This window comes from Ursus americanus, chromosome 17 (genome assembly GCF_024610735.1).
Source record: "Ursus americanus isolate L20-20 chromosome 17, mUrsAme1.1.p, whole genome shotgun sequence".
Taxonomy (NCBI): domain Eukaryota; kingdom Metazoa; phylum Chordata; class Mammalia; order Carnivora; family Ursidae; genus Ursus; species Ursus americanus.
This window is the reverse complement of record NC_142143.1, coordinates 26,537,107-26,825,464: the sequence shown is the minus strand read 5'-3', so window position 1 is coordinate 26,825,464 and position 288,358 is coordinate 26,537,107. Positions and strand designations below refer to the sequence as shown.

General features: G+C 40.0%; 2 protein-coding genes and 2 non-coding genes across 5 annotated transcripts; 2 read left to right on the top strand and 2 right to left on the bottom strand.

Annotated features, from left to right (window-relative positions):
• Window positions 1-68,053: 68,053 nt before the first annotated feature.
• PLEKHG7 (pleckstrin homology and RhoGEF domain containing G7) lies at window positions 68,054-118,801 on the top strand. The gene is given in 31 exon segments (XM_087868562.1): window positions 68,054-68,383; window positions 68,385-68,915; window positions 69,702-69,851; window positions 70,387-70,584; window positions 72,682-72,876; window positions 75,488-75,674; window positions 79,178-79,242; window positions 80,472-80,537; window positions 81,735-81,888; window positions 81,971-82,177; window positions 82,426-82,480; window positions 82,482-82,537; window positions 85,599-85,639; window positions 90,545-90,640; window positions 91,409-91,471; window positions 91,473-91,553; window positions 95,307-95,483; window positions 96,236-96,274; window positions 99,562-99,602; window positions 99,604-99,666; window positions 105,112-105,138; window positions 105,140-105,288; window positions 106,808-106,854; window positions 106,856-106,909; window positions 106,911-106,925; window positions 107,275-107,368; window positions 111,416-111,495; window positions 113,570-113,726; window positions 117,488-117,582; window positions 118,704-118,743; window positions 118,746-118,801. Coding segments are annotated over 31 exon segments (3,486 nt in total). The 5' UTR covers window positions 68,054-68,176.
• On the top strand, window positions 95,627-95,733 carry LOC123780962 (U6 spliceosomal RNA). The gene has a single exon (XR_006776557.2). It is a non-coding gene; the product is annotated as a U6 spliceosomal RNA (small nuclear RNA).
• A 2,910-nt stretch (window positions 118,802-121,711) lies between the features above and the next one.
• EEA1 (early endosome antigen 1) lies at window positions 121,712-234,315 on the bottom strand. 2 transcript variants are annotated; one of them, XM_045779425.2, is made up of 30 exons: window positions 234,055-234,315; window positions 211,335-211,427; window positions 204,271-204,396; window positions 199,273-199,397; window positions 198,641-198,695; window positions 198,481-198,546; window positions 195,794-195,833; window positions 194,760-194,873; window positions 193,940-194,061; window positions 192,873-193,028; window positions 185,138-185,254; window positions 178,580-178,918; window positions 171,146-171,295; window positions 169,350-169,469; window positions 162,855-163,058; window positions 160,125-160,325; window positions 158,969-159,082; window positions 156,570-156,725; window positions 154,665-154,804; window positions 146,852-147,182; window positions 145,428-145,529; window positions 143,453-143,647; window positions 137,295-137,477; window positions 131,172-131,357; window positions 129,763-129,894; window positions 128,389-128,574; window positions 127,146-127,384; window positions 126,764-126,884; window positions 126,062-126,160; window positions 121,712-125,349 (listed from the first exon to the last, which is right to left on the bottom strand). In XM_045779425.2, exons 1-30 carry the CDS (start codon window positions 234,076-234,078, stop codon window positions 125,227-125,229), a joined length of 4,359 nt encoding a protein of 1,452 aa, XP_045635381.2. In that variant the 5' UTR covers window positions 234,079-234,315; the 3' UTR covers window positions 121,712-125,226. The 2 variants fall into 2 exon arrangements, with proteins under 2 accessions (XP_045635381.2, XP_045635383.2); XM_045779427.2 differs by lacking the exon at window positions 204,271-204,396 and having other exon boundaries at window positions 234,055-234,314.
• A 28,330-nt stretch (window positions 234,316-262,645) lies between these two features.
• Window positions 262,646-262,750, bottom strand: LOC123780979 (small nucleolar RNA U13). The gene has a single exon (XR_006776570.2). It is a non-coding gene; the product is annotated as a small nucleolar RNA U13 (small nucleolar RNA).
• Between the last annotated feature and the right edge of the window lie 25,608 nt (window positions 262,751-288,358).

The following is a 288,358-nucleotide window of genomic DNA, read 5'->3' as shown; positions in this document are numbered from 1 at the left end:
CTGCATTTCTTTTCTTTCTTTCTCTCTCTCTTTTTTTTTTTTTTTTTTTTTTGGAGAGAGAGAGAGCGTGCATGCGAGCGTGAGAGGGGGAAAGGCAGAGAGAGGGGGAGAGAGAGAATCTCAAGCAGTTTCCACACCTGATGCAGAGCCGATACAGGGCTTGATCTCACAACCCTGAGATCATGACCTGAGCTGAAATCAAGAGTCGGACACTTAACTGACTGAGCCACCCAGGCCCCGGATACTGCATTTCTAATAAGCACACAGGTGATGCTGATGCTACTGGTCTGAGGTCTACCCTTTAAGCAACAACATTCTGGAATATGATGTAGGATATAAACAGGGTTTGTATTAAGCTGGTGTATATCAGCATATCTGTACTGGTCTCTTAAATGCTGGATACGCCCTGATGGCCATGATCCATGGCAAACCTATCGTTAAACCTGTTGTTGAGTATCACGCCGGCTATAAACACCACAGGACTCTGGCGGACAGCACAGGCGTCACATTCGGTTTTAAAGCATCCTGCATGGTGTTTAAGGACAGCCCTGAAAGATTAGCAAAATTTTACTCATTTCTACATGCTTGTCTAGTATCTGCACTCTACCCTTCCCAAACACCATTGTCACAGTTCATTTGGAATATAAAGTGCCTTCTTATGAGTCTTTTTAAAACACTACTCCTCTGAACCTTTAAGAATAGATGACTTCTTTAGAACAATTCTGCCCCAGTGTTCTTCCCATGTTCTTACAGCTCCATTGTTGCTGCTTCTGGCTTGGAAATGAAATTAAACAGTGAAAATGTGCAGTGGCAGTCTCTATGTTAGAGGCAAAATCGGGTCCTCTCCCACCCCTGTGTTCTGGTGGCCAGATACCCACTCTTGACTTGGATACCAATTTTTAATTGGGGGCTCTCACATAAAAATTTAGATACCCAGCTTGGAAAATTGGGAAACCCAGCTGCCCAGAGCTCACATTCACACTTGGAAGCAATCAGCTGGGTCAGCACAACAGGACTGCCTTGGGGCGGGGGGGGGAGTGGGGCGACCTGTGCCTTCAAAGTCTGCATGCTCCAGGCAAATCTCATTACCTCTCACACCAGATGCACCTCACTCTCCTACGACTCAGGTATGTAGGTATTTGAGTTTATGATTCCATCTTCCAAAAGCCCAGGAGTCATCTTGATTTAGAAAAAAATATATGGTGTGTCATTAATGATATAGAACCACTCACACGTGGTGATTTTCAGAATACGAGGACAACTAGCTTTTCTCTAGGAAAATCAATCTTCATATAATAGTCAGAGCAACTTTAAAGATTTAGCCTTATTCGTTCTCAGTCTTCTTTATCCATCATTTCAGTACTTGGTTCCAGTAGTTTGTTTCTTTCCTTCCCTTTCGTGGCCTTGAAGGGGAATCTGAGTTAGGAGAAAAAGGGTAAACCAAGGAATCAATACCCCATTTCATGAGCAAAACATTTCTAAAGGTTATGCTAGCAACTTTGTATACCACTAGAGAATTCACATAAAGTAAAGAAACCAGAAAAAAGAGTGTGTGATTTTTCCCAGCCTGGGTTCTCTACTCTTGGAATTTTATTACCAACTGGGTAAAACTTGGGTAAATCACTTTGGTTTCTTACGTCTCATTTATGCCTCATGAGAGTTCACAGAAGGGGGGGAAGACAAAAGAAAATAATTTTGAGTCATTTTTAAAGCATTTCGGATGGCTAATAATAGATATATATTTAAATTACAGCCCTCTTTACTCAAAATACTTTGAGATCTTTTCCCTTCCATATTTAAAGGTAGTCAAAACTACAACACTACATCAATACCAAAAAAAAAAGAGTTACTAATTGATTTCTTTCAGATACAAAAAATTTTCCAATGTTTTCATATTTCAAACTAGAGAACGATTTTCTAGTGTAACTGTTGCACAATTGGAAAAACAGGTTTCCAAGGAAGACAGGATCACTGCAGGCTAAAACACTTCTCCCAACACGCCTTCAAAGTGCACCATGGCCATACTATTTGACTGGATGGCTTGTTTTAAAGTTAGAAGGTAACATGATACCTGGGCCACTGTCCGGCCCCATTTAAAATCGATAGATTTGCTCTACGTGCCATGAGCACAGGCGTGTGGAGTCCACAGCCCTCTGAACGTGTGGGGCTCTGCGCAGCTCACTGGCAAGGACCGCACCCCTCGCCTTGTCTGAAGGCCAGCGGGAGTGAAGACTACCTCCCAAGGTTGCGGGGAAGATCAAGTCAAGAGATTGGAAGTACCTGTATTATCGAGACGTGCAATACGAAAGCAAGACATGATTTGATGAGTACAACGCTTAGAATACTGCCTGGTACATATAGCCTCTTAAAAAACAAAGTTCCTCAGCTCTGTGGTACTACCCAATTATGAATGACCAAGAGGGCATGAGTTACACAGAATATTTCTGTTGTTGGCCTTCTCTCCATTCATTACTTACCCCAGCTTATTACCTCTGGGAACAGCTGAAATACATAACAGGTTTGGTCTTGCTAGCACTCTTACCAAAAGGTTATCCAAAACAGTGGCTTAATTAATGGAGAATAGCAGTTAATATTAAATGGTCCGTAGGATAATTAATGCACTAAATTAAAGGGGTACCATATAGAAGCTGAAATTCGAGGTGCTATTCAAAATCCCAGCCGTTGCGGGTACTTAGGCTCACAAACCGGGGGGGGAAAGGAGGGACCCTTTCCCAGGTGAGCACCACCAACGATTACTGGTGTGGTCCTTCTGCTGCAGCGACCTGTCCCTCCCCTTCCTCCACTTCATTCTTCTCAGCATACCTGCCAGACGCCTGCCTCCTTGGCTTTCTCTGATCTCCACCATGGACAGACCTCCAGCCTTGGAAGATGGATTCCTGCCCCTTTGTCATTTGTTGCTTTCCAGTCAAATGACAAGATGCTATTTCTCCATTTCTTGACATGACTTAGATCATATGACACCCACACGGATCGGTGGTGTTATGGGTACATTGTCACTTTCCGTGCACTCCCGATGTCAGGCACACCGCGCATTGAGCAGGTGCCTGCTGTATACAAGGCACTGGTGAATACAAAGGTAAATACCTTCCTGTCTGTAAGCAGCTTACAATACCTAAGCACCTGTGTCATTTTCTCATGCATAAAAAGGCATACAATTTTTTAAAGCATAATTATATTCTGTAGGAGTGCAAAAGGAAGAGAAAATGTCTCCTTGCTGGTCTTTCCACCACTTTCTCACCCTTTCCCCTCCTTTATCTTACTTTATTACCCTACTGCCTGTATTTCCCTGCCTTGTTATGTATCTCCTTTTTTGGTTATCTATCAGTAGCTACTTCCAACTCCCAGAATGTAAATTCCATGCGAGCAGGGACTTTGTCCTTATTCACTGCTGTACCCCAGTCCTTAGAACACTACCTGGCACAGAGAAGGCCCTCAATAAATATTTGTTGAAAGCAGGTCTTCCAGAAGAAGTGGCCTTTGAGTTGGGCTTTGACCAATAAGAAGGGTCTCAATAAGTGAGAAATGGAGAAAAAGATATTCCAGAAGGAAGCTTCAGCAAGAACATGGGGGTTTCTAAGTACAATTTAAATGAGGTAATAAAGTGGTTTTCATACAGAGAAATGAAAGGCTATAGTGGATTTAACTACTTAACTAATTTTGAGAAAGAAAATAATGTTTGCAACAGTATCATATTTTAGACATTTCAATGACATTTATGGGCAATCTAAGTGGTTTTAGAGTAACCCGGGTCCCAAATGGATAAACTGCAACGTAAAGATACATTCGTTAATAATGTAGAGAACAGACTGAAGCCAGAAAGTAGGAGAGCTAGGGAGGAGAAGGAGAAAGGAAGGAATGAGAAAGGTGGGGAGAAAGAAGAAAGCCAGAGTGCTCACCACAGCTTGCAGAGTGTCCTTTTATTTTATTTCGTGAATTTATTTCTAAGAAACCCACGTTGCATTCCTGCCTGCCCTGCCTTAATGACCCCGTCTGTGGGCAGCGGCCGTCCTGGGTTTTGATTCTTGGTGATCGTACTGCATTAGAGAAAACAGATGGGAGGTGGAGGGGGGAGACGTTTTATAGTTTCTGTAGTTTCTGCTAACTTTCTTACGAAGACAGGAGGCTTTGACATGATGCAGCAAGTTGCCATCATCTATAGAATCTCTTTCAATTCAAGAAAAACCCAATACCATCGCCTACGTCAGTCATTAACGGGTACGAGGAAGCACAACACTGTATCCTGTCTCTCCGTTTCCAAAGCCCTCCTTTACCAAGTGGCCACCGATGGTGATTTTTTTAAAGAACATGGTTTATGGCTTTCCAACTAGTATGTGTTCGAAAAGTTTACACCCAAATCATTGCTCTGGAAACTCATGGGCTTGTGGGGACTGTCTGCCACGCTGTTCCTACGTGCCCTGAAAGGCTGTGCTCTCTTGCTTCAAGCCAGAGGTAGTGTCTCCTTAGCACTGCAGGTGACCAGACCAGCTCCCCGACGAACCCCAGCAACTGGGATGTAGCCCAGGTGAGGGGAGCTACACATGTAATGCTCCCTGACTTTGTTTTGGTCCAGCTTTCAGCCGTGCTGTCCCAGACTATTTTCTGGTATGAAATTTAAAACACTATGTCTCGTTTGCCTTTAAGGGGAAGCTTCCATTGTCCTCACTGCAGACGGGGAGAGGATTATGAGTTGCATCATAGCTGCCTAAAGAACAATGTTGAGGAACAATGTATCCAAACTCACCCAGGTCTGAATTATTGAGAGCATAGAGCAAAGAATGTGAAATTCAGAGCCAACTGGAAATGCCCACTTGGCCTCTAAAACTCTAAAATAATACAAGCCCTAGGGAAGACTGCGTTGCTCCTTCGTTGCCTGAGAAAACAGACTAACACGACAGTTCCAGGAATTTGGATATTGAGCTTGCCACCCCGCCACCCCTGGGGGATACCACCCCGACAGCGCCTGCAACCAATCGGGTGATGCGGGTTAGACCAGCTCTGGGAACATTTTCAATGCTTAACAAGAGCCCAAGGGGGACCAAAGAGAGAATGGGGTAAAAGGGCCTATTGACTTTTTTTTTCTGTTCTTCATCCTCTTGAAATAAAAATGGATTTTTTTTTTTTTTTTTTTTAATGCAAGCTAGAAAAGAAGCACGTCCATTCCTGCAGCGCAGCCAGGTCTGGGGTGAAAGCAACTCGTTCAGAAAAAAGGATGAGACAGCAGCACACCAACCACGGAAGGGAGAGAGGGTTGGAAGATGAAAACTCTTCCTGTCGTCAAAACAAAAACTTGATCAAAGCACACACCTCCCAGACTTGAAGCGCAGGGTGGAGAACAAAAGACTCTGGGGAGGAGGAACGAAAACAAAGGAATGGCCAAAAGAAACAGAGAAAGCACGGGTGAGACAATGATATTCTTCCAAGACCAGGAAGGAAATTCATCCCAGAAATTAAGGGCCCCAAAGAAAGACAAGTGCAGAGCAGAAATAGAAAGAGCCTGTGACACGTGGGGCCAGGAAGCCGGTATGACAATATTTTCTCATAGAACGACATTTTATTTCATCACCATATGCTCTAGGAAAACCCAATATGTTCCTGACAGACTTCTAACATTTTTTCCCAAGATGGTTAAAGCTTTAGGGAACGTGTCGAAGATACTTAGCACCCACTGCATTTTTGAATATTACACATCAGTAATTCTCCGGCTCATGAATTTTAATAATGCCATCATGATTCAGTTTGCCAATCACCGTCCCCAGCACCAGCCGATAAAAACAGGCAACGGCCGATCCTGTTTGGGTTTTGTTCTAGGACGCTGTTGAATCTGCGAATGGAAATTAGATACGTATAAAAAAAATTTTTTTCAGGGAAAGTGGATGCCAGGATGGGATGTAAACGTGATTTGAAGAATTATTTCAAAACACGGGTCAGTGTTATTTCGAAGTACAGCTCGCTACATACGGCAGCAAAGCAGTGAACGTCGGAGGTTTAATCATTCGATCACAGACAGACGACTGCAGACTAAGTAACACAAGTGAGAATTAAACAGGAGATTAAAATGAGCCACTTGGGCCGTCCGCTCTGCACGCCTCTGAGCTGTGTCTACAGCCTCCTGTCCGCATCCACCTGCATTTGCAAGTTCCTAACCACCTGCGGCTTGCTAGCGGCTGTTCTGGCTTCTTCGTCACAAGCGACATACCGTCTCTGGAAGAGTGCCCAGGAAACTATAAGGTATTACATAAATACTGAATTAGGGGCTGCAGCATTCATCAGGATATGCGAGTGTAAAATTGAAATCATCTATTTCTTCCTTTGATCTGGCTTCCTTTTCTTCTTCTATGCTCTTTCTGTCAAAGGCTCACTGGATCCTTCCAGTCCCCTGAGCTGCAAATGTAATTGTCCTTCATTCTCCTTTTCCTCGCCTCGCCCTCTCCGGTTACCAAACACCGTCAGTTCTCTGGTAGCCCACTCACTAACACAGCCTTTGAACCACTGTCCTCTTCCCATTCCCATTTCCCAAAGCCAGACCCTCATCTTCTCAGACCTACACTCTGCTAAAAATCTCTTAATAGCTTCCTGCTCCCGTTTGGGTCCTCTCTAATTCATTCTTTTTGTTCAGACCTGGTAGATCTTTCTAAAAATGCTACTTTAATCTTGTCGCTCTCCTGCTCAAAAACAAAGGCAGGCACTATTTACGGGATAAAGAACAAAGTCCCCATTTCATAGCCCAGGGCCAAGGTAGGCGCCCGGCTCTTTGAAGCTGCACCTTCCACGGCTTCTCAAAACAAGCCCTTTGAGGCAGGTGGATTGCGCCACTCCCAGAAGCTGTGTGATTGCCAGTGGCTACTTGCCCTGCCCGTGGTACCTTCCTCCCCTTTCCACCTATGAATCAGAGTTCCGGTTCGGCCGCCCGGCTCCTGAGCCACCCCTGCCCATAGGCTGGCGCTGCCTGGACCCTCCCTTGGTCCTTGTTCAAGGTCTGCAGTGTTTCACGGGCTGCAGGACTACCATACGTGAGTCTGCAGATAGTGCTTTTATTTTCCCAAATAGATGCAAGTTTTCTGAGGGCAGTGACCTTTATGTAACATTTATTAAGCACCTGCTGTGTGCAGAGTCCTTCTCGAGGTACCACAAAGACAGAGCGATGTCTTAGTTAGGGCTGCTGTAACAAACCACCACAGCCTGAGTGGCTTATAGACAACAGAGATTTCTTTCTCACAGCGCTGGAGGCCGGACACCAAGATCAGGGTGCCAACATCGCCAAGTTCTAGGGAGGATCTCTTCTGAGTTGCAGACTGCCACCGTCTCATTGTATCTTCACATGGTGGAAAGGGAAGAGAATTCTCTGGGGGGTCCCTTTGATAAGGGTGCCAATCCATCAGTGATTCTCAGGTTCTGATGAAGACCTTCTTCTGGGATGTAGAGGGCAGGCTTCTCACTGAGTCCTCAGAAGGTGGGAAGAGGCGAGGGATCTCTCGGAGCCTCTTTTATAGGGACACCAATCCCATTCATGAGGACTCTGGCCCACACGACTTCATCATCTCCCAAAGCCCCCACCTCCACATACTCTCACGTCGGGGTTAGGATTTCAGCATGTGGAATTTGAGGGACACAAACATCCAGACCACTGCAGGAGGGTTATACTTCTTTTTCATTCCACAACAATAAATAGAATACTGTGCACATCATAGCTGTCCAATGCGTATTTTGAGTGAATCGATTTCCATGATTTTTATATTATGAAATTATGATATCACAAACTGCCAAAATTAAATCCCAGAAATGCCTTCCTCATTTCATAGTAGGGAAACTATGGTAAAGATGGAATATCCTATTAACCCAATGTATTGGTAACAAAATTAATATCAAACACACATATTTGTCTCCCATTTTCATGCTCCAGCTGGTGAACCTTTCTATGTCACTTCAAGAAAGACATGTCCTAGATTCAACTTTTTCCACTGGTAATTAATGAACTGTTCTTCTGCCTGAAGTACTTTTTGGCTTCTGTCCCCTGCCCAACAAGGCACCAAGTCTTACATTCTGATCTCTTATTTTTTCCCATGCTTCTCCTTACTTAGACTCAATCACAGGAAGCTCAAATCCTATGGAACTGGAGCCGATGTCAAATAAATTCAAATAGATGTTTCTTACGCTCACATTCACATTGTCCTAATTTATAGCTACACAGACAATTCCTGAGTTTTCTTGACAATTATAGAAATTTCAAAAACTGTGTTTGGTCACATGCTTCAGCTAGTTTCCACTAGATAAAAATATATGTGCATCCAGGAGTATTTTACATTTATCATAAAGAGCCTTTGGTGCAAGAAGGATTGAGAAAGCACATGATTTGTCTTCCCATCATGTTAATTAGGAGGTTGGGAATATGCCAGATGATAAGTGTTCGCATTTGACTCAACACTGAAAAGCAAACAGTCCAAACAGAACATGACTTAAAAATATGTACAATATTATCAAAAATATATAAAACAAAGAAGATGCACAGAAAAAAAAGCCCTAACACTAAGATATTAACAAAGATTTTTTTCGCTGGGTATATTCATTCATTCACTTATCCATTCATTCACTAAGCGTACACTCTTGGAGAATTTATTAAGTGTCAGGTACCTTGTTAGGCATTGAATCATGAGGCTTTTTTCAGTTCTCCAAAATTCCGCAACAACATATATTAATTTTATGATGAAAAATAAGCTTTTTAATTATAATAAGTTGTGATGGATAATTTTATGGGTCAACTTAGCTGGGCCATAAAGTGCCCAGATATTCAGTTAAGCATTATTCTGAGTGTGTCATAAGTATATATGTACATACGTACAAAATATGTAACGGATATAACTAGGTAGATCTATCTGCTTACCTGTTTTTTCATCATTAAACATAACACTTAAAGAAAATTGATAATTAGGACTTCATTAAAATGAAGAAAATGTGTTTATTTAAAGACACTACTGGGCGCCTGGGTGGCTCAGTCGCTTAAGCGTCCATGGTTCAGGTCATGGTCTTGCAGTTGTGAGATCAAGCCCTGGTTCAGGCTCTGCACTCAGTGTGGAGTCTCCAAATTCTCTCTTCCTCTCCCTCCCTCCCTCTTTCTCCCAAATAAACAAATAAAATCTTTAGAAAGATAAAATAAATACACTACTGAGAGAATGAAATGCACTGAGCTTGGAAAAAGAACCTCGTAAGGACAAAGTACTTGTATCCAGAACATACAGAGTATGCTTAGAAATCTGTATGAAAAAGATGGACAACCCATTAAAAATGGGCAAAAAACTTGAATCAGCACTGTATAAGTGAAAGTATTCAAATATATTCATATATTCATATTAAACATATGAGAAGGTACTAAATATTATTAGTCATCAGGAAAATGCAAATTAAAATCCTAATAATTTATTACAATGCACACCAGAATGACTTAAAATTTATACCACCTAAAAAAAAATTATACAGCCTGACAACTCCAACTTACAAGTGTTGGCCAGAATGTGAAGGAAGCGGAATTCCCATGCCCCTAGAGGTAGTTCACTGATGGTTGGTAAATGGTCATTTTGGAAAACTGACAGTACCTACAAGAGCTGACCATTTCTACTACCTATGATCTAACAATTCCATTCTCAAGCAAGTGCCGGGAAGAAATGGGTGTGTTTAGCACAACACACACACAGGAATGTTTGTAGCAGCATAATTAGAATAGCCAACACTTGAAAACAACTCAAGTGCTCATCAATAGTAGATTGAAGAAATAGATTATAGTATTCACGGGAAGGAAAAGCAACAAACCACTGCTGCTAGCCACAACGCATCTGAACTTCAGAACAATGATTGAAACAAGCTAGATACAATCGAGTATGTACTGTCTGGTTCTATTTACATAAAGGTCAAATCAGGCATAGTTAATCTAGGTGCTAGAAGTCACGGTCATGGTTTCCTCTGTGTTTAGGGGATGGAGTAATGAGGTTTCTGGGGTGCTGGTGGCTTTTTGATCAAAGTGGCTGGTGACACAGGTATTTTCATGGGATAAAATGTCAATGAACTACACTTAGGATTTGTGCCTTTTTCAGTGTGTATGTTATGCAACGATTTAAGGTAAAGCTTAGTAAATGGCACCACCCAGCCTGCTACACAGTTCTCGTGAAGCATGGAAGGTCCTTTAGAGACAAGGGTCTGGTAAAAATGTCCTTACTTCTCCTTCCTCCCCCAAAATAGTCAGTGATCTCTTCCTTTTGTGTTTTCACTAAAGACAGCCTTTTGACCTGGATTACCTTCTCCATCTATTTCTTCCTTTCAAAAATTCGTTCTTCCCTTTGGAGACTGAGTAAACAATTCCCTCTTCTATATGAAGCATTCCCTAATTTCCTTCGGAAGCATTCTGATCACAGTCTCCTGCATCACGGTCCACTGGTCGCGTTCACTGCCTCTTCACCAGTGGGCACCTTTTGCTTTCCTTTAACTATTTACAGCATTCTGCCCTCTTACTCTAGTTATTTTTATTTCTGTGCTTTCACTGCTTAAAGCGAAAGATTACATCTTCATCATTTTTAAAAATATTGCCCTAGTCCACAGACAGTCCCTGAGTGTACTACTCATTCTCTCACAATTTCCAAATTTACACCTCCGGGCAGCCCTGTCCCTGGAACTCGTCCTGTGTATCCCTCTGGCAACTCCTTATCCCCACTGGAATTCTAACCCTGACTCATTCCCCTCAAACCTCATCTTCCATTCTCTGAATAAATGGTGACCACGAGTTGCTCCGGTCAAAAACCTTGGAGTCACCCTTAACTCCTCTCTTTCTCGCAATACCCTGTATGTGATGCAACAGTCAATCCTACCAGTGGCACCCTCAAAATATAACCTGAGGCTGACCCCTTCCGGACACCTTTGCCACTAGCACCTTCTTCAAGTCACCATGGCCTCTCTTGCCTGGAATATCTCAACGGCCTCCTGCGTTTGAACTTTGCTCTTCAGCCTGTTCACATACTGACTAGCATATCGTTTTAAAAATCTGGGTCCGATCACATCAGTCCTCCACCGACAACACTGACGTGGCTTCCCATTCTCACCGAGTAAAAGCCCTTCTCTACCCAATCTCTTCCTCCTCTTGCTCCTCCTCCTCCCCCACATCCCCAGGACTCCCTGCTGAAACCCTGCTGGCCTCCCTGCTGCTGCTCCACTGCCCCAGGCACTGTCCCTCCTCTGGGACTTCATACCTCCATCTCCTCCACCAGAAATGCTCTTCTTTCTAGGAGCCCAGAGGCTCACTCCCTCACCTCCTTCAAGACCTTGCTCAAACATGACCTTCACAGGCAGGGCTCCCCTGGCCAACCTACATTAAATTGCATTCCCACTCTCTCCACACTGCTGTTCCTTCATCCTTGCTTTACTTTTCCCCACCGCACTTACCACTGTCTATATGTTCTACAGACCTTCTCTGTGTCATTTAGCTTTGTATTGTCTGTTTCCTCCAACTAAAAAGTAAGCCACATGAGGACAGACGTTGGTCTCTATTGTATTCATCAGTACATCCCTAGAGTCTGTTAAGGGACTAAGCACTTAACAAACTTTTGTTGGGTTAATAAATAAACAGTAGGCACTTAACAGATCATCTAGGAATGAATGGATAAATGAACAACGAAAATAACTCCAGAGATACCATGTGACAATTTCTATCCTTCTCTCCAATCTACTCTTCCACACTGGATAGAAATTTTTCTACATTTCACATTTATCTGCCTGCTTAAACAGATGACACTGATACCCTTTAACCCCATCTTTGTGACTCTGGGACATTGATAGGAACCTACACCAATGCGTAGTGACACCCTCAAAGCTTATCGAAACCTACCACGTTGGCTTTGTCTCCAGTGAGTTCTGTACCTGCTGTTGCCATTCCTCTCTACCTTTCCACCGTGCTTTCTTTGACTCTAGTTTGGTCAAGGCTTTTTCTAATTTGCATTTTCGAAGTCAGGCTTATTGAGCTAGTTAGAACTGTGTCCGCTGACACGGAGTGACAACTAGGGGATTCTCCAAGGAGTTACTTTCTAACACGTCAGTACTCAAGGAGACCTCAACATCCCCTTTCATTCTTGAGAAGTTCGTCTGCTTCTTCCCAAGTTTCACTGCACTGGCAATTGAAATGACAAGAAAAATGACTTCTGAAATGAGCTATTGATGAAATGTGGTATAATATCTATATAGATATGAATATACGTTCCCTGGTACAAATACGTGCAAAATATGTGTCATGAGATACTTCCCGAGTCTTCAGCACTGGCCTTCTTCAACATAAAGGGGAATATAAAAAACTGGATTTTATTGTGGCTCAATTACTTTTTTAAAGAAAATTATGTACTAAAAATTCTTCAAATTTTTTTTCAGTTACAAGCTCATTCATACTTATTAAATTCACTATTTGCCTTTTCTCAGGTTCAAATTTAACATGAAAATTTCGTGATTTACTTTTCAAAGGTCAGAACTATTTTAATTGCTTTTTAGAATGTGATGATCCTAGTTCAATCACGCAGTATTAATTCCACTCGCTGTGCAACTAATTTAATAACCTTTTAGCCTATGGACGCAGAAAGTAGTTCAGAGTTTTTGAAGACTTGTAACCAGAACCGCTTTAAGTCCCAGGGTGACCTGATTAGGTTAATAAAAGCACCCTGAACACCTTAGCCATTTCACGGTGAAGCATCCATCGTACAAGGATCCGAAGCAGCAATACGTCCCTGGCCTCTTCTATCAATTTTATACCAGGTCAAGCTGCTTAAAGCCACAAGATTATTTTGTTTCGGTTAGTTTTTGGTTTGCTTTGTCTGACTCTATCAACAGTGGAAGAGCAAACCATTGCTTCAGAGAAAGACGCTTTTAACCTCCGAGGGCTGGTTTCTGTCTCCGATGCTCTGAGCCACCCCTCCCCACACCGACCTCCCAGTTATGCATGTCTTCTGTGCCATCTCTCCTCAGTCTGATTTTCTCAATAGAAGTTCTTCCCTCCCCCCCCATCCAAAAATGAGTTTAACGTCTCTAACTGGAATTTATGTCATAGTGTTGGGGGCTGAATTGTGTTCTCCCAAAATTCATACGGTGAAGTCCTAATGCCCAGGATCTCTGAATACAACTGTATGGTCCTGTGGGTGGGTCCTAATCCAATATGACGGGTGTCCTGGTAAGAAGGGGACAATGCGACTCAGATGTGTGAGTGCACACAGAAGAAAGACGATAGGATTCAGCAAGAAGGCGGCGTCTGTAAGCGAGAGAGAGAGAGAAAGAGAGAGAGTGCGCTCAGAAAAAACCAAACCTGCCAACATCTCACTCTTGAACATCCAGCCTCCACAACTCCGAGAGAGAAAAAAGAAAATCTGTTTAAGCCGCCCAGTGTGTGGGATCTTGTTATGACAGCCCTGGAAAACTAGGACATGGAGCTTTGCCGCTTGCTAACCACGTGATCTCTCTACTCCGATGAGGACTATTCCTATGTTTAAGAGTTGTTTGAAGAAGTAAGCAAAACATATGAAGTTCTTAATTTTATTATACATGACATTACTGAAATTTTTCAATTAAAAAAATTGAACAGCATTATTACATATGATATAATTGGGGCTCCATGTTCAGTGTGCTGTAAAAAATATAAAATTCTTAATTACATCCCATTTGAAACATAATCTTTGACCATGGGTTTGCACATGTCCTATAATTTTGTTCTTTCCTTTGACAACTGAACCACAGTTGACTGGCTTAAGATCAATAAATGTCTAATTAAGGATAAATTGTCTCCGTTTTTGGCATCCAGATAATTTCCATCTTCTTCTAAATTGAATTAAGTTTATGAGATCAAATTACTTATCATTAAAACCAGCACTCTTACACTTTCCTTTTTCCATTCCACGCATTTTTGTAAAATATGTGCAAAAGTGCAATAAAATTCAAATTATTGCATAAAGCACTGCTATAAAGATGAAAATGGTGGATGCCACCAGAGCTGAACTATGAGCTGAGAGGCAGCTCTCCCAGGCTAAAAACGTCAATTTGTCATCCCAGGCCTGAACGTCCAGATTTGGCCTGGAAAGAGCAATTAAAAGATCAAATGTATAATGATCCAAATGTGGTTTGTATGCAAGTAATGACCCTTGGTTGGCTGAGTGCTTTGTTCTCAATAAGCAATAGCTATTATTGTGATTGTCATTTGTATTATAATTTTTGGTGTTATTACATAAATACACTCTGTGTCATGTGCCTAAACAGATCACAGGGGCCCACAGACTTCCAGCAAAACTTGGCGGAGCCCTGACTGTGGCAGGCGCAGGACTGGGTGGTGGCGGTGCGAGGAGCAGGATTGAGTCCTTCACGCTCATGCTCTAAGAACAAGTTACACAAATGAGAAGATCAGCCCCGGGGCAGTACGGCCAATGAGGCAAGCGACGTGTGTCCGGAATGCTCGACCGTCACCCAGCTATCTCCTGTAGAGAGGGTCATAAGAGTAGAATCAGGGGAGGCCTGAGAAGGAGCTGTAAACCTGAACAGGGCAGCAGAAATTATCTAAGACTTCTCTTCCGTCACAGTGCTGGCTAAATTATACGAGATTACTTGTTCGGAGACTGGTTGGCGGGTTTGCTTTCTTCTGGGCTCTCTCTCCTTGGCTCACAGATGGCCCCCTTCTTGCTGTGACCTCACGTGGCCTTCCTCTGTGTGCTCTCACACACCCGTGGCACCGTGTCCCCTTTTTATAAGCACAACATTCATACTGGATGAGGGCAGGCTATGCAGCAACCTATTTTACCTTATTACATTGTAAAGCTCCTATCCCCGAACACAATCCTATTTTTCTGAAGCACTAAGGGTTAGGACTTCACCATATGAATTTGGGGAAGACATAATTCAGCCCATAACGCTGTGACGTGATCTGAAGTTAGTGAGTCTCTATTCATTTTTTACTCTTCTTGTGGTCATTGCTTATCAATGCTTATCAACAATTCTACGAATAAGTGTGCCCTTACATGTGCAAAGTCTTTCATATACACTTTTTTTTAATCCCAAGACATTGCATATGAGATAGTCACTGTTATTTCAGGTGAGAAAACCAAAGCTCAGAATGCAGCATTGTCTGATAAAGCTTACATAGTTAGCGAGTGGTACGACAGGTTGTCTTGGTCAGTCCAGGCCGCTATAACAAAATGCCGCAGACTGGGCGGCTTATGGACAACAGAATTTTCTTTCTTACAGCTCTGGAGCCTGGGAAGTCCAAGACCACGGTGACAGCTGATTCAGCATCTGGTGAGAGCCTGCTTCCGGATCCATAGATGGTTGTCTTTTCACTGTAACTTCACATGGCAAAAGAAAGGGAACTCTCTGGGGCCTTTTTCATAAGGGCACTAATCCCATTCATGAAGGTTCCATCCTCATGACTTAAATGCCTCCCAAAGGCCCTATCACCTAATACCATCTCTTTGAGGGTGTGGTTTCAACATATGAATTTTGGAGGATGCCAACAGAGTCTACAGCGGAAGCGACTGCTTAGATCTTCTGACCTCCTTCCAAAAGGTCATCAGATGTCTGTGTAGTCAAGGGTAATTTCTACTATACCATCATGCCCTGAGTTACTGTGAAGCAACTCTCCTTCATAAAATGTAGAGCTCTAATCCCGATCACAACAGCCACCGCTTTCTCAGATTATCCAGACGGTACAAACAAGTCACATTAATCACAGACTCATAAATAAGATGATAAGAGGACTCCTAAAAACCAACTAGTTCAACTCTCCACACTTCACTGATAAGGACACCAAAGCCAAAGAGCAAATAACAGGCCCAACGTTACACAGGCAGTGTGCTGGAGACTAGGACTAGAAACCAGCCTACGTTCTTGTGTCTGCTGATAACTCAGGAACTTATTAACCAGACGTTTGTGGAGCACTACATGTGGCAATTCAGAGGAACAAATCCACAGCCAGAGACTCCTGGATTTGCATGTGTTTTCCATGATATACACCAGCTGTCACTTAAACTTTAAGAACCTCGCCTTCTCTACTGAAATATAGGAATAATGAATACCAAGTCAGAGTTAAATGAGATAACACAGGTAAAGGACGTGGAGTTGTTCCAAATATAGTAAGAACTCAATGAGGGGAACATGACATAGTCATCTTCATACATGTTATGTAGGTACCCTGTCGCTACTATAATAAATATCATGATAATTTCTCAGGGCTGGAGAGGCTTTGCCAGTCCCCATGCGGGATTGAGTAATAGAGTTTCGCAGACCACAAAGGACAGCCTTCCGCGGTTGTGTTTGGGGTTACTACTCCAAGTTTAGAAAATTTAAAGATAGAAAACTGCTGAACCCAGTGAAATGCCAGATGTTTCAGAGGAGTCGGTCCGCCAGTCGAGTCAATAACACATCTGGACAGATACTGGTCATTAACATCTTTCTCAAAAATATCCATACACAACTACACCTAAATATTCTTAACAGACAAGCCTAGCCTAGCCTTTACCGATTATAATGCTCAGTGCTAGATACATTTCTGCTAGTAGGTTACAACCACACAATTAGTACCCTTTTCTCCTGGTCCAAGAGTCTACATTTCTGACATTGCCAGAGGAAACAACGCAACTTTATTTTTAAACTACCATTGTTTTTAGTTCCTTTGTCCACAAAACCATAATGAGACGCATACAGGGTATCCAATTTTAGATTTGGTGTGCTACCAGGATATTTTCTTTCAGGAGAAAAAAATTAGAGGAAATTACTGTACAAATAATCATGTCCCTCTGGTGACTGTGCTGGCGACCACTGGGCAAAATAGTTTGTCACTCCTGAGACTTTGTCATGGAAACCACCCTATCTGAAGTGGCTCCTAGAGAAACTACACACGCCTCATGACCTTCCCAAATGGAAAAATCTGGTTTGAATAACTTAGAAAGGCAAGAAGAATTGGCTCAGGGATCATAGACTTGATAATCTAAGTTGAGTTATTACTTTTCTTAATGCAGAAAGTTGGCAAAAGACATCCAATAAACATTCTGAGAATTTTATGGAAAGAGAAATCTCTGGCAATGATTACATTCAGCTAAGCTGGAGCCCGATCTTTCAGCTTAAAGGCTGTGAAGGTGGGGAACTCCAATTCAAGCTCAACTGTTAAGTCATTCCTGACACTTGGCTGTGAGTACAGCTGGTCCCACAACTTCCTGTTTTGTTTTGACTTGCATAGATCACTGATGCAATGTCATATTAATTTGCAGAAGTAGGGATTTTTTAAATTACATACACATATAAATTTTAAACTACATGTATATGAATTATGGCAAAAAGATTAGAGGCTATGAATCTAGTTCTTGTTCGTTTGTTTTTTGCCTGGGGTAAAAAAAATCAATTAAAATATATAAAAATATTCAGGGGAGAAGATCATTATGAAACAGAAATATATGCAGCCTTTCCCCCCCCCCTTCTGTTTGCTAAACTAGAAGAATGGGCCTCTCCTGTCCTCCCCTTGGGCCTCTAGAATATATATACATGCTCACACATATCACGAATTTTTCAAATATATGTAATATCTCCGTTGATCCTTATGCCAGTTTGGAGAGGGAGGAAGAAATGTGCAAGAGAGAAAGACGGCCCCTCCAGGCACTACTCCAGGTGTTCTCTCCTTCGTGGGTCTGCTGCCCTTGGAAGGAGACGTCAGTAGCCCCTGTAGACCGAGAACGTGAGCCTCAGGGAGATCAGGTGACTCAGTCCAGGCGAGGGGGGAGTGAGGGTTGGGGCAGCGTCTGCCTGTCCTACTGCTGCCACAGACGCCCCTGGATTAGCACCTGCCAGATGTAGACATCCCCCCTCCCCCACGCTGCCGCTGCCCCAGCTATGGGGAAGACCACGCTCTAAGTTTATTTTTTAATCGCAATGCGATAGAAATATTCAGAAGAGAAAAGGAGGGAAAATCGGGAGGAAGGGAAGGGAGGAGGAGAGGACAGTTGGAGAGAGGAGAATCTGAGAACAGAACCCTTGACCTTTGAATGCTGCAGGTTTAGAAGGCTGCCAAGCTGCTCAAGGACCCATGAAGAAAGTAAGTTCTGTGTGTCCCTCCAAAGAAATGTCTTCAGGAAAAGAAAAAATTAAAATTAAAAAAAAAAGTGCCATGAACAGCTTTCTTTTCCCAGAAACGAGAGTGTTTTTCCCTCAGGTCAATGACCATCAGATAACTGATCATATTTTCATTTTTGTTTTGGCCCCAAACAACAGAGAATGACATATACAGCTCAATTTTATTAACTCTATAGGACCCTCTAGCCTAGATATTTATTCTAGCTCTTTACCTGGCCTTGTCTTTTTATATTTATATATAAATCATTTTTCCACTTCATTCAGCCAACAAATATTTATCAAATGTTCACTATACGCCAAGCACTGAATTACGTGTTGGGTTCCCACTGGAAGCAACACACACATAGTCTCTGTTTTCAGGAAGACAATGAAACTGTCACAAGAAAAGAATAGGAAGGAGAAGTGCAGGGTGGTAGAAGCACCTAGAACAGAGAGACTTGAGCTAATCCTGAAGGTATCAGGATTGCCCCAGGCAGGTGACATTTGTACTGAGATCTATAGGGCATTAACTCAGAGAAAAAGCGGCTGGAGAAAGGTTGGAGTTGGGGAGCACTTCAAGCAGAGAACACAAACGTGCAAGGCTTTAGGGTGGAAAGAGCTTTGACAACAAGGGAAGGAAGCGGTCTTGAAGTAGAAAGACCATGTCAACATTTAGAGAGTTAACATATGGAGAGGAATATTAAAGATTTTTGTCTTTGTCCCAATTAAGGACTTGCTTGAAGTCATTCAGCCAGTGAATAAAGATGTGTGTAAGAAATATCAACATAGGGGCGCCTGGGTGGCACAGCGGTTAAGCGGCTGCCTTCGGCTCAGGGCGTTATCCCGGTGTTGTGGGATCGAGCCCCACATCAGGCTCCTCCACTATGAGCCTGCTTCTTCCTCTCCCACTCCCCCTGCTTGTGTTCCCTCTCTCTCTGGCTGTCTCTATCTCTGTCGAATAAATAAATAAAAAATATTAAAAAAAAAAAAGAAAGAAATATCAACATAGCAAAATTGAATCAGCTTGTAGCTAATAATCAATGCTAAGGAGAAATCTGAAATAATCACTAAAATCATTACATTAGTGCTGTCACATGTTAGGACATTATCAAAATTGCTGTTAAGTCAAAAATGTAACACGGATCCTGTTAAATAGGTATTATTAAATTTACTATTACATACCCCAGTCTACATATGATAAAACTGACAGCCAGAGGAGTTCAATGATTTGCTTGTGATTACTCCGCAAAGTAGCCTGCACGGGACTAGAAATCAGGACTACTGAATCCACATCTGTGTTCTCTCCATGCAGCCTGGTCCACGTGGTACTTAGCTGATCCTTTAAATTCGTGTTCAAGACTGGGTATCAGGGAGCAAATCAGAGGACGTAAACTTTTCTGTGAAACTGCCCTTGAGCTCTCTTCTTGAGGTATATAAATGACAATGAAGGAGAAAATGTGAGATAGAGTTTATAAATTATTCTAATAAATGGAAAGTCATTATCTAGATTATTCATGCAAATGCATGATCAAGCTTGAATTTTTACAAAGGAAAGAAAACAAAACACCTTTCACCACTGGAAGGTAATTTGGAATTTGTTACACTTAAGATGTTAAAAAATCTAGGCAAGACTTAGCTTTACAGGCTTTGATTTTAAAAAGCTTTCACTCTTGGGCGGAAAATGAAATGTTCTCATTCCTAACCCTAACGAGAGGAAAATAAAAATTTGAAGGAGTGTAGAGAAAACTCTTTCCCCTTTTCACATAAACAATGTTCTCTGCTGTTGAGTTGTTCTTAAAAGAAAAAAAAGTAGCTTTAAGCAACGTCAAGAAATGCAAATGAGGTTTTATAGAAATGGTAGTCTTGACAATAAAGGAGAAGGACATCTCGTGAAAAAAAGGAGCCATAGAAGAGAGAGAAGTGTCCCCTCAGAGTCATCTGGCTCCAGAGACTGAGGGATCACATGAGTTACACCACAGCAAGAGTTCTTCGATGGCCTCAGATATGCTTCATCAGAGGGACCCACCTCCCCCCCTGAGTGTCATCTTCCTTCTCTACACACCCCATTGGCACCTGTTGAGATCCCCTGGGCCTCAGGGAATGTGCATGTGACCTGGACATGGGCTCTGCCTCCCTGGCCATTGGAGTTCACTGAAGCCCTCTGCCTTATCATTATCTGTCTCTTCCCATCACTATCCATTTTGTCCCCTGCTCGGCATCTTCTCCCTACCTTATAGTTTTACTTACTAATACTTTTAAATGACCATTGCCTTGGCTCATTTATAACCCCACCAGACCTCTGTGGCCCGAAGGCCTCAGTTTACCTGCATTCCCTCCATAGGAGTGTTTGGTGTTGGTGCCTTCCTTCCATATACCCTTGTTCTATTCTTCGGTTCATACCACGGGGGGAAAGCTGACGGGCCTAGTGATTAGCCCCGTTCTGATTTTGACACAGCTCTATCTAGCAGGTCCTGTCATTGGCTGCTCGCCACTCTTAGTTCAGGTGGTCACCACTCTCCCAGCACACCCTAGCTCGGGGTAGCATCGTGAAGAGTAACAGAGCACACACGATGAGGGCAAGTTCTGATCTGATATCTGGGTTCAAATCCCAGCTATGCCCCTTCCTAGCCATGGGACTTTGAGCAAATCCTTTAATGCCTCCTCTGTAAAAGGAAGGGGATTGTAACATCTGTCTAATTGAGTTGCGGTGGGGACTAAATGAAATAACACGTGAAAAAACTTACCACTGTATTTAGTACCAGTAAAGGCTCCACTGGCTTTAGCTGCTATTACCATGCACGTCTACGGCTGATACTCAGCAGGTGGCTGTGAGCAGGCCCATGGCCCCTGATTGGGGACCACGATTCCAGAGGACCTCATCAACGACCCCGTTCAATCACGCATATACGACATCTTCAACCTCGGCTGTGCCTGTCAGAGCTCACTAACAGATCTTTTTAGATGGGAAAGATACTGAGATGATTTTAAATTTTCTTTTGATCTGCACTATTGTCGCATGACCAGTTTAAATCTGCAAAATTAGTATACACAAATGTGGGTAACTACCGGGATGGGCTGTCAGAAGTGCCCTCCTTCATTTGAGCATCTGTGAAATAGTAATGGTTGAGTTTAGACAGGCTGTTAGGGTCGTTTAGGCATTTGTGTATGTGTGTGTGTTTTTTCATAAGTACTCCCTCACTATTATGTGACCTGTTAGGATCTAGAGGAATTAGCTGGTAACCTGGGAAATTAGCTTATTTAAATCTGCTTTAATCAGGCCAGTTAAGGGGCACCTGGGTGGCTCAGTCGTTAAGCGTCTGCCTTCGGCTCAGGGCATGATCCCGGAGTTCTGGGATCGAGCCCCACATCAGGCTCCTCCACTGGGAGCCTGCTTCTTCCTCTCCCACTCCCCCTGCTTGTGTTCCCTCTCTCGCTAGCTGTCTCTATCTCTGTCAAATAAGTAAATAAATAAATCTTTAAAAAAATAATAATAATCAGGCCAGTTAAGTCACATAAGTAGAACTAACTAAATATTTGTGTTTGAATTAGCAACTGTAACTATTACAGAACAACGCAGAAATGGGTTTTGTCCAAAGGCAGGGTATCTCTGACCCATCTGAACTGGGCTAGAAATGAAATGGTGAGAGCAGCCTAATCTTGAGATGACACAAAGTCACTACATTTCCTTTTCTGACTCCAGGGAGCACCATTCATACTATGTTCTAGAATATACCATGACAAATTACCATGGCTCCTGAGGTCTAGACATTCCAGAAAATCTCACTAGGGAAGGGAAGGGGGTGGGTCTCACAGATTGATGTTTTGTCGGAGATTGAAACATAGCTCTCTGACATTGACAAAAACCTGGAAAATTATAGATTGGATTATGATAATTCCCATTTTCAATCCTTCCAATAGTACATGCATGAGCTTGTACCCATGTGCTTTTGCTGCTGCCTCCCTCTCCAGCCTGTGGTTCAATATATGTCAGCCCCTTGGCCAGCACATACCAAGGTCTTCCCCAGCTCAGAAGCCCAGTCCCATGTGAGTCCTCTCCCTCACCACCTACCTGGGATTCCTTCCGCACATCCAACATCATTTCCTATCTTCATAAGCCCTCTAATGTGTTTCCTACAAAGCACCTATTATAATTATATAATAATTATATAATAATTATAATTATTTTATTTCTAAGCTCACTTGAATTCTGAGATCTTTGTTCCTAGACTAAAGGCTTTATGAAAGCAGAGACCATCTCTATTTTATCAACTACTAGGGCTCCAACATTTAGCCCAATGCTCAGCCCACGGGAGGTACGCAATAAATATCTGTCGAATGAATTAAAGACAGGAGGGAAATCTAAGGGCAATTCACATGCTACAGGGAAATAAACAAGGGTCCTGTTCTTTAAATGGGTGAAGTGTGTGGTATGCAAATTATATGCTATGTGAATTACGTATCAAAAGAGCTGTTCTCAGAAGAACAAAAACTTAAAATTGGAATCTAAACTCAGAACTTTGAGTTTCCTTCTAGGATTATGACATATAACTCTATTTTGTGCACAAGTAAAGCCTTAGAAACAAGGGAGAATCCTGTTGATACCAAAGAAACAGTGATCTGCTGCACCATTCAGTGGTTATTAAAGCACAGACCAGCCCCTAACAAAAATAGAGATCAACAGACCCCAATTAGAGGGTGGCTGGTAATGTGCTTGCCTAGGCAGTGAGTCCCAGGGTGCCAGCTCCGTCTTTGGAAGACCAGAGACTGGACGAGGTTAATGGGAAAGCAAACTTTGTTTCTGTTGTAATAGGACCCAAGAGGTGCTTGGTTGGGGGTGGGGTGCAGGGAAGGATTATTATCTTCTTCCCATCAGCTTTGTTCAATGCTTGATCTCCTAAAGCATTCAGATGCTAAAATCTGATTACAGAAAAGCTTGGATTTCATTTTTGCTTTCTGTATTTCTGTACCATTTGAATATTGGCAAAGCAATCTGTAATTATTTTTTGCCCTTGTTCAAAGTACTTTCATGCTGAACAGGTAGGTAAGATGTCTCAAATTCGGCTGTACCTGGGCCCTTTGTGTGGTGAGAATAACAGAATGCCTCAATTAACTTCAAATAACCCACTTGGGGGCTGTCTTCTTAGGAGACGCCTGTCCTCCCTAAGGCAGATAAAGCTACTTATGGGATTTTGTGAGCTCTCTTATGGACCCTTAGAGCTTTCTAAAATCCTTTCAGGACAAAGGTGGGCATTGACAAAACAAACCAGCCATAACAATTGATATGATAAATAGGGTGTAAGGTGTTCCTTGTTCCTTCCCATAATAGCAAAGTCTCTTGGCTTAAAGGAATGGGGTATTTGGTGGAATGTCCTTGGCTCTTCCTTCGTAGAAAATATTGGGAAGTGAAATTCCCTTTATAGAATTAACCATCTCTGAAAGGTTTTATACTTCTCAGTTGAGGCACCTCCACAGATCTTGTAAATTGGCTAATGACAAGCGCTGAATTAAAACCAACCCGGATCTGAATCCTGGCTCAATCACTCCGTAAGTCTATATAGGACACAGGCAAGTTATTTAGCCTCTGGAAGACTGTCTTCCCATTTGTACAATGCAAATAGGAATAGTTACTATTAGGTGGGCTGTCTCAGGGATCAGTGCCTGACCCACAGAAAGTGCCTGATATGCTATAGTTGTTATTGTTGTCCCAAGAGAAAGTTCTGTTAAATTCATACAGTGCTCCCCACACACACCAAAAAATCATACGACGTTCAAAGCGAAACCCCTCCAAACCTCAGTTTCCCTATTTTTAAACTGAGAATAAAACATATCTAGCAAGAGTAAGAAGAAGAAAATACATACGAAGCGATCTGTAAATTATATGGCTGCATTAGCCTGATTAATGTATTAGCTTTATCATCGGTGCTATTAGTACTGTAATACTCGAAGCAATCACAACTGCTGTCACACACCACAAAATCCACAACCCGTTCTCGATTTTCAGCCTCAGGACTAAAGATGATGAAGAGACACTATTTTGTTTCCCAAAGGGAGGGAAAAAAACACAAAAGAAAAGAATCATTAGGGAATGCAAAAGCACGTGTTACTGTTAATTTTTTTGAAAGGGCACATTCAGTTAATGTTTTCGGCCTCACAGCACCAATGAGTAGGGAATTAAGTTAAATATTTTAAATACATATGTAGGTGGAGTAAGGCAGCTAGATTTGGTTGTAAGAAGGATTCCAAATCCTGTTGGTTTTCCCACGGGCAAGATACAGGGAGGATATGACAAAATAGAGATAAGACCATCAAAAACAACATCACGAATCTGAGCTCAGGAGCTGGGGCCTTGGAAACATGTACCAGAGCATCTCCCTGGCACACAGGTGACCTATTCTTGAGGCTAGAGGAAGGAATTCTCAGGCTTGCGTAAGCGGCAGAATCGCGCAGAAAGCTTGTTAAACCCCAAGTCGCTGGGTCCCATCATCTCATCTGAATTAGTGGGTTGGGGTGCAGTCCAAGAATTTGCATTTCTACCAAGCTCCCGGGGGGTGCCGATGCTGGGCTAGCGACCGTACTGTGAAGACACCTGATCTGTATAACACAGGTACTTCCGTAGTAATGCTCAGCCCCGCGAGGATGGTGGGAAGAACGTGGTAGTGTTGTGTGTTGTTTTTAACTTTATTAAGGGATAATTAACAAATATAATTGTGTGTATTTAAATTGTATGATGTGACGATTTGACATACATGTACATTGTGGAATGATTACCAGGATCAACATAATTAACACATCCATCACCTCACGTGCTTTACTTCTTTTTTCAGAGTGTGTGTGTGTGTGTGTGTGTATGTGTGTGTGTGTATGTGTGTGTGTGTGTGTGTGGTGAGAATGCTCATGATCTACTCTCAGTAACTTTCAAGTACACAATACCGTATTATTAACTACAGTCACCACGCTGTGCATCAGATCCTCAGAACTCATTCTTCTTATAACTGAAAATTTGTACCCTTTGACCTATGGCACACCATTCCCCCTCCCCCCAGCCCCTGGCAACCATCACTTTGCTGTCTGTTTCCATGAATGCTTCTTTCTTGACATTCCACATATAAGTGAGATCATACAGTATTTGTCTTTGTCTGGTTTATTCCCCTTAGCATAATGTCCTCTGGGTTCATCCATGTTGCTGCAAATGGCAGGATTTCCTGCTTTGTTATGTCTGGATCATATTCCACTGTGTGTGTGTGTGTGTGTGTGTGTGTGTGTGTGTGTCTTTGTGTGTGTGTATGTGTGTGTGTGTGTGTGTGTGTGTGTGAGTATGTGTATGTATATACCACATTGTCCTTATCCATTCATCCTTCGAGGGACGGTTAGGCTGTTTCCGTATCTTGGCTGTTGTGCTTAGAGCTGCGGTGAGCATGGGTGTGCATCTGTCTCCTTGAGATACAGATTTCAGTTCCTTCCTTCAAATATATACACCCAGGAGGGGGGTTGCCGAACCTTAAGGTATTCACTTTTAAATTTGTTGAGGGAGTACCGCACTGTTCCCCATAATGGCTGTACCAATTTACCTTCCCACTTACAGTGCATAAGGGCTCCCTTTTCTCCACATCCTTGCCAACATTTGTTATCTTTTGTCTTTTGGGTAATAGCCATCCTAACAGGTGTGAGGTGATACCTCATTGTGCTTTTGATTTGCTTAATGATCGGTGATGTTAATATCTATTGGTATGCCATTTGTATGTCTTTGGAAAAATGTCTGTTCAGGTCATTTGCCCACTTTTTATTGTAGCTTTTTGGTTATTGAATTACATGAGTTTTTTAAATATATTTTGGACATTGATCCCTTTTCAGATATATAGCTTGCCAGTATTTTCTCCTAGTCTCTACCTTGTGCTTTCAGTTAGTTGATGTTTTCTTTCCTACGCTGAAGCTCTTTAGTTTGGTGTAGTCCCACTTGTTTATTTTCATTTTTGTTGCCTGTGCTCCTGGTTTCTTATCTAAGAAATCATTGTGAAGACTAATGTCAAAGACCCTTTTACCTATGTTTTCTTCTAGGAGGCTTGTGGTTTCAGGTCTTACATTTAAGTCTCTGATCTATTTGTAAGTGGTGTAAGACAGGGGTTAGGTTTCATGCTTTTGCATGTAGGTATCCTGTTTTCCCAGCAGCATTTACTGAAGAGACTTTCCTTTCCATCCTTTCCCCATTGTGCATTCTTGGCACCACTGTCAAAAATTAGTTGAGCAGATACAGGTGAGCTTATGTCTGGGCTCTCTATTCTGTTCCAATGGTCTGTGTACCTCTTTTGTGCCCCCTACCACACTGTTTTGATTACTACAGCTTTGTAATATAGCTTGAAATCAGATGGTGTGATGTCTCCAGCTTTGTTCTTCTCTGTCGGGATTGCTTTGGCTATTCAGGGTCTTTTGTGTTCCATAAAAATGTTGGGATAGTTTTTTCCTATTTCTGTAAAAAATGCCATTGAAATTGAGAAGGATTGCATTGAATCTGTAGATCATTTTGGGTTATATGGATATTTTTATAATATTAATACTTTAAATACAAGAAACTGAGATATCTTTCTATTTATTTGTGTCTTCTTCTTCAATCTTTTTCATCAATATCTTATAGTTTTCACTGTACAGGTCTTTCACCTCCTTGGTTAAATTAAGTCCAAAGTATGTTATTGTTTTTGATGCTATTGTAAATGAAATTGCTTTCTTTCTTTTTTTTTAAAAAGATTTTCTTTATTTATGTGAGAGAGAGAGTGAGAAAGAGAGAGAGAGAGAGAGAGAGAGAGAGATCATGAGAAGGGGGTGGGATAGAGGGAGAAGCAGACTCCCACTGAGCAGGGAGCCTGATGCGGACCATGATCCCAGGACCCCAGGATCATGACCTGAACCAAAGGCAGATACTTAACTGACTGAACCACCCAGGCACACTGAAATCGCTTTCTTATATATAAAGAGAATATAGTATACTTTTAATGTATAGAAATGCAACTGATTTTTCTATGTTGATTTTGTATCTTGTAATTTACTGAATTCATTTATTAGTTCTAATAGTTTTTTTGGTGGAGTCTTTAGGATGTTCTATATATAAGATTATGTCATCTGCAGAGAAAATTTTATTTCTTCCTTTCTAATTTGGATGCCCTTTAGTTCTTTTTCTTGCCTAATTGCTATGGCTAGGACCTCTATTACTATGTTGAACAGAAATAGTGAGAGTAGGCATGTTTGTCTTTTTCCTAATTTTAAAGGAAAGATTTTTACTTTTTCACCATTATGATGTTAGCTGTGGTCTTGTCAAATATGGCCTGTCCTATGTTGAAAAGCATTCCTTCTATACCTAATCTATTAAAAGTTTTTATCATGAAAAGATGTAAAATTATGTCAAATTTTTTTTGGCACTTATTGAAATGATCATATGATTTTTATACCTCATTCTTTTAATGTAGTATGTCAGATTTGATTTGCATATGTTGAGCCACCTCTGTATCCCAAGATGAATCCCACTTGATTATAGTAAATGACCTTTTCAGTGTGTTCTCAAATTCAGTTTGCTACTATTTTGTTGAGAAGTTTTGCATTTATGTTTAGGGATATTGGCCTGTAATTTTCATATAGAGTCCTTGTCTTGGTATCAGTGTAATACTGGCCTCATAAAATGAATTTTGGAGTGTTCCTTCCTCTTCAATTTTTTTTGGAAAAGTTTGAGAAGGATTGGAATTAGTTCTTCTTTAAATGTTTGTTAGAATTCACCTGTGGGGGCGCCTGGGTGGCACAGCGGTTAAGCGTCTGCCTTCGGCTCAGGGCGTGATCCCGGCGTTATGGGATCGAGCCCCACATCAGGCTCCTCCACTAAGAGCCTGCTTCTTCCTCTCCCACTCCCCCTGCTTGTGTTCCCTCTCTCACTGGCTGTCTCTGTCGAATAAATAAAATAAAATCTAAAAAAAAAAAAAAAGAATTCACCTGTGAAGCCATATTGTCTTGGGCTTTTATTTGTTAGGAAATTTTTGATTACTGAACACAAGAGTGTTTGATTTTAAATGGAGCATCACTATAAAAGGTGAGGAATGGGAAGTAAAACAATTGAAATTATGATCAAGATGCTGTTATTTGTGGAATATCTGTTCTGTGAGTCAGTGGAAACCAGAGATTTCTCTGACCCTACTGGCTTGCTCGAGTCTCAAAGCATTGGCAGGCTCCTACAAGACCGTCCAAAACGCAATTTAAGTGCAAAGAGGAGTCAGCTTGGCCTGAGGAAGACACCACAATCCTAGGCACTGCCACAAGCACCCTGGAAGGAAGTGAAAGGATGGGAGAAAGGCATTCAGCGGAGAGTTACAAGGAGGAGCCCACCTTTTTGTTCAGTCTCTTTATTGCTCAAGTTGAGCCATTTCTGCTATTACCAGATTCCCAGCTGTGACTGAATTCTAGGCCCATGAAAAGCACTCTTGCTTTTGTAACTGGGCAGAATTATCGATAATAATGACGCAACCCTTGTCTGGGGCTTACGATGCACTCGGCACTTCTCATGCATTATCCTGTATCATCCTCATGTCAGTCTATAAAGTCGGTACTACTATACTTTCCCCCCATTTTTTAAATGAGGAAACTGAGGCTGAGCAAGTGACTCTAAATCACAAAGCCAGTAGATAACAGAGCTAGATTTGAAACCAGGGCTCACTCACTCCTGATCCTGGTCTCTGTTCAGACAACACGAGGCACATGTGAGGAATGATCTGTGAGGGACATATCTATAAGACTTCACTGGCACCTGGGACACCTGGGTGGCTCAGTCGGTTAAACGTCTGACTGTTGATTTTGGCTCAGGTCATGATCTCAGGGTCGTGAGATGGAGCCCCACGTCGGGCTCCACACCGAACATGGAGCCTTCTCCTTCTCCCCCTGCCCCTCCCTGCTCATGCTCTCTCTCTCTCTCTCTCTCTCTCAAAAAAAAGACTTTACTGGTGCCTAAGAACCTTTAGAAATCAAATATATTTCTATAAGTATATCTTCTCACTCTTCTTGAAAAACATGACTATTTCTTATTGCCATTATACAACAAACTACAAAATGATATAGAGAGAAGCGAACAGATTTCCCTTTGTTCCATCAGCCTCATAAATATTTTTTATGTTATTACATCAGCACGAATTCTCTTTGTCTGTAGACTGTACATTGATTTCCACCCAAGCTGGACTGTCCTCTTCCCTTCTTTGATATGAATCTTGGTCTTTCTCTTAGTCATCATATGTCTCTAAGCTAAGGAAACAAACATCTGAAGAACGCACATGGTTTCCATGATTCAGCACCCAAAAATACTTCATGACTTTGCCTTATTTAATATTCCCAACAATCGGCAAGGCAGACAGTGTCCTCCCATGTCATGCATGAAGAAATGAGTCCAGGAGTATCGGGTGCCATGGTTAATATCACGGAGCCAGCCTAGGGACTCTCTGAGTCCGTGTCCTTGACAACAAAGTCTGCTCTTTTTCTTTCTCCTTATTCTGCTCACTTTTTTCACTGCTTCTTTTCAAACATCAATTCCACAGAACCTAAATAAAAATAAAGCAGCTTTTCCTGGTTCTTCAAGGTCTTGGTAGAGCACTTAGCCCTGACACCCCACAGCATCGGAACTGCTATTACTCAGCTGAGGTCTCTGAGGATCTTTCCCCTTCGATTAGCTAGAGAGGGATGAATTCCATGTGTTTGCATGTACGACAGGATGAACGGCTAAGGCCAGTCTTACTGTCAATGGTTGGTCTGTCTCACATCTGCGTCTGACCTGGTGCAAAGCCATCGGGAAGGTACAGCCCTTTTTCCCCGTGTTAGAGTCTATGTAATGTTATACTGCCACCTCGTGGTTCCTTCATCGTGAGCGCACAACCAAAATTGGGGCTTGACAAAACCAGTTGCTGTGGAAATCGCAGATTTGGAGCAGGGGCTAAAGAAGTGAAGGTTTGGGAGAAAATATAGAAGAGATGTCCCAACTTGTCAGGGAAAACATTAAATCGTGTATGTCAGAAAATAATTTCCTGGTCAAGGGCACAGGACCTGCAGTCAGACCACAATTTAAACTTACCCATTAAATAACTTCTTCTTTGGGTCTTTTTCTTTCTTCTTTTTTTTTTTTTTTTTAATTACCTTATCTTTTTATTGTTGAGTTCTTTTTTTTTTTTTTTTAAGATTTTATTTATTTATTCAACAGAGATAGAGACAGCAAGCGAGAGAGGGAGGGAACACAAGCAGGGGGAGTGGGAGAGGAAGAAGCAGGCTCATAGCAGAGGAGCCTGATGTGGGGCTTGATTCCATAACGCCGGGATCACGCCCTGAGCCGAAGGCAGACGCTTAACCGCTGTACCACCCAGGCGCCCTTTGGGTCTTTTTCTTGTCTCTATAATGAGAATAGGAATAACCTCTCACGACTGCTCTAAGAATTAAATGAGTCAACGCGTGCAAAGTGCTTGGCCTTGAGCCTGACACATGAGAAGTCTTGCCGTTACTGTGGAGATGAGACAAGAACGATGCTATCCTCTCCAAAGACCCGAAAAGTCCTTCCCTTCCCTGTCGCTTCCTGGGACTCCTTCCCTTTCCAATCTTCTGTTCTTTGGTTTGAGGCTTAAACATTTCATCTTTCCCCACCCTTGATGCGTGACTTTGGGAGAGTCAAGCAGAACACATTTCAAATCTCATCTTAATCGTCTAGCAGTTTTATGACCTTTTGCCAAGTCATGTAAACTTCCTGAGCCCAAATTTCCTCCACAGTAAAATAGGGTGAATAATACCCATGTCTGCGGATTATAGAAGGAACCGGAAATAACACATACAAAGGGTCCAGCTCGGTGTCTCACGTAGTTGTTTTATTCTTAATGGTGATTATTATTATTGTCATTATTACCTTAATGCATCCCAATTCCCCCAGCCCTCCCTTGTCTTTCAAGAAGCAACGAAAGCTGTAAGCTCACCTTAACCATCAAAGGCCCACCAAGGAATTGAAAGAGAAAAGAACCTTCTAGTGTCTAATAATGCAGTTTCAATAAAACATTATTTTCCCATAATTTCATAATATATTTTTCAAGGCTAGAATTGTTCAAGGCAATTTGTTCACATATTAATGTTTCTGATATTGAAGTGTATTTTATAATCAATACATACCTGTATACTTCCGTTTCTTCTCTCCAGGCCCCAACTCCCTCCAAAAAAAAAAAAAAAAAGATGTTATTAAATCAGGGTATATCTTATACTCGATGACAATTTAGGACTCAAGAACATAAGTGGATTCTGCTTTTCCCCACCCCAATACCCAGAAGCCTAGATTTATGATGACATCTTGAATGTTCTTAGCCGTAAGAATAGGAATTCCCAAACTCACAATGTGGAGCCGTAATGCGGAGGAGACAGTGAGGGGGGCCGCCCAAGGGTCCGGGCCACCCAGCAATATGAAAATTCCCTTCCCTCGCGGCACAGAACGAGCTTGGAACTCTTGTTTCTCCCACTGCCCGAAACAAACGACGAGCCCTGAGCCCTCTCAACTCTGGTGGGAAGGCTTCGGCTCTCTGTTCTGAGTATGCCCACAGTGATTCACTCCGGGATACCTGAGCTGGTGGCTGGGACCCTCGACGGTGAAACTGCCCGACCTTTGCGCCAAGCGGGGAGCCACACGTCCAGTCCGTGCAATACAGCTGGGATCGCTGCCTCGGTTTCTAATGAATGAGGACTTGTTGCATAATTGAAAACAAGCCTAACGTGCTTCATTCATTAGTGTCAAGAAGAAAGAAAAAAAAGGGGAATACCTCCCGATGCAACTTTTAAAAAACTCCCTCTGGCCAGTTTGCCTGCATAAAAACTAGCCCATCATCTCCAGCCACCCCAAGACTTGGCAACGCCTTCTCCAGGCCACCCCGCGGCACTGAAGATAAAATGATCTTTGTAGCGGCTTCTTTGGAAAGGTAACTTTAGTGCCGTGGAATAACTAATAGGAACGAAGGAACAACTAAACGTTTCTCTCTGGCCTAAACAGGCTGTTTGAGCCACAGAGCGCGGCTGGTAGGGCAGCCAACCGGTACCTTTTGCTTACATTCTTCCAAACCCAAAACCAAAGTGAACTCGGACACCCCCGGGGCCCTGGAGAATGTGCTGGCGGCCGAGCTGAGCTACCGCCGGCAACGGTGATGTCTGAAATGCCAGTGGCTTACTCTTTCTTTTCTCTTCTTGCTGCCCCCCTCCTGAGGTTCATTCCCATTGCCAGTTGCCCAGCGCGCCCGAGAGGGAGAGACACCTAGCAAGACACAGGGAGGAGTCCTCAACTAGCTCGCCGTTAGCTGCCGTTCTTCCCTGAGCTAAATGGAAACTCTGATCCCAAAGCACTGAGTTTGTGCGCAAGCCCCTTCTCCAGACCAGCCACTACAAAGCCATTATAGTGAGTGATCGCAGCTGAGTTCCTCCGTCCGGTCGCTGGCCTGCTCTCGGCAGCAAAGCCAAAGCAGAAGAGGGCTTGGTTTCAACTGAATAAAGACCTTTCTGAGAGAAGCCACTGCTGGGTTGCCTTCAGGCCCACTGTGGGTCTGTGACAAATTTCCGACTCATGGATCTCCACAGCCAATGTCGATCCCCATAGAAATAAAGCTTATGAAAGAGCTGGTCTAGAAAATGGCCTGCATTCTGGGCTATTCAAAGATCTTAATCCCGAACAGTGGAAAACTCTCCGGCGGAGGAGTACCAACCAGACTGGAGAGGGCTAGTGGAAGGATCGTGTAAGGCTTCCGGGGATTAAAATAGTAAATCATTTATCCTCAAGGAACGAACCTCTCTTGCTGGACAGAGAATCTTACAAGATGAATTAACTCCTCACATCCTTCAACTCCATTTCACTCCCTAAAAGCATCAAGGAGTTAAGCCAACTTATGACACTGTATATTTCATTGATTCAACAAATATCACCCGAGGTCCTACTGCATGCCAGGCATTCTGCAACAAGGGAGAAGCTGAACCAACCCGGGTCCGCAGACTTTAGTCTATTGGAGCTGACGTCCCCTCGGCCAGTCATGCAGGAGTGAAGTCAATTGGAAAGAGCGCTGGCCTCAGAGTCCAGGCAAGCGAGGGCAAGATTAAGCTCTGCCATTGACCTCATATATGACCGTGAGCAAATCACATGGGTCTCCCAGCCGTTAGTAAAATGAGGGCTGTTTGTGAGCTGCCACATTTAATTTCCATTGTGTTCCCCAGAGCTCAGAGCAGCTTGAAGGCAAGATGGAGTTTTGAGGGAGCAGGCCGGCCACAGACCTTCCACCCTCACCTTTGACCTCGGCAGTTCTGTCTGCTTCTGGTTTGATGCATCAGAGTTCAGAGTATGTGAGGGGGAAGAAAATTCAACAGCTAAAATGAGGTTTGATAACTATTGCCCTAAACAATTTTATTTTATTTTATTTTTAAATATTTTTTATTTATTTAATGGAGAGAGAGACAGCCAGTGAGAGAGGGAACACAAGCAGGGGGAGTGGGAGAGGAAGAAGCAGACTCCCAGTGGAGGAGCCTGATGTGGGGCTCGATCCCATAATGCCGGGATCACGCCCTGATGCTTAGCAACTGAGCCACCCAGGCGTCCCTGCCCTAAACAATTTTAAAGTCCATTCTTATTCTGTGGTTCACCTTCCCAAATTTCATGTTTTTGCTTCTTCCAGCATAAACCAGTCTCTCATCTCTGGCAGATAAAGCACCAGGGGAAATCTCTCTGAAAAAAATTTCCTCTCCTTGGAACACAGACTTTTCCCGTGGATATGATTCTGCCACAACCTTGCATGGCTCATCCATCTCTCCTCCAATCCCCACATTTCCTCTTCTCAGCCTTCAAATAGAAGTTCACCAACAGATGGTCATCACTAGTATGATCAGCTCATTTCCTCTCCAAGTGACCATACTTGACATCTTTTTCCTTGCACAAACCACTGGGTTTCCTATTTTAGCCATCATGATAGGTGGCTTGCTCTCCCTGGGGAAGATTCTGGTTTTGTTTGTTTGCTGGCTTATATTCCATCTTTTTCTCAGAAAGGATCTGAGGCGATTTGCATAAAATGGAAATGAGTGGAATGCACAAAATACAAGATTGTATGACGTCTTTAATTGATATCAAAATAATTTATATATACACATTTTATAAAACAAATAGTCCAAACAGAATTTTAACACATTCCCAAAGCCAACTACTTTAAATCACTTTGCTATTTTCTTTAATCCTGGTCATTGCTTTCATATCTCTTAGTAATATGTCGATATTGCTATTTGTTGATTTTACATTTTTTACCTGATCCATTGATTTCTGCTATTATGAATGAGGAGTTCACACTCACCTTTCCCATTTTCCCAAGGTAAGCATGCCACTATTTTAGGTATATCAATATGCATTTTTCTTCTGTGATGATTATATATATGTTGTTTCTGGAAAGACCAAGCAATTTGGTGAGCATGAAGCTTAAATGGGAATCTAAAAGTGGAGAAACAAAGGTGGGGGTGGAGGGGAAGAGCTAGAAATAAGATTTAAATGCATACTCTAGCATATGAGTATGTCTCTGCTCCCATGAATAAACCACCACTGAGATCACTCCCAGACTTACAATGTGCAAAAAGATCACATGGGATCTTGTTAAAATGCCGATTCTGATGCAGTAGATCTGAAGGACCTGGGATTCTTGCATTTCGGACAAGTTCCAGGTCATGCCAATACTGCTGGCCCACGAACTACGCTTTCAATAACAGGATCGTCTCTGATGACTTCCACCTCTTCTCCACAGAGAGCTCTGACCCTTCTCAATAATCTCATTCTGTTCCATTTTCTATGTTACAGCGAGAGGTAACATGGCATTAACCGAAACCACTCGTACTGTGGGAGGAACAGGTGTCCCATCTCTGTCTAGCAGATGGGAAATGCTTTGGCAGGTAAGGGACTCACGTGGAGCTAAATGACAGCATTCGCTACTATAGAAAGAGTGCTAAAATTTCTGCCTTCCTTGCTAACATGCTCAGATGATATTAAACACTTTGAGTCAAGCTAAAGAGTATGTCTACCTTGAGTCTGACAAAGGTCCAAGTCACTAGGGTAGGCAAGGACCAGCCATACTTCCTGTGTCTTCTTTCTTACCCCTGCTTCTTTTCATTTCTCAAATGTGCTCCTTCTTTGCTCATATCCAACCGGGCTGCCAGCAATCTGGAGACACAGGTTGATGGAAAAGATACCGAGGGGAGCCCTCCTCACCTCTATTATGGCTGTCCTCCATCACGAAAGAAACTTTCTCTGAATATTCTTAGACAGGGGTACCTGTCATTTGTTACGTGGGTAAAGGCCAGTGATATGTTCTAAATGTTTGACCACTGTCTGTCAAAAAAGAGGCCCTGATCTGTAGCGTTTGCCAATTACCATGGTGTAAATCCTCCCACTCGGGCCAATTTCAAGCAACCAATGTGACTTTTCCGAACATGGAATTAGAAAGACATGAGCACCGTTGGCTCTCACAAGCTGGTCCAAGCTGGCTCCCAGCACATCACAAGCAAAGCCTGTAAGTTTAAAGCCAGACAATTAAAGCTATATATTCAGTAAAGATTTACTGTTGTTTTATCAACCTTCTCGTCACCTCCCTTTACCACCAAATTAAGCTGACCTGGCAAGGTCTTTAACAGGTGATCATTTTTCTTTATTACAAAGCATTTGGCAGAAATGTTCCCACCACATGAAATTATATCCTTGGCCTATATATAGCTTCAATAAATAGCTTTCTTTGTCTCTTATTGAAAATTATCGCCTTGGACCAGAGAAATAGAATTCCCTTCTTGATGGTTCTCATGCATTTGGTAACTGTCTGGAAGGAGGGAGAAAAAAATCTGCTACTCACATGCTAAAATTAAAATTCAAAACCTTCTATTATGCTCTTGTTGTATATCTACAGGAATTTATTTCAGACATTATAAAGGTGTGGTTGAAATAAACACATTCATACGTTGAATTTGCTAGCTGAAGAAACTTAAGATAAAATTTTACACAGAAACAAAAAGACATGGCTCTTGATCCACTGGATCTTAAAACTTTGTAAGTGATCCATTTCTACTAGTTTAAGAATAGTTAGTTTAAACTGAAAATATAAACGTTAGGAAATATAGATACTTTGTTTGACAGGTAATAGGGGTAATGGAAGTTCAACCATATTTGCCCTGGAATAAATGGAAGGTAACTCTAAGTAGATTGCTAACTAACCACAAAGAAGTCCCCCTCTTGGACAGCCATGTCCTTTGCAATTTGACTTCGCAACTCCTCCCATCAACAGGTGAGGTTTACTTCTAGCTCTTGAATGTGAGCTGGCCTCGTAACTTCTTTGGCCAATGAGGGCATGTGTGGTGCAAGACTAGGCTTCAAGAGGCCTTGTAGGAGTTCCCACTTAGGGAACCCGGCACCATATGAACAAACGCAGGTTAGCCTCCTGGGGGATAAGAGTCTGCATGGAGGGAAGACCAACCCAGGTGAGCCCCTCCCCTCACTCCAGCCAGACTTCTGCTGACCCAGGCCCGATCACACCTAAGCACAGCCTGAATTGCCAAACAACAAAATCTTATGCTAAATAAAAGTGTTTATTTAAGCCACTGAGTTTTGTGGTGATTTCATGGCTAAAACTGTTACAGTCCCTTCTAGATTAGAGAAATCTCAGAAGGCACACACAGCAAAATGTAAATGTGTGGAACTTTTCTCTTTCAGATGCTGATTGAAATCGACTGTAAAAGAACATTACTAAGATAAATGGGGAAAATTAAAGCGGAGTGAGTACTGAGGAGGATATAGCCAATGTTGTGAGATGCGAGAATGGCATTGCGCTCAGGTTAAAGAAAAAACGTCCTTCTCTCTTAGGGATATACATATATACATATATACACACATATACGTGTATATATAACATATAGCATATATATATATATACACACACATATATACATACATACGCATAGAAATATTTAAGGGTAAAATAGAATTATTCTTGGAATTTGCTTTAACATGTTCCAGCAGAGCAAAGATGGGGAAGGCAGGGAATAGAAGAGACAAAATGGGAAAATATTATAATAATAATGTTTGAAGGTTAATAATGACCACTTGGCAGTTTGTTATACTATCCTCTCTGCCTTTCCATATGTTTGAACATTTCCAAAATAGCTTTTAAAAATATTTCACCTGGAAAGAGTTTCTTAAGATTATTTCTGGGATTTTTCCAAGTACCTGTAAAGAAAGCAATCACTGACTGGAATAGACCATGTAATAAAACCGCTGGCCCAGGAGGGCCTGGCTGGCTCAATTCATTGGGCGTCTGCCCTTGGCACAGGTCATGATCCCAGAGTCCTGGGATCGAGCCCTGCCTTGGGCTCCCTGCTCAGTGGGCAGTCTGCTTCTCCCTCTCCCTGCATGAACTAGAGGAAGAAGAAGTGGGTTTTGGTGAACATATTGCAATTTCTGCACGGCTGGATTTTAAGCCTGGGAAGGCAGAAGGGCTACATTAGGCACAACTGGGTCCAAGTCTCCACCATGCTGAGGCGTTTCTCTCACGCTCTCTTTTCCTATCTTGTTTCTATCAGGTTCCATTCCAGCTCTGCCTTATTCTGTCTGCTGTTTTCTGTTGTTTTGTTTTGTTTTGCTTGTCTCCAGAATGCTCAGGCATCACATTGCTTACAAATGGAGCCAGCAGGCATAACATAGATACTGACTTTTCCTGCATATCACGACATTCACTTCCGGCCATTCGGCGGAACATCGTAGTTTCCAGTGGGTCCCATATGACAAAAACTGCAGCAGTGATATGCAAAACACCAACCTTTAGGAAAAGCTGAAATAACATGGTCCCTTCCTCTCCACACTCAGTTTTGTGGGTGGAAGGACATACATGTAAACATAGAGGAAACAGGACAAGGCGGAGTGGGTTGTGCTCTAAGAACCCAGAGGACAATGCATGCATGGCACAGAGCTGGAAGAACTTCTCAGAAGGGTGATTTCACTTTCCTCTGCAGAAGGACGGACATTGAGGAAGAGGAGTCAGTGCAGACAAGAGTATAGATCTGAGAGACTACGTGCATTGGAAGGAGAAAATTAATGTGTTTGGAACACAAAGGCCACCGGCTCAGTAAACAACAGCAAAGATGTAAGGACGTCTAGGTACACTGGGTCTTACCTACCAAGCTCAAGACTGTGAATTCGTTTTCACGTAGACTTCCTCCTTGACCAAACTCTATCCAGGCTCCTTGGAGGCCTCTTCCCAGCCAGGCCTCTATTGGGCCTATGAAAACTTGAAGAAACACTCACATAATCTCTTAACAGCTCAAGGCCGCACCCCTAGGATGACTCTAGCCCCTCTTAAAGTGCCCGCCTAAGGAAACTCAAGGCTGCCGAGAGAATGTTTGTTCCAGCCAACACCTGAAGGTAGAGCCCCTCCCTGTCCCTCAGCCTCCGTGGAGGGGAGGAGCCGAACTCCAATAAATGCCAATCCACAAAACCAGACGGGTTTCACACAGACCAACCCCCTTCCCCTTTTTGTAATTTTTCACATCCCTGACTCTACCGAGCCTCACCACTCCCTCCCTCTTCTTTCATTCTCCCCTTAAAACACCCAGTCACCTCTGTTCAAATCAAAATGGAGTTCAGTTCACAATGAACTCTTTTCCCTGTGGTGGTAATATAGACCGACTAAAGTCCGTCCTCACCACTTGGCCTAGCGTACAGCTTTATCTTCCACCCTTGCCCTACATAGATCATGGAGACTTTTGATTCAGAAAGTAAACGAATGTGGGGCTGTTTGTCCATTTTGGTTCTTGTGGCTGTTCTTTTTGTTTTATGTGTAAGGGTAGGCAATCTGGAGAAGTATAGCAGTGATTTGGAGGGAGATGACACCAGACACCTGAAGTCCAGAGAGGAAGGTGATAGAAATACTGCAGGCAAGGGAAGGCGACGTCCGAGCTAAGTCTTTGTCAGTCGGGAAAGAAACGAGAGCAATTTGTCAATTAGAATTTGCAAGATTTGGCTACTGACAGGATGAGGCCAATGAGACATGGAGGAGCTGGAAAAGTATCTGAAGTTTCCAGATGGAGAGGCGGATGCAGGACCCCATTGATTTGTTGCTTCAAAAAGAAGTAGAACTCGTGTGAGCCATATTTCCACATATTTAAGCTATAAGAAGAAAATTAGCAGAGAAGATTCACTGCGAAGAGATTTGTGTATCAGAGGTTTTCAAAGCGATTATAGAACCCAAGACAAATTAAAATAGCAGGAATTACATCATGTAAAGTTTGGTCGCTAAATAGTACATACGGTGTTTCCAAATGAAAACCAAGGTCAGAAATCAAAGTCAACAACTTTGATCTCGGCAAATATTCTAAGTTTAGAGAGCTGAACACAGACGTGTGCGCACGCACACACACACGCATACACAGAGAATGTTGTATTTTTTTTTTATTCATTTCCTTTTTGCATTGAAAATCCAGATTAATAATTAAGGAAATCCAGAAAATTATGCTGTCAACTACCTGCAGTAGTTTTAGGTTGTAAATGTCTAACAGGAAACAAATCACAAGACTAAATATTTCAGTGAAGAATTTCTAAATGACATTACCTAGAGTAACAAACAAGAACTGGCTAGTAAGTTTGAAGAAACTCATAACAAAGGTTTTAGGAAAAAAGAGCCATTTTTAAAAATGTTTACCACAAATATTGGGAACTAAAATTGAGAAAAGTGTCCAAAGTTACCCTAATTCCTTAGAGTCCTTTTGAAAAAGGCTATAGGGGCGCCTGGGTGGCACAGCGGTTAAGCGTCTGCCTTCACGCTCAGGGCGTGATCCCGGCGTTCTGGGATCGAGCCCCACATCATGGTCCTCCGCTGGGAGCCTGCTTCTTCCTCTCCCACTCCCTCTGCTTGTGTTCCCCCTCTCGCTGGCTGTCTCTCTCTCTGTTAAATAAATAAATAAAATCTTAAAAAAAAAAAAAGAAAGAAAAGAAAAGAAAAAGGCTATAAAATGCCTGATGTTTCCCCAGAACAAAATATATGTGTCAAAATCGAGCCCAAGGAAGAGCTGAAACTAGAACACTTCTTTAAGATTACGCAGAATGGGGCACCTGGGCAGCTCAGTGGATTGAGCATCTAACTCTTGATTTCAGCTCAGGTCATGATCGCAGGGTGGTGAGTTGGAGCCCCACGTCGGACTCCACACTCAGCGGGGGTCTGCTTGAGATTCTCTCTCTCCCTCTCTCCCTGCCCCTCCCCTCCTCTCGAGGGCAGGCTCTCTCTCTCTCTCTCAAATAAATAAATAATTTTTTTTAAAAAAGATTGTTCAGAAAAAAAGTAATTATGTCCTCATTTGTTCTGAAAATATTTTATATACTTTTAGTAAAAACAGGATACTTACACCATTAATTGATTTCACGTAATTATCAATTCCAAATGTTGGAAATGTAACAAAATCCCCATCTTGGGGCTTTGTTGTGGCTACTGCTGTGCTTCTTTCACAGAAGATGAAGGGGAGAAGCAAACACTTTTCCTGCGGGCTTTGAAAAATCATCGTACACCATGGGCACAGCCAAAGGACAGTTGCCCTGGGGAACTGCAGTGGTGGGAGGCACGGAGGTCCCAAGAAAGCATTGAATCTGCCCTTATAAAACATGGGCAGATGGCCTTGCCTCCATTGCCTACCATCTGTGGGACTCAGAGCAAGTCACTGAAACCCTCTGTACCTCTAAATGGCGAATCATTAAAGCTTGTCTTTATTAGATCTTTGCTTCTGAGTGCATATTTGAGGATGAAGTGAGCTAATTCATGGGAAAGTGTTCTATAAAATAGGAACTAGGAAAGCGGAATGGATTCTCCTGTTGATGTCGTACTATCTATAACATTATAAAGCTTGGAGAGAAGTTGAGAGTATGCTGTTGGAGCACCTTAATGTCTGCTCTCTGAATCTTTGGTGAGCCCCGGAATTCCACAGCTGTACTTCTCAGCGTGGTGTGCCTACTCTATTTACAAGACCAGTAGCACCAGAAGTCATTTTAGGATTTCGGGGTTTTTTTCCAAAAATGAGTTTCTTTTCTTGAAAGTAATACTGGTTCAAGATCTCTATCACACAAAACTCACAAGGCCTATCATATGGGCCTGTGGCTATAATCTATTGAATGAAGGGAGTTGTTAAGAGTATCTGCATTCTCAGTATCCCCTCTCCTGAGAGGCAAATGGATGGTGAAAAGAACAAGGTGTTTGGATTCAGACCTGCTATAAATTTGCATTGGCCACGTGCTGTGTGCCCTTGCAACAATGACTTCACAGTCTCTCTGGGCCTCAGTTTCCCTATCTGTAAAATGAGAAGCAGAGGGGAATAATATTTACCTTGCCAAGGTGGGAAATGTGCCCATCAGAGAGCTTGGCAAGCAGACAGTGTTCCTTAAATAGTGACCATTAACTCCTCGTGTCACATGGTAGTGGCCATATTGCTCCTGCATCCACAGAGATTGCTAGTTTGAGCCATCGTGTCATTGTTTCTTTCCAAATGTGGGAGATTCATAATGTTTGTCTTCTCATATTGACCAATGTGTATATTTTATATATAGTTTATTCACATGACCCATGAGAATGGAGTGAGAATAAATGAAACATAGCTCAGGGAGCCCTGAAAATTAGCACACTAAACTTTTAATCATCCAGCTCTGTGAGGAGGGAAAAACTAACAAAAGAACTCATGAAATTTCTCAAGAATGAGCTAGAGGGTAAATACATTTGACGACTCCCAGAACATCAGTAGTCACTATCATTTTATTAATAGGAGTGTTATCCCTACATAGCATAACATTCAATTCCCTCCCCTTCCATCTAAATTTGCATTCATTATATCCTCACATAAATTAAGGGATTTTAAGACTTTAAATAGTTGTCACCTTTATAGTTGCAAAAAAAAACCAAATCCTCATTCATTTGCTTTTCATTAAAGAACATGAACAGGGCACATGGGAAATGGAATCAACATAGACTTGTTACACCAAGCAGTAAGCTTTGTCTCAATTCTAGCTAGGAGACACCATTGTTGGGACAATATTGGCATTTGCAAAACCTCTTTAGTGTCTATAGAATCAGGCACTTGCAAATGAGCTGATGGACTGAAGCAGAACACTAGATTTGTGGGTCTCAAATAATGCTGTTTACTTGGGATTTCAATGATCAAATGTGTGATTCTGAAAACTTTAATTGCTCTACAAAACTCATCAAACATGGCCAAAATATCAATCAAAGGATAATAATAACTATAGAGGCAAAATTTTCCATCCCACCTTGTCTATGAGGCTCTCAGATCACTGGCTCCCCCTCTCCCTCCTGTCCAGTCCCCCCTCACAGAGGAGGACTTCACAGGCATGCCCAGGCTCTTGTTTTTCCTATTAAAGCCAGATGGTCAATCCTCTACCATCCCCCTTCCATCCCTAGATTTCTATTTTCTCTCCCCACAAAATAGACTTGAACCGTGAAACCATCTGCTAGCTGGAAACTCCTAGACTGGTCAATTTTGCTATCTGTGGTTACATGTCATTTTGTGTCGTGGCCTTCCTAGTTGGCTGAGGGGCACTGCCTCTTCATTGTCATCCTTTCCCAGGCTGACCCTCTGTTTACATATGACCCAGAGGCAGGGACTTGACTGTAGTGACAAGGCTGGAGGGAAAGGATGGTCTTTGAACACTTTCTCCAAATTGATACCTTTGCCAACATTTTTAAGCAAATCTGTTGACATAATGATTGTTAAGATGTACTAAATATCATCACAAAAAGGAATGTAAGGGGAGAGTCGGAGATAGATCGTAGTTAACCTTCCATCCAAAAGGGGTCCCTTTGGGTGCTGGCTTTTCTGTCAATCATCAATGACCATCAGCACCGGCCCCACCCTCAAGGCTGAGAGACCTGCATTTTTGCGTGCTTCCTCCCCTGCTGTAAGAACATGCCTCTGCTTGTGTTTGATATTGGAATGAATTTTTACATTTGAAAAACTCATCAAAATTAAACAAGAAAGGACAGCAATAATCCAATGTGTTTATATGTAATATGTTGTACTTGATGGACTCCTGTTTATCTTTAATACCTGTGTAGTGGGTATATGTCTCCTAATATTGATGAGGAAACTCAAGCACATGGTAATGAAAGGATTTACCTGAAGTCGTGCCATCATTAGAATCCCATCCCTGGACAGCAATGCCAGGTCTCTGGCAAATATAATAAGTTGGCTCCCAACTCATGTTGGATTAACATACGTTAATGGGTCTTCAATGATGAACGAGATTAAAAGAGCCTAAAAGAAACCAGACTAAAGGCAAGTGAATATTTTAGTACTATTCTATTATTATTTTCATTATTATTAATGACCCCCTGGTGGGATATTTTAGGATATTGATGAGCCTTGACCTTGGATGCCACACCATCATGCAAGTATTAAGTGTCAGAAGAATTGATAGGTTTTAGAAAGTAACAGCAAGGCTGAAATTAACTCGCAGCCAGCATGCAGTTGACAGCTGCTGATGGATGAGAGTGAGTTCAAGGAAGATGTGGCTGCAAAGGAAATCACATGTCCCTGCCCCCTGAATCTACCAAATCAACTTAACTTGACTCAGATTAGCGTCTGTATTTTCCCCACAGTCACTCGAACTGTGGTGAAAGAAGGACGTAAAGGCCCTCCCTTCTTCTTCCATTGACCGCGGAGCTAGAGGATACTGATCGGTGGATTCCCTTGGTCAATGTAAAGAATTGTTGAGCTTGGAAGAGATTTTACAGCCAGTTGGAGCTCAGAAGGCTCTGTTGTCTTCTGGTTTTGTCAACATGATCTGAGTCTAAGTCAGAAACAAGTAGTCCAAATAAAAATTTGGAAAGGGAAAATAGAGGGCAGGAAAAAGATGTCCTTTAACACATAGGGACTTTTTTTTTTTTTTAACTCCAGAAGACAAACAATTCCTGGAAGAGTGTGTTTTTTATATCAAAATTAGCTTTGACCTTTGGCTTGAATGGCATATTCCTTCTGATGGCTCTTTTAAATGGAACTCTTACCACCGTGGGGTGATTCTGAGCCCCATTCCTTGGATAGAAATCATAGACTCTAGTCTCCAGCTTTTGGTGCTTGGGCTGGCACTCCATTCCCATCCCTACTGGCAGTTCTCCACTGGATCTAACCTCTTTTGCAAAGCTGAAAACCCCAAGGAGATTTTAGGAGAACTTGCAACATTGGTCTTGCAAAGGGCACTGTGGTGCCGTAAGCCCTGGCCAGGCCACAAACAGAGCCCGAAGACATTTAGCCAGAAAACCTCAACCACATCATTATGAAGATGATTATGACCTTCTCAGTATGCCACACATTTCTCCTTCTTTGGGGAGACTCTGGAAACTGTGGAGGAGGTGAGCCGTGCAGATGTACGAGGTCTAACTCAGGACTGTAAGGAGGGAGGGTGAGACAGGGAGACGAAGAGCAGGGCAAGTTTTCGTATTGGCAACTCTGTGAGAAAACCATCTTGCTGTTTAGTGATGTGGCTTCTTGCTGAAGTATTGGATATGACTGCCAGTCATCAAAGGAGAAAGCAGTGCCCCAAGCCAGACAAAAAATAAGAAACAAAAGATGGAAAATAACAAATGTGGGTTGTCACGATTGCTTCCAGTTATGTCTTTCCAATGGATGTGCAGAGCCCTATCTTTTATATAGCTTTCATAGGACCCTCCCCACATTCTACTCTGAACTTCAGTGTTTTCCAAGAGGAAATATTGAGTCTTCATAACAATAAACAAAACAAAAACAACAGAGACGGTATTTCACTGGTCCACCCCAGCTGATATGCAGGCCCTCCAGGAAGCCCATGTGATTCCCCAAAAGGACTCGGATTTTGGAGGCATGGTTCCCTGAGGGCTCTTCCATCATTGGGAGATGGCACCATAAGCAAATAACCCAAGGGTGAGCACACTTGCCATGAGCGCTGTGCAGGACCAGCACAGTGGAGGCTGGAAACCTAAGAAAGTGACAAAAGAGCAGAAGGAAGCTGAGGAGGGGTAACAGGTGACTGGGGGGGGGGGGGGGGACAAGGGAATTCTCTACACTGAGGGAAGCTTGGCTAAAAGTCCTGTGGCAAGAAGGGCCACATCAGGTTCAGGTGGCCAGGGAGTGACAGCCCAGAGAGCAAAGAACACTGTGGAGTGAGGTGGCAGCTAGAAAACTGAGGGCCGGGCCACCAGGGCCAAGCCTCGTGCGCCATGTTGAAGAGATTTCACCTCATCCTGAGAGCAAGTGGGAGTCATTGAAGGGCTCTGAGCAGGAACCCGGTGGCATATTTGTCCTTTGAAGCAGTGTCTCTGGCAAGTGCATGGAGAATGGGGGGGGGGGGGCGGTCTGTGCTAGTCCAGAAAATGGCATTAAGCAAAGGGAATCCACTTCCCTTCTTATGAGACTTCTCAAAGGCAATAAAATCGGACATGCATGGTGAATCTCTAGCGAGAGGGAGCAGTTAAGATGCAGATTTTCACAAAGCTGACCATGGAACTCTGTTTTTTTCTTCAAGCATCTACGGTCATCTCCTCAAACACTGTTCCCTGGAACACCGCTGTAGGAAAGCCCGATTAGGCGGACGCTAGCATCCGGGCCCCCCGGGTGTGGTGCCGTTGGCGGGGCAGAGGGCTCCTTCAGGGCAGACCGACTCACCGACCGTCCCCGCGGCCCTCAGCAGCCTGCTTCCCTCGCAGCGGTTGTAAATGATGGTCCTGCCCGCAGTACGAGGATGGCCATTACCGTTACTTTTACTCTGAGTTGCTGTCTATGGAGAACTTGCTAGAGGTGCTCGACACTAAGGGCTTCGTGTACCTTATCTCGTGTTTTCCTCATAAAGTCCCTCTGGAGTTAGTGGCCCTTTCACAGGTGAAAATACTTTTCCATGTGGTTTTAACAAAGACGTAATGAAGCTACCCAACGATAATCTTAAATTCTTAGCAATTAATTTCGCTGATTTTATTTTCCTTTCCTGTTTTATTTTTTTCTTTTTGAAGGGGGCTGGCTGGGGGGGGGAGGATGTGGCATTTTTGAGCCATCAGCAAAAGCTCTCTGTAGCACCCCCTGCCCCCGTCAGGTGTGGCTTTCGGGGGATGCTGTAATTATAATTATGACAAACTTGAATGGCTAATTTTAGAAAATGTTTTTCCACAAAGCAGGAGTGAAATGACAGCTTGCTCACAGATGATGAGATGATTCAATATGCAAAGGACTTTTATTTGAGAACCGGGAGCGAGAAGATTTAATGATCAGGTACTAAAATCCCTTTGGCCACCTGCCCGGCAGAGACTCCTCCTGGAGCCCAGCTCCAAGCAGTCAGGCGCCCCCTCCCAGCTCAGCCGCTCTCCCCCGGGCCTGGGAGGAGGGGCGCTCTGCGGGGAAGTCCCCCAGGCTTGCAGTAACACCATCCGCCTTCGGGAGTCAGACCCGCTCTATGCACTCCACACAGAACCGGAGAAAAGCACCACAGATCATCTCATCCCCAAAGCTGGCCCGAATCGCCCCAGAAAGGGACAAGAGGTCTCCTGAGGAACAGAAAAAGATGGCGTTTGTTCCTAATAGATGGACGTTGTCACCTTCATGCTTACCTTCACGACTACCTGGGCTGGTTCTCCTCGCAGCTCACTGATCAAGAATAATGATACTTGTGGGGGGTGACGGGGGTTGAGAAGTGACACTACTATCTGTGTGAAATTAATTGCAAAATGCAGATAGATAAAGATCAAACTAGCAGGTTTATTGCTGGTAACAGCTGGACGGAAGAATGGGACGTTGGGCTTCCTGAAAATCCCCATCTGTGAAGAATTTACCCCCCAGACCAGTACAGCCCCCCACTAACAGGACAGAATCTGCCTAGACGAGCTTTCAGTAGAGCAACAAGCAAGTGGAAAAAATACTCTGTCTGCAGAGGGAGCTGAGCGTGCTCGGTTTCCTATCCCCCATCTCTAGTCAGACAACCCACCCTCCTCTTCTAGAAGGGAGGAAGTGTATCTTCTTCCTGGCTTGGTCTTTTTATTTCTGGGGATTGGGGTAAAAATCCAAGTCCCTCTACCAAACCATGAGGTGTAGAATATGCATTTTTCACAGACATCATCAGCATTCGAACCACAGCAAGAGGGCTAACCGGTTACATAGCTGATCACCGAGGACAGAGCTCACATCAACTCCGGGAGGGCAATGCTGATGCCAGCCCCCATTTTACAGGGGACTTTGAGAGATTAACTGACTTGAGATTTACCCAGTTAATAGGCCGGCACTCACATTCAGCTGTGACCCAGGACACCATCTTCAGCTTCTTTGCTCTGCTGCCTTATGATGGTGTTATTAAGTAAATCCAAAGGTCTGATCTCCTTAAGAATTAGTCAGTTCTAAAAGAAATACTTTCTGTCTGCAATTACCAACTGTAAGATAAAGTTATGTGCAAGTCAGTGCTTCTGACTCCCAGGGGCCAAGAAAGCCCTTCAGTGGCCCGTGTTAGGGGACTTTGCAAAGCTGCGTGGCTGGTTTCCCAGCTGCTTCCGGCGACAAAGCCTGACCACCTGCGATGTCAGCTGTCCCCCACCCCAAGGACGTGGCCTTCAGAGTTGGAACAAGAGCCAAGGGCTGGAGGCATTACTTGGGGTAGCTGGATGTAAACCCCATGTTTGCTTCATGTGCGATGTCTCAGAGGCCAATACAGTGAGGGGCCCACAAAGCAGGAGCCCATCTGGGCGCTGTTCCCTCCCTGAGCTCCCCTGCCATGTGACTGGGGGAGACCAATTCCCCACTTCATCACCTTAAGCAACAGGTGCATCCACAGACTGTCAGCCTCTGAGCTGGCCCCCACTGAACACCTGCCCTGGGATAATCCCCTCCGCTTGAGCATGCGCTGGACCTAGCAACTCACTGCTGAGAAAGAAATACAGCAGAAGCGGTGAGGTGCCACATCCAAGATTAGGTTACAAAAAGACTGACTATCACCCAGCCCCCCCTCCCCGCCCCGTCCCGGTTCACTCCAAGTGAAGCCAGCTGCGGTGTTGTGAGCTGCCCTAGGGAAAGGGCCACTTAGCAGGAACCGCTATCTCTAGCCAACAGCCAGGAAGGAGTTGAGGCCACCAGCAACCGTGCGAGGGAGAGTGGAAGCAGACCCTCTTCCACCGCGCCCCAAGGTGACCACAGCCTGGCTGACACTTCACTTGCAGCCTCTTGAGAGGCCTGAGTCAGAGATTCCCCGCTAGGCTGCCCCTGGGGCTTTGACCCACAGAAACTGCGAGAGGATAAGCATGTGCTTGTGTGCTTAAGATATATTTATTTATTTGAGAAAGAGAGAGCACACATGCAAGCGGGGTTCGGGAGGGGCAGAGGGAGAGAGAATCTCCAGCAGACTCCCCACTGAGCGCAGAGCCTAAGGCAGGCTCTCTCTCTCTAGCCCGAGATCACGACCTGAGCTGACATCAAGAGTCACTTGCTCAGCCGACTGAGCCACCCAAGTGCCCCAAGAAACATTTGTTTTAAGTCACTAAGCTGTGGGATAATTTGATCTACAACTGGGAGACAAATCCATGGTTGAGCAAGACACGCTGACCCCAAATTCTTCTAACAGATTCACTTTTTAATGCTTTTCTCCCTATAATTACCTGTGGGGAACAGTAGAACTTTTGGGACTCCCTGACATGGTGGTGAGTAAGGGGTTTGATGAGCTGAACACTTGTGATTTCAAGTATAAAAAGCTTTCATTGCCCTTAGATGCCCCCGCCTCCCCCCCTTTCCAGCCCAGCACCTGACTCTTCTAGAAGAGCAAATCATGTCTCAGGTCATCAACTTCCTATCCGAGGACCTCTCCTAAATTATTAAGTATCTTGATCATGTGTGTTTCTGTTCTTCTTTAAATCTATCTATAAGTAAGAATATACGTGGCATATTTTCCTTATATATTGACACCAACTGTCAGCTCGATTGTATGAATGGATGAACAGGATTGCATTAAGATGTACTGTACACTTAATAGAGACCTGCCTTTATCCACAAAGAAACTGCAGAGTCATTGTGCTAAATGGTAAGAGCTGTAGCAAAAAAGGAATGAAAACTCCCTTTTCTCTACTAAGTAGCAATGGAGCAGATTTGCATCATACGTAACAATTTATCTCCTAACCGAATATGAAAACAGACATCATTAAGGGGAATCTCATAGTTAGTTAGTTATTAGTTAGTTAGTTAGTTAGTTAGTCAGATAGTTAATCATTAAGACTTATTTTCAGCATCTGTTACTTTCCCATTATAACTGCCTCTCCATGAATTTTATTGTCTTCATACAAAGAAATATTTTTTGCAGATGAATAATCCTTCTCTCTCCCATTTGTTCAAACTTGACTCTCAAACTCTGAAAAGCTCATGACCACATTTGGCGCTGGACAAGAGAGAATAATGACCCTCTGCCATTAACCCTGCTCTAAATAAGGCGACGCACTGGTCTCCCACGGCGGGTCAGAGGGTGACGACCACTGTGAATAAACAATAGGATACTCCTGTTCTCATACACACGCACACACGCGTGCGCACACGCTCAATCTCTTCCCCCAAAGTAACTATATTTTTCCCAATTAATATTGAACAGCAATAAGAATTTAGGTCTCAGGGAGTAATTGATTACTATGGTGATGCTTAAGGTCTCCTGAAATTCAAACGATTTTCCAAAGCTGGACACTCTCTTATAAGAAGGGTAGCACATTAACTTCCCCAGAGGAGAAAACAGGTGTAATCCCCAGATTCATAAGGCAAAGGGGGCATTGACTTTCATGCTTTAGGGATCACATTTGCACATTCCAGAAAACAAGCACTGTGTACAAAGCTGTCGCCAGATTGACCCTTTCCTTATCATGCTTCCACCTCATGCAATTTCAGTCTCATTAGAGCCATCCTTGCAAATAAGATGGAGAAACAGGCAGCCAGGTTCCCATGCACGACGAGGCGCCGCAGTGTGGCCACATGTCCCGCTGGCTCACGCACAGCTACCGAAGCCAGGGGCCGGGACCGAGCCGGGGGCCGGGACAGAGCCGGGGGCCGGACTGGGGGCTGCACGGGTTTTGTCAGCCACCAGCTCTGCCATTCCTCTGCACATGGAAGGCACTCAATAAAAACTTGTTGAGAGAACAACTAAATTTGATTTTCACAACAAGCAAGGAATTAGAGGTAGCGTTTTTCCATTTTGCAGATGGGAAATCAGAGATTCATAGAAAAAAATGCCTCAAGTTACATAGCTAGGAAATAGAAAACTTGGAAATCAAATCGAGGTCTTTTCACTGCTGAGTTCCTGCCTCTTTCTCTCATTAAGTAAAAGGGGCACAGTAAATGGCTTCTCCTGTATTTACGGTGTCTCCAAGGACGCCATGGGATCCTTGCTCTCATTATGTTGGCATCATTGCTAATACTGCATCGTAAGTTCTTTTAGATGAACTAAAGGTATATGAGCTTTGCCTTCCAGGAGGATGTCATTTAGGAAATAAAATAAGACAAGTATATGAATCACTAGCTGCTGTGACCTAAATGGGGTTGGCTTGAGCCACTTTCCAAGGTTCAACGCCGGTCCCAAGATTTCTGCCAGTTCCAGTGGGTGTGGTCACTTGCAGGCTCTGGCTTTGCTGCCCACGCTGGCTCACTTCGGTCCCACGCGGCAATAGACAGACGGTCATGGTCACAACCACACACCAAAAAAACATCTGGTGATAGTAGAATTCACTGAAGGTTCACAAAGCTGAGGTGAGCATCTGGTGGTGCATTCCATCAACCTGCCGGTTCCAGTTGGACATTAGGTTTCTCTGTTCTTAAGATGCCTTCTAGCCAACCAAGCATCCGGAATTTGGGCCACTTCCCCCTGGGGACACCCAGCCACAGTGCTTAGCTGGCTGTCTTCTTACTACCTGCACACACATGCCCCTCTGTCTTCTCTGTCCTCTCTCTCCTTGCATTCATCTTTTCAAAAGCACGAGGCATTCATCTCATTGTCTCCTTCGTAGGAGTATAACCATCTCCTTTGTTCTCTGGGCTCCCGTAGAAGGCAACACCACCTCTTCCTGCAAGTACCCTAGCAGTACATCAGTGTTTGTCCTCCTGAAGAGTTACTCCAGGGCCAGCTGTTCAAATAATCCACTAAATACCTTGCTACAACTGTATTGTACCAAGGCTGATCTGAGAGGCTTAAGAAGATAAAACAAAATTTTTAGATAGAAAGGAAAGGATCACTTCCAGCTACAGATACTGAAATCTGAAGTGAGGAGTTTGGATTGCAAAAGGGCATCCCAGGGAGAGGCACAGCATAAGCAAAGATGAGGCATGTTATACCCGGGAAAGATGCTTGTTCCAGGACCCGGGATCAAAGGGAGACAAATGGGGAAAAAGACGGGGAAGGCCCTCAGGAGCCAGAATGGGGAAGGGTTTGAAGAGATCTCAGTTTCATTCTATAGGAAGTGGGAAGCTATTTTTGAGCAGGAAATTATTTTACAATCTCAGTATACAGAGGAGAAATAGAGAAGATCATTTGTCAGCACAGAAGTAACTTTCCACCATGGCAAAGAAACATGCATGAAGGGGGCGCCTGGGTGGCTCAGTCATTAAGCGTCTGCGTTCAGCTCAGGTCATGATCCCAGGGTCTTGGGATCGAGCCCCGAGTCGGGCTCCCTGCTCAGCGGGAAGTCTGCTTCTCCCTCTCCCTCTCCCTCTCCCACTCCCCCTGCTTGTGTTCCCTCTCTCACTGTCTCTGTGTCAAATAAATAAATAAAATCTTTTTTAAAAAATGTGCATGAAGAATGAAGGAAGACCAGAGTTCAGGTTCAAGATCTCTCCACATTCTTTAAGAAGCTCCTTACCTGTGACGACCAGACGGCAAGCGCTCTCTCATGTCTGCCACTGTTGTCCGTCAACTGTTGTGATGCTCTCCTGATTAAGATTTCCCCCAATTTGGAATAGAGCAAGAATCTCACCCCTGTGACAGGCCTAACCGTGAATGGACTTCGACCAGGAGCAGCCAGTTGTGAAGGTGTCGGAAGGCAGAATACATAGGAGGGAATGTCATCTATTTGTACGCAAACGATTTGTACATAGAGTTAGACGGATTTGAGATTAGACCTAGGTCTGCTCTTTACCAGCCATGTGACGGTGAGCAGGTCTTTTTCATGAGGACAAGACACAATTGTAGCCTCTGTCAAACAGACTCAGAGAGATAATGTATAGACAGTGTCCAGCAGGGGCGCCTGGGTGGCACAGCGGTTAAGCGTCTGCCTTCCGCTCGGGCGTGATCCCGGAGTCCTGGGATCGAGCCCCACATCAGGCTTCTCCACTGGGAGCCTGCTTCTTCCTCTCCCACTCCCCCTGCTTGTGTTCCCTCTCTCGCTGGCTGTCTCTATCTCCGTTGAATAAATAAATAAAATCTTAAAAAAAAAAAAAAAGAAAGTGTCCAGCACACATGAAATACTATCATCATCATTATCATCATCATACTCTTCTTACTCTGGGAGGCTAGGGCGTTGTGCCCTGTTGGGGTCTCTCCTACTGTCCTTTCCCGGGGAACCAGGATCCCCACATACATCCCTTTAAGGTGCAGCCTCATCCTGGCCCTGCCAATGACGAGAGATGGCTGACCCCAGCTCTGTTCAGCTTTCCTGCTCAGCAAACCCTTCTGTCCAGCCACCACGTCGTGCCCACCTCCTTCCTCCTGTCCGGCCACCACGTCATGCCCACCTCCTTCCTCCTGTCCATACTCAACCCCAGGTTGTGTCGGAAAGCCCTTCTACCTCCTCTGTGCTTGGCCAAACCGTGAGGCTGCCGCACACGGGACCTGGGCCAAGGGCAGGGAGGAACACTAAGATAAACGGGGCCAGATGGGCCCTCAAGGAGCCTGCAAATTAGCAACAACTGTGTCTTATTTATCATTCTGCCTCTGAATCCTGGCACAAAGTACCAACTCCATGACTGTTGCTGTTGCTATTGTTATTATCGCTATTGTTAATATTTAAATGCTTGCTAGACTGAAGTAGTAAATTAGTATTTACTCGACTTCCACTACAGAACTCTTTCATCACACTGGAGCATAATGAAAACGGTAAGGCAGATAGGCAAAGTATAAACTAAACATGCTTTCAAATAGGCTTTTACTGGTATATTTTAGGAGCACAATGTGATCGGGAAGTACTGTGGCTAATGAACCCAATGTAGATGCAGAACAATCAATGGTAAGCTTACTGGAACCTTGTCGCAGAGGTAATGACAAAAACGGGGGAGCACGGCCAAACTGAAAATGATCAAAGAGGGACACCTGAGTGACTCAGTCAGTTACGCGTCTGCCTCAGCTCAGGTCATGATCCCAAGGTCGTGGGATCGAGTCCCACATTGGGCTCCCTGATCAGCAGGGAGTCTGCTTCTCCCTCTCCCTCTGCTGCTCTCTCTCTCTCTCTCTCTGTCAAATAAATAAATAAAATATTAAAAAAAAAAAAGAAATGATCAAAGAAATCTATAAAATAAATGGATTTTTTAAAAGATTTTATTTATTTATTTGACAGAGAGGCAGCAAGAGAGGGAACACAAGCAGGGGGAGTGGGAGAGGGAGAAGCAGGCCACCCGTCGAGCAGGGAGCCCGATGCGGGGCTCGATCCCAGAACGCTGGGATCACGACCTGAGCTGAAGGCAGACACTTAACGACTGAGCCACCCAGGTGCCCCTAAAATAAATAGATATTAATAATAAAGATCTAATACATAAATCCCTAAAATAGAGATATTTATGACCATATATTCATTTTGCTTCTCACAAACCCAAAGTCACCGTGTCCCACTAGCTCGACAGGTGCTGTGGACTTACGCAAGACCACACACTAAGACAGTTCTTCAATTCTGATGAGGATGACCCCTCTTTTGGTGCTCAGACCTCCACAGGATAGAAAATTCTATTTTTTTTAAAGATTTTATTTATTTGAGAGAGAGAAAACACAGATGGAGAGGGAGAAGCAGACTCCCTGCTAAGCAGAGAGCCCAACATGGGGCTTGATCCCAGGACCCTGAGATCATGACCTGAGCTGAAGGCAGATGCTTAACCCATTGAGCCACCCGGGAAAGAAAACTCTTAAAAAATGGTCAAAGACAAAGCTACCAGAGTAAGTTTTGCCATTAAGTTCTTTGGTATCACGGAGAGTGGTTATAAGGTCCTTAGAGGTCTTGGTTTACCTGAAAAAGGTAGAAATGAGGATTCCAGAAATGCTACTTGATGAAGGAACAAGTCATAATACATGCATGGTGGTGTCACCCTCTTCAATGCTCTGAGGGGCTTTACAACAAGGGCTTGGCCAGTGATGGGCTTCAGTGAGACCACTGACCCAGGAGTCAGGATTCCCGGGTTTTAATGCCAGCAACATACCAGAAGCTAAATCATCTCGGGAAAATTGTTTAATCTCACTGGGCTTTCTTTCCATGACTGCAAAATGAAGGCGTTTTTGACTGGGGACTCTGTACCTTCCTCCCAGTTTTTGATTCTCTGCTATCAGTGGGGCCTCAGAAGTTAATTCCCCTGAGAAGCCTGTGCCAGAAAGAGCAGCTATTGTCACCATCCATATTTTCTGTGTCTTTCTCTTTGTTCTCAGCCAGTTGGAAATTTCTGAGACTGATTTTCTGCAGGCAGAAACCACGGGAAAGGAAGGAAGTACGCGTGGGAGTTTTGACCAAGGGCATCGAGAAGCTAAAAAATAAAATATGAGAAAAAAATAGATATAATGAGCCAGGATAGCACAGCCACAGACCTTCTAATGAGACAATTGTGTCTGAAAAACAGTGAAGCAAAACCACATTCAGAACCGAGGAAAACATGTAGGCAAAATGAGTGGAGGATGCTTCCATTTCCCTAATCTCTGGGCAATGCTAACATCAGGAGAGGATAGTTAGAGCCAAAACTTAGCCAAACTTGGCAAAGCTGGCCTTCCTCTATGGAGCTACTGAATTAAAATTACTTGTATGTCGTTCAACAAACTCAAAAATACTTAGTTCTGCTGATGAAAAAAATGGGATGAACATCATATTGATGCTTCAATATTGGGCCTTAAACACTTTGAGACCGAATCATTCGGGAGAACAGCAAGAGTTCTCTTGAAATAATCCCAGAAGTAAATAATATGAAGGATCTTTCCTGATAAATATCAAGACTTTATCATCTGGTCTTCCCAAATATAGTTTTCAATAAGCGTATACGGTAGTGAATGGTCATTATAATCATCTGCATTTCAGCGTGACTAGGTTTGTTACATAAAAAGGTGCCATCATTATGCCCCTGACTTGCAACTTCTGATGGCCTTCTTGTAACAAATGTTTATAACACAATGATGAAGAAAAACAGCAGTCAGATAGACTTATCTTTGAATCATAGCTCTGCCATTCCTTAGCTGAGAGCTGAGTGACATTTGGACAATGTCCTCCACTTCTTGGAACGTGAACTTCTACATTTATAAAACAAGGACATAATACTGCCTTCCTTGTGGAGTTTTTGAGAAAAGGTTTGGAACAATACCTAAAACATAGCACATGAACAATAAACTGGTTTTATCTTGTTATTGTTGTCGTTGTGACTGACATGTGCACGGTCCAGAGTAAAATCTGCCTCTCTCCGAGTTACACCCTAATTCTGGTACAAAGGTATTCAGAGTAAGACTCTTACCACACAACAGTTGTTTAAGTGCAGAAAGGGAGTTCTCATATACTCCCAGTTGTCTCTTACACAAGCTAAATATCTCCATTTCTATTGACTAAACCTTCCTTCTATATTACTTGGGACTCTTCTGGATATCTGTGATAGAAACCTAGCTAGCCTGGGCTTTAAAAGGGAGAATTTATGACCCAGCTGGGAAATGTAAGAGATTAGAACTGGTTTCACGTATCCGTACATTTTAGTTTTCATGAGTTGACTTCACTTTGGAGAGGGTGGTCGCAAGTGGTAGCAAATGTGGCCAAGAGGAAAACCCAGTTGATGCCACCTTCATGGCATATGACTGAAGATCAAGCAGCACCTGCTTCTTTGAACCCCAGCAAGAGTCTTGACTGACCTGGATTGTAATGCTGGTCAACTACTAACCAATCGCATGTAGCCAGAGTGATAAAGTGCTCTGACTGACCAGTCTTTGTTCTGTGTTGAGCAGAAGAAGGGAAAAAACAGCCCCCCTCCAACCAAAAGAAAAAGGATACGACCACCAGAAAAAGGGGTAGAGGAAAACCACTCTCATCCAGCAATGTCCTGCTAGCAATGTCATTAGGTGCCAGTGATACCAACAGAGTCATGATTATATTTTTTAACGTCTGCACAATGGTGTTTAAATGTGTGAAATAATAAGAATATATATACTGGTTTCTGCCCCTGGTTCCCGACACACAGCTCCTAAAACCCTTGTAATTTCCTAAGCAATAGGGGTGTTTGGAGAGTCTTTTGTTCTAACATTTGGTCTTTGACCCAGGTTCCTGACAAAGAACTCCTAAATCCCTCGGAATTTCTTCGGTAATAAGGATGTCTTTTGTTCTAATGAGGTAACTCTTGGTGGGCTCCTGAATAGCTCCCAGGTGGGGCTGGTCATCAGAAAGAGCGGCCATAATTAGCAGCCTGGAATGTTCAACTCCATTGTCTATCCTCTGAGGAGGGAAGAAGGGCCAGATCTTGAGTAATAATCTCTCATGCCTACATGGCGACGCCTCCACAGAAATCCCTAAATTAGAGGTTTGGAGAGCTTCCAGGTTGGTCAGTACACGTCTGTGCCAGGAAAGTGATGTACCCCAAATGCACGGGGACAGAAGCTCCCATGTTCAGGACCCTTCCAGACCTCACCCTTTGTATTCTTCATCTGGCCGTTCTTGTATTATCATATTCTTATTATATAATACACCGGTAAATGTAAGTTACTGTCTCCCTGGGTTCTCTGACCTGTTCTAGCAAATTACAGAACCCAAGAACCCAAGGGTTGTGGAAACCTCGATTTATAGCCAACTGACCAGAAACACAGGGAACCACCTAGGACTTGTCTTAGTGTCTGAAGTGCGGATGGTCTTGTGGGACTGAGCTCTTGACTTGTGGGATCTTCTGCTCATTTCAGGTGGGTCGTGTCAGAGCTGCACTGATGTCAGACACCTGGTCAGCACGCAGAACACTCACACATCCAGGTGCAGAGTGTTGGTATGAGTAGTGCTAGCGGTAGCAGAGGGAGAAAATGGTACTAACCCCATCCATAAGGGTCATGACCTCATCGCTTCCCTGAGTCCTCACCTCCTAATACCATCATATTTGATGGTTAGGATTCAACATATGAATGGGGGGGACACATGCAGACTATAGCAGGACTTACCTTTATCTATAATATATTTTCACGGGGCAACATGTTTCTGTATTACTTATACGCATCCAACATATATAAATATAAGTACGTGTATGAACACACACACACACACACGCTTTTCGAAAATCTATAAAACACACCGAAATGCTGCTGTTAGAAAGTGAGTACATGAGAAACTCTTATTTCCTTTTTTGTATGATTTTTAAACATTTTTAATGTCTAAAAATATAATAAAGAAAACTTAGATCTTTTCAGTGTGTATCCCAGTCATATACCATCTTCTTGGATTTCTGTCCTTATTTCGATCAGTGAGGACGGTTGTCTTGTGTCTTGTTGACCGTCATCCATTTTGTGGGCCCCGCTGCCCAGCCTGGGGCATCCGCAAACCTGACAAGCAGGACTCCTAATCCATGCTGCAAACACTTATGAGCATGTTGGTGACACAGAAACGTGCGGCCCTTCAGGAGAGGCTGCTCTCCACACTTCCCATCCTGAGTTTGTTCAGGGTACAACCGCTCCTCCTTATTCTATCTGAACTCCGGTTTTGCCCACACACGGCCCCATCTTGCCCAAAAAGAGAACAGGAAAATCTGTGTTAGGTGCCGTGTTAAAATTAAAGTATACTCCATACATATAAAAAAAATTCTCCTTATGTGTGAAGAGCAGAAAATAAGAATATAAAGCATTGTTTTTCCAGACAGTGCCACGTAGACCCCTGGAATCTTTCCTGAGTTAATTTGGCCCTGTGAGATGAGTTTTCAACGATGCACAAAGGGCAGTCCTAGGGTAAAACAAAATGGATCGCCCCCAAATACAGTGATCTCTGCTAAGAGAAATAAGAAATAAAACCAAGTAATTACAAGGGATCACTTAGCTTTCTAATGTATTATAATCAGCCTTGTGCACTGACCATTCCCCAGTAAATGCACTCACCCCACTATTCCATGCACGAATCAGTTTCTGATTATAATAATCACTTGAACAATAACCTGAGAAATATCCCTGCAGGCCAAGAAAATAAAAAATAAAATCAGGTAAAGTGCTTCCATCATAAAAGTTTAAAGATGGCTTTATTTTTACATAATGGCTGCAGGTTTTATCACAACTAGTACACACACGCTGCATTTTGAAAAATACGTCCTCCCATGTAGACCGCGACGGTGATATGACCCATCTCACAAAGCCCCTTTGCTTGAGAAAGATTCATGAGTGTCATTGGAGAAAAATGGGATCCACCGTCTTCCCATTTAGAAATGATTCTGGTTTATGTAACAAACCACGTTTTTCTCTCCACCCCCTGCTTCCTTTGCTGGCCTCAGGAACATTTGCAGAAGATCAGTAGTTTACGCCTCTCCGTTTCTAGAGCTCCCGCTGCTTCTGCTTACTCACCTCCTGAAGTCTTAATTCCCTGTTTGTACCACCACAGTTGGCTACTGCGGAGATAATTTTGACATAATCACACTAGAATTATGACTCGGGGACGGAGAACATAAAGAAGTGGATGAAATCTTAAAATGGTTCCTAAATCACCACGAAAAACCGAAAACAGGATAATTTTCAACCCAATTATCTGGTCTAGCTTTGCTGCATTTAAAAATAAAATTCACAGACTCGTTTTTCCCCCCTATTGGGCTTTTAAAACTCATTTCTAGGCTTATTACGCAGTCGTTAACTTTTTCACAGCCAGAATTCTGACGAGGGGGGCAAACTCAGTCCCTTGGAAAATGTCGTCTCTAAGCACTGGTTGAGTCGAGCTGGATGGAATGTGCCCGGTCAGGCAGCAGGAGCTCAGGACTCCAGCACCGGTCAGAAATGAATGTCACACCGAAATCTCACCTCCACTCTTTCCAACGTAGGCGATTTGCTGCTGGTTTACTCAACATCAGAAGAAATTCATTCACGTAAGTCTGTGTTACTGTAAGCCCCTGTTGAATGTCAAAGTCAGATTCAAAGCAGCCCACACTACAATTCCACGGAAGAAACAGACCCCACAGAGCCTCTGTTGGGTGCTGGCAAACACCGATGGGCTGGTACGACGCCAGGGCCAGAAGGAGTAGGGAACTGTGAAACCGTAGTTGTGCTTATTTCGTGGGTTTCTCTGATGTGTGATTGCTCGGGTTTATTTCCACTTCTCCACACCGGCTTCTATCCCTCAGAAACACTGAAATCATCCTTCAGACCAATCTGCTGTGAAAGAGTAAAAGAAAGATATGGTGCAAGAGGTTGGGGACATACCTAGGATACCTACACACCAATTCCAAAAACATGAAAGTACTATTGAAAAGTCTGTGGTAGACACAGCCCAGTGTGCCCCCCACAATCAAGTCGCACTCTTGATTATCCCGCTCCCTAAGAAAGTGGGTTGGACCCATGATTTGCTCCTGATCTCCAGCATGTGGCAAGGGTAACGGAAGGTCACCACTGTGCTTGTGTTACAACAATTCTACAAGACTCCACCTCACCTGACTTACCAGACTGGAGGGGAGGACTGTCCTGCTAGCCTTGAAGAAGGAACTGCTCCTTTCCTGCAGAAAGGAGCATGTGGCAGGGAACTGTGGGTGGCTTCTACTGTTACAAGGAACTGAATTCTTTTTTTTTTTTAAGATTTTATTTATTTATTTTAGAGAAAGAGTGAGTAGGGGGAGGGGCGGGAGGGGAGGGAGAGAATCTCAGACAGACTCCGTTCTGAGTGCAGTGCCCAACACAGGGCTCAATCTCACCACCTGGAGATCATGACCTGAGTCGAAATCAAGAGCCAGATGCTTAACCAACTGAGCCACCCAGGTGCCCCCTGATTTCTTTCAACAACCACATGAGATCAGAAGACCATGAACTCCAGAAATCACCTTGGCTGTACCTTTGTGAGACAGTGAGAAGATTCAGATAAGCTGTACTCAGACTTCCGACCCACAGTTAACTGTAAGATAATAAATATGTGTTGTTTCGAGCCACTAAATTGATGGCAATTTATTATGCAGTAACAGAAAACCAATACAAAGACCAAAAAATTATTCACGCTGGAAAACATCTGCATAACCATGGAAATCAAGGGCTGGTACCATCTACAGAGCAGAAATCTGCAGGATTTAATTCTCTAGATACAGTTTAAGAAATTCTGGATAAAAATAAAATAAATAAAATAAGAATGACGATGAAAGCAGCCCTCTTCCTGAGAACAAGTTCTGGAAATTAGGGAGAGGAATTAACAGACCCCCAGCTGATACCTCTATACCCACGAAGATCCATTTGTATCCAAACAAAGACAACATAACTCCACGTGGCTTAACTGACAATAAAGGAACTTTAACAACTTGGGAAAACATAAATATAGAGAAATGTCTGTGGAATCCAGTGAGGACAGATTCAGCTACCCAATGATGTCACTAAAGCCCAGTTTTGTTTTGTTTCTAAGAGCACCCTCTGCTTTGGTGTCTCATATACCCTAAGACGAGCTCCTGCAGCCCCAGGTCTCAAGATGGCTGGCAACAGTTCCCCGTGCTGCATGCCTCCCCTTTCACATCCATCAGAAGAGAGAGTCTCTGTCCCAGCATCTCAGCAAAACTCCTGAGAGTCCCATTGATTGGACAGGCTTAGCTCACGTGCCCATCTCCTGAACAATCCTTGAGCCGGTTGTGGGGTGAAGGGGGTTAGTACGCATATTTGGCTTAGCCGAGGTCATGTGCTCCACTTTTCAAATTGGTCATGGAATAAGCATGATAGAAACTCAGAAAACCTAAATGGAAATCACAAGTCTTTGGAAAGGGTCATAGGGCACAGATCCAGAGAGGCTTGTAAAAAAAAAAAAAAGTGTCTACTAAAACCCCAACTCAATATGGTGAGGTGGGCACTGTCCTGAGACTCACAATGGAGAAGGGCACTGGGAACTCATTGGGAAGCCCAGTGCGTAGGACCTTCTCATCTCAGCCTGTATATAGCACTAGGGCTGCAAGTGGGAAGGCCTCTGTCTTTGTTCCTGGTGAGAAGTCTCAGCAACCAGAGGACTGAGCACGTGGGGAGCTATTCTGCCCCGTATTTCTGCAAAGGCACAAAGCCTGAGGGTTGGCTCCGAGTGCAGCTGTGGCTCTAAATCCTTCTCCGTGCCTTAGTCTTCAAAACCAGCGAGCAAGCAATCTGATGATTTAACTGTACGTCCTTTCTTCCTTCAAAACAAATTCTATTTGAGATATTGTGGCATAAACCCACGCGTTATCAGAACCTAGTTCAACTCTTCCATGGCCATAAATCCATGGCCAGCAAGTAGATATTTCCCTCAAAGGAGGAGCAAATCGAGTAACTACAGAGCCCAGTAAAATAGCCTACAGATTGTAAGAATGAAGGAAGCATGCCGAAAGATGCCCCCTGGAATTGGACAGAATCTTCCTGTGCCGTAGGGAGACAGAAAGGGCCCCGTTCGTTTTCAAGGCAATCGCCCCGGGGGGTCTTGAAGGAGAACCCCACCTAGGCATTGCCTGTCCTGCAGGATGTCCGCTCCCCATCCCAAATTCCTCCCTGTTGCCCTTCTCCTGAGAGGTTGCGCTACTTTGTATTTATTTATTTATTTATTTATTTATTTATTTATTTATTTTTTGCCTGGTAATAACTTTGTGGCCTTTCTGTAGACTCTTAATTTACTTATTTAAGTTACAGCCAGAGGTTGGAAATTTGGGAATGGGGATCAAATATTTCATTATCATATCTCCCGGGAGAGACAGTTTTTCAGTCACGCACACATGAGGAGACTAGTAGAGAAAGTACGACCTTCGTGCCATGAACCAAAAGCTAAGATACTCTATTCATTTTTCTTTCTTGCTAAAATGAAACAGTTCGTTTCAGACCATTTTATACTGGCTCTTGATACCGCAGTTTTGGTTTGGGGGGGGCGGTGGTAACGGTTATAAAGGAAGGAGGTCAAGTCATTTTCCAAAGTTCTAAGTAAATGATGTTCCAATCAGGCCAAAGTGAGAAGATTCGAGACTAATAGTAAGGTTATAATAAGAGCAAGACGTATACATAAGACCCGTTTTCCCCTAAGGCAACAGTTCTCAAATTTCTAACAAACGTAAGAATCTCCCAGGAGGGCATGTTAAAACCCAGACTTCCAGCCCCACCCCAGCGTTCCCAGTTCAGGAGGTGGGGGAAGGGTAAGAATTTACCTTTCAAACAAGTTCCTAAGTGATGCTGACGCTGCTGATCCAGGGAACCCACTCTGAGAACCACTCACCTACAGAAACCGCCCCTGTAAGCACATGTATATTTGGTATCCCAAAGAGAAATAGAAAGACTCTGAAAGCCAGCTTCTCCAGAAACACTAGTGTCCCTGGGTGGCTAAAATTAACAAGGCAGGAAATGACGAATGTTGGTGAGGATGCAGAGAAAGGGGAACCCTCTTACACTGCTGGTGGGAATGCAAACCGGTATAGCCACTCTGGAAAACAGTACGGAGGTTCCTCAAGAAGTTAAAAATAGAGCTACCCTACGACCCAGTAGTATCTACCCCAAAGATACAGATGTAGTGAAAAGAAGGGGCAGCTGCACCCCAATGTTCATAGCAGCAATATCCCCAATAGCCAAACTGTGGAAGGAGCCGAGATGTCCACTGACAGATGACTGGATAAAGAAGATGTGGTCCATACATACAATGGGATATTACTCAGCCATCAGAAAGGATGAATACTTATCATTTACATCGACACGCATGGAACTGGAGGAGATTATGCTAAGTGAAATAAGTCAATCAGAGAAAGACAATTGCCATATGGTTTCGCTCATATGTGGAATATAAGGAATAGTGCAGAGGATAATAAGAAAAGGGAGGGAAAACTGAAGGGGAAGAAATCAGAGAGGGAGACAAACCATGAGAAACTCTGGACTCCTGGAAAAAACTGAGGGTTACAGAAGGGAGGTGGGTGGGGGGATGGGGTAACAGGGTGATGGGTATTAAGAAGGGCACATGATGTGATGAGCACTGGTTATGCCCAAGTAAAGAATCATTGAACATTACATCAAAACTAATGATGTACTATATGTTGGCTAATTGAATTTAAACTAAAAAATAATAATAATAAGTACCTGTAAAGATTCTAAGCAATGAAAACTTCAGTAAACTGGACTTAGAGTTTGCCTGAATTTGTTTTTATAGAGATTCTGCAGAAATATTTCTTAGTCTGGCCTACATTCTTGGGGACTGCTCAAATGAGAATGCTGGTAGATACAAATGTTTTTCCAATCCCATTTTAATTATCTGAAAATTAACGCTCACAAATTTGTTCCCAAGTGTAATGATCATTTCCTCTATTATAATGATTATTCCTCCTTATCGAAACAGCCCGTTGATTAAAGAGATCCACACAAAATGTTTTAAGACATGAGCAAAGTCAGGTTGAAAGGTATGATTCTCACAACTTTATAGAGAAAACCAACGGACTAGAACCGCCTGGCAGAACTGGCAGTGATTGCTCTTGATCACCTGAAGGTAAGTAAGAAGCCACATCTGCATCATTTCTGAATTGGATCATCCATTGTTCAACAAAAACAAATCGTTTTTCTTAGGCAGTCTTAGATTCTGAACTTTGTTCCCTTTAGGCTTTTTCATAAACAAATACCTAGAAAAGTCTCTAAGGAGGGGAGAGGTCAGTTCCCTCAAGTTCGCCTGCCCTTGGCCGGGACAGTCCACTGTCACAGGTTGGAACCTGTCCTTCCAAACCTTCGCCCGGCAGCTCCCCCCGGATCTGCTGACTCCCTTGTCAGGACCCCCTGGATGATGCAGACCATCCCACGGGTGTTAAAGGTAACTTCGGGGCCGCTGGGTTTCCCTCTCACACTTTCTGTTTGTCTAGATCCTGTTGCTACCAGCTGCTCTCGGGTCTGTCTTGCCGGTCTCTCCAGGTCTGAGAAGAATGGGTGAAACATTAATCTATGTGGTTTTAATCTCAAGGACACGGAGATAGCTTCCCCAGCCATGTGGGTGGCGTTTGCTTGGGAGGTCAAAGGCTGATAAATCATCGAATGATCACTTACTGAGTTTGTCTTTTAGAGAACATACAGGAGATGAGTTTGCCTTACCTTTTCGGTGAACTTTTGACTCCTTATGAGATCCGTGGGGGTAATCATTTAGGGAGGGCCCCCCCGGAACCTGGGTGTTATCGTTTAATGCCCCCCACTACCCCCAGGGGGAGGGAGGTACTCCAATGTCCTTCCATAAACGCAGCCTAGAGACTTCCAGAGAGCACAGGCTTGTCCTAGGTCACAGGCTAGCTGGTGGTGAGATGGAGACAGCCAGCAAGTGGCTGACTCCAGAGGCTGGGCTCTCCCTTCTCTGCAAACTGCCTCCCAGAGACCCGCTGTACGTAAAATTTCTCTAGTTCTGCAGAGTCAGGCCAGCAGTTACTGCTACTTCAGTTCCAGTATTCGAGACATTGGCCAATCAATAATATTTAGTGACCCTTAAGTCCTATTGGACATAATGACTTCCTACTGGCCACTACGACTGGAAAGGAAATCCAAAGCAGTGTCCTAACACCTCAAAGGAAAAAGAAGTCACAAGAACCCCGGGGAAACCCAAGTACTAAGCATTCTGATAGAACTCTCCTTGAAAGTACCTATGCATTCATACTCAATTCCTTTAATGGTGTTGCTGCCTAGAACTTGGACGTGGCTGTCAAGGAGAAAATAACTCCATTTCCTGGGCATGTATGTGTGAAAGCACATGTAACTCCAGTCTTCAACTCGGCCCTTTTTCTCTTGGGAGAGTGAGGACCTGGCCCCTCCAGTCCCGGCCCTGAAAAGAGACCTGGTATCTCTGTTTTCATCAAAGGTCAGAATGCGCCTCTTCGTTGTCTCCAGCAAAGCTGGTCTCAGCCTTTAAAGCAGCAGCCAGAAAGTATCGATCTAGAAGCAAAATCAGTTCAGCCCCACCTTAACGAGAATGTGAGTTTCTTAGCTCTTCCCTCACCCCCAAAATAAGGGCATAGCATGCATTTTTATTCTACAAATGAAGTTTCGTAACACTTGAGACCGCAGCTCAAAATATTAAAGCAACCCAGTATTAAGAATTGTAGATTTCTTTTGTAAGTAAGAGTTGAATTGACTTTAATTCATATCTAAGAAGCTCCTTGAACAACTCTCTAGTTTAAATTCTGGTATTTATTCGTTTCATTTGGCCTTAAGCCAGATGAGAACCAGGGAGTACATACAAGAGAACACAGAGTCCCCCAAAATCAATGTCACAGTATTGTCATGACAAATGTCATAACATTGCACTCCTACCCTTTATCGATGAGAGTAAACCTAAGAGTCTATGAATCCTCTCTCCGTAGGGTTGTTGGACTTCTTTGCCTAAAACAGACTGGAAGAAACAAAGAGCAGAGTGGCCGCCATAGGCAAGCACCCAAACAGCCATGAGAAATAATGAATAAAAATTCGGGACTACGGGGCGCGTGGGTAGCGCAGTCGTTAAAGCGTCTGCCTTCAACTCAGGGCGTGATCCCGGCATTCCGGGATCGAGTCCCACATCAGGCTCCTCCGCTGGGAGCCTGCTTCTTCCTCTCCCACTCCCCTGCTGTGTTCCCTCTCTCGCTGGCTGTCTCTCTGTCACATAAATAAATAATAAAAAAAAAAAAATTCGGGACTACATCAGTGGGAGGCCATTTAGTGTGGGGTGAATTCTCATATGCTATAAAAATCTGAAACAATTATTGTATTCTCCATAAAACTGGAGTAAACACACAGTAACGATCACTGCATATCAACTATTCCTCTGAGTGATAATCAACGTAAGGAGGCCAGGTCATCAAGAAAAGATTTACTGCTGTGCAGTATTCTCTGTTACCAAGTTGAGGGAGTAGATAGCGCACTGTAGAAATAGGTCTAGTGAGTGTTATCAGCTATGAAAATCATATAGCCCTAAAAGAGAAATTATTAGCTCTCCTTAAAATGTGGCTCTCCGAATGCATTCATTCCCAAAGCATTTCAGATCGCTGAGTTTTGCTTTAGAGTTACAGACTTGCTGAAGTTATTACCCGAGATCTCAGCATATACGGTCAACTACTGCTGTTTCATCTGTAAACCAGCCACAGTCTGAAAGCGCTTTCCACGGTGCCCGTGGCGAGGGAGGACGGTTATGCTCTGTGATCCACAGCCGCACACCGGGTCCATAAATAATTAAGAGTTAACACCGATGCAAGAGCTGGCAGGACGGGTAAGGGTCAATGCTTTTCTACACAAGACTACTTTCTTCACAGGGGAAACTACAAAACAACGGAGTTGTAATAAGTCATGTCCGTGTTGCCACGGATCAAGTTCTCAAATGGTAGAATCGGCTGACCTCGAGCATGAGAAGGGCTTAACTGAGATGCAGTCCTGCATGAGTGAATCCTAGAAAACACTTCTAATCACGAGAAGTAGGGCATTTGGATGACATCTGGGTTTTTCTTTTTCAATTTGCAAGTTATTTTTTCCAAAGCACGAGGATGGGTAAAATCTAGAATGTCTTTTGCAAAATACTTTACAGCAATATCTTTGAAACAATCTCATTCTGTAATTGAAACCTTGAGGGAAGGGGCTTTGTTCTTCTTCTCCTTATATCCTTATTTCCCTGGAATACACCAAAGCACCATAACAAATACATACATACATACATACATACATACATACATACATAATGTAAGAAAACGTTAATGTATATTTCAGTCTTCAGGAACAATCAGGGCACCCAGGTGGCTCAGGTTGTGATCCCGGGGTCCTGAGATGAAATCCTACATAGGGCTCCCTGCTCTGCGGGGAGACTGCTTCTCCTTCTGTCTCTGTCCCCCCTCTCTTTGAGTAAGTAAATAAAATCTTTAAAAAAAAAAAATGGAATAATCAAAAGGCAATAAGCTTTGTGGCTTCCAAAAATTCTTGTTATGTCACTAAGGGTTTTTTGTTTTTTTTTGGCTTTTTTGGGTTTTTTTTTAGTAAAGATTTATTTATTTGAGAGAGAGAGAGAAGAGCGAGCAAGTGGCCACACATGAGAGGGGGGAGGGGCAGAAGGAGAGAGAGAATCCCAAGCAGACTCACCGATAAGCAATGAGCGCAGAGCCCAACTTCGGGCTCAGTCCCAAGACCCCATGATCATGACCTGAGCTGAAACCCAACAGTTGGACACCTAACTGCCTGGCTGCCCAAGTGCCCCATCACTAACGTTTTTAAAACATTGTTTGTTATACACAAACAATGAACCATGAAACACTACATCAAAAACTAAGGACGTACAGTATGGTGACTAACATAACATAATAAAAATTTTTTTATAAATAAATAAACAAATAAATAAATAAATAAATAAATAAATAAATAAAACATTGTTTGTTTCAACCTGGAAGGCATAATAAGTAAACAGTAAACAAATTTCAACATAACAGCTATTCAGATGGGAAGGCTGAAATCACTTATGTTAATTGTCTGCAAAACATAAAGGACGCTAATGATAAGTGGTCTCTACCTATTTCCCTCGACGGATTAGAGGTTTTCATGTGAAATTTTATATGCCTTTTTTCTCAGGTCAGTCTCCCTCATTTGCAACAGAATGCACACTCCACTCTCTGTCCTTAAAGATGCAGCAACCCGCAGGGAACTGTCCTCTGGGAAAGGACAAAGGCAGACCAGAGGGAAAGCAGCCCTGGAGTTCAGAAACTGAACAATCCCAGTATGGTTCAGAGAACAGCCAAGTCCGACAATGTCCCCTGGAAGATTCCAGCAATGGGGCCTCTTAACTGCAGAGGGAAGATGGAGCCATCCTGCCCGGAGGCGCAGACCCAAGATTACGGGGCCGCTCCTTAGCTCCCCCTGAGGAGTCTGTCAAAGAAGCCCCGTGAGAACCAGGGAAGCCTTCTCCACTTTGACCAGCAAGTCCCTGGGACGCGTCTCTGCCTCTCACACGTTGAGGAGATTAAGGGGCAATGGCTGTGGGACTTCACACTCGCTGTCTCAGCAAGAGACCTTGGAAATGCCCACCGGGAAGGAGCCTGGAAGCTGGAAAGAGCCTGCAGGCTCTCCATGTTACTTTTCCAAGAGTCTACCTGGAAGCCGTAAGAATTCTTCACGCTCTCTATTGCCCTGGAGACTCCACTCAAGTTTGCCTCCAGACCCCGAAAGGGCCCTCCACACAGCTGACTCATTTGAACCCCATCCTGTGCCTCAGCCCATCAGTGAGGGGTCGCTTCCTCAGGCCTCTCTTCCACTGCCCAGCCCTGCCACATGGCCCCCTGGTCCTCAGGTGACACAGCTCCAAGCCTCCTGTGCTCACTCATGGGCTGCAAAGCAAAACAGGTCTCTGGGTTGCCGTATTACCCCAAAGGCCAGGGCGTCCTATGATGGGAGACAGCACAGGAAGTCGCTACTGAGGGGACACATACTTTTCAGGACATGTCGGCTCCCAAGTAAAAGGGTACAATAGTTTGGGAAGTCTACCTCACTTCTTCTAGAGAAGGTCAGCTTGGGGACGGTCTGTCAGGCTGCTAGCCTGGTAGCAAAGGTGGCCTCTTGCAAATCCATGCCGTTTGAAGACAACCTGGCACGGCTATTCTAAAAGCAGAGAAGGGACAGAGTGTTCAAATTTCTAATCTTCTCTCCCCTCCCCCACGCCACCAAAAAGGAAATATCCAAAACATCTCAGCTAAGAAACGTAACTGCCTCTCCTTTCCAGATGTCTGCTTGGGAATTTGGGGTAGATTTGAGCAAAACTAAAACATCTATTTTTAGAATTGATTTCCGAGAGAAGCATTGCGTCTGTCCAGGTGTGTTTGTCTTTATTTGCTCTCATGCCACGAAAACCGTTCATTACTCACTTTCCCAGCCCTGTGTCTGTTCTGACACAGCAAGCCTGACGGCATGCTCATCGGGGCGCCTTGGTGTGTAGCCCCCGAGTCACGTAACATTTATGGGGGAGAGTCTTCATTTCAAGAGTCTCCTTGAAGAGCACAGCATTTCGCTGCAGACTTTGGGGGACGAAGTACGACAGCCACACAGGGTCACGGTTTCCGTTCTGAATTACCAGTGACTTGGCCCCATGGCTTCATTACCATCCACTTGGGAATTGGTTTTGTCGGGTCGAGAAAATATAAAGGCCAGAAACATTCAACAGATTTGCAAAGAGAACTTCAGAGGACAAGGATAAAAAAGAGCAAGACGCTGCTTTAAATCTAGGACGACCTTTAACAGCCGCTTCTGCCAGACGGTGCCTTTACTGGGGAAGCGGGTAGAGGGCGTCACTCCTGAAACCAGCCCTGAGTGTTCAGCTCGGTCCGCAGGTTATGGTAGCGGATCTGCCATCCTTCCCAGGGATGAAGAGACTCTGAGGCAGCAAGGGGAAGGTCCAAGCTCGGTTTCATCCACCCCATTTGCAGGATCAGCAGGAAGGCCCTAGGTTCATTTGGAAAGTCACAGAGAAATTCTCAGGAATCCTCAAGCACAAGTTTGCGGTTCAGAGGAGGAAGAATGAGACTGGTGGAAGACGCAGTCTTTGTTGATTTTAACCCCAGCCCACCTAAAGGCGTAAACAAAGGCTGGGGATATTAACAAAGCCACAGGAAAAGGCAAATTACTGTGTTAGCCTATCAATGAGCTATTGCTACAGGACAAACCGCCCCACACCTCAGTGGCTTAAAGCAACAACCAGCTATTGTTTCGTAAATGTCCGTGTGTCTGCTGGGCGTGAGTTGATGGAGGGTGGTCTCAGCTGGGTAGTTCCACTCCCAGGGTTCTTCATCCTTTTCATGGAGACAAAGGGCTGCCCTGGGCGTGCTCTTGCTGTGGTGAAGAGAGGGGTTCAAGAGGACGAGGAAGCATGCAAGGCTGGGGTCAGTATCTCGCCTGGTTCTTTTGGCCAGAGCAGGTCGCATGACTGAACCCTGGGGCAGGAAATTCTGCGCCACCAACAGTGGGAGAGCACGGAGGTGTTACCGGCAAAGGGTGTGGATGCAAAAGTTGATGGAGAATGGAATCATGAATGCAAATCTACACGTGCAGACCAGAATGAAGCTCCAAAAAGATACCTAATTCAGCTGTGTCAGAAAAAGGGAAAAAGAGAGTGGTCTCGGAGAAAGATGGCGTGGATGGTTGGAGCAGATCTCTAGAAGGGTGCTCAGGGATTTTGCTCCTTATCCTGAAAGCAGTTTGAAACCACTGAATGGACGGATATGGTCAGATGGAGACAGGGTGGACATGACCATTAGGTGAGAGCGGACTCCGGCAGAACAATTAGTGTCCCGATATGAGATGTTACTAGTTAGGCTCTGATGAACGCACTGGTGGTAGAAAAAGTATCTCAGTTGCAGAGGTATTTAGGAGATAGAATCACCTAAACTTTGTGCATAGACAGCGGTGAGGGGAAGGAAGGTGTCAAATATGACCTCCAAGCTTTGGGCCGGCCTCACTGGGTGGCAAATAGTTCCGTTCACTGATCTAGGTAGCCTTGTGCAGGAGGGCGAGGGAGGGGAAGGAGGGTAGGCGGGGGATAAGTCTTGACTTGAAGTTTGGGCATATTAAATTTGAGGACCTATGGATCATTGGAGTGGAGATTCTGAGCACGTAGTTGATTAGAGAAGCCATCAGGGATGGAGATAGGTATCTGAGAGTTTCTAATAAAGCAATGCTTCCTAGAACAGGTGAGGTCTGTGTCCAGCTCTGATTTTAAGATGGAGTTAGCAGACATACGGTGTAAGTGATGGGATGCCTCAAGCCATTTGCACAAGATGGCATGTGGGTAATCGTAACTGACAGGCAGGATCTTTGTAAGACTATAACAGAACTAGTCTTGGTAAATTCAAAGGAACAACTTGGTCCAAGGGCTTGAGGGTTTAAAAAATTCTGCGGAGTTCAATATATCATAATCACATATTATCAAATAGTGGAAGGTTACCCAAAATCACAACAGGGAATTAGACTGGAGGTAATTTGGACATCTTGGTGTCTGGCGATGACCCTGATTTATTCAATATTGTTTCTCCAGGACTCAGTGCAAGACTTGGCATGAAATAAGCAATGTTTGTGAATGAATAAATGAAGGCCTAAGTAACTATAATCTATGAATTAATATGCTAAATAAACATTTATATATTACCACTAAAAAGAAGCAGTTTTTCACCAATCACAGACCACTCATTCTATACTTCTTTAAGCATGAATCTTTGGTAACCAGCTAAGCTTCTGCAGCGCAAAGATCCTGTCTGCCTGCCTTTTTTTCCCCCTGCAGAGGTAGTGATTCATCAGTTGCAATTTAGAGCCAGTGCTCACTATATCAAGGGCCCTCCTTAATGCCCATCACCCAATCATCCCTTCCCCCCTCCCTCCAGCAACCCTCAGTTTGTTTCCTAGAGTTCAGCGCCTCCTATGGTTTGCCTCCCTCTCTGTTTTCATCTTATTTTTCCTTCCCTTCCACTATGTTCATCTGTTTTGTTTCTTAAATTCCACATGTGAGGAATACCATAAATCATATGGTATTTGTCTTTCTCTGACTGACTTATTTTGCTCAGCATAATACCCTCTAGTTCCATCCATGTCGCTGCAAATGGCAAGATTTTATCCTTTCTGATGGCTGAGTAATATTCCGTGGGATATATGGACCACATCTTCTTTATCCATTCTTCTGTTGATGGACATCTGGGCTCTTTCCACAATTTGGCTATTGTTGATAAGCTCCTATAGATATCGGGGTGCGTGTGTCCCTTCGAATCAGTATTTTGTATCCTTTGGGTAAATACCTAGTAGTGCAATTGCTGGGTCGTAGGGTAGCTCTATTTTTAACTTTTTGGGGACCCTCCATACTGTTTTCCAGAGTGGCTGCACCAGCTTGCATTCCCACCAGCAGTGCAAGAGGCTTCCCCTTTCTCCATGTCCTCGCCCACATCTGTCATTTCCTGACTTGTTAATTCTAGCCATTCTGACTGGTGTAAGGTGGTATCATTGTGGTTTTTATTTGTATTTCCCTGGTTCCGAGTGATGTGGAGCATTTTTTCATGTGTCTGTTGGCCATCTGTGTGTCTTCTTGGGAGAAATGTCTGTTCATGTCTTCTGCCCATTTCTTGACTGGATTTTTTGTGCTTTGAGTGTTGATTATGGTAAGTTCTTCATAGATTTTGGATACTAGCCCTTTATCTGATAAGACATTTGCAAATATCTTCTCCCATTCTGTCGGTTGCTTTTTCGTTTTGCAGACTGTCTGCCAGCCTTCTGCGCCCTCCCTCCTCCTTCTTCACGCGCCACAGATTTTCCGCCGCTGTTTGCTGGAAGGGCTGCTTCCTTCCGGTGGCTCGTACCAGGCCAGGCCGTGCAGTCATCTAACATTGGGAATGGGCGCTGCAGGAGACCCTGCTGTCCAACCAGGCGATGGGGGCCGCCCCTCAAAAAATGTATTGAAGCTTTATTTAAATCTTACACTTCCTTAATGGAGGCTTTTAATCTGTCTATTAAAGGGTAGAAACCAGGAGCTAGCAAACTCCGTGCTATGGACTTCAGCCCGCTGTCTGTTTTTGTGAATAGTTTCATTGGAATGCAGCCACACCCATTCACTCACATCCCGGCCTTGGGGGCTTTTACTCGCCTGTGGCTGAGCCACACCACAGTCCTTACAAGACCGTGGGGCCCACAAAGCCTCAAATATTAACTGTCCTGCAGGTGATAGAAGAAGTTTGCTGACCCCTAGTATGCCCAGTGGAGAAGTGCTTGCCTCTGTGCCTACCAGCCACTCACAACAACGCAACAACTTTTTCACCTTATAGAGTAGACATGAACCCATTGGCAAAAATACCGATTCTTTTATTAGGGTGTTTTAACACGTGGCCTGACAATGGGGCAGGTGCCTGTAAGCGAGGAGGGCCCAATCTACTCTCAGTTCTGAAATCAGCTTAGTGTTATGACCTGGATTCCAGGGTTTTCATGGTGAACTGTTTTTCTTGCTGTCATTCCCTCTCTTCCTCTATAATATTCTAAATATCCTCTATAATACTCTAAAATATGCCTTCTGGAAAAAGATCTTTATAGTTCATTCTTACTAAAGTGTGAAGGGCTTTAGGCTCAAGGAATGTCTGTGCTCATCTTTCCAATTAGAGCAATGTATTCCTCCGTTTTAGCTATCCCTGAGCTTTATATCTGAAACACTACTGCATTTCTTTTACATTCTTCTGCTTCCGGGGTCAAGACCTTCCTGAAGGCAGAGACCACTTATATATCTTTAAACTTCTAGAACCCATTACACAGCTAGAGTCTATCTCTAAAAATATTTATTAAAGGAAAAGATGGGTGGAAGAAGGAAGATGGGCAGGCTGGCAGGCTGCATGGCTTACAATCCCTGGTTTATTTGCATTTTTTAATATAATAATTTTTTATTATGTTATGTTAGTCACCATCATTTTGACAGAGGACATGACTTGAAAACCAAACAATGAAGCTGCGTTGGTGGGATTTTAAACATCAGGAAGCAAGCGGGGGAGATTTTGCGGGTAGGGAGACCTTACCTGCACTCCCTTAAAATCTACAACAGAAAGCTGTCCGTCTCCCTTCATTGTTCAGTCTCCCCTGAAGCTGAAAAGGGAAATGTACATCCCACATCTAGGAGAACAAGGACTAGCCTCCTCTGAAATATAGGAAAAAAGCGAAATAGATTCAAATTAGCAAATGGGGTAACATTAGCATGAAAACCAAACGAAAAGTATTTGCAAGTCTCTTTAGAAGAAGGAATGAGACAAAAACGTTGAATGCTAGTAAGACATCCCCCGAGCGGTACCTGAAGTAGCCGAGCATGTGTTAGGAGCTCCTGGAATCCAGCTCCCTGGGCTTGAGCCCTCTCTCTCCTTCTCTCTGGCAACGTGGTCTCAGGCGTAGTTCTTAACAGCTCGAAACCTCCAAGTCTTCCTCTGTGAAATGGGGATGCAAATAGTACCCATCTAATAGGCTTCTGATGTGGTAAATAGAACAACTCAATACTAGCTTGTTTTTTTTGAAGAAAGCCAGGTACTCATTCATTCATTACGCACTTCCTGTACGCGAGTCACCGACTTCTTCTTTCTACGATATTCTGATCCAGAGTGAAAAGATCCATGCATGCAGCTCATCTGAGGTGTCTGAACATTAGAGTCAATACAATATTATATCCTCCACAGACTTTGATTTATTTAAAACCTGTGGCACACCTAGCACTATCTCTAAATGCTGGGTGACGTCAGAGAGGGAGCACACACTGTCCCCGCTCCTGCAGCGCCTAAAAGCTTGTTAGGCAGGTATTAACTAGAGACTAATAGATGGCATATTGGTTGTTGGGTTGTTTTGTTTTGTTTTGTTTTGTTTTTAGCTTTTTCGAAACGTTTCACGCTCCATAGCACCATATTTTACTGTATTGCTTACTTTCTTTCTCCCAATGTTATTGAGATATAATTGACACAGAACGTGGTGTAAATTTAAGGTGTATAATACAATGATTTGATATATGTATGTATATATTGCAAAAAGATCACTGCAATAAGTTTAATATCTATCACCTCACATAGTTACAACTTTTTTGCCTTGAAATAGGACAGACAGCGTGCTGTTAATTAGTAGAAGAGGAGGCTGTGGTCTCAGGGAGACCGAGCCAGGCATGGCTGGAAGGCGGAGGTGGCCTGGCAGCTACCTTTCACGGCGGGAACCGTGTGTGACTCTTCCCCCCGGGCATCAGCTCCCCTAGAACAGACGCTCCGCGGAAGCAGGGCTCCTGTCTGTTCCGTTCATCCCTCTATCCTTAGTGCCTGGAACACAGCCTGGCACATGGTAGGCGTTCAATACAAGTTGAAGAAAGGAAAAAAAAAGTGAAGTCAATTGGTCCGTTTGTGAGGTTAGGACCAGCCTGGTAGGGGAAAGTGTTTGATCCCCTTTTCGTTTTATATATTTTCTCCTCCAACTATGTATGTGTCTCCCTTCAGCTCCTTTCAACCTTCCCCATCTTCCCAATCTGATTTGTGTTCATCTCTTCAATGCACCTTGGGTTAGTGGGGATTTGCACCAATGTTGCTTCATCCCCTGGGCAGCATTGTGTCTCTCGTCCAGCAAAGACAGTCGTCTAAGAAGATGGTGAGAGTAGGCAGTGACAGGTACCAGCAGCTGCCCTGGGGCCCAAAGCACATGACTGAGCTCTGGGCGTCACAGCATCTGGTGTCCCCCATGAGGACGAGACTCCGTAAGCTGTCTCTGTTCTGTGCTGACACTGACTCGTCAGGGATGAGCCTGCTGTTCGTTGCCTTGCTTTCACGAAGGGGCCCTTGTGTAGCAGACCCTGGGCGGTGAGCGACAGGCTCCCCTTGCTTTCTGCCTTCTCAGTTGGATTCTAGAAAATGTGACATTTGGCAGAAAGTTGAACTGGAAATTACAGTCACACATGCAAAAGAAAGTTCCCAATAATCTTCTGAGACTCATAATGGAAAAATATATCCCAGATTTCACCAAGAGAGCTACAGTTCCGTAATTGGCACGGTTGCCATTTCTCTGTTGGTTATTTTAGAAGGGGATTTTTTTTTAAGACTGTTGCTGATTCTGAGTTTGCTCTTCTTGTATAATCATCCCAGAGTTACAAGCAAGCATTCCAAACCACACTGTATCTCTCACAGAGAATAAAACACCGTGGTTCTTAAAATAGAATACCTACCTTTTCTAATCACGCAATTGCTGGAAAGCTACCAGCTGGAAAAGGTATATTTGCCATGAATTTTACGATCAGACAAGGACTACCCTGTCTGAGGAATGAGGCCTCATGAGCTTGCCTGATAAGAAACCAGTGGGCAACGTTCATAGCAGGAAGAAGAATTAGATTACGCCTTACCCAAATTATAGTACCTTCAGTAAGACTTTTACTCCATTAAGACACACATATCGCTATAGGACAGGTGCTAACCCCCATAATCTTTAGCATTTTTCATTATTTTCCTTTAAAATTTGCACCCGGGAATTGAAAGCCAACAGTCCTTGCTCTAAGCCCACTGCACAAAATGCAAATGATGCCTTAGTCATATTTCTAAAGGAGGAGCTTTAATTATTCATCTTCAAACAGTTCTGCCAAGATAAAGGTCACCGTATAATTACTGTCCCCACCCACTGGCCACTGGCAGGGAAATTGAGAGCAGTGCTCCTAAATCCTTGATCCATAGACCACCAGAGACAGAAGGGGTCTCGCCACAGTTTGTTTTCCATATAAGGAAATTGAGGACCAGGGAAGGGAAGTGTGAAGGTCAAACGTCATGAAGGTCAGAGTTGGGAATCGGGGTTGTAAGTGAAGTGCCCCTGCCACTCACTTGTACTGGCCCTTCATTAGTTTCCGATGGCCGCTATAACAAACCACCAGCAACCAGGGGCTCAAAACAGCAGAGATGTACGCTCTCACAGTCCTGGAAGGGCCGGAATCCAGAATCAAGGAACTGGCAGAGCTGCGCTCCTTCCAAGGTTCTAGGGGAGGACCTTCCCTTGCTTCCTCAAGGTCTTCCTTCACTGTGGCTGCATTCCATCTCTGCTTCTATCCTCGGGCAACCTTCTTTCCTCTCTGTCTCTTTTCTACCCGTCTCTTAATAGTCCACGTGTCAATGGATGTAGGGTGTACCCAGATAATCCAGAATAAACTCATCTCGAGCTCTTCCATTTAATGATATCTGCAAAGACTTTATCCAGATAAGATCCCATGCACAGTTTCTAGGGTTTAGGACATGAACCTATCTTTCCAGAAACTTCCATTCAACCCACTCCACTTCCTCTTCTACCCAAAGTAGTAACCATCATGATATCAATTTAAAAAAACAAACTTAGTGCTCTTACATGGTTTGTAGCATCTTTTCTCCCTATTTACAAGTCTTATTAGAGTCAGACTTGCGTACTCAAACTTGGAATTCTGGCTCCATCGTTCACTAGCAAAGTAACCTTGAACAAGTTGCTTATCTATCCCTCTAAGCTGCAGTTTTCTTGGCTCTACTATGAGAACAGTGATCTCCACTTTGTAAGGTGCTTGTAAAATCTATATGATAATGATGTGAAAGTACTTAGGTGCTCAGTAAGTGCCAGCTGATTGTAAATTAGAATGAACGATTTACCAACACCAATCTATTCCTTACCACGTGTATGCATTTGAGGTCCATGTGGGGGACACATGTCCACCAGCCAAAAACCCTTCTGGCACCAACATGGAAGAGCAAGCTCATTGTTGTATGTTGACAACGGGTGTGTGGCCCGCTCAGCAGTGAGGGGAGAATTCTCCGGATTCTCTAAATTGTTGCTGTCCCAGCCCACACCATGGACCTTTGGATCTTCAGCAGAGGACAAAAATAAGGAGACATTCTGATACCAGAAAGGAGACAAGATTATTCTAGCAACTATGGGGCTAGTCCCTTTGGATATGACTAACCTGAGGTAACACAACTCAGGGTTAGTGTGTTTGGGTTTGGGTTTCTGAATGGGGGGGAGGGTAGAGAGGGAGGAGGGGAGAGGGGAGGCCAGCAAGCCCAAGAGGGCTACAAAGTCTGGGTCAGGTATCCAGTTATACAACCTCCTGGGCCCAGAATATTGTCCTGAAGCAAATAACTAGAACAGCCAAGCATCGAACAAACAAGCAAGGGAGGAAAAATGCATTTCCCACGGATGGTTCTTTAGTTGTGCTTTTCCAAGCAGATAAAGGCAGCATAAACTTATACTGTATTTACACAGAGACAGTGAGTTGCCAGCCACACCCCAAACATTTTTGCATTTATAGTTAGTCCATCTCCTAGCTGAAACTCCCTCTGAGGAAGTGAGGTATCAAAAACTTCTCTCCCCACCTGCCGCACAAGATTCCGCTACCCCCCGCACACACCATCTTGTTTAGGGGAGGGAAATAAAAAATTCTGAATTTACCACAGTAATTGCTGCCAGCAAGTGATCAGACCAGAACTAGACACAATGAGCCTGCATGCAGGCCACGGTTTCATAAGAAGCAATTCTATTTGGAATAGCAAAAATAAGACACCAGTCTGGAACCACCAACTCCCCCTCCCACCACGAGACCTAAATTCAAAGTCTTTCGGAACTCAGTGCAACCATTTGCATCAATGTCATTAGTCCAATGCTCTGAACGAGCCTGGCTGACATAGACATGGGGTCCTTTACCGAGTGCCCAGAAATCTAGGCCACCGCCAGGCACGGGGGATGCAGGGACAGGTCATCTCTACCAATTCAGGTCTCTTCGTGTTACTCTATGCAGATGTTCTGTCTTATTGTTTTCCTAGGTCTTCATGTCATTACAACTGTGATTCTGGATATTTTTATTAATCCATATCTTCTTCTTATGAACATAAAAATGTCATGTCCACAGAGAATCTGTTACGCCCTTCCAGGGGCATGCCCACCTTTCCAGAATGAGCATCACTGGGTTTTGAACACTAAGGCAACAAATCCAAGGTCAAGGCTCAAACCCTGTGCCAGCCAGTTGTCTTCCCTCTACTCCATACACGCAAATTGAACCAAAACCTGGCCTACGTGCTCCCAAATGGATGCCTTATGTCAGAAGGTGTCCTGGAAAAGGGGAAATGGATAGAGTAATTTAACCACCTCTAATGAGGGGGAGGGACTGATACTGCACTTTGCTATTGTAAATGCTTATGAGTATTTATTTATGACGTGAATGGAAAAGCACATTTGTTTGAGGACTGTTTGTGTATCATTCTGTAGGTCAACTTGCCTACTCCTTTAAGAAGCTTATTCGAATACCTGCTCTGTGTCAAGAGCTAGGCGAGGTGCTTTGGTTCTATAATATATAAGACACAGTATGAGTCTTCAACAAAATCATTATAGAGTAGAAAGACAAGGTGGGGGTGGAAGACGGATGGAGAGAGAGAGATGGAGCTTCCCGAATGGATCAGAGCCGACTTCTGGAGGAAGAGGGTCCAAGCTGGAATTTAGAGATGAATGTGTGTTTGCCAGGCAAAGTGGAGACAGGCAGGCAGATGGGAACTACCCGAGCCAACATGTGGAGACGTGAAGTCCAGGGCACATTTAAAGAGCAGAGAGCAGCTTGCTGTCACTGGGGTACACGTTCCGCAGGAGTTCGTGGCAGGAATTGGCAATGATGACTCTGGGTGTGCGAGGGTTTGGTTATGGTTTCATCTACTCAACAAATGTTTATTGAGTTATGTTATTACTAAACAGAGGGATTTAGAACAGGAGCTAGGAGCTGAGGGTAAGGGGGGAGATAAGACATAAATCTGCAAAGTAAGATACCTTGTGAAGGAAGATACTGCCCGTAAGGGAGGACAATAGCAGAGCAACCTGTCATTCATTCGTGTGCATCAAGAACAGCGGACTAAATACTAAGTGAGCACCCACCACACCAAGAGATAAGACACGTTCCTTGCGCTGAAGGAGCTGGGCAATCTCGTGGAATAAACAGACACATAAATAGAACATTATATCATAGCAAATTCAATAATCAACATAATAGCATTTATTGACAGCTTACTAAGTTCCAGATACAGATCTCAGTGCTTTATATTGACTAACTTCAATTGTTCTCACACAATAGGTAAATATCATTATTGTCTACATTTCACAAATGGCAACATCAGCCCCAGAGAGGTTATTCACTTGCTCAATCACAGCTGAGATCAAAATCCAGACAATTTGACGCCACATTCTTCACCATCACAGAAAACTACAGAAGCACGGAGATAAGCCAGCCTAGACGTGGCCAGGGAAGACCAGTCCTTCTATTCCGCCAATAGTTGTACCCTCTCTGAGGTCTCCAGGGAATATGAAGATAGCTTATAGGATCTCAGGAAACTACCAAATGCCTAATACTTACCAGATTGTGAAACATCTAGAGTTCAAGCTCAAGGGTAAACCTTTTCCCCAAAGTCCAATTAGGTTACATTTCATTTCACTCATATTGTTGTAATTTTTCCAATCCCCATCCAATTCAGGCTCATCTATCCCCTTAAATACTAACCCTCTCACTATATGCTTGTAGGGTCGCTACCGAGAGAAGGATACATTTGATAGGGAAGCTGCTAATATTTCTTTTCAGGGTCCCCTTGTACGGCTCCCAGTATTCTATGTTACCTAATGGTTTTTGAATAGCACTTTGAAAATTCCTGGCTGGATTTGCAGACTGTTCATTTATTATGTATCAGTTTCATTATTCTATACCCAAAGAAATTAGAATATATTTCTCATTCAAATTACTGTAACTTTACCAGTTCCTACCTAATTCAGCCCTCCTCTATCCTCATATCCACCACAAGCATTGGGTTGGCAAATAGCAAGAAGGGGAGAATTATAGGAATTTGTAACTCCGGTGATCTTATTATGAAACTTTATCATAAATAGGTGGTAAAAAAAAAAGTCACAGGATGTCAGAATGCCAAAAAATGACCTTGTTCTTGGAGAAGAAAGTGCAGGATTGGGAGATCTGTGTCAGTGAGGATAGCATTTGCCTGCAGGTAACAGAATTCAACTAGAATGACCTAAATGAGTAAAGGTTTTTTATTTTTTTTGAGAGAGAGAGGCAGAGAGAGAACAAGGGAGGCTGGCAGGGAGGGGCAGAGGGAGAGAAAGACTATTAAGCAGGCTCTATGCTCAGCGCAGAGCCCAATGCGGGGCTCGATCTCATGACCCTGAGATCATGACCTAAGCCAAAATCAGGAGTAGGTCGCTTAACCAACAGAACCATGCAGGCGTCCGATAGAGGGTATTTCTCTTATAATGTAACCAGAGCCCAGGCCAGAAGAGATGTCGGCAACCTGCCAGGCTCCTTCTGTTTTCCTGTTCCGCTGTTATCTTTGCAAGACCACTGGTAGACTTTCGGATATCAAGCCACATTCCAGATAACAGGAAGGGCAAAGATCAAAAAGGAAGAAGCTAGCCAACTCTGTCCCCTTCGAAAAAGTGTTTCCAGAAGCCACATCCTGCAAGTCCAGTTTCAATCTCATCGCCATACTTGAGTCACATGGCCTCTGCCAGCTGCAGGCAGAGCACGTCAGCACGGTCATTCCGCACGTGCCGCCCCAGCAAAGCAGGGTCTTCACAGCGACAAAGATGGGGAGCGCTCACGTGGGGTCAGCAGCTAGCAGTGTCTGCAGCATCACACGCAAGCTTTCCGGGGACAATCACAGAGAGAGAAGAGCAGAGAAAGGGCAAATCAAAACAGGTTTTAAAATTCAAGGGAAGACATAATTAAATAAATATCAGCCAAACTTTATCTAAGAATTTTCCCTTTTAAATTACTTAACAGATCGTCCATGGCCCTAAATCTCCCAAGATGAGGCGTGAGACAGGCTTAGGGAGCACAGGAAGAGGGCGCAGCATGCCAGCTCGGCCACCCAAGTGCGTGCCGTTTTGTGCCCAAATGATGATCCATTCCCTGTTCCCAGAAAAGAAATTGCAAAGTAAGGAATATCAGGCAGATAAACGGGTCGGATCACAAGAGGCGTTTGTGTATACTTTAAAACCATGTTTGTGTGGTGGGAGATGGAGAGCCACTGAACAGTCTGAAGCCGGAGGGACTGGCTCACGCATCCGTGGTGGACAGCTCGGAGGGCGAGGGCTGCCGGCGGCCGAGGAGCCCCTCACCCCTGCGGCAGTGCGCCTCCCTGCGCGTAGCTTGCCCTCGAAGGCCTTCTCCTCGCATCCTCCTGAGTCAGAACACTTTGGGTATGTCTGTGTTGGCATTTCCAGGTGAGCCCCCTGTTTGTGGGTTAGTCAAAATCATGAGGGGTCAGTAAAGTTCCAAAGGTGTTGAGTGCCTGTTGGGGGCGGGGGGTGTCATCACAGCCCTCCTGGGCCTGGCGCCTGGAGTGGCCTGCAAGTCCTTTTAAGAAAGCAGGCATAATCAGGCTGCTGGCGGATGCTTCCAGATGCCCACAGGCGGTCTAGGTGATGACCTTCTCCGCGTGTGGGCTCTCAGCCTGCTCCTTCGAGCTGAGGGCACGGGAGCTCTGCAGTGCTCACCTTCCCTGGGCTTGAGCTGTTCCCGGGGTCCCCTGGTGTCCGATGGAGCGGCCCATTCCGGGCACCACCCACTTCTCCTGAATTCAGGTCCCGTTTGCCCAGCCTCGTGTCATCGTGTGCCTGCTACGGGATAGCCACTGCAATGAGTAGGGGAGGAGGTTTCCAAAATATTTCATAACTAGTAAAACACGTGCCCTAACCCCTTGAACCGATGCCTCACCCATCCGGACAGGCACCCGCCGTGAATTACAGGGGCCAGCTGGATGCCAGTCTTGGAATTGGGCACTAACTTACAGAGACGTTCTCTCAAATCTCCTCTTGTCAAATAATTTACTGGGGGTCTAGGGCCTAGAGCAGGCCCACCAGTGACAGGCACCGTCATCGGGCAGAATGTTCTGTCTGAGGGCGAAATCTTCCGCACCTTCACCTCGGTTGTGAAAGAAAAGACTGTTCTTCTGGATACATCCTCCATGATCTGAGGGAGGACTTTGAAAGCTAAAGATTATCCTTCTGGTAGATTTTTTTTAAGACTTTTTTTTTTTTTAAGATTTATTTATTTGAGAGAGAGAGCAGAGGGAGGGGCAGAGGGAGAGGGAGAAGGAGAGAAGCAGAATCCCTGCTGCGCGGGACTCAGACTCGGCTGGATCCCACCCCAAGGTCATGACCTGAGCCAAAATCAAGAGTCAGATGCTCAACCCACTGAGCCACCCAGGCGCCCCCTTCTTGACAGTTTTTAAACTGGTTTTGTTTTTAGCGGAGTCGTTTTTACAAAAGCATCCCAGTTTGGAAATCCAGTCCAGGTGGACTGCATTGCTGGAAAGCGGGGCGAGGGGCCCACAGGTTCACCTTCAAGGTGTTCCTGGAAGCCCAGGACCCCAGGCATCCCCGCTGGAAAACCACCAAGTTCATTCCTCATCTGCAAGAGGGAGAAAGTGAGGCTCAGAAAGACATGACCTAGCCGTGGTTTCAACTGGTTCAAATCAGACAAACGGAGTCCAGGCTTTTGACCGCTAGCCCCCCCACCCCCCACCCCGGCTTGCATCAGCCCCCCACTGCAAGTGCAACCCCAGCTTCTGGGTATGGAGCCCGGAAGCCACGAGTGAATAAATCACAACTAACATTTGTTTGCTCCTCACTCTCAGGGGATCCGTTTCACCTCTACCGCCTTACATGATACAATAGCCCAAACCAACACCTACTGTCTCATAGGACGGAATAACCCGAACGAACCAACCAAGAGGGGTTACATGATCTACTCAAGGACAGGCCCCTAGAAATGAGAGCTAGTTCTGAACACAGCATCCCCTTAATGGAAGTTAGTTAGCATGTGTTTAGAGCAAAGGCTCTAAATAGGTTAACACCTGGAGTCGTGTTTCCCAAAGGCTGGTGGTCCCAGCGCAGGAGCTCCCGTACTAACCGGGGAAATTGTCAGAAATGCAGATTCTAGGGCCCAGCCCAGACCTTTTAAATTAGAAACTTTAGGGGCGGAACCCTTAGAACAGCAATCTGGTTTTTTAACAAGCCCTCCAAGTGATTCTGGTGACAGCTCAAGTTCGTGAAGCCCCGTGCTAAGGAACGAAATCCTAGTTCTATCTCCCACCCAGCCCTTACGGCGGCCCTGCTCTGGAGGAGCCCGCAGGAGAGCAGGTGCGAGATCCCCTTCCCCTGGGACGTCAGCCCTGAGCAGGACCTGGCTCTGCCTGCATCTCTGTCGGGAAGGCGCCCAGGCAAGTCTGCACCATGCACGGTGCTTCGAAATCATACTCGTTGTTCTTTGCTGTGTGCCTAGCATCATAGTAAATCCCACATAGTAAAAGACACACAGCGTCCTCCACCATACCTCCCTCTACCGCCTTCTCGAGGGGTTTGGAACAGAGCCCCTAAATCCCAACATCACGGTGCTCGCAGCGCTTCTCAGGCTATGATGTGCGAATGTGTCACCTAAAGATGTTGAAATAGAGATTCCAGTCCTGCAAAACTTAATATTTAATACAGATAATAAGATTGTGGACTCAAGAAAGACTTGAAATCTCCTTCTGAATACTTGTGAATCTTTCCCAAGGCCCTAAAATTATCCCCGAAGTTAGAAAAGCGAAGAGAAATTGCTAAGACCAGAGACCCCAATGATTGCCGTTCAGATTGGACATAAACATTTACCATCAGGCGTTTGAGGGCTAAGAGTTTTGAAGCTGATTTGTCCCTCAGGGAGATTCCACCTACTCTCCCCTTTAAAAAGATCAGTAAAGTGGTCAGAACGAGCGAGATAATCAGCTCGACAGTTGCCTCTCAGGGTTCCAGGAGGAAAAGTCCCTCAAGCGCATCCTTTGTAGTAAATGCTGCTTGGGTAATTGCTTTCATCTGATGCAAGCATTATGCAGAGGCGCCTGACGAACTTCACAGAAAGGAGACAGACCCAGAAGACGTCCATTTTGTATCTTGAGCCATGAGACCGTTTCATCGAAACCTCAGAGACAATTCCCAGGTTTTTCTGAGTAACTTTACAAGCTGATGCAGATGACATGAAAACTCCAGAGAACAGCATTTAATCTCTACTTCCCGATAATCACAAAAACGTGTTACTGGATCATGACTTTCTTTGCAACTTCAAGAAACTCCTAAGCACTATTTTGATTGATGGCCAATAAGGACAAAAAGCCCCCAAATAAAGATGGGTAACATGTATGGGTGGTCCCCCATTTCGGGGGTCTTCCTAGCACACCTGGGGATTATCGGGTCAATGCAGTCTCCACGTATCTGGTCAGGCCACTGAAGTCCGTGGGCTGCCGTGGCTTGCGGTAACACTCCGCACACGTGACACTCTGTCTTAAAGGAATTACTGGACGTTTTTATTACATTTTATAAATCTCTCTTTAATTGATAGGGGAAAGGAAGCTAAACAATGCTCTAGTTAAAAAGCAGGACAACATCACCTCAAGGTAGCAACAGGATGCCAACTTTTAGGTTGCGACGTTGCTTCATTTGTTCATCTGCATAAATATAGATATTCATCCTGTGACTCTCAAAAGGAGAATTAAAGCAGGATAAATTCTGCTGGGCTCATTTGAGAAGCAGGCTTTGTAAAGTACTGTAATGATCTGTCACCAGTTCCCTGAAGTACTAATATATTTTCTTTAATTTCACTCCGCAGAAACCCAAAAGCCAAGATGGCCTTTCTCCAAGAGCGGAGTGGTGAGTGTTGCGCACTGTCATTTTTGTTTTAATTAAGCCTCTCGTAGCTAAGAAACTAAGAGATGGCTGAAGCGCCCCTTCATCCGACTTTATCTTTGCGTGATAGCAGATGGCACGTGGCGTTTAAATGATAGCCGCCCATCCATGCTAGCGGCTCCAGAACATGCCAAATGATGCCATTTTGTGCAGCGAAATGTGCTAATTGCCAGTGGCTAACGAGATCTGCCAAAAAACAAGCAATCCTAATATTGCAATGCTTTACAACCCGAATTTATAACCTGACGCAGCTCAGGAAACGGCTCACTCGTTGAAGCAGGCTTGCACAAGAGTATGCCCCGGTTTGCGATCAGCACCGTGCACGTGGTGAACACTGAAAAATTAATGAGATATTATAGAAGCAAATTCCACAAATACACATCTATTTCTGGGAAAGCCAGCTGGATGAGTCCCAGTAGGTTTTTAAAATTCATTCTTGGTTCCATCAATTATTGAAGAGTTATAAATCGAAATCAATGATCCCTGATTCTTTACTACAGAGGACAAGGGTTGGCCGCCATCCAGCCTTTCCTTCAGGCACATTTCATCATATCTTTACACCTGCAGCCAGCAGAGCAGTAGGGCCTTATGGGTCGTGGCTATGCCTCATTCTATTAAAAAAAATCTGGGAGGGGCGCCTGGGTGGCACAGCGGTTAAGCGTCTGCCTTCAGCTCAGGGCGTGATCCCGGCGTTATGGGATCGAGCCCCACATCAGGCTCCTCCGCTATGAGCCTGCTTCTTCTTCTCCCACTCCCCCTGCTTGTGTTCCCTCTCTCACTGGCTGTCTCTATCTCTGTCAAATAAATAAATAAAATCTTTAAAAAATAAATAAATAAATAAAAATTTAAAAAAATCTGGGGACACCTGGGTGGCTCAGTCGGTTAAGTGGTTGCCCTCAGCTCAGTTCATGATCTCGGGGTCCTGGGATCAAGCCCCGTGTCGGGCTCTCCACTCAGCCGGGAGCCTGCTTCTCCCTCTGCCTCCGCCCCTCCCCTTGCTTGTGCTCTCTCCCCACCCCCCCAAAATAAATAAATAAATAAAATATTTTTTTTAAAAAATCTGCCCACATGGCCTCCAATCACTTTGTCATCTGTGGACACACACACACTGATATTTTTTTTAAGTCCTGTGGCTAAATCCAAAGCCCTCTGAGGTTCCAGGCTATGTAGTTCCAATTAGTGCTCTGTGACCTTGGCTAAATGAATTATCCTCCCTCAGCGTCAGGTCCTTCCCTGTAAAGAGGGGATGGCAATAGTGGTAGCCTCAGAAGGTGTTCATGATGAGTAAATCAAATAATGTTTGTGGAGCTTACCTCAGAGCTGGGCGTGTGACAGACACTCAGTCGGTGACTGGCCATATGATTGGCAGTATGATTGTAGTTAGGATTTGGAAAACTACCTGTTCTCATAACTCAATGTATGAGTGACTTTCACATAATTCTCTCAATCATAAAAAATTTGTCGGGGTGTCTTCGTCAGCTTGGACTGCTATAACAAGCTACCACAGACTGGGTGGCCCGAACAACAAATACTCACCTCTCACCGTTCTGGGGGCTGGCAAGTCCAAGAGCAGGGTGCCAGCATCGTCGGGTTATGATGAGGGCTCTCTTCCTGGCTTGTAGGTGGCCACCTTCTCGCTGCATCCTCACATGGCTGAGAGAGAGCACACTGCTGTGTCTTCCTCTTCTTATAAGGGCCCAGAGCCCATCGTGGGGGCCCTACCGCCATGACCTCATCTAAACCTAATTACTTCCCAGAGGCCCCCTCTCCAAATACCATCACCTTTGGGGGTTAGGGCTTTAATAGATGAATTTTGAGAGGACACAAACATTCAGTTCGTAGGAACACAGCCTAAACATTACAAGGTTCAAATCAGAAACTACTGGTAAAAATCTGTCACCAGGGCTGTTGCTCTTCAGTCACTTTCATGTTGTCCCTCTTCAGGGACACGATTTGACTGTTTTCCTGGCAGATCTGAGACTGCCTTTCCTGGGCTCCTTCCTCATACAAATGGAGGCAGGGCCAGTTACCAGTCAGGTCCGAGGTCCCAGGAGAGGGGGTATCTCCCACCAGCTCTCCTCCAGAGCAGGGAAGCTCTAAGAGCTGCCGGGGAGATAGAACGTGCTGTCAGAAGGGAGAAACCTACATAAGGAAGGGGTCCTCCCACAAGGGCACTCCTCTAAGAGGACCAATCTATTTTTAGATTTAATAGATCTATTTTCCCCCTAAAGAAACAACACGCCCCACGTGTGCTGGGTGACTGTACGTGCCAAGCACTGGGCTGGAGAGCTAACACACCAAGATGCCCATCACCAACTCACAACTGAGAAGGTTGGACTGACATGTAAATTAGGAAAAAAATGTGCGAAATGGCTTGCACAGGGTTGGACGTGGGTAGGCAGCGGTGGAGAGCCACAAAGAGAATAATTAGTGAAATGACAAAACGTTTCAGCAAATGTTCTCCGAAATGAAGGGAGATTTGTTTCTTCCCAAGCCTCGTTTTCAGAAGGATATAGTATTTCCTCCCTTGAAAATCAACCAGTCTACTTTCTCGTTCATCTCTTGAGCCTAATTGATCAAGGAACTCATATCTCTAGAAATGATAATCCACAGGAATCGAATAAGCACACTGCTACGTCGTAACGTATTTCCCCATCTGTTACAGATTTGTTCTTTCTTCCCATCCTTTCTTCTCTCCATTTCTTCCCAACCAGTCAGTAACAACATTAGCAATAAAAGCAAACCCCTTTGTAGAGTTTCCAGCCACCAGGTATGGATTCTGCTACACGCGTTCCCGGGTCTGTCCGTCCCAGTTTACACATGTGAATCCGTTAATGATCACAACAGCCGACACGGTAACATTACCATCCCCCTTTTGCAAATGGGTCAGCCGAGGTTCAGAGAGCTTGAACACCTTGCTTGAGGTCACATCGCTCTTAAATGGCAAGGTGGGGACTGGCCACCAGCAGTCCCAGAGAGTCTGGCTCTGAGTCTGTTTCCATCCTGACATTGCCCTGCTCCTGCAAGGTCGTGGGGCTCCACGACCAGACCCGGACACGCTTCTTTCCTTTCTCCCATCAAGCTCTCAAAAATCTTGCTTGTTCTCACCAATTCAATGCCATCTTTACCCACTTCTCCAAAATGTATACGTTCACCTATGTCATTGTGCTCCAGTTCCACGGCCCCAAATGCCATCCCATCTACCTCTTAGTTATTAAGTTTGAGACCCCAGAACTAACCTTGGCTTATTCCTTTTCTTTGTCCTCTCTCTCCTTTCAAATACACTTCAAATGCTTCTCATGGCCTCTCCTAGCCAATGCCACCATAGCAGAAGCAACAAGACCCCCAACAATAGGTCTCTTACTCTAAAGAGTTAATGTGACCTCTGGAAGGACTGTCCCCTCCCTCATCACTGGTATGTCCACCTGGCGCTTTGGTCAGGAGGTTGGTCAAACCCATGGAAAGTAACAGTGAGTGCCCCTCAAGATAGAGGGCTGGCGCCCACTTTCCCACAGCCCCAACACTGCTTCTATTGTCTCGGTTTCTTTATTTTCCAACTGACTGCTGATTTTTTTAATTTCCACAACATGCAGTCGCTATGGTTTCAGACATCAACAAAAGGCATATGTCCCAATTGCTGTAGGAGTTCTCCAGCTGGCTGTAAGATTCCTTTGCTACTGTGGAAGCTAATGAGCTTCTAACAGATTTCTTTCTCAGTGTCATAACCCTACCAGAAAAACCAGCCACTGCCCTTGAGCACATCCTAGAACTATTACAGGTCTCCTTCCAGATACATGGGGAGCCGTGTAACCACAGGAGCAGATAACCCGTGCCTTCTCTTGCTCACAACCCATCGAGTTGAGTAACTTCCACCAAATTGCTTAGATCCACCATCAAGCACCATGCCTCATGCCTGAGGCTATAGAACAAGTTGAAAAATTATCTGTGATAAACACTTATTTGAAACACAGCCAAGTTGACTTTAGAAAGCCTTCCACATTGTTATGAGAGTTTCTTCCCGGTTTCATTGGTAAAATGAACTCTTTAAGTGGGCAATTCATGATTTTGCAACAGAATACTGAATGAGTCAAAAAAAAAAGTAAAAAGGTCAAACATATGAAGTTTAAAAACCAAGTTACAAAAGGATATATTAATATGACACCATTAAAATTACTTGTAAATACGATCAGAAAAAGGTTTTCAGCAGTTATCGGGGCATAGAGATTACAGATAACTTTGATTTTGCGTGGTTTTTTTTGTTGTTGCTCAAATTTTCTGCAACGACCCTTGTAATCAGATTTTTAAAGCTAGTATTATTGAAAATAAAAACTATAACAAAGATAAGTGGACGGTTCCATTCTAAGGAAACTAGAGTCTCTAGAATATTCTGGTATTCTGTAGCAGAGAATTATCATGTTGGGCAGTGCCTTTAACAGTCTGGGCTTTATTTGGTCATCTGCTAAATGGAGTTGAGCTAACACATCTGAGGCACCTTGATGCTAAGGGACTGTGATCCAGTATTTGGAGAAGTTAGGACTGAGAAGGAGGTTCCATCACCCACAGGGCAGGTGCTAGACTGAAGTTTATGTTTGCTCTATGACTGTCCTGAGCCTTGGATTTTAGTCTTCTCACAAGTAAAACAAGACATTTGGACTAGACATCCTCACTGGCTTCTGTCCTCCGGGTCTGACATTCTGTGGTTCTGTGGGTCAGACCCTGGCTCAGAAATGCCTTTTCAACTGTTAGTGGCTCATAGACAAGACGTGCAGTCTGTTCCCATGCATATTAGGGAATGAATGGAAGATTCTGAGGCTACTAAAGTTGTGTCTTTAAAGGATTCATGCTTGAAAGTCCTTTTTCTTTAAGCAGGGCAAAGACAAACCCAAGTGCCTATCCTGTCTGGAAAGCTGCCTGTCCCCCGTGAAGATGACAGACTTCAGAGCCCGCGAGCTCCACGGCCTTCAGGTAGCTCAGAACTCGTTGCTGCCATGTCAGGGCTTCCTCTGATTGTCGTGGCCGTCATTATTTGAAGTCATCAGGTGATTGCCTTGTTCCTAATACCAGCAGAGGGCAGGAGACAGCCCCGAGGCTGGGCAGAACACGGGCCGCTCTCTCGCAGGCACACCGAAGCCCAGGGAAGCGATTTTATCTCAACAAAGCTGATGGCTAGAAGAGCACTCTAGACCAGAAAGCCCAGTACAAATGTCGAAAGCTGTTACCGTTAGTCACCTGTCTGGGTCTATTTCCATAAGACATCTTCTAAAGGTCTCTTTAAACGTTAAAACTCTTCTTTCATGGTTCTTCAATAGTTCATTTCAACAGGCATCACCAGGGGAACCTGGATCAGACTGCCCAGTTCTGGGTTTGGGCTTCTTTGAGGTTTTGTGGGTTGTTGGTTTTTTTTTTTTTGTTTTTTTCAATAAACGGAAAAGGGCTCATGAACTTCTGAAGCATAATTCAAAACAACACCGATTTGGATTTTTTCTCATTTGAAACAAGAAGCCCTGTCGGTGTGCTGTGCAGCCCAGGCCTTGCGTCGGGAGGAACTAGCGTCCCTCACGTCTAACCTGGATGTGAGTTCTATGCTTTCAGCAGCTGCAGCGGCCACTACCAAGAGCGATGCCAAGGGCCTGCACTGGGAAACATGGTTCTGGAAATCGCCCGTTCCTGCAATACTGCAGGTCAGCTCACCGAGGTGGAAAAGTTTTGTTCTCTCTTTTCTCCCATGTCCAGGATAAAACCTGGAAGGCAGTCATGGAAACACATCAAAAACTTTCCACCGACCAATTAGACTTAACGAAAGCAGCAAGAGGCCCTGTGGGAACTCTTTGCAAGTGAATGCACTGATTTCTTGGACTATTTATTAGTTCTTGAGATGGTAATGCTGGCTTTCAGTTTTGCAGCAGATGGAAAATATTAATTTGGTTCTCTGGGGACTCATTTCCCCCACCATGCTAAAAAAAAAAAGGGTTGAGAGGAGGGTCCCTTCTTTCAGGGGGTCTTAAGAAAATTGTATTTATTGTTTATTTTTGTTTGTTACTTTGTTGTCTCTTCTTTCTTTTTTAAAAACATGGCCTCTCAGGTTTGGTGAGATCTTTTAAGTCAACTAGTCCGGCTCCCCAGCTGATGTCTGAAATCTCTTCTGCCTTATTCTCCTCCCGTGCTTGCATACCACAAGGGCCAGGGAGCTCACGACCACCCTCAAAGCACCCGTCCCACCTTTGATCACCTCCTTCTTTCGGAACTCCCGTTCCCTCATGGACAATGCCAAGCAAATGCTTCTTCTTTTCTTTCTTTTCTCTCTCTCTCTCTTTTTTTTTTTTTAGTTTTTATTTATTTGACAAAGAGAGAGAGTATGAGCAGGGAGAGGGGCAGGCAGAGGGAGGGGGAGAAGCAGGTTCCCTGCTGCGGGGCTTGATCCCGGGACCCTGGGATCATGACCTGAGCTGAAGGCAGACGCTTCACCGACTGAGCCCCCCAGGCGCCCCGCAAATGCTTCTTATCACCGTCGGGCGGCAGTCACCGATGTCGGAGGCAACCACTCACACATCCTGCAGTGGGGTTGGATTACAGTGTGTTCGTGCTGCCCTCCGGGAGATGGTGCCCTGAGGCGGCGCGGCTGCAGCCCTAATGGAGGGCAGCTCCGAGCAGAGGATTCCTTACAGAAGAACCATAGGGCGAAGATGGGAAGGGAGCAGCTGCCTTCCAAGACTGCAGAGGGGAGGACCCACATCCCACAGGGCTGCTTCTGCCCATAAGGCTTTTGTCCTCTGGCTACTCCCTTCACAGGAAATACACTGTGTTGGGACACTTGGGTTCAAGCTCTGGATCTGTCTCTGACTTTGACCTTGAGAGAGTCTAGTTCTCCATTTCCTTTTTTTTTTTTTTTTTAAGATTTTATTTATCCATTTGACAGAGAGAGAGACAGCCAGCGAGAGAGGGAACACAAGCAGGGGGAGTGGGAGAGGAAGAAGCAGGCTCCCAGTGGAGAAGCCTGATGTGGGGCTCGATCCCAGGACTCCGGGATCACGCCCTGAGCTGAAGGCAGACGGTTAACGACTGAGCCACCCAGGCGCCCCTCTAGTCCTCCATTTCCTAAACCAGAGGTTGGCAGACATTTCCGGAGGGGTCCAGACAGTAAATATTTTAGGATTAGCAGGCTATGTGGTCTGCATTGCAACTACACAGCTCTTTTGCTGCAGTGCCAAAAAAGCTATAGGTAATTTGTAGGAAAGAAAGAGAGAGAGAGAGAGAAATAATATGCATTGCTGTATTACAATAAAACATTATTTGGGTAGCAGGCTTGGCTGATCCCACAGGCTGGCATTTAACAATCCCTGTGCTGAGCCATAAAAGAGGGATGGCAACACCCTCTCTGGCTCTCTTGTAACATCTCTTCGCTGTGCTGATCAGATCCGTTTCTCTTTGAAATCTACGCACGCGTCAGTATCTTCTGTAAGTAATATTGATTGTGTCAGTCACAACGTTACGTACTTTACCAGCAAAATTTAAACCACGAAGACACTCAGGAAATTGAGAATTAGAGATGATATGTATTAGGATACAGAAAATGAGTTTAAGTGACACAGGATTTTAGTGGCCCATGTGGCTGTAAAGTCCACAGGTGGGAGAGTTCAAGTTTGGTTGGATCAAAGGACTCAAAACCAAGACAAGAATAGTTTTCCATCTCTTATCCCTGCCTTAATGGCATCAGCCTGATCCTGTGGTGGGCTTCCGTTGTAGTCAGGATGGCTGCTGTCCTTGAGGCCAGGGAGAGCGAGAGCGAGAGAGAGAGAGGGAGGATCTCTTCTCAGCATTCATAGCCAACGTCATGCTGTTCCTGCTGATTGCGCCGGCTTCAGTCACAAGCCCTCTCCTGAGCCGACTACTCCGATAAGGAAGGAAAGTGCTCGTCGGTTTGGGGCCCTCAAGGCCCACGCCCAGGAGTGAGGACACCTCGGTACACGGCGCATGGAAGGCATGGGGAAGAGTAGATACTGAGGTGAAAAGCAGAAGATGTCAGGGAAGGGGAGGACTGGAGCTGGGTGGTAGCCAATAGACATTCACCATGGAGCACTGACCCCCGACCTATACTACCTCCCTTGCCCAGATAAACAGAAGCAGAATTTTTTTAAATTTTTTTATAATAATTTTTTATTATGTTATGTTAGTCACCATACAGTATATCCTTAGTTTTTGATGTAATGTTCAATGATTCATTAGTTGTGTATAACACCCAGTGCACCATGCAATCCGTGCCCTCCTTACTACCCATCACTGGCCTATCGCAATCCCCCACCCCCCTCCCCTCTGAAGCCCTCAGTTTGTTTCCCAGACCATGAGAGACTACGGACTCTGGGAAACAGCAACATCTGAAATATGAGAACTGTGAAAATGTGGCACAGAGACGTGAAGTGAGTCAACGCCACTGGAAAATGGTACCAATAGGCTTGCTCGACACAGCGTTGCCACAAACCTTCCATTTGTAAACACTGGTATATCTGTGAAGTGCAAGAAAATGAGGGACGCCTGTACATGGGATTTGGGGAAGCTCTAAGTCAGTGGTTCTCACAGTGGGGTTCGTAGACCAGTGGCATCAGAATCACTTGGGAACTTATGAGAAATGCATGTTCACAGGGCATCTCAGCGGTTCAGCCAGTTAGGCGTTCAACTCTTGCTTTCAGCTCAGGTCTTTATCTTGGGTCATGAGTGCAAGCCCTGCATTGGGCTCCACGCTGGGCATGGAGCCTTCTCGAAAAAGAAAAAAAATCTCAGACCCCATCAGAAACTTACGAGTGAGAAATTTGGAGGGTTGGCACTAATCTCTGATTTAACAAGGTCTCCAGGTGCTTCCGATGCAAGTTCAAGAAACATTCACTGCATTAACACATGGAATGGAAACTGGAGAAGATGGTGGTCTACAGTCCAGCTTTTTCATACCTAAACTCCTTGAAATAATTGGTCCCTTTGAATGCTTCAGCATATTTCTACAAAGTAGGCCTGTTTCAATAAATTGATCTCTAGTTTATAGAATGCGGGCAGGTTATGTGTGAGAATTATATTCCTTCTTGACTTGCTGCAGTTTTCCTGTTGTATAAAAGCATCAGATCAAGGAAGAAACACAAAAAGATTCCCTTAATGTTTCGTCAATATTTAATGTCTTTACCCAAATCTAAACATCTTCCCAGGTATCAGATATTAACTCATTAGTTCTTTATTTTTAATTTCCTGAATGTACAAGATATTTGGGTCTTTGGCAGAGGAAGGAGTACATGAGAACTCATTATGAATGTTGTTTTGGTCTCAAGTTAGTGCCATTGGCAGGAAGAGAACCTTTGAGATTTCTTTGGCCCCGGGAAGCCGAGAAGGCCCATTTGAACAGCTTACGTTCAACAGGAATGTTGTGAGGGCTCACGCAAGCAACAGCAACTTCGTACAGAACGGCTCATTTCCCATAGGTCTTATGGGGCTTAAATGTCATCATTTGTATTTAGTAAAATTCTTAAACCTTGAAAACACTGATTTCTACATTGTCTTGTAAAGTTATACTCAGGAGGTTTATGTTTAATGTTCTTGCAAAGGGCAAGTTTCAAAATTGGAAAATAGAAAGTAATGTGCATTTTTTGGAAAGATCTTCATGAATACATTAAAATACCTACAAACTCCTGAGTATCTCCTGCATGTGGGTGTATGGAAACTTTTTGCAAACCTAGAGGAGTTAAGTCAGGTGAGTTATACTGGGAAGATTCCAATAGCTGGGTTTTCAAATTCACCAGAATTCATAAAAATCTACGCTTATTCTAGTCCTGTGGCTTGTATTCTATATTCTATCCCCATATAATCTCTTGATCAGGAGTTCGGGTTAATGAGCCGGAAATCTAAGTGTCCACTGACATCTTTCTGAGAGATTGCATTTTCCATCTTCCGAGGCCTTTTAAGAAACTAAACATAGCGTTTGCTTCCGTAACACACGTACTAAAACTAGAACCATACAGAGGAGATTAGCCTGGCCCCTGCACAAAGATGACGCACAAACTTGTGAAGCATTCTATATTTTTTTTCTAGAATACGAGCCCTGAAACAACTTCTAGAATCTACTCAGGAACCCATCTGGTTCACTGCTGTATCCTGAGGACCTAAAACTGTGCCTAGTGCCTGGGAGGACTCAGGAAGTAATGTGGAATACATGAATTTCCTCAATCAATAATGCTGAATATTAAAAAAAAAAAAGTTAAACACATTTTTAAGATCTCCATCATCATCATAAATATTTATTTTCAAGTAAATGTCCCTTTCTCGCATATTTTATAAATTAATATCTTTCTTCTAAAAAGGAAGAGAGATGCCAATAAGAATTTATCTGTAAGAAACACTTATAAGAACATATATATTGGAGAGTGGAGAAAAAGAGGTCTTTGAATTTTGCCAGGAGATAAGTTCGAAGTGGAAAACCTCTCTAAGAATAGTTTTTGATTCCTCACCCTCGGAAGGGTGCCTGCCCTTGCTTTCTTTCTCCCTGGACCTTCGACAAGCTTTGGGTTTGTAAACGGTTCTTCGGAGACCTCCCTCCTGATGGATTTCATTTCCATGCTCACAACGGTAAAATCCTGGGATGTCCCAGCTCCGTGCCACAGAATCACCCTCCTCCCCGGGGGAGTTGTTGACGGCTGTCTGATTTGTGTGCGTGGGCTCTTGTGCCTGAGAAAGTTCCGCGAGCACCCTCCCACGAAGGAGACATCCTTTCCTCTGCCAGTCAACATTTTCCAAAATAACTTGCAGCTTCTGTTTGCCACTGTCCCCTCTCCTGTGTGGGTTTTATGAACACAAAATTCTGCACGCATGGAAACACCCTTTCCAAGTCTGTTTTTTAAAATTACTTCAACTGAAAGCAATATTCATGGCAACAGTTTGTGTAGGTTAATTACATGGTTCAGTTATTCTTCTAACAAAGTGCCAGGCTCTCAGAAAGGAACAAAATAAAGCTTTACATCTATCAACGCCGTTAATAGGACTTCTGTATGGAAGGAGAAGCAGCGAGGAAAACCTACACCTCTGCTGAGATAAATACTATTTATTTCGTGAGTAAATATTTAGACCTCCTCCCCCATTTTTTTACTTTGACCTCTTACACCCAGTCCCTATCCTCATGGAGCAAGATTTTAATTTTTACAAGCCATTCAAAAAAACCACAAAAACCATAGATGGAGATTTATTGAACACTTACTAAGTGCTTAGGTGTGGGGCTGAGACCCTGTATGGGCTAATTTGCAAAATTAGACACAGCCCCTAGTTTGGGGGAGTTTTCAGTCCAGTGGGGGAGAAATTGATTCGATCGTGGTGCTGCTGATGTTATCAAATTGAGATAAATGCAGGGGAGAAAGGAGCAGAGATATTATGAAAGAAAGCTTCTAGGTTAGGGCAGATGGCGAGGTAATTACAGACAGGAAATTCTTTGGGAGGCAACGGCGCGCAAGGAGAGAGACGAAGGAGTATTTAACAAGGTGAAACAAGCATGAAATTAGGTGAAAGTAAGGAGACCTTTGGTAAACTTTGAAAACAGACTTGAATAAGAAATGCTTTGAAAAACAAGGGAAAGAATGTAGTGTTGGGAATTAGATAAAATCTCAGGAGCTCTCAATCCTTCAGAATATATTTAAATTCAGTTTTTAGTAAATAGTCTGGAGAAACGTCAACTTCTCATCAAAACACGTACGTTGCATTCATCTCAGGCTGCTCTAACATCACCGAGTGGGCAGCTTTTACACAACAGAAATGTATTCCTCATCGTTCCAGAAGGTGGAAGTCAGATTAGGGTGCCAGCACGGTCAGGTGAAGGTCCTCTTCTGGTCCCCTTAACATTGTATCCTCACATGGCAGCAGGAGCCAGACATCTCTCTGGGGCATCTTTTATAAAGGCACTGACCCCATTCACAAGGCCTCCATCCTCATGACCTAGTCTCCCAAGGGCCCACCTCTGAATACTGTCACACTAGGGGTTAGTGTTTAACATATGAATTTGAGGGGACACAAATATTCAGACCATAGCATAAGAACACACGCTTGCAGCCTGCTAAAGCACGGGGCGTTAATAGACTCTTTCCTCAAAGTCTATACTATAACCCACATGGGAATGCTTCATATTATGTTACAAATGGGCAAAGATGAGTTATAAAAGCTTTTCCTAAATTTAAGTGGTCCTATATCAATCAGGTTAAATTCGTTTTTGTACCACAATAACAACCCCCAAATCTCCGTGGCTTGGTGTCCTCGCTGGGACCCATGCTGAGGGGGCAGCCACCACCTGGAACGTTACGGGTCTTCATGGCAAAGACAGAAGAGATCAGGGCAGAGCGCAGGTCTCTCTGACTCTTCAAGCTTCTGCCTGAGGCAACCCCTGGCATGGCTGTTCACACTTCAAAGGTCTAAGAAAGTCCCATGGCCAAGCTCACCCTCAGTGGAGTGGGGACCCGTAATCCTCCCCAGGAAGGGGAGCTGGATGAACAGGAACACCAAGGCGCCTCCGAAGAAGCTCCCCGGGGGAAGCCTGGGGCACGTGTTACTCACACGTGAGCCATCTGTGACAGTCACTGAGGAGAAGGAGGCTCGGAGAGGTCAGGTCATCGGCCAAGGTCACAGAGCTAGTGGGTCGTGGAACTGGATTTCCAAGCCTGACTCTTCATGGTCTTAACAGATGCCTCTTGGACACGGCATTTGTGAGGCAGCTCAGTGCCCTCTGAGAAGGCCTGCTCGCTATCTCCAAGTCCCTCCTGCCCAGAGATCAAAGCCCGCTGCTTGACAAGAAACTCGCATCATCGTCTTTCAAATTACTTCTTGCTGAAGCTGAAACGTGACCTTTCTCCCCATGGCGTCTTGTCCTCTGAGGTCTTACCACAAAATCATTTTCTGGGCTTTTGTTATCTCTGTCCTCACTGCTGTCCCTTCCTTTAGCGGCCTTTTAGCCTGGATCTGCTTTCTCTGCGCACCGTAGTGGTCATGCTAGCAGGAAGCACGTGGGCCTGCCTTCTCTCGTTCCCTAACCCTTGATGGGACCCATTACTCGTTATTTTAATCAATAACTCTATCAAGGAGCACGTAGGTTCAGCAGCCTGGTCGGTGCTATGGAATCCTGAAGAGTGTCTGTCAGTAAGGAGGAAGAAGCATTGGCGACAAGAGAAGAGTAACTGTCCCTCCCAGAACCGCTTGCCTGAGCCGATGGCCCGTTGTGTGCGTACGCGAGCGTGTGCGCGTGGACTGGCCATCTGCCTTCTTCTAAAATAAACTCGAGATGCCTTATACATGTGAAGTCATTGTAGCAGGTTTAAGACCAGATTAAAGTTTGGCAAGGTTAAAATTACAACATGGAGCTCTCCGTCAGATTTTCTACAGGTGCAATGAGGCGCCCCAAATTTAAGGCTGTATTTTTAGAAGCCAGCAGGAGAATTAAGTTTATGGATAATTTGGGGGGCTATCTGATGAGGAGTTCCATGTTGCTACTTTAATCACGGACTGCCATCCCCGGCTTAACACCAACCAGCACGAGCCCTGAAATCAAAGGCAATGTTTGTGGTCAGGACCCATGCAGGGGCGTAGGACTCAACAAAGCATAAACAGAAGTAAAGGGTGAATTAAACTAAGATGTCCCAAGTAGAACTTTCTTTAAGTGTGAGGGATGGGGGGGAGGTTGGTTTTTTGAGGAGTTACCTGTTTATGATGGAAATACCGTTTTTGTTTTACAAATGTTTATCGTGAGGACCTGCTTCCATCCACACCGTCACAGCTCCTGCTGACAATGGGCACTTTCCCTTTTCCGCTGTCCGGGCTAATGGTAAAGGTGATGAGAAAGAGAATGTCTGTGCCATGAGTGTCCTTCTCTGCTCCTCCTGCAGGCCTTCCGAGGGGGAGTCTGTGAGAGCCCCAGACCTGTTGCCCGAATTCCTCGCTGCTGTCTTTCATCTTGAGAGCCTGAGGCAAAGAGATGACTCAGGAATTCATTTCTAAGGAAAGCACCATTTTGTTTTATATTTTTTCCCTAAGACTCTTTGGACATAACAGGTACTAGGAATTATGAAACCCCAAATAAACGGGCAAGAAGAAAAATAAATGATCAACAATACATTTTAACTACAAAGCTGCTTTCCCCATAAATACATGGTCCACTGCACACTTAGGAATTTTAAATGGTGCACATCTGGAAACATTAGATCATCTTTCCTGAAATTTGGGTAGGGCTTAAAAATGCTTGATTTGTTCACTGGTTTGTTTGTGGACAAAATTGGCACGTTGTAAGGAGAAAATAGAACAAGAACCGAGGTTTTGTTTGTGACCAGAAGTTTGGCTTTTGTAGGATTTGGTCCCAGGAAAATCCTATTGCACACAAGCCTGGAGCCCCATTTACACTGTAGTCCATGGGAATGGGGGCCCAAAGTAAATGCTGCCCCTGGAGTTGGACAACATGGCGACTATGGGTCCCAAAGCCTCAGAACCACTAGGAATTTCTGCTGGGGGCACTTCAGCATTTGCTAATAAGAAAAACTGGAAAGAACTTTCCCTGACTTCCCTAGTTCCTTCGACCCCCACCGCCAACTTTTGGTGTTTCTTTAGTCTGAACTGTGCCTTTTCAGCGTCACACCAGAGCCCTTCTGTAGGATCCAGAGGAAATGGTCCCAGCCGTTCCAGAAAACCAGCTCTTCCCTGCAGCGGCAAGAAGGCCCTGCCAGAGCATCACCTCAGAGGCATGGAGGGAAGGCTGCCATGGTTCCCAAACACTTCGCCGTGAATCCCTGCGCCTTTGCCCGGGGTGCCGGGAAGCCTGGGTGTGGCGGGCCGAGAAAAGAGGAATGATCTATGGGAAGAGACTTGGCTCCATTTTTGTAGCTTTGGCCTTTCAGCCGGTTTAGTTTGCTACTCAAACTGAAAGCTCATTAGATTCCCAAATGAATGAATAATGCTGTTGCAAAAGTTTTCCCTGGAAGCTGGACTGGACTCCTGGCCAGGCCCCCAAACTGGAGAGGATCTAGGTCCACTGCTCTCCCTTCCAAGCTAAGGCAGAGGTGAATTCAACCAAGCTCAGCCACTGCTTTCAAATAACTGTGGAAACCCCCATATCAACTGGTTTATAGTTGTGAAATATGTACAGCACCGGGGCTACTTAGGGAAAAGAACCAGGGGGTGCGAGGTTGTAATATCATATACAATACTTTTACGATGCATCGCGCTTTACCAGGCACTGGCTCAAACATCTCTTTTAATCCTTAGCACACACTATGAAGGTGATTATGTTGTCCCCATATGTCCCTGAGGCTCAGAAAGATTCTGTGACTTTACAAGGTCATATGGCCAGTAGGTGGCCAAAAAGAACCTGGATAAAGGTCTTCAGGGGGAAAAAAAAAATCCAATGCTCTTCATACCAGAACTATTTCTAAGTCTTCGGGTCAATTTCCCTTTGTTGGGGAGCTGTTAGCATCATGAGACAAAGCTGAGGAATCAGGGGGCGGCTCTGGAGGAAGGGAGGTGCGCCTGCCCTCCACAGGCCCATCGTGCAGAACAAAAGCATCATCACCGATAGTTAATAATATTATGAAAATATACAATAAATATGATTATGCACATAATGCGTATAACATGGAATAATTATAATGCATAATAATACATAATGTAATTATAAATAATAATTATTATACATAATAATGACATACAAAATATAATTCTAATACATAATAACAATAAAAATATAATACATAATAATAATACATAATGGTAATAATAAAGGTGAAAAGATGACTCCTTCTCGAGCCCTGGCGATGGCCCGGCACTGCCTGCTGGTGTCTTTGTCTCTACAAGCCCCCTGTGGATCTGACACGAGCCCCTCAGTTTCCAGGAGCTTAGACAAATTAGGCAACTTGCTGGAAGGTACGGTCGTTCAGGGCGGAGGCAGGAGGGGTTCGAACCCAGCCCTGTCTGAGCACGTTCTCCTTCTCCTGTCTGCACAGCGTGGCTGCAGAGGGGAGTCTGGGTCGTGCTGCGGCGGCCGGAGCTGCGCGGTGACGTCACCGGGATGAACGTGGCCGCGTAGCTGGGGGCTGGGCCTGCGGGAGCGTGTCTGTGTTGCGCGGGCGAACACGGGTGGGAGTCGACTTCTCTCTGCTCTTTCGTAGGCAGCTCGGGCGAGGCAGGGAAAGAGACGGGGCGCTGACTGCGAGGTCTGCTCGCGGGCTTCAGCTCAACAAGGGCTGAGCGCTCTTCCTACCAGACTGTGTTCGAGAAACGCCAGACACTGTTCTGGGCACTTCGTGTAGACGAGCTCATCCAAACCCTTCAGCAACCTGACAGGGTAGACGCTCTTGTTCTCCGCGAGGCGCAGGGAGCGGACGGTTTCCCCAGATCCCACAGATGCCGGCTGCCCAGCCCAGTGCTGTGTCCCCCCAAGACGGATTTACAACAAGCATGTTTTTGTCTGGGGCCCTGAATTCCTTTCACTGTTCCCCTAAACACATTGGATACTTATTATAAAACAAAAGCAGGCCCCATCGATCTAGACTCAGCCCTGAAAAGGCCTTTTATGCCCATCTTTCTTGACAGAGATGGCCCATCTTTCTTTCCTTCCCTAATGCACCTAAAAAAATAAAGCCAATAGGGGGATGAAAGAAAAACTTACAGCTGCTTTCAGAATCGTCAAATATCTTCCTTCTCTTTTTTGAGGTCTTTCAAAACTTTAAAAGCTTCCAATTATCCCTACCTGAATCTTTGACTGAATTGTTTACCACTGATGCTTCTTGCCTGATTGTTATCTGGGCGGGTATCGGATGTTTTTTTACTCATCCTGAATACCAGTGGGTGCTGGCAGCCCGAGCTGTGCCCCGAAGCGTGGGAATCTGGGGCAATGGCCCAGGGCTGTGCTTTGAGGAAATCCGTGACTGGAGCTCCCAGGCACCCCTGGTGGAAAGCAGCTGCCAGTGAGTCAGCATGGGAATCGGCCATGAAGGCCACAGACGAAAGCCCCCCCACCTCGCTGCATGCCTCTTCTTTCCACTGGTTCCACCCCTAGCCTTTCTGCACCTGCAGTTCCTGCTTCCTTCTCCACCCTTTCCAGCCTTGATGAGAACCACAGCCGTTTTGAGCTGGATGAGAACTTGGAAGTGACCTAGTACATTCCACCATTTTCCAAAAGAGGAATCTGGGATACAGAGAAGGGTAGGTGGTCCCTCAGCAGGCCTTGAAGCCTGGCTCCTAGAGCTCCAGCCAGCCCACACCCATGTGCTCACTTTCAAGACCTGCCATCTATCTTTGGGGAAGCGGAAATGGTTGTGTCTGGCAGAATCCTGTGAGGAATGAGCCCTGAATGTTTTCAGAAGAAATAACTTTGATAAAACTGCTAGTGTGGGCGGACGAGAACCCCACAGACATGGTCAAACTCTGAAAGACGAGCGCAAATTGCTAAGCATGAGGCTGGGAGAGAAAGGGGGGAAAGTTCAGGGGTAAGAGAAAGAGCTCTCTGTTCAGAGAAGAGAATGGAACCAGAAAAATGGTCAGGGGCTGTGGGCTGTGTATTTAACCCCCTCTCCACGATCCAAAATCTTCAGTAAAATAAATGTTAAATAATAATTCATAATTCCAAAAATGTTTGGCATGAGTGGGTTTACAGTGGAAACCAACATAGGAAACCAACCAAGGAACTTAACTTGGCATTTGGCCCATGCTGTTCAAGAAAGAAGCAGTATGGATACCAACAGGAGTCCAGGGGCCAGAGAAAGCCGTTGGTATCTCAGTGTCCCTCCGCAAGTGTGTAGATATCTACAGAAGGGCTTTGGACTTCCCTGGGCCAATGAGCCCATTGTATCCAGATCTCCAAAATGCAAGGGCTGACATCTGGGCATGAAGATGGACGCAGCTACGTTTGGGGAAGCAGGGCAGCCCCTACCGCATGCCTTGGTCCACTCGGTCCTCACTTCAGGGCCATGAGACAAAGGATTTAACCTAGACCTAGACTGAGCATGAGAGTGGAAAAGAGGTGATAGCCTACAGCAGGAAAAATATTTAGTTAAGGGTAGGACTCTTTTACACCTCAACTCAGGTATGAGGAAGTGGGAGAAGGGAAGAGGAAGAGAACACACCCCCTTCTTGATGGCACCTGTCTGCATTGTAGCCAGAGACTTGGTTCCATGCGTCCTGTGTCACCAAAGGCCAGGGCCCCTCCCTTCAAGACAGTGTCACATTCAAAGAAACAATCCAGCTGATGAAACAAATGGAAGAGCTATTCTCATGTTTTCTTGTGTTTCTCAAATACCTTTTATGGAAATCCAGTGTATAACCCATAGCAGTACTTACTAAGATTCCTTTCCTGTCTCCCCAGGGCCCACACCCCCTGCAATGCCTCTTGATCCAATCTCTCTCTATTGAAAATTGTCTTTATCTCTTTTTTTTAAGATTTTATTTATTTATTTTACAGAGAGAGAGGCAGCGAGAGAGGGAACACAAGCTGGGGGGGTGGGGGAGGGAGAAGCAGCCTTCCCGCTGAGCAGGGAGCCTGATGTGGGGCTCAATCCCGAATGCAGGGATCACGACCTGAGCTGAAGGCAGACGCTTAACAACTGAGCCATCCAGGTGCCCCGAAAATTGTCTTTGTCTTTATCCCTCCCCTCCCCACTCTCCGCTCTGTATCATGGAGATCAATTTAGCCTCTTTGACTTGTGTTTTCATTTTCTCTTCTTTTCCCTGATTCTCGGCAACAAAAGAGACTCCAGGAGCTGCCCCAAGGAGCAAAAGTCCTTCCTTTCCCTTCCACTCTTCAGTGTGCATTCTCAGTTCTCCTAACTGTAAATCACAATAAGGATGGGAGCTGAGCTGGTGAAACCAGAAATCTCCCCCAAGGGCCAGGGAGAAGGAAGAAGCGAATGGGCAAATCTAAACTCAAGTGGGAAGAGTGAACAAAGCTGGAGTGTTTCTATTCATACATCTCATCACTGCCGCTGATGGACGTGCATTCTCCAGGAGACTTCACAGATTTCAAACCTTTCCTATGCCTCAAAATCTTGGTACATTTTCCTGTTTAGGAGGATTGGGTGGTGGTGTCACATGGAGGCTGATGACCTCTGCCTTTGTCACCATTACTAGGAAGGCAAGACAGCCCAACGAGGATTCTTTCATTTCTTTAATTGGAAAGTGACAATGTCAGTCTGTAATATTCAATGATACTTCTTAACCATGTTTAAGGACCCCATTTCCAACCCTGAATTTGACACTGGTAGATAGATGCTTGCTAAAGACGGTTTACTATGGAATTTTCAAAACCAAAGTGTAGGCCATGGCTTATAACCCATCCCAGCAAGCTCACAGGTATGTCATGTAATTACTGAACAAAATCTCTAAGAGTTTCTTGTGTCCAGGCTTCTCAATGCCTTGGGAGGAGAAGCGATATTCTGATAACGTCTGCGCTGTCTTCTGCAGTGGTGTGAGCAAACGAACAGGGCGACGGCTGCACCTGCCTGAGCTGGGAGTGGCTCCACTGCCCGAGCTGACTTGGTAGCCCTTGTTACTAAAGAATATCTGGAAACGGAGTAGAGACTCTGCACAGAAAATCATGATCTGTGCCATCAAGGAAAAGGTGAAGTCACTCAGTGAGTCCCTCAGATAGGTGGCCCAGAGCTCCAGTGTAAGCTTACTCAAAGAGATGGAGGGCCCTGTGGCTGCTGGGAACCCCTGGGGTTTCCATTCTAGAAGGTAATTCCATTAACTTGAGGTCATGGCTCTCAGAAACATGGATTCGAGTTTGAGTGCATTGTAAATCAAGCACACAAAACAGTGGGCTCCAGTCACATCCTGGCCGACCCTGTGAGAACCCTAACACCAAGGGTGTGCGGGACGTGGCTCTGTCTCCAAGGCGTTCAGAAGTGAGTTCAGGCAGGAAAAGACCTACTTCCCAGATGATCGAAGGCACTTTGTTTAACGTCCATACTGAACCCACACACAAAGCAAATGGGGGCAAACACCACGGGGAGCCTTTCCGGAGGATAAATCACCATTCATCTTTTTTTTTTTTTTAGGTCACTGAAATCCAGGGCCAATCTAAAATGATGCCAATTGCAATCTTGAGAACCGAAATTTGGGAATAGGAACTAAGCAAGCCCTATGATGACTTAAGTTAATTTGTGGAGCTTTGTATAATTAAATTCAAAGAAAGAAAGCCATGACATATGCCCATAAACCAAGATTTCCTGGGAAGCATCCAAAGGGAACAACTCAAATTGATTATCAGCTGTACAGAAATAATTTTGGGTTTTTTTGCAAGTTCAGAAGCAAATGACCATTCAGTTGGGAGTTACTTTCCTCTTTTTAAATTTTTTGTTCAAAATCTAAAATGATCCAAGGAACTAGAATTGAGTTTATTAATGGACGAGACAAAAACAATTAGAGAGAGAGTTTTTAAAAGTCACTTTGGAGATTATGACTCATTTTGATAGGTCTGTGAGGAAGACAACAGCATCTCTTCTGAAGGTTTCTCAATAAAATATGGATCCTCATCATTGAGGGAAAAGATTCCTGTGGGCTTCCTGTAAGTCTGTGAGCTTAGCGATGACGAATTCTCAAGAATCCCATGCACCATGTGATTCTATGGGTCTATGACTTGCCCTCATATTTCCAAAAATTATTTCAAAACCTCGGTAGTAATATGTTATTTTAGAATGTTGGAAAATTAATACAAATCTTCAGAAGAGAAAATGAATTCTTCTCAAAAAGCAATAATCATTCTTATCATGAAGGGGATGAAGGTTTTATGACTAGTACAAAAAAGATATGTTTATCCTTGTTCATCTGATTTGTTTCCCCTCTAATTAAAGACTGTACAGTTTAGGGAATAAGATAAAGCTACCAAAGGCTTTATTAGTATTATTGAAATAAAAATGCACGATACATTTGCATTATATCAGTTAAGCTTCATTTTTCTCTGCAAGAGGCTGATTTCAAATGAGTTTTTCTAGGACATTTAAACAGCAAGCAATATGTTAAATGGACCTGAGATATGGTTTGGCTCCAAGGGCAGTCAGTGTCTCTAAATGATTACTGTGGATCTTGGTTAAATTTTATGCTGTAATGTCACATGCATTTAAGACATATTGATTGTGTCTTGTTTTTCAGGGGATCTTGAAAGGAAAGGGAAGTGGCTTGACAATCTCCAAAAAATGTAGACATCTATAGGAGATTAGAGGGTGGCCTCCACTATGGGATAGGGATAAAAGAGTTTTTCATTCCAGAGGTAAACAAAGGATCAATTAGGACTCACGTCCTTTTCCGGAAGTTTGGCATTTAGGTGGAAATTAATACACTAATCTTAGGAAATCCCCAGCTGTACACTTGAATAAGAAATCTGGTTTTATGAGCAAGAAGCGAAGCCTTCATCCACGTGGCATTGTATGTGGGAGGCTGACCTACTCGGCCATTCTCGGGGATGGCCCTTCTGAGCGGTTTTCCATTCTGTCCCATTCCCATGTCCATCTTCCAAATGTCACAAACCTTCTAGACAGAATGCATTGCCCCAGCTCCTGGAATATGTCCTCTTTCCATCACTAACAATATCTCTGTGACTTTCTCCCTTGCTTTGCAAGTGCCTGAAACATATTTTTAAAGAACACACGGCAGAAAACATCTTGTCACCAACCAACAGACACCTTCTCTATGAAGAAAAATTAACACTTGCAGGTAAATTACCGCTTCCTTTAAAAACTCAACATCTTTGCTACCTTGTAACTTGTCCAGTCATTGGGAAGGGAAGTGTGGGAGGAATTGTATTTGCCTCTCTATGGTCAAGGCCATGCGGGCTGTGAATCAGAGCCTCCGAGGGACTCACACAGACTACGTAACAAGCCACAGACCCTCCATTTCCTCTCTGTGAAATGAGATAACCATGTCTACTTCAGAAGGCTGTTGATCAAATGAAATAATGGACACAAAGAGCTTAGCACATGGTCTGGAATAGAGTAGACACTCGAAGTCCCCTGTTGTCATCATGGCTTTACTCCTCCAGCGGGCAGGGCGACCATCCTGCCAGTGTGCACTGGGACCCCGTTACATAACACACCTGGTCTAGGTAGGGCCCGTCAGAGGATAAAAGGACTTGTTCTGCGTAGTCCTTTCCCTCTAGCCAGGAAGCCCTGCCAGAGTGAGCAGACCTTCAGTGTAAGCTCAGAAAAGCAGACAGTCTGTGAAGCTGGAGGACCTGAGTAGGGCTTTGTGTGGTCTATGGGGCTACAGGTGAGCTTGGGGGCGTGGAAAGGATGGAAGTCCCCGGAAGGACGGGAGGGACGGCATCCCAGATGAAGAGGAGAGCAGGAGGAAAGGCTTGGAGGCAGAAGCCACCCAAGAATGTAAGTTCTAGCAGCATGGTGGTTCGGGGGGTGAGGCTTCCCCCACCGCGAGTGCCAGGCTCACTTCCTGGCCCAGCCTGCTCTGCCCGTGTGACCGTAGGCCCCTCACAGCCGTCCGGCCACACTGCAGTTTCCTCCCTTTGTCGTGCGGATTCAACAAGCTGATGGATGGATAGGCACTGGGAAGAATGGCCGGCACTGAGTCAGTGCTCAGTAAATACCATCATGATCAGAAAGGGCTGCCAGGCCGGAATACGATTTGCAGTCATTCACTTACTCATTTCTGCACAGACTCTTGATCGGTCACCCGCTATGCGTGAAGCCTCGTGGGACATGGGGTTGCCTGTTCACGGTAGTGTGATCAGCGGGGCAGGGGGGCGGTGCTGGGCGATAATGCCTTATGGAATACACACTGCTGAGACCCGCTGGCTTTTAGGTATAGCACAAGATGTCGGGTTGGGACACCATACCCACCTGGCAGCCGCCGACTAGGAACGATTGACCTGCCCAGCATTTACATCGAGGGGCTGCTTCATGCGTTTTCTCCTTCCAGTAAATTATGCAGAGAAGTTACGTTTAATCCCATGGTATAGATGAGGACTCTGAGGCTCAAGGAGGTTCTGTCATGGTGCTCAAGTTCACCTGGCATGTTAAACGGCAGAGACCGGACCCACGCCAGGCCACCTCAGCTGAGAGGCTTCCAGAATCACAGCCACTGCTTTGGAAGCCAAGCTGAGGGACCCAGCCAGGAAACTGCTGGCAACGAGAAGTCATTGAGCTCTTGGACAGGAATGTGATAGGTTTCAAATGCTGTTGAAGAAAGAGTTATCAGAAGCAAAGCACAAAATGGCGCAGAGGAGGGGACCAAGATCAAGAGACCAGCCGGAAGCGCTTCAGTGAAGCAGGGTGAGGTGAGAAGAGCCTGGGCCTGGGCTTCTCAACTGTTCTGAACCTGGGGGCCACGTCCTGCCCACTTCCATTTGAAAAGATGACAATTTTAATTCTCTTTGATGTTAGTTACCACTTCAAAAATAATCATACGTTGTGACAAAACCAAATCAAAGTAATGAAGTGAAACAAACTGTGCATTCAAACTGCCTTTCCCTCCAAAATTGATTGGCCTCCACCTGGAATGATCAGAAATTTTGATTTGCCCCTTCCCCCTATCTACCAACTTCCCAACACCGTGAGGCGCCCTGGCCTGTCCTAAAATGTTCGACATGTGCATAAATAGAAAAAAATAAATGTGAGAGACATTTCAAAGGCAAAGGCAGGAGGACTTGAGGACTGATAAAATGGCTAAAGAGGAAATGCGTCGAAGACGCCCTCAGGTGTTCTAATCTATGTGCCTGAAAGGTTGGTTGAGCAACACTGAGGGTGAGGGAGAGAGTGGGATCAGGGAGTCAATTTTAGGTTCGGGTGTGAGCATGTTAAGTCATGTGGAAGCTGGGTAAACATGCCCATGACCATCTCTTGGTGAAAAGCCACGTCAGATGTGCATTCACACGTCATGTGGGATCGGGGTGCTTGTCATGGATGCATGGGCGGGAGACTGGCTCCGCTGTCCCTGGGAAATTGCTTTCTCCGCGTAGTCCAAGGTGAGTCACAGGGTGTCTACATGCTAGCGGGTGGGAAAGGGAAGAGGGGACAGATCAGAGCTCTGCTGTTCAAGGATATGGCCCAGAAGTTGCCCACTTCCATTCATATTCATCGGTCAGATTTAGTCGCTTGGTCATATTTAGCTACAAGGGAAGCTGCGAGACGGAGGACTTGTTGGAAGGTGGACATGTAGCCACTAAAACTCAGAAATTCCATTACTACAAAGGAGGGGTGAATGGTTTTTAAGGGCAACCAGCAAGTAGTCTTTGCCGCACCAGATTTGCAAACGGGAAAGTTTCTAGCAGTGATGGAATACAATGAAAAAAAAATATTCAAGGACAATTTAAGATTGAATAAAATATGTGATCCTTCTGCCATGCAAATATGGACTCTTTCCTCTAAACTTAAAAGAGGGGAGGAAATAGAAATGAATCTTTATGATTTTATCTATTGACTTAACCTTAGCCACACAGTTTCCTGGGGTTATGGTATATGAGAAGGAACTTCTAGAAAAATATTAATTTACTGATTTTTCTTATATTTACTTTAAATTTCTGTCACATCCACCTCAGAATGGACTGCCTATTCTTCTGAAATCATTTCCATTTAACCACTTCTTCTAATTTCTAAGGGATAGAGTAGAATAGGGAGGGGATTCCTCATTATTTTTTTTATTATGATGTTCAGTTAGCCAACATACAATACATCATTACTTTCTGATGTAGTGTTCAATGATTCATTAGTTGTATATAACACCCAGGGCTCATCACCACACGTGCCCTCCTTAGGACCCATCACCCAGTTACCCCATCCCTCTGCCCCCTCCCTCTGTAACCCTCGGTTTGTTTCCCGGGGTTCCTCATTCTACTACTATTTCTCTTCTACTACTACCCGCTTCTTAGGGAGAAGTATAAAAGCCCATTTGCCTTAAGTAACTATGAAAAGTAATATCAGAAAAGTTTGTAAATATAAAGCTACATGACGAATATTTAAACATGTACAGACACACTGCAAAACTCGGGAAAGAAATCACTTTACTGACCGTCTTAATCAGCGCGAGCTGTCAGAATAACATACCACAGATGGGGCCACTTAAAGAACAGACTTTTATTTCTCATAGTTCCGGACACTGCAAGTCCATGACCGAGCTGCCAGCTGATGAGGTTTCTGGTGAGGGCTCTCTTCCCAGCTTGCCGATGGCCTCCTTCTCAGTGTCCCCCCGTGTGTATCCTCTTACGGCGGCACCAGTCTTACTGGATCAGGGTTCCACTCTCACGCCTTCATTTAATCTTACTTACCTCCTGCTAAGACAGCCCCCCTGGAGGTTAGGGCTTCGACATAGGAGTTCAGGGGGCAGGAGACACAATTCAGTTCACTGCAATAACAAAATGCCCTTTTCTCTAGTCACGTGTATCTTTACCAGTGACCGCCCAGATGAGTCAAAAGGCAAAACCACCGCAAGTTCCATTAGTCGATAGATGTGTCCTAGGCTTAGCTGAAACCATTGCAAATACCACCCGAGTTATCTTAGATCCACATGAAATGCATCACAAATACAATGTCTTTAGAGCCAGAAGCGTGGGCTCACATCAAATCTCTGCTTTAGGGAGAAATCAATTCAACAGTAATGCAGTTTTCTGATCCACGTGATCGGAGCGTCCTGAGGTGTAAGCCTGGTGTGCCCCGACACCCACCCTGTCTTGTTTTCTAAGGGATTCTTTCATTTAAAAAACACCTTCTGCTTACTATTTCCAACCCCAATTTCACTTTCTTTTTTCTTCAGAAAGCACAAGATTCCTACATGTTTACCTGTTTCTCTTTGATGATTTCCTCTTAGATATGAAAACTAAGCACAACAAAAAGGTAAAATGATATTATTTCTAAATAAGTCTGCTAAATAAGGTTAAAAATATTTTTAAATAAGTTGTGTTAAACATATAAAAGATTGTTATACATCAGTTTGGATTTCACCCTCTAAAAAATGGAGGCATTATGAAACAGTGGCTTTTTTTTATAGTCCTATAGCTCTGAACTGAAAAACAATGCCAAAAGCAAGTTACATTGCTTAAGGATGTCAAAGAATGTATATGTTCTTAGAATGACTCAGTCTGGGGGTGCCTGGGTGGCTCAGGTGATTAAGCATCTGCCTTTGGCTCACGTCATGATCCCAGGGTTCTGGGATCAAGTCCTTCTCCCTCTGCCCCTCCCCCTTGCTCGTGCTCTCTCTCTGTCTCTCTCTGACAAATAAATAAACAAATAAATAAATAAAATCTTAAAAAAAAAAATGACTTAGTTTGTATACTTGTAAGTCCCAAAAGCCTGGACTTTTCACCTGGCCTGCCTAAGCAAATGAAACCAGATTACTGTTGTCCATGTTGGCCTTTGTCCGCCATCCATGGAAGTGTTGCTGGTATCGTGGTGAGCATTGCTGGCTTCCAGATTGCCCAGCATAGCCAAAGCAGCCAGTGAGCAGGGGGGTGGGGGGGGTGGGGGGGGGTTGGGGGGCGGGGACTCTCTAGACTGTCTGCTGTCATGTGCTGAGGTGGTCTCCACACCTCATTCTGATTCGAAAGCTCCCATCCTTCCCGTGAAATGATGACTTGGGACCCCTGAGCTCTCAGTGTCCAACTAGTATAGAGCTGGCATTACACACAAAAGGAGTTGACTGGGGGCTAAAGCCACAAAATCTCTTCTGAGAACAAGGATTTTCCCCACTACTTTGTATTAATGGTTACCGTCATGGTTGTCACCACACATCAAGTCATGGGGTCTCGTGGTCCAGTCAAGGCTTTCTGGCTGATCTCCCCCTTCACGGTGTGCTCGCTGAACATGTGCGAGTGGTAGCAGGAGGGGGGACTCCCCCAAGGCTCTCGGGCACCTGCCCTCAGAACGGGGAGGAGGAGCTGCCATGGGTCTTAGGTCCTCAGAGATAGCTAATGTTTTTCACTCCACTTCTTTACCGAATGACTAGATAGATAGACTAGAATGATAGATCATGAACTAGATATTTCACATCTTTTAATAACTGAAGCTTCTAGATGATATGTTGGTTAGTTGAGCTAAATAATTTAAGGATCTTTAAGCAATAAAATAGATACCCATTAATCCATCCGTGAAGAGTTGACCGGTGGTTGGGAAGGGAACGGGTGCCATAGAATATTACGAGTCACAGTTCTGAAAGTTGGATGGCCTCCTATTTTAAGCTACCCAGACAAGCATGTCGAAACGAGTCAAGCTCTGAAAAATCATCATCCCCTTCAAAAACCGTGATGCCAACACATTTCACCTTCAAATGGTGGCACAAATCAGAGCACGAGAATTAATGGCAGCCCATAGTAACCATATTATAAGGTAATATGCTGGTTTCATGTTTCACAAGTTGATTCCCAAATAAGGAACGTTGCCTTAAATTCCTCTTGCTATTTTGTATCCTCTTTGCTATTTGATGCATATTATATGTCATGCGAATCATAATCTTTGACACTTTTTTAAAAAATTGAGCATCTTATATTCAGCATCTTAAATGATTCAATTATTTGCAAATTATAGGCAGGGAATCTATTTAGATTTGTGTTAGATTCCATGGACAGCGCTGGCCCAAATGAGGCTCCCCTTTCTGATCCACCCAATAGTACTAGAGAGAGATACTGGAAATAAACACCTTCCCACTGACGTGATGGAGACTTCAATATCTCCCCGTTGTGGACATCACCCATTATTTATTCAGGCAATTCAACTTGGGAATCAGGAACACTATGTACTTTAAAACTTTAAATCACTATTTATTGGAGGGAAATGCTTTTTAAGATCCAGAAAGAATAGTTTGCTGGAATTCAAGCAACTGTTTCTAAAAATCAGTTTGGTTAAGGATGCACTTTAGGTACATACACTAGTATTTACTTCCTATTTACTGCATTATTTTCTTCTTTCCTTTCAGAAACTTGGAGGCTCGGACACTGGTTCACTGTGTCCTTCACTCACTTCCGAGCTGCAAACAGTAATAAAAGAGGGTGGTTCCTGTACAGCAGCTGATCCGCCCATTCCGCTGGACAGATTGGTGGTCAGAAGTATTGAACCACTCACGTGTCAGGTATGTGTCTATTTTCATCATTCAGCTCATCTATTTGCCATCACAGAGTTTTATATTGGCCTTTTTTGGGTAATAAGACACGAATCCAATTCAAAACTTCATAAAATACAATGCTGAGTTCCTACGTGGCTATCACTCACTCTACAAATTAGTTCTGGAAAAAGTGTTGGGCCAGCTCTGCCACTCGCTAGCTGTGGGACCACAGCAAGGCATGTGAATTTCCTCAGCGGCAGGTTCCTCCTGGTAAGACAGAAAATATCTACCTCAGCGGGTGGTCAGGAGAATGAAATGAAATAATGCCTATAAAGCACTCAATAAACTATTATCAGTTTTCTGGTATCATTACTAGTACTATTGCTTTTGGTAAAGCACGGGTAAACTATGACATGCTTTGCAAGCCTAAGAGATTATAATAGCTCTATGGGAAGAAATGTGCCAGAAATGAATATATAAATATATATACATAATATACGCATCATGTCTACGTGTCTATGTGTATGTCAGAAATACATTATCATCTTCTTCATTTCCTCAAGCATTCCCTGAGTGTCTCCTGAGAACCAGGCACTCCGTGGACACCCTGGAGTTACAAAGACAAATAAGAAACAGCCCTCATTTGGGGGAACCCTCAGAACAATCAAAGATCGATAGTAAATCCTCTTGTGAAAGCCCTGGGACTCTGGGGACTTCAAGGACATTTCCATTTTCTCAGTGCTGGGTGGATGGCCTTGGTGTGCAGAAGGAGGCAACAGTCTTTCTGCCCTGGGTATAGACTCTGAGGAGACCTGTTGAAGAGTGGGGGGTTGGGAGGGAGGGGGGGTGGGCAGGAGACCACCTTCCTGCCCTGAGGGAGAAGCAGGAAAAAAGGGAGCACTGCCTCTGCCCCTCAATTCCCAACCCAGCCTCAGTGAGGAGCGCAGGACGGCCCTAAGCATGGTGGTGCAGTATTACACGGGAGTGAACGAACACACACATGAATGATAAGAGCAAACACTGACGTAGTTATTACATAACCAAGTTATATATTTAAATGCTTTACATGTTAACTCATGAATGGGAGCAAACTCTCCCCAAGATCAGAAGCGCTCCACTAGGGGGAAACCTGCACCCAGAACTCGAGCCTTCTGCCCTCTGTCCTTTCCTTCCACTGCCGCTAAGATGTGCTGAAATGTCACATGGTCAGGCTGAAAGACCTCATGTCTGAATTGGTTGGAACCGCTTGCGGTCTATATAGATCAAAGTGTGCCTGAGCCAGAGGACGTTTCTAGAGAAAGCCTAAGAAAGGGCATCTCAGAGGAGCAAAGCCTTTGCTTCGGAGAGCACCCGCAGCCTTGTCCCTGCCCTCGTCCCCGCGGGAGCCTCCTCCCTGCTCAGTGGATGGCAGAGCAGTGTAGACAGGCGGAGACTCCGCGTGAGGCCCAGACATGGTTCTGTTCGTTTGCTTAGTTTACTTTTTCGTGGGGAGAAATGTCATTAGCAGAGGCTATCCTCGGGCAGGAATTTTTTCTCTCACTACAGTGGCCATAGTCAGAAGATGATGAACGGACTTGAGGGGAGGAAGCCGTCAGAACCGCAGGGGAAGAGCAGACGCAGCTCGGGCTGAGGGCTCCGGTGAGAACCCCGCTTTGAGAACCGGACTTCCTGGCAGCTCTCGCGTCACTGGATTACCGGGAGAGATGCATGCTTTTTCTCCTCTAGTCTTTTTTTTTTTTTTTTTTGATAAAAACGGTATCTTTTTTTTAAAGCTATATGTCCACCATTTTTTATTTTCTGATTTGCTATCACCATCTCCTTTTATATACATATTTTTTTTTCCCTCATTCCCTTCATCTATTATTTTGACCGTTGAAATAACAGTTCAGGAACCAAAATAGCTGTACAGTGGGAAAGAATAAAGGGCGAAAAAAGACGAGATGGTGCTCTGGAGTGATTGACAACCTAGTTTCAAATCCTAGCTATATTATTTACAAGCTGGGTGACCTTGGAAAAACTACATCTGTTTCCTCTTTCGTAAGGAGGAACTAGAGGACTTAGTCGGTAGCTGTGCGGTTTAAATGATACCCAAAGGAGGAAAAAATAGCACAGTGCCCAGTACCTAGTAAGGGCTTAATAAATGGTGTCAGTTACTATAATTATTATATTAGAATGTCAGGCAAGAAAAAGGGTAGTTCTTAACAATATATTTTCTCCCATTTTATTTTACATGCCTACCTGGCCCAGTTCCCTTTGCTTATAAAGTCCCCTTGTACCCATATCACAAATCAAACGGATGAGGGATGCTTTGAATAATTGAGAACTACAGTTACAATTTTTGAGGAAAATGGATTCCAAAATCCAGCCAAGAACAACAACCTGATCTGTAAAGCCTCACTTGGTATGGGAAATTTATAAGGAGAAAAATCGGGGGGTAAAACAAACCAAGTCAGATCTTTTTTCCAGAAAGTCATTTTAATAGTCCTCTCATCTCAGAGAAGCTGGATGGAATTTTATGACCTTAACAGACTTTGTTGTGGTAGAATTTAGGAATTAGGAGGTTTAGACTGCTGGGAGTATTACCTGTGATACTAGAATCGCTCTTGCAGTTAAGAAAATAAAAGTCTTGTATTCGCTTTGATTCTGAAATGAGGCCCAACCTGCCGCGATGAGTCTGCCTTAAACCCACCCATTTCATCAAATACAAATCATGACAGTGGACAAGCATCAGCTTGAGGCTCAGCCAGGAATAAAAGTCAGTGCCTCTCCTCCACTTTACGAACTACTTGATATGACCAGAAGATGAACCTGCTTTGGTTTTCTGTTTGTTCCTAGACATAATTAACGGTATAGGCTGCAGAATTTTACTCCCTGTGTGGTATTAATAATTCAAAGAAGCTTTCCTTTTAAAATCTCCAGCTACATTTAAAAAGGGGGGGGGAGGTGCCTGGGTGGTTCAGTCGGTTAAGCCTCTGCCTTCAGCTTGGGTCATGATCCCAGGGTCCTGAGATTGAGCCCTGCATCAGGCTCCCTGCTCGGCAGAAGTCTGCTTCTCCCTCTGCCTGCGGCTCCCCCTGCTTGTGTGCTCGCGCTCTCTCTCTGTCAAATAAATACATAAAACCTTAAAAAAAAAAAAAAAAAAAAGGATTTGCTCTCTCAGTATATCCTGTTGTTTCTTTAAGAGACCAGCTAGGAAATGACAGAACAGACTGCTTCTTTTTCAAGTGCAGAAACCACACCAACTCTTCGTTTTGTTTCACATTTCACATAGTTTGGTAGAGGCTGAATTTTGAGTCAAATTTTTTGGCCTGTTGTGAAGCACTCTGATTTGGTATTTTTGCTACATCTTAATTTGCTTATAACCCTTGTTTTGCTGTGATTTCACTTTAAATACAAAAGTAACATTTTAAAAAGGAGTGGTGGAAAGCAAAGAAAACAATAGTTACATTCTTTTCCGTATTTTTGTTTATATTTTACATACACACTATCTACCTAACATGGCTAAATTTCTTCTTAGAAGGTGTCCATTTTCCATCAGGTAAGCCATAATTGCATCTCATCAAGCCCCACTAGTCGTTAGGTAAGGAAGAAGGGTTTTCATATTTAAGTGGGCTCTATTTGGACATGGTAGGGAAGTCTTGGTCTTGGAATCAGACTTTTTTTTTTTTTTTTTTTGGTAATCTACATAAACCTCCCACATTCATTAAAAACAAAGAAATACTCTAGGTTTTTGTACTGAGAAACTGTTTGGACTTCATAGTGATTTCTTTTGTCTTTGTGATCCTTTTCTAGCGTTTGGGCTGAGAAATGCTTTTCTTGTACATGAAAACAGATACCGACAGTGTATAGCAGCATTCCTATGACAAGCCCAAACAGAAAACATCAAAGTACCTATTTCGGTTTTATAGGGTTTGATTCTTCAGACTTGACATAAGGAAAATTTTCACTTCATCCCTCTAAAGTAATGGGAAATGGAAAATTTTGTATATTTTCTTCATCGGCTCTGGGAAGGGTAGGAGTTAAGAGGGGAAGGACATGGACATTTAGTCCATATCATGCTGAGAAATCTCAGGAGTTGACCATTCCCTTACACTCTCACAGTTGACAGTCACCTTCATTTTCTCCTCGACCAGAAGCTCAAGTGCTGCAGCTTATATAAAACAATGGGGGAAAGAACTACTTTGGGATTGCATGATTGACTTTTAAGGTGTTTCAATCGTCAAAGTCCCGGGAAGCAAATAATGTGATGTCAGCTTAAATGAGGGGCTGCTGCAAAACCCCCTTTGAAAACATCCCAGTGTTTAAAAAAAGAAAGGAAAATACGCCAGTGTTGATACAGCTAAGGAGGGGAAAAGCAGTTGCCGGACTCTGGTTTCTCTATCTTAGAAGTTTCCATTTTTGTCTTTCCCCAGGAAGGTTTTCATCATAGCAGCAACATGGCCCGACAATTAATGCAGTATTGCATTACTCTTAATAACTCAATCTCCTGGGTCACCTCCTCAGTCTGTTTTTCAAATTATGCCACTATTTCCATACAAAATGAAAATTCAAGAAATTGAACTTTCAAACTATTTATATTCTGTTTTTCAAATTATGCCACTTGTTAAGAACTATTTCCATACAAAATGGAAATTGAAGAAATTAAACTTTCCAACTATTTATATTCTCGGTGCTCATTCTTCTAATTAGTCATCATTGACTATTATGGTTCCTTGATTACTCATAACTGTTTTCCCAACTTCCATACCATACTCATTTAATCCATTTGCACCTTCATAGATGATTAGAGATCTTTTATGATATATTAGATTTAAGAAAGAAATGGAAAATATGCAAATGTTTCATTAGTCTTCAGTTTTAAAGAGCAAGTCAATAAATAAAAGGAAAATATTAGTCTAAATATGTGAAAAATTGTCAACCTCTCTATATATATAGAGATTTTATACACACACACACACACACACACACACACACACACATATATATATATATATATATTTTTAAACAGGAAACATGGATGGCACAAATAACAGCAGCAGTCTCTTGCTTCAGGAGACCAAGAATATATCTTTACTTACACTGCCTGCAGAATCCTCTGACATTTAGGAACCTAAAACAAGTGGTGCATCTTTTTAGACATTAGGGATTAAAATAATCTTTCATTCAAACTTTTGTAACACTTATTTAGTGATGAGCTAGAAGAAAATGCGTACTTTAAAAATGAGAATTTGAGCCACGAAAATCCTCACTATAGAAGAATAATGACTGCAACAAATCTGAACTCTCAGGAATTTTTTGGCAGGTATATACTGTTATCTAGACTATCGTATACTATTTTGGTAGGACTTGCATGAGGTGTGAGTGAAGTATGGTGCTATTATAACTTGTAAAGGGTGAAAGGTCAGATGAATGGAGTGTCAGGAGGAAAGCAGTGTCCACTGCTTGTGCTCAGTATGAATTCTAGCATCACACTTTGTGTATGCCAATAATGAAAATAAATTTCCTACATGGTTTGTAAATCAGTCTTACTGCTTTAGAGTCCTACCTCACTTGCAATGATAATTCTGATACACACTTTGCTCTTCTAACATTTAAGCATGAATAAAGTCTATATTTAACAGTTTTTAAACTCCTATTTGCCAAGAGTTTCCTTATCTCAGGTAAATTTTATAATACCCTAACTTAGAAGCAGAAAATCCCAGAGACTAAATTCCCTTATTTTAAGGAAAAAAAAAAACAAAAAACCCAAGTATCTGTTCCAGTTTCACCAGTTAACAATTTTACATGGGAGATTTTCATAGAAATAGTTAATAGTCTCTCTGAACCTCATTTTTTGAAGAATGTGTTGTTTGTCATAAAACCACTTTCTGGTTTTGAGTGGTGTGTGCATATATGTGTGTGTGTTAGCACAGCACAGTCAAGTTTATTTGGCAGGAAGGACTTGAAATGTCATTGGCATTTTTATGAAGAAAGGCAGTTTGAATTATATTGCCTTGGTAGAATATAATATTAACTGCATTTAAAAAACTAGTTCTTATAGTCAGATTATATGAAAAGGAAATCCACAAATTTCAATTTCGGGATTGGTAACTTTTGCAATTTCCAAAATGGAAGTATTAAATTTATCAATTTGGGCTTTAAGGTAAGTGAGACATTAACTGATCTCTATTAGCTGGAGGATGGGATAGAGAGGATAATGCTTGAGGGTCATGTGCACAGTTAATTCTTTGAGGAAAACACACACTTCACCATGTAAACCAGGCAGTACAGACAAGTGCAGCATAAGGGCTCTGTACAAGGGCCAAGCACTATCAGAATGCAGAGTCACATTCTCTGCATAATAATCTCAGATATTTATCAAGAACAAGTGGATGGGGCGCCTGGGTGGCACAGCGGTTAAGCGTCTGCCTTCGGCTCAGGGCGTGATCCCGGTGTTATGGGATCGAGCCCCACATCAGGCTCCTCCGCTATGAGCCTGCTTCTTCCTCTCCCACTCCCCCTGCTTGTGTTCCCTCTCTCGCTGACTGTCTCTATCTCTGTCGAATAAATAAATAAAATCTTAAAAAAAAAAAAACAAGTGGAAATAAGAGGAAAATCTGGAAAACGATAACTACTGTTAATGTCTAAGAATAAATGAGGAAAAAAAAAATGGGTGAAGAACAGGGACTAGACTTCCAGTGAGTTCCTAGAAATGGAACCGAGACGGGATTGAAAGCAATTATGTCCAGGAGAAGGCGATACAGATTTATGCAAGAGAAGATTTAGGAAGAAATTTCTGGCCAAAAAAAAATATACATATATTTTAGAAAAAAATCAACAATCCTCTTGCAGGAATTTTTAGATATAAGCCACGCCAAGAGAAGGGCAATGGACTGGGACCAGGCAATCTCTCAGGATTCCTTTTTAAAGTCCTGTGAGTCCAGTAGTATTTATATGTATAAAGAACTAATTTCACCTTTAACCTCATTCGAGGGAGAGAAAGACTGAGTAAATTAGCATCAAGATGTGAAACAGCTTAAGAATACACTATATACAAAGAAATATTAGTACTCCTGTGTCCGTCACAGCACTAGTCACAATAACCAAGAAGTGAAAGAAACCTTAATGTCTATCAAAGGATGAACAGATAAAGAAAATGTGGTACATACATACCATGGAATACTGTTTGAACCTTTAAAAAGAAGGAAATTCTGCCATTTGCAACAATATAGATGAACCTTGGACATTATACTAAGGGAAATAAGCCAGTTACAGAACAAATACTGTGTGATTCCACTGACATGAGGTATCAAAAGTATAAAATTCATAGAATCAGAGTAGAACAGTGGCTTCCGAGACAGGGAGAAATGGGGAGTTACCAATCAATGGCATAAAATTTTAGTTAAGTGAGATGAGGAAGCTTTAGAGGTCTGCTGTACTATACACTTAAAAAACTGTCAAAAGAGGGTAGATCTCATGTTAAGCGTTCTTATCACAATAAAATTTAAAAAATACACTATATATTTAAACTGAAATTCTATAAAGCTCACAGAAGAACATATCTAATATATATATATATCTAGTAAGTTCTTAAGGATATTCACATTAAACTCTTCAGAGGCAAGCAAACATTAGAGTAAAATGAAAAACCACTTCGGAAACTTTGGTTTCCAGGAAAAACACAGTAAAAAATGGCTTACTGAGCCCTCAGAAAAGCATCTTTAAATGGCCACCTGGGTACTAAGCTTAGATAAACAATGAAAGAAGGAATTACTTCAATATTGTTTAATATTTCTTTGTAGTTGTTAATTTTCCACAATAATGAATGGAATGAAAAGGGAATGTCTTAAGCAAAATGGCGTTAGTAATTTTTCTTGAAATTATGAACTTACTTACTATTCTAAGTTGAACATCAAAGCTTACCCCCTGTCTACATCTAAGTAGAAAGTTCTAACATTCTGTAAATATATACAAAATGGTTACTATTTTGTACTCTCTTTTAAATAGGCAAAATAATTTACAGTCACAGAATACATCTACTAGAAAGAAATGGGTTTTTAATATCATCTTTAACAAATTAAAAAAAAAACAAAAGCAACAATTCAATAAGGATCCTTCCATTGTTCTTTATACAGATTTAAACGCTGTTGTGTAATTTATCAGTTACATTTATAATCAATAACCTTCCACTCACTGAGTTTAGAAATTACAGTATGTATGAGCTAAACTCTCTCACAAAATAAGGCACAACTACATGATCACAAGTAGTAAACACAATACAAATAATGAATCCAAAACCTAAATGAGAAAATACTCATGCAAAAGTTTCTATAGAAACTATGAATATATGATCCAGTTCAAGGAAGTACAGAATGTCATATACATAACTGCATCATGTTACAAGAAATTCATTACTTCTACACAGAAAGAACTTAGCTATTTCCAATTCTACTTTATACAATTTTACATAAATTTAGTAAGTTTATGCACAATATTCACATCTGCAACAATAACAAATTGATCATTAAAATTCAGGCAAAGGGCAATTAAGACACAATAATGTGTGGCACATTATAATTACAGAATACCATTCATCAAGCTCATGTCTAGGAATACTAAATTGATGGCACATTTAAATCTTATGGATCAAATCATCCATGGTTTTATAGCCAAAGTGCATTAAAAAAAATTGCTATAGTCAAATAGGTCATGAATATCAAAATATATGATCATAATTTGCTCTCCACTTAAAAGCTAAACATTTTTATGCAAATGCAAAGTTAAAAAAAAAGTGGCTTCAAAGTTCTCAAAACTGTGAAATAATCTTAAAGCCTTTCTAAGAGAGATGGGAAACTAACAAATTTGGCAGTTACTATTTAACATTACTGTGAGGAAACTATTAAACTAGCTAATTCCACATTAAGAGGTAGTTGAACAAAATGTCATTTGTACACTGCATTGAGGTCTTTGTGTTTGTTTCCCTCTTTTTTCTTCAAAATGAACTAATCCTATACCAGCAGCTTTGTCTTCTTCCTATTAAAGAAAATCTGTAGGTATAGTTCATTGTACACTAACCCAGCAAAACTTGATTTTAGTTCACATTTCTGTGCTGGGGTTTGGAATTTACTAACATGTGATGCCAATAGACTTTGCATTAGAGCCAAGAGCTCAGACATGCCAGTTCTAACTCACTGACAAATAGTACCAGAAAACATCTAAAACGTAGAGCCAATAAGAACTCAGAAGATGACTTTTAATTAAAAGAAAAAATCCTTTCTGTTTCCAAAACACCTTAATTTAGTGAGAGTTAATAAGCAAAAAAAAAAAAAAAAAAAAAAAAAGCTTCATTTCTAACATTATTAGAATAGTAGCCTGTGGTAAATTATTCAGGATCTATGAAATGAGATTAGCTAGCTAGATGAAAACTAGAAAATCACTCAAACACATATGATTTTATTTGTTGTCCTCCCCACAATTTTGGGGGAATATGCGGGTGGGGAGACAAAAAAAGGGAAAAGGCCTTCAGTGCACCCAATTAGGAGATGAAGTGAACAAATATTCAAATCTAGAATCCTCATAAAGTTTTATGATCTTAAAAAAACAAAAAAAAAAATGGTGCTATATCTATTTTTCCAATGCAGAAAGTTTCTGAGTTTCATACAAAGTTTCTTATGTGTTAAAGTATAGAATTAAGACTATTTGAAAGGATTTGTAAGTATATGAAAATGCTTAAATAATTTTAGCTCAATTTATATTATCCAACTATTAATTTTATTAAAGAGTCACTGTATTTCTTCTCTATATAAGCTCAAGGATATATGTTTATCCAATTCGAGGGACTCAATCAGAGTCCTTAATAGCTACCGACAGCAGGATTTACTTAAATGGGTTTTTAAAAATAATTAAGTGAATATATGACAATCTCTTTTAGTTCACAGATGTTACAGGTAAAGCATAAACATAACTTTATTTCAGCATGATATTTGAAAGCAAGTGTATATGATAAACCATTGCAAATGAAATATTAACTCCCATCCCTCCCCGCTATTATTACCAAATGATTGCACTGCACAAATGGATAACTTTATATTTTTTTCTCTAGAAAGAATAAACCAATATTAATGACCACTCTACAGATGTTTTCCAATTTGCTAAATTAATAAGACCATGATAAATTAAAGTTCAATTCCATTGTTCAGGATACAAATAAGCTAACTTTTAATTATCCTTAATTAGCCATTCTGTTTCAGTTCTGATTATAACTTCAGGATTCCCAATTTGTTTTTGGTGCTATTCTCCTCTCCAGATGTTACTTTGAAGTAATTTCATAGCAATATTTTTGTGAAGTAAAAAGATTTACCAGCTGATGTGGAACCCCAAATTCAGAACCATTTTAAATTTAAGTCAAGTTCACAACTTTCAAAAATGTTTCCCTATTAGGTAAGAAGACAATATAAAGTAGAATATTTAATGTCTCCTTACCATTTGTATTTGTTTTCACAGATAAGACTACAGCGGTATCAGTTACTGGCTTTAAGATGCAAAATTTATTATAAAACAATAGTGAAGCTGAGCTATGCTTGGAAAGGTTAAACCAAATAAAGGGGGAAAAAAAACCAGATCCATTAAGAAAGCAAACTCAGATTCCCAAAGATGCAGGAGAGACAATATGAAGGTATAATATAAAGGCTAATCTCAGAAAACTTCCCACTTACAAGAAAATGACAGTAGAACCATTATACAATTTCTATTATTCATCCTCCAACTGGGGGTGAGGGTGAGAAGTTTTATAGAATTCTTAATTGAGAATATATGAGAGTTTAAAAATGAAATAGAAAAAGACAAAGAAAAATTAACCCTAATCTTTAAAATACAACCCCCAGGATAACCATAAAGTAAAGCAAACTGATTTTACAGAGGTTTTCATAAAATCTACCCCAAGAGAATTTAATCAATATTGTTAAAACAAAAACCATGTTCAAATTCATGGTTAATACATATTTCAACATAAACTGTATTTAGAACACTTGAGTAGTAAATTTATAACATAACAATGCAATTGATATGGACCTATATATAAGAAAAAAAGTTTTATAGTTCTGTGCATGACTTCACGAAAAGTATTTAATATAATTAATGTGCTACTGTGCAACATGTATCACCCATGTACATTTCTGTACACTAAATGAGGGAGAAAGGCGTAATAAGCTATGGAGGTGTATTCATGTCATTTGTGAACAATGAAATTATATTTAAAAAAATACATTGCTATTTTCTGTCCAAAGTTTATTTACATTTCATTGGCTAATTCTAAACTTGGCATGAAAGCTGTTCCAGGGATTAAATGGAAAAAGTAACGAAAGATGAACCCAAGTCTCACAAAAATAGAAGACTTTTACTTGATATTGGTAACATTCCAAAATATATGAATTCTAATTTGGTCTAATATTGCAACCACTGTCCAAATCAAATAGTCATCCAAGACCTCTATTAAGTGCATTTATTAAAAATCTAATGTTAGTGTAATACTACTCTGACGTTGTGATAACCCATTATCCTTGCAAGTCATTGAAACATGCATCACAGACACGAACAGGCTTCTTGGAAGAAGGAGTTAAGGCATTTTTGGCTGAACATTCAGCACAGAAGATATTTCCACATTGTCTGCAGTGATGCTGTAAATGACAAAAATTAAACAATTTCAAGCATAAAAACTATACCAAAAGCATTATGAGACTACAAGAATACTGCAGACTGCGCTATGAAGGTATATTAACTTTCAAGTGATTAGTATATTATTTAATCATATAATATTTCAATATGTCAATTTAATCCCTTAGTTAATCTGAATGTTTCCTATTTATCAGATACTATGCTAAACATTTTATATGGAGTTTATCATGGAATTCTCAAAAGAACCTTAAGAGGCATCTAAAAAGTGATAATAAAGTGCCTCATTCTACCAGGTGAAAACCATTCCTATTTGCCAGGTGTTTCAGGCATAATTTCATCAATAGGAATATAAACCTGAAATATCACATGGTATTATTTAGAATAATTTTTTTTAACTCTGCTTTCTCTTTAAAAGAACCCAATGATGACTAAAACATATGCGTTTAATACTGGCCCACTGGTTCAGAAAGTGATTATTCCAGAAAGTAACTCAATAGGAAGGCAATGACTAAAGTTAAAACTAAAATTGAAATACATACGCTGACCAGAAACTAGACTGCATAAAATTTAATGATTCCATATAGCTGTAAAGTTAATCAATAAATAGAAAATGTTTTTAATCTGTCAAATGCAAGATTATGTTCATGGTTAAAACATTAACTGATACTGAGAAATAAAATCCAGAACCATAGCAATATGAACAAAATCATTTACCCGTCTCACTGTTACTGAAAAGCCTTTCCCACAGGCCATACAGTTTTGTACTTCGTTGTCCTCAGCCCATTTCCTATTTAACGCTTGTGTGTGTTTGATCTGTTAAAAAAAAAAAAAAAAAGTGCCCATACATTATAATATTCAACATTTTGAAAAATGATGTGTAATTTCTAATTTGGTGCCCAAGTTTTATAAAATTTTGACTTACAGGCACCATGGGATAAAATTTTAAAAATCAGAAATACTTTGGTAATTTTCCATTGTCAAAAGTTGCTACATTCTTAAGTCTGAATGACAAAAATAAATAAAGTAAATCAAATTTTAGTAATCAAAGGCACTGGTCATTTCTAATCTTTAGTGATTTCCCATCCATTCTAACCTTAATGATCAATCCTTTCTGGGCACCAAGCCTATCACTTCTTTAACAAATAGTGACTCAGCTATTCCTTGGTGTTTCTGAATTTTCCCAGTACTGACAATTCATGAATGACAAGGCTTTCTAACTAATCTCAGGGGTCTCTCAGGCAAATTCTTTATGCTTTTACTTAACTATCCGTAACACGTACAATACCACTACACAGAAAGTAACCATTCAAGAGTATTTATTAAATAGAGGAGATGTTTTTTAAAGATTGAAAAAACGCTTTTCACTAAGAGTTAATTCTAGGCTGAAAAACAGCCTCACGTTACCAGCTGACTTACTTGAAGGGACTGATTTTCTCTGCCCAGCTCCTGCACTGCTGCAGTGGTATTATCCAGCTTTCTTTGCAATTCTAGGACTTTGGTTTGAAGCTTTTCTATTTCACCTTCTCCTTTAAGACATCTAGAATAGAAGAGATCATAAATTTTTTTTAATGATAAAGATCCTTCTAGAACACAGGTAATAAACTACTTCAGCAACTTCAAATATAATACATTAATTTCAACCATCTGATTGTTTTAAGGGTTAGTTTTTAAATGGCTACACAAATACCTATAGGACCCACGCATTTTTCTCAAGCCTACTACTTAAAAATTTGTGGGAAAAGACCACCTTTTTGTCACTTGGAATGGAAATAAACTAATTTTGCTAGACATCAATCACCTTTCTAGCAGTGCTCTCCTTTCATCCTGATTATTCTGAACTGTGGCTTCTAATACTGCAATTTCACCCCGTAAGTCGTCCGTCTGTTTCTCGAGCTCACTGACTCTCCGTTGACTGGACTGCCACTCCTTCTTTACAGTGCCTAAGTTTTCATTTAATGCTGTAATCTGCATGGTAAGTTTAGCTTCATTTTCTTCATGCTTCTTCATTCCTATTTCTTTTTCTTTTATTTCAGATTGCTGAGAAAAGGAAGAACAGTGAGGAAAAAACCTATTACAAAAGTAATACAAAATATATTTAATTAGCTGTTGAATTTAAAATATTGGCAACATAAGTAATATTACTTCTTTGGGAAAGAAGGCAGAAGAATGTATTTCATTTCACACTAATAAAATTGATTACAAAAACATCTGTGTAATCTGAACTGGCTCAAAGACCATTATGCTAAAATGATGGTCAGCAAGCTTCTTATAACACCAATTAACATAAAGCAATTTGAGATTTTCCTTTTCTCACTAGAGCAGGGGAAGAACACATAGTTAGGGATAGCAAGGTGCCCTGGACGCAAAGCTGGCATTTTCTGTCTCAAAATCCACACGCATCTTTTTCTCTATCAACCTGCCAAAAACCAAACCAAACAAAACAAAAAAAACACAAACAAACAAACAAAATACAAACCCTTCAAATCACTGTGTGAACTTGAAATTGCAAATCTTCAACTAAAACAATCAGCACTCAAGTTATGTGGGGATATTTGGACTTAATTCAACAGAGGAAAGCCAGATGCTTCCCATTTTGGCATGCACAATTTAGGGAAGGAAAAGTAGACTTTGGTCATCAAAATTCCAAACTGAAGTTTCCGTCCTCCCTTATCAGCATTCACTTTGACTAAACAAATGAGTTTAACATCATTAGCATTCACACCATTTACCTCAACCTACATAGTTGTGGATTTTTTTTTTTTCTGGCACTAAGTGTGTTGTTGTTGTTGTTGTTGTTGTTGTTGTTGTTTGAATTATGTGTTATTGAATTTTCACTTATATAAACCAAAATATAATTACAGACTAAAATATTTCCAATTACATTATCAGCTATTTAAACAAATCAGATCTCTTTTCTCAATCAAAAATTAAAATGCTAGGTAAGAGCATTTAAATCCTAACTTCTAAGTAGAAAAATCCTCTTATTGGATTGACCTACAAATTCAATCATGAAACACACTCCCCACCATTAACTTACTGACCAGTTTTGCTTCCTTCTCGGTAAATTCTTTCTTCAGCTCATCTTCTTCCTTTTTCACCTGCTCTTTTAGCATTTGCTGGTTTCTCTTCTCCTGTTCAAGGGTTGCCTTCAAGGTATCTACTTTCCCTTGAAGCTCTAATTTCTGCTGAATCAAAAGCTGTTTGGCATCCTTGAGATTTGTTACCTCCTATTGAAAAAGGCCAAATATCAAATGTAGCTGATATTTAGACAAGTTATCATAACAGCATATACAATATGAGTTTTAACTTCTTCTCTTAGGAGGTTCTTAAAGTTCACTATTTTAAAACAACTGGTTAAAAGGATGCAACATTATCTACTTCCTGCTCAACAACCATTTAAATTCAAGTAATAACTTTACATGCATGTTTTGATTCAAGTATGTGAAAAACTTCTACCCCCCCTATTTTCCCTTTCTTCACTTAGCAAGCATTCATTGGTCACCGCTTACGCATCACACACTGTGTTAGGTTTTAAGAATATATATAAAGATGAATTACATACATTACCTGCTTTAAGAAAGTCACAGTGTATAAGAATATAATGATATAAAGAGATAATTAATTATAAAGCAAAATGGTAAGTATATTGGTAGATACAAAAGGTCGTGAGAGCACTCGAGAGAATTTAACCTTTCTCTAAGAAAATTAATAACTTTTTACAAAGCAAATTATAGGCAATTAGTTTTTTCAACTGTGCCCTACTCATCCTTACGACAGGAAAAATGTTCAAAGCAGATTATTAAAGATTTTAGAGAAGAAAAACAATTGAAAAAAACAGAATCCCCTAAAAACCTTAAATTTAAACTCTTATATATTTTTAATCTATAATATAATTTTCTAAATCAATAACTCTGTCTTTTTAATTTTTTTAAGTAGGCTCCATGCCCAGCACAGAACCCAGTGTGGGGCCCGAACCCATGACCTTGAGACCAAGATCTAAGCTGAGCCACCCAGCACCCCCACCCCCACTTTTTAAAAAAATTTACAAATTAAAAAAAAACGCAGTGCTTGAACTCACAACCCTGAGATCAAGGCCAGAGCTGAAATCAAGAGTAGGACACTTAACCAACTAAGCTACCTAGGCACCCCTAAATCAACAGCTCTCTTGATTATCATCTCAACAAATCTAAACTTTTAGAGTTACTTTGCTTTATTCAGTAATCTGAAAATATAAGCAATACAGTTTCAATATATGTATACAGACACTACGCAACACAAGGGTGAGAGCAAGAGTATTTGTCAAAATGATGAAACAATGTGTCTGGCCCATAGTAGGTTTTCGATAATATATGTATTTTTAAATTTAAATGACAAAGTACAGTACAGAGGGAAGAACAATGATTATCTTAACATACCTTTATGCTTTCTTGCTTGTGGGACTTGAGTTCTTCACTCAATTTAGCAATTTCTTTTTCCTGTCTACACTTAATTTCCTCTATCTCTGCCAATTTAGATTTTTCATTTACTAGTTCTTTCTCTTTCAGTGACTGTAGAAAAATAATTTATTAAAAAGTAATTTTAAAACAACTACTTAACTGAAAATCAATGTAATAAAATAACAACTACTATTTATGACACTGTCTCTGCTGCTTTCTACCTAAGTTAACTTGAGCAAACTACTTACCTTCACTTGCCTCTGTGTCCTTATTTATACAATGTGAACAACAGTAAAATCCTTGTAAGCATTAAATAGTTACTGTTAATACCATAAAATGAATAGTGTCTGGCCAAAGTAAGAGCACTATAAAATTTAGCCAAAACTACCATTCTTCTTCTCATTAATGCTGTTATTATTATTACTATTATTACCAGCAATATTTTTATTTAAGGCACCTAGCTAATAGTATTACATATTATCTAATTTAATATTTATACTAAATAGCTCTTTAATCCTCATTTGTAAGTAAAGGAACAAAGGTTTAGGAAGTTAAATAATCTATTAGAGGTACAGACAAAACTATAACAAGGTCTGACTGATCCCAAGCCCTTGCAATTAAAGGCCTATATGCTATAGTTGTCTCAGAATTTTCTAAACTTGAGGCACAAATCATGAATATCATGTTAGCTTCAAACCCCTACCCCAACAAAAACATCACCCAATTTTTTTAAAGTAAAGAGACTTTCCGGAATTGCACAATTAAGATATACCAATGAAATTCTGGAGTTACGTACTTGAGGATAATATCCTATCAGCTGATGGAAATATGTGATTTCAACTATGAAACCAAAAATAAAATGCTTCCTAGAATCTGAATTTCTCTTTCACATAGCATTTTAACTGACTTTTACATGTACTGGTCATATAATAGAAGGCTTTCAACTTTATAATTTAGCATCATTTATGTAAAATATACTCCCACTTCCCTTAGAAAAAGCTGGCTCTAAATTTTAAGAATTATAAGCATAAGAATTATCCTAGACCTTTTTATCTCATTCACACATCTAGAAAATGTTATATGAGATAGCTGTGGAGCTGTAATACCTGTTTTTAAATAACCAGGGGTCTATGGTGTGAGAAAGATTTGTTTGTAAAGCTAAAAAAAGCAGTAAGAAAAATGAGTACAAATGACAAGGGAACTAGTAAGAAGTACTTCATAGCATCAAAATTCCAATTACCACAAGTATTGTATCAGAAACTAGAAGTCCATCTAAGGAGAGGTGTTGAAGATAAAGGTGATGCCTCTATCGGGTAAGAGGTTTGACTAGATGATTTCTAAAGCCATTGTAACTCTCAGATTCTAGATTTAGTCAAAAAATGAAATACCTTTTCTTTTTGAATATCCTGTAGTGTTTTACACTGCTCCTTCAACTGCTGTTCTTTCTTTGCTGACTCCTGCTCCAACGCAGCCTTGGCAGTTTTCAGTTCTTGAATCAATTTATTTTGGTTTCCGATTTGATTTCTGTTTGAAATCAAGTCCTCCTGTGCTAGAGAAAGCTTCTCTTCTACAGACTTATAAAAACAATTTCCCCAAATTATTATATGTCTTTTTTTTTTTTTTTAGCAAATTTCAACAGAAACAACAGTTAGCATAAGCACAGTAGAAAGCAATATGCTATGAAAAGATAGCTTGTTATGCTCTTCAGTAAGATCAGGTAAAGGGAAAGAACACCAGACAACTCTCTTAACTCTCCTACCTATGGAAAACATTTTAGTATAAAATATTTAATAAAACTAAAGCAATTCCAAAACCTTTAGAAATAATCTGTAAGTATTACTGGCTAAGTGGTATTAAGGAATATCAAATAAGAAGGGATCGTATCAAACACACTCAGAATATATAGATATAGATATAGATATAGATATAGATATAGATATAGATATAGATATAGATATATACATATATATATATGTATATCTATGTGTGTATATATATGTGTCTAAACTACATTTAGAGAGAAAATATGGGGAGACATAAAAAATTTAAAAAGAGATGTAGTTACATGCTACATTACGTATACATTTATGTCTTATAGGACCTATGATGTCCCTTGACATGCTGAAATCTTTAATAAACAGAAAGGGTTGCTGTCTTGAGGGGGAGGAGACTGTATTTCACGTCTGCTAACCTGATCAAGTGAACCAAAAGAAGAAAGTGTACCAGACATCTGGGGCTCTATTTCTGACAAGGCCATTAGCCCAGGCTCTTAACTTCCCATCTGTGTGGTAGAAGTAGTGTTGTTAGTTACCACTGCCCATAGTTAGTGATTCTCCTAAAGCCCAAATATTTTGTGAAGCCAAAGCTGGTGAAAAGAGCAAACTTTCTGACCTATTAGGTTTCATTTTGGGGCAGATATGGCAACAGACAGGTAACAGAAAATGGCAGGAGCCTTGCTACTCTCAGCTGCAACTACAGAGAATCAGCAGGGAAGGAAAGGAACTCTAAGATGCTTTCCCACCATCTGGAAGAAGTTCATCTTTCTTATTCTGGAGATACAGTTCCTCTGAAAAGGAGGCAGAAGATACAATCTAGGAAAGATCCCTGCTTGGCTATAGTAAGCATTCAATGGAAAAAAAAAAAATAGATGAAAATTTTTTAAATGAAGACCTTATTTAAGGAGTTTCTCAAGCTTCCTGAAAGAGAAGTTTATTCCTTACAAATAAACACAGTTCAGAAGTCTTTCTGGCAGGGGCGCCTGGGTGGCTCAGTCGTTAACCATCTGCCTTCAGCTTAGGGCCTGATCCCAGCGTTCTGGGATCGAGCCCCACATCAGGCTCCTCCACTGGGAGCCTGCTTCTTCCTCTCCCACTCCCCCTGCTTGTGTTCCCTCTCTCGCTGGCTGTCTCTCTGTCAAATAAATAAATACAATCTTAAAAAAAAAAAAAAAGAAAGAAAAGAAAAGGCAGTATTAAAAAAAAAAAAGAAGTCTTTCTGGTATAAATGAAATTTTGATTTCCAATGGCTTCCAGTGAACACTAAAAACTCTACGACTTCTTTTTCAAAAATCCTAAAGTCACTAATCCTTCACTAATCAAGCAGCTAACCATTAATTGAGTGTACTCCTAAGGTAGACAGGGAGGTAAAAAATAGTCCTTGACTTAAAGAAGCTGACTCTGTAGCCTGAAAAACAGAACCAGCATGTAAAACGGAAGAGGTACATGCTAGGAGAGCATTCGCTATGCGTCAAATGAACAGAAAAACAATGAGTGAGAACTCCACCTGTACAGGAGGCTCCATGGTACATGTGGGAACTGGCATACAGACCACAAAAGGATTTCAAGTAAAAATAATAAATCTGACAAAGCGTAGCCCATACAGTTTATAGCAATTATCAGCTAATAGAGGTTCCAATCTACCGCTAAAGAATACCAAGGCTTGCTAGAGTCTGAAGATAACAGGACCCCCAATCTCTGCCCATGAGAATTCCAAACTGCCCGTGGTATAAGTAACATCCAATAAAATTTTAAACTCCCAAAAACTCAGTGACTAAATGTTTAAAATCAAGCTCAAAATCTGCACTATTCTTTTCAGAAGATGCCGAGACGTGCTGCTCTACCTTGTCTCTGAATATTCATCTCTGTCAACAGTCAGTGATATACTGCCATGCACTTAAATATTTCTTTTATCTTTCTTGTTGCAGACCATGTTCTTTTCATCTGCTCAGCATCTCTTCCCTTAGGGAACTCCCCTCTCCCACTCAATGGCTTTGTGGGCCTATCTTTAAGCCACTTACTCCCACTGGAACAGGCAAATCCCTGAGTAGATCAACTACCAACCTTAACCCTGAATAACACAATCACATTACAGTAGTGTAACTAAAACGGAACTTCTGCCTGCAGTGTTCTGTGGTAGCTACTGTTCTTGTCTGCCCAACAATTTTTCCCTTTCTTCTTTCAGAATAAAACTTAAAATTTTAGTTACTTTTTCTTGATGTCTGATTAAATGACATAAGGAATAGTATAGGCTAAAGGTTTATATTTAATTCTAAACTTCTTATTATCCTAGAATGTTTGCTTCACTCGAGGTACAAAATTTAAGTTCAATTCCACTTCTACCTTTCTTCAACAGTAAAGAATAGCACACAGCATAACCAATTTGAAATATCCAGTCAACAAACAAGTATTTCATAAATAATCCAGCAGATGGGGCTAAAGGCATAGACAGGCCAGCCTGTCTTCCATTCTACTGGTGTCTTGAAGTACACTGTCAGCCCACAGATGGCAGCCTTGACTTAGGTAGGTGTCATGTTGCAAAGTTCAACTTCTCCCTTCTCACTGCTATGCAACAAGATCATGTAACATCCCTGAAGCAAAAGAAAAATAATGGCTGGTAACCATCTCTTATTCTGGTCCATAAATATCATCTAAAGTTCTCTAGGAATTTTTTTTTTGAACTTCTCAAGCAGTTCAGATACTTTTGGAAGCATAAATAATAGAATTCAGCAATATTCTACTTAATATTTAAAAATCCTAGTGAAATGATGATAAAAGAGTAAAGGGCTATGAATCAGAAGAACTGAGATCTAATCATGGGTCTGTTATTGTACAACTCTGGGCCTGTCACAAACCACATCAGGCCTCAGTCTCATCTGCAAAAGGAGGTTTTGGAATAGAAATCTATCCATGCCTCTTACCAGTTGAAAAACTCCTCAGAAGCCTTATTCCTCTGCCTTTCTCTTTTTGTCCAAACATTTGAATTTTTCGTCCATGTATAAAATTATTAGTATCCAGTAGTTTTCAAGCATAATAAAAACAGCTGTTAGCTTAGTGAAAGAATATTGATCTAAGAGATATAAGTCCTGCCACCATGTTATGCTCTTGGGTAAATAATACATCTGTATGGGGGGGAGTGTGATTTCTATAAGACTTATAGAATCAATCATTAAGCTTCATCTCCTTGATCAGCTAAACATCCTTCTAATTCTTCCACATTCTCCATCCTTACTGTTACTCCCCACGCCACCATCATGCATACCTGGACTCTGCCAAGTGTCCTCTCTAATCACACTCAGCCCTGTTGCTCCACAATTCATTCCTTATCCTCAGCCAGTCACCGGCCTAAACTACAGATCTGAGCGTATCTTCCCTGTGGTCCTTACTGCCTTTAAGCTAAAGTCCAAGCTCTTCCACAGACCTTCTTTGACTTTCAAAAACGTTACAAAGAAAAAAAATACCAATAATTCAAAGCTGCTTAGAGAGTACAGCAAATAAGACACTTTCTAAACATCAGGTGGTATTTTTTTCTTATAACAACTCAGCACTAGGAAAATTCTTTGACCCAAGTTTCCTATTTCTTTGTCAAATCATTAATCACCACTGGTTCCTTCAGTTCCCTTGTGGCCTATCTGTATTCAGCCCTCCTGTTTCACCTAGTCTCTCTCATTCATCTCTTCTCCTCCATCCTCTTGAATTTTAAGCCCAGTCTAATCAATTCACACCTTGATTAACGGAATTTATGGAGAAAGGGAGATAGCCTCTTAACTAATCTCCCTACCTCTAGTTTCCCCAGAACCAATCCAAACTGTCTATAAACCTCTTTCAGGTAAAGCTGCCCAAAGTACTATTTTCTTCGTTTTATTCCTCTGCTTAGAATCTTCATTACCCCCCCAATTATAAAGTCCAATCATCCTCACTAGGCATCTAAGATACTTCACGATTTGAACCCAATCTTTTTTAACTTAAACCAAACACAAAACAGCATGCTAGCCAACTGGTAACTGCCTCCTGGCTCTGCTCATTCCCCTGAAGCACCTTTTCTCAAATGTGCCCGAGTTAAATGACCTTCCTCAGGACTCTATAAATTCAAATTCTATATACCCTTGAGAACCTGTTCAAGTCCTACCTTCTTCATAAAGCCTTCCATATAATAGCCTATGATAAAACATAGACATACTATATTTATACACATTATATATAAATATCCTGCAATTTTCAACAAAATTTTTCAAAAATGTACTTTATATTAAGCAAAAAAACAGGAAAGAAAGAAACAAAAAGCACAATATTTCACCATGACAAAAATAGAGAAAGAGAGATAGAACTAGCTGAATCTTCTGGGAGAGAACACAAATGTTCCATTTACCTTAGAGAACTCATACCTTAATGCTACATAAAAATTATCCTTTTTCTATATCCTTCATTTTAATAAACATGATACTTTAACCAAATAGTACTGTCAAGAACAAGGTTTCCATATATGTTTAGATAATTAAGGTTAAGTTTACTTTGAGCTATAACCTCCTAATTTTAATCATTAGACATTCTGGTAGGCTTGGGAAGCTGACCAATATATAAAACTAAAGTCAGTATTGCCTGACAAGCTACAGTAAAATTGCTTGTATTTTCACAAGTTGTTTACATTTAAAAATCCTTAGATTTTTCTAACAGCAGTCCTTTTTAATTTTTTATATTTTTTAATTAAAATTCAATTAATTAACATATAATATAGTATTGGTTTCAGAGGTACAGGTCTGTGATTCATCAGTCTTATATAACACCCAGTGCTCATTACATCACATGCCCTCCTTAATGTCCATCATCCAGTTACCCCATACCTCCCTCCACTCCCCTCCAGCAACCCTCAGTTTGTTTCCTATGATTAAGAGTCTTTTATGGTTTGTCTCCCTCTCTGGTTTTGTCTTGTTTTATTTTTTCTTCTTTTCCCCTATGATCCTCTGTTTTGTTTCTTAAATTCCACATATCAGTGAGATCATCTGATAACTGTCTTTCTCTGATTGACTTATTTCGCTTAATACCCTCTAGTTCCATCCACGTCGTTGCAAATGGCAAGATTTCATTTTTTTGATGGCTGAATAGCATTCCATTGTATATATATACCACATCTTTATCCATTCATCTGTCGATGGACATCTGGGCTCTTTCCACAGTTTGGCTATTGTGCACATTGCTGCTATAAACATTGGAGTGCAGGTGCCCCTTCGGATCACTACATTTGTATCTTTGGGGTAAATACCCAATAGTGCAATTGCTGGGTCATGGGGTAGCACTATTTTCAACTTTTTGAGGAACCTCCATACTGCTTTCCAGAGTGGCTGCACCAGCTTGCATTCCCACCAACAGTGTAAGAAGGTTCCCCTTTCTCCGCATCCTCACCAACGATCAAACAGCAGTTCTTTTTAAAAATTACTTTTTTACATAAAGACAGCAAAGTCTTTAGATAAGCTTATAATATAGTAGTTAACATATTTCCAAATTATTTTACTGTTACAGATGTTATTTTTAAATGCCTATATTTACATATATATTTTGTAATAATATAAAACAATTTAATTTTTAAGAAGCATGTTACTCCAAAAATAATAATTTAATAGTAAACAAGCATGGTATTCCACAAATACTAACATTCCCTTGCCCATCTGGACTCAAATCAGTCATTTAATGAATGTCTATAAACAACTTACTGAGTTTTTGTGATATGTTTTACTATACCTTAAGATCTTGCCTTGTGGCAAGAAGCTCAGATTCCTTTCCATAGAAATCAGACTGAAGCTGTTTTAGATTTTCCTGACTTTTTTCATAGGTGTTTTGTAACAGTGACATTTTCTCTTTCTCTGCTGCAAGTTCCTGGGCTGCTTGTGTCGACTGCTGCTGTAGTTTACTCTCAAGCTCTGTCTGGAACACACAATAGTCATTTAAAACAGTCTGCATATAGAAAACCAGTTGCAAATATTAAAATGAAATCCACACAACTAAGAAGATTCCTGAGAACAAATTAAATAGCATTTATGCCCAAAATTCTTCTTTAATAAAGAATAACTTACTTACCTTATAGTTACAAACTTAAAGATTTACAAAATACAAAATCCAGCAAGTCCCAATTTAAAAACCAAAAAATAAAAAAGCATTAAATAAAATAAAAAAAAGCATTTCACTGGGAAGTATCAATGTCTCAGGAGACGGAGAGTAACAACCACATTCTGATGGAAGATGCAGTGCTTAATGCTTTAGATCATTAAGGTTGAACTAAGGGAAATTTCTACATGAAAGAAATAAAAAAGTCATTATTGTGTTGAAGTATATCATTTCTACTCCTTGAAATTCCAGCAAAACTTGGGAAATTTCTACAGGTCATCTCTATTAGCAACAAAGCAGAAAAAGGAAATCTTGAAAGGTCTGACTCCTCTAAACTCTAAACTTGTGTCTAGTCTTTAAGAAGACTCAGGAGATATGTACAAATTATGACACAATTAAAATATATGTGTGCACGGTATGAAAATAAGCACTTGCCTTTTAAAATAAATACACAACTTCAACGCAACTTCTGTTGAAATGACCAACGACCCCTTGCTCCAAAATCCAATATTCATGTCCTTGTCCACATCCTACTTAACCTCCCAACAGTACTTGAAATAGCTGATGATGTTCCCTTCTAGAAACATTTTTTAACCTGGTTTCCAGGGCACCTTGTATCTTAGGTTCTCCACCTATCTCATTGGTCATTCCTTCTTAAAATCTTTTCCTAGTTCTCCTTCTTCTGTTTGATCTCTCAATATTGTAGGACCCCAGGGTCCTGTCCTTCTTGTATTCTATACACAGTCTCTTTCTAGAAGATCTCAACTACACTCATGGCTTTAAATATCATTTATTCACAATTGACTCCTGAATTATGTCTCTAGCCCCAACCTCTCTGCTCAAACTCTCGGCTCATTATGATCAAGTATTTCCCTGACATCTCCACTTCAATGACTGAGAGATATCTATCTCAAGCAGAACTCTTGATTCCTGACACTGCTCATCAAAAAGCTGCTACTTTCCCTCAATAAATATGATCATCTATCCACTTGCACAAGCCACAAACGTAGAGCTATTCTTAATTCCTCTTTCCATCACCTCTCATCATCTAATCTATCAGCAAGTCCCGATGACTCAACTTCCAAAATATATTCCCAAATCATCCATTCCTAACACTTTAGTTCATGCTATCATCATGTACTGCCTGGACTACTGCCAAAAGCTTTTCAGTGCCTTCTCTGCTTGCTCCTTTCTCCCTGTAGTCAGACTCACCATTCTCTGCTCAAAATTCCTCAACTGATTTCAATTATCCTTAGAACAAAGTATATCATTCTCTATTGTCTTATCTATAAATTTACATGTATATGCTTTGGCCCCTGTCAACTTCATATTCTTTTCCTTCTCTCCCACTATACTTAATCTATATTGGTCTTCTGTTTTTAGAAAATACCAAGCTTGCTCTAGTTTAAGATCTTTGTACTAGTTGTCTCCCTGGACCTTTGTACGGATAGCTCTTATCTTTCATGTATCAGCTCAAATCTCTTCAGAGAGGCTTCTCTAATCACCCATCCTTTAGGAGGACTCTGTCCCATCACTGTCTTTCACATCACCCTGTTTAGTTTCTTCCCCAAGAAAGTATAAAGTTCATGAGAACAGGTTCCCTGTCGGATCATGGCTGTTATCTCCAACACCCAGAATTGTGCCATGGCATAAAATAGGTGTCTAGTAATATTTCTTAAATGAATGAATGAATGACAAATAGACTGGAGGTGGAAAAGCCTGGGACGACTATTAATAACTTATTATAATAGCCTGGATAGGAGAACAAAATAGCCTGGACTAAGATTATGGCCGTGAGAAATGAGAAAAGGGGATGGATTCAAGAGAGCTAGCAGGCAGACTGACAGGAGATGGTGCTAATGCCTATGGAGGAAAGGGGGTTTGACCTCCCTATATGTTATCTCATAACAGCCCATGTCACGTCCTTTCCATTTCCTCCAATTTAGATACTTCATGATGAAGAATTCCTGGACATCTTTTCTCATCTTGAAGACTATACTGCTCTTACACATTTTCTTTTATAGAATACTACTTCTCTACTTTAACATTTTTTTCCCCCACAAATCTAGTTTTCTTTTTCTTTAATCACCTTCATGGCTCTCAACTAAGCCCTCTGCAAAGTCTCAGTAATAACCATAAAGGCCCTTTGGGCTCGTATTTGGGCCTTCATTATCTTTACTCTGACAGACTGATTGATTCATTCATTTAAAAAAATTATTGATGGCTTATTTGTCAAAAGACACAGTTCTCTAACCTTGATGAATTCAAATATATTAGTGGGGAATTAAAAAAAAAACACAGATCAATGCAACACTTTGATAATTGCTTTAATAGAAGTAAACCCAAATTTCCAAAGGAGAATACAGGAGGGTCAGTCATTTACAATTCACCCTTCACAAACTGACCAGTTTTTGCTCTAAAATGGGTCTGATCACATTCCTCCCTTCTTAAGAATCTTTAATACTCCAATGTTAAAATTTTAAAGTAGAAACAACTATATAATATCTACTGTGATCTGACTTCATCCAATTCTACTGCTTTATCCCTCACCTCACTTCTCCATTTACCATGCACTCCAACAGCTAATCTATAACAACATTTTCTAAGTCTTGCAAACATTGCTAGTATTGTTTTAGCTCCCTGAAATGTCTAATTTACTTTTTTAACCTTTCAAAATTATAATCATCTCCAAAAGCCCAATTAAAATGCTAGTTCCCTAGAAAGCCCGTCAAAATTTCCCTTAAGTTCTAATTTTTCTCATATTTCTGTTTAAGTTCTTGTTTCATTCTTTATACATCAGTTTCTTCTTTACATACCTACTGCCTCATTAAATTATAAGCTCCTTGAGATTTGGGGGACCTATCCTATTCATTCTGTATTCCCACAATAGATTTCAAATAAAGTTGGTACAGGGGCCATTGACTTACTTGCAGGATCCTACTGGCAGGATCCTTGATCAGTGGCTCCCAAACAATCATATACATCCAAAATGTGTGTGTGTGTGTGTGTGTGTGTGTGTGTGTGTGTGCATGTGTTGTATAAGCTGCATACACATACGTATCTATACCCCATTTAAACATTATATTTGTTTTTCCTCTTTCACTGTCGGCCAGTGACAACCATCACACACCATCACTGCAGAGTCGACCATGCACACCGACACACTTAGATCATAGTTTGCTATACTTCCATATAAAAGCCAACAACTATTTTGCTTCTATATTGCACTGGGCACAGTCCTGCGTATTTTAAATACATTTTCTCAATCTTTGCAACAACTCTACAACTCCATTTTATTTAGCTCAGAAAGATGACTCACTTCCCTGTGACCATAAACCTAATATATGTCATGAAATTTAAATTCAGATCTGCCTGGCTCCAAAATTTATCCTGCTTTCCGTGCTACACTGCTCCTCAACAAAACCGTGCTACACTGCTCCTCAACAAAACCAAACAACAAAACCAAACTGCTCCTCAACAAAACCAAACTTGCCTTTCAATGAGTCTCTACTCACTCTAAAGTCAAAATCTAATTTATGGGCACCTGGGTGGCTCAGTCGGTTAAATGTCTGCCTTTGGCTCAGGTCGTTATCCCAGGGTCTTGGAATCAAGCCCTGCATCAGGCTCCCTATTTAGTGGGGAGTCTGCTTCTGCCTTTGCCCCCTCCTCCACTCGTTTTCTCTCTCTGGCTGTCTTTCTCTCTCAAATAAACAAATAAAATCTTTTTTAAAAAATCTAATTTATAGCAACTGGCTATCCACCCAACACTCCCCAAAATGCCATCCTTCCCAAGGTTAAAAAGTGTGCTTCTTATTTTAGCATCCATACACTAACATAAATTAAGTACAGCCACAGCTGAATGTTTGTGTCCCCCCAAAAGTTCATGTTGAAGCCTAGATCCACAATGTGAAGGTATTTGGAGGTGGGACCATGAGGGGTACAGCCCTCATGAATTAGTAATTAAGGATTAGTGTCCTTACAAGAAGAAACATAAGAGAGATAATCTCTCCCTCAGCCATATGAGGATACAGCAAGAAAGCATCTGTCTGCAAGCGAGGAAATGGGTCCTTACCAGACACCGGATATGCCAGTGTCTTTATATTGGACTTCCCACCCTACAGAACTGTGAGAAATAAACATGTATTGTTTAAGCCATCAAGTCTATGGTATTTTTGTTATAGCAATCCAAATTAAGACAACTATCAATAAAAACATTTCCTTTAAATCTCATAATTCTTAAGGTGTCATCTAGTAAAGCCATACAAAGTATGATCAATATACATTAATCATAGGGGCGCCTGGGTGGCACAGCGGTTAAGCGCCTGCCTTCGGCTCAGGGCATGATCCCGCGTTGTGGGATCGAGCCCCACATCAGGCTCCTCTGCTGGGAGCCTGCTCTTCCTCTCCCACTCCCCCTGCTTGTGTTCCCTCTCTCGCTGGCTGTCTCTATCTCTGTCAAATAAAAAAAAAAATTAAAAAAAAAAATATATATACATTAATCATAAATCTAAAAGAAATCATATTATAACTAACAGTTTTTTTAAAATGTGCTAAAATAGTTGAGCTTTATTTTTTTAATTCATGAAGTTATGATGTTATAAAAATGAAGATCTGGGGAATACTTGGATATGAGGATAACAGATTTGGGGGAAAAGAATTACCTCAAGATATCAAAGCATACAACAAAATATGTACTGTGATAATTACATCCTGACTTATGATTATATATAACACCAAAAATACACAGGCAAATTTGTCTACTCTTGTTCGTGTTATTGGAAAATTACTCTTTTGTAAAGTGACACAGTAATAGTTATATAGTGGTCAACACAAAATACCTATTTGCAAGGTTAATTTTTTTCTTCTCTAGTAACATGATAACCAACTCTTAATGACATGACATATTTTGTTTGTTCTACGTCAGAGAGATTTCGCTTCTCAGAACAGCTGGGTGGCTCAGTCAGTTAAGCACCTGACTCGATTTTGGCTCAGGTCATGAGATAGAGCCACATCAGGCTCCACGCTCAGTGGGGAGTCAGCTTGAGATTCTTTCCCTCTGCCCCTCCCCCCACCACCCCCACATCACGTACACTTGCACGTACACTCTTTAGTAAATAAATAAATCTTAAAGAAAAAAAGACAGATTTCACTTCTCTCTTCTCTGTTGACCAACTGACATGCACATACCAACAGTAGTAAAAAGCTCTTTTTGTTCAAATATTAAGTACAATCCATTTGTCAACTCCTTGTACAGACAAGTATTAAAACATATTTAAGAATAAAAAACAGATGCTCAATAATAAATTAGAACAGTTTAGAAATAAAAACCATTAAGATGTAACTTAAAATATCAAACAATTATAAATATATGAAACCTATACTCCTGAGTTTTCTCAATACATACCATTTTGTGGTTTTTGTTCTTATATTCCCTTAATAAGGATAATTTCTTTTTAACTCCTTTAAAATTTTCTAATGCCCTAGAAATGCATAAATTATTCCAATAATATTAAATGTTAATTATATTATTGTATAAAAAGGTAACTTTATCTCTATCAGATGATTAATTTTAAATAAAGATTATCTAAAAACATGGTTAGTGAATGGAAATCCAGACATATTTTTAATTACATAATTAAGTGCTTTTATACATTAAAAAATACTTAGAAAAATTACTTAGAAAAATTTTGAGTATATATAAATTTTTTTGTTGCAACTCATCTGTGTTATCATATTATTACCTTAACTGCAAAGATTTTCTTCCCATAAAAAGTAAACAAATATCATATTACTACCTTCTGTGAAATAGCTATTTTAACTTCTCCTTGGAGTGCTTCAATTTGCTTTTTCTTCTGTTCAGTCAATTGCTTTAGCTCATTTATGTTCCCCTGAAGTTGCTGTTCTTCTTTTTCCTTTTGTTTTAAAGTATTCTGAGCCTGTACAACTTGTCCCTGCACTGAATTGAGTTCCACCTTTAACTGATGAGAAGTCTAAAGGAAAATAAAATCTGTTTAGCATTCATCATTCAATCAAGACACATTTACTGGGTACCTTCTACATGCCAGGCACTACTCTAGGTTGAAACTACTAAGCCTGGTTGCCACAGGTGATCAGTAGTAAACCAAAAACCAAAAACAAAAAAATCCCTGCCCTCGTGGAGCGTTCATAAGTGATGCTATTCACTATTAGATAACATGCTGGATTAATCTTCAATATTTGTTTAATCCTACCTTCCCAACTGATAAGTATATATTTGGATAGAGTTTGTAAATGAGCTAGACTAGTATTACCTTGTATCATAGAAAATAGGAATATTAACATCAGTCTTTAGACTGCTGGAATGTCTACTGTCTTTCAAGAATATTCTCAAAATGCTATCTTAGCCTATTGGCCACAGTTAATCAGAAAGAACAGCTCCATATTAACTATAATAAAACTAAAATCATTTTTGGCAATATGTTTAGGATCTTTCTGATGACACCAAACTATACCACGCAATAGTTTCCTCTTTAGAGATCTGGGGGGCATATTGTGCTACTACCTTGTTTTTACAATCTACTAGGATATATTTCTGTTCAAAATATAGAAGTCACACTGAGGTTCTTCAGTGGCCAAGGTGAACTACAATGATCTCCTGCCCTTCCAATCAAAGTCATGTTTTCATGTTTTATGCATATGTCATTACGAACCTATCTTGAGCGCTTGATCATATTCAAAGTTACTTTTGAAAAGTTTCACTGCTACATATGGTTGCTTCAGCTTATCTCCAACACAAAGGGAAATATTTTTGTGCAAAACAGGAGTCAGTGTAACAATGATGATGATTACAATATGATAACTAATGATAAAGTGATAGCTAACATTTGAGCATTTATTTTGCTATTTTGTTATAAGGGTTCCAAGCACTCTGAAATATATTAACCCATTTATCTCCTATAATAATCCAATGGCATAGATTCTATTATTAGCCCCATTTTACCGCTGAGGAAACAGGAGCACAGAGAGATTAAGTAATCTGCCTAAAACAAGGCAAGACAACAAACCTAGCAAATGGCACAGTCAGGATATAAATCTGGACAATCCAGATTCAGAGCTTGAGCACTAAGCCACCATAATTTTGCCACTTAAAGACTGGCATCTAAAACACAGGTGGTCTCCTTTCAAGCAACAACTAGACTACAATCACATTGAGGACCTCTCAGGATTAGATTTTCCTGCTTTATCAAATCAGATCTCTAGAAAAACTGCATGCCTGGACTCTAAGCGCTAGAGGCAGGTCTTCAGAGAATAACAACTATATATTATACCCATTTATTTACTCATTTGCTTGCTTATTTTGGATGGAGAGCAATAAAAGCATTAATCACAGAAAAATCTGTTGTTATAGAACTATTAACATACCATTAAATATAAATGTCCATGAAATAAAGAGCTGTTAAAATATTATTTCTACGGAAAGCCTATCAAGATATTTTTCTCAATCATAACAACGTTCCTTCATCTAAATTATATAGTTATAACTCTATAGTAAGCTGACTCAATTAACTTTATTAATTATAATTCTTTATTTTGGGTCTTTTATTATAAACTAGTTTAAATCTTTTTAGTAGTAGGTAGAATACAAATGACAATTTTAAACTATTTTGTGATCCACTACATTTCAGAGAAATAAGCCTCCTCTGACTTAAGTATCACCGTGAAATTATTTTGAAAATACAGACTTTATTATTCTTCACATATTATACATTACAGAAAAAAAAAATATCTTACCTGCTTCTCTTTTTCAAGTGACTTTTTCAGTTCACCCTGTTCCTTAAGTGTGTTCTCCATCTGTACTTGAAGCTGATGCTTCAATTCTTTGCAAGTTTTTTCCTAAAAAATATCAAAACTACATTATACAGAAGATATTTGTAGTAAGCTTAAAAAGTTTGATTTATATGCTTAGTAAGATCCACACATGGAAATACACTAGAATCGTTGATGGTTTAGCGTGGGATAGAATCGTCCACCATTTGAGTTCTAAAACAGCCAAGTATTATAGCAGTAAAGGTAGACAGACGGAAAAAGGTTAAGAGCTTCTATCATCAACCAGCAGTAGAACACTTTGGAAACCACATTTTTATGTCATACAATTAATTATAATTAACTTATCATGATATTTTAAAAGCAGCCTAACAAAAGGGGGACCTGGATGGCTCAGTTGGTATAGCATGCGACTCTTGATCTCAGGGTCCTGAGTTTGGGCCCCACTTTGGGTGTGGAGCTACTTAAAAAAAAAAAGCTCATAAGAGCAGAATAACAATCTTTAAGAAAATGGAAGAAAGGAAATTTTTGTGAAAGAAAGTATTAATAAAGAAAGAATAATCACATATTATTAAATACGTGATTTATATTACATATAAATATATGTATGTTTATTTATATGCTGTATATATATATAAATTCATATAAATAAAGAATAATCACAACTTAAAAGGGAAGATGTACAGACAGGAGATGTTTTCTCCAAACAGAAAGGAACATAAAAGTAACATATTAATATCATATATTTTTTTGTGCTACTAAACACTTTCACTGACCTTCATAGTGAAAACAAAAGAATTTTACTTTTACTGTTACTCTTATTCTGGGTTAAAATATTTTTTTTTAAGATTTATTTATTTATATGAGAGAGAAAAAGAGTAAGCATGAGCAGGGGGAGGGGCAGAGGGAGAGAAACTCAAGCAGACTCCAAGCCAAGCCAGACACAGGGCTTGATCCCACAGCCCTAAGATTGTGACCTGAGCCAAAATCAAGAGTCAGATGCTTAACCAACTGAGCCACCCAGGCGTCCCATGTGTTAAAATATTTCTGAGAATATATTCCCCATTAGCATTTCCTGAAACTATGTGACTTTTGTTTCATAGAGTTTAAATGTTTTATGGTATCTCTAAGACATGGCATTATCTAGAGTTTTAAAACATTCAGAACATTTAGAACATTCATAGAGAATTAGAAGTTTCCTGGGCTTCTGGAAATTTTACACACAAACACCAGTATCTTTTTCTCAGGTTAAGCAATCGCAATTCCTTTCCTCATAAGAATTATTTAAAATCATTTAAATGTAGGATAAAAAGGCAACAGTGGGTTCAGCAGAAAAACCAGTACATTTTAAATAAAAATCACTTCTACCTAAGTAAACATAAACAACTGACCAAATCTAATATAGCAGCTTTTCCTTTCTGATTTTCCTTTTCAAATTCGCTTTTGGAGTTCTTCAAAGAATCAGAAACTTTTGATAAATTCTCTTTGGTTGCAGAAAGCTCTGTCATTAGGGTTTCTTTCTCCATCTTCACTTTTTGCAGTTCTGTTGCGGCTGTTTGAATTTTGTTATTCAATTCCTTGTGCTGCATCTTTGCATCTTGACTTAAATTTTCAATTTCTTGTTTAAGGATTTTTTTTTCTTCCTCTTGCTTGGTAAGTGTTTGCTTAATATTTTCAAGAGCTTCAGATTTTTTCTGTAGATCCAACTTCGTACTGGATACTCTAAATATTTCAGAAACAATTTTTTTAAATACTGCATAATTTACCATTCCTAATTTAGCATTAAAAACTAGTAATTATTATTTCTTTAAATTAATAATTGAGTTTTAAAACTTTCTTGTGTAGTTCAGAAGTAAAAATAATAATTTAATGTCATAAAACAACACAAATGAAAACACATGAAATCTGATCTGATCATTTAACAGATAAAGATGATTTTCTTTAAATTAAATAAGTTAAGGGTAACTTAAGACTTAATCCAGCTTGTCTATTGCAATGGATGCCCCCCCAAAACTGTACATATAGCAGACCCTCTAGGCTACAACAGCCAGAAAAGGTTTTCCATGTGCCTTAAAGAACCTAGTCATTGTGTTAGCCCCCATGCATATAGAGAACTTTGCCTCTTTTCTTGAAAACGTAAAACACATTATGTATTTTTTTAGATATTAAACTTCAAAACACGATTAACCCAGAAAAAAATGAAGTGAAAAAAGAAATATTTCATTTCAGAGAAAAGACAAAAGATTTATTTTAACTCTAGAGCTTAGCAGATTATATAAGAGATTTGTTATCATTTGTCCCTTGATATAAGTTTTCTACACCTAAATGAATAAACTACAAGAATAAGGAAATGAAGATACAGCTTTAAGAAAGTTAAAAGCTTCGATTGTTTCGATGAAATGAAATTATGCACCAAAAGAAAAAACACATATTAAAGATCAACCATTTTTGAAGTGAAAATAAAACCAGATTCAAAGTAACATTTCTTGAATGCATTCTATTTCTGATGTACTTTATAATCAGTATAAATTTAATAATATGTTAAAGAGAGGTTGTTAAAAGATGTACTAGCCACATATATGAAGCTGGGTATTCATACAATATCAAAATTACATTTATACTTGGAAATTTTTCAACTTTTAGTTTCGGAAACTTACTTTTCTTTCTAAAAGTGGCTAGGAAAGATGAAGTTAAGTGCATTCATGGGATACTATACTGCACTGATTTTCAAAGGTCTAAACAGAAAGGTCATTATCTTTTTAATATAGTTATAATTCCTATCAAGCAACCCTAAAATTAGGACTTGATATATATTACTATGCTACTTAACTTTCCCATAAATAATTATTATAAAATCATAAGATTATGTGAATCAAGAAAGGAAAAACAGAAATAAAGTCTTCCATTGTCACTGTAAAACTTTAATTTTAAGAAGGGTACTGAAGGAAGTAATAAATCTGCAATCAAAGTCGGAAACTTAACACCCCTTTCTCAGAAATTGACAGAACTGCAGTGGGGGGCGAGGGGAGGCAAGGATATAGAAGGTTAAACATTATCTGGAATGAATAAATCAAGGAAACAAAAAGTACAGAATATGGAACCTACTCAATGGTATTGTAATAGTGCTATCTGGTAACAGATGGTAGCTACCATTGTGGTGAGCATAGCGGAACATAAGAGATTTTTTTTTTAAAGATTTTTATTTATTTATTTGACAGAGAGAGAGACAGCCAGCAAGAGAGGGACCACAAGCAGGGGGAGTGGGAGAGGAAGAAGCAGGCTCCCAGCGGAGGAGCCTGATGTGGGGCTTGATCCCAGAACACCGGGATCACGCCCTAAGCCAAAGGCAGACGCTTAACGACTGAGCCACCCAGGTGCCCCGTACAGAGATCTTGAATCACTATGTTGTATACCTGAAACTAATGTAACATTGTGTGTCAACTATATTCAAACAAACAAACAAAAAAACCACCTTTTTTAAAAACACTATCAATCACCTTGACTACTTGATATTTATAGAACACTTCACCAACAGAGAATATACATATGTGCACAGGGAAAATCAACCAAGATAAACCATACACTGGGCAATAAATAAGACAGTTTGAAAAATCTAAATTTTACAGAGTATGCTCTCTGTTCACAATGGAATTAAACTGGAAGTCAGTAACAGCTATCTAGAAAATCTCCAAATATTTGGAAAGTAAACAATATATTTCTAAATACTCCATGTATCAAAGAAAAAAATCACAAAGGATATTAGAAAGTACATTAAACTGTACAGTAATGAAAGTACATTGTAAGATGAGAGTTGGAGGGAGAGTTGGATGCACAGATGTAGGTGCACCTTGAGAAGGGGGTAACCTTGCCCTGTTTTTTGGGCTGAGCCCTGGGATAAGGTTTAGTCAAACTCTAGATGTGTCTACCCAGCCCTTTTTTCCTAGGTGGTACAACAGAAATGTAAGACTTCACATTAAAAGAGTTTCCATAAAGTATATAGGCAAAAAAAGACTTTAGTATTAAAAGGTTGCCCTACCTCAGTATGATATAGAAGCCTCTTCATGAGTTCTGAACCATGAGATTAGAACATAGAATAGAAATGGGCCCATTTACATTGAGCCGATTAGAAATGGAAAGAATCTTTGGGCCCACAGGGGCCTTGGGAAGAAGAAGAAGAACCAACTTGGAGGTGACCTTCATGGACTGATGACTGGGTTCCAGAAGTGACAAATTACTCAGTGGGTGATATAAGGGATCATATGTGTTCCCCAAATCCCTATGCACTGGAAACTATGGTGCTAACAGTGGGAAGGAATGCCATTTAAGGTATACAATGCACCTCTATATCCTCAAATTCAAAGTATCAGTCAGGACTTACTTCACTAGATGTGAAAACAAGAAATTTTTCATCATCACTCCCAAACAAGGCCAAAACCATGAAGGTGTCAAACAACTTAATTATCATCAATCCGATAGGTTTTATTTCATTTCCCTGAAGGGTACCTTTCCCAGCTTCCATCTTTACTACTGAGAGTCAAAAACCTTCATACCCTTGACACAGATCAAGTCTGTCAACTCAATCAGAGAGGTCTATTGGGCATTTAAAGGCAAAGTCTACTGAAATGTGACTGGTCACAAGCCCTCCTTTGAAAAAATCCAGATAAATGGAGTAGAACTGATTTTTACCCATCAAAATTCTGGTGAGTTATGTGTCTGCTGTAGATTTTATGGCAAGACCCAATGCAAGCATCAACTTTAAGAACAAGATGAGCAAGAGACTAATTCTATCTTAGGAGTGAAGGAAAGATGCCCCATCTCAGTAGTTTTATGAATATATGGGATATGTCTGGAGGCACATACGCTCTCTGTCACCAAGGACATTTGAAATTTCATATATCAATTCATTTTTTAGATCCTCATCTTCTAAACTCATCCGCCCTTATATTCAGAGATGTCATAAATAAGTCCATTAAGCACTTAGTACAAATGGGAAAAGACAATCTTCCTCAAGATAATTTATTCCATCTGTTGAAAAACTGTCATACTAAACTGATTTTACTAGACTACGACATGTAACTTCCATCTGCAGAAACCTGACAAAATACAAAGAGGGTGAGTAACTATGAAAATGAAACAGATACTACAAAAGGTGGACAGCACAGGGAAGCTTCCATATTAAAAAGCTATAAAAAGAAAAGCAAACTAAACCCAAAGTCTAAGGAAGAAAATGCTAAAGAGAAGATGAGAAATAAATGAAATAGAAAATTGACAAAATCAAGAACACCTGGCTGGGTCAGTCGGGAGAGCATGTGACTCTTGATCTTGGGATTTTGAGTTTGAGCCCCACATTGGGCATAGAGCCTACTTAAAATAAAATAAAGTTACAAAAAATAAATAAAGTTTTAATCCTAGAAAAAGGAAAAGAAAATTGACAAAATCAAAAGTTTTTTATAAAATTGATAAACCCCAAATTAGATTGATCAAGGAAAAGATAGAAAACATAAATTAGCACTATTAAGAATAAGAAGAAGAGGGGCGCCTGGGTGGCACAGCTGTTAAGCGTCTGCCTTTGGCTCAGGGCGTGATCCCGGCGTATAGGGATCGAGTCCCACATCGGGCTCTTCCGCTATGAGCCTGCTTCTTCCTCTCCCACTCCTCCTGCTTGTGTTCCCTCTCTTGCTGGCTGTCTCTATCTCTGTCAAATAAATAAATAAAATCTTTAAAAAAAAAAAAAAAAAGAATAAGAAGAAGACATCACTTACAGACCTTAAAAGTATGATGATCTTGTGAACATTATACCAATAAATTTGAAGTTTATATTAAATGGACAAATTCCTTCAAAGACACAAATTACCAAAACTGACTCAAGTAAAATATTAGAAAACAATAATAGCCCTGTATCTATTAAATAAACTGAACTCTAAATTAAGAAGCAACCCAGAGAGAACTTGGTCAGCTGGATCATTGGTGAATTCAATAAAACATTTAAGAAATAAATAATACCCATCACAAACTCTTTCAGAAAGGAGAGGAAGAAAGAAAACTGTCAATTTATTTTTAAGACCAACATAACCATGATTCTGAAACCATGACAATGATATTAAAGAACACCACAGACCAACAGTCCCCATGAACGGACAGAAAATTCTAAACAAAGTATTAAATACAGCAATATATCAAAAGAATAATACAGGATAATCAAGTGGGATTTATCCAAGGAAAGCAAGGTTGGTTTACTAGTTTAAAAAGCAATCAATGTAATTCACCATATTAACAGAATAAAGGAGAAAAACCGTATGATCATATGAATAGATGCAGAAAAAGAAGTTGATAAAAAAATTTTTAAGAAAACTAGTATAGATAGGAATGCCCTCAATCTGATAAAGGAAACTAGGAAAAAAAACAAAACAAAACAAAACAGCTAACCTCAAAATTAATGATGAAACATTTCATGTCTCCAACCTAAGGCTGGGAACATTCAGGGATATCCACTATCTTTTTATTCGAAAGTTCACTGGAGGTGTCAGCTAACAGTAAATCAAGAAAAGAACATAAAAGGCCTACAGACTGAAGAAAAAAAGAAGTAAAACTGTTGGTAATTCACAAATACCAAGATTGTCCACTTAGAAAATTCTAAAAACTACGAAACAAAAATGTGAATTTAACAAGGCTAGAGGGTAGTAAGTCAATATATAGGACTCAATTGTATTTTTATGTATTTTACACAATCAGAAAATATAAAAAACAATTCCAATTACAATAAAATTGAAAAACATAAAATATTTAGGATTAAATTTAGCAAAAGATATTTAAGATTCCTATTTTAAAAACAACAAAATGTTAATCAGAGAGACTAAAGAAGACATAAATATCAGAGATATACTACATTCATGGATTAGAAGACTCAGTATTCTTTTTTTTAGTAACTTTTTATTGTTATGTTAGTCACTATACAATACATGCTTAGTTTTTGATGTAGTGTTCCATGATTCATTATTTGCATATAACACCCAGTGCTCCATGCAATATGTGCCCTCCTTAATACCCATCACCTGCCTATCTCAATCCCCCACTCTCCTCCCCTCTGAAGCCCTCAGTTTGTTTCCCAGAATCCATAGTCTTTCATGGTTCATTCCCCCTTCTATTTACCCCCGCTTCATTCTTCCCTTCCTTCTCCTACCAATCTTCCTATTCCTTACGGTTTCACTCATTTATAGAACATAAGAAATAGAAGACTCAGTATTCTTAAAACATTCTCCCCAAATTGAACTACAGATTCATTGCAATTCTAATCAAAATCCAATAATTTGATTTATAGAAATGGATAAGTTAATATTAAAATTTATACAGAAAAGCATTAAACTTAAAAGAGTTACGACAATCTTGAAAAAGAATTAAATTGGAGGGCTGATATAACCTGATAACAAGACCTATACCACAAAGCTACAAAAATCAACATAAGGTGGTACTGGTGTCAGAATACCATATAGACACAAAGACCAAAGGAACAGAATAGAGCCCACAAGTAAACCCACATATATTAGGTATATGCCACTTCGACAACTGCACCAAAGGCCACTCATTGGGAGAAAAAAGTTTTAACAAAAAGCAGTACTAGAATAACTTAATGATGCATGGGAAAAAAGATGATCCTGGACCCCTATCTCATACCTCTCACAAAAATAAGTTTAAAGTAGATCCTAGACTTAAATGTAAAAACTAAAACTATAAAACTTTCAGAAGAAAACATAAGAGAATTCTTCATAAACCCTGGGGATAGGTAGAGGTTTCTTAGAAAAGACACAAAACATTAAACATAAAATAAAAACAAATGACAAATTGAATTCAACCAAAATTTGAAACTTCTTTTCACTGAAAGATACCACCAAAAAAATGTTAAGCAAAGCTGCTAGGAAAAGTCTTGATAATCTATTTGTCTGTCTGCTTAGTTAGCTGGCTATCTGGCAAAGGATTAGTACTTTGAATATATAAAGAACTCCTACAAATCAATAATAAAAAAATCCAATGGGGAAAAAAATTTTAACAGGCAAAATAATTTGACACTTCACAAGTGAAGAAATGCAAATTAAGCACAATAAGATACTGTTTCACATTCAATAAATAGCTAAAATTAAAGGACCAACAACACCAAATACTGGCGAGGATATGAAGCAACTGAAACATTCCTGTAGGAGTATAAAATGGTACAGCCATTTTGGGAAAAGGTTTGGCAGTTTTTCATACAGTTAAACATACATCTACTCAGCACGACCCTGAACTTTCACAAAAATGCTTACTTAAGAATACTGATAGCATCTTTATTCATAACAGGTAAAAACCGCAAACGATCCAAAAAATACCCACTAAAAAAAGACTAGATAAACAAATTGTAGTATATTTCATTCAGTGGAACAATATTCATTCAACTATATGGATGAATTTCAAAAATAGTACATTAAGTGAAAAAAAGCCAGTCATAAAAAAGAACATACGATATGATTTCATTTAAAAAACACACAACATCAACCTATGGGGACTGAAGGTGGAACTGTGGTGTCTACAAGGGACTGACTAGAAGGACACCCGAGAAAACTCCATGGGTAATAAAAATGTTGTGGGGAAGGGGGTGCATGTTATTACACAGAGTATATACTTACTAAAACTCAAACTGTATATGTAAGACCTGTGCATTTAATGGTATATAAATTTTACTTCAATAATTTTTAAAAAGGTACACTGATTCTGTTTCCCTTGTGCTTATAAATACAATCTGTCAAGATGCATCACAAAACTAAAATAGATCATTTCTCAGAAGAAAGTATACATTCCTTACTTGGTATAGTCCCTCAAAGCAGAAGCCTGATTGCTCTTGGGTGATAGGTAGAAATACTCCTTTATTTGTTACTTTTACATTAATTTATTCAAACTAGTGAACAACTCAAAACAATTGCTTTAACCCAGAGAAATGAGTACCATATTACTGTTGAAAAGAGACCAGATGACCCAAATTTTCAGTCCTTTCTAGTGAAGGTAAATTTAACCATATTATTTACGATGGCTTTATTTTTCATTCATTCATATTAACATCAGAGTTTATACAATCAACATAAACACTTAATAAATCTTTAAGCCCTGCAATAGCATAACTGAAACCATAAGACTTTAATAGTTTATAATCCTCTCCCTTAATGTAGTTTAGCTTACATTTCTTTCTCCATTTCAAGTTGTTTACTCAATTCTGTGGCTCTAAGCTCTAAATCTGTATTCAGCTGTCTTTGCAGTTGTAGATCCTGCAAAGCTTGTTCCTTGCTTCCTTTAACTTCAAGAGTATCGGCTTCTAGTTTCTATGAAGAAATATAATACAGTAACCATTTTAATGTCTGTAATTATCCATCTAATATCAAATATAATGTTTTTGTTTATACTCAAATTGGTGTTGACATAACACACAATAATAACCATAAAATATTTATGTTATAATAAAAAACACATTTTCCATTCTGAAGCCATTACTGAGTAAAGGAACTATTTATTTTGGAATCTTTCAGAGGACCCACCAGCAGGCTTTATACATGACAGGCAGTCACTAAGTTTCTACTTTCAAAAATGAACTCTAAAAAAGAGGAAAAAAACTTAAAATAATTGTATCTATTACTTGAATAGAGTTTTAACTCAAGTATGAAAAAAAGAGGTAACAGGTTCACATGTGGGCCCACTTAAAATGATCCTTTATATTCAGTGAACAACACTGTTGTAATTATAAATATTCAAAACTAAAATGGAGCTGTCATGTCATCCTTCTCGTTAACATTTATTGACCCTAAATATAAAGTCAGTTAAATTCCTGGTTTTGCATCTTTAAATTCTTGGTTTAAAGATTGCTGCTCTTCATAGTACAGTTTCTGTCTCATACACATACATATCATACATATAGCTGTGTGCACTTTTACAAATTTACAAAATCAAGCTGTTAAGTATAAAGTTTAAATATCAACGAGCAGCACATTTTCTTATATAGTTGCAATAATTTTGTACCCTAAATATTTTATAAATCAATCTAGGTACTGTGGCTCTTATTCAACACTTATACTGGATATTTGATATAACTGTAAAATTTTGTAACAAATAACTATCTAAAACACATATTCCTAAAAAAATTACCAAATGTTAAAGACCTGATCATCATAAGAGACACTACTAGTTCTAAATAACTATTTGTAAAAGATACCCAAAGAGAATTCTCATTAGACATTTTTCAGTAAAATGGCCTCTCTGTTCTTTTCAAACATTACAAAAACTAATTTGTCACTATTATTATCACCAGCCATAATGAAAAGAAAAAGAAACCCATAAACAGAACTGTAAACATACAACATTCTTCCATGTTGTATCAGTGTTGATCTACACATATACACATACACATAACACATCCAATAGTTCTACAGAAGTGTTTCATCTGATTGTGAAGGTATAGCTTACATATAAATAGTAATTTGAGAAGTATCTGTTTAATTGATAGTAGATTCCATTTAAAGGCCAAAGGACTCAGGTCAAATCCTCTTCTGATAGGTCTAGTCATTTGATCTCTTTAGTAAATCAACACTTTCACTTGCAATTGTGTTAAAGTAAAAAGCAATTTACCACAGTATAAACTTATTATTAAACTAAACACAAAATCCAAAGGGTATAAACGTAAAGTTTAAAAAAGGAAGAAGTCTGTCATATGTGAAATATATATTGGAAAAAGGAAGTAAGGAGAAGGGAATGATGGAACAAAAGAGGCTTCATAACAACAACGACAAAATGGTAAGTTCCTTATAATTACAGAGTAGATCCCTGGTTGGTTGTTTCTTTGAAATAGTTACACATTACAAAGGAACCAGTATGCACGTTAAAACTGCTATTTGTAAAAGCCATCCATTAATGAAGAAATTAAAATTAAAGATGGAATTCAAAATTAAGGCCTAAAAAATTACATGTAATTTAAAGTTTTATCTGACAACTTCACCCTTGTTTGCAAATTTAAAATCTTCAGTTCCTTCTACGTTATCAGTTTCCATTACTACAGCAGCAGAAAATTTAGGTAAATTCAGTATCTTTCATACAAACCTTGATTTGACCTTCTAATTCTTCGGTTTTTTGTTCTAAAGAGAGGTGCTTCTCTTTATATTCTTTAAGATGACTTTCCAGCTGACTGCAATGTTCTTGCTTATCCTGCAACTTTGTAGTAACCTGATCCAACTGAGTAGTGATCTTATTTAACTCCTATAGAAAAGTACAATTGAAGAAAACTTTGGTAAGGTTTACTTTATTGTATGCCCAGATGTTTCATCAGAGTAAAATTGAAAGTTCTAATTTTATTTAATAAACTATTGGAATAAGACTAGAAAGAAGTCTAATGAGGAATCAGACATTATATTTACCAGTATAAAGGACCTGAACTAAAACCGTACACAGCATGAGATACTAAGTTTATATGCATACCCACTCAATAACTTTTTCTAGGAAGAGTTATTTTAGGAGCCAAAACAATACAACAGAATATTAAATAGGCTAATAATAAAAGAACACTTTTATATTATAATTGTTTTCAATGTTCAAGATGCCATTTCAAAAAATAACATTTAAAAATGGTGACTGCATCTATGAAACTTGTTCATTTATAGTATCTGGAGGCACTGAAAGAACAAAATACAAATTACTAGTAAATCCACCACCCACAAATAATCACTACTAATGTTTTGATAACTTTTCTTTTAGTCTTTTCTGTATGTATCTATCTTTTGATTTATACTTTTAAAACAGGGAGAGAATCTCACTTTACATACTGTTTCATTATAACCTTTATTTTAACATAACAATGCATCATGAAATTGTGACATTATTTTCTAAAATATCATTATAATTGCATAAATTTCCATTTTATTTGATCCAGACCATTTTTTAGCCAAATGTCCTATTTTAGTCTTAGACTGCTACTAAACTTTTTGCATTTTATTAACAGAAATGTAAACAGCATCCTAAAAGCTATGATTATTCCCTTAGGATAAAGAACTAAAAATGAGCTAAAGAATGAAAACTCCTAAAGTTCTTGAAATATATTATCAAACAGCTTTCCCTACCACCATTAAAAGGTTGAACTAACATACATAACCACCAGCAATGTATGAAGGTGGCTTATTCTTCTACACCATCTCCAAACCTTCCAGTGTTCAACACACACATCTGACCTCAATAAGGGCATATTCTGTTACTGTCTTAATTTACAATTGATTCTTAATGAACCTGAATATCTGTTAACATATTTTGACCATTTCCTTTTTTTTGTAGGTTCTTTTAATTCCTAAGTGTTTTAAATACCGAGGATTTATTAACCCTTCATCAGACACATTTCAGAAAATGTTTTATTCTTTTACCATGTGCTTTCAAATTTTGTTAGTGATATTTTTGGCTGAAAAATTTTAAACTTTTAAGTGATTATTCTTATAAATACTCTTTCCATTACAGTTTCTAGCACTGATCTCGTGCTCAGAAAGTACTTTACAGATGTATTTATTAGCAAAAATGCGAGTAAAAAGTTGCAGAACACACATACACAGTGATTCTGTGGACACAAAAGAAAAATATCAGTATGTGTGTGTGCTGTGTGTCTATTTATATATAAATGCATACACATATATCTGTTCAGTGCTTACACAACTCTAGAAGGATGCATACCAAATTTAAGAGCAAACATTCCATCGAAGGAAGAAAATGCGATTAAGGTTTAGGGTAAATATAGAAAACAAAGTTTTTATTTTGTTAACTTGATATATTACTATATTGCTAAAAAAAAATTAGGCCAACAACCAGTGTTACCTCTCAAATAAAAAGTAAATTTTAAAAATTTCTGTCTGGTAAAAGGTAGAAAATCTATCAGCATTTTTACCTTGGCCCTAAAGTAGTAAGCTTTTATTCAATCAGAAGTATTGAAAAAAGTACTTCTGCATTCCCTACAACCCTACTTATTCTCACCCCCAAAATAAAAGAGTAACTCTTACTGCGGTTTGTGCTCTTTTCCTGCTTCCAAGTGGTAAGTATATCCAGGTCATGGCCCACAATACCTACTAAAAACTGACTGCAACCTACTAAAACAGGTGTGAAAGTCTGTCTCTCGTTCCCAATCACTGGCACTTGATGGAATGAAGCAACAACTCAACAATTAGGAGTAGATACTTCAGCTCCACACCATGGTCTACACTAAGGAGTAATAAAATATTAAGAAGCCCAACCACAGCTGCACACCAGTTGGGCTTTATCAAAAACAAAAATGACATTTTTATCTTTATCAGTCCGACTCCTTCCTGCATCTACCACTCAACTGGTTCTGAACTCAGGGAGAAATCAAAGGGAATAAGCAAGTTGACCATGACATTAATAAAATTGAGTATCATTTTTATACATGTTTGCAATTAATTCATCTAACAAAACATTAGGTTATTGGATGAAATTGCATCAGGTTCACCTACCTGCTGTTTATCTTGTAATGCATTTTGGGCTGTGTCCAAATGATTCTGAAGATCTGCTCTCTGAGCAGTTTTTGCTGCTTCTGCCGATAGCAGTAATTCAGTTTTGGCTTTAATCTGTAACAAAATTGACCAGTCATTTCATTTGTATTTAGTTCTTGATTTTCTCTTGCTTGAATATACACTCACTGCTTTTGTCTCTAAATTATTTTAAAAATTAAGTCCTTCGGCAAAAAACATAAGGATTTAGACACTGAAAAATAAGTATGCAATTATCCCCCAAACAGGAATGTGTAAAAGAAAAGACTCCTAATAATGTTTGGATAAATGATGAAATTTATCATGATATATATGATGATATATATGCCCCTGCATGACACCAAAACACTTCTCCCTCTCTCAAACTGGACATCCAAATATTGGGTTATCATATAACTCATCTAACAAATAATTGTATTTTAAATAGGAAGAAATGTGTATCCTCTTCCTCCAAGTTAAAAAGTATCCCTGTTATATTATTCTATATTTCTTATTTTCAATAGAATTATTTTCCTAAAATAAAGAAAATCAAGGCTTAGAAATGTTTCTATAACTTTCTCTACTATAGCATAGGATAAGAAACCAACAATGAAAATGGAAAAAACAATCTGTTTTAATTCCCATCCCATCACTGATTCATTGAACAAGGCTTCTATATTGGCCTCTGAAAGAATGTACATTAAAAATATGCAATGCTACATACGTAAAGGTATTTTGTTAAATCAAACCTTTGAAGCAAAATCTAAAAATCAAAGTCAAAAAGTAACAGAGAAATCTAATGGTATAGTATCAAATGACTTTGAACTTCAAAAACAACAACAAGGATTTCCGGAAAAAAAAGAAAAGCAAAAAAATCTGGTGGTACGGTCTGCCAGAAGAGACAAAGAAAAAAAAAAGGCAAACATGAAACCTCAACAAACTGTCTAGATACAACCTTTATTTAATTCCTATTCCCAATGTTTTTCCACTAATAAATAAGGCAGAGAGAGGGAGAGGGAAGTGGGGGTAGGCAGAGACAGAAAGAGAGACACAAGGAGAGAGAAACAGAATTTACAACATTTAATGGCCCAAAATAGGTGTTTTATTCAAACTCACATTAAATTGCATAATTCAATATTACCTGTATGTCAAGCTGGGAGACCTTCTCCTTGCTCTCATTTAATTGACCAGTCAATTCACTGACATTGGTTTCTAAGGAAAGAACACGGTCTTGTGCAGCTCTAAGATGTGCCTTCTGCTCTTGCACTTGGTCATGCAAATTCTCCTGGGCTTGTTTATGGCTTTCTGACTGATTCTTCAGCTTCTCTGTTAGTTGAGTTACCTATCATACAAGCAAGACTCTAATTATGAAGATCACATATGATATAATAAGAACTAAAAAAACAAATTAAAGGTCCATAAGAATATTAAAGTGCTCTATGATAGATTATCTCATATTTTTTAAGAAAATTTATTCACATCTTTCCAAAAATAAGCAATCTCTCAAAACTACAAGAAAACAATAAATTCAGATTCCATTATTTTTAAAACCATCTTGACTGAGCTATAATTTACATGAAATAAAATTCACCCAATTTAATTGCATAGTTTGAGATTTGATAAATATATACACTCATTTAACCACTGCCATAATCAGATGGAGAACAATTAAATTACCCCAAAAGGCTTACTCATGCCCCTTCACAGTCAGCACCCTCTACTCATCTCTAGTCCCAGACAACACTGATCTAACTAATAAGAGTTCCTTATATATTCTGAGTATTTAAATCCGAATTGTCAGATAAATGTATTGCAAATATTTTCTCCCAGTCTGTGCCTTGGCTTTTATTTTTGTAACGGCATCTTTTGAAAAGCAAACATTTTTAATTTAGATGAAATCCAATTCATCTGATGTTTCTTCGGTGTACCTTGCTTAAAGTTCATTGAGTTTCTAAAATCTATGGGTTCATATTTTTAATCAAATTGAATTTTTTTTCAGCCATTGTTTCAATAAATATTTTTCTCCCACCCTCTGTCACATCAATTACATGTATGCTAGATTACATGATACTGTCCCACAGGTCACTAAAGCAGAGTTCTTTGGGTTTTTGAGGGGTTTTTTTAGCCCAGCCTTTTTTTCTCTCTGTGGTTCATTTTGGACAGTTTCAATTGTCTTGTCTTAATGTTCACTACTGCTTTCTACTTGGCTAATCTATTAAGCCCATCCAATGAAATTTTAATTATATCCATATCTCTCTTTATATATATAGATATATATGGATATATATAAGTATATATATGAAGTTCTATTTAATTCTTTTTTTATCATTTCCTCTTCTATTTCCATTATTAGAGTTTTTCCTTTATAGTAAAAAGCATATTTTAAGAGCCATACATGTTTTCTTCTTTGAATGTCTAGTAATTTTTTTATATTTATGGTAACAAGTCTTGATTTTGTTGTCTTCTTTCAAAAATGTTTAATTTTGTTCCAGCAGGCAGTTAATATACATGTGGTTCAGCTGGATCTCATTGAAGCTTGTTCTTATGCTTTGTTAGGTCAGGTGTACACTAGCTTTTACCCTAGGGCTAGTTTAGCTTTATCCTAAGGTGTGACATTCCTGGGGTTTCTACTAAATGTCCCCAAAGTGTTCAACCACATCTTTATTCTCTTCCTGGATTTGAACATCTCCCAGCCCTGATCATTTTTCAGTTTGCAGCTTCCTAATGATTGTTCATTGCTTGGCCTCACGAAATCCCGCTGCATGAATGCAAAGTTTAGCAGTCAGCTAAAGGCTCAAGTGCATCCCTTATGCAGATTTCTGGGGCTGCTTCTCTCCATTGTTCCCTCCTCTTTGACATTCTGCCCTACAAAGTACAGGTGCCTCAACCTTTTTGAACTTCGATATCTCACTCCTTAGTTCAGTGAGACCACTGTGCTTTCCTTGGATTCCCCCAACCTGCACCTCAGTCTGGGAAATGTCTCCGGGTCAAAAGCTGGAATGGTCAATAGGTTTACTCCCTTGCTTCTCTTCTCTCAGGAATCAAAGTACTGCATTGCTTGTTGTACAGTATCTGAAAACAGTGGTTTTACACATTTTTTTCCCTACTGTTACAGTCATTTATGGTGAAAGGACTAAATAAGTATCAGTTACTCCAACATGGCAGGAAGCACAAGTACATAATTTATTTTTATTTATTCTTTTAAAAAGAATTAGAAAAGTGGCATTGCCTATTGATATTTTGTTTTACTATTTTCTCATTTAGATAATTATAACTCTCTTATTGGACAATTCTTACAAAAAAGTAACTATAAATTCTTTCAGTTTGAAAATGTATTAAGCTACATTTTGTAAGTTTCTCTTAAACTACATATAAGCAACTTATCAAAATTATTATTAACTACGTATTCCAAAAACATATCATGACCAAAATATAAGTAACTAGTAAGCCCACATATTAGGTAATACATAGTAACAACTAACACTTGATTAGTACTTTCAGTTTACAAATATATGTTGTTATTCATTCTTTTTTCAAAACATCACAAAATGCCATGAAGTAAGAATGCATTACTAATAATATCCCTATGTTTCTAATGAGCTGACAGGGTGAAATGATTTGCTTGTGGTCACACAGGTAATAAGTTATGTCCTGGGACATGAACTGAGATTTTCTTTGTCAAATTACACTAACTTACTTTTACTACAATAGCAACCCATCTCTAAGGTAAATGAGATGGTATTTGTCAAAAATATAATATTTAAAAAGTACTAAAAAAAAACAGAATGAAGAGTCATTTAAATAAAGCACTTAGTAAGATTTAGAAAGATAAAAGTCAGTTTTAGAAATAGAATACATTTGACACGCTTACTTGCTCCTGTAAGGTATGGTTTTTTTCTTGTAACTGATTAAGAACAGCAGTCTCTCCTTCACCAGCCTGAATTTTTGCATAAAGATCTTCTCTTTCTTTTTCTAGTAAGGAAATATTCTCTTTACTCTTCTGTAACAAGGCTTCAAGGTTCTGGATCTTTTGGTCCTTATCACCAATTTGACGTAGTACTTGCTCTAAATCATTCTGTAAAGAGGTGAAAACTACTACCTTAAGAATAGAGAACTTAAAAAGTTATTCCTCAAACATAAAATTATTGATAATACATTTTGCAACTCAAACTCTTAGTCTTAATTTTTTAACTACTCTTTACATTTTAACATGGTAAACTTAAATAATTAGAACTATATTATTATTATTGATAATAAACTAGAATTTACTTTCTTAAAAAAACCTTCAATTAACCATATTCTTATTCTAACACTCGACCTCACTGCCCACCACTCTTCTTCTCCTTTAATCCATTGCAGACTCATGGGACTCTCCTTATTCCTTATCACACCAGGCACACTCCCACCTCAGGGCCTTTGCCCTGTTTCTTCTGTCTAGAATACCTTTCCCACAAAGTCACATGGCTCATTACCTCTCCTTCAAATGTTTGCTCAAATGTCACCTACTCAATCAGGCCTACCCTGACCATTACATTTAAAGTTGCAGCCTTTCGGGGCACCTGGGTGGCTCAGTCAGTTGTTCATCGACTCTCGATTTTGGCTCAGGCCATGATCTGTGGGTCATGAGAATGACCCTGCATTGGGAATCTGTGCTCAGAAGGGAGTCTGCTTCTCTCCCTCACCCTTTGCCCCTCCCCGTACTCATAGGCACATGCCTGTTTTCTCTCTTTCTAAAATAAACAAATCTTTTAAAAAATTAAAAAATAGAATAAAATAAAATTGCAGCCTCTCCTAATACTCCTTCTCCTGAATGTTTTTTTTCCCTTTCCATAGCACTTATCTTTTAACACACTAAATAAGTTACTTATTTTTCATATTTATCTGTTTCCCTTTGCCCCCTCACTAGAATGTATGCTCCACAAAGGTGAGGACTTTCATCTGTTTTACTCATTGATGTATACAAGATAAATATGCTCTAAGATATTTGTTGAATGAACAGAAAAATAAAGGACTGCACTCTAACACAGGCACACTCATGAAGGCTCACTTCAATACTCCAATAGGACTCTTCTACTGATACATCAAGGGATCCCTCTTCTTTTACTTTACCAGGGGCCTAGTGTTACACAGAGCAGGGTGCATTAGCCCACATCCAGAACAATGCCCATTAATATTCTGGAGCTATCTAACCCAGAGACTTTGGCTCTGCCTCAATCTTTCTAACACAGCCAGAGAGAATCTCTCCCTAAAATCAGGCCCTAACAAGCCCCTATGCAAACCTTACAGTACCCCACGCTATCTTGCTCACATTGAGTGAGCAACCGCCTGGGACTCTCAACAATTTGCACCCATATTGCACTATTCGAGATCACTTTTAAACATGTTTCTCATCTAAGTTTCAATCACAATATGATGAAAGGCAACCTAATCTATCTGCTCTCATTCTCTGCTCCTGCCACTAATGACCCCTCTCTCCACATCCCACTCATCTTCTGGAACTATAGCTCTAGGCCTAAGCTTTTTTCCAGAACAGTCACTCTATTTCCAAGTCAGAAGTGAAATTTGGTTCACCCTTTACAGATGCTGATTCCCCCTCAACACTCTCGGATACGTAAGGACCATTCTGCTGGGCAAGCAAGGGAGGTTGACTCCTTCCTGGTTTTTAACCTCATAACTCTCCCCATCATGTAAAAACTTCATGCTGCTTTGGGGAGTATGTTATTCATTTACTCTACTTTCTATTCTGTGTTGCTATCATCTATAAATCCCTACCTCATTCACTGAAGACTTGAGACCTGATTTAGTTTTTCTCTCAATCCCAATTTCTGCCAATTTCCTGGGAAATACAAAATACACAAAGAATTAAGAGCACAGCCTCAACATTCATATCATCTTAATTCCTGGATCCTTACTCATTCTATTCAACTACTCACATGCAGGATCTTGTAATCACTTGAAATTGTCCCAGATGAAAAATTTCAACTGTCCTACTCTGTGACCACAACTTCCTGACCATCTTCCAATTTCATGATCTCATTTCTGTTCTTCAATGCCAAACAAACACTGACCTCAATGTTCTTCTAGCATATGCCTCATTTCTCTTGTGAACCTAATATATGGATATGAACTAATCTTAACTATTGTCTCAACTATTCAACATTCTCCAATTCCTTCCACCTTCAAATTCCCAATAGAGCCACCCAAAAAAAAAGTCCACTCCTAGATCAATGTTGCTATCCACTAACTCCAGACCTACATTTCTAAGCACTGTGAGAGCAAAATCATAAGCCTTCAGAGATTGCTGCCACTACAGAGTTCTAGAGTCCAACCTCCATCATATACTCAGAAGCATCTTGTCAATCCCTTCACTTGACTAAGGTTCTTACCCTCAAATATTCGCCTCAACAACTACTTAAAAGCTTCAGTATTCTCTCCAGATTCTTAATATCTGCCCGCCTTTCATTCAACTATTACCATCTCCAACTTTACCCAAAAAAAGGGAGGAGGGGGGAATCTTCTGTGATGATACACCTTGATTTTTCATCCCCTTATCTATAAATATAGATAGATAGATAGATAGATAGATAGATAGATAGATAGATAGATTCATATTTACTCCTTTTCCTCAAGCTTCAAAGAATATTCTTCCAGAGAGGGTAAGTTCAAATTTACCACCACCCATTATATCTGTTACCTCATAGCTTTTCAATAATTTATTACTTCAGTAACCTCTCCCTCAATATCCTCAATTATTCCCTCTCTACCAGTCCCTTTGTCCTAGACTATAAACATGTTCAGGTATCTTTTGTTTTCAAAAACACTTCCCAGACCAAGCCCCATTCATCTCTACCCAGTTTTTAAACAATTCGTATTTAAATTTCAAAAGTAATTCAAACTTACTTTTCCAACTCCCTCATCTCTCATTTACTCATTAAAACATCTCTATCACTTTACTGAAATTATGTTTAACAAGGTCACTAACTTATTCTCAATATGTAAGAATATATACTTATATAATTGTAGTTTAATATAATGGACATTTTTCACTTACCATATTCGGCATCCCCACTACACATCCACATTTGAAGTTGCTGATTACTCCCAACTTTTGACTCTCCCCAATCTTTTGGCTTCCACTCTGCAGGTTCTCCTTAATTACTTTAATCTCTTTCTTTGGGCTGCTCTTCCTCATTCATCTATGCCATTAAGTGCTAGTGTTTCTCAGAAGTCCTATGTTACCAGTTATCTGTTCTCCTCACTACACTCCCCCCCCCCCCGCCCCGGCTGATCACATCTATTCTAATAATTCCATTTACCCCATATATAGTGATGTTTCTCACAGCTAATATATATAGCATGGTCCCCTCTTCTAAGATTTAAATAAATATATACTATAGGTGCCTCAACAATGTCCAAAACTGAACTCTTCACACTGCCCAATGAAATGGCCGTTTGTCTCATGTTCACTCACACAGTTGATGACACCTCCATTTACCATGTACCCAGTGTTATTAATCTGGAAGTCATTCTCTTTCTCTCTCATTCCCTAGAACTATTAAGTCCTACTTATTTTACTGCCCAAGTATTACTCATGTTGCCCTATGACATCTTTTAACAATTGCTTGAACTAAGGCATTATTATCTTTCATCTAAACTACTGCATATATTAGTCTTTTAACTGAACTCCTGCTTCAGAATATTCCCTCTGAAATCTATCTTTCACAAAACCACAGCAATGACCTATTTAAAAACCAAATCTGGCCACAAGAGTTCTGTCTCAAGACCTCCAATACCTTTTATCTTCAAAGATAAATGTCACACAAGACCTTCTATAAACTTACTCATGTCTAATGCTTTGGCCTCTTCTCTAACTAATCTCTAAATTACACTTTAAGCTCCAGCAAAACCTAACAGTTTCATTCATATCAGCTTCAGTATCCTTGTCCTTTTAATTTCTACTTGGAGTATACTTCTTACTATAATCATCTTCATGAACCCAGAAACATCTACATATCCTTTGCAACTCAAACGGTCACTTTTAAGAAGTTTCCAATGACTGCTCTTTTCCAGACTCTGTCTGAGTTAGGTAACTGCCCTCTGTGGTACCATAATAATTGTATCTACATATATACACCTAGAATGACACTGATTACACCTCTTTAATTAGTTTTTAGGACTTTTCATGTTTCCATAAGGAGAGACTGCCTGGCCTCTTTGACATCCTTTTCTTATTCTTCCCCAGCGAATGAGAATTTAACTAACTGAAAGTTTAGAATAAGGAACTAAATAAAGCATGTTTAACTCAGCCCCTTGTTCTCCCCTCAGTCTAAGAGACAACCTGCCTATAAGAAGTTGAAAGCCTCATTTCCGGCTTTGTCTGTGACTGGATGAATAAATTTAAATCTGGGGTACACTATAAAAAAGTACATTTGGCTGCAGACCTATGCCAAATTCTTTACCTCAGTCTTACTATTCTATTTCTTTGCTACTCTTTACAGTAAAACTCCTAGAGTTATCTATATTCATTGCATCAAACTCTCTCTTCCCATCTTCTCTTGAACCCCTTCCATCATACCTCCTTCTCTATCCAAGTTGCTCTTATCAATGTCATCAATGACCTCCATGTTGCCAAGTCCAATAGGATTCTCAGTCTTCATCTTGTTTGACCTCCGTCTTTCTAACTACCCAGGCCAAACTTCTTGGAATCATCCTTGACTTCTTTCTCTATATCCCACATCAATATATCAGTTAAATGTGTCAGCTTTACTTATATACATAGAATCTAACCATTTCTCACTACATTCACTGTTTCCACTCTGATCTAAGCCTTATCATTTCTTATCTGGATCGCTGTAGTAGTATCTTAGCTAATTTCTTTGCTTACACTCATGTGTCCCTATAGTGTACTCTCAATACAACAGCCAGAGTAATCCTGTGAAATAATAAGTCAGATCATATTACTCCTTTGCTCAGAACCCTTCAATGATTTCTCACATCACTCACAGTAAAATCCTTAAAATGATCTATGAGGCCTGACATGTTCTCATTCTCTGTGATCTCTACGACCCTGTGCCCCTCTTAGCCTTCTCATCATTCATACCACTCCAGTCACTGGCTTCCTGATATTTCGTAGACATGCTCCTGCTTCAGGCCTTTTAATGCACTGATGCTCTTCTTTCCTTTGGGTCTTTCATCTTCTCAGAGAGGTCTTCCCTGCCAATCTTATGTAACACTGCAATCCCACCTCCAGTCCCCCAGATCCTTCCTACTCCCTGTTCTTTTTTCATCTCCATAGCACTTGAAACCATCTAACACACTACATATTCTGCCTATTTACCTTGGCTTTTGTCTCCCTCACTAAACTTCATGAGGGCAGACAGCTTTGTCTACTTCATTTGCTGCCACATCCACAAAATCACTTCCTTGGCTAAAAGTAGACATTAATACACATTTGTTGACTGGATAAATGAAAAAACAAGTAAATGAGTACAGTATTTTTATCTCTATCAATCTGACTCCCATCCCACTCTCCAAACTCAGAAGGGTAAGAGAGACATATTACTTACAGCCTCCTTTAAATTCCAACATTGTTTCTGTGTGCACATCATTAAACTGCCATTTTCTAGAAGGCAGGCACTGTGTCTTACTCATCTCTTTATTTTCAGTGCTTACCACAGTGCCTGACATATAGTGCTCAATAATATTCAATGAATTAATGAAAGATTGAAGGAATAAATGAATGTCAAAGTCAAATTCACTTCAAACACTTGGGCACCCGCTTCCCCTTGCTGTAACAGAACAAAAATTTTACTTCTTTCAATCTTGTAAGCTATGCTATAGAATCTGTATAAATTTAGCCCAATCACTTATATTTTCTATACCTACAATTCCAATATTCATATGATAGTTCTGAAGCAGGGAAAGACATGACCAAAATTACTAAGTTCTACTGTAGAAAATACAAAATGTTCTTTTTTACTGGGTTAACTAAATCCAGAAATTTTATTTGCATTTTTTAAGTTTTTCAAATAAGGTACTAATAAAAATAATAAGCAATAAATAATTCATTTTGTATACATAATTTAATAAATATGTTTTATTTAAATAGGTAATTTAGTAAAGAAATTTAATAACATTTAAATATTTTATATAAGTCTACTTATAATAAATCTAGTTATGATAATTTTAAAATGAAAATTTCAACATAGCAATTAAAAGAAAAAGATTTTCTGATCATCCAGATACTGAAAATTATCAAAGACCTCCATAATCAGGTTTTTTGCATTATCTAGTTTTACCACATAAAAGAATAATGATTTGGTTAATTTCTGTTTAAAAGGTTAATAATTCAAATACTAATATTTACCTGAGCTTCTCGAAGTTTTGCTGTAGTGCTTTGTTGAAGAGCTTGTTGTTCTTGATGCTGTTGCTTCGTTTTATCTAATTGATGCTGCAATTCTGTAGAATTTGTTACTTTTTCCTTCAACTTTAAAAAAAATGTAGATTGTCAGCTCACAATTTAAAGGCATAATGCTATCATTCATAAATATCTGGCATTACATTCTGGAAAACAGTATGGAGATTCCTCAAAAAGTTAAAAATAGAGCTACCCTACAACTCAACAATTGCACTACTGGGTATTTACCCCAAAGATACAAACGTAGTGATCCAAAGGGGCACCTGCACCCCAATGTTTATAGCAGCAATGTTCACAATAGCCAAACTATGGAAAGAGCCCAGGTGTCCATCAACAGATGAATAAAGAAAATGTGGCATATATATATATATATATATATATATATAATGGAATATTACTCAGCCATCAAAAAAATGAAATCTTGCCATTTGCAATGACATGGATGGAACTAGAGGGTATTATGCTAAGTGAAATTAGTCAATCAGGGAAAAACAGTTATCATTTGATCTCACTGATATGTATAATTTAAGAAACAAAACAGAGGATCACAGGGGAAGAGAGGAAAAAATAAAACAAGATGAAACCAGAGAGGGAGACAAACCACGAGACTCTTAATCATAGGAAACAAACTGAGGGTTGCTAGAGGGGGGAGGGGTAGAAGGATGGGGTAACTGGGTGATGGACATAAAGGAGGGCATGTGATGTAATGAGCACTGGGTATTATATAAGACTAATGAATCACAGACACGTATGTCTGAAACCAATAATACATTAAATGTTAATAAAAAAATCTGGCATCACTTCAATTCTCAAAATTCTCAAGTCTGAAGAAAAAACCTAAATTCAGACAGTATGTAAAATCAACTTTAAAAGCAATATCTCATTACTTATAGAATCTTAAACTCATGATTATGAAATTATTCCCTAGGAACAGACTCTAATCCTAAGAACACAATTCTTTCCCTAGGTTGGCATTTAGTTCATTAATGCTTTTTTGTATACTTATACGATCAAGGAATTGATTACATACAGATTTTTTGTAACAATAACCTAAACTACAGTATCAATATTTGTTTTATTTTTTTTTCTACAACATAATTATGCTTACTGGAAAAGAATGGGTTATCTATCACGTCTAAGACTCTGGATCTAGAAGAAAATCTGTTGATGAAGCTACAGATTTTAACACTCAGTGTTTGTTCAATTCTAGTAAAAGACATAATTTAATGATAACTTTTACTTTAACCAAAAATAGTTACCATTTTTGGCAACCACACCTTTAATTACGATAGCATTCAATCTTACACTTAAATTGCAAAAGTGAAAATCCTTAAATGCAGACTAAAAGTTTATATGCACCAAATATGTGTCATTAAAGATCCTCACCAACTGTGTTCATGTTTCACTGTTTTATTGGGAAGTTGTCCTTCCTGGGCAGGAAGACTCCTCCCCTTCAGCAGCCTAATAAAGGTCCACCCCTAGAACCTTTCTTGTCTTAAGCTAAAAGAGTAGTCTTAACACATTTTAATTGAGAACTTTAGAGAGTACAGTCACAACAAAATAACCTAATATAGTTAATAATGAGTAGGATTTTTTAGTGGGGAGAAATAAATGTCACAATTTGAAGTAAAAATGTCTAATTAAAGCTCTTAACAATGAAAAAAACTGAACCATAATACTATTTAAGATGCCTCATATCTATCAATAAACTTGCTATTATAAACTCACTTGAAATGTTAGCTTACCTGTTCTTCTAAACGAGAAAGTTTGAGCTGTAGATCAGCCACTTGTTGTTCTTTATCCATCAACTTTTCACTTGAAAGTTGTCTCTGCTCCTTTAGCCTACCATGAGCTTCACCGAGTTGGCGCTCTGTCTCCAGAAGTTTGCTATGTAACTTTAAAAAAGAAAAAGAAAAGTTTGTATAGTACATATGTAAAAACACACACACACTCATTACATCACTACCACCACCTACCTACTTTCTAAACAATGTTTTCTTTTTCACCAGTATAAGTATAAACCTTAATTTTCATATACTTTGGGGGAACCTAAGACTCAGCTGAATTTTAATCACATAAATTATTATGGATCACATAAAACTATGATTAAACATCACAGTTTTAGGGCTTTTTGTTCTCTTAAACAAACAAACAAACAAACAAACACACACAAACAAACAAAAATACAGTGAACCAAAGGCTCCTGTTTGGAATTGAATGTTAGAATCACTTGAGGAGCTTAAAATAATAAAATAAAATTTAAAAATCAGGATGCTCAGGGCACCTGGGTGGCTCAGTCAGTTAAGCTTCCAACTCTGGATCTCAGCGCAGGTCTTGATCTCAGGGTTGTGAGTCCAATAAAAAAAAAAAAATGAAGACACTCAGGCACACACTCAGACCTATTCCATAGTGTTTTTTTTTTTTTTTTTATTTCATAGTGATTCTTGTTTCTTCATAGTTACGAACCACCACAATTAACTCCTTACATTTGGGTACTGAATAGAGCACAAAGCATTCCCAAATGCTCGAACTGGCACATAATTTCTAAGTAAAAGAGAAGAAAGAATACTTTTTAAAAAATATTAGGTGGCCCTCATTCATTAACTTTAAAAAATTGCTACCCAATTAAAACTAAAGGAGAGACTTGCCCTGGAACTAAGAACCATCGCTTTCTCAAATTCTTTATTTTCTCTAACACTACCAGAAACAGTAGTCAGTTTCTCTTGGGGGAAGGGGAAGTTCCATTAAAAAAAGAAAAAAGTTTGTATTAATTTCAGAAGAATAACTGCATGAGTGCTGGGAATATAGAACAAAAATGAGCTGTATGATATTTTAAAAAGTTGCAAGACATTTGGCAAGGCACACACTAAGAGTGTTCCTACACACCAGTCTCATAACACATGCACATGCATATGCCTCAGCAAAATTAAAAATTAATAACCAACATTCTGTACAACTGCTTTCAATCAAAACTATTCAGGTTAAATGTGAAAATATTAAGAATCTATAGCCTCTGTGTCATATTGATACTTACATGCGCTACACTTGCATTTTTCTTCATAAAAATTCATAGTTCATCAGGATAAAGCAAAGTTCTTTTTTATTTTTTTTAAAGATTTCATTTATTTATTTGTTAGAAAGAGAGACAGAACACAAGCAGGAGGAGCAGCAGGCAGGAGGAGAAGCAGGATCCCCATTGAGCAGGGAGCCCAACATGGGCCTCTGTCCCAGGACTCTGGGATCATGACCTGAGCCAAAGGCAGACACTTAACTGACTGAGCCACCCAGACATCCCAGGATAAAACAAAGTTCTATCAGAAAGGTGGACACCCACTATTTTCTTATGCTGTGAAACAATCTGTGGCTATTAGAATATACTCTATCCTTAATAAAGAAAACCACAGTTAATTTTTAAAGTAAAACATGTTTCCATCTAACTAAAATAAGAATCAGTACCGGTTAAAGAGAATGCATTTATTTTATCCTTGTCCTTAGCCAGCACTCTGACATCTTTCTTTTTATTCCTCTTCTTAATATACAGTGGATTAGCTCTATAAAGTAAGTCCCAAACCTTCTCCTTCTCACTACAATAATTAGGCACAATCCTGATAGGTAAAAGCAAAGAAGGCCTTCAAGGTAAACTCATATTTCAAGCACCCAAAGTGCGTGATCTCTTACAAACAGCCATCATCCACGTCTAGTTCTTAAACTTGCTGGATAAGAATCTCCTGCTGATGAAGAGGTACAAACTTCAGTTATAAAATAAGTCACAGAGATGAAAAGTACAGCACAGCAAACGCAGTCCATAACACTGTAATAACATGGTAGAGTGACAGATGGTGACTACATTCACCATGAAAAGCATTCAGTAATGTACAGAAATGTAAATCACTATGCTGTACACACACCAAAAAATAATATAAAAGAATCTCCTAATATCATTGTTAATGCACAGATAATCAGACTCCTCCCATGCAAGTTTAAATTTAATACATTTGAGCTAAAGCCCCGAAATTCATGTTTTCATAACAAGAATCAGATGATGTTCAACTTCAGGAAACCTCAGAAATCACTTGCCAAAAAGTAACACTTTAAAAAGCAGCAGTTTTCAAGCTCAACTGCATATACAATTACAGGGAAAACATTTGAATATGCCAGTGCCCAGGACTATGCCAGAGATTATGATTTAATTGGACCAAGGGTGAAGCCTTGATACTATTAATATTTTAAATCTCCCCAGGTGAATCTGATGTGCAGACAGAACTGAGAACCAACCGAACTAAAGAGAATTATTACTCTGAAGTGTAGATTTAATAAAGGGGTAAGAAAAAGGGATGCGTACTATAAATAACTTGGTCATTCACTACTGTACAATTCCTGGTAAATCCCTAATCTTTAATTTAAAAAAAGAATCCCAAAAAAGGCTGTCCAAGAGTGGGAGCAGGCCAAAATTACTTAAACAATGATGTCCATACCATTTGAGAGTAAACATGTTAAAGAAAGATGTTAAATCAAGCATAAAAATAGTAAACACTGGAATTATTAATAGAATGGTCTACCCTAAAATCACAATCATTTTGGGATATACATATATATGTATATACTCTATAATAAATTCAGTTTGTACACCTATATACATAATTCTTTACTCATTTATACTCCTAACAATATTTACTAAGTGCCAGGCCTTATCCTAAATGCAAATATTAACTAATTTAATCCTCATATATATAGCCCTATGAAGAAGATTCCATTATTATCCATATTAGCGATGAGCAAACAGGCCCAAGTTAAATACTGTGCCTGAGATCACACGGCTTGTAAGCCACAGAACCGGAACTCAGGCAGCTGGTTTCTAAATCCACTATGCTGGGGTGCCTACGTGGCTCAATCAGTTAAATGTCTGCCTTGGGCTCAGGTCATGATCCAGGGGTCCTGGGGTTGAGGCCTGGGATCCAGTCCTAAGTCTCCTTGCTCAACGGGGAGTCTGCTTCTCCCTCTCCCTTTGCCCCTCCCCCCACTCGTATTCTCTCTCTCTCTCACACAAATAAAATCTTTAAAATAAATAAATAAATCCACTGTGCTATTCAAATGCATGTTAGATAATTTTTAAAAATTAGGGGCGCCTGGGTGGCACAGCGGTTAAGCGTCTGCCTTTGGCTCAGGGCGTGATCCTGGCGTTACGGGATCGAGCCCCACATCAGGCTCCTCTGCTATGAGCCTGTTTCTTCCTCTCCCACTCCCCCTGCTTGTGTTCCCCCTCTCGCTGGCTGTCTCTATCTCTGTCAGATAAATAAATAAAATCTTTAAAAAAAAAAAAAAGATAATTTTTAAAAATTAAAATGCTAACATCTAATCTTTTAATTATGTAACATCAGTATCTGCACATCTGTGGCTATTTTAGAACTGCTCATAAACACAATTACGAAGAATATATACTGCTTTGTCTTCAAGTCCTTTGCTGACAGTTGCCACTATCTACTTTTGTCACTACCAAAATGGATGCTAAGGATACAATGGAGAGAAAAACGAAACCAGTTCATGCCTACACTCTTTAAGGATATAAAAAAAGGTTTAAGGTGAGATTCACTTCCATCCTTCCAATAAGTATTTGCTGAAAGGGACGCCTGGGTGGCTCAGTTGATTAAGCTTCTGCCTTTGGCTCAGGTCATGATCCCAGAGTCCTGGAATCGAGTCCCACATCAGGTTCCTTGCTCAGTGGGGAGCCTGCTTCTCCCTCTGCCTGCTGTTTCCCCTGTTTGTGCACTCACTCTCTCTGACAAATAAATAAATAAAATCTTCTAAAAAAAAAATATTTGCTGAAAGCCCTAAGTATAGAGGCTGACAGAGTATAAAATAAAACAAATTCCGCACATTAAGGAGTTCACAGTCGAATGAGAATGGCAGGCAATATGCAAGTAAACAAAAAACTAATTATACACTATAAAGTGTTATAAAGAAGAATAAAAAAGCCTGCTGAAATAAAGAAGGGGTCCAGAATATATGGAAAACAAGCTATTTAAATAGAGCAGTCCTGGAAGTCCTTACTGACAATATGACACCTGAGCCAGCCTTTTGAAGAACTAAAGTCAGGGCACACTAAGAAAAAAAAATGGGCAAAGGACCTAAGGCAGGAAAGCATTTGAAGTGTTGGTGTGTTTGAGGAACTAAAAGGAGATCAACATAACTTAACAGTGGTAGGAGATGAATTCGAAGACATAGTATGGGTTATGCTACATGCGGAAACTCACATGCCAAAGTAAGACATCTGGATTCAATTCAAAGTGTAATGCAAAGCCACTGTAAACAGACAAATAAAGGGATATCCTTCATGTTTTAAAAAGATGTCTCTGGCTTCTGCATGGAAAACAGATTAAGGAGGTCACTAGAAGGAAAACTTTAAGAAGGTCAATACAGTGGCTTAAATTAAATGCAGGAGCAGTGTAGATGAAGAGAAGTGGACAGATTTGAGACATACTTTGAAGGTAGAATGCAAACAGCATGCTAAAGAAAGAAGATAAATGGTATCACTTTAAGGTCTTCAGTATGATCTCTTTATTTATTATAGAATTGTGACTAAACCAACTAATCACATGTTCAAGTCTTTGTATAAAAATATGTTTGGGGGCGCCTGGGTGGCACAGCGGTTGAGCGTCTGCCTTCGGCTCAGGGCGTGATCCCGGCGTTATGGGATCGAGCCCCACATCAGGCTCCTCCGCTATGAGCCTGCTTCTTCCTCTCCCACTCCCCCTGCTTGTGTTCCCTCTCTCGCTGGCTGTCTCTATCTCTGTCAAATAAATAAATAAAATCTTTAAAAAAAAAATGTTTGAAAAAAAAATATGTTTGAGTAGGTTCTCAAAATTCCTCATGCCCTTCCTCCCACTGAAAACCAAATAAAGCCCAAATTCCTGGCCTGCTATTCAAGACCCGACATGATAAGGTTCCAAACGCTCTTTTCAATCACAATAGTCCACTACTATTACACACACCCTATTTAAGAGACGTCCCTTGCTGGTTCTTACAGTACTTTCTTGGCACTAGTTTACTTTCACTAATCACTTCTGCCTGGAAGATTCTCCTACCTCCACACTGTCATTTGTCAATATCTATTCAATATTCATAATTTTATGCACCGTGTCTGTCTCACACAAAGCTTTTCCTGATCACATAACTGGATAAAGTAATTACACAAATGAAGTACTGCAGGGTAAGAAAACAGAAGAGGAACTCTTCTAAATTCCCATCATATATAGGATCATTTTATTATAATCTTCACATTCTTTGATATAGGACAGTACTTGCCTTATCCTCAATGAGATTTACATAATTATTTAAGGTAAGTATGGTTTCCTTTTTCCGTTCTGTATCCCCCAACAAAACATGTTGTCTCTTAGAAACCATAAGTGCCAAATTTTATCTGAAATGAACATCAGATATCTAAATTATCCACTAAAACATTTGCTGAATAACAACCCATGCGTGTGGGGCGCCTGGGTGGCTCAATCAGTTAAGCGTCCTCCTCTTGATTTCAGCTCAGGTCATGATCTGAGGGTCATGAGATCAAGCTCTGTGTCAGGTTCTGCACTCAGTGCAGAATCTGCTTGAGCTTCTCTCTCTTCCTCTCCCTTTGCCTCCCCAGCTCTCTCTCTCTTTCTAATAAATAAATCTTTAAAAAACAAAAACAAAACAAAACAAAAAAACAAGCAATGTGTCAGATAGAGAAAATAAAAAATGAGTAAGACATGGTCTTTGTACCCAAAGAGTTCAGAATCTAGTAAAGAAAGACACATAAGTTATGATAATATACTATACTGCGGTAAGTAAAGCAATCAAAATATATACGTGCTTAAGCCACCTTTGGGCAGTCAGGGAGGGAAAAATGGCAATGTTCAGAAAGGGATTACTAGAAAAGTGACAAGTGAGGTAAGCAGTGTGTTCATTAAGGAGAAGACAAATAGGAAGAATATATCAGGCCAAGAAGACAGAAGGACTGATGCCATAAAAGCAAGTATCATAGCAGCAATGTCCACAATAGCCAAACTGTGGAAGGAGCTGAGATGCCCTTCAACAGATGAATGGATAAAGAAGATGTGGTCCCTACATACGATGGAATATTACTCAGCCATCAGAAAGGATGAATACCCACCATTTGCATCAACATGGATGGAACTGGAGGGGATTATGCTAGGTGAAATAAGTCAAGCAGCGAAAGATAATTATCATATCGTTTCACACATATGTGGAACATAAGGACATGGAACATAAGGAATAGAGCAGAGGACCACAGAGGAAGGGAGGGGGAAACTGAATGGGAAGAAATCACAGAGGGAGACAAACCATGAGCGACTCTGGACTCCAGGAAACAAACTGAGGGTTACAGAAGGGCGGGGGGGGGGGGGGCCGGAATGGGGTAACCAGGTGATGGTATTAAGGAGGGCACGTGTTGTGATGAGCACTGGGTGTTAAACGCAACTAATGAATTGCTGACCGCTGTATCAAAAACTTATGATGTACTATATGCTGGCTAACTGAGCATTAAAAAAAAAAAAAAGCAAGTATCACTACCATTTAAGTGAAAATAGTTGAATATTATCAAAAAAGTGGCTGAGGACTTTAATGTCCCCCAAATTTCCATTTTTCAACCAATTTTTAATGTTATCTATAAGAAATAATAAGAATATAGAACTTAAATTTAAGTTAGATATTACTATAAAAATAGTCGTTAGGACTAATTTATTTTTTTTCTTTTAAAATATAGATATTTTTATATTATTGGTTTAACCATAATTATATTTTGAAAATTTAGTAACAAAAAAGAAAAAAGATAAGAATTTCTAAATTAAAGAATGATCAACAATTTGAATTAATTACAATTAACTAACATGTGATGAGTACCTACGGTGCTGAGTACCTACCATATGCCAGGTACCATCCTAAGCAATTTATAGGTATTCATTCATAAACACTTCACAACAATATTATATGATGGATGCTAACATTTCTTTCTCATTAAGGAAAATTGAAATGAAATTAAAGGAAATGAAATCCGACTCAAACCTGCCGGTTGTGAAAATTAAGAGTTAATTTTTTTAAATGACAATATTTTTTTAATGAACTATATTATGATCAAATAAGAAACCACAGGAGGAATTACAACAAATAAAAGTAACATCTCTTACTTGATTAACTTCACTTTGGAGTTGTAACCCGTGCTGGTCTTTTTCTTCTCTCTGCTGTTGCAGCTGTTTAAACTCAGCCTTAAGATGCTGGTACTTGGTCTCCACTTCTGATAATTCTTCTTTGAGCTTTTGTGTAGCTTCTCCCTTTTCACCTAGTTCTGCCTGTATTCTTTGCAGGGAGGTTTCAGATGCAGATAATCTTGACTGAAGCTGTTGACAATCTAAGTCTTTTTGATGAAGGCTTGCTTGTATATTCTTTTTACTCACACATTCTTCATTATGTTTCTCCTCTAACTGAGTAAACTCCAGTTCTTTCTTCAGCAACTTTTCAGACAAGTTCTGAAATATCAATGTAAAAATTTCCTTTGTGAATATTTATAATTATTCCAATTTTTTAATCTTTAGAGAACCATCAAAATTAGTCAAATTGCAATATAAAAACAGTGAACATATTCTAGCCAAAAAGTATTAAATTATTACATCCTAACTTATTTTATCATTGGCCCATTTGACTAAGCTCGAGTAATATAATTTAAGAATTAAAAACAAAATTTTGACATAAAATGAAACATTAAATCTAGTAGATTCTTCAGGGTATGCAACATATTTATATTCTCTCATTTGAGTTAAATACTAAAACTATCTTCTATCATCAAAAATTATTTTGAATAACAAAATACAACGGCAATTCTGATTTGGGGTGTTGTAATTTTATAGCTGATAAGAGCTTTAGCATAACAATACTATTCACTGCTCTAGTATGCACATGCTATGATTCTTTATTTTTGCTCTTCTTGATAAAGACCATTTTTAAGGGTCACAAGTTTAAGATTAACTCAAATTTCTTTCTAGCTGTGTAAAAACAGTAATCTAAAAATAATTTACCTGCCTTATATTTTGTTATTTTACTCAATATTATCAAGTACAAAATATAAAAACAACACCCCAATCAAAGATCTGGATCAGCTAGCCTAATCAAAGGTCAACATCTGGTTTCAGTGGAATTGTTACAATTAATACAGAGTATTTTAAGTCAACATACTTAAACCTAACACATGGATCAGAACTTTGACTCAATTCTATAAGAAAGATAGCTAGGATAGGAAGCCACTTTAAACATCTGACAAGTCAATCTGTGGATATTTACTATACTCATTTTTTTATATGCAGAGTGCTAGAAGGGAATAATACAAGACAATCAAAGCCTTCTGCCATGTGAAATGTTCCTTAGCAAACCTGAAGACTAAGCTAAAAAGTTATATGTTCTACAAAAGCCTTTCCTGATTTACTAGGCAGTAAGTTAGGAAAACTTCCACCCTGGTCTTGACCCAACCCTGTATCACACTTACCAAATAAAAACAAAAACAACAAACGTTGACCGAGGTGCTTACAGAAAAGGCAGACACTGGTCTAAGCACTTAAATATCTATTAATTTATTTAAGACACATATCACTCCTAGAGGCAAATGGGTAAAATAGTATCTCTTTGCAGAAGAGGAAACAAACTTGGGAGAGGCTGTCACAGTCAGACAGCGGCAAAGCTGGGACTTAAACATGACTTTGACCACTGTACTACACTGTTCTTCAATACGCCACTTTGCAATATAGTGGTAATACACAGCAACAGAACTGCTAGCCATATCTGGCTCTTGCTTTGGACTGTGAACACCTTAACATTAGGACTGTTGGAAAGGGAAAAGTAATAAAGGATGGAAAAGGAGTGAGAGGTGAAACTCAAAGAATAACTCAGTCTCTTACAATGACCTATACTAGTAGCTTTAAATAAACATATGATTTGCTCAGAATTTATATAAAAATAATTAAACTGAGTTGCAGAATCGTGTTTAAATGTCAGAGTATGATTCTTATTAGAAACTAAGAAGGAAGTTTCTTCAATATTTCCCTTTTGTTTTTAAGTTTTCCAAAAACATTTCCAAAAGATCTAATGCTGAAGATCTTGACATTAACACAATACCAATTTTTTTGCCATTTGTTTTGTATTAAAATATTATCTATCCACCTTGATGCTATGACCCACAAAAATTGTCCAAGGCATTTTATGTAATGGACTTCATAAGGCCATTTGCAAAGATTTCCAAATTCAAAACACATGGGTATCACTACTGTCAACAATTATGGTTTGCCAAGGACATGGGGTGAGGAGGGGTGGGAGAGGCAGATAGCCAGGATAATAAGAAAAGGATGCATGTCTGTGCTACTTTAACTGGTGAGCAAATCCTAAACAAGAAAACATTTTGGAAAAAAATTGTTAAGCCTTCACTATGTAAGGATTATTAAGATTAGTAGAAGATTCTATTATTCTCCAATCAATAATATTCCAGTTTAACCACACTAAATCATCTTGATTCTATATATTATTCACCAAATAGCCATAATACTTACTTTAATAGTGTGTGTGTGTGTGTGTGTGTGTGTGTGTGTGTACATATATACAATTTGTGCTTCATTATCTGATTACACATTTCAGGCTATCCATGTCAAATCATGCCCTTTATTAATAGTTTAATGTTTTAAAATTACATAATAAATGACACTGATCATAAACATCCACATCATGTACATATCCTGGTCAGTCTCCAGAAAGTGGAATGTCAACCCTGATCTCAAAGGAATTAAAAATCATACTGAGGGACAAAGATAAAACTAAATTGTATATAAATGTTTTCTACGTATTAACTTGACAGGAGAAAAAAGGTGGAGGGAGGGTAGACAGGTTTTCATAAGCCAGAGAAAAAGATCAAATCAGCATCAAGAATTGACAGAGAGGGGTGCCTGGGTAGCTCAGTTGGTTAAACGTAAAGATTCTAGGGTCCTGCGGCGCCTGGGTGGCTCAGTCATTAAGTGTCTGCCTTCGGCTCAGGTCATGATCCCAGGGTCCTGGGATCGAGCCCGTATCGGGCTCCCTGCTCAGCGGGAAGACGGCTTCTCCCTCTCCCACTCCCCTTGCTTGTGTTCCCTCTATAGCTGTGTCTCTCTGTCAAATAAATAAAATCTTAAAAAACAAACAAACAAACAAACAAAAGATTCCAGGGTCCTGGGATACAGCCCTCCATTGGGCTCCCTGCTCCAGTGGGAGCCTGCTTCTCCCTCCTCCCTGCTATTGCTCTCTCTCTCTCTCTCACTATCTCTGTCTCTCTCTCTCAAACAAATAAAATCTTTAAAGAAGAAGAAGGAGGAGGGGGGGGAAGATGAGGAGGAGAAGAATTGACAGAGAAATGGACAACGGTAAACAGGTATAAATACTTTGGAAAATTATTTGAGGTCACCTACTAAATTTGAACACATGTGTAGCCTACAACCCAGCAATTTCACTTGGAAGTATATAACAGAGAAATTCTTGCACAAATGCATGAGATTTGTATGTGAATGTTCACAGCCGAAATATCTGTAATAGCAAGGAATAATAGAATCTATGTGAAAGAGTAGGAAGTATGCATAGATCACTGCTGCTGGATACCAAAGAATAATATAACTGTCACACAGAAGAGCATTAATGGTATTGAATTACAAGCTGAGCTAGTTGCTTTTTTTCATGAAACACCATTTTTATTGGAAAGATTAACAGACAAACCATGATTACTCAAACTCGGGTAAGAAAAGAACCTATCACTTAAAAGAACAGAACTGATACTATTTGTTTCCAATAATAAAATTCGAGCTTTCAAATGAAGCTTAGACTTTTGGAAAACTTGTATCCATCACCATGAGCTTGACACTTTCTCATACTTAAGGTCTATTCTGAGATAGATGGTGATATTGACAAATGATACCGTTTTTATATTGTACAATGAAATCTGTCAATATCTGGAAGATCGGCACAACCAACATTTTCCACATGACTAATGTATGATGCTATAAAATCATGCACAGGAAAGATCCACTCAAAAGGCAAGAAAAACTAATAAATTTAATGTTACAAGTATAAAAACAGCATTGATATGGTTTCAGATTCTCTGTTGTAACTAACTTTTGAGAAACTATGCTTTATCTAGTTTTGATATAGTATCAAATAAAAATAGCTATAATTACCTGAAAAGGTTAAGATATTCCTCCCCTTTCCAACTACATTATCTTTATGAGATTGAATTTTCTTCATACCCTTCAACCATATCACAACAGATGAAATGTAGAAGCAGATATAAGAATCCATCTGTCATAATATTAAGCTAGACATTAAAGAGGTTTACAAAATATAAAACATCACCCCTATTTTTTGTTTTGGAAAAATAGTCATTTTTCATCCAAAATGGTATTTATGTTAATATTTAATAATGTTTTTAAAACAAATGCATACATATTTTTTAAATTTATGTTTTAATCTCTAATACACTAAGTACCTATAGATATAATCCAAGAAAATAAAACCTCTTTGGGGGTCCATAACAATTTTGAGAATATATAGCATTCCTGAGATGAAGAGGTTTGAGAACTGTTGGCCAATGTCACAAGCAACAAATTACTCTAAAACTTTGCAGGTTAAAATTATATGTATCATCTCACACAACTTCTGAGGGTCAGGAATCCAGAAACAGCTTAGCTGGTGGTTCTACCTCAGTTTCTCATGACGTTGGAATAAGCTATGAGCCAGAGCTATAGTCTCTGACGACTTGACGAGATTTGGAGGATCTGCTCCAAGTTCATTCACCTGGCTATTGGCAGGAGGCTTGATATTTACAGCCAATTATACTTAATCTCTTTTTCCCCCTCTACTACGTTCTTTTCTTTGGTTTTTCCCTTGTTATATTTCACCAAAATATTAGGTTCGACTTATTAAAAAGCAAAGCCAACAAATTCACCACACTGTTCAATAAAAAGGTTTAATGACTTCCTACTCCCCCGCCACCAAAAGAGTAAAGACATGAAAAGAAAGTACTAACCAATACCTACCCTGTTCCCAAACTAAATATTATCTGTTGCTCATCTATAAAGAAACAAGGTGGGAAATATTAACATTACAAAATACAAAATAAAGGACAAAGTTGAAGGTCTCATACTCTTCTGATTTCAAAACTTATTAAAAGCTACAGTAGTCCAAACTGTGTGGTACTGGCATAAAGAAAGAATATAGACCAATGATATAGGCATAAAGAGCCCATAAATAAACACTCACATACATTGTCAAATGATTTTTAACAAGGGTGCCAAGAGCACGGTAAAGGAAAGTCTTTTCAACAAATGCTGCAGGAGAAACTACCCATATGTGAAAGAATGAAACTAAATCCTTACCTGGGACTATAAAAAAAAAAAAAATTAGGTCAAAATGAATCAAAGACCAAAACATAAGACCTAAAACTATAAATCTATTAGAAGAAAACACAGGGGAAAAGCTTCATGGGTTTGGATTTGGCAATGATTTCTTAAATATGACACCAAAAGCAAAAACAGATAAACTGGATTATATCAAATCAAAAACTTGTTATATCCAAAGTGTGATTGTGATTTACAATAAAAAAATATACTTTGGGTTATCATCCCCATTTCTGGAAGAGCTCCAAAAACCCTTGGAATTTCCTAAGTGATAAGAGCAATGAAAATGTCTTCTGTTATTCATAACAAGTCCCTTTCAAACACCAATGAGTTTATGTTAATAAGGTGATTTTTTAGAAAGACCCTAAGGATGTGGGCCGGTTGCCATGGCAATCAACCAGGATTAAAGGGTTAGAACTTTCAACCCAACCCCTCATCAACCCCGCCAACAACACCACCCACCTCAGGGAGGGGAGAGGAGCTAGAGGTTGAGTTAATCACTAATGGCCAATAATTTATCAATCATGTCTATGTAAGGAGGCCTCCTTAAAATCCCAAAGGGACAGGGTTGAGAGATTCTAGGTTGGTGAACACATAGAAAGCACCTAGAGAGAGTATAGAAGCTCCATGCCCTTTCCCACACATCTGACCCTATGGATCTCTTTCATCTGGCTGCTCTTGAATTATATCTTTTAAAATAAACCAGTAATCTGGTAAGTAAAATGTTTTCCTGTGTTTTGTGAGTCACTCTGGCAAATTAATCCATTCTAAGGCCAGGGTTGTGGGAGCTTCCTACTTACAGCCATTTGGTACAAAGTACAGGTAACAAGCTGGACTTTCAATTGGTGTTGGCAGGAGGGGTGCGGGAACAGTCTTGTGGGACTCATCCCTTAAACTGTGGGATCTGACACTGTCTCCAAGTAAATGGTGTCAGAACTGTGTTACACTGTATGACACCAGCTGGTGTCACAGAACTGTTGAAGTGAGGAACATACTTCTGGTGTGAGAAGTAAAGGTGTAGTAGGATACTGAGAGTAGAGACACACAGGAGTGCTTTTCCTTTACAGAAGGTGGCGGTGACTGGTGAGTTGTTCAAAGAGTGTAGAGTTTTAGTTCTGCAGGATGAAGAGTTCTGGAGATTGGTTTCATAACAATGTGAATGTCCTTAACATTTAAAAACCAGAATTAAGTCATGCTGTACTCATGCCAATATATATATAACATACACAAGATTAAAATTTAAGATATATAAAATCAATTCACCACTATATGCAGTTTTTAAACTCTCACCTGATTTTTTTGTGTTAATTCATTAACTGAACTTTTAAGTTTTTGTAGTTCCTGCACATATACAGCAACTTCCTGGGGGCCTTTGGCAAGCTCACTCCTTAGCTGGCTTATTGTGGCCTTAAAAAAAGAAAGAAAAAAAAATTAGAGAAAACTAAAATGGAATAGGAAATGGGAGCACCCAAAGGTTTTTAAGTTACATAGATTTTTGTCAATTGTTGTTAAATTAAAATAATACTTATAAGTTTCAACTTAGTTCTTTTTCCTACAACCCTACTGCCACCCCACATCATGTTCGAAAATTAATTTTTAAAATTTACCCAAAATGCACAACTTCATTTATTTAATAATGCATGAAATGAAGAGTTGGCATCCTACTTTATGTGTCTGAGTCAGCATCAAAATATACTGTCTTTGAAACTCTGTACTTTAATCCTTTTGAATTTTGAAGATTTAAAGAAAATGCCCACATTTTCTCCCAATTTCTATAGGATAGCCTTTCCTTTTAAAAACATGTTAAATAAATGCAAACATACAATACAGAATCACCTTGGAAAGGTGGTAAATCATCTTTTTACTATGATGTTAAGTCTTTGTCCAAAGAGGTTTATATATAAACTTTTATTAGATATAGTTTCATTAAGCTGGGCCACTCCGTGATCAGGTATAATAGCTGGACTTAAATTTGCTCTGATGCATTTTAACACTTTTTAATGAAATTAAGACAATGGTTTGATCATTTAAAAAATAACAGAAAAGAAAGCAAAGATCTTAGAAACAGAAACTTCCTACACACGAGAGCTTCAACAACTAGGGAAAGAGAGACTAAGTACTGCTTTTTAAGAATGGTTTCCTGCAACTGATAATAACAAAATAACTCTGTATTTCTAATATTGCTTATTGGCTTCAGTTTTTACATTCCCGAAGTTACAATCATTTTCATTGTCTACATTCTTTATTAGTAAATAACTTCATATGAAAAAGAGATAAATTTAAAAAATTTTTTTCCTAATAAACACGTCAGTAGTTGTCTATATCCAATATTACAAATAAGTACTTTCATTTTCAAGGGAGAAACCTTAGAAGGCTATCGATTTATTTTGACAATAATGCCAAGAGATCTTCTTTTGGAAACCCTTCTAGTATGTGTGGCACTTTTGGTTTTTTAAAAAGGATTCTCATTGGTGGTATATATATCTTCATCCATTACAGTGCTTTGGTTTAAAGTTTTGGAAACTATCTTGTAAAGGAGGTTAAGTAATTAAACTGAATGATCAAACACTTGGGCTTATACTATTTTATTTTAATAATCATAAGTTAATGAAACATTTTTTGACTGTTTTCCGAACTGGCTTAAAGTCAGTTAAAAGAGGTTTCAAGAATGTTTTTATGAAGGGCAGCATGTCTGAGATATCTTCCTGGCTAGAACTTTTAAGGAAAACATTCACGTAAATAAACCAATTCTAATACAATGAAAGGCAATTGGTCATATTGCTTTACAATTATAGCTTATAAAGCATGTTTCAATAACTGATATTGTATCCTTAAGAGAAAGAAATGTTGGGGGTCTTTTTGTTTTTAAGTAGGCTCTACACCCAGCATGGAACCCAATGTGGGGCTTGAACTCATGACCTTGAGATTAAGACCTGAGCCAAGATCAAGAGTTAGACACTTAACTGAGCCACCCAGGTGCCCCAAAGAAGGAAATCTTTAAATATTTGTTATTTTTAACTATATTCAAGTTAAAGGTATATCCTAATAACTTCTTCCTTAAAATGATCATGTAACCTTTTCATTGATATTGGGAGTTTATTTCAAACTGCTATTTCTAACAACTCTGAATCTCAGATAATTTTCTGTTAGTAATATTATGGATGTTAATAGAAATATTAGGAACAGTTTGGCTATTTTAAAGTACTGTGTATCAAAGGATTTAGCAGAGTAACACATAATAAACAGAAATAACAGTATATATTAAGATGCAAATTATGAGTATATTTCATTAAAATACTATGATTCTGCATTTAAGATTATAAAATATAGTAAGCCAAGAGTAACATCTATCTAGTATCTATCTTGCTGATTAACTCCAAAATGTAGAAAAAACAAGTAAAATGTAAAGCAAATATATCCAAAAATATCCTGTTAAAATTTTATAGTTTTTAGATACATTCATATAAATGATTTTATAATTTTAATACCTAAAGAACTAGACATTAGGTATCATTTATCCATTGTACACTAAGTATGTACTTTTTTTAACTAGAATTTTTTTAAAAGCTAGCATTTGAAATATTTTTACTCAAGGGTGGAAAAAGGAAAGATGTGGGAAGAATTTATACCAAAGGGTATATTTTAGTCATGGAGAAGGGGAGGAGGGGAGTGAATTTCAGAAAACATTCACTTTCTCTGTTGTACTTTATAAATCATCTTAATCTTTTACAATGATCATGTATTATGTTTGTATGAGGGAAAAATAAAAATTTTAAAAAGTCAAAATTTGCAAGGAAATAAAAACATTCCCTGTTCAAATATGACTATGGGTGAAATTCAAACAAAGATGGCTCTTCACATTGACTTTCCTCACTGTTTAACAGGCCAGACTCATCTGTGCCTTGAGGCTTTAATAGCTGCACTCCCTCTTCCTGGGAATGATTGGTCCCAATTCTTCACCCTGATTCTTGCTTACTTCTCACATATACCCTCCTTGAGAAGACCTTCCCTGATCATCTATCTAAAATTGTCCTACATTATTATCAGCTCCACTACACTACTGCCCATACATATGCCCTTTTTCTTTTTTTTTTCCCATCCAGTTGCCCCATCTCCCACCCCTCTCCCCTCCAGAAAACCTCAGTTTGTTTGTTTCTTATGATTGAAAGTCTCATGGTTTGTCTCTCTCTCTGATTTCATCTTGTTTTATTTTTCCCTCCCTTCCCCCATGATCCTATTTTGCTTCTTAAATTCCACATATGAGTGAAATCATATGGTAATTGTCTTTCTCTGATCATTTTGCTTAGCATAATACCCTCTAGGTCCATCCACATTGTTGCAAATGTCAAGATTTCATTCTTTTTGATGGCTGAGTAGTATTCCATACACCACATCTTCTTTACCCATTCATCTGTTGATGGACATATAGGCTCTTTCCATAGTCTGGCTATTGTGGACACTGCTGCTATAAACATTGGGGTGCAGGTGCCTCTTCGGATCACTACATTTGTATCTTTGGGGTAAATACCCAGTAGTGCAATTGCTGGGTTGTAGGGTAGCTCTATTTTCAACTTTTTGAGAAACCTTCATACTGTTTTCCAAGGTGGCTGCACCAGCTTGCATTCCCACCAACAGTGTAAGAGGGTTCCCCTTTCTTTGCATCTTAGACAACATCTGTCATTTCCTGACTTGTTAATTTTCCTGCTTTATTTTTCTTTATAGCACTTAGCATTAACTGACTTTCTATCATGATTTGGTTTACTTACATCTTGTCTGGCTTCCACAAAGAAATATAAGCTTTATCAGAGCAGGCACTCTGTCTTACTCACTGTTGTATTCCCTACACCTAAAATAGTTGCTGATCCTAGACATTAAAAAATATGCACTAAAGAAATGAGTGATTCGTCTCCAGGGAGTTAATAGATTTTTGTACCCAATATCAAACCCAATAAAATAGTCTGCATTTCCTTGAAGCCATGTTATTGAATTTAACATTGGATTTTTACTAAAAATCTTAAATTAAAAAATAATTAAGGAAAGATATTTTGGGCAAACATCCTGCTAGTGCTTTAGAATTATAATTATTGTTCTAATACTATATTACTATTAGTAAATACTCATTTAAAGATGGTTGAAAATTTGCTTAATTAAAAAAATGAGAGTATCTTTGAAGTTCTGAGATTGCCTTAAAATACAAAATTGCCATACAACAATAGAAGGTGCTATGTATTACTAACATTAAAAGCCTTCCAAAAAACACATTACCTCAAGTTTAAGCATCTCCATTAGAAAGCAGAAAAAAAATAATAATAAAATGATGGATGAAAGGTGAAAGACAAGACTGACAAAAGTACACAATGAACGTACAATACAAATGCCCAGACATACTAAATCTGATCTCTGATATTTGCGTACTTTTAAAAGATATTTAAGTACTCTTTTTAATAACTATGCGTGAGTATAATCATTTTTATTCCATCTTTATAAATATTTTGGCTTTTAAAATGAGTTTATTTGGAATACAAATAAGAACCTTAAAAGATCATTTCCATTAAAGACTACACCAAATATAAGTTGATTATAGCTTTAATATTTTCAATAATGTAAATTTTTTAAATAATACTTTAATCCTTAAATCCTCAATTTCTGATCTATGACATAACTATAAAGTATTTTCAAATGCTTTAGAATGAGTTATTTTTCTAAAATATCTAGACTAAAAAAATGCCAATGAATTCATAAGGTATATATAAATGAAAGTAATGGAACACAAGAACATACTTAATAATATACATTATATTATGTCCTCAGCCTCAATTAGAAATACCAAATAAATCATTACATTTTTAGCTCCTTTAATTCCTTTTAATGTATTGTGTTTCAGACAACAATATTTAGTTTCAGTAAAGTAGTAATATATAAAATAAATTTTTTCATTAAGTGTTACAATCCACTAACAAATTTGAGAATAAATAGGATTGAATTCTAATAAATTAGTAAAATACATGTCATATATTTAAAAAGTAAGCAGAAGCTAAAAACAAATGGAGTTATAAACATTAAATGAAATGAAATATCTACACATTAATTTTTTAATATGAAAATGGTATGAAACAATTCAAAAGTATTTTAAGTTGTATTCAATATAAATATTACAACATACAATATGGCAAAATATAAAAAGTAATAACAGTAAGTATTAGGTCAAGATTAATAGCACAGATTCACTTATAAGGCAATCACCAGACCACTCAAAATGAGATAGGGAAAGACTGCAGGCTTTGGAGAAGACCTGAGTTCTAGTCCTAGCTTCCTTACATCAGGTGCATGAACTTAAACAAGTTATTTACCTTCACCAAGCTTCAGATTACTTCCATATAAACAAACATAATACTTCACTTACAGGTTAAAAGAAACAAATGAGACCATACATTTAAAGTACCTGGCACGGTATCCAAAACCTAGTGGTGCTCAAAAAGTTAAGAGTTTGTTTCCAATAATAATATTACTCTGACTCTTATGCTACCATTTCCTAAAGTTGTTCAAAATACTTCAGTATAATGCGAGGTCTCGATCATTACAAACCTATTAACTAAGTAGAAAGTAAATATTATCCTTGTTTTCCTAAAAATATGATGAAATATTAAGTCACTATTCAGCAAGAACAAATCTATTTTAAAATTTATTTCAGGGGTGCCTGGATGGCTCAGTCGTTAAGTGTCTGCCTTTGGCTCAGGGAATGATCTCAGGGTCCTGGGATCGAGCCCCACATCGGGCTCCTCCGCTGGGAGCCAGCTTCTTCCTCTCCCACTCCCTCTGCCTGTGTTCCCTCTCTCGCTGGCTCTCTCTCTCTCTGTCAAATAAATAATAAAAGTCTTTAAAATAAATAAATAAATAAATAAATAAATAAATAAATAAATAAAATTTATTTCAAAACCCTTAAAAAGAAAAATATTATGAAAATGTGAAAGAAGATGTGAAGAATGGATTTCTACGTCATCTTTCTTTTCCAGAAACATCTTTCTGAGAGGGGGAAAAAAAATCGTTTCCCACCATCACCTTTGTTCACAGAGGACAGTATAGGAAGACACTAAATCCTTTTCTCCCAAATCTTATATAACTCTAGTTAAACTTTTTCATCTTAAATGACCTCCTCGTAACATATAAAGATAATTTAATCTATGTGAAAATGCAAATTTACAAAAATCCTCCATATTAAACAAAGTAATTATTAAATATTACTCAGAAATATTTCCCCACGTATATTTTTCCCCAAACGCAAGTAAATATATAAATTTCTTCTCCCTGTTCAAATTCTACTTGTTTAACAAGTAAACATACAATAACTCCATAATTCTCAGCTGGAAAAGGTCAGAGAGGATTGCACTTTAAAATAGCTATATCATAAAAATGCCATTATTATGATTCAATTTTAGTCATCCTATGACATTTGTTTGGAAATTTCAAATAACATTAAAGAAATTTTTTTAATCAAAAGAGAATATAATTTTTTTAAAATTTGAGAAATACTAGTGGGCAGGCAGATTTAATCAAAAGTAATTCTTACTGAAGCACAGAAATATATGACTCAATTCACCCAAATTCAAGTATTTCTGCTTTCACATTATCTGAATGGGCTTTTTTCCTCATGAGACTTCTTTTATTCAGCATCTCCTTGATTACATATTAGAACCTTTTAACTGGCTTCAGTAAGTTCATGAACTCCCTAAAATTGTTTTAAAAACTGTGGGGTTATATGTCATTGGGCTACAAAGATCACTTTTGGGAAATTCATAAACTTTAAAGCCTGAAGTACTAAGCATCATAAAGCTTCACATGCTTATGCATGTTATACCCATAAACTTTCACCATTCCCCCACTGATAAGATTCAGGAGGAAGAAAGAGAAAGGATGACACGGTTATTTATAATATTTATACTCCATAGCTCATTATGTTACTACTTATGAATAGAGGGGCTTTTAGATCATTAGCTTAAAAACTCCAAGAAAGAAATGCAAACTGAAATGTCACTATAACTCAACTTTTTAAACTGAAAATATGAAAAACAGCGGTCCACATCACATAACGGAGCTTAAGAACTACAAATAATAGTTAACAGAATATTAATAGATAACAAAATATCCTCTAAAATACAGTAAAAGGGGAAAAGGCTAGCATTTTTAAGCAAATGTATTTATTACATATCCTAGAGTTTGTCATAAACTGACACAATTATGTATCTCAAGGATTTACAGGCCAAAGTCAAGTCATGTGATAAACGGTAGAAGGAACTGAAAATGTTTATCCTAGAAGAGAAAGAACTCAATAAATATGAACAGTCTTCAAATATCTCATGTGGAAAAAAGGAACAATTTATTCTGCGTAATTCCTAAGGAGAACTGGAACCAGTGCATGTAAATTACAGGAAAACAAATATCAACTCAACAGAATGGCTGACTTATGAAGAAATACGCACCCCCTACACCACCTAGCAAGAGTTGGGGATCACTTTTCAGATGCTATAAAGGGGAGTTCTGGGTGAAGTGTTAAACTAGTTGATTTTTAAGATTTCTTTTAACAACATAATTCAATAATTGATAAGTGAGGAACAAGCCTACTAGAAAATAAGTTTTTCCTAAATATTTTTTTCTGAACAACACTGGTAATACATTGTAAAAAATGAAATCTTACTTTCTTTACCCCTACCAAACTGAGATAAACTCAATTACCACTTATTGACTAGCTTGGATCAAATTTAACTTTAAATATCATCTCCCCACAATATATATCATTTATTAAATAAAACAGTACTCTTATACAAACATTCTTCTCTAAATGTCTAGCTTCGTAAAGCAAAGTTAAATATTGTCTCTCAGATTGGACTGACTATATACAATTATCATTTAGAGCAAATGAGAGTCAAATCCTGTTTTGATAGATCACTCAGAAAAGTCTCAAATGTTGGCTTTACTCAATAGTATAAAGTTAACAACAATCACATTTAGGCATACTGAACTTATTTACCTCTGAGTTAGCATGTTCTGCCTGTAACTTTTTGCACTCATCTTTGAGTTTTTCAGATTCTTTCTCCCGTTCCAAGGTCATGTTGTCCATTAGCGTTTGAACTTGCACCAGTTCTTTCTTCAGCACAGCAACATCTTCTATACCAGGTCTCTGAAGCTGTAGAGCACATTTTCACATTAGTGAAAAACTAAAAGAACACACATTTTTATATGGTTTTACTACAAAGAAATCAAAATGAAAATAATCTTTGATACCAATTATTGGACTCAAACATTGACCACTGATATCTTTCCCCCAACAAGCCTCTCCTCTTCCCCATATGTATGTCCTATTTAATAGTATTACCACTCAAGGCGCAAAATAGCAAATTCACAATTATCCTTAGTGCTTTATTTGCTTTCCTTTTCTTCACAAACTACACTCAATGGTCATAACAATCACTTGATAAATGTCACATTTTGAAGCATAAATGCCTCATTTTCTATCCTAGGAAACTGATGATAAAAATAAAGGAGCAGATGTAAGCATAATTAGGCTTTGTTGCAGGTTGGATATGGTTGATTTTATTGATATATTTGAGTGCTAAATAAAGGACAGAAAGCAGTCAAGGACAGATTCAAGGTTGTTACACCTTGGGAGACTGCTGAAGATGTTTAATACCAATGACAGAAACATAGTTGAGGAGGAAATATGATGACCTGATGTTACACTTGTTGAATCTGAAATGAAAGCTAGAAATGCAATCAGAAGTATCCTAAAGGTAGGTGGACTTATAAAACCAAAGTGCGGGGAAAGGTCAGGATCAGAGATACAGATATGGAAAAGAAAAAAGGCAGATAATATTAAGATAGAAACAAAAATGGTAAGGTAATAAGTTTTTCATCCTAGATTCCATTTCTATGTAAAAAATCCTATTAGTGTATGTGCAGAGGACAGAACTATGGGGAATTTTTATTTCCTCCATTTTAGGGAAGCTATACTTTTAAAATTTTTTCATCAGAGTACGTATTTCATTTTTAATGTAGAAAATTATAAAAGTACATTCCAATAAATGGTTTCTAAATTACCAGTTCGGTCTTCAGATCTTGAATTATAGTTGTTTCTGTGTTTAATTCTTCTGTCAGATGTGTCACTTTCTGTTCAGCAGCTTCTCGAAGACTTCTTTCTTCATCATATTTTGACTTTATATCTAATTAAAAAGTTATATAAATATTAGTTTTATGACATTAACTCTAGAAAAGGACAGTTTTATAAATTTCTGTATATTATACAGTTTCTTAAATACCCACGTATTGTAATTATTATATCTATTCCTATATATGCATATCTACATATCATTAATTCAAATTCATATTCCTTAGATAACCATAAATACATACAATAAACTTCAACTTATGATTACATGAAATGACGAACTTAAAATAATCAAATGTTTTTGTCTACATAAATTCCATACAGCACAGCATTGTTACTAATTAGCATTTTAATGTATACTTAATCACATATTTTACCTAAAAGCATGTAATTTTTAAAAAAGTAATTGATAGCATAACCAAATGTTAAATCTATACTATATTTTTTAACTTCTCCAAAATGTTACTTGCTAAATCTTCAGGCATACCCCAAAAGAAAATTCATCTTCTCTAAATTTCAAGAATTCTACAGAGAAAATCAGCCCTTTGAAAGGAGGTGAGAGGACAAACAAAATAATTTATATAGCAACTCTATTATTAAACTCCAGTAATCACCACCAGAGTCTTTAACAAATGCCTTATCATACTAAAATACAATACACTAAAATACAATCAATGCATTATTTCTAGGATATATAATGGCAAAAAGGTAACAACACTGATTTACTAGCTAAAAAACTCTGATTCAATTCACCTGCAATTTCAGTGGCAAGTTGGGCTGCTTTCTGTTCAAATAAGTCTTTCATTTGCTTAATATTAAAATTTTCTGTTTGGGCTTCTTCTAATTGTTGTTCCAAAGACTGTAATTCTACAAAAAAGTATCACAGTTATTCAAACACATAATTAATGCTAATTACATTTCCTAAATTGTTATTACTTATATCCTAATTATAGTAAAGACAATCAACATGAAAAAAAAAGATGATCAAGGTGAGTCTATCATCCAGTTACGAAGAGAGTATGTCAACATTTCAAGAATTAAGCATATCTAATTATTTAAGCCACAAGTCATAATTTATAAACATAAAGAACAAATGAAAGGAATATTTAGCATCATGCCCAAATAATCCATAAATATTTGTTTCAAGATTATTTTGATTTCACATTTCTGTTATTTTCCTATGACTATCAACGAACCAAAAAAAGGAATATATTCTGTATCTCTAAATAAAATTTATAATAATGAGAAATGAAGTTAGACATGGTTTAATATCAAGGTCTTATATAAAACAAAAGAATTAATTAAAATACGCAGTCAACTCCTAATACTTCACTCCCATAAAAAGACTTCAGAGGGAAAGTAAATAGAACACCTAACCTCAAAATATAATTTTGATTATTCATTGAGCATTCCTCCAGTTAAAGTCAGTTACAAAGATGCTGGTTTCATCATTTTATCCCAAGAGAAAAAGAGTACATCACTCTTTAAAATAGGTTTAACTTTTCATTAATCTGTATTCATGTAATATTCCAGATGTTTATTTATAACTACAGAACAAAATGAACTAAAAAAACACTAAGATTTTTGTTGACTGACTAAATTATGAAGTTCACAGGTAATACTCTAAACCTAAAATATGACTATTATCTTCACTGTTTTAGAGCCAGAAAGTATAACCACAATACAAATTTATGTAGCAGACATCAGAGACAAGATAAAAAGTAAAAAAGAAGAATGAGCAAGGAGAAAAAGAAAAATGAAAAAATATCTGCTTTAGGTAAAGTTACCTGCTGATGAGTCAGCCACCAATCCATCAGGTTTAGACTCCTCAATGAAAACAAGACATAAAAAAACACATTAAAAGGAAAAGACAGTACTATTACCATTGCCGATGTGAAAAAAATCTCTAAAAGCCACATTCTATGAGGTAAGTAGCAAAATTTTGATAAAATTCTGGCCTGTTCACAATCTTCTAGGTCTCTAGAGTACCACTAGGCAGACTGGCATAACAATCTAACGGCAGTCACTGGTTCTAAGAATTTTTTTATGTTAATATAAAGTTATTATGGGTCTTACAATAGATAGCATCTTGAATTCCATAAATTCTGTAAAGATTTTTTTTTAATGTGGGTTCCACGCTGGGCTTGAACTTACGACCATGAGATCAAGACCTGAGCTGAGATCAAGAGTTGGATGCTTAACCAACTGAGCCACCCAGACGTACCAGTAGATTTAAAAATAACATAAATTATTATAATTATAAACACGGATTCTAAAGCCAATACTTAATTCAGTAGATAAGATTCATAATCTCCTAGGGGTGCCTGGGTGGCTCAATGAGTTAGTGTCAGACTCTTGGTTTTGGCTCAGCTCACGATCTCAGGGTCATGGGTGGGGCTCCTTGCTCAGCTGGGAGTCTGCTTGAGATTTTTCTCTCTGCCCCTCCTCCCCAACCCTTCCCCAACTCTCTCTCTCTCTCTCTCAAATAAATAAATAAATCTTTAAAAAAATAGAAAAGATTCAATTTTATAACATATAAAAATTTGCATAAGCTAAAATATGCCACGGAGCTATCATTACTAAGAAGTTTCACATTAAAAGCACAAATTTTTAATTCAGGATTATAAATCATTGTTTTAAAGGCAGAAATAAAAAGTACATTCCATAATGTTTAATTTAGTATGTGCATTAGGAATAAAACACTATACTGCCTATTCATTATTTTCACATTCTAAAAAATTATACATATCTGAAAGAGTTTAATAAGGCATCTCATAGTATATCTGACTTTTTATTTTCCTGTACATTAGATTTAGACATACCGGTTGCTAAGAATCATCAATATTTTAAATACATTTTCCCCAAAGTAAATTTCCTACACCAAGGCAATTTCACCTTGCACTGTGGAGAATTTATTTAATTTATTAAATGTGAAACAGTTATCTCAAATGTAGTAAACAGTTTCCTCTGTTTTCAGGTACAAAAAATAATACTGCACATGTTTCAGGAATCATTAACGGCATTTATGTAAAACACGAGTGAATGAACTCTAAGTATTGTAGATTACTTAAAACTTCTTTCCCACCTCAAATACAGAAGCTGACTAGTAATAAGACTGATGATATATTGCTACCCATTTATTTGGGTTTTTTTTCTAGTACAAATGACAATTTTTGGTGAAAAAATAAAAAGGCGAAAAGAGGGGCGCCTGGGTGGCTGAGTCAGTTAAGTGTCTGCCTTCAGCTCAGGTCATGATCTCAGAGTCCTGAGATCGAGTTCCGCATCGGGTTCCCTGCCCAGTGAGAAGTCTGCTTCTCCCTCTCCCTTCGCTGCTCCCCCTGCTTGTGCTCTCTTGCTCGCACACACGCTCCTTCTCTCAAATAAATAAATAAAATTAAAAAAAAAAAAAAAAAAAAGCAGAAAGACTGAGAGCCACAATGTACTAATATGCAAAGGGATCCCTAATTACTTTATAAAAATATTAGAACTATTGTTGAAGGGTATCCACTTTATTCTTACAAATGAAAACTATAGAAAAATTCATTATTCTATGATTCTTTATGTAATTGTAATTCAAAAGCCAATATAATATTTTTAAAGATTTTATTTATTTATTTGAGAGAGAGAGATCACAAGTAGGGGAAAGGCTTAGAGAGAGAAGCAGACTCCCTGCCGAGTAGGGAGCCTGATGCGGAACTTGATCCCAGAACCCTGGAATCATGACCCAAGCCCAAAGCAGACACTTAACCGACTGAGCCACCCAGGTGCCCCAAAAGGCAATATAATTTTAATATAAAAATTATAATTGGTTAAGACATTTATTTAGAAAATACACTAAACTATATATCAACAGAATCTCACTCCAAAGTAACCACTTTTGATACCAATGATTTTGGGTTTTTTCTATGTATTATTTTTATATAAAGCTGTGTGTGTGTGTGTGTGTGTGTGTGTAAACACACATATTAATAAATATTTTTATTTTGTTTTTTGAAACTTAACATTGGTTTAAGAAAAAAAACCCTAAAATTGTTAACAACCATTCCCCCACATTTTCAAACAATCTGCATCAATGTAAACAAAAAAGTTAACAGTTCTTTCCCTACTAGCAGACAATTTAGTGATTTCCAATTTGTCACAACACAAATGCTCTGAAGAGTTTCACTACTGTCTGAACCTATATTTTTTAACAATTTAGGTATTTTGTCAGAAAATTAGAATAACGCAGCCTCCTATAAAAAAACAATCCACAGGTAACTGATTCTTAATGGAGCATCTTTAAGAAATCACATCTTAGCTTTCCAATTATATGTTTGCATTCATTAGAATTACAAAAGATATACACTGTAGGCTATTAAACACAGATAAACAAATTAGAGGAAGTTATTTCAGGCCACCTACTTACAAAAAGCTTATTTTCAACAATGAAAATAAACAACTAATAAACAGACTTCAAGTATTTAAAAGCATTTACTTGCTGCTGCAGCCCTTGAAATTTTTCTAATTCTTTCTTTAATTCTTCTGAGTACCATTTTTCTTCCTAAGGGGAAAAAAATTTTTTTATTTAGTAAATTTCAAAAGATTTATTATCTGAAACACTGAAAATAAACAAACTTAATCATTTTTATTGTTACCTTAAGTGAAGCCTGAAGGTCTTGGACCTCTTGTCTAAGTAGTGTTATATCATCTCTAAACATAAATTGGGAAAAAAGGAATTAATAGTCCTCTAACAACCTGGTCTCTTAGTAAATCATGGCTAGTGGCTGTAGATTAATATTCTAGTTTCCTCAATTTAAAAAAAAACTGCTTTAGAATTTTATGTATAGAATTTTATGTATAACCCTTAGAAAAATAATTTTATTCCAAAAGCTCATTGTTTATAAATGGAAAAACACCTTATCATAGAAATGATATAATCATCAAGTGCCTGAGCCAGAAACAAAATATCTCCCATTAATTTACCAATAATAAGGATCAATAGCTTCCTACTGTAGTTAGCATAAAATCTAAACCCATTAACAAGGTCTATACCATCTGTACAGTATAGTCCCTGCCTTAACATTCTCCTCCTCATTCACTCAGCTCAGGCAACGCCAGCTTCTCTCTGTTCCTTGAGTCCTGTCAAACCTTCTCACATTTTATTCTCCTTACCTAAGAGTCAGCCTGACAAAGAACAGTGAGCACACTACTTGAGGCCCTAACACAGCAAAGAAATAATATCACGTGCGTTCATAACAGCATATACTTCAAAGCGATTATACTGTACCGCTTCAGAGCAAGAGCCTCTCCTCCATGACTTGAGTCATTACCAGCATCATGAACTACCTCATAGTGTTTGAAAAGTTCGTCAGCAGATCCAAGGGATTTCATACACTGGGGACATATGAAACCCTACAGAAAGAGGCAGAAAAAGGTTACAAAACTGTGTTTAATACTGTAAGACAGCAATGTGTATAGTATGAAATACAGTCAAATGTTACACCAATGACGCCATTAGTAGACTGTAATTTATGACGTTAAGCCCAAATTCTGCTATTGTGTAAAGGTACATCACTGTCTATTCTGGTTGAAGTTTACAAAATATAAAGAAAGCCCTTACAACCATCTTTTAGGTTGAATAAACTGATGGCTAGAGCACAGAATTCTTTTTTTTTTTTTAATAATAATTATTTTGTTATGTTAGTCACCATACAGTATATCCTTAGTTTTTGGTGTAATGTTCCACGATTCATTATTTGCATATAACACCCAGTGCACCATGCAATATGTACCCTCCTTAATACCCATCACTGGCCTATCCCAATCCCCCACCCCCCTCCCCTCTGAAGCCCTCAGGTTGTTTCCCAGAGTAGGAAATTATGCTAAGTGAAATAAATAGAGCACAGAATTCTAATTTGAGAAGTTAGTTCTGATCTAGAAGGCTAGTTGGGAAGATCTACCAACATATCCTCTCTCTCTCTTTCTAGACACCCCCCTTAGTAAAACAGTATCTGCTCCAATGTACTTCATAGGAGTAATAACAAAAAAAATTAAAAACATAAAGTATTATGATCACTGAGGAAAAAAGGTAATATGATAAATAACTTGTAATTAATTACCACAAAATATCTACAATGATTGAGAATATTGAAGTCAGTAAATTCCTTGCTAACCTAAGATTAACACGGTAAAAGCCTAAAGTTAATAGTCCCATAAGATATTAAACACTTATAAATAATCTCAGAATTATATGGCTATGGCATTTAAGGTCCTGCATGAATAATCCCTCAATGACCTAATCATTCTGATGCCTGGCCACCTCTTACTTTGTACAACTCTACTGACATTTTCAACTACTCTGACTTAACTATGTTCCCTGAACACACCATGGTATCCCACATTTCTGGGCCTTTGCCAGGACTATCCTTAGTAGCTTGTCAAGTTTCTACATTCACTATAATACACAACACACTGAAGCTTTTCACCCATGTTTCCCTAATGGCTACTTTAGTATTTTAGAACATACTCTATATTTTCTACATTGATTATTTATTTAATAAAATATGAATAAAATAAAATAAAATAACAACCAGCCGACTCAGTCATTAGAGCATGTGACTCTTGACCTCAGGGTCATGAGTTCAAGCCCCACATTGGGTATGGAGCCTACTTTAAAAATAAATAAATAAATAAATAAATAAATAAATAAATAAATAAATAAATAAATAATAAAAACATGAATGAACCTGACAGGGCAGAAGCTAAAAACAACAACAACAACAACAACAAAAAAAAACCAGAAACAGAAGAGGGGTGCCTGGGTGGCTCAGACGGTTAAGCATCTACCTTCAGCTGAGGTCAAGATCCCAGAATCCTGGGATTAAGTCCCATGTCAGGCTCCCTGTTCAGAGAGGAGTCTGCTTCTCCCTCTCCCTCTGACCCTGCACCCTGCTCGTTCTCTCTCCCTCTCTCTCTAATAAATAAAAACACTGAAAAAAAAAAACCAAAAGCCAAAAACCAAAAAACAGAAGAGCTTTAACAGCTTGCAGATTATAAAACTTCCCAAGGGATAGCCTGAGCAAAGTAATAAATACTCTGAACAAGTAAAAACTAAAAAATAAATTAAAATCTCTCCTTCACTGGGTGCTACACAAACAGCGTATCATCACTTCTCATTTATGTACACTGTGTGGCAGAATTAAGGCTCGTTGAGTACTGAGGATACTGATATGTAGACAAACAGTACCAGACAATGGTACAATACAAGTAGATACAAAGAACTATAGGAACACAGGAAAAGAGGAATCCAACAGCCTGTGGCAGGAGTTAATGCTTTACAAAAAATACAGAGATACTCATATATATTATGTATATGTGTATATACACTAGACATTGGACACTGGAATTATGTACTAAAGAATGAGTAGGAATTACTTGTCAGAAATAAAAGAAAGGCATCCTAACAAAGGTGTAGAAAGAGGTCTGAAACCCAGTCATGCTGCATTTGGGAAAGAGAGGTGTGTCCTGATCACAGAGCCAGAATGAAGGGCAGGGGCACAACAGGTAAACGAATGTAATGATCTCCTATGACACTCCTGAAATGAGCAAAGACAGTAGTACTAGCAATGTACCTTTGGACATCTGAATGATGCCATTAGGCTGCAGAGATATTTGATGCTCAGCACTGTCTTTTAAATGAATGAATGTTCCCAGCCTATGTGCTAATCTAGCTGATGTTATCCTCTTTCTTCAAAGCCATCTATTATCTACCATCATGTTTCATAATGGCTCCACATTCTGCCTAATTTGGCATTCTTGTAACTTCTACCCAGTAACTGTTGTAATTAACATGCCTTTAGTGCAACAGTACATCAGCCCCTATACTATTTAGCCTGTCATTTCTCTTTTTCATCTCAGCTTCTACTAGTAACTAGAAGGCAAATTGTAGAATGTTCCTCAGACAATCCACATACCAATTACACTATTTAATCTTTACAGCTTTGGCTTTTTGACTACTGTCTCTACTTCTAGATTTTGGCTCTAGATACCTAAGGATTCAAAAAAGCTAATGATCACATTAAGGTATGCCATACCTTCTTAAAGCTTCTAAATATTACCAGGTTAATACTCCAGAAAGAACTGATTCATCCCTAAAGAGAAATTTTAGAAATTCAGTAATTCACATTTAATTATAGAAATACTCCACCTAAGTGAATTCTCCATATGATTCACCTAAGTAAATTTCCCATGCTTATATAACACTTTAATTTTGGGAGATTTTTGATAAAAATAAATCTTTCTACAATACATATAATTTCTCATCTTAAATAGATGATATTAAACTATTGTTTGATGTCTCAGAGGCATAAGTATTCATCACTGAATGGGTGACTTCTACTCTATTAATTCTAGCTTCTTTAATTTCTGTACCCACATTTTATAGTTTTTTCCTACACCCTGTTTTGACTTTCCACAATCATTTCTTAAAATTATTCACATGCTATATCTAATAATGCTAGCCTGATATAGATGGGAAGGATAAAGAAAGAAGTTTATTAAAACCACATCACTCATTTAAAATGACAGTAACATAAGCTCAGAGTGAATATCTGAGGGATGTCTCATGAATAGAGTATATTATCTTTAGTTCATAGACCTTGTAATACTAATCCTGAATATTAGGAGATTGCTTCTCTATTTTTTCTCAACCACCTTCAAGGGAACTGAAGTTAACTAGATCAATAACTTCCATAAAAATGCTGTTAGTAAACAAAAAAAAAAAACCCACTAAAAACAGCCAGCTACACTTATTTCCCTTAATCATTCCAAATTTCTCACCAACTTACAAACACAAACACACACACATAAACACAGACACACACAGTGTACTTGAGATTAAAAACAGTAAGTCCCTTTCTCTTAGATTTCAGTTATCTCTAATCCTTTCTCAGATACACTGCAGCTAAGAATTTACCTTAACTTGATACTTATGGTATCCCTGTTATACCAAGTGTTCTTTCAATTAAAAAGAAAGTTCTTATTTAAGTGACAAGTAGGTGATATTGGGACTTTTCATTCTGGTTAACCCATAAAGAAGAAAAGTTGACACAGATGTTCTGAAAGGAAGACAACTGGTAAAATGCTAAGGAGAGCTCTAGTAATCTTTTATGCCTCTGTCTTCGCTCACACCAGTTAGTTTAACTGGTGTCCTCCTACAATACACCCATTTTCCCCATCACCCTAGAAAATGTCTGGTTTAACTGTTTCCCAGTGAGGTTTTTCTGGGGTTCCCCTCAACTTGAATCACCACTGCACTCTTTTTGCAAATAATATTTATCACAGAAATTTCCTGGGATAAAGACCATATCTTATTTACCCTTTTATCTTCTTTACTTACCAAAATACATGGTGCATAAGAAGTACTCATTAATATGCTAAATAAGTGAATGTTTGATGAAATACTTTTCTTATATATAGAATTGCCAGACCGAAAAACAAACTTTTTTTTTTTCCTTTCTGGGTACAAAAAGTTTCCTTCTTTTGTAAGATTTGCAAAAGAATGAGGGGAAGCCATGTTTCTTTTTGTTTTTAGAACATTGCAGTTTTCAAAGGAAACATATATTGAGATCATCTAAGAAACTTTTTCCAGCCCGCAAATGAGCAATAGTTCCCCACACTGGCTTCCACCCTCAGCCTGAGATACACACCAGTCCAACACACTACAGAGAAACATTTGGGTGATCCACTATTAATGATGAGTATGTGCCATTCTGTCACCTTCCTCAAGTCCAGGGTGTCAAAACAAAGACTGAAACAATGGTACATCCAGGTTCTAATGCCCTATATATTCTCAAATAAAGACAGTAACAATTAATATGCAAAGTCCTCTTTCCATATAAGAGTAAGGCATTTTAACCTAAAGCATTTTAAAACATTCATTAGCATTAATTAAATAATAAAGATATAACTTACAGATGTTGAAATCAAATATCATTCACTTTGTATTTCAAATTTTATGGCAAACTTTATACAAAAACATTAACTTAAACTTTTATATTTGTTTACAGATTCATAAAAAGACAGCTGCAGAAAGTAAGAGCAACCAACCCAACTTCCCAAGAGCCTGTTTTCCTTATTGAACCTTCTTTTAAGCATGCATACATAATTAAAGCAACCCATATTCCCTTTGTAGCATAAAAAGGTAAGCAACACCAAGGCAAGGAAAAACAAAGCTATTTTGAGCAACCCATAACCAAGCTGCTAAAGCAAAATATACAGGACCCACAGTAACACTGGAGTCATTAAGAAGTTCCTGTCCTCTTGTTTCATTTTCAGCGTGCACTTGCTGGTAATGCTCCGACAAATCAATAGCAGTTATACATCTTTTCATACATAATGGACAGATGAAACCCTGTGAAATAACGACTTTTAGTTGTTTAAATAAAAAGTTATTTATAAATCAAAATACAGACAACACAACAGAAAAATAATTAATATAACTCTTTTCAGTATGTGTAAGGGAAATTTTCACGGAGTAACTACATACAAAAAGTAGGATGACTAGAAGTTGCTTTCATCCTTATGCTGGAAATTCCCATTGGTTCAATTTTATTATAGATATCAGTTGCTTTAGTTGGAATATTAATTACTCTTTTCATTCAGGACACTTTGTCCTTATTTATCTGAGAGCCATTATTGGCAAATTAGCTTTTATTTTAGATCAAGAAATGACTGACAGTTACAACTACGTGAGATAATATTCTAAACAAAAAAAGTTCTTATAATGAAAGGAATTTTTAATCTTCACCATATTCCACTAGCCTAAGTTCCCATTTTTGCCCACACCCATAATTCCCAATAGGGGACCCTTCCTTCTAAATTCATGAACAAAATAAAATCATTTTAAATCAATTTCCCTAATTCCCTATACCTAACAATACTGATATTTTAAAATGTGGGCTGCCACACTGATCTATGGTTTAAAGTAAATAAAATGAAGATTATAGTGAAGGACAACAGGTTATAAACACTGTGAGTTTCTGTGTCAAAAACAGATGTGGATTTGAGATTCAACCAATGCTGACTATATGACCTTAAGGAAATCACTTTACTTTGCGAAATGTTGATTTCCTCATCTATAAAATGGGGCTAATGTTAGCACCTGTTCCTCTAGAGTTACTGTGCAGTACATAAGAGGCTTGGTGTAGTGCCTGTAAGTGTTCAACAAATATTCCGTCATTAGATGTATGGTTAGACAGGAAAGAAAATGAAGCCAGGAAAGGCTGAAAGACTAGAAGAAAAGATAGGAATTAAAAACCTGAAATATTCAGCAAGGCCAAAGAAGCAGAAAGAATATGAGAAAGTTTTTGAGAGGATAGAGAGTTATGGTAAGGAATGGGAACATTTTGTTGTAACATCTCAAGTCAAACTATTCTTCCCGATAATAAGGGGAAGGTAATGCCATGAACTTGAGTAGCTAGAAAAGAATAAAGATCACTGGCATTGCAAATATTAAGAACTGGGAGACTAGGATGTTCCTTGAGTCACTAATGTCACTTAGGATAATAGCAAAGGAGACAATGACTATAAACAAAGTTCCGAAGTGGGAGGCAAGGCAGGGTAGCAGTTAAGAGCTAGGCTTGGGCTTGAATCCTAGATTCACACCACTCTTAGCAGCTTATAGGGCCTTTAATTTCCTCATCTGTGAAATGGGATAATAGTAACACCTTCTTCATATGGGAGTGGGGCATCCCCTGAGAATTAAATGAGATAATAGATACAAAGTGTTTATCATAGCATCTGATAAAAATAAAACATTCAATAAATGTTAGTTATCATTAATACCATTATTCCTTTTTTTAACAACTCTTAAAGGAGATTAGCCAGGGAATGAAAGTGAGGAACATGAATTCCTTTTGTTTTTTCTTTTTACTGATGAAAGTTATGTTCAGGCAGCCACAGTCCAAAGTGTTGGAACTACAGAATAATAATTACTTAATAGAATGCATCATGGCATTTTTTTTTGCCATGTTAGCTTTATGCCGCCTCTCACTTTACTGGTTTCTTCACTGTAAGCTTCCACATACAATCATTTAATCATTCATTCAAAAAGTATGTACTGAGTGTGATTACTATGTTCCACCTATTATGCTATGGTGCTGAGAACACAATGGTAAAATAAGGCAAAATCCCATCTTCAGGAAGCTTACAGGCTTCTTGAAAAAGTTGGGAAAGAAAACTATTACCACTCTTATCCACGCCACTCCCACACTGCACATGGATCACTGCAAGAACCTTCCAACAGTCTCTCTGCTTCTATCCTTACCCCACTAACACTTTACTTTCCAAACAGCAGCAAACAATGTATCCTATAAAATCGTAAACAAATTTTGTCACTTCCCTAGTCAAAACTCTTCAAGGGCTTCCCATCTCACCAGGAGTAAAAAACCCAAGTCTGTACAAAGGCCTATAACGCGGGCCTATAAGGCCCTGCATGAGGTGGGCCTGATCACCTCACAGATCCAATCTCTCCTCACTCACGGCACTAGAGCCACAATAGCCTCCCTGCTGCTTTTTCTCGGAGACTTTCTCCTTGTTCCCCATGAATAGAACGTGGTTGTTCCAGAAACCCACATGACTCATTTCCTCACTTCCTTCAGTTCTTCCTGAGCTATTCCCTTCTCAGAGAAGTCTTCCCTGACAATCCTATTTGAAATTGCAACTACCCAAAACACTTTCTATCCTTCCTTCCCTACTTTATTTTTCTCAATAACACCAATTGTTTCCCTTTGTCCATTTTTAGTATGTTTTGAGTTTTTTGCCTATTTCCACCTACTAGAATATAAGCTCTACCATGACAAAAATTTTTGACTCTTTTACTCACTGCCGTATCTCCAGCATCCATAACAGTGTCTGACAACAATACATACTGGATAAATAAATGAGTCTCAGAATAATAACCATTACCTAAAGGACAGAAAATACAATTCCCCAGAAGCACATGGAAGAAGCATCACTCCACATGAGAGTCTAGTAAAGTTTACTGGAAAAGTAATTATCTGTAATGAGACCTAAAGGATAATCAGACGTTAACCAGGCAATAAAGTAAAGGAGCAGGTAAGTCATGGGGATCAGCATACAGAAGTCCAGAGATAAGAACAAACTTGGCACATCTTAAAAGGAGTTCTGTACGCCTGGATCAAAGAGCATAAAGAAATACAACCACACATATAAGGTCGATTGATTTCTCACAAAAGGGAAAATTTAATTCAATGGGGAAAGGTAACATTTTCAACAAATTGTACTGAAACAACCATATACAAAACTGGTTTCCATATCCAAATAAAAAAAAATGAACCTCAACACTATCTAATACTACAGACAATATTTTAAAATAAATCATAGACTTAAATGTACACACTAAAATGATCTTTTTTTTTTTAACTATCAGAGGTAAGCATAGCAGAAAGTCTTTGCAATCTTGGGGTAGGCAAAAAAATTGTAGAAGGACCCAAAAAGCACTAACCATAAGGGAAAAGGCTGACAAACTGGACTGTAACAAAACTAAAAACGTCTTCTCTTTGAAAGACACCATTAACAGAATGAAAAGCAAGCCACAGACTGGGAAAAAATGTATACAACACATATACCTGATTGTGGTGTAAAGTCAAAAATTAAGGCCCAATATTACACACTGCTTTGTCAGCTGGTGATGGGAGAACTTCGGATGGCCTAACTGCAAGTTCCCTTCCCACTCTGCTCCCACAGAAAGCATCCTCTATTCAAACAGCCCTCCTCTTGGAGCGCCTGACTGGCTTGGTCAGTAGAGCGCACGATTCTTGATCTAGGGGTTGTGAGTTCGAGCCCCACGTTAGAGGTAGAGATTACTTAAAAAATAAAATCTTATAAAAACAAAAACAAAAACTCTCCTCTTCAGAGTCTGCTTATCCCTAAATAGCAGGTTTCAGTTCCCTGCCAGCTGATAGAATAATTCAAACAAGCCAATCATAATCTCCTGCAGGAACCAAAGGACACCTCACCCTCTTGATACCACAAACCCTGCCTCTCACAGCCCATGGTTGTTCATTTTGTTCCCAAGTTCAATCCTCATATGGCTCTTCAAGGCATACATGTCCTTCTGGGCCATGAGTATATGTGGCTAACAAATGCTGTTGATTTCAACCAGTCCAGTGTCAGGTTAATTTTATGTTCAGCCATCCCTATAAGCCTAAGACAGGAATCCTTCCTTAACTAATAGGGCAAATAGGAGGAAATCAAAATAATGACAAAGGACTTGTACCCAGAATAGATTAAGGAAAAAAAAAAAACCCTTACAGTTCAATAATAAAAAGATAAACAATCTAACTTTTAAAATGGTCAGATTTCCAGCTGCAGACAAAATGGAATAGACAGGAAAAACTTAACATCCCAAGACATTATATATAAAACAAACATAAGAAAATTCTGAAAGGTGACAAGAAAGGAGACCAACTAAGCATTTCAAGATCCAAGGACTGATACAGTGATAAATACTCTGCGTTTTCTTTTGCCTCATATATTCCAGACTGGGTACTGGAGAAGCTGGCAACCTGGAAAGTTCAGTGGGCACTTACAAAAAAAGCCTGCCCTCTCTACTCAAAGGACCAGGGAAATTCAAGTCATCAATGAGTAGTTTCAGTGGGTACTAAGAATGGAAGGCGACTAAAAAGGAATAAAGAGTGAACAAAGATGTCTGCTTCTGGCAATACATTGCACTAAATAGTCTGAACAACCGTCCTGATGATAACAACTAAAGAATATAAAAAACTGGGGGTGCCTCAGTGGTTCAGTTGGTTGAAGAATTAGTAGACTCTTGATTTTGGTTCAGGTCATAATCTCAGAGTCCTGAGATCTAGCCTCCCACAACAGGCTAAGTGCTCAGAGGGGAGTCTGCTTGAAATTCTCTCTCTTTCCATCTCCTTCTGCCCCTCCCCCCACCATGTTCCCTCTCTCTCTCTCTAAGATAAATAAAATCTTTAAAAAAATATTTTTAAAAAGATTTATTTATCTTAGAGAGAACGAGACAGTATGAGGTGAGGGGGAGGTAGAGGAGAAGGGAGACGGATAAACGGACTCTGCACTGAGCACAGAGCCCAACATGGAGCTCAATCACAGGAACCTGAGATCACGACCTGAGAGTCAGACACTGAGCCACCCAGGTGCCCCAATAAGTAAATCTAAAAATACATATGTATATATAAAAAAATCATTATTACATTATGTATTATACATATTATATGTTTGGTATAAACTGAACATGTATCCTTAAAACTCCTATGTTGAAATCCTAACCCCCAATGTGATGGTATTAGGAGGTGGGGCTCTGGGGAGGGGATTAGGTCAAAAGGGTGGAGCCCTCATGAACGGGATTAGCGCCCTTATAAAAGAAACCTCAGATAGCTCTCTTGGCCCTTCAGCCATATGAGGATGGCCTTCTATAAGCCAGGAAGCAGGCCCTCACCAAACATAGAATCTGCCTTGATCTTGAACTTCCCAGCCTCCAGAGCTCTGAGAAATGTTTGTTGTTTAAGTCACTCAGTCTATAGTACTTTTGTTATGACAGCCCATACTAAGACAATATTATATATATTATTATATACAACAAAATATAAAATACGACATAAATATGATATAAATAAAGCAAGGTATTGCTTTACTTCTATTTCTTTAAAGTCCTAGAGACTCAGGTGCCTGGGTGGCTCAGTCAGTTAAGTGTCTAACTCTTGATCTCAGCTCAGGTCTTGATCTCAGGGTAATGAGTTCAAGCCCTAAAAAATAAATTAATTTAAAAAAATAAAGTCCTGGAAACCATATGTCAAATTCCACATAGATGGCTGTGAAGGAGACAAAGTTCAAACCTAGAATTTGTTCAAAGTGGAATGCCAACCTTAAGGTAAAGGGGAAACAAACCTGAGAGAGAGACTGATAGACAGACAGACAAGAGATATGATCTGAGACCTTGACAGGTATGTACCCTAGCAGTGGGCATATGAATGTCTAGAGCAGTATCTGTAGGCCAATGGGAATAATTCATGACATAGGTAAAAACTAAAGTGGCAGGAGGGAGAGAGAATAAGAATGTGGGAGAGAAGGGAATCCAGAGCACAACAGAGAATCCAGAGCACAACAGAAAGGATTGAAATCTAATAGGAAAAGGGAACTGTCGTCCATGTATTAAAGTAAGAGAATAAAGGTGCAAATAGCTTTGGTAACAAAACAAGGACATTCACCTAATAGCTCCTATTTTCTCAATGATATAGAAGGTGCCTGAGGGAAGGTGGGATTGGGTAAGACACATGAGAGATTTGAGGATAAAGAAGAGAGTAAAACTATATCAGAGAGTAGGGAAATGATGCTAATAAGAAAATAGAGCAGGATTACCAGACACTGTTCACTACCCACTAGAGATTTTGTTGTTGTTGTTCTGACTGAGGTCAACAATTAAACTTGCTCATAATGAAGTTCAACTGATACTTTTCTTTTTCTCCTCACTCTCATGGTCTTATTAGATCTCATCATGGTTAATATCCATATACATGAAATCAGATGGCCAGAAAGAGACAAAACAGGGGATGAATAGATAGACAAATCCAGAAATACCTAAGACAGAAGACATACTGACCAACCAAACGGTCCAGAAGAGGGGAACACTGAAAAGGGGACTGGGTAGGCAGTACAATTAGGCCCAGGAAGGGGCAACTGACAGAAACTGTCAGAGCAGAATGTAAGTACGTCGATATCTTAGGGACAATATTACTGGTGGTTTTTATGCTCTTCTCTTTCCTTCTCCCCTTTTTCTATAGTGAGCAAATATTGTTTGTTAAAAATAATAATAATAAAGCAACTACTAAGGCTGACTTCTCCAAAAATTTGAGGTCTTTCTTATATTTACTTTCCCCATTAATTTTTAATAAACTATGAAAGATAAAGGTTCTTACAAAGTTGTAAATGAAGAGAGCAAATAATGTATAAACTTCACAGATAACCTAATTTTTCAGTAGCTCAGTAGTTCATGACAGTGTAAACACTAATTAATTGGTGATATTTATAAACAGATTTTAAAATCTTCCATAAGTTGAGATGACGTTAGCATTGAAGACAAATTAACAATATTAATTTTCAGCCTTAATATACACTTTCTCAGTCTTACAATTAAACACCACGATTTTTCTACAAGTGTGATTCAAAAGTCACATTCCAGTTTGTGAGAAGAATGAGAACCTTTCCTACGAAAGTTTAAATTACTCCAAACATCTGCTCATTTTCCCTGAAATAATACCAAATTTTTTTGCCAAATTTTTATTTCCGTACCTCTGAAGAGCTTTCATTATTGACGTCCACTGTGTTTACAGGAGCTGCTGATGAATCTAAATCAGAACCTTGAGAGCCAACTCTCCCAGGAGTCTAAAAGACAAATAGAAAAAAAATCAAAATAGATATTAATAATATATTCATAAACTATTTAACAACCTAAATAGTAATCAGGGCTAGCCTTACACATAAACATAGATATCCTCTCAATAAAAATAACAAACCGTACTAGCAGCTATCCTTTATTGAAGACTGTGCCTAATACTGTATCAAGATCTCTGTGTGCATTCTCTCATTTTTAGTCTTTTTAAATTAATAAAAAGCTTAGTTTTGTATATAAAGTGCCTATAGTCTTCAACTCATTTTCACAGAACATCTTATTTAATCATAATGACATCTCTGAGAGAGGCAGGGCACATGTTACCTCTGTAGAGGAGAAAACAGATTCAAAGAGGCTAAAAGACTTCTCAAGATTGTACCGTTAACAAAAATCAGAAAGAACTAAAATGTTGACCTAATTCCTCTTGCATTGCTCTCTCTACTACACCAACTAAACTACAATAATTTGAGGGTAGCTAAAAAGATCAATACAGCCCACTCACGCCAATCATTACCAATCCGTCTCCACTACTTGATATTCCAACACCAAAAATACACACAGTTTGGAGGGTTAAACGTCTTTTTCTTTTTCTCTTGCAACACTCATCCTCTAACATCATTCATTAATACCTAGGTGTTACCTTAAAGGAACTAAAAATCTAGTAAAACACTGGGCAAGAAGAAAGATTCAGAACACAACAACTAACTTAATAATCCTTAGCAAAAAAACACTTATGGTACATACTATCATGACTCTCACCTTCACACAAAAGAGAACTGAGGTGTGGAAACTAAGTAATTTGCCCAAAATCACACGGCTAATCAATGGGAGGAAAGGTTTTTAACTTGAGTAGTCTAGCTCATAATCACTAAACCATACTGCTTCTCTGCTGGACATCCCCGCTGAGATGTACCACCTCAAGCACCCAAGACTGAGAGCAATTCACGGTACTTGTCTCAACACGCAAACATCCTATTCATCACTATTAAATATTCAACATAAATGCCAAATAAGGAGGAAATGATCCTACTTTGAAATTCATTAATTAAAATGATTATAAAAGCTGCATAGAGGGGTGCCTGGGTGGTTCAGTCAGTTAAGCATCTGCCTTCAGCTCAGGTCACGAACTCAGGGTCTGGGATCTAGCCCAGCATCAGGCTCCCGCTCAGCAGGAAGTCTGCTTCTCCCTCTCCCTCTGCCACTACCCCTACTTGTGCTCTTTCGCTCTCCCTCTATCAAATAAATAAATTCTTAAAAAAAAAAAAGCTGCAGAGAAAAATAACAAAACATAATTATGTATAAAAATTATTTATATAAGAGATTCAAAGGATATATATCCCAAAATACAAATGATTTCTGTAGCAAGACAGTTATATATATTGGTTTTTAGGTTCTGGTTTTGCTCATTTTTTTTAGAATTCTAGATCCATAGTTAAATTACTTTTACACTGAAATGTTTGTTATTAAAAATAAGAAAAAAAATAGCAGACCTCTCCAAATTGGATGATCCACATTCCTGTCATATTTTCCCAAAATGTAACCCTCTAAAACTTTGTAAACTTACCCAGAGTACGACTTTATTGTGTTCATTTAAAATCCATAAAATTTTCATGTTTTAACTCTTCTATCAGCTACCCTCCTCTAAACAACAAAGCAAGGTTCTTTCCCAAAACGGTATGCTTGGGACATGAATTCATAAATAAATAAAAGCCAGCTATCTAGATTTGATGATATTTGTGCATCTGGCAAAAAAGGTAGCTCAATGATGAAAAAGTTAAAGACCCTTTAGAGTATATACTTAATATAAAGAACTGTATAAAACTAGAAATTCATTTTTGACCCATCAACATTTCAATAGCTTCACACCACAATGGTTTTTAAAACTAGGGACCCCATCCTCAAAAGCACTGGAAACTAAAGCTGTACTACAGTACTAAAGCAGAGGGACAGGGAGAGAGAATCTCAAGCAGACTCCCTGGTGAGCAGGGAACCCACCATGGGGGCTCAATCTCACAACCCTGAGAAGATGACCTGAGATGAAATCAGGTGTCGGACGCTCAACTGACTGAGCCACCCAGGCGCCCCAGTAAGAACACTGTACTTAAAGAAAAGTAAATAAACATGTTGGATGGAAAGTTATACACTCCCCCCACCAACACACACACACACAAAACAGGTATAAAATAGGTTAAACTCATAATATAGAACAGGCAGGAGATATAAAACACTGAAATATGCCATGGTAAACAGAGAATGGCCACAACTCCAGTTCGGACATCACTTGCAGTTAACATAGACACCAAGCTGCCTCAGTTCCAAAGATCAATAACAGATAAAGAATTTTTAAATATTAAAGAGGTAGAACCATGCTCGAAAACAAGATAAGTATCTCAGTAGACAAAAAATAAAACAGAAACACACAGAGTATAGAGTACAGAGTTCTGGGACCTAAAATAGATAGAGACAACCAAATTCTTACAGGATAATAGGGACCAAAATGCCCTACATGTGTTAGGCATCAAGAAGCCTGGCCCACTATGGGAACTCAGAAAGTGGAGCAAAGCTACTGCCCTTGCATGAACAGAAAAATTTTTAAAGGTGTAAATTCCCCCACGCCCTGTATCTGGGCTTGATGTCTGATCAAAACTTTTACAGGCAGGGATGAATAGGCATTCTAAGCAAGGGATTATTTACGAAAGTGAAATATTATAAGTAATCTGTATGTTCAAAACAAAGAAATGGTTAACTAAATTATGACATACCCACTCAGCAAATTTGACAATTAAAAACCTGACAATTAAAAATATGAGGTTTATTAAAAAATGATAATGCATGTGATATAATGCTGAATTTGTAAGAGGCAAAGTACAAAGTTTGGATATATTATGATTTTGATTATATAAAAATATAAACACAAAGAAACTGAAAGGTCATATAAGACTAATGAGTTTTATGTTAGGGCTATTTTTGTTGTTGTTACCACTTTTTCCCTATGTAATTAGAAGGAGGATGGGGGCGCCTGGATGGCCCAGTTGTTTATCTGACTCTTGATCTCAGTTCAGGTCATGATCTCAGGGTCATGAAATCAAGCCCCATGATGGGCTCCCTGCTCAGCGGGGAGTCTCCTTGAGGTTCTCTCTCTCTTCCTCTCCCTCTGCCCTTCCCCTCATTCTCTTTAAAATAAATAAATCTTTTTTAAAATTAATTAATGACCTGAAAGGATGAGATTTGTATTGATGGATTTTGTTAAGCACCAAGCCACCTCCCCCAAAAAATATTTCATTAGTTTTGTCATACTATTTAATTTCTAAAATTTTTAAAAAATTAAATTTAAAAAAGTACCTGGGGTTGCAAAAAGATCCAGACAATTATAATCAAACACCTACCCATCACTAATGTTTAGTTACTTTGGCCCAAGAGATCAACATCTGAAAATATGGGGGGAAAGTTTATATACTTCAATCAAGTAAGAGTAGATCCCTGCAATATACAGGCTACCCTAGATTATTGGTAGTATAAAAACATTCTCCTACAAACAACTATAAGATCAATATAAAGCAGTATTAATCTCTGCAAAAACTGCTACAGAAGAATTAAATACAAGTTTTTGATGAAAGAACAGAACTTCATTGGAGAAAGAAAAAGTTATCATTGTTTACTGTATACAATCAATACCTTGGAAGAAAGTGTCACTTTCCTAGAAGTTTTAACAATATGAAGTTTCTTTGAAATACATATTTGATTTCAGACCAGTTGTTTATTGAATACAATTTAAATAATCTATGTGAAAATCATAATTGCATTGCTGTAATACAAAGCAACCAGCAGCTGTATCTTCCAATTGTGACTAAAATCTTTATCTAAGAGCAAAGAAAAACAGAATCAAAACCAGTATCTAGTAGCACATAAGAAACAACTATTTTTTCATTTTTTTAAAGATTTTATTTATTTATTTGACAGAGAGAGAGTGAGCACACAAGCAGGGGGAGTAGTAGAGGGAGAGAGAAAGCAGGCTTTCCGCTGAGCAGGGAGCCCAACACGGGGCTCCATCCCAGGACCCTGGGATCATGACCTGAGCTGAAGACAGATGCTTAACGACTGTGCCCCCCAGGTGCCTCCCATATTTTCCTATCCCATAAATATCTTTACCTGAATGCCCTGAAAGTACCTCAAAGCCAGTTTATCCAAAACCAAATTATGTTTTTCATAAACCTTTCACCTATCTGCATTCTCTACCTCAAATAACAGAAACATCAAACACCCATTTTGCCTAAATCCAAAGCATTATTACCCTAACTTCTCTTTTCCTTAACCTTCATATCCAATCATTTACATAAATTCTGAATCTATCCTTTCTCCATCTCCTTTGCCATTACTTTAGTTCAAGGTGCCATCATCTCTCACCTAGACTATACAAGACAGACCTAATTTAGCACTCTATACTTCTGTACCCACAGTTCCAATTGCTTTCTAATTGCTTTCCCTAAACACCTCAAATGAATCATATCCAAAATCAAACCCTTCAGTTATCTCAACCCTTTACCATCCCAGAGGAAAAGTTTTCTTTTCCTCCTATGTTCTCTAGCTTAGTTAATAATAATCCTTTTATATAAAACCTCAGTTAAAATCTAACTGAACTGGAATAGAAATTTGTACACCAATGTTCATAGCAGCATTATTCACAATAGCTAAAAGATGGAAACACCCCCATGTTCACTGATGGGTAAATGGATAAACAAAATGTGGTATACACATACAATGGAGTACTATCAACATTTAAAAGGAAGGAAATTCTAATACATGCTACATACAATATGGAAACCCTAGGAAGACAGGTTTTATGCTAAGTGAAAATAAACCAAACACAAATGGACTAGGATGTATGGCTTCATTTATCTGAGGTACCTGGAATAATCAAATTCATAGAGGCAGAACGCCGAATAGTAGTTACCAGAGGCTGGGAGGTACAGGAAATAAGAAGTTAGTGTTGAATGGACAGTTTCAGTGTTGGATGATGAAACCTAGAGACAGAAAGTTCTGATGGATGCACAAAAATATGAATGTACTTAATGCCACTGAACTGTACATTTTTATTTTTTATTTATTTATTTTTAAAGATTTTATTTATTCGACAGACATAGAGACAGCCAGCGAGAGAGGGAACACAGGCAGGGGGAGTGGGAGAGGAAGAAGCAGGCTCATAGCGGAGGAGCCTGATGTGGGGCTCGATCCCGTAACGCCGGGATCACGCCCTGAGCCGAAGGCAGACACTTAACCGCTGTGCCACCCCGGCGCCCCTTTTAAATGGCAAATTTTATACTCTGGTTTCTCTTCAGATCAGATAAATCTTTTTTTTTTTTTTGCCTTTTAAAATGGCAAATTTTATGTCAATTTTCAAAATTTAAAAACTCTTTAAAAACCCAACTGAATCTCAAGTTGGTGTTAAACCAACCACCTAGAAAATAATTATTTCAAGTGATTTAAGAACTACATAGGGGGTGCCTGGGTGGCTCGGTTGGTTAAGTGTCTGCCTTCGGCTCAGGTCATGATCTCAGGGTCCTAGGATCAAGCCCCACATTGGGCTCCCTTCTCAGTGGGGCGTCAGCTTTTCCCTCTCCCTCTGCCCCTCTCCCTGCTCCCTGCTCGTGCTCTCTCTCCCTCTCCCTCTGAAATAAATAAAATATTTTTTAAAAAAGAACTAAATAGACCTAGATATAGTATAAGGACAAAAATAACTGCTTTTAAAAAACAGTAAAATTCATTTAGTAATCTTATAAATGGTAATATCAGTACTGTTATGTTAAAGCTATTTATATATTTTTTAGGAAAAAATATCTATGTCAATGTTAGGAAACAAGATATTCAGTATAAGACAAAAAAGATATAAATACAAACTCATAGTAAAAACCATCTTATACTCTTAAATTTGAACTCATGTTTTGTTTTGCCATATATATAGATATATAAATACTTCCTAGTTCTTATCACTTAAAAGCTTAAAAGCAATGACAACCCAGAAGCAATGAGCACCCTTAGTGCCCAAGCAATTTTATCTAAATAGCATTCCCTACTGAAAGGAACCAGGGCTTTTTGGATAAACGGCTGATTTCAGCCTGGAGGAGAAATATCACAAGATGAACCTGAAACATACTGTTGTGCCAAAAGCAAAGAAGTTAGCAAACATTAATCAGGTCCTGTCAAAATGACAAGTCACTTTGAAGGCACTTCCATTAGCTAAAGCTAGGGCAATCTGCACATCAAAAAATCCCATTGACTTCAATTGATTGAAACCTACTAAATATATATATAAATCTGTGAGTTCATAAAATATATTTAAAAATCCACAAGTTCTCTTTCTTCAAGGACAGAAAAAGTCAAAAGACAAGCAAGTCTCATTCATCACTGCTAGAGTATATACCAACTCTTATTCTCATAATTAGCAATTAAAGAAAAAGAATTAAGCATTTACTCTGCCCTTTCAGTATGCACTTAAATTCATGGCAACCAAACAGCCCTCCTGATGTTGAAAGTTCTTTACAGAAAAATGTCAATTACTGTATGCAGAAGGAATGAAAGATTTAGAAACTCATCATTTTGCAACTGTTGATAAAATCAGTCTTTTCAACTTAAATGACATAAAACCTTTCTTGAATCTCCCCCTTCAAATAAGAAATCTTTCTCTCCTTTAAATTCTATCAGGTCTCTTATTTATACTCTTGTAACACTTTATCATAATATAAGGAAGAAGAAAGTGACATTTGTGTTAAATTGTTTCAGTAATGACCCTCAATGAATCACGCCTATGTTTTAATGCTCTTGTAATTCTCTTGTGTAATCCTCTCCCACATGGACTCTGGACTGGCCATGAGACTTGCCTTGGCTAATGGTAGAGTAGCAAATGAAATACAAGCAGAGACTTGAAAATTGCTTGCACAATGGGATTTGCTCTCTTATTGATGGAAACTCTTCTGCTACAATATAAGCCCAGGCTAGCCTTAGACTTATGTGGTCCAACGAATATAATCAGCAATCTGAGTAAGTACCTTAGACTATCCTTTCCAAATCAAACTGACAAATAATCCCAGCTATATAAGTAACTTCAAGAGAGTCCACCAGAAGAACCACTCAGCCAAGCCTAGCCCAAACTGCTGATCCACAAAATCTAGAGCAAACAAAATGGTGGTTGTTTTAAGTCAAAGCCAAAGTTTGGGATGGTTTATTACACAAAAGATACAATTAAATACAGTAGATGCAATGTGGTATCGTCTTCACAAAAGAGAAAAGGAACCTTTTTGAGGCTGGGAACCCTAAACAGAATAAGGTATTCACCACAATTCCTGGTAAGGACACAATAAAAGTGTTCACCTGAATTTAATGGGACACACAATAGTTTTAACACATTTAAAAAAAAGGATTAATGTAACTACTCCATTACATCATTCTGTTTTCCATCTTTTCTTTTTTAACTGTTTAAGTTAAACAAGAAACTGGAAGACTAAATGACAACTGCCAATCTAGTTTTCAGGGTATTTGAGTAAAATCAAGATATTTTTATTCTTTGACAATAGTCACTATTCCTTATAGTCCACATATGAGCGAAACCATATGGCAATTGTCTTTCTCTGCTTGACTTATTTCACTTAGCATAATCTCCTCCAGTCCCGTCCATGTTGCTGCAAATGTTGTGTAATCGTTCTTTCTGATGGCTGAGTAATATTCCATTGCATATATGGACCACATCTTCTTAACCCAGTCATCTATTGAAGGGCATCTCGGCTCCTTCCACAATTTAGCTATTGTGGACAATGCTGCTATGAACACTGGGGTGTGTATGGCCCTTCTCTTCACTACATCATTTAAAATGTTTAAACCAATGCCTAGCATTTGGTAGATATACTATAAATAATAGTCACTCATAACATTAAGACTTGAATCAAATTTTAAAAGTTGGAGAGCATCTCAGAAAGTATGTTCCAATTGTATCACTTCATAGATGATGAAACTTAAGCCCTAGAAAGTATAACTGGCTTACCTGCCGTCACTCTGCAATGGTAAAGTTGCAATTAAAACTTAAGTTTCCCAGATCCCAATTCAATATTCTTTTTACTAACCAAAATATTTCTTGGCCATCTGATACCCATCAAGACATTTAATTTCTCTAATCTCAATTTCTTCAATGATAAATTACAGGGATCCTTGCCATGATTCATCTGGGGCCTAAACTGGCTAACTTAAAAGCATGTCCATAGAAACAGTCAATTATATTTCCAACCTCTATATATACTTTGTTTCCTTATGGACATTTTCAAAACTCTAAAACTTTCACCAGTTATTAATGGTTACATGAAAGTAATTCACCTCTTAAAAGAAGTCAAGTCAAAAAAGAAAAAAAGAAAAGAAAAAGGCAGCCAAGTCAGTAAGAAATTGAGATTATTAAAACTAATTGTAGATAAGTTATTACTAACTAAATTCGGTTTGTAGACATCACACAATTAAGTCAATATTAAGTAAAAGAGTAAAAGTTCTTTTAATATTTAACATATTTTAAAAATACCTAACATAGGAAGCCTGGGTGGCTCAGTCGGTTTAAGCATCTGCCTTTGGCTCAGGTCATGATCCCAGGGTCCTGGGATCGAGTCCCACATCGGGCTCCTTGCTCATCGGGGAGCCTGCTTCTCCTTCTGCCTGCAGCTCCCCCTGCTTGTATGTTCTTGCTCTCTTGCTCTCTCTCCCCCCTTCTCTCTGACAAATAAATAAATCTTTAAAAAAGTATCTAACACAAATTAAATACCTAACATACAACTAAAATTGAGCTACATATTTGAAGCAAATTTAGAGTATTTTTTTAAGATTTTATTTATTTGAGAGCAAGAGCTAGAGAGAGAAAGCATGAGAGCAGGGGGGAGGGGTAGAGGGAGAGGGAGAAGAAGACTCCCCACTGAGCAGGGAGCCCAATGTGGGACTACGACCCAGGACCCCAGGATCATGACCTGAATAGAAGGCAGACTTTTAACCGACTGAGCCACCCAGGTGCCCCTAGTATCATGTGTTTTGATTCAACAAATATGGATAGCCAGACACAAAAATATACCAAAATAAGAGTTCATACTCTAGTTTTGAGAAGAAGCCACTTTTCATTTTTTAAGTCTTAAAATCTCTCGAGGGAACTGGGAATGGTGCTGATAATAAAACTTCCTGAACACAGCATCACTGGGCCATGCTCAAAATCCCAGCAAATGGTCTTACACAGTACTTCAGAATCTAATAGAAATTCTAATCTACTGGCTATGAACTCCTGTTACAAGAGATATGTAGAGTATCAGTTTCAAAGAAGTAGAACACAAAGTTCATAAAATTAAAATCCATCCTGAATATAATCATCTTTTACGATACAAAAATCCCTAAGAAAGACTATCCAAATAGCAAACGACTTGTAATTCGAGTTCCCAAGGAAACAAACTGTGAAATCAGCAAGCAGGTTTACTGGGGAGTGCTCTCAAGAACACCTGTGTGGGCACAGGGGAAGCATGACTGGGCAGAGGGAGAAGATAAACAGTACAGATGAGTAGCACGGCTGCAACAGCAGCCTCAGCTAATCCTACCAAGAGTCCTGAAGCCGAAGGCCCTTCACAGAAGTCCCAAATCAAGGCAAGATGATGATTCTCTGTATTCCCCCCATCAGCCAGTAATGAGGCTCCTTCCAGGAAAGGGACATAATCTTGGGTGAGGAAGCTTCTTTCTATTAGGGCAACTCCCAAAGAGGGACACAGCTATGAGCCATCAGCAGCCATGACTCTAGGCAGCTAGGGTAATCCATCTCTGTCCTGAAGGAAGATCTAAGTGCCGCATCAAAGCATCCATCCACTGTAACAAACGTACCTTACTTGCATTTGAGATACTCATAAACGGCTATACACCGGGGCGGGGAGGGGATATCTCAGTAGGGAAGAAGGAGACCTAGTATCTTCTGGAACCTACTACATGGATGGCAGGTGCTGTGATTGTCATCTTACATGAGTTATAGTATTTTATCACTGAATCCTTGCTTCCTGAAGACAGTTTTTTCTCAGCAAAGATGCTAGAAAACAGGGAAAAAGTTATTTGCACTTGTTATATAACACATTTAAAATGCTACTTTAGGGAGGCAAATGATCTGCAGACTCAAAATCTTGGTACTTTCTTGGTTTTCAAATAACAGTTTTACCCTAATAGCACTTTAGAAATCACCTAAGTGGTGCGCTCACTGGATAGAGAAGAAAAGTGAAGCCAAGAAAAACTCAATGATTTGCCTAAGAACGTGAACTCAAGTCTCTTGCTTCCAAATTCAGTGATTTTTCTACTTGCTCTGGTGACTTTATACTCAAAAACTTAATAAAATCCAAATAACCTTGAGGCATAAATCTTATTTTAAAGCTCAGTACCGACTTTTTCTGGATCATTTGCATTTTCAAAATCATGAACATAAGAAACTTGAGTTTTATACTAGTTAAAGAAATGTCAATTGGTAGTCTGGCTAAATTAAATATTCTATCTTTCTATTAACAATAATAGCTAACATATAACCTCTATGACAGGCATGAAGCCAAGCACTTTGTCTACATTATGTCATTTAATGCTTATAACAATCCTTTGAATAAAGTCAAAGGGGCTGCTCCCATGGAGCCAAGGGGGGAAAATATGGTTAAAGAACCTAAATCAGTTGTTAGCTAAGATTACAAATGTTATCACAAAGCTGGGATTGGATCTGACTTCAAAGCTTGTGCTCTTAATGTTAAAGCATCCACTATACTACAGCCCTGTGCTTCTTCTCAATTTTCCTTTTCTGATCTACTCAAATTTCTATGATATACATGGCTTATTTTTATAACCAGAAACATATTATTTAATTATTTTCAAATATTTTTATTTTTAAAGCTATATTATTGCTTAAAATATTTTAAAGTTGCAAAGAGATATGAGATTATGTCAAAAAATAAATGTCTCACAGAACAAAATAAATTCACACTTCCTTATCAGATATCTAACTCCATATGATTTACCATTTAATCCACCCCACATGACAATTATTTTGACATAGCACTGTATAAAGACAGAAATTCTTAAAACATTTTCCAAATATTACTTGAAGTCCAAATAAAGCATCACTAAGACTCTAAAAACTTTTATAATAGCATACTTATGTACAATTGAGCCATAGTCTGATATTAAAGACTGACATGAGCGGGGAAAGAGTGGTTAAATTTCAACTACTACTATAGTCTATGCAACACTTAAACAGATATCAAAGCAACTAAATTACTGACGTTCTTGTATTCAATATGCCAACCAATCATTATGCAGGCAATAGCCGTGCTTCCATCCTAAAGTAAGCTATCCTACCATAGCCCATGTTGAGAACATAGTTCAAGAAAGCCAGGTTATATAACCCTGTGTCTATTGCCAATTGACCAAAGATGTGATCACCTGGACCAAACAGCAGATATTTATAAGCTAGCTAGCAGCCAATAACATGGCCCAGGGCAAAAAAGAAAAAAGAAAAAAAAAAAGGTACCCAAAGCCAAGAACGAACTACTGCTGAATTCCCCACTCAGGCCTTTGAATTGCAAACTACAAAGAGAAATGATTAATTAGCCACACAAACTGGCACTAAACAGATAAATACTGTAGTCATGAAGTAAAGTAAGAATACATCAAAGATCTCAGCAAATCAAAGCTATAACCCAACCAAAGTTTCAAAAGACCATAGACCCTGAGCGTGCAGAAGCCATGAAGAAAAAACTTATAATAGAAGGTAAGAAAATTAGCTGAGAGCAGAAACACAAGTATATAGATACAGGGGACACAGATACATTAAGAGTCACTGAGTTCTTTAACAGCTCAACTCTACAGTGAAAATGATAAAGCCCTGTAATAAAAGTCCCTAATAGCACTACCTTGGAGCCTTCAAAGCCCTCCAGTAAAAATGTCTGAGAGGCTCAGCCCCATATTAAATGTTTGATTTTGAATTTCCATGAAATTCCATCTTTCTTACTGCTGAGTGCATCCTTATAACCACTATGCTATTTTTGAGCTAACCTGATGGATCCTTTATTCCTAAAACCAAATGAACTTAATCATAACTATTATCACTATTTCAGAGCCATAGTAAAGCTCATTTCTAGAAGAACAATGTGTAAATTGTGTTTCGTGGTACCACATCTCCTAGAAGGAGTAGTCCTAAGTATTACGTGACCACACTCCACTTCCAACCTCAGTTGACTAAACTATCAGTGAACACCTTTGGCCAGCCAGAGACCTATGCATAACCCAATAAAAAAAGATACAGAGGATATTTTAAACTCTTCTCTTGGATTTGGAGAATTGAGACATTGGGTCAGTTGACTACACAAAGCTAAGGTGAAAAGTACATAGAATCGAGTGGTCAGAAGACCATTTGGGGTTTTGAACACACTGAGTAAACAGCAACAAGGAGGATGGACACAGAGACAGAGAGACAAGATGCCAGTGGTCCATGAAAGAATAAGACAAAGAGATCCCTGACACCATTATCGTGAGGACTGACTGTATAGAAATTCTTCTTCGTGGATCACTTTGAAACTTTCCAATAAATCCCCCTTTCAACTTAAACTGATCTGAGGAAGTTTATAATCCTTGAAAATAAAAATCATTTATTAGAACTTTGTCCAAGGATGACAAATTTCATTTATGCATTTAAAATTTAATTAGTTTCTGCTTCCCCTACTCCATATTCCTCAGAAAGTAATCTGTGCTCCCTGATTCTACTCCCTTACTTGCCAATTTGTCCCTATGATTCTCCTGAAACTGAACTAGGTATGACTCAACTGTTTCATTCAGTGGACACTTTTCAGTACTTACTTGACTTCTCTTCAAGATATGTATTTGTACATATCTAATACTTGCCTCCACTTGTCTCCTGAGTGCTGGACCTATATTTTCACCTGCCTTGTGAATGGCTCCACTGGAATGGTCGCACCTCTAGTCCACATTCATCTTCCTCCCCAAATCTACTTTTCTTCCTCCTCTATTCTTTACCTTAGTCCATTCCACTATCCTCTCAGCTACCCAAACTACTCACAAGAAGCCGTATCAATTTTACACCTTAATTTTCTTGAAAACCGTTCTTTCTCTATCCCCAAAGCCATTGTCTAAATTGAAGCTTTCATCATCTCCTGAACTGAAAACTACAGATCCAGAAATTCTGATACAATGGAGGGACTTTGGAATCTTTTTTTTTTTTTAAGAATTCCAAATGATTCGAATGTGCAACAATTTTAGAACTATAAAGTTATTACTTTCTAGCCAGTCTCTCCCCTAACACAGCCATCCTCTCTACATGGCCACCAAGTAGTCAACATGGCCCAGGGCAAAAAAGAAAAACCACCAAGCATCAGACACTAAGTTAGATCCTACACACTAAAAAAGAAAACAAAATCCCTACCCTAAGGGAGCTCAAGTCTAGTAGGGAAATAGTCAAGTAAATAAATTACAAAAATTTTCTAGAGATCTAAAGTGTAATAGCTACTATATAATACATGTTTATTGAATGAAGGCAACTGTGGTGAGTGCTTCATGAACATTATTTCATTTAATCCTTCCACAACACTGTGAGGTACATAATATCCTCAATTTACAGATAAAGCAACTGGGTCTCAGAGAACTTGAAATTTTGTACAAGATCTTACCTTCATGAGTGGAGGAGCCCAGGGCTTAAATGATGGTCTAATACGAAAAGCCTGTTCTACTAATTAGTATGGGATGTTTGGGGATTAGAAGGAAGAAAAAAAAAAGTAAGCAAATAACTCCCAGTGTCACTTGAACTGAGCAATGTCTACAAGTGATGGTAGGCCAATCTGAGCAGAATAAAGCGCTTCTACAGAGGTATGAAGGGATGAGAGAACAGGGTAAGTTGTGAGAAAGACAATTAGTGAGAACGGCAAGGTCAAGGCCATGTGCAGAAGTAGGTAGAGATGAGCCTGAAATCGTATAAAAGAACCAGAGCATTATGGGCCTTGTGTGCCAAGGTAAAGAGTCTCCTACGGGCGCTGATTAGTTACCAACATATTTTAGACAGATAAGTGATTTACCCAATTTACTTTCTATAAAGATTACCTAGGAAAAATATTTTTGGAGGGTTTTCCTTATTACAAATTTGATCATTTAAAAACTTTCCATGGCTCCTTATTGTCTATAGTATAAAGTCCAAAACCCTTTCCAGTCTCATCTTTTACAACGACCCCCATCCACATACAGAAAAACTCACAACTCCCATAATGCTGTGCTAGGCTGTTTCATGCTCTTGCATTTGCTTGGTCCCTGTCTCTAAAGATGGCTTCTCTCCCTTGCTCCTCTTTGCCTATCATTTCTAGCCTCTGCAAGGCCTTCAACAATCTCCATTCCTTGCCTCCACCCAACCCTTCCCTCACAGGATTAATTACTTCTTCTTTTGTGCTCACAAACTCTTCCTCTGTGTATGTATTAACACTTATCACATTACTCTGTAATTATTTAAGTATCTGTTTCCCCCATTAAAACTCCTTAAGAGTTTTTAATCCCCAAACCCAGCAAAGTAATTAGAACAGAATAAATGCCCAAAAGTATGATGAATGTTTACACACCACAGGATTAAAAAAAGGGGGGGGGATAAGAAAAGTGTTCCTTGAAGAAATCTGGAGTGTATAATAATAATAATAACAATAACAATAACAACAAAATACCAACATTAGCATCAGCTAACATTTACAGACAGCTATGTGCCAGATACACTCAAAGACCTTTACATATATTAATTCAGTTAGTCCTTACAACAGTTCTATGAGACAGATACTATTATTATGACCATTTTAAGGAGACAAAGGGAATCTAGAAACTTGCTCAAAGCTACTCAGCTAGTAAATGGGATACAAATTATCACCCCAGGCAGTCTGGCCCCAGAGTTCAGCCTGTTAACCACAATTCACATCGTCTCTTTAGCACAAGCAAAAGACCACCAGGATAAGAAGAGAAGACTCAGGTCTAGCACTGGTTCTTTTAGATCTCAATCTCTATTCTTAACACGCTAAAAAGAAATCTACACAGAGAGAAAATAATTCCACTTTTAAAATTTTGTTTAATAAATTAGTAGTAACTGCATCAAACTTAAATGTGTAACCAATTTGGGAAGACTTCCCTAACATCTCAGTTTGGATCAGGACCCTCTTGCTGTATGCTCTTGGGGCTCCCTGTGCTTTTCCTTCCTAAGACTCATCCATGTGATGAAAAAGCTATGGGATTCTTTAAACAGTTCCTCTTTCACTAAGCTCCACAGAAGTTCATGTCTCTTTCACTCATCAGCGTGTCCACAGCACACAGTGGGCCCATACTAGACATCTGAAGAACAGATATGCTCAAAAGGTCTTCCCCGGGAGTCTGGGTAGTTCAGTCAGTTGAGCGTCCGACTCTTGATCTGGGCTCAGGTCATGATTTCAGGGTCATGAGACGGAACCCCAGGTCAGGCTCCTCACTCAGCATGGAGTCAGCTTGAGGATTTCTCTTCCTCTCCCTCAGTCCCTCCCCCTGCTCGCGTGCACACGCTCGCATGTTCTCTCTCAAATGAATCTTTTTTAAAAAAAAAAAGTCTTCTTCCCTATTCATCACCCTTTTTTCTGCTCACATTGTCATCACTCTAATGCAAATCATAATTTCTTAGTGCCGAAAATATTAAAATCTCTCCTATCTGATCTCTGCCTAGACTCCCCTATGGTTTTAACATATCACATGCAACACTGACAAATTAATCTTCCTAAAACATTCCTTTCGATACTCATTCAATAAACATTACTAACTCCTACTTTGTGCCTGAAGAAAACCAAGATGTCACCCCAAAATATGCCACTTTGGCATACTGATTACTTTTAATTAAAGCCACTAAAACAGCAGGTACACAAGAACACTCTGACCCTCTTTTCTTCCTGAAAGCAGGAGATAAAACTCTCATGTGAAAGGCACCCTCACTGTGCCAGGAGGAAAAAAGACATTCTCATCACCAGAGACAGAGAATTTGGGGCTGAGAAATCTGTATAAACAAACCTTGTTAAACTAACCCTTATCTTCTTGGCTACTTCTTCACCATTTACTACCCCTAAACCAAACCCCTCTGTCTTGTCAATTCTTCACAAATGCATTGTTTCTTTGTCTAAAAGGTATAACACCTGTTGTGGTCACTTATTTGGGTCCTCATTCTCTTGTGAAGCTGCCCATGTATATGTAAAAATTGAATAAAATTTGTATCCTTTTCTCCTGTTAATCTGCCTATGTCAGTTTAATTCTTAGGCCCAGCCAGACACCCAAAGAAGGTAGAGAAAAATTCTGCCTCTGCTACATACCAAATGTATTTCACTGCTTAATAAAATCTTATTGATTTCCTAATGCCTACAGAATAAAGTTCAAAATGTCAGATTTGTCTGCTGAAAGAAATGAGAAGGAAAGCCACCCAGAACTGGGTTTCTAATGCCATTCCCCACTAAAAGAATTAGGGCTCCTCAGACAGCCCTATTCCTATGGCCAATTTCAGGGCTGGAAAAGAGTAATGGATGAGCTTAGGATACACTGTTATGCCAGAAAGCAAGGAAGAACTTTAAAAAAAAAATTATAGAACCATGTCAAAACAACATGAAAGGGGCTCCTGCTGTTCAAATCTGACAGAGTTTGACCACCAAAATTATTAAGTACAGTGATGAGTTATAAACCATTTTTAAAAACTGAAATTATGAATCCATACCAATAGGAAAGAAAAAAAGAAGCTGAGAAGGAGGAAAGGGAAAGAAGGAAGGAAGAACAGGAAAGCCAATGGCCAACTGTAAAGGTGAAGGGAATGCTGAAGTGGGAAAAATCATCATTTTGCAGTCATTATGGTGAAGACTAGATCAGGCAAGAATGAACAATGAATGCTAAATTTAGGGGAAATTTTTGATAAGGAGCAAGATATTTGCATGGTCTTAAAAACAGATGTCTATTAACTACAAAAAGAAGAAAAAATAATATTATATAGTCAAAAAATTGGGCTACACCTTGACCTTTGACAGGATAATCAAAACTAGCAGCACCTAAGAAGGACAGAAAGACATCAAGGGCCTCCAGATGGGATAACCTGAGAAGGACACATCTTCTAGGCAACATTCTGGCCCAGAACGCATCATCTCAATCTAATCACAAGGAAATATCAGGTAAACATAACATGAAGAACAGTGTAGGGGGAAAAAAAAGGAGAGGATCTGTATTCTTCATAAACACAAAGACATGTTTGATGAAAAGAGGCTATACCAATATAATAACTAAATATAATACCTAATCTAACTAGACCCTAAACTGGTAAGGGGGCAATATTACAAAGGGCATTATCAGATCAACTGACAAAACTGGAATTATAGATCGTAACTGAACCAATATAAATTTATTAAGTTGACCACTATACTGCAGTTATGTAGATGAATATACCTATTCTTCACTGAAGTATTCAGAGGTAAAAGACCATAACTGATCTTTACATGAATCAGAAAAAAAAAAAAAAATGACACACACAGAGAGCAAGAGAAGAAAGAAGAAAGTAAGAACTGTCCCTTGTATTATTTTATTCTTGCAACTTTTTATAAGTTTGAAACTAGGTCCAAATAAAAAGTTAAAAGTTATATATGAATTCAATGAGACCTGCACCGTCCAATACAATAGCCATTAGCGACATGGGGTTGTAGAACAGCTGAAATAAAGTTAGTCCAAATTGAGACATGCTGCTCATGCAAAATGTATTTCAAAGTAAGATTTGAGTAAGATTTCAAAGATTTACTAAAAAAAAAAAAGGAATGTAAGATATCTAATTAATAATTTTATACTGGTTACATGTTAAATATTTTAAATATATTGGGCCAAAAGAAATATATTTTAAAAATTAATTTCACCTCTTTTTACTTTAAATGTGGCTACTAGAAACTTTTTTTTTTTTAAAGATTTATTTATTTGAGAGAGAGAGAGCTCGCAAGCAGGGGGAGAGGAAGAGGGAGAGAGAGAATCCCAAGTAGACTCCCCACTGAGCACAGAGCCCACCACAGGGGGACCCAGGACTCTGAGATCATGACCTGAGCAGAAACCAGAGCTGGATGCTTAACAGGCTGAGCCACTCAAGTGCCCCCTTTTTTTGTTGTTCTTAAAGATTTATTTATTTATTTGAGAGAGAGAGAGACTTTAAATTATGTATGAAAATCACATCTGCATAGAAGAGGGCTGAGCTAGACAATCAAGAATCTCCACAACAGGGTGCCACATTATCTTTGTAAATGTCTCTCAATTTCTTTCTGCTCTGAACTATCTCTTATCTCTAACAGTCACTTGGTTTAAGCTACTTGAGGGTAAGGATTGTATCTTATTCATTGCTGTATCCCCAGTTTCTAGCACATAGCAAGTGTCGTAAATAATCTGTTTATTAAAAGGCTATATGCAAAAGAAGGGCAGGAAGATTGAACTTATTCCCATCTCTGCATCTTTGCTTATACTGTTACTTCTTCCTAAAAAGAAACTTTCCTCTCCAGGACCTCTCCTAAACACACATTCTTTAAAACCCCATCTCACGTTCATTTTCTGCAAGATGTCCCCTCTCACACAGGCAGGTTCTGACCTTTCCTCCTCTGTACTACTACAGCCTTCATTGTCTGTATCATTTTCCTTGGCACTTAATCATATCCTTGAGGTAGAAGTTAGGTCTCATATTTTCTCCATATCTTCCACAGTGAATAGTACAGTGCTAACCATATCAATTCGAGTAGTGGGGGAAAGGGCAACAAGGTGCCAGAAAAAGGGAAATGGATTGTGCTGGGGAAATTTGGCTCTTGTCTCAGTTTTGACATCTACTGTGTTGCCTTCAATAAATCAGTTAATCTGTTTTTACTTCCTCATTTTTAAAATCAGACCTGCTGACCATTAAAAAAGCCTTTTATTTCTACAATTCTAGAATAATCAATTTTTTTGCAATGTTATTGATACATACCAGTGAAAGGAAATCTAACACACTAAATCACAGTAAATTTCTTAAAAAGAAATAGCAATAAAGTTTACAAACTGCCTAAAGTACTAAATACCGATCATCTATTCTGTCTGGTCATCAAGCGCTTTATTTTTTCTTCTTTTAAAGATTTTATTTTTAAGTAATCTCCACATGCAATGTGGGGCTGGAAACTAAAACCCAAGATCAAGAGTCACATGCTCCAGGATGAGCCAGCTAGGCACCCCATGGTCATCAAACACTTGAAATTCATAGTTCTCTTCAAAGGACCATTAAGAAAAATAGTCAATACATATATACTGGAGCTACCTTAAATTTTTTTTTTCTAATTCAGACCCTTTCAAGCCTCAGAGAGACACCTTTTAGTAAGCTAATGGAAAAAAAGAAGAAGGAGGAGGAGGCGAAAAACCAGAAACAAATTTTCTGTGAGGTACCCTTGGGACCTTACTGGTGATGTTCAAACACTCTGAGTTACAACTGATTATAAGCACATTGTCTGTATCTTCTTTCAAAAATGCTTTTTAAAGGACACTATTCAGAAGAAATAACAAGTTAAAAGGAAAAGGTCATCTAAAAACAGAATGTTAAAGGAAAGCAATATAATTTCAAAGCATGGAGACCATTTCAAACGAATCTCTCAATTAGCAACTTTCATCTTAATCTTGTATCTTATTACCTGTGCTGAGAAATAAGATTATCAGGGTGGGGTAAAATAAAATGGTTACCATGTTACATAATGTAAAGATTCTAGTTATACTTGTTAGTAAATACTACCTGTGGACTTAATAAAATATATATTGTAGGTTCTAAGCTAGTAATACAAATCACCAGATTTCTTTAAGGGTTTTATCAAAATGCCCCTATTAAATGCTGAGATTTAACACTGACCCATCTGCAAGACAAAAGCTGAACTCCTCTGAAGGGACTCCAGATCCTCTAGGGATCTAGTCTGTAGCAACCCCGGCAGCTTCATCTCCCACCAATCCCTGCACATCATTTCACATCCTAAACTAAATTGTTCACCTACCCCTTTCATGACTTCATGCCTTGGTATTTGCTGCTCCCTCTGCCTGACAGGCTCTTCCTTCTTTGGAGCTGCGAATATGACCTCCTACCAGAAGCTTGTCCTGATGGTCCCAACACCCTCAAACGGAGTAGCACGCAGGGCACTCTACATTCTTCTATTACAGAGCATTATAATTACTTTCATAGGTCCACTTCCCCTACCTGGCTGTGAGTTTTAAAGGGAGGACCTATACCTTGTTAGTTAACAGTTATCCCAGTCCCTTGCATACGTTTGGTGTTTACTGATACTCACTATAAATACACAGGGGAAAAAAGTTAAGTAACTGTGAGAAACAATTCAAATTTTTCTATAAAAGAGTATACACATTTAACACAGTCGTTCTCAATCGGGGGCAATTTTGTCCTTAGGAAACATATGGTAAAGTATGAATTTTTGGTTGTCACAAAAGAGGAAAGGAATGGGGGGAGGGGGTGCTACTGGCATGAAGTGAGTAGAAGCCAGTGGGATGCTGCTGAACATCTTAGAATGCAAAAGGATAGCTCCCCACAACAAAGAATTATCCAGTCACACATGTCAATAGTGCCTTGGTTAAGAAAGTCAGTTGTCAAGTGACTTATTCATATGTGACGATCCCATATCACATCTCAGCAATAATCAGAACTCCAATTTTGCAATTCCAATTGAAACTTCTGTAACAGTTGTATATGCACCAACACATGGTCTTATATAAAAATGGTCCTTATAAAATGGTAATGCTTAACAACATTAAACCTAGAGTATTGGAAAGCATCCCGTATTTCTGAAAATTAATCTAATCAGAAGCTATTCTTTTTCTCAAAGTTTTTTTGGTGTTGTTTTGTTTTGTTTTGTTTTGTTTTGAGTAATCTCTACACCCAATGTGAAGATCGAACTCATGACCCCAAGGTCAAGAGTTGCATGTTCCCCCGACCGAGCCAGCCAGGCGCCCCTACCAGAAGCTACTCCTAAGTCAGTAAACACTTTATTTTATTTATAAACTTTAAAGCAAACCATAGGCAAACTAATGTTCAGATCTGGAACTACGACAGAAACAGTCTGAGGCATGAGGTAATCAGTTCCTCCAGGTCAGATAGAAGAAAAATCTCCAAGTACAACAAGTAAATCATGCACAGATGTCTTTACTGTTGAACACAGGAACTGGCGGCAAGAGTAAAGGGCATGCCCTTGCTATTGCCAAAATCATCAGCTTATCAAGATTTTTAAAAACTCTGACAAAACCACTGCAAAAAAATCATCAGATGTCAATACAAAGTGGTAGACACAAAAGTTAACTATTTCTCCCCCTGATATATGACCAAGTTTCACATGACTTGAACATTTCACAAAGCTATGCAGGAGCCAAGAACACTCCCTTTCCATATAGTGGATGACTCAACTGTCTTTGGCACATTCCTTGGCTGAATACTACAAATTCACTAATTTCTTTTGTCCTTTGAACTAGTTATTCTACTCCCTCGGTAACCAACTGAGTTCGCCCCCAACTTTTCAATCATTTACATTTTGTTGCACCCTATCAGTTAAAAAAAAAAAAAAAAAAAAAAGAAGGAGGAGGAGGTGGAGGAGGCGAAAAACCAGAAAAAAAAAAAAAAAAAAAAAAGGCTATCCAAAACAAAAACTTGAGTACAGCAACTCTTGTAGGAAATGATACTCTATTATCGTAGGAACTGATTTCTAAACAATACACATACAGCTTTCCAATGCTCTTGTCTTTTTATCTTAAGGTTTTTCCAGCTTTCCAATAGGGATAGCACTGGCAGAAAGTGAAGGAGTAAGTGTCTATCACTGGATAAAGCTTACTGCGAATTTATTCTTGGAGAGCTCAAAAAAGGTACTGGGCTGAGAGGGCGAAACGCATTTTTAATTGGGGGAAAAAAGTTTCCAACAGTGAGTAATATCTTCCTTCTCAGCTGATTTTGCCAGTAAGCGTCGGTACCACGATTGGGCCCGAGCTAGGCCGGGTTTCACCACATTACCCTGCAAAACCGCAGCCGAATGTGGCAGGTGCGTGCAAAGTTGGGGGGCGCGGTGGGCAGGGAGGGTGGAGAGGCTGAGCAAGCCTCCCGCAATCTCCCACGGGGCGCTCTCCACCCGGCTGGACGCACTAACTCCCCATTTGCACTGCCATTCCCGGAGCTGGAAGGAACGCGCCGGCACCACACCCTCCCGCCCCGCCGCCCGTCTCACTGACAGCCCCGCGCGGGAGCGCGGCGCCGGGCCTGGGCGCGCGGGGCCGCCGGGGACTCGGCGCCCGCCCGGGCTCTGGCCTGCCTGCCCCGTCGCCGCCCCACCCGCCCTCCCTGCCCCCGCGGCCCGCCCCCGGGGCGGACGGCCGAGGCCTAACCACCTCCCGGGCTGCGGGGCCTACAGAAGGAAGGAGCCCGCGCTAAGGAGCGGCACCCGCGCCGCCGCCTCGGCTCCTCAGCGCGGCGGTGGCTGCGGCGCCCGCAGCCCCGGGCTCCGGCTCTCCCGCTCACGTGCTGCCGGAAAGACGGTTTCACTCTCTTACCCTCTGCAAAATCCTCCTAAACATGGTTTAAACACCACCCGGGCCGCCGCGGTGACTCTCCGGACCCTACGCGGGACCACTCACTACTCGGGGGTGCGCGAGCGGGAGAGACTGAGTCGGGAAGGGACGGGGGAGGAGGTCGGGGCTAGGCGGTGGCGACAGCCGCTCGGGCGGCCCGGACTTCCCACAGGCGGTGAGAGGGAGCGCGCGCCTGCGAGCGACGAGGTAGCCTGCGAGCGCCCGCCCGCCGGCCGGGCCGCCCCCGTAACTGACAGCTGGGCGGACCCGCCCGTCGCCGCCACGCCCTCCCGGCCTGTCCATCCGCGAGGGGCGGGGCGTCAAGGGGCCTGGCCCGGAACTGCGACCAATCGGAAGCGGCGGCGGCGTGGGCGGCTGCGTGACGGACAGGCGGCAGGACGCTGGCGCCGCCGCTCCTTCCGGCGGGCAAGGGGACGCCGCGGCGGCCGAGCGCACGCCCGCACTCCGTCAGAGGCCGTGCCCGCGCACCGGCCGCGAGCCCGCTGGGGAGGCGGGTGGGGAGACCTGGGCCCGGCCTAAGGGATGTCCCTGACTTCGGCGGAAGGAGGGGTTCGGGGGTGGGCACCTGCGGCAGCAGCTCAGGCTGCTTTGTAAAATTTGTCTGCATGACCCTGGTCTGGACCTAGCCCGGACTGGATGCTCATTTCTGCTGGGAGCATTTAGACCCTGGGTGAAAGCAAAGGATAGAATCGCAAACACGATTAACCTGTCTGTTGGACTTCCCTCCTCTTGTTCAACCCCTGGTTTCCTTTCTCTACTCCCTTCTTGCTTCTAATTTCAGCCAAAGAGAAAGTAAAGAATCAGAAGAATAGGAAGAAACGGGAATTTGAGTTGGCAAGAGAAGTTTAGGGTTGTCCTTTTTGGGTCATAGCATCAATATTCAATCAACTGATGTCGCTAACATGTTACACTTTCTCTTTCTAAAGCCCTTGTGTGGCCCATTCTCCTAAGGAATGTTAAGTCGTATTCTGATAATAGTCCTATAAAGTGAATCAACACTAATGCGTTTCTTTCATAAAAAAAATAAGGTCACAGATAAACAGGACGTGGACTTCAAACTGACTTCCAGGCACCACGTCATTATTTAAACTCAAATTTCACAGCTCCGGGGGAGCTGGATGGCTCTGACGGTTAAGCGTGGACTCTGGATTTCCGGCTCAGGTCTGTGATCTTGGGGTGGTGTGAACAAGCTGGCTTGGGGCTCCAAGCTCACAGAAGAGTCCGCTGGAGATTCTCCTTGTCTCTCAACCCCTCACGAGCACGTGGGCTCTCTCTCCCTCTAAAATAAATAAATCTTAAAAAAAAAAAAAAATCACAGCTCTGGAGTCCCACCATTCTGCTAGCATTCACAAGCTAAGGTTTGGTAGTTCTACCCTGGGAGGAAGAGAAAAGACTTTAATATTGTTTAAATAAGGAAAAAGAATAATAGCAACTGACCTTGCTGGGAGAGAGGTGGAAACCTGAGGTCTACCTAAGCAATGAATGGAGGGCTTTTTGGAAAGTACTTCCACATCGTTTGAAAAGATGGAGCAAATATTTTCAAATGAGTTAATGTAAAATGTTTCATAAAGTACTACATGGTGTAATATTTTTCTATTCCAGACATGTTGTTTTTTATTGTGTGTGTGTCCATATGCAGCAAAATAGTCATACCTACAACTAATACATTATTAATCACTACTGATAATAGTGCATTTAAATACTTCCAGACAAACATAGCAAAGCACACACTTACCATCTTTCCAGACACAAGGTGCTTTATTTTCAGACAACATGGGGAATACTTTGACCAACATAGGGTGATAAAACTATGTGGCATAATAAACATATAATTGGTCTCTGTACCAAGTTCCTGACCCAGAGTTCCTAAGTCCCTTCTAATTTCCTGACTGGAAGGGTGCTAGGAGCATCTTTTGTTCTAATATTTCATCTTTAACCCTGATTCCTGACACCAAAGCTTGTAAGCCCCTTGGAATAGCCACAGGGATAATAGTGTCTGTGTGCTAATGAAGTGACTGGTGGTTGGGGGTCCCTAGATAGTTTTAGAATGGGGGCTAATCTCCAGAAAGATCACGGCATGATTAGAAGGTTGCAATTTTCAGGCCCACCACCCTCCCACCTCCAGGAGGGAAGAGGGGCTGGAACAGTTAATCACTAATGGTCACTGATTTAACCAACCCTGGCTATGTAATAGAACCTCCATAAAAATCCTAAACCATGAGATTTGGAGAGCTTCGAGGTTAGTGAACACATCAAAGTGCTAGGAGGATGATGTGCCCGAAGAGAACAGTGAAGATCTGCACGCCTTCCCGCATTATCTTCCCCTACGCGTTCCTTCCATTTGGCTGCTCCTGAGTTGCATCTTTTATAACAAACCAGTAATAGTAAATAAAGTGTTTCCCTAAGTTCTGTGAGCTGTTATAGCAAATTATCGAACCTGAGAAGGGTGTTGCGGGAACCTCCAATTTATAGCCAATTGGTCCAAAGCGAAGGTGACAACCTGGAACTTGTGACTGGTGTCTGAAGTGGGGGGCAATCCTGCGGGACTGCGCGCTGAACTTGGAGAGTCTGCACGAGCTCCAGGCAGTTAGTACCAGAATTGAATTTAATTGTAGGACATCCAGTTGGTGTCCAGAGAGTTGGTAAACCACTTGGTATAGAATAAAACCCCACATATTTGGTGTTAGAAGTGTTGTAAGTAGGGGCACCTGCCGGCTCAGTAAAGCATGTGACTCTTCATATTGGGGTTGTGGGTTGAGCCCCACATTGGATGTGGGAGATTACTTAAAAATTAAAAAAAAAAATCCTAAAAAAAAGGTGTGTTGTAAGTAGAGAAAGGAAACAGGTTTTCTTTTTTCCCATTTAAAGTGACATTTGTTTCTCTTTTTTGTTTATTTTCCAAAAGTTAATTTAGTTTAAAGCTGCTTATTAATGTCACATGCTAAGGCCTTCTACAATGGAATTCTCCTGTGGAATTTTTTGCCTAATAATATAAGACACTCTCATCTGTTCAGCTAGATGTGTTATTCAAAAGTTTGCGTGCTCCCCTGCAGCTTATGATATGACTGGAGTAATACCCTAGAGAACTTAATGGCTCAAAAGTAAATAAGCAATGGGTGATACATAATAATGTCTCTAATTTAGCAGCTCCCACACATTACTGCTCTGCTTACCCTACCTGGCCACTAATCCCTGTCTATTCAGCCTTCTTACATTCATACTCCATTAATTCTTTGATTCCAGCAAGACCTCCAGCCCATTGGCTCCTCTCACCTTCTTACTATCAGCCATTTCTAGATCCTCGTTTCCCATCAAAACCTAACTTAAAGTCCATGATCCAACCTTATAGCTCCCCCTCTTATGAATATGCTTAACTTCTCCCCCTGTCTCTTCTCTGTCCATTGTTTTCATCTGGCAGAACCCAAACCCAGCTCTCCATCCGCTGTGTGCGGCACAGGAGCAAGGCCACAGCGCTAGAGGCGCACGTGTACAGCCGGGGCTGTCGAGCTCGCCTTACGTTCATAACCTTAACAACTGCAGCACTCAGGCGCACGACACTGTCTGAAAGCAATCCTATTTCCCTTACCCGGTCTGCTTTCTCTTCTCAGGTCTTTCTTTGTCCAAAATGGCTTCTACACCTGTGGTGGTTTCACTGTCTTACCTTGCATTTTCTTCCTAGGCCACTCCAATTCAGCAATCAAGCCTCCTCATCTACTCCAATGAGACTGCTCGTGTTAATGTTCATGACCAGCCTGTTGCCTAATCTGTGAACAACTTTATTGCTTTGACTTTATTTGACTCTTGTTTACATTGAGAACAGTTGACCATTCTCTCCTCAAATTATTTTATTCTCTAGACTTCCTTGACAATACGCTTTCTGGCTTTTCTCCTTGATGATCATTCCTTCTCAGACTCCTTTGACTTTTCTACTGCATAACTTAATGTTAGAGTGCCCTGCTTTGTTCTAGGGTCCCTCTTTTTATCTGTCCCACACAGCCTGGAAGGGATCTCAACCAGTCTCCTGGCCTTAAATTTCAACTGTCTGCCCAAAACCCCCAAGCCTATCGCTCCTGCACTGACCTCTCCCCAGATTTCCAGACCTGCACAAGAAACCATCTACATAGTTCTTCTTGGAGGTCTAATGAGCATCTTTAACTTAACATGGCCCAAACAAAGCTGTTTCATTTTTATTTTCAAAACTGCTTCTCTGCCAGTTTTCCTGTCTCAGTATATACTATTACCAGGAAATTAGTTGGATCAAACCAAATATCTTGGAGTTATCTTTGATTTCTCTCTTTATTTCATCACTTCCCCTTCTTCCAGCCAATCTACTAGAACACCCTGATAGATCTACCACCAAAGCATATCCTAAATCTGCCACTTCTATCCATTATCCCCCTAGTCCATAGCACCTTCATTTCCCATCCAGACCGTTATAAGAGTTTCCTGGTTGGTCTCCCTGTTTTTACTTTGGCTTCCCTGTAATCCACAGCAGCAAAGAACAACTTTTTAAAATGCAAATCAAATAATGTCACTGTCCTCCTTAATTAAAGCTTCCCATCACAATCACACTAAAATCCAAATACTTTATCCAAGATCACACACCTTGCTGATCTGGCCCTCCCCAATTCTCTGCTTTCCATATATAACACTTACTATGCCCCAGGCTCATTGTACTTTTATTCTTCAATTGCACTAAGGTCATTCCTGCCTTTGTGCCAACCAGTTCCTATTTAGGAAATATTGTTCCCTTAGGGAGTCTATCCCATTTACAGTTGCACCCAAAACCATAAGATACCTAGAAATAAACCTAACTAAAGAGGCAAAGGATCTGTACTCAGAAAACGATAGAATACTCATGAAAGAAATTGAGGAAGACACCAAGAAATGGAAAAACATTCCATGCTCATGAATTGGAAGAACAAATATTGTTAAAATGTCTATGCTAGCTAGAGCAATATACACATTCAATGCAATCCCTATCAAAATACCATCAACTTCTTTCACAGAACTGGAACAAATAATCCTAAAAGTTGTATGGAACCAGAAAAGACCCCGAATAGCCAGGGGAATGTTGAAAAAGAAAACCAAAGCTGGTGGCATCACAATGCCAGACTTCAAGCTCTATTACAAAGCTGTAATCCTCAAGACAGTATGGTACTGGCACAAAAACAGACACACAGATCAATGGAACAGAAGAGAGAACTCAGAAATGGACCCTCAACTCTATTGTCAACTAATCTTTGACAAAGCAGAAAAGACTATCCAAAGGAAAAAGACAGTCTCTTCAACAAATGGTGTTGGGAAAATTGGATGGCCACATGCAGAAGAATGAAACTGGACCATTTCCTCACACCATACACAAAAACAGACTCAAAATGGATGAAAGACCTAAATGTGAGACAGGAATTAATCAAAATCCTAAAGGAGAACACAGGCAGCAACCCCTGTGACCTCAGCCGCAGCAACTTCTTGCTAGACACATCTCCAAAGGCAAAGGAAACAAAGGGAAAAATGAACAATTGGGACTTCATCAAGATAAAAAACTTTTGCACAGCAAAGGAAACAGTTGACAAAACTAAAGACAACTGACAGAATGGGAGAAGATATTTGCAAATGACATATCAGATAAAGGGCTAGTAGCCAAAATCTTTGAAGAACTAATCAAACTCAACACCCAAAGAACAAATAATCCAATCAAGAAATGGGCAGAAGACATGAACAGACATTTCTCCAAAGAAGACATACAAATGGCCAACAGACACACGAAAAAGTGCTCAACATCACTTGGCATCAGGGAAATAAAAACCAAAACCACAATGAGATTCCACCTCACACCAGTCAAAATGGCTAAAATTAACAAATCAGGAAATGACAGATGTTGGTGAGGATGCAGAGAAAGGGGAACCCTCCCACACTGTTGGTGGGAATGCAAGCTGGTACAGCCACTCTGGAAAACAGTATGGAGGTTCCTCAAAAAGTTGCAAATAGAGCTACCCTAAGACCCAGCATTTGCACTACTGGGTACCTCAGAAGTCTCTTCAGGGGCACCTACCTGGCTCAGTCAGAAGAGCATGTGATTCTTGGTCTTGGGGTCGTGAGATCGAGCCCCACATTGGGTGTAGAAATTACTAAAAAATATTAATTAACTTTAAAAAAATCACCTCCTCAGAGATGTCTTCAAGGACCACCTTATCTAATGTGGTCTCCAATCTATCACATCACCCATTTTAGTTCTCTGCATAGCAGAGAAAACTATCATTTCTGACTTTTCTCGTTTGTCTATTTATGTCTCTCCAACAAGAATATAAGTTCCCTGACTACAAGGACCTTGATTCTTGTTCACTGCTTCATCCTCATTAACTAACACAGTGCTCAATAAATATTTGTTGAGGAAGGAAGGAGGGAAGGAAGGAAGGAAGGAAGGAAGGAAGGAAGGAAGGAAGGAAGGAAGGAAGGAAGGCTATGGTTTTAATGTTGTGCTCCCACCCCAAATTCATATGTTGCATCCTAACCTCCAAAGGTGATAATAGTAGTAGGTGGGGTCTTTGGGAAGTAATTAGGTCATGAAGGTAGAGCCCTCATGAATGAGATTAGTGTTCTTATAAAAGAAACCATAGAATTCTCTAGTCCCTTCCTCCATGTAAGGATAATAACAAGTCTGCAATCCAAAAGATGGTCCTCACCCAACCATGCTGGCACCTTGATCTCAGACTTCCAGCCTCCAGGACTGTAAGCAATAAATTTCTAACACCTGGTCTGTGGAATTTTGTTACAGCAGCTCAAACTAAGATAGAAGGGTATAGAACTACTCTTACAACATTGCCTTACAGGGTTCCTCAACCTAGTATCTTTCTACTTGTGAAGATATGGTCCAAATCCAAAAATCTTGAGAGCAATTCAATAATCCTTTGATCCTACTTAGTGATCTTTTTTCTTTTCACTTAATATGTATGGATGTTGCTTGACTCTTGAAAAATTCCCAATATTTATGTGAAACAACCTATACCTGACCTTCCGTAAATGAGAACATTTTTATTCTTGTTAATTTCACATGTGACAACCAAATAATTCGTTTGCAATTAGAAGCAAATACATGAAAAATCACAACACAATAATCAAAGTGCAGATGATGGCTTTGTATATTTAAGGTAAAAATAGTTTGGGGATTCTAAGGAATATACACAATACTACTAGCCAGCTATTTGGCATCAAGTAGATTTTTTTTTCAAGTAGATTTTTTTTAACTTAACTGAATTGTTCACTTTTAACAAACTATATTAGCAGCACTGAACCAAATAATTGAAGCCTGGTATCAAGTTGTGCTTCTTTCAGCCTTTGAGGGCAGTATGAAGAGGGAGGTAAAGGCAAGGACTTCAAAAGTGTAGGGAGATACATGAATTCTCCAGATGTCCCTACTGGTTTTCTCCATACTCTAGTTGACTTGATTAACCTTACAAAAAGCATCAGGTCTCCACCGACTTTCTTTGGAGGCAGGTTTAGGGAAAATCCAAAATAACAGTTAACAGTTTAAGATCTATTAAAAATACTTCTTTTACTAAAATCAACAGGTCAGGAAATGACAGATGTTGGTGAGGATGTGGAGAAAGGGGAACCCTCCCACACTGTTGGTAGGAATGCAAGCTGGTGCAGCCACTCTGGAAAATAGTATGGAGGTTCCCCAAAAAGTTGAAAATAGAGCTACCCTACGACCCAGCAATTGAACTGCTGGGTATTTACCCCAAAGATACAACTGTAGTGATCCAAAGGGACACATGCATCCCAATGTTTATAGCAGCAGTGTCCACAATAGCCAAACTGTGGAAAGAGCCCAGATGTCCATCGACAGATGAATGGATAAAGAAGATGTGGTTCATATATACAATGGAATACTACTCAGCCATCAAAAAAATGAAATCTTGCCATTTGCAATGATGTGGATGGGACTAGAGGGTATTATGCTAAGCAGAATGAGTCAATCAGAGAAGGACAATTATCCTACGATCTCACTCATATGTAGAATTTAAGAAACAAAACAGAGGATCATAGGGGAAGGGAGGGAAAAATAAAACAAGACAAAATCAGAGAGGGAGACAAACCATAAAAGACTCTTAATCATAGGAAACAAACTGAGGGTTGCTAGAAGGGAGAAGGGTGGGTGGCAGGATGGGGTAACTAGGTGATGGACATCAAGAAGGGCACGTGATGCAATGAGCAATGGGTATTATACAAGACCGATGAATCACTAAACTCTACCTCTGAAACTAATAATGCACTATATGTTAATTAATTTAATTTAATTTTTTTTAAAAACTGCAAATAAATAAATACCAGGAAAAAAAAAGAAAAATAATACTGCCCTTAATATATATGTGATTGGCCATGGCCAAGCCTATTGCATTTAAACCACAAATTAGTGGAGTACAAAATGGACCGTGGACTCATGCAGAGGTGGCAAGACAAAACTTCCCATCTATCACAACAGCATGGACCTCATGAGTGCTGAGATGGCTCATCCCATCCAAAGTGCATGGCTGGGATTTCTGACCTGGTAGACTTCTCATTCTGCATGGGTTTTCCAAAACTACACATGGTGGCAGCTAGCCAAGCAAAGGGGAGCTGGGATAACTCATCTTTTATCTTGTGAATATTCTTTACATTGCCTATGTGAAAAAAAAATCAGTAGCAAATCAAAGTGAAATTGGTGTGAAGCCAAATCTAAGTCATTATTCTTATCAGCCTTCAAACTGAGAAAGCAACCTGTGGACCCCTAGCTGAACAGCCAACCAAACGCAATAAGGTGCATGAAATTCCGTGAGAGTTGGTGCGCATGCACGGTAGAAATGGGATGAGTATCTGCAGCTGTGTTCTCACATGCTCCCAAAGTGTGCGTGTGAGCTGAGGGGAAGTTATTTCATGAGTTTGGTAGAGAGATGTCATCCAAGCGCTGGTCAGGGCTAGCATTTCCTTGGGTTTTCTCAGTCCAGTGTTTTTCTAATGTGTCCCTCCAAATCCCAAGTCCTCAGAGGCCACCTCAGTGGATGGGGAGAAGCAAGCAATTGAGGCCCTACATTAGTCACCCTCACATCGGCTAATGTAGCTTCACTTTTGTCTGTTTTACATAATGGAACTTGGAGTAAGATTTGTTTAAAAAAAAAAAAAAAAAAGGAAAGTATCAATCAGGGGCCTAGAAGGAAAAACGTAATTGAAGAAATTCTAAAGGAGGGGACTGTTGAAATAGGTATGGTCTGAGGTTGAGGAAACCAGTAAGAAATGGGAAAGCACACTTACGTTAGCAACAGCAGGAGTCAGCACAGATCTAGTTGGACTAGTGCTTAAAGGAGCAAGAGGAGGAAGTAGTTACCAGAATCCAAGGAGAACTATGCAAGAGAGACAGGATAGGAGCTGCGGCCTTCAGTAGAAAAAATATTTAGAAGACACTTAGACATGAAAAGAAGGGTACCAAGGCACATAGGTCCTGGCCTCTTTCTCCCTTCCACCTTCTGGATTTCCTGCAGGGGATTTCCACGGGTCCAGCCCAACAAGGAGCCAAAGAGCAAGGGAGTCTGTGAATGGAGTGAGTGGATCAAGTTCAGCTTCTGGAAACTTCTTCCCTCTGGAAGAAATGTTGGAAAATAAATTGCATTCTATATGTTCATATATACTAGATCTAAACTATTAAGAACAAGGAGTCTGGCCTAGTTCTAGACGTGTCACCTATGCTATCTACAACTCTTATCTAAGTGTTATACATGAATTGACCGAGGATCAGAAGTTGGAAACTTATCCATGCCTACAAAGCTCTGACTCTTTCCATATACCACATTGAAGATAATAATAAAAACAATGGTCAACACTTTAAAACTCTTTTCAATTAAAACATTCCGGAAATGGATGGTGGGAATGGCTATACAATAATGTAAATGTACTTTATGCCACTGAAGGGTCCATTTAAAAATAATTAAAATGTTAAATTTTATGTTAGGTACATTTTACCGCAATTAAAAAAGATGTGACAGTGGAAGCAAGGGGTTGGAACTGATGCTGGCGGGCCAGGTCTGAGGACCCAACGGGGATACTGCCTGACCACCCTTGAGGGTCCTTGGCTATGTGCAGGATAGAAATCAAATGTGAGACGCCTGGCTGGCTCAATCGGTAGAGTATGCAACTCTTGATCTCAGTGTCACGAGTTCAAGCCCCACACTGGGCCTAGAGCCTACTTAAAAATACATACATACATACATACATACATAAATGTAAAGGATAGAAATCAAACATGAACCAGCAGGAAGTGCGAACAGAGTTTATTGAAGATGTAGAGAGGGAGCAGACACAGAGGGAACCTCTGGGAGATTTGGAAAGGAAAAGGAGTGAGTTTCGTCTTTGCTTGAGGTCTGGGGTTTTTACTGAGGATGATGGTCTGATGTACATGTCCTCACAGGCATCCAGGATCTGGTTGAACAAGTCCTTGCTTAGGTGTCCTCCAAAAGTCACTGATGCTCTGGAGCCGGGGGTCTTGGCATCAAGGTGTCTGGAGTCAGTGGTTAGAAAACATACGTGATGACCTCCCTTGGTCAGTCCCTAGATAGTATCTATTGTGCTGGAAGACTCCAAAGAAATCATTAATTCCTTGACCTTTATAAGGAGGACAAACATGAAGGTCTCTGTAAGGCAGGGGTACAGGTCCTAGCAAGAACAGAAGCAGGAAAAGGAGCAAAGAAAAAGAAATGCTTTTTTTTTCAAGAGTCCCTTCAGTTTGCTTGTTTCAGAATGATGTAAGGGAAGGGTCATGAGCCAAGGAGTGCGGCCAGCCTCCAGAAGCTGCAAAAGGCAGGGAAACATTCTCTTCTCGAGTCTCCATAGGGAACCAGCCCCTGAAGACACCTTGCTTAAGTCTAGTGAAACTGATTGCGGACGTCTCACCTCTAAAACTGTAATAGATCTGCATTATTAAAAAAACACAAAAACCTCTTTTTAATGAACAATATATGCATTGAATTTGGAATTTATTGATTGTAACAGTGTGTAGCCAATATCTGTAAATGAGTTTTGAAAGATGAATAGAGGGAAGGAAGGAAGGAAGAAAGGAAGGAAGGAAGGAAGGAAGGAAGGAAATTTCAGACCACTTGTGGGCAGTAAATTTACTGGGTAACGACTCCAAAACATGTAGCCTCTTTTTTCCCTGACTGTGGTGATTTAAAAAATATACCTGAAAAAAAAAATACACCTGCAAATTCTTGGACACCCCTCCCACCAAAAGGTAGGCTCTCATTCTTCTCTTGAAGGTGGGTGGGACTTAGTGACTTGCTCCAAATGAATAGTTGCTGTGTGACTTTGGAGGCTAGTTTAAAACGTTTAACAAACATAAGTGGATGTTCGCTTGTTTAGTTATGTGATTGTTAGCTCAATTAGTCTTTCAAGAAGTTGTCTTGTTTGGAAAAATCACGCGATGAACTTGAACTTGAAGCTTTTAGCCATGTACTAGGACTACTCAACTTTGGAAGGACATTGCCAGAAGGTACACAGCAGAGTGACTGGTATTATTATTACCTACCTCCTGTACCTTTTCAATGGCTCACCAGACATTTTTATGGTTTCTGCTACATACTATTTATTTGCTGGTGATCCCCAAATCTGCAGTCTGGCTCTCTCTTCTAAATGTGAAGCCCAGGGGCGCTTGGGTGGCTCAGTCGGGTGAGCAACAGACACTTGGTTTCTGCTCAGGTCATGATCTCAGGGTCGTGAGATTGCGCCCCACATAGGGGCTCTGTCAGAGAATCTCAAGCAGAATCTCTCTCTCTCTCTCTCCCTCTGCCCCTCCTCCTGCTCACACTCTCTCATAAATACATAAACAAACAAACAAACAAATAAGTAAGAAGCCCAAATATTTAACAGCCTACTGGACAAATCCACTTTGAGCTACAAAATCCTTAAGCTCAATCGGAGACGTATAAACTCTGAAGCGAGTCATTGTCTGCCTCTTCTGCTCACCCTTTATTCAATTCCCTGTGACCCCCAGGGTTCCTGTCTCAGTGCTGGCACCAGCATGCCCAAGCGAGGAACTGTCCTCTTCGTCTGCTCCTTTCTTACTTTTGTCCATATGCAATTCATCACCCACTCCCATAAATTCTATCTCATATCATCCCATTTTTCCAGTCATTTCAGTCTAAGCTGAGATGTCAACTCATCTCTGTTTTGGTCTTGCATTCCTCCAATTCATTCTCTGCACTCAGCTGGAGTGATCTTTCTAAAGCACAAATCTGATCATCATTACTCCCTGCTTAAAATTTCTCATGAGTTCCCCACCATCTTGAGGATGAAAATTCAAATCCCTTCCTGTGGCTTACAAGGCCATCACGTGCTCCTGCTCCAGCTAGCCCTCTGTTGTCTCTTGACATTGTCTCCTTTGGACTGTTAACCGTTCGGGCATGGTCAGCTATTGCACTTTTCTGGTTCATCAGTCTTTCCCTTATCTGAGCCATTACATATACCATTCCATATGCCTGAAGTGTTCCCTACATTCATCCTCCCTTTGTCCAATTCCTACTGGTGCCCAACTCCTACCTCCCCCAACCACACACCCCCAACTAAGCTACAGAACCTATGTGCACCTCAGTTTTGAACTCAATCCTATTATGGGGGAGAAGAGACCTCAGCAGACTCAAAACACTCTAGGCTACAGGACAAGTTTGTCCCTAAGGTGCATCATTCAGCTACCTCCTCTTGTTCTGAATACAGCACCCCCCCCTCAATTTTTCAATTATAATTGGCTTCCCAGGCAGTTTTGTCTGTAAAGAGTAAATGCTCTGGTCCTGTTGATGCAAGCATAACGATCCACATGAATATTTTATTGCCCATTGTAAATTAATAAAATGACATTTCAGTCTCGGTGAGCTTGGATAATATGAGTTTGCCAAGAGAAAACTTTACTTTCAATGTGCTGACAAAAGTTCAAGTTTTGAGCCTGCAAAGCAAAGATTCAGAGCTTGTACCACAGTGAATTTACCAATGTAAATGAACTTCCTGAGGTCTCTTGACAGCGAGTCAGCCTCCCTGGGCTGCATAATTAGAATGATGAGTTGCAGAGAATTTAGACCTACCACACTTCCATCTCCCCCTTATGATTTGATAGAAACTCAGTGCTAGAAGATTCCAGAAGTCATCTATTTAAGCATTACATTGCTTAAGCCCATAGACAGCTGTAGAATAGTCTGAAAACCTAAAGTAGAATATTGTAGTCAGGATTCAAATAAATGGTCCCTTATAATACACTAATCTGAAAATGTCTTGCCATAGAAATGGTGGGATGAGTGAGGAATGAAAGATGATAAAGTACTTTACTTATTATTATTAATAGTTAAATTATTATTGTGTAAAAACTATTTTGGGGCAAAGAGGAGCTCTCACACTCACTTTCTCTATATCTATCTGTACTTTAAAAACAAACAAACAAAACAAAACAGGGCACCTGGGTGGCTCAGTTGATTAAGGGCCTGACTCTTGGTGTCAGCTCAGGTCATGATCTCGGGCACGTGGGATTGAGCCCTGTGTGGGGCTCCGCGCTTGGTGGGGAATCTGCTGGAGATTCTCTCCCTCTCCCTCTCCCCACTTGTGCTTCAGCTTGCTCTCTCTCAAATAAATAAATAAAATCTTAAAAACAAAAACAAAACCTCGGGGCATCTGGGTGGCTCAGTCGGTTAAGTGTCTTCTTTTGGCTCAGGTCATGATCCCAGGGTCCTGGGATCGAGCCCCACATCAGTCTCCCTGCTCCTCTAGGAGTCTGCTTCTCCCTCTCCCTCTGCCTGCCCTTCCCCCTGTTTGTGCTCTCTTTCTGCCAAATAAATAAATAAAAATCTTAAAAAAAAAAAAAACTCTTCTATTTTTATTTTATTTATTTTTTTAAAGATTTTATTTATTTTTTTGACAGAGATAGAGACAGCCAGCGAGAGAGGGAACACAAGCAGGGGGAGTGGGAGAGGAAGAAGCAGGCTCATAGCAGAAGAGCCTGATGTGGGGCTCGATCCCACAACGCCGGGATCACGCCCTGAGCCGAAGGCAGACGCTTAACCGCTGTGCCACCCAGGTGCCCCAAAACAAACTCTTTTATTAAGAGAGAAAAAATCTACCTGATAACTCAGAGCAATCACCTCATTCATGTTATCACTTCTAAGTAATATTGAAATGTTTAATATCAACATCTGCAAGATTACATAAAAATCACATGGTACACTTTAAAAAATGCTTTAAGGACAATGCTTGTTACAGGTTAGTTGACTAAAATATGAGATCCCAAAAGATATTTCGTTAGACAGATTTTAGTCAATATATAAAACGGACAAGCAAACAAATTAATCTGGTGAGAAAATTAAAGAACTTTGGGAAAATACAGTCTCTTCTCTCTCCTTTTTACCATGTAGGCAAAGAAAAACTTTCCCTCTGCCTTCTCAGTTTAAGTACCTAGGGATCTGGAAACTAAAGTAACAAAAGACAGGTTAACAGGAGAAAAGGCAAACAATTTTTATTGATGTTAATATTTACATGTGCATAAAGACTTCACGAAGAAGAAGAAAGAGGAGGAGGAGGAGAAGGAGGAGGAGAGGAGGTGGGAGAGGATGAGGAAAAGAAGAGAAAGAAGAGAAAAACTAGAGAGGTGGATTTTCGGGCTTATATATCATTTGAACAAAGAGAGATATGTTGAGACGTGACTAGGCAAAGGGGAAAGGGCTTAGGTATCTCGGGCAGATAAATTATGGGAAAGTGACTAGTGTTGGGGCCAAGGGCAGGCTGCCCCAAGATGGGCCACTTTGGCATGCAGATTATTTTGAGCTGAAGGCAATCAAGACCCTGCATGCTCAAGAAAAACTTTTGCCCCTCCATTAATCACATAGAAGAATCTAAATTGGAGGTCTTTCCCAGAATCAGGGTCATTAGCCGCGATAAATTTTATCTGAGTGCCCCATCTGTAGTCCAGGGCAAACATCTGTTTACCAAACATTTACTCTTTTTCATCTTCCTGTGAATGGCGTTCCTTCCTTTTGAAATCCCAGACCCCTTCCCCCTCCTTCTTAGTTCAGGATGACAAGCATATTTCATTTTGCCTGACTGTCTTTGGAATTTCCATGTCTGTGCGGATTTCCCGTATATAACGCTATTAAGTTTGATTTTCTTCTGCTAGTCTGTCTCATGATGATTTGATTCTTAGTCCAGCTAGAAGGCCCTTGAAGGAGAGAGGAATGCATGCTCCCCGAGACTAGCAAATAGAAGTCTTACCCCTGGCTAGGTGGGTGGAATACTAACCACTTCTGATTTGGCACTGTCCCATTCTAACCAACTTTGCTCAAATAAACTCTTAAAAGTTTTAATATGTCTCAGTTTATCTTTTAACAAGAAGTAAGGATAGCTCTCCTCACCTGGTACAGGGGAGGAAAGTCTATGCCCTGCTTTTAGGCAGAACAAGGGAGAGCAGAGAACTCTGTTATAAAGATGATTTAAGAAGACAATTTAAGTTATACGAACAAACTTTATTTAACACTTCATGAAGTGGACAGTCTTCTCTCGGAGAACTGCAAAATGGGGCAGAAGGCAGGGCGCCTCACTGGCTCAGTCAGAAGAGCACCCATCTCTTGATCTTGGGATTGTGGGTTCAAGCCCCATTTGGGTGTGGAGATTACATACGTAAATTAAACTTTTTTTAAAAATGGGAAAGAACCCAATAAGCTTTTATAGGATAAAGAATAAAGAACAAGGAAGAGACAAATAGAAAATATTTGATTGGGGGGCACATCATCAATTTCAGTGAGAAGTCCCATAGTCGCCTCGGCCATTGGGGATTGGTGGACTGGGTGTACAGTGTTTCTGGTCAGGCTCTGACCGGAAAGGTTATCCAAGCTTTATTTGCTTATGTGGCAGCCCCCTTCCATGCCCTCCACAAGAAAGGCTCCGTCTTGGGCCCAGAAATTTATTTCAGTGGCTCTTGATTCTATCTGCTGTTTCTCACTTGCCTTTAGCTCAAAATAATCAATGTGCCCAAGTAGCACAGTGTGATCCCCTTCAACCTAAAACATCTTTCCCAAGGTGTGGAGCATGGTGGGGCCTTCAAAAACAATGATTAGTTTGCCCAATTCATTTGAAATCCAGACGGGAATTTTATTCTAATGGGTAGCAGAGTATGTCACCACAAAACATACCTCTTTGGCATAAGCATTATTTAGAGCTGATTATTTTGAGAAGTGGCTGATGCAGAAGCTGTGCAACAGGATATGTTACCCTTTTGTAAGGAAACCTCTGTTTGTAAGAGTGTCCCCTCTCCGTACCGAGAAGAGGGAGTACTGCTTCCCCTGGGCACCTCCCGTAACTGGCCTTCCCACACAACCCCCCAGCGACTGACCAACACACAAGCCCTTTTTTCTTTCATCTGTAGCTGAAGATGGTGTTTAAACTGGTGGCTTGGGCTTCCTGGGGAGTTGTTCATTTCTCCCTGGGTACCCCTATGTGTACATAAGATACATATGTTAATACAATTCTATTTGTTCTCCTCTTCTGAATTTTATGACAGGGTGTCTCAGCCAATAACCCAGAGGGTAAAGGGAAAGTTACTTTTCCTCTCCTAACGTTCACTCAAGAAACTACTACATATAACACAGTTGTGTTCCAGGATTTCTTGTTCTTCAGTGCCCGCGGTTCTTGGTCACGGGGCTTCAAAGAATGAAGAGGTAGACCGGAGGAGTGGTGGGCAGCAAGGCAAAGTTTATTGGTTGATAGCACAAAGGTCCCAAAGAGGGAGGGGACGTGAGAGGGTTGCCTTGGAGTTTCTAAGTCTAGGCAGTTTTATGAGATTGCTGGCAGGCTGTTTTAATCTGATTAACCCTCCATGATTACCACCCAACCAGATTTTTGTCCATGTGCTCATCTACCTGTCAGGTAGTGTTTACGTGGGAAAGGGTGGAGGGCTCCTTTCCGGTGGTGTAGAATAACAGGACGGGGGTCTTTTCCTTTTAAGGGTAGTTTCCTCGGGAGGGCCAGCCGCTGCCTGCCATTCTTCCGACTATCGTCCATTGATTGCATTATAAAATCCAAGGATAAAATTTGTTTAAAATACAAAATTCAGCTACGTTGAATTTTAAAGATGTAATTGGCTTCATCCAATGATTCATGAACCAGGCAGCACCCCATCTAGCAAAGACAAGGGAGCTCTCCACAAGTTGTGCACAATGGAAGTTTTTTATGGGCCGAAAGGAGGGTGGGACAAGGAAATTTAGAGCAGATTACTTCAGGAAAGTCTACCTTCCCCTAGAGGAAGGCAGGAGATCTCATCATACAGATTACCTCACTGGTACCGACCAGAAAATTCCAGACTGACTGGATTAAAATTCCACCTCTGGGAGAGGCTGGTACTGTCATTAGGCTAGGTATTTAGTCTTGGCAGGGGCCTAGCAAAAGTGGCTTTATTTTGGGCCCGTTGTTTCTTTTTAACAAATTTAAAGCTCATAATAAATAATTTCATCTTGTGGTGCGAAATTAGTGGCAAAAATCATCTTTAAATTCTTTTACATACCGAAGAAAAATTCTAAGATAGTATGTAACCAATTTAGTGGAGTAATTTGAAGTTGCAAATTTTAAGGTATTGTTATGTAAATCAAGATTTCTGTCCCTCAATGTTGACAGTCTTGGTGAGTTTAAAAATACTGTGTGGTACCTTACGCCAGTTAGAATGGCAAAAATAGACAAGGCAAGAAACAACAATTGTTGGAGAGGATGTGGAGAAAGGGGATCCCTCCTACATTGTTGGTGGGAATGCAAGTTGGTACAGCCACTCTGGAAAACAGTGTGGAGGTCCCTTAAAAAGTTAAAAATTGACCTACCCTATGATCCAGCCATTGCACTACTGGGTATTTACCCCAAAGATACAGACGTAGTGAAGAGAAGGGCCATATGCACCCCAATGTTCATAGCAGCAATGTCCATAATAGCTAAATTGTGGAAGGAGCCGAGATGCCCTTCAACAGATGACTGGATTAAGAAGCTGTGCTCCATATATACAATGGGATATTACTCAGCTATCAGAAAGAACGATTTCTCAACATTTGCTACAACATGGACAGCACTGGAGGAGATAATGCTAAGTGAAATAAGTCAAGCAGAGAAAGACAACTATCATATGATTTCTCTCATCTATGGAACATAAGAACTAGGATGATCGGTAGGGGAAGAAAGGGATAAAGAAAGGGGGGGTAATCAGAAGGGGGAATGAAACATGAGAGACTATGGACTATGAGAAACAAACTGAGGACTTCAGAGGGGAGGGGGGTGGGGGAATGGGATAGACCGGTGATGGGTAGTAAGGAAGGCACGTATTGCATGGTGCACTGGGTGTTATACACAACTAATGAATCATCGAGCCTTACATCAGAAACCGGGGATGTACTGTATGGTGACTAACATAATATAATAAAAAATCATTTAAAAAAAAAAAAAAAAAAGAAACTGAGGCACAAGTAAGAAAAAAATAAAATAAAATAAAATAAAAATACTGTGTGGTAGAACAGAATAAAGGGATCTGTCGTATCTTCTGCCATGACTTGGAAAGTTGACGACACTTGGAAAGACCAATTCATTTTTTAAGCCTGCATAGTATTTGCTGCACCTCATTAGGAAGTTGGCTTGAATCATTGTAACAACAGTTTAAAAGGAACTGTTGGAAAACTATTTTTGTTTTTATTTTATTGTATTTAATTTGGGGGGGCATATTTTTTTCTGTTGTTTGGGAAATTATTAACTGCTAACATTTGGCAGAAGTGGGTTCACTCATAAATCCTCTAAAGAAATGTTGCCCAGATCTTTGCATAACAGTTCGTTTAGTAAGTTTCTTTTCCACACAAAAAAAGCACTGTTTGTTAAAACCTAGGTTTGACTAGAAAACATTTAGTTGTGGTTGTAAAACATTCTATTATACTATGGGATAAAGATAAAGTATAGGACTATTTTGGTGGGTAAGACTCCATTTTGATTTGAAAAAAGCTCTGTTAAGTAGAATTTTTCAATAGTGAGAAACGTCATTCCATTAAACATTGCGAACATCCTGCATTGTTTTTAAAGTAATTGACATGATATAAAGTTGCAATGGTTACTTATTTGCTCTACATTACTTTGTATATCGTAACTTTTCATTGCAAGCACAAAGTAACTCAACAGAAAGCTCACAGATAACATGTATTGAGCACTTACTAGCGCTGTTGGAACTTCTTATATTATTTCAATTATTCCTCACAATAATCCTATGAGACGGAGAGAGTCAATAACTTTTCCAAACCAAAAAGTGGTTGAGCCAAGATTTGAAGGCAGGCAGGTAGTCTAACTCCAGAGCCTGAACTATTAATGATTTCAAATACTTGAATACCTAGTGGGCTGGTATAAAACACCAGGAAAGTAGGCAATATTATTCTAGAAGTTCAAATGTTTTATTTATTTACCTATTGCTAAATTAATTAAACAAGGAGGCCATTAATGAGGTCGCTTTACTGCCTGGGCAGTCTACCCAAGCAAATCAAAACCTAAGCCTGTCATGCTGCAAGATTAAGAAATCAAAACTTAGGACAATCAAACACAGTCAACAAGACTTTTCCAAATAAGGCAAATGCTTAGGCTGTAGCCAATCAAATCATTCCCTTGCTTTGCTACTGCACCTTATCTAAAAGTCTTTCCCCTAGCTCCTGTTGGTGGAGTGCTGCTAACCACTTCTCATTTGACATTGCCAAATTCAAATGGACTTTTGCTCAAATAAACTTAAAAAGTTTAATATGCCTCAGTTTCTCTTTTAACACTATATATATATTTTAAAGATTTTATTTATTTATTTGAGAGAGGGAAAGGGAGAGCATGAGGGGAGGGGAGTAGAAGGAGAGGGAAAGGGACAAGCAGACTCCCCACTGAGCCTGGAACCCAGGAGGGCTTGAGGACTCAAACCCAGAACACTGAGACCACAACCTGAGCCGAAGTCAGACACTTAACCAACTGAGCCACCCAGGCACCCCTAATACTATATATATATATATATATATATATATATATTTTTTTTTTTTTTAAACATTCTTATAACCTTCCATCCCTTATAACTGTATGGTCTTCGTGATTTCCATTTTTAATGCCTAATATTCCACCAACATTAGAATATTAAAAATCAACCCCCAAGGTTTTTTTATTTCTAGTTTTATTTTTTTAACATACGTATTTTGAAATATATATACATATATATATATACACATATATATGTGTGTATATATATATATGTGTGTATATATATATACACACATATATATATTAGTTTTTTGCCTGCTCATTAAAGATGGTTGGCAAATCAGGGCTAAATAAATCATTTCTATATGATAATACAGAATTTTCAGAAAGTTAAAAACCATGATGCTCAGAGCACATATACAGAGTCGAAGAGCTGTTTACCTCATTAATGAGAGAGACAGAAAGGTGATAGGGCATAGGACAGACAAATATTTCTAGTCACTGAGGAAAAAAATGCTGGAATAAGATTACTAAATTACATAAAATTGATTAATGCCCCACAGGACAATGAATCTAATCTTTGGGTTGTAATCTCTTCTACCCAACACAAATCATTTGCATCTCTAGGGGACAAGGTTATTTGAGTTGCTATCACTTACAGATTATTCATATCAATCACTGTCTGGTTTTCTACAATTTGCCATCTACTCTTATGGTCATTTTTACCATTTGTCACTCTAATATTACATATTTTACATATTTATCTTGTTTATTGTCTACTCCCTCCATTAGAATATAAAGGCAGAGTATTTCTCCCTTTTGCGCATTACAGTATACCCCAATACCCGAAACAGTGCGTGGCACATAATAGGTACTCAAAAATGTGTGTTGAATGAATAAATGAGTAAAATCAAAGAAGGATGTGGTTCACTTTGGCTTTAAGAACACAAACCATTTTAAGAGGAAAAATTGAAAAAATGTAAAGTAAATAGGCCCAAAGTAAATGAAAAAGGATACACAAGCCCTCAATAGTGGTGCTTAAATAGAGGAAATTTCCTGCCCAACTTTCTGCAGACAGATTAATAGAAATGATATATCATGAGGTAGAAAAACAAGCAGCGTCTGTAGAAAATCTGTTAGCCCCTCATTTTCAAGATGAAAGTGGAGAAGAAATGTGTGTGTTCTCTGAAGAGGGCTGGGGTGCGGGGGGGGGGGGAGGGGGGACACCAGATCCAGATTGTGAAATTCACCAAGATAAATCCTACCTCAAGCAGACACTCATTGTTGAAGACAACCAGAATATGCCACCCCAAAATATGCTACTGTGTCATAATGATTATTTGGAATCGAAGGCAATTAAGAAACTACAGTCATGGGAAATGTCTCTGCCCTTCCCCATCTCGCTAAAAGCAGGACAAATCTTGCCATTCATAAAGATGTCTCCTTCTCCCGTACCAGGGAGAGAAAAACAACTCTTAAACCCTGGGACTCTGAATCACTGGAGACAGCTTGACTCTTACCAGACCAGAGACTGGTAGCTGAGGAATCTGCATGACAAACTTTGCAAAATACCGTTATCTTCCCTCTTTCTAGAAGCTCAAATCCCTTTTCCTTTGTCTTGTCCCTTCTCCACAATGTATTGCTCTTTGTTAAAATGATATATAAAAGCCTTTGGGTCTCATCTCCTCTTTGGGGCCTTTACTTCATTTCTGTGAGGACTCACATACACATATGTAATAAGCCTTCTCCTGTTTATTTGTCTTTGGTCATTTCAATTTGCAGGGCTCCAGGCACTGAACTTAAGAGAGTAGAGGAAAAACAATTTTCCTCGCCTACATTGTCTAGCCACTAATCCCCCTTGCTGGCATCTACCGTGAAAATCAGGTCATATTTTTGTCATAGTATTTTTAAGACTATCAGCTAAATCATCTTACATCACTTGGTCAATAATGTATTAACTCAAGTCAGTCCAAAACATTTGATAATTATATGAAAAGAAGGAAATTATTGAGATAAATCCAAGTTGACTATCACGTATGAACACTTTGCTGTCTCAATTATAAACTACTTCATAGCATAACAAGAAAATGTGTCTCTTAAATGATCCCTTGCATCCTCAAAAAACCCATACACATGGAGTATTTCATTCAGTCTTTAGCATAGAAACTTGTAAAATCAAATTTCTAGTCTATAGGCATAGGTACAAAAAGGTAGTAACTCCCATGACTTTGTAAAGGCTAGTATTTTTATGGTATGACTTCATTTCTAGTCGTTACAATACACTTATAAGCCTTATAGCAGGAATTGGAGAACTTTGTAAAGGGCCAGATAGTATTTCAGGACTTGTAGGTCATATAGTCTCTGGGTCAACTACTCAGTTCCACCGTTGTGTTGTGAAACAGCCATAGACAATACCTAAAGAAATGGGCAAAACTGTGTTCTAATAAAACTTTATTTGTGGACACTGCAATTAGAATTTCACATAGTTTTCATGTGTGATAAATATTCTTCCTTTTTTTTTTTTAAACTAGTTAATGTTAAAACAATTCTTAGTTTCTAGCTTTATCAAAACAGGCAGCAGGCAAGATTTGACCAACAGGCTATAGTTTGCCAACACATTGTATATAAAATGTATATATAACATTTTAAGAAAAAGTAAAGGAGGGGCACCTGCTTGCTCAATTGGAAGAGCATGCAACTCTTAATCTCAGGGTCCTGAGTTTGAACCCCACATTGGGTGTAGAGATTACTTAAATAAATAAAAACTTTAAAAAAAGTAATAACTTTATTGAATGTTTTTTTCTATATCTATTGAGATGATCATGTTGCCTTTAATCTCTTGATGTAGCAAATCACACTGATTTTCTTTCTCTTCTTTTTTTTGGGGGGGAGGGGCAGAGGGAGAGGGAGAGAATCTTAAGCAGGCTCCACACCCAGCACAGAGCCGGACAGGGGGACTTGACCTCACAATCCTGAGATCATAACCCGAGCTGAAATCAACAGTCGGACACTTAACTGATTGAGCCATCCAGGCGCCCCATACACATGATTTTCTAATGTTGAACCAACCCTGCATCCTTATAATCAACTTGGCAAAGTTATATGGTCTTTACATCTTACGGTATTCAGTTTGCCAGTATTTTGTTTTAGGATTTTGTCATCTGTGTTCTTAAGTGCAAGGGCTTATAAATTGCATTTCTTACACTTAACTTGTCTATTTTTCATATCACCATTATGCCCAACTTCAGAAAATGAGTCAGGGACTGTTTCTTCTCATTTTCTATCTCTTGAAAGTGTATTAGAACTCACTGATAAAATCGTCCGGGCTTGGTGGGTTTCCTTTCATGCATGGAAAGATGTTAAAATACCAGTTCAATTTTGTATTATCTTAATCACTTTCCCTAAATTTGTTCATTTGTGCATTCTTTCCTTTTGATTTCTATTTATCATTTATTATTATTTCATTATTGTATTTAATATAATTTTGAATTAATATTGAATATAATATTGACATTATTTCTTTTTTCCCCACTATCTTTGGTTTTATTCTTTTTCTTTAAGATTTATTTATTTATTTGACACACACACACACACACACACACACACACACACACATACAGATGGGGTGGGGTGGGGGAGGAAGGGGCAGAGAGAATCCCAAGCAGACTCCATGCAGAATAAAACCAATTATCAGGTTCGGGGGTCTACATGTGTTTATTAGATCAAGCTTGTTAGTTCTATTTTACAGATCTTCTATATTTCTGTTGATATCTTTTATGATTGACCTATTAATTATTGATACAGATATATCAATGTCCCCATTATGGTAGTGGATTTGTTGAGTCTCCTTGCAGTCCTGGCAACTTTCGCTTTAAGTTTTGTTTTTTTTTTTAAGATTTTATTTATTTATGTGACAGAGAGACAGCCAGCGAGAGAGGGAACACAAGCAGGGGGACAGCCAGCGAGAGAGGGAACACAAGCAAGGGGAGTGGGAGAGGAAGAAGCAGGCTTCCAGCGGAGGAGCCCGATGTGGGGACTCGATCCCAGATCACCGGGATCACGCCTAACGACGGCGCTACCCAGGCGCCCCTCGCTTTAAGTATTTTAAATCTGTGCTATGAGGCCCATAGAATCCTGAATTATTAAATATCAGTGAAATTAATCTTCTATCAATGTGTTTATCCTTATCACAGTAGTGCTTTTTGCTTTAAAAATCTATTTTGTCTGATGCGAATATAGTCATGCTACCTTTGTATTGGTTAGTATTTGCTTAGTATATTTTTTACATCCTTTGCCTTTTAGTCTTCCTCTCTTTTTCTCATGGCTTAGGCAGTGGTGTGCTAGCAGGTGCTTAACAATGAGCTCTCTGGGGAGGGGGAGTGGAGTCTGATTTGTAGAATTTACGGATTTCTGTTGTGTCAATACTCCCACCTGGGTTGCAAGATAAAATGCAGAACACCCAGTTGAATCTGAACTTCAGGTAAATAAGGAATCATTTTTAATATAAATACATCCCAAATAGTGCATGGAACATGCTTATATTTAAAAAGTATTTGCTGTTTATCTGAAATTCAAATTTAACTGGTTGTCCTGTGTATTTACTTGCTAAATCTGGCAACCCTACTCCCACCAACATGTCATTGAATGCGAAGCTGGGAAGAGATGTTCATAATCGACTTGTTTTAAAACAACTTCTATTAAAATATAATTCACATTTTACACAATTCACCCATTTAAATGGACATTTCATCGGTTTTAATATATTCAGACTTGTGCACCTGCCACCACAACCCTCAATTTTCAAACATTTTCATCACCCCAAAATGAAACCTTGTACTTATTAATATTCACTAACCTCCAACCATCTCCCTGTCCCTGTCCTAGGCAATTGCTAATTTATTTTTCATCTTTATAGAATTGCCTCTTCTGGACATGTCACATAAATGGAATCATACAATATGCTTTATGTGTGTGTGTGTGTGTGTGTCTTCTTTCACTTAGTACATGTTTTCAAGGTCCATATGTGTTGTAGCATATATCAATACTTCATTTCTTTGTATTGCTGAATAATATTTCACTGTATGGATAGACAACATTTAACCATTCATCAGTTGATGAACATTGATTGTTTCCACTTTGGGGTGATTAGGAATAATGCTGATGGAACAGTCAGCTCTTGTGAGCTGTAAGAGCTGGTACAAGGCAGCTCTGGTAGCCCCTCCAACCCCCTCCCCCCGCCCCCCGTTTGAGGTGTGTCTTAGAGACTGCATAGGGCCCTATATTGTAATTACCTACTTACCTATCTCTGTCTCCCTCTACTGATCAGCTGTGCAAAAAGAAGGATTTTGTTCACTACTGTACTTACATTTCTAATGCAGGTGCCTAATAGTTGATGTTTAATTAATATCGTATGTGTGAATGAATTACAGTATGGTGGTTAAGAATGAAGAGTTTCTGAGTCATTTAAACCGCAGCCATGCCATCTATGAAAATGCAGAAAAGCTAGCAGGCTATTTAACTTTTCTAAGTCTTGGTTTTTTTCCTGGGAAGATGTAAAGGGCATTAGCACCTCCTTTAATAGAATTTTGTGAGCATTTAGCATGTGCCTGGCACATTTTCAATACTCAGTAACAGATAGTTACTGTTACTTGTGTTAGACACTGATAACCCACCTGATATGGTGATCTCCCAATTCCTTGGCCACAGTCATCCCATTCACAAAGTGTGACCTACTCTTGGGACTACCTTTGGGTTTGTCATCATCCAAAGCTACTTCATTGCAGACAAACTAAACTCCCAAATCCCACTCTCTGATAACCTTACTCAAGGAAATTGCATAACCAACATTGAGATTGTTGTTTAAAAAAAAAAGCCAATTTAGGAAGAAAATACTATCTCGTTGTCATATGCATTTCTGTTCTGATTAACAAGGTAGAATGTTTTTAGTTGATTGGAAATACGCATTTCTTTTGTGACTTTTCATATCTTTTGCTCATTTTCTACTAGCCTGTTAATCTCTGTCCTTTGGATTTGTAGGAACTCTTTGTATATTAGGACTATTAATCCTTTGTCCAGGCTATATTTTATAATTTTTTTCCATCTTTGCCTTCATCTTTTAGCTTTTCATGATACTTTTAAACATACAGAATTTTTCTTATTTCTAGGAAGTCAAAAATATCAATCCTTCCTATTGAAATTATATGACTTGTAATGTAAAATTCCTGCATATTTTTACTCTCTGCCCACCCCATGAAAATCACCAGTAATGATTTAGTATATCCCCAAAACACATGTATTTATATTCAGTGTATATCACCAACCGTCTACTCTTTTCCATTCTTAATGCTGCCAACTGGTGGAGGGACCCATTATCTCTTGCCTCTTTTCCTCTCCTTCCTTTTTAAATCATTGTTCCTATCAGTCAGAATGGTCATATTTAAACATAAATTACTCCAGCATGAAGGTCATTAACATGCAGTGCATACATACTATCCAGCTCTCTGCTGTATTCTCATTTAACAATTTATGTTGAACTTCCCTCTTTTCAAATGTTGCATGGGACATACTTATGTTTTTTTAAAAAGGTATCCTTGTTTATCTGAAATTCAAATTTAATTGGGCATCCTGTATTTTTATTTACTAAATCTTGTGGCCCTACTTCTGTCATTGGTCCAAGGTGGCTGTTCCAGCTCTAGTTTTCTTTCAGTCACGGGAAGGACGAGCATATCTCCAGTTCTGTTAAGGGCAGAACCTGGACATGTCACATATTTCCACTTTTATCTCATGGTCCCTAACTGAGTCACATGGCCTCATGGAACTTCTAGGGAGGCTAGGAAGTAGAGTATTTGGCTGGGCAGGTAATTGGCCAGCTAAAACCCTATTTCCATGGAAGAACAGAAAAAAGGTTATTACGAACAACTAGTGGTCTGACACAGATAACAATTCCTCCATCACCAGATACAGTCGCTAAAGGTACCCAGTCCACTTCCCCATTTCAACCCACGGATGGGCATGTGACCCAAACAGGGCCACTCAGCCACTCTGTCTCTGAAACTGGAATCTTGAGCAAGGTGATACAGAGACTTCAAATAATTCAAGTTCATTCATCCTGAGTGTAGTGACCTGAGGCATTTAAACATTATGACTTTATGTTACTCAGATCTCAACTAGAGTTTTCCTGGTTCCTGAGCTTGCCTTAAGTCTGTGTTCCCAGATCCAGACTGTCTTTTCATGCTGTAAGATGCTTTCCCCCCCAAATTATTCCAGATTGTTTCCTGTGACTTGCAATCATACAACTTCAAATGATCAAACGTCAAGTCTGGATGGATTCCAAGGCGAGGAGATAGAAAATCAGTTCCTCACCCCTGAGTATTTCTGCCTAAGCACATTTCACTTCAGCATTGCAGTTTTTAGACTTGAAAGTAACAAGGCAACTATAATTTCAAAGATAATAGCTTAAACAGAGAGAGAAGTGAAAATGAAATCTGATTAAGCTAATATTAGCACTTACTCTGTGCCTCCCTGCAGACATTACTGATTTCTCTAATACTTACAGCAACAATAATAGGCATTGTTATTATTCCCATTTTGCAGATGGGGAAAACGGGGCTTAGAAAGTTAAGTGGCTTGCCTAAGGTCACATAACTGATAACAGTTGTAGCCAGTATTCAAAACTAAGTTTAACTCCTATACTTGAACTTTTTACTGTTCCGCTACACCACAGACCCTAAAAATATAAAAATCTTTGCTATCCAGACAGTTTTTAATTTAATTTTTAACTTTTTATTACAGAAAAAATTTTTTAAAAGATTTATGTATTTGTTTTAGAGAGAGAGTGCACAAGCAGGGGGAGGGGCAGAGGGAGAGGAAGCAATAGAGAAAGAGAGAGTGAGAGAGAGAGAGAGAGAGAGAGAGAGAAGCAGACTCCCTGCTGAGTGGGAAGCCCATCTCAAGGCCCCATCCCAGGACCCAAGATCATGACCTGGCTGAAATCAAGAGTCAGACACTTAACAAACTGAGCCACCCAGGCGCCCCATAGAAAGTTGTACATCTACAAAAATAGAATAGTATAGTGAAGCATTCATGTGCCCATCACCTAGCCTCAACAATTATTTCCATTCTACCATTCTTTTTTCATTGATCCTCTCCGCAAATTCACTTTATTTTCTTTTAGCCTACAGTATTTAAAAATGAATCCCAGACATCGTAACTTATCACCTATAAATACCTTAGATTCTTCCTCTAGTGCATGAGAACCTAAAAGAAAAAAAGCATAAAAGCAATATCATGCCCTCCCAAATTCATAAAAAATCCTTAATATATTTAATATCCAATGCAAGTTCAACTTTCCCTGATTGTCTCAGAAATATTTTTACAGTTATTCTAATAAAAATTCAAACACAGTGCACACATTACATATTTAGACATTCTCCTAGGTTTCTTTTAACTTATGACAATTCCCCTTCTCTTTTTTTCTTTTAAGCCATGTATTTGTTGAAGAGAAATGGGATTTTGTCCTGTGGGATTTTTCTTCTTTTCACATCAGATGGGTAAGGTGCCAATTACGTTGTGACAGGTTTGAGGGAGACACATTTCCCATGGTGGCTGAACACCCAATCATCACACTTGTTAACAACAAAAGATTCTGTCCTGTGGCATTTCTAATATCCTGGAGTTGGCTGATGGCATCCTCCTGGTGTCATTAGCAAGTTCTTCCATCTCCCATCTTTTCCATAATCTGCTAGTTAGTTCAAGAGGCTTGATTAAATTCAAGTTCAAAATTAATTTTTTTTGGTTTTGGAAAGAATACTCCATAGGCGGTGTAATAGCTTACTTTTTAAATAAATGGTGTAACTGCTCTATTACATGGGCTGAGTCAGTGATTATAATCAGTAAACAGCTTTTCTTCTCCCACCTCTGCCTTTAGTTCATCTTCTTTTTAAAATTTTATTTATTTATTTATTTATTTATTTATTTTTAGAGAGAAAGAGCACAAGCTGGGGGGGGGGGGCGGGTAGAGGAAGAGGGAGAGAGACAATTTTAAGCAGGTTCCATGCTCAGCACAGATGTCACAATCCTGAACTGAAATCAAGAGTCAGATGCTTAACTGACTGAGCCCAGGCACCCCTATTTAATTTTTTTTTTTTAAGTAATCTCCACATCCAACATGGGACTTGAACTTACAACCCTAAGATCAAGAGTCACAGGCTCAACTGACGGAGCCAGCTCAGTGCCCCCTCCCACCTCTGCCTTTTTTTTTTTTTTTTTTGTCAAAGAGAAAGAGAGAGAGAGCACAAGCAGGGGGAGCAGCAGGCAGAGGGAGAAGTAGGCTCCCTGCTGACCAAGGAGCCCAATGTGAGACTCCATCCCAGGATCCTGTTCGTGACCCGAGCTGAAGGTGGGCACTTACCTGACTGAGCTGCCTGGGGGGGTCCCTCATTTCTGTCTTTTTAAACAAGGTCTCCCTTCTCTGCCCCCAGTGACATTTCAGGCTGGTCCCTTACCTTTAGGGTCACTTTGAGATGTGAGAAGAGTCTCATTTTCAGCTATGGAAAATTTCAGTGCAACCTAAATTCACTTTAATTTTTCATCGAATTCAAATCTCTCTGTTTCTTTTATTATGGCATGGCTTGTCCTTTTATCTCATTTGGTAGACAATCTCCACCTTGTCCCCTTGGTCCATGGGAAACATTGTGCATTCTTGCCCAGCTGAAAGCTAGAACACTCTGTCCACATCCAGCCACTAGGGGCAGTCCTAGCCAGCCTCCAGTCTACTATCTCTCTATACTCCTCAAACTCCAGGGGATCCTTGTCAGCTTCTCCCCAGAACACTTGTCTTCCACTCCTGTAGCAGCAGCACGGGGCAGGTGTACCCATTCTTCCAGCCCAGCCAGCATCTGGCCAAGGAGTAAGAGTCCAGCATTCCTTTCTGACTAGCTCTCTCAATTCTTCAAGGGGCACTATCACTGCCTCCCTCTCTTGGCTCTGGTAGGAGGAACGATGACCCAGGCGCACAGGAAAGAAATGCTACTGTGCTCTCTCCCTTGGGAAGCCCCCCTAAAGATGCATCTGCCCAACTGAATCATTGGTCTTCTCTGCTAATGGCGGTGGGAGAGACGGTCGCTGGACTGGAATGCCCATCTCACAGTAAGGCCTGTGTTTATGTATTGAGAACCCTTCTTTAAAACGTGGGGCTACGCCTCACTCATCATCTACTCCTCTGAGGCTGTATCTACAATTCCAATCAACTGGAAAATCTCCATGTACATCCATACAATCTATTAAGATTTACCCTCAACTTCACTTTATAAAGTAGTTTCGTTAAACATATAGAATTTCCTACTTTATTTTAAACTAAATGATTTAGGGGTGCCCGGGTGGCTCAGTCAGTGAAGCGTCCAACTCTTGATTTCAGCTCAGGTCATGATTTCAGGGTTGTGAGATCGAGCCCCATCTTGGGCTCCCGTCTAAAAAAAAAAATACTATAAAATGAATGATTTAGATAAACTCGAATTTAAATAATACTCTCCAGGATATTTTTTTTCACCTGTCAGTGGGATGTTGGTAAACAGCAAGAACAAGTGCCAACAAATGTTTGTCTTCTGCCCTTACTCAAGAAGACCGGGGAAATGCACTAAATACCAAAAGCGACAAAGCAAGGAAGGGGCAACATCAGAGGACGACGAGGCAGATGTACAAGGACACATCAGCCAAATTTGTAAACATACCCAGTCTTGCTTAGTGGGTCATGCACAGAACTATGTACTTGTTGGAGTCCCATGTTTATCAGATAGACCGTACAACCATTTTAACTGATGTGTTCAGGTCTATGTGTATTTTTTTTTAATTAGTGGGTTTAATTACAATTGCTGGGTGGAGAACTGCTCATTCCAGCCTTGACTAGAATTAGAATTAGGAAATAGAGAGGCTTACTGACTCACCAAAGAGTCAGCTGAATACATTTTTATTCTGCTCTCGAAGTAGGAGTGAACCATAAAGTAACCAAGAACTGCATGGTGGTGAGTCAGTATCCGTGTGTGTGTGTGTGTGTGTGTGTGTGTGTGTGTGTGTAGGGGCAACTCTGTTACATCAAATTGGCTACAATAAGGAGTTTAAACATGAATGAGAAGTTTCTGGAGATGTACTGTAATCATGTTAATCATGGATATAGCTGGTTAAATATGTCTGAATCCAAGTACTAGATATTCAAAATGCATGCACCTAGCAGAGCTCCAGGCTCCTGTTAGGATCTTAACAAATGTTTGTGGAAGGAGGAAGGAAGGCAGGAGAAAGGGAGGAAGGGAGGGAGTAAGGGAAAGATGGAGGGCAGGAAGGGAAAGTGGTTTTTATTACCTCATTTTAACAACTGAGTAGGCATCAATTGGCTAATGGTCGTCCCTTAGTGTGCTTAGCACAAAATTTAGGCCTGATTGTGCAAAGGAAAAAAAAGTAAGCGTTTAATAAAGATCATGTTATGGTAACAATTGAAAGCATGGCAGCACATGAGTTGGAGAAAGGAATATTAAACATTCGGGTTTTATGTTTTTGTTTTTAACTCTGGCATCATGAATTAACTTTGTAACATACTTCCCATTCCAGAATATCAAGTCATTTGAATTAAATTACAAATATTTTTAAACACAAAGACACCACTAATGAATAGAAAGCAAATGTTCTGTTAAGGAATGTAACATAGAATGCATTTTTACAGCAAACCTGATGAAACAGAATTTCAGGACAACACAACGTATTAGTCATTCTCCCCAGTTCTGGGTCATATGCCGATTTCATAATCATTCTTTCTGTTTTCATCCAAGTCTCGGATCCTGACTGCCGAGGGGGCGATAGCCACAGTCCTGTGGCACCCTCCCCTGAAGGCCGCGCCTCTCAGACTTCTCTCTCCTCCCTCCCTCCCTGCTTTGGCTACCTGGTGCTGTCTACCTCCCCTTTCACCCTCTTGGAGAACTCTCCAAGGACCTGAGGAGAGATGTGATATCGCCTCACAGCCAAAGTAACCCTCTCTGGGGGTGTTCCTTTGGTACTTTCCACAACCGTCCAGGACTGACTTTTCCCAGCGGTCATCACAGTTTTCGTCCCTAGAACACAGACTCCATGTAAATACAGTCTGTACTCATTTCTGAATCCGATCTGCTGTGTGCCAACACTGGTCTAACACCGGTCTGTGTTAGATACTACGCTTTAGAATTGAGCAAAAGAGATGTGGTCTTTGGATTTGGGAGGTACGCCATCTTCTGAGGAAAACGGTCTTACTAAATCAACAGGAAAAACAGGAGAGTGCAATGTACGTCAGGAAGCAAGCATCCAGGGAGTCAGGGGCCAGAACAGCAGGAGAGGCAGACTCTGACAGGGGGTTTAGCAAAGCTTCTCTGAGGAACCAGCGTTTAACTGGAGGCCCGGTGTGGCTAGGAGTGATTCAGGTGATTCAGGCTTGAGGAAGACGCAGCCATGCATGGGAAGTGCGAGGCCACTGGGGTTGGAATGGCTGCGGAGCCAAGGACACAGGATGGAAGAGAGTCCAGGGTCAAGAAGTTGTGGAGCCTTTGAGGCCACATTAGGGATTTTGTATTTTATCCTACATGCAAACCCTTGAAGGTCTAAGCAGGAGATGAATGTGATTTGTGTACTGGTTAGTATTGAATATTAACAAATACACACATGAATGAACTGCACACAGTGACTCAATGACACAGTTCCATGCTACGTCAGAGTTTTGCCAACTCCAGGTGAACCTGATACAGCTTGTCCTTAGGAAACATAAAGTGGGAACTTGCTGACTTTCAGCCACTCACCATTCATTTTTTCTCTTTCTACCAACCCTTCATTTTATTTTCGGGAACACATCTCCCCATTGTGTATATTCTTGGTAGCCAGCTCTCCCTTGGCCAAGAGGCAGGTTCCAATGGAATTCCTCTCCTGGGACTTAAGAGTCTTTAGCAGAGTAACTGATGGGGGGAAATGTTTGAGGAAATGTGTCTCAGCCATGGCAAGTTTAAAGGCATGTATTATCAGGTTCTGGTGTGCCCCCAGCTTCCCTGGTTCCTGTCCTGGTTTCAAGCCTGAGTCTCCAGTCTCTCATTTTTCTTCCCAGTAAAAGTCCCACCAGTTTATCCACTTTTTTTTCTTAAAACAGTCAGTGTTGGTTTTTGTCACTTGAAATAGAAGAATCACAATGGAATGAAAATCTATTTTTAGTGTTAGGTAGAGATTGTATTTTGGTCTCAAGTTTTTAAAACTTCTCTTTGGATATGTGACTTGCTCATTTCCAATCTAATAGAAACGTTAACCTTTTCTTTTCTTTCTCACAACTGATGTTAGTAGCTGGAATGTATCTTCTGGGCTGAAAGACTTGAAATCTTTGAAAATAGTCAAGTCCCCTTTTTCTTCCTCAAGGTTTCCTCAAAGACAAAACTAGTTTCCTAATGTGGTTTTGTCTTTGCAGTATTGATTCTACAAGTTTTAGTTGGAAACCATTCTCTTTGCCTTAAAGACTGCTTTCCAAAGTATGTTCCACAAAACACTAGTGTCAATTATTACATAAATCTGGATAACAGTGAAGACTCTACCCTTCTCTTGGGGTTTTAAAAGACACTGCGGCATCTTAAAGCATCAAAACAAAAATCCTGCAGTAAAGAAATCTGAGTATTTTCCCAATGTTTCCCAAATGTGTCTGGTCATGCAACTCTTCTTCCTGCAAAATCTACTAAAGAACTAGCATTTTCTGGAACCCACTTTGAGAAGCGCTGCTTTTGAAAATCAAAGCAAAAGTGGGGTTTTTCCATTTTCTCTGTGCCATCTGTTCATGTTCCCTTGGCAGTAGGTTTATTCCTTTTCTTGTTTTTCCTGCTTTAAATACCCCTTGAACATTCTTTTTGTTATTGTCCTTTTTAGAATTTTTTAAAGGCCTCCATCCCTCCTAGCATACACTATTCTTTGGATTTATTCTAGAGATGTCCCTGAGATGCCTTTTCATGTGAGGGCCTGTCAAAGTGCTCTAAGAGTAGTCACACGGTTTATGTTTCACTTATTTTTCTGAGTGTGACTTTTCTGAGTGTCCCTAAGATTAGGAGTGATATGGTAAAGGGAAATCTCAACATTTGGCCCATGCATTCAGCCTGTATTTTATGCACATGCACATGAGAACACGTGAACATACACAAATACATATTATAGAAAAAGCACAGTCCATTTGCAAGGTTTCCTTAAAGACAGCCGGCAATCCAAGCTAAGATGAAAAACGTGGATGGAGAATAAGCTGTGGGGACAGATCATTGCTCTCCCAACTTGCCCTGAGTGATCCAGTAAGAGCATGAAGGGAAAGTCGGGGGCCCCAGAGAAAGGTCAAGTTGGACAGGAGGCAGGGCAGGAGCCAAAGATTAGCAATGATGGCTGTGACCTTCGTCTAAGAGATGACAGCTAAGCAACTGGTGTCTCTTTCACTCTTCATTCACTTACTAATTCATTCAACTAACATTATTCAGTACTCATTCTGTAAAGGCATTCGGCTTGGTTCCTGCCTTCAAAAAACTTACTGTTGCAAATGACAAGATTTTATTTGTTTATGGCCAAGTAGTATTCCATTGTGTGTTGTGTGTTGTATGTTGTGTGTGTGTGTGTGTCCGTATCTCCCAGGTTCTTTACCCATTCATCCATCAATGGACACTTAGGTTGGTTCCATATTTGGGCTATTGTAAATAATGCTGCAATGAACATAAGGGTACAGATATCTTTTTGAATTAGTGTTTTCATTTTCTTTGGGTAAATACCCAATAGTGAAATTGTTGTATCATAGAGTAGTTCTATTTTTAATTTTTTGAGGAACTTCCATACTGTTTACCATAGTGGCTGCACCAATTTACATTCCCACCAACACTGCATTTCTCCACATCCTTGCTAACACTTGTTATTTCTTGTGTTATTGGTGTTAGCCATTCTGACAGGTGTGAGGCGATATCTCATTGTGGTTTTGATTTGCACGTCCCTGATGGTGAGTGATACTGAACATCTTTTCATGTGTCCATTGGCCATTTGTATGTCTTCTTTGGAAAAATGTCTATTCAGACCCTCTGACCATTTTTTAAACAGATTGTTTTTTTGTTATTGAGTTGTTTCAGTTCTTTACATATTTTGGATATTAACCCATTATTGGATATATAATTTGCAAACACCTTGCCATTTGCAACAACATGATACCCTAAATGAACTAAGTCAGAGAAAGACAAATACCACATGACTTCCATTATATGTGGAATCTAAAAACAAAACAAAGAAACAAAGCAAAACTCACAAATACAGAGAACAGATTGGTGGCTGCTACGGGGGGGGGCTAAATGGGCGAAAGGGATCAAGAGGTATAAACTTACTGTTATAAAATAAATAAGTCATGGGGATATTATATACTGCATGGTAACTATAGTCAAAAACATTGGACTGCATTTTTAAAGTTGCTAAGAAAGTAGATCTTTGAAAGTTCTCACCATAAGAAAAATATTTTTCTGTAACTTTGTGTGGAGATGGGTGGTAAATAGACTTATTGTGGTGATCATTTTATAATGTATACAAATATTGAGTCATTATGTTGTACACCTAAAACTAATATAATGTTTTTTGTCAATTATACTTTAATAAAAAAAACCTTACTGTTTCATATTGGGTCACTGGGTATCTAAATAAAAATGTGCGATAGAGGGGCACCTGGGTTGCTCAGTCGGCTAAGCGGCTAACTTTGGCTCAGGTCATGCTCTTTGGGTCCTGCGATCGAGCCCCACATTGGGTTCCTTGCTCAGTGAGTCTGCTTCTCCCTCTGCCTCTGCCACTCGTGCTTTCTTTCACTCTCTCTCTTAAATAAAATCTTTAAAAAGGATGTGCAATAGAATCTGCAAGTGTTATATCAGAAGTAAGAACAAAGTGCTTTTCTGCATTAACTTACATATTTAGATACATTCTGTAACTTAAGCTTGTGTTGCTCTAGAAATACATTATTCGTTTCATGAATGTGCTTTCAATTTTCTCTACTAGCTCATGTTCATTCATGTTCACTGCTTTATAGCATTTTTATAGCACTGCATTGCAAAATATAAAATTCAAATTACCATAAATATTTGTTGCTAAGTCAAATATCCATCCTATCGATGAATGTTTAAGTAATTTCGATTTTTTTGCAATGCTGCAGTACTGTTCTCATGTACACCTGACAGGTGTGAAATGCTCCTAATCGTGGTTTTAACTTGTGTTTCCCTGATTACCAATGAGTTTGGGCATCTTTCATTTGTTTATTGTTATTGGTTTGTTTATAGAGTCCTATAAATTCTTTTATACTTTCTTTCCATAAATACAGTACAGGACTCTGCCTTCAGCACACCTTCAATGAGGACTGCGGATCCTACTCACCGGGGCAAAGCACTTTGGTTATCTCACACTGATATCTTCTAAGCTAGCCTCACTGAAGCCCAGTTTTGCAAGTGGGTGGGTTCTGAAAATAGCTGTTTCCTGTAGACCCAAGGTCTGCGATGCATTTGGTGGATCCATTGAGTTACAACACTCCCCTAAATCTCACTATGGGGGTCTAGTTTGCCTTCCTTTCCCTGAGAAGGAGAGCCCAGCTCTGCTCTGCTGGAGCATTGCCAAGTCTCACCATTCCTCCTCTTGGGTCTAGAGACTCTCCTCTGACTCTCAAGTTGCTGGCTAAGGTTCTACTCTAGGGGCACCTGGGTGGCTCAACCTTCAAGCATCTGCCTTCAGCTCAGGTCATGATCCTAGGGTCCTGAGATCGAGCCCCGCATTGGGCACCCTGCTCAGCGGGAAGCCTGCTTCTCCCTCTCACACTCCCCTTGCTTGTATTCCTTCTCTCCGTCTCTTTCTGTCAAATAAATAAATAAAATCTTTAAGAAAATAATAATAGTAAATAAATAAATAATAAAAAAATAAAAAGGTGACACATTTGTAAGTATGCTGTTAGCTCCCTGCTAACTTGAAGTGTCACCTATGCATGGAACCCTTGGCTGACATGCCCTACCTTTCACCTGGACTCCCTTAGGTATCAGCATTGGATGCAATTACATTTTTTATTCCTCCCCTCTGAACATTAACTTGGACCACTGGCCAGCATCTGTGGGGGTCAGAGCTACAGCCAAATCATGTTTCTGAGCCTGGTTCCAGCCTCCACTTCCTCCCCACCAGCCAGACTTGCAGTCCTGAATGCCCTGAGGCTGACCGGCTACCGTATGGCAATCTGTCCTTTTCCCTCTGTTATTAATGTTCCAATTAAATGGAATTGTTATTGATTTGTTCTTTTAAGCAAATAGAACTTATTTTGCTTCTGTGAAAGCTCCTTCTTCCAGGCCAGAAAATAGTAGTGGGTAAGTCACAAAGAGAGAAAGTGTTACGAATCCCTCCTCTCCAGTCTCCTCTCATGACTCACTTTTTTCCTGTCTGGAACTCAAACATTTCAATCCAAATTAGATACTTATTTAAAATCATTTTGGGGATGCTAAGGGAGCCTGGGTGGCTCCGTCGGTTAAGTGTCCAACTGTTGGTTTCGGCTCAGGTCATGATCTTGGGGTTATGAGATGGAGCTCCGTGCTCAGCGGGGAGTCTGCTTGAGACTCTGTTTCTGCCTCTCCCTCTGTCCCCCACCCCTGCTCACACACACTCTCTCAATAAGTAAATAAATACAATCTTTTAAAAAAATAAAATCATTTTGGGGATGCTAGGCAAGAATCATTATTAAAATTTCAGCAAGAAAATAATCAAGTCTGATATTTCAATAGATTTTCATATTTTAGGTCAGCATATTTCTTCTAATTCGGATATGTGGAAATACTGTGGCATTTAGTTTACAAAATAGGCCATTCACTAAGACAGTCATGCAGACAGCAAGTCCTGTGCAACATAACAGCTCGAGGAAGCAAGTGACTTTCTGCCAAGCTCACTGCAGGCACCCAAACATGGCCCAGTTCTGCACCGGAGGAGAAATAATAATTCTCTAACCCTATAGCTCCTTTTTCTGTTGTTATGCACAAAACTGTACCCCCAGCTGCTGCCCTGCACTCCTCTCCCCCCACCCCTACATTTCTAGGGCATGACCATACTGTTTGATCTAATTTGTCTAAAATCACATCAGGCATATTCCAAAATTCTGAGAAAGGAAAAGTACTGTTCCTTTAGGAAATGTTGTCATTTGGAGCAAATCATTTATAAACTCAAAGTGTTTTCATAATATATCTTAGAGAGAAAAAAAAATCAAGTTGCATTTTAAGAGCATTTCAGAGAGAATTTCATCACCACAAATCACTAGTCATATTTTATTGCCTTGACAGAACAAATGAGTAAGAAGTATTTGTTCCCTTGGGGTGCGTGGGTGGCTCAGTCGGTGAAGCGTCTGCCTTCAGCTCAGGTCATGATCCCAGGTCTGTCCCAGGACAGGCTCCCTGCTCAGTGGGGAGTCTGCTTTTCCCTCTGCCCCTCACCACTGCTCATGATATCTCTCCCTCTCTCTCTGTCTCTTGGATAAATAAATAAAATCTTAAAAAAAAAGAAGTATTCTTTCCTAAAAATGCACAAGAAGGTACTGCAGGAATGTTGACATTTGACTTGATTGCTCAACCCTAACATGGGAGGATTGGGTACATCTTTCAATTCTAGAAGTTTGGACAGTGTGCTCAAAGGCATTAAAAGGTGAATGGGTTTCTGTTGTTGTTCTGTTTTTTGTTTGTTTTTAAAGTTTATTTACTTATTTTTAGTAATCTCTACCCCCAACATGGGACTCAAATTCACGACCCTGACATCAAGAGTCACGTGCTCTTCCGACTGAGCCAGCCAGGCACCCCAAGATGAAAGGTTTTTAAAAAGCAAGTTTTGGAAAATTGAAAAGATTTTCCTGAGTTATTTTACTATTCACTGGGTTACCCTTTATTGCTATGTAGCCTTTGAGTGATTATAGTCCTGATTACTGCTCCAATTCACTGTTCCCACAGAGAGGTGATGTTTCTTAAGTAGGGAGAGTGGGATACCCAACTCACTTTGCTGAGCCTTCTGTCATACATACATACATACATAAAAATCTGTATCCTCCGCTGGAGGGGGGAAATAAATTTTATATATTGATCAAAATCTGGAAACACATTTCACTGTGCCACGCACCCAGGTGCAGAACTATTGCCTTGGGTCTGCTTTTCCTGGGGCACCTGGCTGGCTCAGTCCGTACAGCATGAGATTTTCAATCTCAGGGTTTTGAGTTCAAGACCCACGCTGGGTGTGGAGACTTCAAAAATTAAACAAAACAAAACAAAACAACAAAAACACAGCTTTCCCTGGCTACAGAGCACTGAGCTGTATTTGTGGGTGAGGGTCTTGGCTGATTTGTGCAGGACAGTGTTTGCAAAGTGTCACAGAAAAGAGGTGAATGTTACAAGTACATGTACCTGGATGCAGCAATAACTAAAATAAAATCACATAAAAAATAATAAAAATAAAATCACATGATTCCTTTTTCAATCCTCTTTAATCATGACCGTATCAAAGAGAACATTCCAGCTTGGTACTACTGAAGTGTTATCACCTCTCTTCTTCGCAGTGACACAGACAGAAGGAGCAAGGAGGTCTTAGATTCAGAGCGTTCAGCGGGCAATCTCTTCTTGTTAGCATGGAAAATAATTGTTCTGCTTTCCTTGTGGTTGTGTGTACTGTTGCTTTCTATTTCTTTTTGTTTGTTTTTATTTTCTAAAAAGATTTTATTTATTTATCAGAGAGAAAGAGCACAAGCAGGGGGAGCTGCAGGCAGAGGCAGAGGGAGAAGCAGGCTCCCGGATGAGCAAGAAGCCCTGGGCAGGACTTAATCTCAGGACACTGAGATCACGACGCCAGCCGAAGGCAGACACTTAACTGACCGAGCCACCCAGGCCTCCCTGGCTTCTATTTCTGACAAATGACACTGGCTGTGTAGCACCGTGCTGAGGCACAGCAGCGTGCTCCCCCTAGAGCGGTGTGGGGGGGAGGGGCGGGAGAGGTGGTGGTGGGAGCACATGATGAGAGCCAGTCTGTTCATCTCCTAATCTTGGAAGTGACATCCCACTGCTCGGGAGAGGGGATTATACAAGGGCATGAATGCCAGGAGGCAGGGAGTACTGGGGCCATCTCAGAGGTGCCTACCACAGGGACATATTACAATTGCCTCTTTTTCTCCTTTTCCCTAATGGATTAAATGCTCCATGGGGACAGAGAGAATATGTTGTTCATTGCGGTGTTCCTAGTACTGGGTACAGTGCCTGAAACTTAAAACAACTGAATGTTCCTTTTAAGGAAATAGGAAAGAAAGGAAAATAACAAGGAGGGAAGAGAGGGAGAAAGGCGGAATCAGAGCGAGAGGATCAGAGGATCGGGGTGTTCCGCTAATCCCTAGAGAGCAGGAGGGAAGGAAAACTCATTTGCAAGAGCTCTGGGAATGGAGTTTGTACATCCATCTCGTCCCTAGTCCTGAGCGTCAACAAGCCTCCAGGGAAATGCAGCATAGCTTCTGCAGGTGCGGAACAGCTGAGCCATAAAACAGCCTGAGTTACCCATGCAAGGACAGCCCTAACTGGGGTCCCAACAGCAACTATTCGGGCTCTGCTGAAGGAGCTGTGAAGTTACACCAAACGTGTGTAGGCTGCTTTGTCATTTAACCTTAGAAAATAAAGATACGGGATGCCTGGGTGGCTCAGTCGGTTAAGCGTCTGCTCACATCATGAATCAGGTCCCACATCGGGCTCCTTGCTCAGCAGGGAGCCTGCTTCTCCCTCTGCCTGCCGCTCTCCCTGCTTGTGCTTTCTCTCTCTGTCTGACGAATAAATAAATAAAATCTTAAAGAAAAGAAAAGAAAGATACTACTTAGTTATAGCTCTTTTGTAGGCATAATGTATGGCATAGCTGTAACAGAAACGTTCAGCCATTACCATGCTGTTGCATTTATGGGTCGTTCCCATTTGTCCACTGTTATACACGCAATGCTGGAATGAACGTTTTTGTAAACCTGTCTTTTCACAGTTGTGAATATCTCTTTAGGTTAAATTCCTAGAGGGAATTGGAGGGTAAAGTCTATGCACACACACTGTGTGTGTGTGTGTGTGTGTGTGTGTGTGTGTGTGTGTGTGTGTACTGACAAACTACCCTCGGAAATGATGTACAAACTTTCATTCCTGATGCATGAGAGTGCCTGTTACCACACACTTGCTGAGACCAGCTTTTATTTATCTTTATAAAGTTACGAATCTGAGAGCTGAAAAACAGCAGGTTTTCACTGTTCTGATGACATGTTGTGGTTGTTCATGCTGCACACCAAATGTTTCTGACGTTCCACCCTCTGATCCCATAGTAGGATTCAATTTCATGGCCTTTGAGGCTAGGTGACCTGTTCTGGTCACTGAGTTGTGAATACACATGATACTTATCACTCTGGACTGAGTATTTCATAGCCAGCACGAACCCCTACACTGCTATCTTTCACTCGGGCTACTGGTTACCGCAATAACATTCCAGAAACTGGCCCGGTTCAAATAATTGATTAACACGGACATGCCATTTTAATCAATTCCATGGAACAAAGCCTCCAGCTAAACCATGAAAAATATGAGCAAAAAAAGAAACCTTGGTTGTGTTAAACCACTGTGATTTGGGGTTGAGTGTTACTGCAGTATTACCTGGACCATCACGACTGATGCATTAAACATCTCTGATCTTACTGAAATTAAACACATTTTCCTGGGGCACCTGGGTGGCTCAGTCTGGTAAGTGTCTGCCTTTGGCTTGGGTCATGATCCCAGGGTCCTGGGATGGAGTCCCACATGGGGCTCCCTGCTCAGCAGGGAGTCTCCTTCTCCCTCTACCCTTCCCCCCTGCTCATGATCTTTCTCTCATTCTCTCCCTCTCTCAAATAAATAAATAAAATCTTTTAAAAAAAACCACACACATTTTCCTATATTAGTGACCACCTGTGCTTCCTTTGTTGTGACTTTTCTGTTCATGTCGGCACAGGTTAACTTTCTGAGTTTACGGTACTCAACCACACATTTCTCAAGGCTGAGCCTGATTCCCACTGAGAACAAAGGGAGAGTGATGAGGTCTATGGGTTACCGCATGAAGTACAGGGCCACCACAACAGCCTTTCTAAAGTTTTTTAAGTGGCGTGTTCTCCTTTCAATGATAATATCAAAAAATTAATATCAATATATTCAGGATCATTTGAATGGCCCCTATATAACCAAGGGATGCTATTTACTTTTATGACCCGAATGGTTTTGTATGGTGTCAGGTACCCCTACTTCACACACAGACTAATAAATAAAGAAAAATGTGAACTCAAACCATAAATAATGTGTTTACACCAATTAAGGGACAAGTGATGTCCCAGCACATGGTCCACTTAAGATCAGAGGTGTCACAGCAGCGTAAGTGGAGAAAACCGTGGGAGCACTGAGTCATTACCCAGCCCAACATCCACACGAGCAGGACCAACTCAACAGAATCTGGCATAGCACTCCATACCACTTTTATGTTGTCACTTGTCTCAGTTATGATCCTTTGCTTGCAAACAACAGAAACAGACTCTGGCTAACTCAAGCAATAAAGAACCGATTGGAATAATATAAGAAAATGCAAAATTGGAAAAAGAAAACCAGTCTCAGAAAGATCCAAACCAGGACAGCTCCAAGGATCTCTGTACCAGGAATTCCTGGAATAGGACATTTTGGAGGCTGCCAGCAAGATGAGTCAGCTCCAGCCACCTTCCAACTGTGTGTCTGAATGTTCTGGACTTAAATTCCTGGGTTCATTTGGGTCACGTGCTCATCTTTCGCTGGGGTGGGGGAAGGGAAGTCGTATGGGACTGAAAAATGCTCCAGTCATCCAGATGCCTGCTGAAAATAAAAGGTTGTATATTCTCAAAGTAAGTGTGAGATGTCAAGGGCCATTCCTAGAGGGCTTGAGGGATTTAATCCTCTCTGGGCAGGGGAATGCATGAGGCCTCTTCCTTAATTTTTTTTTCTTTTAAAATTTTTCTTTCTTTTTCTCCACCCAGTGTGGAGTCTAACATGGGGCTTGAACTCATGACCCTGAGATCAAGACTCTGAGATCAAGACCTGAGCAGCTAAAATCAAAGAGTCTGTCACTTAACCAACTGAGAGACACCCAGGTGCCCCAATACCTCTTCCTCACAAAGCCTTTTCCTTGTAAAGGAAAGGAAGCAAATGAATATCCAGGAGGCATTCAGGAAGAACATAAATTACAAAAGAATAACCTGTAGACTTGAGGAGAATGTGAAAAAAGGAAGTGCTCCTTGGTGAAATGGATGACGGAGAGGGGAGTGGATAGGTCTGTTTCTGGCTAGATGGGGCCTCCTGAGGGCCTGCATTGGAGTCTCACTCAAAGAAACAGCCACCTCCAGAAAAATAAAATCAAATGAAATTTAATTATTTGCTTAGTCTTTTGATAAAAGATTGAAGTTGGGGTATATTTTTAATATACAGCAAAACTCTTTGAAATACACTTCAGACACCTTTCTTATCACTAAGTTTTATGTGCTCTGCAGCTGCTTCCCCCAAATTCACGTTCATGTTCATGTTCACCACTGTCTCTCTCTGTTTCAGAAAGCTCCACTTGACACTTTTCTTTCATTTGTGCCTCAGTTCACTATTATGGATATCAATCAAGCCTCTTTGGATTTTTTAGTTTTCTTTTTACTTTACCCTATTTCTTCTATTCTCTACAACAAGGAAGCACCTAGGCAGTGACCTAGAAACCAATGGGGGGACAGGTTGCTAGAAAATTTAATCATCTCTCTATAACACCAACTGTATGTCACCAACATTTTTCATTTTCATTTTATGGTAATTTCCCTCATGACTTCCTTTTTTTGGCGATGGGTTATTTAGAAGTGTGTTGTTTAACCTGAAACTAATATAACACTCTATGTTAATTATACTGCAATTAAAATTAAAAAAAAAATAGAGAAACACACACACTTTTTTTTAATTTAAAAAAATTTAAAAAGAAATGTGTTGTTGAATCTCCAAATATTTAAGGGTTTTCCAGATATCTTTCTGTTATTAATGTCTGGTTTATTTCTGCTATAGCTGAAAAACATATATTTTTTTAAATTCTCTTTTGGCAGTGTTTTACAAGGTCAATTAGGTCAATTCGGTTGATCTCTAAGTAAGTGCAGTCTACCTTCAGATAGTATTGTATCTGTAACAATACATTCCTGATTCACACCTCCCATTTTTTGTGCTACCATGGGGCTGCATTCTCTTTTCCATGTGCTGTATACAATTCTACTGTGATACTATTTTTGCTTTAGTAAGTCACCTACCATTTTAGAGAAAATAGAGCTTAAAATTTTTCATATTTACCTTCATTTATGTCATTTCTAGCACTATTTCTCTGTGCAGATCCAAGTTTCTGTCTGATAGCGTATCCCTTCTGTCTGAAGAAATTCCTTTAAGATTTCCAGGAGTGCAGGACTGCTCATAATTCATTCTTTCAGTGTTTGTTTGTGTGTTGGGGAAAGTCTCTATTTATCTTTCATTTTGGAAGCTATTTCTGACAGTTCTGTTCTCTTGGTACATTAAAGATGGCACTCCGCTGCACTCTGGCTCGCATCGCTTCTGACAAGAAGGCTGTAATTCTTTGATCCTCTGCAACATGTCTCTTTTTCTTGGGCTGCCATAGAGATTTCTCTTTATCCTTGGTTTTCAGTAGCTTAGTAGGATGCGTCTAGGTGCTGGTTTTGTCTTGCGTGTGGACCAGCTGCATGTTACAGCAATGCATTTCAAACGTTAGATTGCATAGGCATCTTCCAGGAATCGCGGTAAAGAACAGTCCTGATTCCATAGGTCTGTGCCTCGGCTTGAGTGTCTGCATTTCTTTCTTTCTATTTTTTTTTTCTAAAGATTTAATTTATTTATTTGACAGAGAGAGACAGCCAGAGAGAGGGAACACAAGCAGGGGGAGTGGGAGAGGAAGAAGCAGGCTCCTAGCGGAGGAGCCTGATGTGGGGCTCGATCCCAAAACGCTGGAATCACACCCTGAGCTGAAGGCAGACGCTTAATGACTGTGCCACCGAGGCGCCCGGTGTCTGCATTTCTAACAAGCTACCAGGTGAAGGCAATGTAGGCAAGGTGTTAGAACACGAGCAGGGGAAGACAGGGGAGGACTTCACGTGGCAGCGATTTCTGATTTTTTGCCTCTCACTGCTCAAATTCATCCAGTGCGGTGTGACTACTCCCCCACGGTTCCGAGAGGTTATGCCTGCCCCTTCAGGCAGCCGCTGAGGAAGCCTTGCCTGCCTGGCCTTGGGTGGGAAAGATGGTCCCACAGCTCCGGAATCCGCAGAGCCCGGGAGGCTGAAGCAGCCATGGGTGTTAGCAAAGGAGGAAAGGGCAGCCACCCCAGGAGTGACGTGCAGCAAAGCCGGGCAAACAGCAAAGTCAGAGTACTTAGCTCTCACTGCAAAAAGCATCCCTTTTCCAAACCTACATGTCGGTTCTCTTTATCTCCTCGTTGGAGTGTGAGCTTCGTTAAAGCAAGGGTCTCTGTGCATTAGAACCTGTAATGGTGGTGAGCACCTAGCAGACAGTAGTAAATGTTCCTCAGTGTATACACATAATGGGAGTTGAAGAATACGAGCTTCTCAAGATGAATTGGGGGCAGGACAGACAAAAAGAGGGGTGGAGGGGCGCCTGGGTGGCACAGCGGTTAAGCGTCTGCCTTCGGCTCAGGGCATGATCCCGGCATTGCGGGATCGAGCCCCACATCAGGCTCCTCCGCTATGAGCCTGCTTCTTCCTCTCCCACTCCCCCTGCTTGTGTTCCCTCTCTCGCTGGCTGTCTCTATCTCTGTCAAATAAATAAATAAAATCTTTAAAAAAAAAAAAAAAAGAGGGGTGGAGAAAGAGACTGTCTCTTTATTTAACCTCATCTTCCTTCCCCTGTTGAGGGGTCGCTGCTCTAGATAAAGGGAGGCAGCCACCAAATTAAAAGAGTAACAGAAGAGCAAGGTTTTGGCTTTTATGCTGGCTGATAATTTCAGGGATTTTCACGGATCATTTTGACAAATGCAATGTTTTGCCTTAGGCACTGGCATTAGAAATATAACACTCTATTGTGAGATACGGTTTCTCAGCCTTATGAAAAGATTGGCCTATAGAGGGTGCTAGTTCACTTCCAAAAACCAATATAAGTGCCTAAACTTTCCCTGGGTCCTGGTAAGAGTTTACAGAGCAAGCAGGGAAGCAGCTTAGTTAGGAGCTAAAGAAACATTTAAATTTGCCACATTTTGCTTTACCACCAAAGCTTAAGAAAAAAGGAAAGCATCCTGTGAAAAGACCAGAAACCTTCAAAGACTCCCCGCCCTGGGGAAAAGAAGCAGCATCATTTCCACCACCACCCCCCCCCCCCAAAGCCAAGAAGAGAAGCCAGACCAGGAGAAGCATCCAGAAGAAAATATTGTATGTATTGTGAAGGAGAAACCTGAGGCTGGGAGAAGTTGCAAGTCCAGGAGATGGGGTTGGCAGGTCTCTGCCAAATTCTACCCTGTACTTCATGCCCAGAAATGGGGACTTTTGGGCCTGGCGTGAGGTGTCCATAGACTCTGTAAATGGGGGGGGGGGGGGCGGCTGTTCTTCTGACAGCTGTTGAACTAAGCACATCATTCTTGAAACTGACACTGGTTTCAGTACTCAGCAAGGATTAGGGGGAGGAAGAACCACTTGGGAGTTTTGAAATATGTAGCCAGTCACAGTAGGCTTAGTAGGGACCACAAGTAAGCCTGGTAGGAGGGAGATGCCTCTTCAAGGTTTGGATCTGCAAAGAAATCTTCAGAGAAGGAAATGGAACCCACCAGTGAGTTCTCGTGAAAACTTTTGAGCCCTCTCGATGAGCAGCAACATTTGAGGCAGCTTTGATGGTCCAGAGCTGAACTCAAGGTCGAGAGTCTTGCCTTCACAGTCCAGTGATCAGATGCAAATTTTCAAGGAAGAGTTGGACTCAAAAATTCCTAAGAGGTGTGACACATGTTGTTATGTATGGTCCTTTGGCTTGGTGGCTGTCCTTGCTTTTGTCAGTTCAAGGTGGACTAGTGGCTTTACTCTAACGTTCAATGGCTAAACTTTAAACCAAATCAATAAAGGACAAGGAATGAGTTTGCAAAAACAATCAGCTGCCTCCCTCAATTTAATTGTAAAATCAATCAGTCAGTTTTTTGGCACAGTGTAGGGCAAACATCTATTTTACCAGTGAACAATCTCATTGATTGAATGATTCATTTGGAAGACATAACTATAGTCTAAGATTTAAACCTTAAAGAAAAAGGTTTATCCTGCAAACACTTTTTTTTCAAGATTCTGAAGTCAGATTCTTTTCCTAACCTTTCTTTTGTGGTTATTTTTAATCATTAGCCATGTATTCAAGGTAGAAAATCTACTTAAATGCTTAAAAGTCTATGTAAGCCTTACATAAGCCTAAATACCAGCAAGGAAGGATGGAGAGGTACCAATGATGGAGGTCCTACTGGAAGCCACTTTATACTTTATCTTATTTTGACCTCAAAATAACTAAAGGAGAGAAGCACAATTTGCAGCATGTCATGATCAGGGTTAACGTGTCCAGGCCATAGACCGAGCAGGTAATGTAAATGAGTGAAGAAGCAGGCGGCTTAAGAAGACGTGTTGTCCTTTGGGCAGAAGCACACAAGGTTTCCAGCTGCTATTTTTCAAGAGAAGCTGGAAGATTTATGTGAGTCTCCTGATTTTTAAAAAATAGTGGTAACTCATTAAAAGAAATATTTCTAATGCTATGTGGACCAGATAAAGGAAATCTGGGGCTGAATCTGGCCCAGGCACTGCCATATGGTTATGTCTGGTAGTGGGGTAAAAAGGCAGCTTGGGAAGGTGACGTCACCATGCTGCACAGCTATGGCAGGTGACAGGCAAGTGCTTCCCAGAGCCCAGGATCTTCTCCCTACACCATCCTTAGCTAGCAACACATGCTGCTGATGGGTTACATCTATGAAGTCCTTTTAAAGTATGCAAATGTAGCAAAATCCTTGTTTTTTGTTTTTTAATCAGAGTACACTGGTCCAACTTAGTACAAGGTAAACAAAGGCAAGTAAACATTGGTTTCTGAAGGGAGTCAGGGTGTCAGGGCTGGACCTCCTCTGAGGTATCCTTCCTCTTCCTGTAAAAACTGGCAAATAAAAAACAAATTCGGATTTGGGAAGGAGAGGCTTTATTCAAAAGGATGACTGCAAAGGGGAAGACAGGAACTACTGTAATAGGGAGAAGGCTCTAACCATAAGGTCTGCAAGTGTCTCAAGACTCAGTCCAAAAGTGTTCCTCTCTTACTGGGAGAAGGCGAAACAAGAGCTGGGTGTGGGGAAAGGGTGGCAGAGCGGGTCAGAGAATGTCTCCCGAGGCCAGCCTAGTTTAAGGAAGGGCCCTGAAGGAGGGGCTGCTTGCTGGCTTTTGCAGATGGTGGACCAAAATTCAGGGACCTGGGATTAGGAGGAAAGCTTAACCGAAGTTTGGCTGAAAAACACTTTGTCTCAATTGATCAGCGGGGGACAAGCTCAACTAATCATTTCTGAGACAAAAAGCAAGAATTGGGGGAGGGGAGGTCTATGTCTGGCCCTGTGATATGTAAGCAAAGGCGAACTTCAGGAGTCTAATTAAGTCATGTGGAGAGGCATGTTTCTTGGAGTAAGCCATTCTCCTGACACAAAAGGGGTGAGGATCTTTCTTCTTAACCTTCAGGTAAAACTCAACATGGTCCAAACGTAAGCACAAGATGGACAAAGGCTGGGGGTAGGATTGTCAGGCCCAAGCTAGTTAAGTCCAAGGTCAGCATTCCCCACAGGAAAGAGGGAAGGAAGGAAGCTAGGAAGTTTCTGGTTTCTTGTGTAGAGGGGCAAGCTGTTGTTGTCTCAGGACTTCTGGCCCCTCCGGGGAACTGTGGGAAGTGACATCAGCTCCACCAATATCCTGTGAGCAGGCGCAGAACTGGCAGGTCATAGATCATTGGTCTCTTGTCCCCCAAATCCCTGGTAATGATCAGGAGCCACTTCAGAATCAAGGAGCCAAGAGAAAACGTGGGACAAAAAGACTCATTGGGCTTCATTCACAGCCATTTCCATGGCCATCTTGAGCCATCAAGGACTCCCCGGAATTCCAGGAATTGGTGATAGGGGCCTGTGCAAAATAGTGGCTTTTCTTTTCATTACCATCATCATGTACCCTCCCTCTGTCTCAGGTTGAGGTGACCTGGGAGATAAATTTGCTGTGTTATGTTTATAGAAATGCTCACAGTCTTTTATGCAAGACTCTTTTAAGAGCCACAGGGAATGGCTCTTAAATGAACTTTTATTTCATCAGATCCTCCTCCTGTTTAACTTGATTTCATCCCTACCATTCAACTCAGGATTTATTGTCCTTGTCTTACATCCTAAAGAATGGAGAACTGTCTTTGAAGTGGACATGAGAAGTGTCACCCCAATAGACTACCCACATATCACTGGAAGTTTAAAACAACAAACACAACAAAAAAGCTCTCCACCGTTCTGAGCATCCTAGGAGGTCTTCCTATTGTTTAAGGGAGTATAAATTGCTGTCATTCTAGTAAATAAGCTAACATCTGCTGTCCGGCTGGCAATAAAGGCCACTCTCTTAAAATCTGAGTATGCCCGCAACTTGAGTCACATAGTGTCCAGGACAGCACTGTCTCATAGTGAAATAATGCAAAACACATGTCATTTGAAATGTAGTATGTTGCGGTAGCAGCCACAATAAAAAAAAAAGGTAGAAAGAAACAGATGAAATTAAACGATCAATTTAATAATTCATTTCATTTAGCCAAGTATATCAGAAATATTATCATTTCAGCAGGCAATTAATATAAAAAATTCTTAATGAGATATTTTACATTCTTTTTTTTCTTCATACGAAGTTTCTAGTGTGTATTTTACATTTTGGCACATCTCGATCCAGTTTTACTACTGAAGGGAATCGGGATAATATGCCACCCCAAACTACGCCACTTTGGTATAAGGATTATTTTGAACTAAAGGCAGTTGGGAATCAACAGATGCAGGAAGAGTTCTCTGCTCTTCTTTATCTGCCTAAAAGCCAAGGCACACATTTCCTTTTGTAAAGATGGCCCCTTCCCTGTGCCAGGAAGGGAAGAGCCACTGTTATCACTGGAGATATGGAGATGAATTTGCAACATCTTCCATTAGTTCCCCTGTGTATTAGCTAGCCATTTCTCCAGCACTTATCATCCCTTCAAGTTCTAACCCCCTTTCCTTTGTTAAAATGGTATATGAGCCCCCAATTCTAACCCCTTCTTTGAGTTACAATTCCTTTCTATGAACTCCTGTGCACATAAATCATAATACAAATTCTGTTGCCTTTTGTCCTGCTAATCTGTCTTTTGTTCATTTATTTTGTAGATACCCAGTTAGTGAACCTAAGAGGGTGAAGATTTTATATTTCAAGCACCCAATAGGATTGGTGCCTACGGTATTGGACAGAGCAGGTCAAGGAGAATGATATGTAGTATTGTTCTAATCTATACCTCATTTCCAATCTATACTTTTTTCTTATATAAAAACCATTCTTGTCAGAACTTCTATGGTTGCAGAAATTCAATATAAATAGCATTGCATTTTAGCAACTGGTAAAAATTAATAGCTTAATTGAGGTTGTAATATGTCACTTTTACATTCTTTTTTTAAGATTTTATTTATTTATTTGACAGAGAGGGAGAGAGCACAGGCAGGGGAAGTGGCAAAGAGAGGGAGAAGCAGGCTCCCGCTGAGCAGAGAGACAGACGTGGAGCCGGAGCCCGATCCCAGGACCCTGGGATCGTGACCTGAGCCAAAGGCAGACACTTAACTGACTGAGCCACCCAGGTGCCCCAGACTTTTACATTCTTTTTTTTTTTTTTTTAAGATTTTATTTATTTATTTGACAGAGAGAGAGAGACAGCGAGAGAGGGAACACCAGCAGGGGGAGTGGGAGAGGGAGAAGCAGGCTCCCAGCGGAGGAAGGATCAGGCCCTGGGCCAAAGGCAGATGCTTAAGGATGGAGCCACCCAGGCACCCCTCACTTTTACATTCTTAAAGGTTCTAGAGAATGAGAAAAAGGTCAGTCCTTTCTTAGATTCCTTCATATTCTGGTCCTGAAAAAGCTGTTTTTAATAGCTTACCAAAATGAAAAAAAGAAAAGTCTTAATTCAAAAATTATATGTGATTTTAATTTAAAGACAAATAAACAAAACAAGACTAACTCAAAGTAAGGATCAGATTCATACCTTGCTGGGATTTTCTATTATGTAATCAACTGTGGTTTCTAGCAGGGCTTTCTTCTGGATCCAGGGTAGACAAACTCTTCGGAGTCCAAATAAAATAACCATGTGTTCGAAGTTAATTTAAAGTATCCATCATTATGTTATAAATAGTAGGATATCCCATTCAATGGCTTTAATTATTTCTGATCTTTGAAACAACAAATGCATTTGATTAAACTATAATTTTCTTTATTAAAATTGAATTGAGGGCATATGTTCTAGCACTTCGACTATTTTTCCCAAAATGAAAGATGTTTCCTTTTCTGTTTGTATGTTTTTTGGTCTCATTTAAAATTTATACATGCATTCAAGATCTAAAATCTAAGATTAGGATTAGGTGTAAAATCACTACGTCCTTGTCATTTTATTCTTCCCACCACAGCATGTGTCGGACACAAAAATGAATTACCAGACCTCTCGTCCTGCTTTTCTTCCTTGCTGTGCTCTGCTACAGAGCTTGTCTCCTCCTCTGAATGAACACTCGTGCTCCAGCAGGGAAATGAAAATAATATTCCTTTTTCTTTAATTAACCTTTACCCCAAGGGACATTTTTTCGTTGTACATTTCATGGTGAAGGAGGAGATGAAAATTCACCATGGATAGGCCTGGTTGGATTTATGGTGCTACCAATTAAATATTGGTGTCGATTTTTAAAAAATATTTTATTTATTTATTTATTTAGAGAGAGTGGAGGGGAGGGGCAGAAGGAGAGAGAGAGAAACCCAGCAGACTCCTCACTGAGCATGGAACCTCATGTGGGGCTCGACTCACCACCCCGAGATCAGACCCAAGCCGAAACCAAGAGCCGGACGCTCAACTGACCGTGCCACCCAGGTGCCCCTATCAATTAAATATTTGTAAATGAATGACCATATGAATGAGGAGATGAATGGATAGAGCCATAACCCAGGATATGACAAATGCCTAGGAAACTGGCAGCAGAATCAATACCTGGGTCAGGGAAGGCTCTGAGAGTCACCCACCATCCTTGCCCAGCCTTCCAGGACCACTCCGTGATGACTCTACTCTAGAAGATTCTACAAAGGTAAATCTGCAAAAGGTTATAGGTATTTTTGGCTGTTAGCACAATTCCTCAAAGGGACTAAAGGCCTGATAAGATCTTGTGCAACTCTGCACTGCTCAGGCTTCACCACACCGCAAACACAAAATCCCTGGCAAGCTTCTACTTGGTTTCACTGTTACCTGACCTACTTGCCTAAAAAGCTGGAACTGTCGAGAGAATGAGCATTTCCTTCAAGTGACTCTACTGAAAGTCAAGTCAACCTGACTGTGATGCTTTCAGCCTTTTCTCGATCCTGGCTCTATCTCAGGAGTTTTAACCTGGAGATCACAAACCCCTACTCAAACCATGGCTTTGAAATCATGGCTGTGAACTTCTGCAAGTAATGCGCCTATTTTCTTTTTTCTGTCTTTTCTGCAAAGAGCTTCTAGTGGATTCTTGAAAGCACCACTGGTCAAAGCCGATACTCATAAACTGGGAATAGAGGTGCAGCACTGTTATAATCAGTCAACAGAGAAAAGCCCATGGATGCCTGGCTGCCAAGGGCCTGGCTCAGCTGCTTTGTGTCTAGAGAACAGACAATCCTGGCCTGGCAATTTACACATCAGCAGTGGGATGGCTTTTGGAGTGGAGACCTCAGTCTACTCCATACGGAACTGTCAACCACCATGGGCTTTATGAATCAGAAATTTTAGCTACAAAGATGTTGCAGGAGCAGTTTATCAAATAGCTGTGCCTGGGTCTCTCTGTGCCACAACTACACAGAGATGGTGATTGAAGTTACGAGCATCATCTTTTGATACAAACAGCAAAGGAGGAACTTGGCCACAAGGCAACTGCTCTGTCACATGATGGAATTCGCTGCATGTGAGGGATGGGTGAGGCTACTCATCTATAGATTAGGTTCAAAGTCTATCTAGGTTATTGAACCAAAAACCATGGAGCAAACAAAGTAACAATTGTATTCATTTTTTTATTCCAGGTATTTCCTGAGTTCACAAACAAGAGCAATTTATCTCCCTGAGAAGTTTTATGTGTCTGTCTTGGCCCATGTCCTTTTGATTAAAGAGGCAGAGAATGAGAACATACTTTTTCAGCAAAATGAAGTTTGCTTGCACTTTTACTCCTATAATTTAATTAATATGAAAAGCTACATGCTTTATTCTATATTATCTAATAAAGAGAGAGTATTGAAGGGTAAATTATAATAGTATATGATTTATTCCAGGAATGTAAGGATGGTTCTAAGACAGAAATTTTAGCAATGTAATTCATGTTAATGGACCAAATGACAGAAATCACATGCTTTTCTCTTGTATTTGCAGAAAATAATATTTAAATCAATTGTGAACTTTTAAAAAAGGTTGTTTAGAAAAGTAGGAATAGAGAAAAAGTTCCATAACCTGATAAGCTATCCAGGAAAACTCAGCAACAAATTTAATATTTATTGAAGAAAGATTAGAAGCATTTCCTTTAAGGCTGAGAATAAAACTAGGCTACCTTTTCTCACCCTTAATTTCCATGTGATATTGGAAGTTTTGGCCAACAAAATAAATCAAGAGAAAGAAAAAAGTATGAAGATGGAAAGGGCAGACAGTCAAGAGTTTCAGTTGTCCTTCTTTACAGATGATATAAATATTCACGGAAAACCCAAAGGAGATTCAATAGAAAGACTACTGAGAATTGTTGATGGAGCTCAGCAAAGGGTCTCACTACCTTCCCCACTGTATTAACCTAGGGGTTAGCCTAACAAATAGGCACAAAATCTTGGAGAAATTTTTAAAACTCTATGAAAGTACTGATTTTAACACTTTAATGTACATGCAAATCACCTGGAGATCTTGTC

What these genes read in the sequence shown, in the direction of transcription:
- EEA1 (XM_045779425.2), bottom strand. Translation starts at nt 234,078, where the DNA reads ATGTTTAGGAGGATTTTGCAGAGG. An exon ending in AAGCTGCTATATTAGATTTG is followed by an intron (nt 145,530 to 146,851) that starts GTCAGTTGTTTA and finishes GATATTTTTTAG; the next exon opens with GAAAAAACTTGCAAAGAATT. An exon ending in CACTTGAAAAAGAGAAGCAG is followed by an intron (nt 143,648 to 145,427) that starts GTAAGATATTTT and finishes ATTTTCCTTTAG; the next exon opens with ACTTCTCATCAGTTAAAGGT.